The 249,205-nt window shown below is 41.6% G+C and overlaps 5 protein-coding genes and 2 long non-coding RNA genes across 12 annotated transcripts; 3 read left to right on the plus strand and 4 right to left on the minus strand.

Annotated features, from left to right (window-relative positions):
* Nucleotides 1-6,512: 6,512 nt before the first annotated feature.
* Nucleotides 6,513-15,476, plus strand: LOC121133108. The gene is made up of 4 exons (XR_005869839.1): nt 6,513-6,641; nt 7,625-7,766; nt 13,500-13,589; nt 15,251-15,476. It is a non-coding gene; the product is annotated as an uncharacterized LOC121133108 (long non-coding RNA).
* A 4,705-nt stretch (nt 15,477-20,181) lies between these two features.
* On the minus strand, nt 20,182-26,509 carry Mcidas (multiciliate differentiation and DNA synthesis associated cell cycle protein). 2 transcript variants are annotated; one of them, XM_005065530.3, is made up of 7 exons: nt 26,157-26,509; nt 25,966-26,062; nt 25,700-25,791; nt 23,403-23,485; nt 22,679-22,928; nt 21,041-21,151; nt 20,182-20,882 (listed from the first exon to the last, which is right to left on the minus strand). In XM_005065530.3, the coding sequence occupies exons 1-7, from the start codon at nt 26,271-26,273 to the stop codon at nt 20,463-20,465; spliced, it is 1,170 nt and encodes a 389-aa protein (XP_005065587.1). In that variant the 5' UTR covers nt 26,274-26,509; the 3' UTR covers nt 20,182-20,462. The 2 variants fall into 2 exon arrangements, with proteins under 2 accessions (XP_005065587.1, XP_040585009.1); XM_040729075.1 differs by having other exon boundaries at nt 22,679-22,905; nt 23,413-23,485; nt 26,157-26,506.
* A 2,236-nt stretch (nt 26,510-28,745) lies between these two features.
* Nucleotides 28,746-31,945, minus strand: Ccno (cyclin O). Its single transcript, XM_005065531.4, has 3 exons — nt 31,370-31,945; nt 30,645-30,830; nt 28,746-29,941 (listed from the first exon to the last, which is right to left on the minus strand). The coding sequence occupies exons 1-3, from the start codon at nt 31,754-31,756 to the stop codon at nt 29,456-29,458; spliced, it is 1,059 nt and encodes a 352-aa protein (XP_005065588.1). The 5' UTR covers nt 31,757-31,945; the 3' UTR covers nt 28,746-29,455.
* A 103-nt stretch (nt 31,946-32,048) lies between these two features.
* LOC110343787 lies at nt 32,049-42,432 on the plus strand. 3 transcript variants are annotated; one of them, XR_005869885.1, is made up of 4 exons: nt 32,049-32,166; nt 38,902-39,352; nt 40,024-40,901; nt 41,831-42,432. It is a non-coding gene; the product is annotated as an uncharacterized LOC110343787 (long non-coding RNA). The 3 variants fall into 3 exon arrangements; XR_005869884.1 differs by having other exon boundaries at nt 32,061-32,166; nt 39,204-39,352; XR_002386117.2 differs by lacking the exon at nt 32,049-32,166 and having other exon boundaries at nt 37,446-39,352.
* A 3,416-nt stretch (nt 42,433-45,848) lies between these two features.
* Dhx29 (DExH-box helicase 29) lies at nt 45,849-89,852 on the minus strand. Its single transcript, XM_005065532.4, has 27 exons — nt 89,541-89,852; nt 81,484-81,557; nt 80,165-80,278; nt 78,929-79,058; nt 78,330-78,475; nt 76,483-76,611; nt 75,046-75,172; nt 74,264-74,422; nt 71,872-72,037; nt 71,321-71,444; nt 69,081-69,695; nt 68,142-68,285; nt 62,997-63,173; nt 62,331-62,471; nt 60,688-60,832; nt 60,459-60,576; nt 59,328-59,412; nt 57,288-57,376; nt 56,042-56,170; nt 55,889-55,964; nt 54,859-55,083; nt 53,056-53,192; nt 52,427-52,520; nt 50,452-50,754; nt 49,823-49,954; nt 48,330-48,426; nt 45,849-46,139 (listed from the first exon to the last, which is right to left on the minus strand). Exons 1-27 carry the CDS (start codon nt 89,716-89,718, stop codon nt 46,087-46,089), a joined length of 4,107 nt encoding a protein of 1,368 aa, XP_005065589.1. The 5' UTR covers nt 89,719-89,852; the 3' UTR covers nt 45,849-46,086.
* A 90-nt stretch (nt 89,853-89,942) lies between these two features.
* Nucleotides 89,943-152,204, plus strand: Mtrex (Mtr4 exosome RNA helicase). The gene is made up of 27 exons (XM_005065533.4): nt 89,943-90,295; nt 94,878-95,015; nt 96,401-96,467; nt 100,416-100,478; nt 101,379-101,491; nt 105,441-105,615; nt 106,576-106,666; nt 108,844-108,968; nt 109,957-110,055; nt 110,847-110,949; nt 113,111-113,242; nt 114,763-114,842; nt 116,148-116,258; nt 117,768-117,869; nt 119,959-120,084; nt 121,814-121,964; nt 126,277-126,449; nt 126,959-127,027; nt 127,485-127,613; nt 130,490-130,600; nt 133,464-133,652; nt 135,272-135,435; nt 137,735-137,840; nt 139,650-139,706; nt 140,992-141,154; nt 149,904-150,008; nt 151,984-152,204. Exons 1-27 carry the CDS (start codon nt 90,165-90,167, stop codon nt 152,034-152,036), a joined length of 3,126 nt encoding a protein of 1,041 aa, XP_005065590.1. The 5' UTR covers nt 89,943-90,164; the 3' UTR covers nt 152,037-152,204.
* Plpp1 (phospholipid phosphatase 1) lies at nt 152,098-206,136 on the minus strand. 3 transcript variants are annotated; one of them, XM_005065535.4, is made up of 6 exons: nt 205,652-206,136; nt 180,937-181,091; nt 162,877-163,157; nt 159,670-159,727; nt 153,268-153,444; nt 152,098-152,539 (listed from the first exon to the last, which is right to left on the minus strand). In XM_005065535.4, exons 1-6 carry the CDS (start codon nt 205,707-205,709, stop codon nt 152,411-152,413), a joined length of 858 nt encoding a protein of 285 aa, XP_005065592.1. In that variant the 5' UTR covers nt 205,710-206,136; the 3' UTR covers nt 152,098-152,410. The 3 variants fall into 3 exon arrangements, with proteins under 3 accessions (XP_005065592.1, XP_005065593.1, XP_040584896.1); XM_005065536.4 differs by lacking the exon at nt 180,937-181,091 and adding an exon at nt 169,168-169,319 and having other exon boundaries at nt 205,652-206,135; XM_040728962.1 differs by lacking the exon at nt 205,652-206,136 and adding an exon at nt 204,961-205,084.
* Between the last annotated feature and the right edge of the window lie 43,069 nt (nt 206,137-249,205).

Raw genomic sequence — 249,205 nt, forward strand, 5'->3', positions numbered from 1 at the left:
GGGGGTGGGGTTGGATCCAGGAAGAGTCACCCGAGTGACTGGGTACGGCGGGGAAGGCTGGGTAGGCAGGGCTGAGGCATGGGAAAAAGGAAATCAAGTCCCCTCTGAGACCAGTGCTCCCCAGAATGGCATAGCTCAAAATGCTCAGCAACCACCAGCCGACTTTAAAATGTTAACTGCAAAGCTTGCTGCACAGACTATGCTCTGTAATGCGGCCGGCCACTCTGGTGTATAGCTTTTCCCCCCACCTGGGTGCTATTCGCCCACTGGTGTATTTTTCTGTCACCGCTTGATATCTAAGGACAGGACCTGTGGTTTACATTTTCTCCATTTATACCCCCAACTGAAGAGGACGGAGAATCGAGCTTACCTAGCCTCCTTTATCAGTAATTTTTCAGAGAGAGACAGAGAGAGAGAGAGAGGAGAGAGAGAGAGAGAGAGAGAGAGAGAGAGAGAGAGAGAGAGAGAGAGAGAGAGAGAGAGAGAGAGAGAGAGAGAGAGAGAGAGAATGTATATATGTATGTATGTATGTATGTATGTATGTATGTATGTATGTATGTGTATGCGCGCGCTAGAGGCCAGAGGTCAGTCCTTGGCATTTCTCAGAAACTGACCACCTTGCTTCAGGGCCCAGGGTCTCTTCGCTGAGACCTGGGGCTCTTGAGTGTTTACCCTGATTGGCCAGTGAGTGCTGGGATTAAAGGGCTTGGTTCCTGCTTTTTATGTTGATGCTGGAGGTGGGACCCACATCTTCAAGACTGCATGGCCAGCATTTTATCTCCCAAGCTCCCTGGTTTGTCTAGCTTGTAAAACAGGCCAGATCACTCCTACGACCATGTGTTTCTTTATATTTTTCTCTTTAAAATGGTTCATGTATAAAATACTACCCAGAGACTCCCCCATAGTTTCAAGGTGATGTGAGGCAAATATTAAACTGAGTACAATATTGTATTAATATAATAGACAAAATCAGGTTATGTGGCTGACCCCCCTCCCCCAAGAAATGCTGGCTCCACAATGCTCTAGGTTGAAAATCTATTTAACTCTAGTTAGGAAAGCAGAGGCATGCAGATCTCGAAGTTTGAGGGCAACCTAGCCTACATAGGAAGTTCCAGATTAGCTAGGCCTACATAGTAAGATCTTGTCCAACGTCAACAAATCCAGGGATCCAAGACACACACTTTCTGCTGTGTCACTGGGGAAAGGGAACCTGCAGACTGTTTCACAGTGTGTGTGTGTGTGTGTGTGTGTGTGTGTGTGTATAGACAAGTTTCTCTGTAGCTTTAGAGCCTGTCCTGGAACCCTGGAACTCTCTTTGTAGACCAGGCTGGCCTTGAACTCAAGAGTGCTGGGATTAAAGGTGTACACCACCACACCCTGGCTGAAGTAATATGTCTTCATAATGAGTTTGTGCAAAATTCACCATCCTTATATTCAGCACCAAAGTACAGAAGATGTGTAACACAGGGTAGGTAGCCAATGTGTATCCTATGAATGCATTTTAAACTTCCAGCCCAATTCTTTAAATAAAATATACTAAGTCAGAGGAATCCATCTGGCTGTGCTAGTACAATAATGATCATTGGTATGGTGGATGCTTCACCCAGCCCCTGACATCCATATACCCAAAGATCTGGAATGTTCTGGTGCAAGTTCCATCCCAAGCCCCCTCCCCTATCTCTCTCCAAATCCTGCTGCATCTCAGAAAGCCCACAAAATGATGACCTCTCCCCAGAGATGCTCAAGGTCACTCCCATAGGATATTTAAACTATCCCCCAGAAAATAGACACATGGTTTTCCAGTCTCTTTTTCCCATCCCCTGTGGTGGGGTGGGGCAGGGAGAATGGAAAGCCATATCTGAGCATTGTATCCATTAAATTTGGGCTTTTTCTAATTTGATTTGATTTGGTCTGATTTGGATTGCTGTGAGAGGCTTATGGGGTGCAGAAACTTTTCAGTGGTGTCACTGGGGAGCCCACATTTAAATATGTTCCAGATCTCCACTTACCAAGCAGTCTTCTGATTGGTGCAGTAAGCTACAGTCTAAGAAGATTTGCTAGGAAAAGTAAGGGACACCACTTTGGATAGTAGCACATCTCCAATTGTAAATGGGTTCTGGTTATTGTCAGTGCCCTTTAGCTACTATGAGTTGATAATGATTCTGAAGAAATAAAATGGAACCATGATGAAAAGAACAGGCCAAACACTCCTGCTCTGCCATTGATTTGCAGGTCTAGTTGCTCCTGCTCTGCCATTGATTTGCAGGTCTAGTTGACTTTGCAGGTCTAGTTGCTCCTGCTCTGCCATTGATTTGCAGGTCTAGTTGCTCCTGCTCTGCCATTGATTTGCAGGTCTAGTTGCTCCTGCTCTGCCTTTGATTTGCAGGTCTAGTTACTCCTCTCCCAAGTCCAGTTACTGATTAAGACTGAGCAGACAGAGTTAATGTGCTTTCTACTTCTGTTTGGTCACAGTCCAAAAATAGCCAAATGTTGTTGACAGCCCCCCCTCAAGAAAAGATGGCTCCACAATGCTAGATTGACTGATAACATGGTACGACATACCTAGGACATCACAATCAGTCACCTAACAGTGGTGAAAATGAAGCCCTCCCCCAAAAAGTAACCAAGAAACATGCAATAGTTTAAATACAAATTTCAGGTTCTGAGTTTTGATATTCCACTTGTAGCCTAATTAAATAGCCTAATGCTGCTTTCATGTATGCTAGCAGGAGACACAAGCCTCATGGGTCAGAGACAAAACAACATAAGCATCACGTGTCCATTAACTCACCTTGCCTCCTAAATCTCACAGGGACGAGACAGAGCAGGGGTCCCAAATAGATGATGCCTGCACCCACGGTGGATTGCACTAGAAGGGGGAGTGCTTAGCATGGAGGAACCACTGCTTTTACAGCAAACACAAGGGAAGTTGCTCTTTGTCCCAGGCTACTTCAGCCTTCAAGATGGCTTGCTGCAACTGAGCCTGACGATGCAAACCTGTAATTCAAGCACCTTGACCTCAGAGGCAAGAGGACTGTTGGTTCAAGGTCACCCTTAACTACAGCAGCAAATTCAAGGCCAGCCTGGACTACAGGAACTTCTGTTTGAAAGAAGAAAAGAAACCCAAAAGATGGCTTGTTGCAAGTCAATTCTAAGAAATAGCCCAGAAAATAGGTAGCTTTACCACCTCCATCCAGTAAGGTGTGTGGGAAAGGGAGAGAGCAGCTGTGAGTTCCAAAGGTCAGGGTGCTTCTGCAGTGTCCTGTGCTCTACACACAGGTTGCATTCCATCATTAAACACTAACATATGGTATATGGGTCAAAGAAGAATGCCAGGAGAATGCCTTACTAACTTTGCTAAACACTGCTTATTGTTTTAGACCCTGTTCCCCTAACTATACTAGGAAGCCTCAAGACACACAGAGAGCTGGGTACAGAGAACCTTGGGTGCAATGAGTTCCCTCTGTGGTTCTAAGACACAGTTTTCTTTATGATCCTGTCCTTTGGGCCCACCAATGCACAATTTAAGGGAGGAAATTTAACCCAGCATACCATGATATTGTCAGTCCCCTCTAGCAGAGGTTAAAACAATGTCTTTAGCTAATATCTAGGGACAACCTAGAAGTCTCATCTAAAAAAATAGTTTTGGCTATATCATGCCACCAACATATGTTAGAATTGTGAGTGTCGTCATGTGTTCTGTTTCAGTTTTCTGTTTGCTCTCAGATGCCTTGCTCATCACTTTCAGGTGCATCAAAGAGCAACCAGAAGCACCAGGTCAGAAACAGAATCTTTAGGTAGCCCTGGGTATATGCACTCACTTCTATAAACCCACTGTGTACAGACTATTGTGAGCAGTCAGCTTCCCACACTGTCCTAGACAGAGACGTGCCTTTCTCCATGTTGTGATTTCCTTCAAGTTGAAAAATGTATCCCTGTCTGATGTTCAACTTACATGGAACACATTTCAGAGATGATCACGTTTCATTCATTGTTTAACTGTTTCATTTCCGTTCCTGAGATAAAATGTCCTGACAAAAAGCAATTCAGAGGAAAAGGGGTCTGTTTTAGCTGTCTTCCCAGGGCAAACTAAGATAACCTCCAAGCAGACCAATCTGTTGTAAACCACCCCTCACAGAGATTCTCTCCCCAGGGGTCGACTACTAAAGTTAGTCATCACACTTAAAGCAATGATGGAATTTCTTCCCTTAACTGCCTACTTCGTCTCCACATATTATTGCATATTTGCTAAGTTACCATAGAGCACTTAGTCATCAGCAAAATTGGTAGCTTTAGTATCTCACTTCTGACTTGGTAGCTTGGTACCATATAGTGGAGTTCAGGACAGTTCCAACTTTTCCTGTTCCTGTCTGAGTTCAGGCCACTTCCCTCATCTCAAGGGGCCCAGCTGAGACTCTGAGACTGTGTGTCATGAGGGTGCATGGAAAGAGGGATAACTAAGGAGCCTGGTGTGAATCTCAAGGGCTGAAATACAAGTTGAATAACAACCTTCACATTGTCTGAGTTGCAAAAGAGGTTACCATTACTTCCTGAAATTTTAGTATTTTTAAATTTATTCCTCGCCTTCATATTTTTCAATCTTCTACAAATTTAATCTTTTAAGAAAGCATGCCAGGTGCCTGCCTTTAATCCCAATATTCTGGAGGCAGAGGAGGTAGATCTCCGAGTTCAAGGCCTGACTGGTACCCAAAGTGAGTTCCAGGACAGGCAGCACTACACAGGGAAATCCTGTCTCAAAAAACAAAACAGCAACAACCAAAAAAAAAGAAGGAAGGAAGGAGGGAGGGAGGGAGGGAGGCAGGGAGGAAGGAAGGAAGGAAAGAAGGGAGGGAGGGAGGCAGGAAGGAAGGAAGGCAGGAAGGAAGGAAGGAAGGAAGGAAGGAAAGAAGGAAGCCTGCAAAACTATTGAGAGTGCAATTGTAATGCATATGAACCGCAAGGATGACCAGAATGGCCTGATAACACTAAGAGTGCAATAGTGGCACCCATAGCTTAGGGGTAACCAACAGCTATCTAACTGGGGGTAAAGCCCACTCAACAGAAGGAAACTTACACTTGGTACTGGAAACCAGCTATCCTGGACTAGTGAGGTCATGGATGCTAGAGGAGAACCTACTGCCACCACTTTACTAAATCTGCATCCTAGGTATTTATTCTTATGTCCACACATGTATAGTTCACACACCTCAAAGAAACTTTTTGTTCTGCAATAGATGAAGATCATTATAGAAACCACAGCTAGAGCAGGGTGGTGGTGCACACCTTTAATCCCAGCACCCAGGAGGCAGAGACAGGCGGGTCTCTGTGAGTTCAAGGACAGCCTAATCTACAGAGTGAGTTGCAGAACAGCCTCCAAAGCTACAGAGAAACCCTGTCTCGAAAATACCGAGAGAGAGAGAGGGGGGGAGGGAGGGAGGGAGGGAGGGAGGGAGGGAGGGAGGGAGGGAGGGAGAGAGAGAGAAGAGAGGGAGGGAGGGAGGGAGGGAGGGAGGGAGGGGGAGGGAGGGAGGGAGAGAGAGAGAAGAGAGAGAGAGAGAGAGAGAGAGAGAGAGAGAGAGAGAGAGAGAGAGAGAGAGAGAGAGAGAGAGAGAGAGAGCCACAGTTAGTTAAAATACAGAGAACAGGTAGACATGGGGTAACCAGCTCCAAATGATAATACATCTACAACACAATTGCGCCTAAGGTCAGGAAACATTGCTGAAGAGGAGACAGAAAGATTCTAAGAGCCAGAGGAACAGGAAATATGTTGAGATTGTTTCTCCTAGAAAAGACAGAGAAGTTTCACCCATGATACCACAACAATGTGGCTGCCTGAACAAGAGCTGAACAAGGGCAACACCAATAGATCAACTAACGTAAGAGGGGGAAATCTCACAGGCCCAATCCCTAGACAAACTAACGTAAAAGTCTTCCTCAGGAATGAGCTTCCCCATTGTTTGTCCAAGTGGTGAGCCCCAGATCATATATACAAGTAATGCTAAACAGAATGAGTAGGTTGTGTTGCAGTATTTAAGCATTTATATTTGTAACAATAGCAAAAGAGCTCATAGTTTCAATAGGGAAACAAGCTAAGGATGCATGGAAGGGACTGAAGGAAGGGCGGAAAAGGGAAGATGGTGTGATTTTTAATTTTTAAAAATTAAGTAACTACACCAGACAGTGTGGCACAGGCATTTAATCCTAGCACTCAGGAGGCAGAGGCAGGCAGATCTCTGTGAGTTCCAGGCCAGCCTGTTCTACAGAGGCAGTTCCTGGATAGTTGAGCTGTTACACAGAGAAATCCTGAGAGAGATAGAGTGAGAGAGAGAGAGAGAGAGAGAGAGAGAGAGAGAGAGAGGGAGGGAGGGAGGGAGGGAGGGAGAGAGGGAAGGAGAGAGGGAGGGAGGGAGGAGGGAGGGAGAGAGATGAAATTAGTCAATGGCTAAAGTATTTATTACCATTATTTTTATTCAGTTGTATCTCTTATAATTATAATTACATATCCAGAAAACTGGCCTGGTGAGATCCTCAGTGGGGAAAAGCACTCGCCCATGCAAGACTGGTCACCAGAGTTTGACTCCCAGAACTCACAGTGGAAGGAAAGAACCAACTCCTGAAATTTCTCTTCTGACCCCCACGTGGTATGTTCAGCACTCACATATACATGCACATACAAATCATACACACACATCAAACACACTCACACACACTTCATAAAGGCATATAATACGTACTCACATATACACCATATACACACACATCATATACACACCATATATACATCATCCATATATACCATATATACATTATACATACATCATATACAACAAAATATTTTCTAAAGAGAACAAAGTTGACTTATAATACTCTATAATTTCTGGTGAAAAATATTTCACTTACATTTCTCTTATTAATGAAGTAGGTCATACTTGAGAAAACATTTCTCCTTGATTTTTGTTTTAAGTTCTATATCCCCTTATGTGGAAAATTAAGACATTTCTAAAGATTACAGCCTGATCTCCTTATCCTTTTAACATGAAATTTGATGGTTTGGAGACAAGAGAAAGTGTGAGGCACGTAAATATAATTTTAAACTTTATAGTAAGAAAATAGGTGAAAATAAACATGTATGTTCATCTTAATATATCATTCCTACATGTGATCAATAAAAAGTATGGAGATACTTCACAACTCTTTGTTTCAGGCCCTCAAATTCCTGTTCCCTCCATACCTGTCGCACATCTCAGATCATGTTATCTGCATGTGAAGTGGTCAGAGGCATCTCTAGAGGCCAGGGCACTACAGGACTATACAACCCCTTACAGTACTGGCTGCTCCTTCCCTTCTCCTCCCCTGGTTATTTAATCTAGTCCGTTCTGGTCCCTTGGATGTTCATCCTTGGGTTCAAACACTAAAAGAAATGTTCTGTTGTTGATGGGAAATGATAGAAAAGGTCCTTAAGGAATAAATAAACAGTGGAGTAAGACTGCCAAATTGCTTGGTGACAAAGAGATCCCATTACATCTGACTTTCTGAGTGTGGTGTTCTAAAACAAATTAGGGATTATATGCATTTCATTTATAATCAGATTTGTTTTTGCAATATCATTCTTTTAAAACTAAAGGCTAAGAGACTGATCTGCTGCAATGAACATAGCCAGGCTGAGACACAGCAGATGTTGTTATGGCAATGAACACAAATGCGGTCACACTCCACCTGCACTTCAGGTACTCAATCCAATGAGGATGCATTTGGAGTAAATCCAGGTGAGCACATCTCTTCCCTGAAGGCGGTGCTGTGAGCTCAGGAAGCAGTAGCTCCATTTAATAGCCTATACAGGATTTTGGGGCTCTTAACAGATTCTTAAAGTGCAATATATGCACATCTAAGGAACGCTGATGTTTTTTAATAAACTTTAGCTGCTTTTTTCCATTTTGATTCATTTCCTTTCCTTACAGAAACCAAACAATTTGTCTGTAATAACTACGTCCGTTGACTTCTTGTTGGTGATGTTGTGTTCTGGGGATCAAAGCCAAAGCCTCACACATGCTCAACACAGGTCCTACCACTGAACACCCCCAGCCCACCATTAACTCCTGAGGGAGAATTTTATCTAAATATCATTTTCCTTAAAGAATCTAAAATTTACAGGGCATGTGGATTTCTATGAGCTTGAGTTCAACCTGGTTTATAGAGTGAGTCCCAACACAGCCAGGGATACACCCAAAGAAACACTGTCTTGAAAAAAAAAAAACAAAAAATCTAAAATTTAATGTTTAATCAAATACTATTATCAGATACTGTATTAAGCACTTTGGTTTTGTTTTGAGATAGTTTCTCTGTGTATCTCTAGCTGTCCTGGAATTTACTCTGTAGACCAAACTGGCCTCCAACTCATCTGCCTCTGCCTCCTGAGTGCTGGTATTAAAGGTGTACATCACCACCTACTAAGGCTCTTAAGTAATTTATGGCATCAGACTAGAATCTGACCTTGTCTGCATCAGTGATAGAATATTTTTAAAGTGTGTGTGAAAGAGAGAGACAGTGAAAGAGAGAGACAGAGAGACAGAGAATCATGGCTCCAACTTATACGATTACTTGATTTTTCTAGAAAAATAAAAGTATAAACTTTCTTTTTAGGATAATATATAAGAAGATAAGCTTTTGGTTATTAGGGAGTTTAGAAAGACCCTTTATTTCTCTTGCCTGCTATAGGAATGAAGGGTAGCAGAGAAGGAGGGAGGAGGTAATAAAAGGAAATAGGAAAGGGAACTAGAAAAACATCTAACGAAGGTGTTTTTATTGCACCCTGCACTCAGACTGAGCTGAGTAAGGTGTAAGGAAACTGGGATGTTTTGTTATCATCTATGGAAAGATATGATTCAAGCAACCTAAATGTTTGCAATGATCTCACTGTACAAGAAGCTAAAATTATCCCAACTCACACAGTAATCCCAGCCCTTAGGACTCAGAGACAGGAGCATAGCAAGTTTGAGGCCAGCCAAGATACATAAAGAGTTTAAAGTCAGCCTAGATAACTTGAGAAATCCTGCCTCAAAAGGAGGGAAAATGGTTACACCATTGGAGAAGCCTAACTTTTACAGCAGATCTCAGTTTTAGACTATGTAATTTGAATACATGTATCCAGTGCACTAATAGATACTGGGGCTCTTAGCATCACCGTGAGATTTTTTTTTGCTAGGGCTAAGGACTGGACTGAGGGCTTGGAGTACTCACTATTCACAGGCTGCATTCTGAGTCCTAAAATGGAAGGGCTCTGGGGGTGTGAGGTGGCTGTGGGTGAAGGAATGCCATTGCTATTTCAGGTCAATTTTCTAAAGTGCAGAAGTTTCTAAATCATTAGAAATAGGGAGGTCTCAGCTTTTTGTAGATCCCAATACTGGGCTTAAAACTGTCAGTGGACCGTAGCAATGACAGTTCTATTGCATTCTTTATTAAAATAATAGTCACTGTGAGATTCTTAAAGCTTAATCTACACGGTAGTACTGAAAACTTGTCTCTCAGCTGCTCCACACGGTATCCGATCATCACTCTTAAAGGAAACACTGCCAATTTGACTGCCCCAGTAAGCACACATACCTGTGTAAACACAGAAGCCCTGGGTTAACATTTTCCATGCAAGTACAAGTTAGCAAGTGGGTTATAATTGCAACACAATCGTGTTTACTTTTCAGTAATATTATACACAAGGACCTGATTTACTAGAGGAGAACAGGGGAGGACAGCCCTTAAATTCCTCTTCATGGGAATAGGAAACAGTAGCACACTAGAGAAGTTTGCAGTTGCCCACCTGCCTGCTCCTTCAGAAGTTTATAAAAAGTGACCATAGACACCACCTCCTCTCTCTCTCCATTTGATGCCACACAGTCCAGTTTAAAACACACACACACACACCACCTATTGAAACAGGGGAAGCTACAGAGGAGACAGTGAAAATGACAAGAATGTCCTAGGCTGGGGAGCTAGCTCCATGGTAGAGCACTTGGCAAGGCCCTGGGATTGAGTCCCAGCTCGGGAAAAGGTCAATTTTCCTTTGGGAGCAATGAGACAAGGGAAGAGAAGGTTTAGGGTCACACCTCCAACACAAACTGTGAGAGTGACAGGTTAAGAGACAATGGCTGGGGGATATAAAGCCATTTTTAAGCTTTCCCTTCAAGTTAAATAATTTTCATTCCAATTTCTCAATTCTTTGTTTACTGTCCTCTTTTAAATCCACAGCTTTCAATATTTATCTTAGATTACATAACTCAAAATTGTATCACCATCCTAAAGGCACAAATGGCTGGATTTTCAAAGAAATGCCTTATTTTTACTTCCTAGCATTTTTCCTTTTTGAAAAAAAAATAGCTATAGAAAACAATGATTCATTAAAATTTGTTAAAATACTCTTCCACACTATATTGGTTAAGTAAGTTGTTCTAAGGCTGGGAAGATGGGTCATCAGGTAAAACATTTGTTGTACAAGCAGGACTGAGGTTTTGATCCCCAGAGCCCATAAATGCCAAGTAGACATGACAGTGACCTGTAATTCCAGCAGAGACAAGAGCCATGGAAGAAGCTGGCTAGCTATACTGTCTAGACTGTCCCCACCTTCTGGTAAGGTCTGGGTTCGGTAAGAGAAATAAGATGGACGAAAATCTAGGAAGACTTCCCAACACCAGCCTCAAGGCTCCACTACAGGCCCTCAGGTGTGTACACGTCTGTCTCACACATTCGAACACAATGTACACACTTTGTCCTTCTTACTCATACTATCAGGAATTTGGCTGGCTCTTTTTCTTTTTTAAAGATTTATTTATTTATCATGTATACAGTGTTCTGCCTGCATGCATGCCAGAAGAGGGCACCAGATCTCATTATGGATGGTTGTGAGCCACCATGTGGTTGCTGGGAATTGAACTCAGGACCTCTGGAAGAGCAGTCAGTGCTCTTAACCACTGAGCCATCTCTCCAGCCCCCTTGGCTGGTTCTTGATTACCAAAAACACCTTTGGTTTTTATGATTTTGCTTTTAACATGGTTAATGGCGGAGTTGTTTTCCTCCTACAATTCCCCTTTTAGTCTAAAAAGGATATTTAAACTTAAAACAACTAACTTGTGTCAATGAACAAAATGTATCAAACATCTATCCCATCTAAATCTAAATTTATCTGAAAGAAACACCCAAGTCTGAACATCTCTTTCCAATCCCAACTCTAAAATAATTGAAAACTAACACTAACAGGTGTAAAGTATCCTATAATATCAATAGTAGGGAGAGAGGGCGTGGAATTCTCAAAACTACTTCCTGCTGAGATGGGACAATGACAATCTCATGGAGACCTGTGAGAAGAAAAATGTTAGTGTAACAAAATCTTCAGTAGATCAGACAGCCTCTGTTTGGCAGGAGATGCTTGATTGAAGTTCCTGACTGGAGTTCTAGTGTTGATTCAAGCTCTCATCTGAAGCTCTGGCCAGATTGTAGAAGGTGTGCTGTTTCAGTTCCTTGGTCCGGAGTTGTGTCGAGTGATGTAGTTTCAAGCCAATATAGTGCTTGTCAGGTGGAGTCGATGATGTGGGGCAGTTCAGATGCATCCAGTCGAATCAAGTGGAATCAAGGAAGTGAATCCTCATTCTCTTTCTGAAGCAGTTGAAGATTGCTGTCAGGAAATCCCTTGTTCTCTGGAAAACTCAAACATTAATGTTAACAAAGAAATATTTTAACTTTTATATGTATGCATACTGGAAGAGGTGACAATAGGGAAGATGGTAAACATGAAGGAGATTAGACTTTTCAGAAAAAGAAATCCACAGATAGCAGTCCCTAATTTTATTTTCTTCTGTCTTATATCAATGGCTCTTTGATATAATTCAGAAATTCAGAATTTTATTTAAATAATATGCTTGAATTTAGAGTAGGAGAGTCAATCCAACTCCAAAGCCAGCTTCAGTTAAATGAATGGGGACTGAAGTATATGAAGAAACAAAGATAAAAGGGTACTATAAAAAACAATATACAGAGATTTAGACTTTGATACCACACAGTGAGTTATTGTTTGTTTGATGGTCCTCAGGGTAGCTATTCATTCTTCTTCAGAAATCTATATGTCCAGTATTCTTTGCTGAGTTTACCTGTGAAGACAAAAAACAAAACATTTTCTTTCCTTTTAGGAGGTCACTTTACCCATGGTAGAATATGATTTTGTAGATGAGCTGTTATCTTTCCTCCTCCTGAGATGTCTTCTGTTCTGATAGAATCTTAATTAATTTTGATGGAACCCAAAGCTTTTCTTCTCCTGTGGAAACAAAAGCATAACCCCTTCCCCAATGTAACACATATCCTGGTTTCCAGACTGAGGTCATAACATCCTTAAAATACACCGGTTGGTTCAGTTCAGAAGTCTTCTCTGTAGTCCAGTGTCTTTCTGCTGCAGTTTGTCCTTTTTCATCAGCATTAAGAAAATTCAATGTTAGTAAAGCATTATGTAACCTGTGTTCAGGGGTCTTTGTTCTCCCTGGCTGTTTATGAAGCATCTCTTTTAAGGTTTGGTTAGATCTTTCAATCACTGCTTGTCCTGTGGGATTGTAAGGTATACCAATTACATGCTTTATATTATAATATTTGAAGAATTGTTCCAATTTACTGGAGACATATGCTGGAGCATTGTCAGTTTTTATTGTTTTAGGTATACCCATAACAGCCATCACCTCTAAGAGTTGTGTAATAACAGAATCAGCTTTTTCAGAGCTGAGGGCAGTAGCCCATTGGAAGCCTGAGAACGTGTCTATGGTATGGTGTACATGATTCAAACTGCCAAATTCTGAGAAGTGAAATACATCCATTTGCAAAAGTTCATTTCTGTGAATACCTTTAGGATTACAACCTGCTGGTAATGGAGTTTGATTGTAGAATGAGCAACTGGGGCAATTTCTTACTATTTCTTTGGCTTGTTGCCAGGTGATAGAAAAATCCTTCTTTAAGCCTTTGCTGTTAACATGGTGTTTCTTATGAAATTCTGAAGCTTCCAACACATTACCTATTAATAAACGATCAATTTCATCATTGCCTTGTGCCAGAGGACCCAGCAAACCTGTATGGGATCTGATGTGTGTTATATATATAGGATGATTCCTGTTTCTGATGGTTTCTGTTATATATAATTTGACTATGTTAAAGTTAAGACCTTTCTTTTTGTTTAAACAGAAAAGAGATGTTGGGGAAGTCCTGTGTATATGTCAATAAAGCACTGTTGGCCAATAGGGAAGCAAGATAGGTGGGACTAGAAGTCCAGGAGGACTCTGGGTAGGAGAAACACAGGGAGTCAAGATGTAACCGCCATAGGGATAAGAAGCCCGGAAACTTCTCCAGTAAGAGAAATGCTTAGATTAACAATTAAGGGATAAATACTTAAGTCAGAGCTAGCCAGTAAGAAACAAGCAAGGCCAACAGCTTCATAATTAATATAGCGTCTTGTGTGTTATTTGGGGACTACAACGCAGCAGAGCCCAGGGGACTGCTGGTGACAAACCAAGCGCTGGCAAGGAAAAGTCTTCTCACAACATAGAAGCTGTCAAGATGTCTGTCACTAGGTGAGTGATTAAACTGTGGTTCATGGAGATAATGGAATTTTATCTAGCATTAAATTAAGCTATAGATCTATAAAAAGTCGTAAAAGAGACATAATTGTATATTACTAAATGAAAGAAACTAACTTCATGAGGCTATAATATGTTATTTCAATTTTATAAAATTATGGGATATGTATAACTATGAAGACAGTGAAAAACCAGAGATCACCTAAGATTAAAGAGAAGGAGCAATTAAGTGGCTACAAAGCTTGTTCAGGGCTCTGCAACCACTGTCGCTAATACTCTGCTGGCAGATGAGTATCAGAATTCATTTACCAAACCCATGCACGGTGCTGAGAGAGAACCCTGAAGGAAACTGCAAAGTTGGGATGATAACAATGATTTGTCAAGTGCAGCAAATGTGTCCCTCTGGTGGGGACACAGACAATGGAAGAGGCTGTGAATGCATGGCGTCAAGAGACACATGGAGCTGCTTTGTCTGTGACTTCCACTCAATGTTCCTGTGAATTCAAGATTACTATTAAAAACTACACACCTTTTGCTGGACGTAGTGGCACATGCCTTTAATCTCAGAACTTGTGGGGCTGAGGCAGGTGGGTCTCTGTGAGTTCAAGGTCTACAGAGTGAGTTCCAGGGCATCCAGAGCTAGGGCTGTTACACAGAGAAACCCTGTCCTGAGAAAGAAATTACCCACCTTTTAATCAATGAATCTCTCTCTCTCTCTCTCTCTCTCTCTCTCTCTCTCTCTCTCTCTCTCTCTCTCTGTCTGTCTGTCTCTCATTCACACACATGTGCACACCCTTTAAAAGCATGAAAAAGCGAATTTGCATTATGCTTCTGACTCTTAGAAATTCCCTTGTATTTAGGAGACCTTATACAGCACGGACTACTCTTGTGGTATGAACAAGAGCTACTATTGATTGCTCCCCAGGGCTTTCAGTTTATTGAGAAAAAACAATTATTTCAGCCAAGCACCAACACTTTGCCATTCAATCCCTAAAGCAGCTCCTACGTCTGGAGTAAGGCTGTATGTCAGCAAATGCATAGGGGAAAGGAGTAAGGCTGTATGTCAGCTAATTGCACAGGGGAAAGGAGAAAGGCTGTATGTCAGCTAATGCACAGGGGAAAGGAGTAAGGCTGTATGTCAGCTAATGCACAGGGGAAAGGAGTAAGGCTGTATGTCAGCTAATGCACAGGGGAAAGGAGTAAGGCTGTATGTCAGCTAATTGCCGGTGCCGGGTCCTACATCATTCCACACCCCACAAACCAACTGTGCACGTACATGGAAGGCTTCGCTTGCTCCTCTCGGGCACAGTAGTTGTTCTAAGCTTCAGGGCTCTGGTCACTGATGGCCACTACCTGGGACGTTCCACCGCAGTCCCCTTCCAAAATGACGCTCACCTCCAAAGTTCTATGCTACCAAGTTGTTGATCTTAGACTCATCAAAATGGCTACAAATCTCTCAGCCCCTCAGTCCTAAGTGTAGTTTTCTGATAAATAAATAAATGAAATAGAATTTCTGATTGACTTGACTTATATCAAGAATCTCTGGACCTGACAAGGTAACAATAATAGCACAAAAGACAAAAATATGCATTATCTCATAGAAAAAAAGCAGTTGACAAGAATCTAAAATATTTTCACCATACAAATATTTTTAGGTGTGATGAAAAAAGAAATAGAACTGAGCTTTTTCGCTGCCAGACGCCGATGAGGTCGCACGCATGAGACCTGTCCACAGCAGCCAACATGCCTCTTCCTTCCTTGCCGCCCTTGGGGGCAACTCCTCTCCTAGTGCCAAAGACATTAAGAAGATACTAGACCGGAGTACTACTCAGCAGAAAAAAAAAAACAATGGAATCTTGAAATTTGCAGGCAAATGGATGACACTAGAAGAAACTATCCTGAGTGAGGTAACCCAGTCACAAAAAGACAAACATGTTATGTACTCATTTATGGATTTTAGACATGGATCAAGGGAGTGCCAGCCTACAATCCCACAGCAGAGAGTCTGGGAAACAGGGAGAACCCTAAGAGAGATATGCAAGGTACCCCAGAGAAGGGGAATGGGACAGGATCTCCTAAGGGGATTGGAAGTATGGGGGAGGGGAGAGCTGGGAAGGAGAGAGGGGAAGAAGAGGAGGTGAGAGGAGGACATGGGGGAGCAGGAAGATTGAGTCTGGGGAAGAATAGAGGAGAGCAGCATGAGAGACACTACAATAGAGGGAGCCATTATAGGTTTGAGGAGAAATCTGGCACTAGAGAGATTTCCAGAGATCTACAAGGATGACACCGACTGGCAAACTAAGCAATAGTGGAGAGGCTACCTTAAATGCCCTTCCCCGATAATGAGATTGAGGACTATCTTATATGCCATCCTAGAGCCTTCATCCAGTGGCTGATGGAAGCAGAGGCAGACACCCACAGCTAAACACTGAACTGAACTCCTGGAACCCAGTTGCAGAGAGGGAGGACTGATGAGCAAAGGGGTCAAGACCTGGCTTGTGAAACCCACAGAAACAGCTGACCTGAACAAGGAGGAGATCTTGGACCCCAGACTGATGACTGAGAGAACAGCATGGGACTGATCCAGACCCCCTGAATGTGGGTATCAGTGAGGAGGCCTAGGCAATCTATGGGGCCTTGGGTAGTAGATCAGTATTCATCCCTGGCATACAAATGGACTTTGGAAGCCCATTCCACAATGAGGGATGCTCTCTCAGATTGTCTTTGGGGAGAAAATTATTCTAAAATTAGATGGTAAGGGTAATTTCAAAACTGTGAGTGTACTGAAAATAGCAAATTCTAAATAGGTGAAAGGTGTATGGTGTGAATTATGCCTCAATGGATCTGACAAAAGCAGTCACCGGTCTCTGTCTGCTGTTGGTGGGGACATAGATAGGGACAGGTGACTATGGTGGGGATGGCTGGAAGAGGACAGAGGAGAGAGCAACCCAGACCACACACCGATCCCTGTGCAACAAGTCTGCTCCAGAAAAGAGGGAACTTCTGTGAATTTGTAAAGCAACCCCAGAGGTGTTTTCAGGAGTAGGAACTTGTATTTTTTGAAGAAATAAAAGCACTACAAATCCTGAAGCCTGGAGAGTTAGGTGTTATTATAGTGCTCAAAGCTTTTCTTACCTTTCACAGAACTTGGTATTCATCTGTATTTACTTTCAACCATGGAATGTCCTAGAAATAATTGAAATGTCCACATCCTATAACTAAGGGCAGTTTCTAATTCCTCCTTAGCTGTTTGCATAAACCCTGAGCAAATCTATGGATTTCTTTTTGAAGTACACAAGTAATCACAATTAATTGTCAGATCTGATTCACCTAGTTTCTGATTAAGCAACTTGAAAGTAAATATTGGAAATTGCTGTTACCTACACAAGTGTGAACAGGTGTCTGTGTAAAGGATGGATAAACATCTTTTTAAGAATGATTGAGTCAGCTGGGCAGTGGTGGCACATGCCTTGAATCACAGCACTTGTGAGGCAGAGGCAGGCGGATCTCTACAGAGCTACACAGAGAAACCCTGTCTCGAAAAAAAAATAGTTACATCGCTCTGTAAGTACTTCCCTGACATACAAAAGGGTTTGACCTCCATCACTGTGAGGAAATGAAGCTAAGGTGATCTCATGTGACTCTTCAATGAAAACCCCCTTATGGATTCCCATTTCATTCCCGATGATACGGATGTCTTCACAACATCTAGAAAGGCCCTACTAACCCTCCGCTCAGTGCCTACCCCCAAGCTCACTCAGGCTTAGTCCCACTAGCATCCTTACTGCCCACCAAGCCAGGCAGCAGTCTGACCCCAGGATCTTCACATTTCCTTCTCCCTCTGCCTAAGCTACACTTCACCTACATGTCCGTAATGCTCATCCCAAGCTTCTTCTGTCTCTGTCCAAATTCTCTTGTTATGTTCTTTGGTAGATTCAGGGGAGCAGACCCCAAACCTCATGCACACCAGGCATGTTCTTTACCAACAGATCCATAACCTAAGCCCTCACATGTTACCTATTTGAGTGACCTTTTCTGACCAAACTACCTCATCTAAACTAGTACATTCCCCCCAAAAGTCACCATCTGCTATAAACTGAATATCTATGTCTCCCCTAAACTCCTCTGTTTAAGTGAGCCCTAGCTCCCAAAGTGATTGTATTTGGAGATTGAGGGTGGGGTAATTAGATTCCAAAGATGGCTATAGTTTGCAACACCAGTGATGGGGTTAGAACTCTTTAAGAAGAGACCTGAACTCTCTCCCAACCACAATGTTTTTCCAGCAATAGTGATAGGCAGACCAGGAAGAAGCTAAGGAGCTGCCACCTTGATCTCAGACTTCCAGGCGCCAAACTGACACATAAGCAGCTGCTGATGCTCCCGGCCTGTCTTGTATGCAGCCCAAGCTAGGACCCTCTCTTCACCCTTCTGTTTGCTCACAGCACTTAAATAAGTGTTTGCTGCTAGTTATCTCTTCCCAGAAAAAAAGTCTGTTCTTTGACTGTTTTCTTAGATCTGTGGAAAAGAGATTCCCATCCATTCTCAATAAATATGGTAGAGGGCAGAACCTAGTTTCTAGACTCTACTATGAACTAACACAGTTTGTCTTTTGGGCCGTTCATTCAAAAGAGAGTGTTTTCTCCTCAAGGATGAAGCATAGTTGGACTTGGTGAGTTTTACCGAAGAGGAAGAACGTGGCAAGTTAAGATGTGTGGGGAATGGGGGTAGACCTGAAAGGAGTTGGGGGAGGAATAAGGGTGAATATGATCAAATACATTGTGTGCATGTGTGAATTTCTAAAAATAATAACTATATTTAAAAGTAGTAGAAAACAGAGCTGCTGGTCACTAGCATGGTGATTAGAGAATCATAGGCAATGGCAGTATGATTATTTAAAATCTAGGCATAAGATGTAAATGAAACCTGCAAACGCATTGTGGTCACTGAAGGTAATTCAGCATGAGAATCAAATCATGACAGGTGTAAAAAGTTTTATTTATTTCATTTCGGCTTTGTTATTGTTTTGTTTTTATGATCCTATCTATGATAACTATATATGTGAGCCTATGGGGGATGGGAACAACCCACTTTTTCGGACCATTTGTTAGACAAAAATGAGGGAATATGGTCTATTTTATCAATTATTTTGTTTCTAAATGGCTATTTAAATACAGATAACAGACCAGACGACAAACTGGAGGAGCGGGTCTTGCCACCTTACCAACCCACCTGCCACCTGATATTCCCACTTGGATTGAAGAGCCAGCTATGCACTATGATGCAATGTGTCTGGAGGCTTGCCCAAGCTGAGCCCAGAGAGCAGGGGAGCCTCAGGGTGAGACTTGTGGAGGCTGAGACGAAGCACATGTGCCATTCATGTCATTTCAGAACAGAGTGGGAGAAGGGACTAGAGGACGGGAAGACTCAAAGCCAAGTTCACCAAACTTTGCTTAGAAGATCCAGCCACAACGCATAAAGCACAGTGAGCGGCCCAGTTTGTGTAGTGTAATCATCTGCTTAAAACAACAAGCCTTTCCGGCTGGAGAGATGGCTCAATGGTTAAAAGCACTGACTATTCTTCCAGAGGACCTGGGTTCAAATCCCAGCACCCACATGGCAGCTCATAACTGTCTGTAACATCAGTTCCAGGGCTTCTGATACCCTCTCACAGACATACATGCAGGCAAAACACAAATGAACACAAAAGAAAACATTATTAACATTTTTTTAAAAAGGCCTTTCTTCCCAAGTTTGGTTTCGCTGTGGTTGTTCTGTTTGTACTGATAAAGCTGAATGCATGGAGACATTGCCATTTAAATCTTATAAAAGAATTCTCTCTCTCTCTCTCTCTCTCTCTCTCTCTCTCTCTGTCTCTGTGTGTGTGTGTGTGTGTGTGTGTGTCTGTGTCTGTGTGTCTGTGTGTGTCCCCATGTCCGTTCTAGGAGTTGCAGGTGCCCACACAAGCCAGAAGAGGAAGTCAGATCCCCTGGGTCTGGAGCCGTCTAAATGAATGCTGGGAACTAACCTCCAGTCCTCTGCAAGAACAACCAGCACTCTTAACTGCTGTGACACACCTCACCAAATTGTGGGGAGTGGTTATTTAAACAAATGTGCTTGGCCTCTGTTCTGCATCAGCATTTACCTAATTGTGTAGCCTTGCCTGTTCTCTCTCTCTCTTTTTTTTTTCCAACTGAAATAAAATGTTTCAGTAGTGACACAGGTGCACTCCAAAGCCAGGGAAATTGAGTCAGATGTGTTGAAACACACATCTAGATACTGGGCTTCTGGACCTAGAATCTGTACGTGACTGGTGATTGGATGGTTCCAAGAAAGACCTTTTGGTGTGGGAGGGGGATCATTTCTTTGCAGTATTCTTCCTTCTTACAAATTTGCAGCATTCCATGACTTTAAAACACAGCTGAAATTAGCTAAGTGTGGTGGTGAGCACCTGTTATCCCAGCGCTCAGGGGGTGGGAGCAGAAGGGTTCAAAGCCATCAAAACAGCAAGTCTGAGGTCAGCCTGGGCTACGTGACACCTGTCTCAAACAAGTAAAAATCAAAGCACTAGAAAATAAATACCTTTAAGTTGGACTGTGATGTGTGTGTATTGTAGCACGTATGCATGCATATACACAATTTCACCGCGAAACGGTGAGGAACAGACAGTGCTTAGGGGCAGACCTTTTCAGTGCACGGGTATCACCGGTTCAGGAACATTTTTGTTCCTGAAAACTGGCTTCACAATGGCATTCACTTGCAGAGAATTCTCGAAACCAGCTGTGGGAAATAGTTCTACCTATTCCCACTGGCTTGCAGACGCTTCCATCTGGACACAGGGCAGTGTTTTAGGGGAAACCGCATCCCTGCTCAGCTGGGAACCCAGCGGAATTTGTAACCACCGGTGACTGTCCGAATGGTGAAGGCTTTGCCTTGGGGGAAGGCCAGAGTTCGGATGGTGCTGTGGCTGCGGATGGACGTGCTGAAGGAGCCACCCTCCTCCAGCTCACTGTGACTCAGGTTCACCGAGCTGGCGCTGCAGTCGGTGTGCAGGCCTCGGAAGGCACCATGCAGGTTTTTGCTGCCTGGCTCTCGTTGCAGCCGGGGCCGCTTGGGGTCGTGGTTCTGCAAGGCTTCATCGCAGCGCTGGGAGATGTCCCTGAGGATGGCATCCACTTCCGAGCAACCCTGACCTTCTTGCCCCGCAGTACAGAACAGCTCCTCCAGACTCCTTTTCGTCGTCGCCTTGATCTGGAAGGTCTCTGCTGGGGACTGCGTGATCATCAGTTTCTGTAAAAGATGAAGAGCCCTGGAGCCAGGAGGACTCGCCTGGAGCTGCGCAGGCAGAAAGCGCCCCGGGCGGGCACGCTACACAAGAGACACCCCGGGACCCCGACACAGGCGCACTGCTACAGTTCCGACTGTGTCCCGCGCGCATGTCCACTCACGTCCAGCACTGAGGCCAGGTGCCGAGTCCGGCTGGCGAGTTCTTTCAGCTGCACGTTCCTCTCCCTGAGCGAGGCGATCTCCTCCTGCTTCTGCGTCAGCGTCACGTGCAGCTGCAGTAGGACATCTAACATCAGAGAGAGGCCACGGTGCTAGGTCTACTCTTCAGGAATTAAACTCAGACCCCGACACATCATCAGGACCGGGGGCCCACGGGCCTTTGTTCGCCTGACAGTTGCCAGTTATTTGACTTAAAAAAGAAGAAGGAGAGCCGGGCGTTGATGGCGCACGCCTTTAATCCCAGCACTCGGGAGGCAGAGGCAGGCGGATTTCTGTGAGTTCGCGACCAGCCTGGACTACCAAGCGAGTTCCAGGACAGCCTCCAAAGCCACAGAGAAACCCTGTCTCGAAAAACCAAAAAAAAAAAAAAAAAAAAAAAAAAAGGAGGGGGAGGAGGAGGAAGAGGAGGAGGAGGAAGAAGAGAAAGTTGTAACGAACTGTATTTTAGTTAAAGTTTAGTGTGTTGCAGAGACAGCTGACTCGAACTAGTGGGAGCTCACAGACTATGGACTGGCAGCTGGGGGACCTGCATGAGACCCAACTAGGCCCTCTGAATGTGGGTGTCAGCTATGTGGCTTGGTCTTGGGGGCTGGAGGCTGGCAGTGGGACCAGGACCTATATCGGGTGGACGAACTGGCTTTTTGGAGCCCGTCCCTATGGTGGGAAACTTACTCAGACTTCATACAGGGAGGAGGGGCTTGGTCCTGCCTCAACTTGGTATTCCAGAATTTGTTGACCCCCCCAGGAACGACTTACCCTCTGTGAGGAGTGGGTAAGGGGTGGAAGGGGGTGGGGACGGGAGAAGAGGGGAGGGGGAACTGAGGTTGGTATGGAAAATGGAAAATAATTTTTTAAAGTAAAAATTTTTGATGTATTGTTGGGTAGTAACCAGGAGTACTGATTTGGACAATGGGCCCGTCTAGGTTTTCCTTCTGAAGTTCAATCACTCTATGTCTCTGATTATTTATCTATAAAATGGAGCTAGTGAGATTGTCTAGCGTCTGTGTTGTACTAAATGAGAGAAGAAAGTAAACTGATAGGCACAGAGTTGGGCGCATAGAAGACTTTCCATGAATATTGTTAGTACTATTACTAACCTGATGGGAATTCAGAGCAGTGGTGCACATCTGTAATCCCAGCACTAGGGGAAACCAAGGCAGGAGAGTCAGGCAAGACTGTGTGTGCATTCAAGAAAAGAAAGAGGTGGGAATGTAGCTCTGTTTTGGTGGAGTATTTATTCGTGAAGTCCTGGATTCGGTCCCTCATAATCCATAAACTGGAAATGGTGATCATGTCTGGAGGATCAGGAGTTCAAGGTCACCCTCTGCTATATAGGGAGTTAGAGGCCAGCCTGGGCTACAGGAGACCCTGACTCTAGAAGAAAAGGAAAACGGAAAGAAAGAGGAAGGAAGTCTGGTGGGGTGCGATCCTCTCAATTTACCCAGTTCAGAACCAGTTTGGGCCATTGGAACAATACCGACTGTCAGAACCACTGGACCCCCACAAGAACACCCCAACCTTTACAGCTGCCAACTTGTGCCCTGTCCCCACCCCAAGATTCCTACCACCTGAGTCCTCACTTGGTTATTCTCTATGAGAGCAGTCCCCAGTGCCCTCTGGTTCTGGTCGGCCACCTCCTTCCAGTACTGCTCCGTTGGTGGTGGCAGTGGTGGCAGGTCCGGAGCGCAGGGCAGGGTGGGCAGCAGTGGTGGAGATCCCAGGGCAGGTGGGCCCAGCGACGGGGAGAGGCAGGACCCAAAAGATGAAACATCCGAAACATCGCAAGGGGAAAAAGGAAAGTCACCGTCTGTCAGGGGAGGTGACATCAAAGGATGAATCTGGGAGAAAGCAAGAGCTGGGGTGGCTGCTCCAGGCTGTGCCCAACGAGCCACAGGGCAAAATGCCACCCAGACATTGGGTTTGTGTGAGCTTTTCTTTATAAGGCAAAGTGTACGATCCCTGGTCTTTCTCTCTGTTTTGTTCTTATGCTCCTGTTGAACTAATCTGAAAGAAATCAGGCAAACCTCCCGGGGCCTGGGAGCCATGCAGGGTTTTGTTTCTCTGTAGACCCCTGTCATTTAACTTCTGTCCCGCCATATCACAATGTGGGGACCTCATTCCCAGAACCCACACTGAGAAACCCGTAGCCTAAAGACTACACGACATAATTTTCCCATTGTAGGGAGAGAATATCCTCAATTAGGGAGAACTCAACCCCTTAAAGAGGGGTTGGCCAGCGACAGATTGTGACGAGCATATGACTTTGGTAGGTGACCTCCCTACTGTCATTTAACTGCAAGGAGTCTGTACTTGCCTGCAATGAGATCATCCACTGTGTCTCTGAAATTCTGCAGGTTGAAATCTTCTTCAGTTTGCAAGGAGGGGTTCTAGAACAAAGCAACAAGCAACGTGTGAGCCAGTCACCACTGCGTCTGGGCTTCGGAGAACAATTCTAGACAGACAGGTGTCCTTGAAGTTTCTAATGCTAGTCTGCATGCACTCTGATTCACAAGCAGAAAATTTAAGCTTTGTCTCCCCCCACAGAATGGTAGGTTTCCTTTGGGTTGGCAAGCATGAGCACTGCTCCTGCAAACCTCAAATACCAACAGGTGCAGCAGCCCACCCCCCCATTCCCCACCCCCAGCCCCCCATCCTCCCACCCCCACCCCCCACTGCCAGCTGGGATTTGGACAGCCCATCTGAGCTTTCTCACAGGTGGGTCGTCAGGCAGCCATGCTGACACCTGTTGATAGCCTTTGTACACCCATGGAACTACAATTCCAACTTAAACCGCCCCCACACCCTTACCTGTCTAAGAGCGGGGAGCTTGGCTTTAACAGCAGCACAGACACCAGGCCTCCAATAGGCTTAAAGTGCCAACCACTTCACCCATAAAGGAAAGGGAAGGGTGATGGTGTGGTCAACGAGGCCAGGGATACTATGGACAGGTATGTTTAAGGGGTTGTAGCAGCTATAGCCTCTATTGTGTGTGTGTGTTGTTTTTGTTGTTGTTGTTATTGTTGTTGGGTTTTTTTTTCAGTTTCTTTAAAAGTTGGAGTGGGCTTTTCACCTAAGGTGGGATACTCCTCCATGCTGCCTGACCAAGGTTTCCAGGTGTCTGGGAGAGAAGGAAATGTCAAAAGGGTGGAGGGTCCAGGCGTCTTCCCAGTCTCTTAAGGGATGGACATCATCTCAAGTCAAGGTTTCCTATCTATGTAATCTCTCAGTTACCCCTCCCACCACTATGCAAAGCAGCCGGGTCCACAGGTCACCTCTTCCTCTTCTTTTTGAGCGAGAATCCGGAAGAGGATGAACTGCCCAAGGCCTGTGTCGAGGCTGGCATGGCCATGCCTTCTCATTGCTCTTTCCTGCGGCTTCATTGTCCTTGGAGGTCAGTTAGAAAGGGCAAAGGAATCTCTAGGACCATAGTGTGAAGGGATACATCCCAGACACCCACCAGAAATATCTTCTGACTCCCCTACTGATTCTTACCTTTGTATTATTAATCACTCTGCTCTCCCTAAATCCCTTCTTTCCATAAATTTTGGGGAATCGAAACTTACCCTGACTCTAACCTTTTTTCGGACCCTATTTTCAAAGTAACAGATTCCCTCATGGAAAACAAAAGTGAACAGCTGACCTCAGCACCTGTTGGACATTGAAGGCTTTGGGTCAGGTGACAGGGCCCCAGCCTTGCCTCTCTTTATTGAACATCAGACCTAAAAAGAATTAGGCAGCCTCTGCAGGGAGTGGTCACTCCCTTAAGGTCACTCACTTGCCTTAAGATTCTGTTTCTCGGCACCATCCTGGTACCCTGAGCTCTTCCTAAGGTAAACGGCTGGCTCAGATATGCTGCTCAGCTACTTCTTCATAGCGGTCATGAATTTCCCGAGTTCTGTTCTGGGCCTGTTCCCATGGACCTCGTGGTCTCAGCCCCTGCTGTTAGGAGACCGGAAGTACTATTCTTCCCGTGTGTTTCACCTGGTTAAGACCACATGTCCTTCCGGGCACTTCATGTCCCCGGCCTCTGGGACCCCAGAGCTGAGAGGCTCCATTCTCTGGCTGGGTTGTGCTGACATGGCAAGAGGAAGAAACGGGATGAAGTCGGGAGAAGATTTAGAGTGGAAAGAGGGAATTCTCTCTTCCCCACGATGGCAAGGGTCTAGAATGTTGGGAGCCAGCTGCCAAATGTCCATCTCAGCAGACAGAATGTCTATTCTACCAGCTTGTTTATTGAGTCCTTTGTCCTTTTCCCCTGTGACTTCGACACTCCTTTAGTATCCACGAAATACAAATGGTCCCTGAGGGGCCGGAAGCGGGTGACAAACAATAGTTATTCTGTGAGCTTGTGTCCGCCAGTTCCGGGCTGCCTTGTTCAGTAGAATGACGAAAGGACCCTGAATAAGAGTTGGCCAAACCGGCTCTGAGCTTAATCACATACTAGGAAGGAGGAGAAAATTGGGACCTGGGGTGCTTGGTTTCCTGCAACATGCTGAATGTGCCTGTGCTCCCAGATTATCTTGAGACCTTGAGGAAATAAACCCACCACTTTTGCTGTTGGGTCTGTGAGAGGCCAAGATCCAAAGCTAGGGAAAGAGTACCTGCGAGGCGGGCGGATCACCACTAGGCGGCGCTTCAGAGCCAAGTAGCGAGGTGCAGTCTGCGAGGTCCTGCAGGTCTATGGTGGTGAGGGCTGCGCGGGGAGATCGGGAGACACGCACCCAGCGAACCCTAAGCTTCTCTGCCAGATCGCCGCCAGGGCCCTCTACCAGGACCTCGGAGCCCGGGGGGAGGGGGCTGCGGTCCGCGTGTGCCGCACCCACCCGGCATGGATAACTGGGGGTCGGGCAGCTGCCCCGGGGCTCACCTGGCAGCGCAGCGGGCTCGGAGTCAGGGGGATCCTCGTACACCGACACTGGGCTGTCGCCACCGCATCCCGAGAAGGGTTTCCACGGAGGAACGAACTAGCCGGGCACAGAAACGAGGAGCTCAGGTCAGCGTTCGGGACGCGGGGCTGGCAGACTCTGCCAGAGCCAGGACCGCGGAGAGCATCCCCACCTTCCTCTCCGGCTTCCCGGGCTTGCCGAGGGGCCGCCGCGACAGGTCCAGCATCCTGTTGGGACAGATGCTGTCGAAGGCCCGGCGTCCGGCTGCGCTGCCCTCGCACGCCTGCATCCTGGGATGGCGACCCACACCGGCGCTGCTGCACCTGTTGGTGCCTGGGATGGGCGACGGCGCGTGGAAGGAGCGGAGGGAGGGAGGGCCTCGGGGAGAAGGACAGCGCGGGAGGGGCGACTCGCGCCTGAGCGCCAGAGGTGGCGCCTTCAGCCCGGGACAATCTGCGCGCGGGCGGAGGCGTTAACCAACCTGGCAACCCGGCTTCCCTCGGGAGCTGCGAGCGAGCGAGCGCGGGGCCCGGCCCGCGAGCGCCCTTTGGCGCCGCGACATCCTGGCTGTGCCAGGCGAAGGTGGCAGGGAAGGGGAGTTGAGCGGAGGGAGGGCGGGCTCCACCGGTCCCTAGCCTTCCAATTTATGGACAGCAGAGTTGTGAAAGTTAACGATTCTTTGACTTTTCTTACCACCCCAGACACAAGGCACACAATAAATGTGGGGTGGCAGTCGCCAAAGACGAACTCAGAAAATTCCCCAGAAGGCTCTAGAGGGTCCTCAAATCTGAACAACAGTCGATTTGGGCGTATGGCTCTCATTTGGTCTCTCATTCTTGCTGCAGTCAAGAGCTTGGCTCTGACCTGGATCCTTGCAACTTCTCCAGGAATGCTGTCTACGCATATTTTTTAAGGATCAAGAAAAGTGACAATGCTGAGGCAGGGGGATTACCACGAGTTTGAGACTAGCTTGGGCTACATACTGGTCAATAGGCCAACCTGAGATAAAAGACTGCCCCAGAAAAAAGGCGGGGGTAGTGACATTTATTCCAGTTTCTGAAAAACCCTACTGTGGGTATTTGCAAATTCTCTAAAACCCTGGTGGTCTTAGCTGGCTATCCTAGCATTTGGCTGTCCTCTTTACAGCTGGCCTGCCCCTGAATCTGAGTCTTCTAGAAAGAGACATGTCTCAGAATGGGCATCTTTGGGTGAGGCGAACTTTTCCAGGACCACTCCCATCAGCTAAGTGTAAACAAGCATCAGGAATAGGAATTTACACACCTTCTACTGCTATTTGCACCCACTGGCTGGATTAAGTATCAAGATATTCCCAGCAGTGGTGGATAACAGTGAGTAAACTGTAAAGCATCTGCACTGACAGGGGCTGAGTGGGGAGTGGGCACGGGGAGGAAGCATTGGCTTGAGCGTGAAAATGTTCGAGAATGGGGATTGCAGACCAGATATGCCTTGAAGGAAAACAGATTCCCACCTCAGCAGGATTGGGAAGAGGAGTTGGTTTCATGTTGTGCCCAGTGGCTAGTGCTTAGGTAAATTAGGGTTTTTTTCTTCTTTTTTTCTAAAGCAACCTTTTCAACCAGCTTCCCATCACCTGTTCCTGGCTGTCCCCTAGTTCTGTAGAATTTAGGAGACAGCATGGAAATACCAGAGGGAACTGTTAGACACCATAGTGAAGCTAACAACCCCCAAAGTCACTGCTTTCCATGAGGGCCAGACCTCTAGGGTCTCCTTGTCACCTCAACTAAGGGCCCCAGATGCTTAGGAGTTAAACAGGTGACTGGGTCCTCACCCCCCCATCTTGCACCACCAAATGTCAGCTGTTCTGCTCCCTAGGAGAGCGCTCTAGCCAGTTGAGCCTGTCAACATATCCAGACAGGAGGGGCCCAGCTGCCAGAGGACCGTGGTGGAGGAACACAAAGGCTCTAAATTTTGGAGTTTGCATTTTATTCATCATGCATTAACTTACCCTAAATGCAGAGGCACAAACTGGGGTTTCTTACCCCAAACTTAAGTTTTCAATCATACAAAATTTTGAGAGAAAAGAAAAAACCCTACCTTTTTTTTTTTTTTTTTTTGCTTTCCTGAATAATTTCTCCCAGCACTGTGCAGACTACCACTATTGTTTCTTGGGTGCTCTGTGCTAGGGGTATGTGATCATTTCACACTGCAGTCCTAAGGATGGGTACACTTAACCCAGTTTTAGGGATGAGAAGTGAGCCTAAGGTCTCCTAGCAACTTGGCTCCACGGCTACTCATTTAATCACTCTTCTCCCCACCCCCACCACAGAAACAACCTCACTTAAGCTTAACCCCGAGGTTCACCGGAACATTCAAGTTGAAGGATTTGCTGCAGGTGGTGGAGCAGAGGGGCAGGGACTGCGGCTGACAATGGCAATGTGTCTGAAGAAATGTGACAACGACTGAGCCACGACAGCCCAGGAAGCTTCCCATTGCCCAACCGAGCCTCCCCTCTGTAAATCGAGTCCTGTAGCAAGTCCAGAAGCAAAGACAACAGTGCTGCCTTGCTGAGTCCAGGAGGACTAAACAGAGAATGAGCTACCTACCACAGGAAGAGGGCTTTAGAAGAGTTTCCAAACGCATAAACAGGAGAAGCTTAGCAATGTGACTCAGGACAAGACTCAAGGATCACATGCCTCTAAAATCCTGTGTCCCAATGTCTGGAAAGTGGGGCAAGACTGCTAATAGCATTGTTGAGTGAAATAAATGTTGAACATATACAGGATACGTTGCAAGTAGTCAATATATTCTTTATTACTATCACGCCATTGTTACCCTGGGCTCATACAGCAGTGTCAACTGAACCATGAATGTAACTGCAGGGCAAATGGCCCAGGTTGCAACAGCTGTAAGAGTATGCAAAAACTTTCCAGCATCTCTTGGGGTGCACCAGGGATTGTCTCTTGCTTTGTCCACTGCTAGTGTGCCTACACAGTCCCCAAAGCTTCCCAGATCAGTGAGTAGCAGGCACTGCCCATGTGCACAACACAGACTACAATGACTTCTAACTCGGTCTCATACTCCTTGAGCCACTGGCATGAGAAAGGGGGTTCAGCCTCCAGACTGGAGGGGGTTAAGATGCAGACAAGCAACCTTGGCTTGTCTGATTACTGGAACAGTGGCATATAAAATCTTGCTGGATTGTTTTCTCGGAGTTGCTAATTCCAGGGTAAAAACAAAATGTTGGGAGCCAAGGACAGACTCTGAAATCAACAACCCCTGCCCGACATCCCCTGAAGGACAGAGCAGACAACAGCAGCATCCTGACAAGCCAGGACTGTCACCTGCCCTTTGTGTACTGCAAAATAAATAGATTCCGTTATTGTGCACTATTTACAAGCAGGAGTCCTGAGCTTCTCTTTGGATTAATACTGCACACTCTCCTGAAGGCACAGAGCCAGGGTCAGGGAATAAAAGAAACTAAGGGTATGCTTTTTATTTCCAACTCTGGGGCAGGCTGCACTTCTCCCAGATCTGGGGAGGCAGCATGTGCGTCAGAGAGGAACTGTTGATGGACACGAGCAGCTGCAGCTTGCCCAGGCAGTCTTGCAATGCAGCCTCGGGGTGCTCTCCCAGGCGAAGGTCTAGCGAATGAGGGAGCTGCAGCATGCGGTCAGCCAGTGCCAGGCAGCAGATGGCCAGTAGGGAAGGTGTGTAGTTGGTGAAAGCGTAATCGGCCAGGCTCAGCTCCGCCACTCCCCGAGCCAGGGTTTGAGCTTCTAAGGCTCCAATGACCTCAGCCTGCCCGGCCTCCACTCGAGCGTGAGTAAAGTGCTCCAGGAAGAAGTTGATGGTGGGTGCGCCCAAACTGAAGTGCAGTTTGTGTAACACGATGCACTCTAGGTTGCACAGCTGCTGTCGGGAGAAAGCGCCACCGCACAGGGCCAGGAGCTGTTTCACTCGAGGCGGGTGCACCTCTACCTGCAACAGAGTGCACTCTGGTTCCGGTCTGGAGGTTTCGAGGGCCCCAAGTTCGCCCAGTCTTAAATCAGGGAGAAAACTGTGACTTGAACTATATATCCCTTCCAACCAGCCTCACACCTTCCCACGATTCCACCCTTAGACCACACAAGGCTGCTTTCGCTACTGCTTCTTTATCTAAAGCCCACCTTCAAGAAGAGAGAGAGAGAGAGAGAGAGAGAGAGAGAGAGAGAGAGAGAGAGAGAGAGAGAGTGTGTGTGTGTGTGTGTGTGTGTGCGCGCGCGCGCTAGAGAGTGTGTGTGAGAGAGAGGTGGGTTTTTTGCTTTTGTTTTTCGAGACAGGGTTTCTTTGTATATAGCCTTGGCTGCCCTGAACTAGCTCTGTATGTCAGGCTGGCCTTGAACTCAGATCCACCTGCCTCTGCTTCCCAAGTGCAGGGCTTAAAAAGGCATATGTACTGCCTGCAAAGCAAGTTTCCAAAGGACTTAGGAGTGCCACAAAGCTTTGGGTGGGAGGCTGGCTACAGCCTGTCTCTTTGAGATCTGAAAGCATCAGTGACTCTTGAGTAAAAATATACGAAGTTAAGGCTATGATGTAAAAAGACCTATGAGCATTTATCTAGATGAGCCCAGCCACCCAAGCCTGAACCATGCCCAACTGGAGGAAAGGTTGGCTCCAAACACACCCCACCCTACGCCTGTACCTGCTTGCAAGCGATGAGCAGACAGGTGACCCCGAGCAGCTGGAAGCAGTCTGCGGCTACCGGGGTGGTAAGGAGGAAGCGGTCCAGAGTGTTCACCGTCAGGCACAGGGACTCGAATGAGAGGCCGAACTGGCGGTGGACTGGTAAGAGCCAGCTGAGCAGTTTACAGCGAGATTCTGCTGTCACCTGCCGGGAGGGAGAGGGGAAGCGTGCTGCAGCGAGGAGCCAAGATAATCCAGGGAGCTTCCCAAGGGAGGTAGCGTGGGAAAGGCTAGATGCATTGAAAAACGGGAAACACATGGGAGTACGGGTCTGGCTGAGTCCAGGAGTCCCAGAACGCCTGGGCTCGCGCTAGGTACTGTACGAGGTACTGCATCAGGGGTGGGGGGAAAGGTCCATTTACAGATGTGCAAATAGATTTAGGAGTTCGGGCTCTAACCTAGAAACTGTCCGACTCCTCTGAACTCTAATAATTAACCTCTTCTACACCCCCCCCGCCCCCGAACTAACGTACAGGCTTCAGCTATCCACACCCCCACTTTTCTCCATCTAAAGAGTGAGGTCAGTGGCCCAATCCTCGAAGATCCCCTTTGCTCCTACTGATGGCAGAATAATGGGCTGCAAGGACTAGGGCGCTGCGACGGGCAGACAGCAGCAAAGGAGACAGTGAGCCTGCTAGAGGCAAAAGCGCGAAGGCCGGGGCCTGGCTCTGTCAACCGCCTCACTTGTGGCTGTCGCGCCAGCGACTCCCGCGGATGGAAAAGGCTCTCCTGCGCCTTGCGGAAATCGTAGCAGCTCTGGCCGTAGTCTCGGAAGGTCTGGAGATCTAGCGCGGTCAAGGGCGGAGCAGGACCGAGTAAAGAGCTGCAGTCCCGCGCCGCAGACGCCGCAGGGCTGTCCGCGCCATCCGAGCTAGAGCTGGGGGACTCGAAAAGGTCACAGACGCCGGAATCTCCCGGGAGCGAACACGAGTTCAGCGGCCGCAGCGGCTCCTTCCTCCGGAGGCGCGGGCGTCTGCTCTTCTTCACTGGGGCGCGGAGGTTCTGATGGCTGTCCCGCCCCCCGGCTCCCGCAGCGGGGCTGGCCGGGCTGGCAGGACAAGGGGTCACCATGATACAACCGGGTAGCCGCTCTGGCACCCACAACGCCCGGCTGCGGCGGGCCTTGAGCGTCGGCGCGAGGGATGCGGGTCGGGTCGGGTCGGGTCGGGTCCGGCTGCTAGCGCAGCTCTAAGTACCCGGCCTGAGCCTTCCCTCCACCACACCCCCCGCCTCTCACTGGCTGAGCCCTGAGCCGCCCCCGAGCCGCGCTTTCCTCGAGGCAGGGCCACTCCCCTCGCGTGCGAGCAACGCGTGGCCCCCGCGATGGCGCAGGGGGGAGGAGGCGTTGCAACTCGCGCCTCGCACCCGCCTTCAGCTGCGGGCTCCGCGCGCGTCTCACGTCACCCTGGCAACCGCAGCCCGGGTCCTGGCGCCAGCTGCGCGCGCTGAGTAGAAAAGCTTGAAGACCAAGGTCCACGCAGGTGAGCGGTGGGTCAGCTGAGCGATCCAGCTGCCCCCAGGAAAAGGGGAAAGGCTGCTCCTGGGGGGATAGGGAGGGGACAGGGCCGCTCCCTTGTCCTTGGTTAGATTGTCTGGCCTGGTGTGATCATCTTCTGTGTCGACCCTTGTCCAGGTGGGTCTGCATCTGCGCACCAGACCAAGCTCGGGCTAGATTCTGTCAGTACAAAGATCCATAAAAGGGCCGTGAACTCATTTGAGTCTATTTTAGTTCATTCCGCTAGTCTCGGGGAGCCGAGCTTTGACATATTACTCGCATCTGCTAAGTAGGTACGTGGGAGCCCGTCCAGCCAGCCAGGTATTTGTGATCCAACACCATAGAAAACTGCCTCAAACGATCGTCGCACAGCAAGTCCCTGTCCCTCTGGATACCCTGCTCTGCACTTTTCATCCCAAGCCAAATAAGCCAAGGCTGTAGCCGTTTAAGAACGTAATGTCACAGGTGGCATTTCTGTCGAATTTCTCACAGTGTGTTCTGCTTTAGGTCATTAGCTTCTAACTCTCGGCCTTTCCAAGCTGGACCTAGCGCCCTGGGGAGGGCAGAGAGGAAACAAAGGAATGCAGAGCTGGGGGTGGGGCGCACAGGCAGGAGAGAGAGAGAGAGACTGAGTCAGAAAGAATGTGACACCTTCTCCGGGCCCAGCTCGTTTACTCCAGTCCCGCGTCCTGACCCAGGCTGGAGTACTTCACTATCCCGAATCCTCGGGAGAGACGGTAACACTTTAGAAGGACTCCTAGGGCACAAAGGGCTTCAAACGAACTGACTTTGTAATCATTTCCAAATGCGAGACACCTACCTAGATAAGCTCAGCCAGAACTTCACAGACACACGCCAATGAACGTCCTCACTTATTCCAAAGACAGCTGAAAAGCTTTTGTAGTCTACATGCAATGCAAATTCTGCCCCTAGAAATCAGGCAGAGAAGGTGAGAGGAAAAGGCTGGATTTCAGATTCTCTATAATCCTGAAGGAGCTTTGGGTTCTCCCAATTTAAATCGCAGCACCTGTGATATGGGGGTTAGCTGAGAATCACCTGAGGGTTTTTCAACTTGCAAGTAATTGCCTGGCTTTCTGGCTCCTGTCAGGCTGTTGGTGGCTAACATAGGGAAACCAACTGAATCTACAGAAAGGGGGGGGTCACATATCAAACTTCTGCCAAGGAGAGTTTTCTGGGTGAGGGGGAAGGATCCAGGAACGCAGACTCTGCCTTCTGGTGCAGCTGGAAAGAGCATAAAGTAAACTGTAGGGACCAAATGTTCCTATTTAATGGTCATGTTCAGCAAGGCGTTACTTCTTGGTCTCTATTTCCTCGTCTGTAGAAGGATAATACTTGCCTCGAGGGTCAAGGAAAGTAAAAAGTCCTTCTGCAGTGTGGAACAGAAGGGACATTTGGAAGCTGATCCTGAGGAGTCAGGAACGTTGTTTCTTAGGATGGATGTAAATTGAAGCCTTATGGATCTGAATGTGGGTGTGAACCTCTGAAGCCCCGCCCCCTCCCCTCCCCTCCTCCCCCTGCTGAAAATGGTGTTTTCCTAGGGTTTTGCTTGTACTTAGAATGGATCTCAACTGATGTTGCCTGAGTTCCAGCCAGATGAATCTATTCAGTGTTTGTGCAATGCTTGCTGTGTTCAATGCTGTGTCTAACACAGGGATGCTGATTGGCACCTTATAGAGCTGATGTTCTGTTGGGATAAAGAGCCATTTGTCATATTATTGAATGTGATAAAGGTGGTAATAGAGGATTCACTGGTTTTAAAGCTGCTGGGAAGGGGTGGGGGGTGGGGGGAGAAACATGACCCAAGATATCCACTTAAATTCAAATGTCAGATAAATAACAAATGTGTTTTTCATAAGTATGTCCCAAATATTGTGTGAGTCATAATTATAAAAAATATTTGTCTGAAATTCAAATGTTACATGGAGCATTATACCATAACAACAGGCTATTCTTTATCTGACATTCAAATTGGTTGGGCCATCCCGACATTTGCAGGACTTACATGGGTGTCAAGCAGCTTCATAGCCGATCTTGCTTCCCAGCCTCACTGGGAAGGGTAACCCAACACTGATGGTTAAGCCAAGGTAGAGGAGGAAGGGGGACATAAGAAAAGAGGAAGATTTGGGCAAGAGTATTCTATGTAAAAAGGCTGTAGGAGGAGCTGGAAGCAGAGTTGGGGACATTTCCTACAGATGTGGGTAAGGGCCTGTCTAATGCAGAATGGCCATTGCAGAGAGAGGCGGTAAGAAGAAGCCAGGGAGCTTTATAGATAAAGCACTGTTATTCTCTGTGCATATTATACCTGTTCACTGTTTACAGCAACTCCACCAGATAGCTTCTACAGTTGGACCCATTTTTGGAGACGAGAAAACCGAGACATACAGAGGTAAAGACTGAGGTCTTAGGTTGTCAAATGTAGAAGTAAGGTTCAAGTTTAGCCTCAATTCTTGGTCCATGCTGTATTACTTCAATGTTACTTCAAGTTTGTCAAGTGCTTTGTGTCTACATTTAAGGACCTAGATGTTACCTGAAGCCACTGAAGAGGGGGGATGTCACCTGGTTAAGGGTTACCCTGAGGCTGTAGCTCAGTGGCACAGAACTTGCCTAGAATGTGTAATGCCTGGGGTTCACTCTCCAAAACCGAAAGACAAAATAAGGAGAGAAAGGGGCAAGTTAGCTATAATAGTTCATGGAAGAAATGATTTGTGGAGAATGAGGGTAGAGATAAGAGATTCCAACTATATTTAGGAAAGAGATTAAGGGGGTTCTAGTGTTAGAGGCTTGGAGGAATCGAGGAGGATTCTGAGTCTGCTAAGCACCCAGGCAAATGAGAAGGTGATGATTAAAACAATGACACCTCCAAGAGTCTGGGTAAGGTCAAAAAGAACGTTGCAAGTTTCCAGCCAGGTATTTTTTATTATTTTTATTTTATGTGCGTTGGTGTTTTGCTTGCATGTATGTCTGTGTGAGGGTGTCAGATCTTGGAGTTACAGACAGGTGTGAGCTGCCATGTAGGTGCTGGGAATTGAACCTGGGTCCTCTGGAAGAGCAGCCGGGCTCTCAACCACCAGTCAAGTCTTTTAGCTCAAACTCATACAGGATCCAAGTATTAAAGGACATGCTATTTCAGAAAAAAAGGAGAGAGAGAGAGAGAGAGAGAGAGAGAGAGAGAGAGAGAGAGAGAGAGAGAGAGAGAGAGAGAGAGAGAGAGAGAGAGAGTAGTGAGTACAAGTTTCAAGCAAAGATTTGGCTGAATTAACTGAATATAGACACAGAACATAGTTCCACTGTGCTTCACAGAATTTGACAGAAAAGAAGCCCCGAAGGGAGGTTTTCCGGTTTAGAGTACCACACCAGCCATGAAGAGTCTTTTCCCACAGGCAAGGGTTTGCTATTTATTGTAACTTTTGGTGCCAACAGAAACCTCACTTCCAACTGATTTAATGTGACTATAAGTACTCCATCTCACAGTCACTTCAAAACTGAGGGCTAGAGCTAGGTGCGGTGGCGCACACCTTTAATCCCAGCATACACTGAGTGTGATAACAGTGATACAGAGGCAGGTGGATCTCTGTGAGTTCAAAGCTGGCCTGGTCTACAGAGCAAGTTCCAGGACAGCCAGGACTGTTACACAGAGAAACCCTGTCTCAATCAAATCAAATTAAAACAAAACAAAACAAAAATGCTGAGCACTAGAACTTATTCTAGGATTTCCACCTGCGGCTTCCCGGAAAATGCCCCTTCTCCAGTGTTTGGGGTTCCTGGTGCTTCCTTCTGTGGACAGAGGAAAAAAGCAAAGACATCTCTCCATCATGGTGGCCAGCGCGAAAGCTTTGTCCCTTGTTCCACTCACTGAATGTAGCTTGTGCTTATTGCTAAAGTAATCTTTCCTTTACTGATTTGTCTGCTCACTCATCAGATATTTATCCGCTACAACTATCAGTCACCTTTTTTCTTTTCTAAAACTAAATCGTATTACATTAACTTGGCAGTGGTGCTCAAGTACCGTGGTGTGTGTTTGGTCGTCAGAGAACAACCTGAGGATTGCTTCTCTCCTTCTACCACGTGGGCCCTAAAGAGTGACTCAGATCACAGGCTGGGGCAAGGACTTTGCCCCCCAAGTCCTCTCATCGACCTATTTTCCTAAGTCCAAGGAATATATCATCAAATAAAATAGACTAACATTACTACTCTTCAAAGTTTTCATTTTGAGGGCTGGAGAGGTGGCTCAGCAGTTAAGAGCATTGGCTGTTCTTCCAGAGGTCCTTAGTTCAATTCCCGGCAACCACATGGATGAGATCCACCTTGAATGAGATCTGGTGCCCTCCGCTAGCATGCAGACAGAAGACTGTATACACAATAAATAAAATATTTTTTAAAAAGTTTTCATTTTGAGCCAGGTGGTGATGGCACACGCCTTTAATCCCAGGGAGGCAGAGGCAGGTGGATCTCTGTGAGTTCAAGGACAGCCTGGTCTACAAATGGAGTTCCAGGACAGGCAGAACTGTTACACAAAGAAACCCTGTCTCAGAAAATAAAAAAAAAAGTTTTCATTTTGGAGGATTAGACCAAATGATCAAATAATATTTAGGCATGTATTTAATGTTTTAGATGGTGAGATAAGCTAAGAAGAATCAATGAATGAGAAAGGAACAGCAGAGCATGTAGACTAGAGGAGTCCTTTAAGGTTTACTTATGTACACGAGCGCTTTCTGCATGCACTTTATGCCGGAAGAGGGCATCAGGCAGAAGAGGGCATCGGATCCCACTCGAGATGGCTGTGAGCCACCCTGTGGCTGCTGGGAATTGAAGAGCAGCCAGTACTTTTAACCACCGAGCCACCTGTCCAGCCTGAAGAGATGAGTCTTCAGTCGTCACAAAACCCACACTGGAGTACAGACCTCAAAGAGCTGGGGGATGGAGCATGCGTATGTCATGGGGAAAGAGCTTTCAGGTGGAGGCAGCCTGCTCAGAGGCCACGAGGCAGGAACCTGACTGGAGCAGAGCAACAGGTGGGGAAACGGGGGTGTTCTAACAAGAGTTTCTAGCAAGAGGCACCGGGGGTTTTAAATGAAAATTATCGTAATTAATTTTGTATGCTTTTTTTTTTCGAGACAGGGTTTCTCTGTGACTTTGGTGGCTGTCCTGGAACTAGCTCTTGTAGACCAGGCTGGTCTCGAACTCACAGAGATCCGCCTGCCTCTGACTCCCGAGAGCTGGGATTAAAGGCATGCGCCACCACCTCCCCGCAATTTTGTATGTTTTATAAATGTGATTTTGAGAAAATTTCTGAGACCAGCTGTTTTCTGGACCCTTCTCTTCATCACCAGCCAGGCTGCGCAATAGACGAACTTGCACCCCTCCATGAAGATAAATTTACCTGTCCATCACTGGCGCTCTCGGGAGTGGGATGACCATCTCTGAAGCAGTGGCTGCTTCATAGTCAAGGGCAGACTGTGACCAGCCTCCTCCAACTAGCTTCATGCTCCCTCTGGTCTCCATGCCATCTCTCCAGCCTGGCCCAATGCATCTTAATGGAGCTACATGAGAAATAAGTTTAATGATGTAAAATCTAATTAATCCCAGGCTTTTGTTGTTGTCGTCGTCGTTGTTTTGTTTTGTTTTTCAAGACAGGGCTTCTTGGTGTAGCCCTGACTGTCCTGGAACTCACTGTATAGACCAGGCTGACCTCAAACTCACAGAGATCCGACTGCCTCTGCCTCCATAGTATTTGGATTAAAGACATGTGCCCCCCACCACCACCGGGCAAACCCTGGCTTTCCTGGTGAAAGCTGCTTAGCCAGATTGGACCTGGTTGTTTGCATGTACAGTTTATAAAACATAAAGGGACAATTTTATTAATAGGAAAGTGCCAAATCTTTGGGGATTTTCCCCCCAGTTTGGAACTTCAGACTAAGACAAAATTCTACTTTCCTCTCAACAGAAGTTCAAGGATGGGGACTAAAACATTTATGTCGTTGGTTCTTTTTTTGACAAAGTCAGTGAGTTACCACCGACAGTAGACAACTTTGTCAGACCCTTAGAAAATCTTTACACTCTGTTTGATGTCACTGAAGATTACATTTACTTATGAATCTTTTCTTTTACCATCCTTAAGCTCTAAAATGGAGTGGTATTTAAAGTACTTGAAGTTAGACAAGTTTTCCTGGTATTTTGGCAAACAAAGGGCAGGGATTTTTTTTTTTTCAGGCCGTTTTTTAAATCAGACGTTTGACTTCTATGTCTCAATGTCCACCTGGGTAAAAGGCTATCTTTTTGTTACCACCTTCCTGGTTTCTTGCCAATCCCGTTCATGTGGGGTTCAGTGCACATGCTCAAGTGCACTGATTCCCTTCGTGCATAGAGGTGTTCTCTCTCCCACCCACCTGTCGGGCACAGGCAGTACCAAACAATGGCTCTAAGCTTTTGCTTCTCAGTTAAAGTGCTTGGGTTCAAAGCCCAGCTACATCCACCAGCTGTTACAGAGCCCCCTTGTTCCTCAGTTTCCTTAGCTGTTGAAAAGCAGGGTGTGGCGGCAGTGAGAGAAGCCCCTGAGACTATCATGAGGATTAAATCAGATGTCATCTGTTCACACAGTGGTTGACAGGATCTGGGCCTGCCACAGTTATCTGAGGGTCTAGCTAAGGTACAATGTCTATGTCTTTTTGCCACCAAGGAAAATACTTTTTTTTTTTTTCAGTTTGGGATGTGTGTGTTTTCATCTGGTACCTTCTTGTGATAGCTAATCTTGGTTGTCAACTTGACTACATCTGGAATGAAACAAAATCCAAACAGCTGAGCATGCCTGGGGGGACTTTCCTTGGTTGGACTATGTAAGGCGGCAGACCCACCCTAAGTCTGGTCCACATCTTCGGGTGGCAGCCCCCAAAAAAGGACAGAAGAAGGAATCTTTTGTATTTGCCTGCTTGTTCTCACTCTCACTGGCAAGTTCATCTGCCCTGTCCTAAGCCATTCCCACTGGCGTTTGACCTACTTCTTCAGATTCCATCACAGAAGCGCTCTAGGACTCTCCTGGAATCCCGGCACCAGACTGGATGGCCGAGGAATTCAGTCTTGTGAACCGAACAACCACCAGATCCTTGGCCTTTCCAGCAGGGACAGTCGTTGTTGGACTACTTGGAACACAGCCTGTAAGCCACTCTAATTAATCCCTTTATATATATATGTGTGTGTGCATATATATATTCTCTATCAGTTCTGTTCTTTTAGAGAACCCTGACTAATATAGAATGACATGAGTCTTTTGAAATATCAAAGCCTGCCCCCATATTTCTTGGATATATTTCCTCCAGGAACAAGGCCATACCTACCTTTGTGTCCCCAAACAGCCACTAATTGGGGACCAAGTATTCAAATGCCTGAGACTTTTGGGGGGCAACTCATTCAAACCAACACATTGTTCTTCAGAGGATCTGAGTTCAGTTCCCAGCACCCATGACTGACAGCTCACAACAACCTGTAAGTCAGGCTCCAGTGGAGGGAGCATCCTCTGAAGGACGCTACTCATGAATGTGCACACTTGAGTGTGCTCATGAGTGTGTACACACACACACACACACAAATGCATGCACACAAACACACAAACACACACATACAAATGCATAAGCGCACGCACACACAAGCACACACACCCTTTAAGACCTTCTGTAACAATGCTATCCTCTGAGAGAGGCTCTCTTGGCTCTTTAATTGCCTTTGAAAGTGACATCACTGAAAATCACCACACTGGGAATTTGGGAGGAGACAAATGCAAATTGCAGCAAATAAAGTGTGAGACTGACCTTGCTTCTTTGTCATTCAGGTTTTCGGCACTGCCTAGCCTTCCTGAAGCTCATGTAGAACGGTTTTACAAAGACAGGCAAGATACAAGGAGTCTGGCATTGGGGATGCCATGGGTTGGGCCGCAGTATTGATGGTCAGAAGCAGCAGCAGGTAAAGGTAACATCTGGGTAAGGACTTCTAGAGGGAGGTGACCAGGAGGACAACTACAGGAACAGTGTCAGAGAAATTGGGTGGTGCGAAGGTCCTGAGGCCGGAATAGGCTCAGGGAATGGAGGAGCAACAAAGAGAGGTCACTGTGCCTGGAGCAGGAATGAGAAGGGGAGTAACCGAGTGGCTAGACAGGCAGTGGAGTCAGGTCCCGTAGGACATCATCAGCCTTTGCTGTGGCCTTCCGCGCATTGGGTTGCACCTCGTTGCAGCCTTTACTCGTTACCTCCTTCCGGTGAGCACAGGTTCTTTTTAGGCTAAGAGAGCAAGGTGAGCTGGATTCAAAAGGTAACTTTCCACAGCTACTAAATGCAATGTGCAGGACTCAATGTGCCGGGGTCCACGATTCCAGTTCACCCTCTGCACCACCCTATACCTTAAATGCTGAGTGAGAGTCAAGTGAAAGCCCCGGCCACCCTTGAACCAACGCTGTGAGAGGACAGCCATGTGGGGGGACAGAGTCCCCGGGTGAAGAGCCCACAGAGCTCTTCTTGTGATCAACCTTGCGGGGCTGTGGTGTGAAGGCAAGCCGGACTCCCTAGCCCAGTGTGTTCTAAGAGGTGAAGACTAATCGAGACTCAGGAGTGATATGGAAGGAAACAAGGCTTCAAAGTCAGAGGAAGGATGACGCTATTTGGACAAGGATGGTCACAGTCTGCCCTTGACCCTGAGAGCGCCAGCGGTGGACAGGTAAGTTTACCTTTGCTGAGGGGTGCAAGTTTGTCTATTGGGCAGCCTGGCTGGTGATGAAGAGAAGGGTCCAGAAAACAGCTGGCCTAGGAAGCTAGGGTGGCAGTGTCTTTATTCTTGAGGCATGACTCACAGCCTGTTGGAGAGTACAGCTTCTTTGCACCTTTCACGGGAAGAAGCACGTCTAAGACAAAGTATTCAAGGACGCCTTTAACATTTCTGCGGCTAGGATGTGACTGGACCTTCCTGCAGAACAGGAGCCCATGGAGGGCGTTTCTCATTCAAACCACCACGCCCCACTTCGTGGTCATCAGGTTCATGACCGTATCACGATGCAAAATGCGTTTAGTCCGGCTTTAACAGTCCCCATAAATCTAACAATCTCAACATCATTCAAAAGTCCAGAATTGCCTGAGATTCAAGGCAATCTGTTAACTGTGACCACTCTAAATTCAAAAAGCAAATTACATACTTGCAACATCCAATGGCACAGAATATACATTCCCAGTCCAAACAGAAAAAACAGGGGAATAGTGAGGAAATATTGGATCAAAGAAAGACTGAAACCCAGCAGGGCAGCTACCAAACCGTGCAGCTCATGTCCAGTGTCTGGGACTTTTTCATGGGGCTTAGATGGCTCTGCCCTCCGGCTTTGCTGCCTGCCGTATGCAGCATTTTCTTGGGCTGGCTTTATGCTCTGTATGCAGCTTTCCATGGTCTCATGGCTCTGCACTCTCCAATATCTTGGGTTTTCCCTACTGCATCCCACACTTCATTTTCACAGCTTCATGTAATGGCTTCTCAAGGCCTTTTTGTCCTCTCAATGCTTCTGGTAATGCCCTCAGCACTACCATACCCTGTCTGGCTTTGGTGGCTTTCTGAAACTTCAGGGGAAGAAACCACCATCCCCTTGCGATTGTGTCTTTCAGGCTTCCAAAACCAGTACCCAGTGGAAGACCTCAGCAAGTTTACTGCCGACCTGAGATTGACCTCAACCCTTTGAGTCACATCTGCGACCACCCTTGTACATTGCTGTCTTCCTGAAGCAGAAAACTCTCCAGGCTGATAGTTGGGAGCTTAGCTAGGTGGGATATTGCCCTGAGGTGATCTTTCCTATTGTGTTAGTGAAGGGGGGGGGCTTCTCCTTAATATGCTAGTCCCTTAACAAGAACATCCTCTTTCAGTACTTGCATTAAGCTTCCTAGGGCTCTGTTTTCTCTAAATTGCACTTTTTAAAATTTCTTTCTGTCCCACTTGTTTTTCTTTGTAGACCTGCACAAGAGCTATTAGTAGCAACCATGCCGCAAATTAACTTCCCTAGAGTCTATGAGTTGGTTGTTAGTTGATTTCCAAATCTCTACAAATTTATCAAAAGTCATTGGAATTAAACACTTAAAATGAGTACTGTTGGGCCTAAGAAAGGCTTGGATGTGAGGCCCAGTCTAACCTCTTGAGCCTGGCTAGAGTTCAGCGACCTGTCTCTAACCTGTAACCTCCACGTGAGGGTGACTCAGCCAGATCTGATGCAAGATTGCCCCCTGCCTAGCTACCTGCCTGCTTGGTGGAATACTATTGGCCCTTAACTCCTCACATCACCTTACCCTATCCTAAGATTCCCATGCCCTACCTCAGTTCCTGCCTGTTGGAATAAATCGTGATCCTGCTTCGACAGACTCCCGACTCTGTGTGTGTTGTTTTTCTCCCCAGTAACTGATGGGGGGAGGGTCTGAGTTGTCGACACTCACCATCCCTCTCAGCCCCCAGGAAGAGGCCAGCTGGACCAGCCCTTCCCCCCCCCCACCTGCTGGAAGGACCCTGCAGAGTACATAAAAAAAACTTGCTTATTATTATGTATAGTGTTCTGCATGTATGTATGCCTGCAGGCAACAAGAGGGCACCTGATTTCATTACAGATGGTTGGGAGCCACCATGTGGTGGCTGGGAATTGAACTCAGGACCTTTGGAAGAGCAGGCAGAGCTCTTAACTACTGAGTCATCTCTCCAGCCCAAAATGAGCACATTTTTATGATTTATAAATTCTACCTCAATAAAACTGTTATAAAATTTCCTTCCATTAGGGGTGGTAGCTCATGCCTTTAATCCTAGCACTTGGCAGGCAGAGACACAGAGATGAAAAGATCTGAGTTTAGACCAGTCTGGTCTGCCTAGTGAACTCCTGGCCACCCAGGGCTACATAGTGAGACCCTGTTTCAAACCACTCTCCCCTCCCCACAAGCTTCCCCCAAACAATTTAGTCTTACATTAAGAGAAACAAAGAATTCATGGAATAAGTTGCTTTATTGTGTCCCACTTTAAAACTGACTATATTGGGTGTTTTGCTACACTATTATTATTGTAGCATGTGTGACTGTAAGCCTGTGAGAGCCAGTGTGCATGTGCAGGTCAGAGGTCATCTTTGTGGAGTCAGTTCTCCCCTGCTACCGCCCTGAGTTCTGGAGATTGAACTGGGGTTGTCAGGCTTGGTGGAAAAGCACCTTTACCCTCTCAGCTACTTTGCTGGGCCTGGTTTGTCTTTTGAAATGGGTCTTGCCAAGTTTCTGGAGATGTTTGATCCCTGGACCCACATGGTGGAAAGGAAGGGCTCTGATTTTCACAAGAACAGCATGGAGTGCATCCCTACCACACACAAGATAATTAAGTGTAAAAAAGAACAGCATGGAGTCCTACAACATTCTCACCTCAGTGGTTTCCACCCCCTTTGGTGACCACCTCCTTTCTACATATTTATCATCTGGAGTGAAGACTAATGTGACAACCCTATTTCAAATGTGAGACACTGCTCACTTATCAGAGAGATAATGACTACATTACTGAGATTTCATATTTGGAGCCATATTGCTGCCACTTATTATTAGTGTGTTCTCTGCTGAGTTTTGTTTCTGAGCTGCCTTTTTCTCATTTAAAATTGGAATCATCAACACCTACCTACTTCATAGGTTGTTGTGATATGCAAATGAATCCAGGTAAACATTTGGGGCACTGGCCAGCACATGCAAACTGAAGATCAACACTAGCTCTACATGGAGGACTAGGGTTCCTTTGCTTCCATGTGTCCAGAGTTGCCTAGTTCTTTATGCTTAGAGTTGGATTAGAGACTCTAAACCACAGTCACATTCGACTCTTTGCCCTACTGTCATTATACACCTATAAGGTTTCTAATTTAAGCTAAAAATAAATGAACTTGAAATTTATTAATTTGTTGTTGGGAAATGAGAAAAATCCCTCTAAATAATGAAAATAGCATTAAGTGAGAGCAAAACACCAAAACTGCCTCAAGGCTACCCGTTCACACATCAATGCACACTGCCATTTCGAGGATAACAGCTCACACTCTTGCCTCAAGACTACCGGCTCACATGTGTACACTCACAACATTCAGTGGCTTATTGAAGGAGAGAACCAAATTCCACAAGCTCTTTTGACCTCCATTACACTGTGGCAAGTGCATGTGCCCTGTCACCAACACACACATTTAAAACAAAAATATTCAAATGTGGGATGAGGAGAATGAGCAGAGTAGCCAGCTTAAGGGAGAGAGCAGGGTTAGTCATTCCAACCTACCCACCAGCACCACGTCCTCAAGTTTTCTGAACATTACTCAAGTTGGTGACATTTACAACCAGTGCTTGCCTAGTTTGCTATTTTGGGTATCAAGTGTTAAATGACTCCTGAAGTTTTCTTTTGTTGTCGTTGTCTTTCAAGACAGGGTCTCCCTGGCTGTTGTAGAACTCACTGTGTAGGCTGGCTTTGGAGCTCACAGAGGTCTGCAGGCCTCTGCCTCCTAAGTGTGCCTAGTCTGAAGTCTTCTTTTCCATGAAATTGAATAATTTGTTATGGAGATTACCTTCTTCTCAGGATATTCCCCTCCCTCCCTTTTTTGTCAACTTGACACAAAATAGAATTATCTGTGAAAAGGGATGTTTCTATAAGATTGGCCTATAGAGAAGCCTGTGGAGCATTTAATTAGTGATTAACGTGGAAGGGCAAAGCATGTTGTGGGTGATGCCATCCCTGGCCAGGTGCTCCTGGGTGCTATAAGACAGCAGGCTGAGTAAGCCATGAGGAGCAAGTCAGTAAAGAGCACCCTTCCATGGCTTCTGCCTTCAGATCCCTGCCCTGACTTCCCTCTGTGACTGTCCTGTGGAAGTGTAAGCCACAATACCGAGACACTAACCGTGACTCAACGATCCCACGTGGAGTTTTTTTTTTAAAGATTTATTTATTTATTTAACATATTCTGCCTGCATTTATGTCTGCAGGACAAAAGAGGGCACCAGGTCTCATTATAGATGGTTGTGAGCCACCATATGGTTGCTGGGAATTGAACTCAGGACCTTTGGAAGAGCAGTCAGTGCTCTTAACCTCTGAGCCATCTATCCAGCCCCCCATGTGGAGTTTTATTGGTGGTCGGGGAAGGAAAGGGGGGTGAGAGGTAACCAACCCGTGCAGAGCTGAGAGAGAGAGAGAGAGAGAGAGAGAGAGAGAGAGAGAGAGAGAGAGAGAGAGAGAGAGAGAGAGAGAGAGAGAGAGAGAGAGGGAGGGAGGGAGGGAGGGAGGGGGAAAGATGAGAGTAAGACGAGTAAAAGAAGAGTAAAAGAGAGCATAAGAGGGCAGGGGTCAGTCCTTTAAAGGGGTCCTTTGCACCTTCGTGGATCTCACAGAACTCTGGGCTGGCCAGAGTGCTGCCTGGTGCATCCTGCCAGGTAACAGGGCAGGCCAGAGTAATGCCTCAACCTTTCACACAAGTTGCTTTTGGTTATGGTGTTTTCTCATAGCAACAGAAGCCTTAACTAAGAAGTAGGACAAAACTAAATTTATTCTCCAAATGTCAAGGATAAAATGATTACACAGTGAATCAAAGCAGTTAAGCTTCAGGTAACAGACACTGGCGTTGGCCTTGTGACACAAAGATGCACAACACAAGAATGATACCAAAGAATTTATTGTAAATGCCATGGCAAATACACCAAGCCTCATCATCATTACAAAGGAACTAGAAAAGTTCATGTTGAAAGTATGTGCTTTTTCCCCCGCCATCTTCAGGCTAATGGCTAGTTCCAATATTTTAGGTAACAAAATATTTAATGGGATGGTTGATCCTCACATAATTTCAGGACTGTATCTTTATCTTAACTTTAAAAGCAGTTAACCATGGATTTCTGCATCAATTATTCTCTGTCTTTATCAATTCCGTAATGATTTGTAGAATCTTGTCATCTGAGGGAATAGAAAAATAAGTCAAAACACCTATGAAAAAAGGTAACACTGGCTAATTTTCTAATTACATGCACATGTGTAAACAAAAGGTGTACTTCATGACAAGACTTTCTTAAATTAGATCGTAAACCAACACCAGTAATGTATACTATGATACCAGAGATGTACAAAAAGTCCAATCTATTGTCCTACAAGGGTTATGTAAATGATATTAATTATTAAAGTTGTCTTTGCCTACTTCAAAAAGTTAACGTTTTGTAAAAAGAAGTTAATATTTGAGTACTTATAGGCAAAGGCCCAAAATAATGAGCTCTCTCTCTCTCTCTCCTCCCGCCCTGCTTCTTTCTTTCTTTCTTTCTTTTTTTTTTTTTTTGGTTTTTCGAGACAGGGTTTCTCTGTGGCTTTGGAGGCTGTCCTGAACTAGTTCTTGTAGACCAGGCTTGGTCTCAAACTCACAGAGATTTACCTGCCTCTGCCTCCCGAGTGCTGGGATTAAAGGCATGCACCACCACCGCCTGGCCTAAAGTTTTTCTTTTTGAGACAAGGCCTTGCTATGTTGTAGCCCGTACTGGGCTGGAACTCATGATCCCTCTGTGTCAACATCCCCAGTGCTGGGATTACAGATATATACCACTAAGCCCAACCTGTTATTTCTATAACCTATTAGGTCTTCAGAAATTCCTTCAAGAAACTCCTCATTTTTTCCCACTGAGCTGAAATACACTGAAGACTTCATTGATTCTCCCTGTTTTGCAGTGTAACAGGTTTTTAACCAACAGTCAAAGGTGGCAATGATTTTAATCTCTCCAGGCTTGGACCAAGGAAACACAAATCCTAAAAGGGAAGTGCTCCCAGAGAGGTGTCAATGGGGGAAGTGACAAGCTTATCTACTGACAGAGAGGTGACATTATTTGCTAAGGTGGGCGCATTAACAGCTCTGGATCTTGACTTCCTGTGAATCTCATAGCCACTGTCAGAAAGCTGTTGTTGTAGGGCTGCAAGACTGACATCCTATTTATAGTAAGTCCTATGGTTCCTGGTCAGAGTCTTAAGACTTTTGACCCGGGCTTCGGCCTGCTTCTCAGGTGCTCAGGGAATGGTATTAAAGAAAGAAAGGAGGAAGTAGAAGTGGGAGGGGGAAGAGGAGGCTCCTTGCTGTGAGTGGACAATGCTTACCCTAAAAGGAGAGTAGAGAGAACAAGAAAGCATGAGGGTAACTTCAGACACTTCTTCAAGAGTGTGAGTTGCTGTCACAGCATTTCTTCATAATGAAGCCACAAGGAAAAATCACTAATGTGTCACTCTCCTTCCCAACAAGCACCAAACACACAGATATTTCTTAACATTATTAAAGAAGAAAAGCCAAACGTCAGTGCTTATGATGCCATGCCCGGGGAAGACTAGAGCATGAACTAGAAATACAGTTCTCCAGCTCAACTCTAACCAAGAGAGGACCGCTGGCTTACGGAAACCACAGCTGTTAAATCAAAGCCTGAGGATTCCACCAACTAAATCCTAAATCTGGGACATCCTAGGGGTCCAGGGGTTTACTACAGTAATTAGTTGCATTTAAAAAGGCCAATGGTAGGGGAGGGGAAGTGTGGACAGAAAGAAAACACATCACAAGTCTCTGCAGAGAAGTGAGTATGCCTGGGGCAGGGCACTGAGCCTTGTATTAATTTTAGGGTTAGGAGGGCAGTGAGGTTTATCAAGTTAGGGAGCACTGTAGTACACCACCTACAAACCAAGTGTTTATTTCAGGCCTCTGTTAAAGGTTACTTACACCGACTCCTAACTGTGTACGTGTGAGAAAGGCATGGCAGGGATAGCAGTTATAAGCCAATAAGTAGCAAGATTTGTTTTTCTCTGTGAAATGGACAGTTTAGAAGTAAAGTTAGGAAGGCCAGGAGTAAAGATTTCAAGAGAATAAGCTGCCTGAGTTGAACAGAATTTAGCATAAGTAGATTTTATTAATAATTACATCAAAATTTGGCGTCAGTATGTTATACGGTGGGTATTCCAGTGTTAAATCACAATATCTAGAATTAATCTCAGATTTTTAAAAAGTTTCAAAACTACATTATGTATTTATTATCTATCACATGTCTAAACACAAATATATTATCTTCTAAATGTACATTATGTACAAATATATACCTTCTTTTACCTGTATCACAATAAAACACTTACTTTCAAGGGACATCTTTGGATTTTCAAGTTTTTTTCTTAAAACAGAATCAATGAGAACTCTTAGCTGCTTAAAAATAACAGCTATCTTTACTGGGGCCTGTTGAAAGACGTCACGTTTGACAAAGTTAATCAGGGGCATTGACATGTGTTTAAGTAAATCAATCTAAGCATATGTACCCTATAATTCAATCAACTCAGGACACCAGGATTTACCATAAAACACAATGGGGAAAGCATGCTCAAATTACCAAGCTACTCTGGGAGCTCAGCTGCACAGGCCTCTTGCTTGTCTAGAGTGTGGTAGCTCCTGGCATAATAAAGCAACTTATTCCACAAATTGTTTCTTTTTATGTAAGACTCAAAGACTAAAATGTTTGGGGGAAACTTTCTTTTTGGGGGATGGGGGAAGTAGAGAATAGTTTGAAACAGGGACTCACTATGTAGCCCTGGATGGCCAGGAGTTCACTATGTAGACCAGGCTGGTCTTGAACTCAGATCTTTCTGCCTCTGCCTCTCTGTCTCTTGAGTGCTGGGAAAAAAGGTGTGAGCTACCACACCTGCTGGGAGGAAACATTTATAACAGTTTTTTTAAAAAAGATTTATTTATTTATTTATTATGTATACAGTGTTCTGTCTGCATGTATGCCTGCTGGCCGAAGAAGGCACCAGACCTCATTACAGATAGTTGTAAGCCACCATGTGGTTGCTGGGAACTGAACTCAGGACCTTTGGAAGAGCAGTCCGTACTCTTAATCTCTGAGCCATCTCTCCATCCCCATTTATAACAGTTTTATTAAGGTATAATTTATAAATCATAAAATGTGCTTATCTTAAGTGCTTAATTTCAATGATTTTTGGTAAATTTGTAGAGTTTTTACCAGTATTACTATAACTAATTTTTAGAGCATCTCTACCACTCCAATTTCTGTGCATGAACCAATTCAGTCCTTTGGCTCTAGACACACAGCTATAATTAACAGGATGTGTGAGAGTTACTTTATACCTGACAATGTTGATGGGACTATAGAAGGAAAATAAATGCTTACCTCCACAAATAGGCATAGATTGGCTTACTTTATCCAGAGAAGAATTTTCCACATATTTAAAATTGTGAATCTGTTTGGTTTTTATATGGAAGGGCCAAAAAAATGTAGTGGAATAAGCCTGAGTTTGGGGAATGAACTAACAACCAACCCATGGACTCAAGGAAAGTTAATTTCCTTCTATACCTTTATTGTCTCAAAATGAAGCTATCTTTTGGGACAATTCATATAAAATTGGTGTCAATATACTTTGCATGAGGCAATTATAAGGATTATCAATAAATATGCTCAGAGCTAACAGATTTAAAACTATATATTTAAGATAAGATGGAGTTTTCTACTATAAGCCACAAGGAAAATATGCAAATTTCAATAAAATTTAAATCTAGGTCAATGATACTATAATTGGAATGTTTTTATGTACTCAGTAAAGTTATCTAGACAGAATACCTGAAAATAGATCCAGCCATCCACAGAGAGAAGCCGTTCTCGATGTTGGACTTCTATGTCGCCTCCAAAAAGCAAGACTGGAAAAGGGGTTATGAGGGTAGTTTCCCTCAGATAGACTCTGGCATACCTCACCTACAAAACAAAGGGGAACACTTCATAGTCTAAAGGTATAAGAATTCATCTAGCTATTTTTCATGTATGTATTTTCTTTACAAATTCAGTAGAAAAATTATGTACATTTACATAACCATATTCCTCTACCTGTCATCCTCCTATTTATAAAGGGAGCACACATCCTCTTTTCCTTTTTGAGAAAACCACTTTTACTAAAACACTCTGGGAACAGACAGATTATTAACCGATGTCCACTTGCTATAACTGTCTGTATTCCAAGAAGAAAGGGCGACAGCCAGGGGAGAAATCTTATTATCTTTCTCTTATTTGCTGAGAGAGAAATATCTTGGGTTATTTATTTATTTGGTTTGGTTTTTCTTGCTAACTGCATCTGGATTTCAAATGTGAACAAAATAATAGCTCTATTAGAGAAGAAAAACAAACCACTAGGACGTGGACTTGTGAGGATGCTCTAGAGCTTTCTTTACACAGGTATCTGAGAAGGAGGTGCTTACCTTCTCCTGGTACAAGAGCCACCCGTAAGTCTGTAAGTCTCGGTTTACTGAGGACGGGTGGACTTGGGCTCTGCCTTGGGCTGTCTCCACCATGCAAGCCAGCTTTTCTGTGACATCCACCGACTTCGTGTACATTATCTTCCCCACGCTGTCATACAGGCCAGCAGTCAGTACAGCTTTAAGAAGGGCAATATCTTGAAAAGAGAGTGTCTGTGAGGCTTTCTTTCCCTCCCAGCTGGGAGATGTTGTAGAAGATGAAAATCCTGCTGCCTTAACCAACTTCATTAGTTCCTGCTTCACATCCTAGATTTAATGTTAAAATAAGACATAATTATAATTGATTAAAGTAGGAAATTACCAAACAACTTTGAAATGTATAATACTGTTTCCTACAAAAACAGGATGCCAAAATAGCGTTTAGTTGACTACAGCCAAAAGCTTGAGTGAGGAGCAAAGACTCTGGGAGGTGAAGGGTTAGAAATTAGCTGGTCTTTGATGGGCTTTAATGTCATAAAATATAAGTCTCTGGGAGCAACATGGGTCTGACTATATTTTTACTTACACTGACTTAAATATACCCCTCCTTTAACAATTTATTTTGATTTGTTTTCAGTCAGTGGGGATAACACTAGGAAGAATTACAGGGGAATCCTGACAGGCACCTTCTTTACTTGTCTCTAGAAATTTCTTCCTAAAGAATTCAGACAAATGTTTACTGATGACAACTTTATCCCTTACTAAAACTGCAGCTTAAAATACTTTGCCCCTAGAAGTGCAAATCAGCAGAGAGAGAGGGTAAGGGCAGGGCTTTCCTAAGTGCAGGCTGCATTGCAGGAACCACAGGAGGCATTTACTCTGGGCTAGCCTTCAGGCTTGTCCTAGAGCTTAGTCTGCCTCCAGGGGAGGAAAGACAGCTGCCATAACCACAGAGCTGGAGAGATCCAATCCCTGGAGCTCAGGGTGGGAAGACAAGGCTGGGAGAAGGAAGGGTGTGGGAGGCCATTTGGAGGTTGGAGACATTTAAAAGGGGAAAAGAAGAAAGGAGTTAATTTGAAAAATGGCCACCTATCTGGGAAGTCCACATACTAAATCTCAGCCAGCTCAGAAGTGGTTACTTCCAGAGTTCAGGAATCCCTACAGAACAGTCTGATTTCTTAGGGAAAAACAAAACAAAACAAACAAAACAAAACAAACAAAACAAAACAAAAAAGCAAAAACCACAAATAGGAAAAAATGTTGATTATAGGTTAAGAGACTTAGGGGACATATCAACCAAATGTATGAGTAAATTTTATGTGGATGAGGATTGGAACTAGCTATGACAAAATCAGGAGATGACTAGGGGTATTTAAATGCTGCAATGTGTTTGTTTCAAAGGTGTGATGTAAAATAAAAAAATGAGTCCTATACTTTAGAGCTACATAATAATTTAGAATTTGTATTTACTTAAAAAAAAACAGTCTACAGGGCAGGCAGTAAAGTAAGGGGGATATAAATAAAACAATACTAACCACATGCTGCTAATTAATGGATGTAGGAGAAATGGGAGAAATGGAGCTGGAGCTCATGATAGTACTTCATTTACTTTTTTTTTTTCCAAGACAGGGTTTCTCTGTATTGTTTTGGAGGCTGTCCTGGAACTCACTTTGTAGACCACGCTGGCCTTGAACTCAAGAGAGATCCACCTGCCTCTGCCTCCCAAGTGCTGAGATTAAAGGTGTGAGTCACCACTGCCTGGCTTCATTTACTTTTTTATATTCTGAATTTTTCCATGATTAAGCAAGATAATAATTGAGTACCAGAGTTGGAAAGAATTGTAGATAATACACTTTGAGACATTAAAAAAAAAAAGACCGAAAAAACTAAAAAGTTAACTATTCCCAAGTTAGTGTTATTTCTAAGAAAGCATGCTGTCTCCTTATAAAAACTATTTCCTGAATACATTATGATTGCTAAGAGCAGTAGTAAGAATTACCTCTAGTGTCAACAGTGACGTTCTATTGAGAAAGTTTCTCTGGCAATACGTGATTTCAGAACGGTAGCCTCCTTCTTGCTTTGCTTTCTTCCACCTAGATAAATGTGTCAATAGATAAAGTCCACCACAACTCCTTCCAAGCTCTTTTTCAGGCTACAGTAAGGTTTAATAAAATTATGATCTGTTATGATCTTGTTTACTGTAGCAGCTACATTTATATGCAATTTTCAATTGCAGCAATTTAAGTATAACAGAAATTATTAAATTGACTCAAATTTGAGAAATACACATACACAAAAACAAAACCTATGTTGTTATTTTCTTCTTCTTCTTCTTTTTTTTTTTTTTTTGGTTTTTTGAGACAGGGTTTCTTTGGGTGTCCTGGAACTCAATCTGTCAATCTGTAAACTTAGAGATCTGCCTGCCTCAGCCTCCCGAGTGCACTACCACCTCTGGCAAAGAGTCTTGTTCTTAATTGAGTCTCCAATATAATTCTATCTTGACAGATTAAAACCACGAAGAACAAATTTAACTGTTGAAAGCATAGTTTTAACAACAAAGATACATTTTAAAAAGGTAGACCATCTCCAACCTCTGGCTTATTGACAGCGACCAGGTTATTTCTTTACCCTAGATACGCGGTGTAGATCGTGAGGTGGTCTGAATCGGCTACGGCCAAAGATGACTTGGCAAGGTCTGCTTCATCTTTCCGACCAATTGGTGTGATAAAAGGAGACTTCTCCGTCATAACTGCCGCTAGTGTTGCCTGCCCATAAATATAATTTATCACTAAAGAGGTCGTTAAAAAATAAATCATAAAACAGTCACAATCAAGTTATCCATTTCTTATTTTCAATGCACTTAACATTGCTAACTTAAAATTTCATAACTTTAGCTTAGTTCCTTTCATAGAAATCAGAAAACTGATTTCTTTATCTTTAGAACAACTTTGTGATTTAAGGAAGTACAGTACCAGAAGCAGAAGGAAGAACTGAAAATGTGTCCAAATGATCATAGTCTGCTATTTAGTTATAGGCAATCTCAAAACTATAGCTTGGTGCTTAGACTTCTAGACTGCCAGTTTTCTTTGGCTACAATGCTTTTTGTGGTTGAGGAGGGCCTTCAAATGCTGATTCTGTGGTACCTACATGTTAGATTTCTCAGCTGCCATAATGTGAGAAATAAATTATTCTTGGTTATAAATGAACCACCACTACCACCAAGTTTTTGGCTTGTGTTATGGCTCAGTGCTTACCTAATAAGCATGAGGCTCTGGGATCAATCCTCACATTATTTTTAAAAACATAAGAGGGGGAATATACAACCATCTACTTGTTGCAAGTTCTCAGACAAACTATAATAGCAAATGGTGCTTTTTGAATTTAGCAAGTTCTAGAAACCACCCCAACTCCCTCCCAAGAGCCCTCAGCTCCTGTTTTGTTATTACTGCAGCGGGGACTGAACCCACTGTGTCACGAATGCTTGGCAAGCTCTGTGTCTCTGAGCCACACCCCAGCCCCACATTCACTTCTCACACTAGAGAAAAAGAGGCAAGAGTAAGAAACCCCACTTTCTGTCTGGAATAGCCTTGATCTGTCACCACTTGATAAAGAAGACACTGCAAGACCACATGCCTAGAGAGTCAGATAGATGGACAGAGCTTATTTTGGAAGTAAATTGAGAAAACAAACTGTGAGAATTACTGGCTTAGGAAGAGAATTCAGATAAAGGAAGTTTTCCATTCTATTAAAGTCAATGGTGTCAACTGGCCTCAAACTCATAGAGATCTGCCTGCCTCTGCCTCCTGAGTGCTGGGATTAAAGACATGACCCACTAACACTAAGTATTTTTCTAAATGTAAGTATATGGAGAAATAGATTTTAAAGTTAAACAAAACAAATTACAAACAGTTAAATACATGTAAAAATTCTCATTAGATATTCAGGCACCTATGTTTTAATGATAGCATAACCATTGTGTTTTACTAAGAAATTAAAGTTTAAGGGGCTGGAGCGATGGCTCAGTGGTTAAGAGCACTGGCTGCTCTTCCAGAGGACCCTGTTCAATTACCAGCACCCACATGGCAGCTCACAACTATTTGTAACTACAGGAGATCCAACACCCTCGCACAGACAAAACTCCAATACACATAAAATAAAAATTAAATAAATTAAGAAAAAAAAAAGAAATTAAAGTTCAAGCCGGGCAGTGGTGGTCTAAACTTCAGCACTCAAGAGGCAGAGACAGGTGGATCTCTAAGTTTGAGGCCAGTCTGGTCTACAGAGTGAGTTCCAGGATAGCCAAGCTTACACAGAAAAACCTTGTCTTGAAAAACAAACAAAAAAGAAATTATCATTTAAGCTTGTTTCCAACCCTTAATGATTTCCCAACCAAATGGTGGTAAAGTGAAGTAATGGCAGTATTTTACTCACCACTGGGTCAAGACAGCCAAATATGGCTCCAAAAATGAGCATCTTGCCAATCTTGACGTTGACAGGCAAAGCAGCAAGGTGCTGGCCCAGTGGAGTCAGTTTGGGCTCATTCGGTTCACAGGCTCCAATTTTCCGGAGTAAGTTCATTGCATTGCTGATTACTTGAAGCTGAGGAGGATCTAAGGCTTTGGAGAGAAAGTCTTCAGGAGAGCCAAGATCACATTTCTGCAGCATGGAAGACATCAGAAGGAATCAGTACTACCAGGGGTACCACTGGAACCAAAGGCCAAATTCACCAAGACCTTGAGCAAAGGCGGTAAATGGTAAGGCCATCCTAGGAGGTGAGCGCCAGGGTGGAATCTTCTAGTTTATATAGTTTAGTTTTTTTCAGTACTGCTTTTTATTGTTCAAAATCTAAGAGCCAAGATAACTTTCAGTCTAGGAAGTCATTTGTAGCCTGATAATTTAGGTTAGGTGAATCTTTGTTTTGGGGAACTATCCTAGGCACAGCCAGATGTTCGGCAACATCTGTTGTTTCTCTACATACTACATACTAGCATTCAGGCCCTGCTCAGTTAGGATACTCAAAAATGCCTTGAGACAATGCCCTAAGTGCCCTGGCAGGCAATACTGCCCCAACAACACTGCTGCTCTACATTGTGAGACTGTTTGAATTACCTATACCTATAGCAGTAGTCTCAACCTTCCTAATGCTGTGACCCTTTAATACAGTTCCTCATATATATAATATATAAATTATATTCATTGCTACTTCATAACTGTAATTTTGCTACTATTATGAATCATAACATAAACATCTGTGTTTTGTGATGGTCTTAGGTGACCCCAGTGGGGGCATGACCCACAGGTTGAGAACAACTGCCATATAGACCACATCAAAATCAAAGCACAGTGCAGATATTAAGCACAGCATACAAGAAAATGTAAAGCAAATGCATGTTAAAAACATTTAATTTTCCCTAATAAAGAGTGAGGAACAAAAACCTCATGTGCGGTCCTTTGGGATTACCATAATGTGAAGACATAGTTCCTCCAGAGGCACACGCAAGATTTCAGGTACAGAATAGTCCAGAAAGCCTTCAAATCTGAGAAAAGGAATATATCATGAATAAGGCCACCCAGGACTGATATGCGTGCAGAGAATGGCCAGCGCTGTGCCTACCTTTCTCTCGTGTACAGCCGAAAACAGAAGCCGTCTCGGACCCGCCCAGCTCTCCCCTGTCGTTGCAGGGCGCTAGCTTTACTGACAAAGGTCTCCACCAAGGAACTCATCTGACTGCTTTCATGGTACCTAAGAACACGTTTGAGGAGACAGTACGTGGATAACTGAGTCAGCAAAACCAGAAAAAGTTGGAAACATCATTGAACTCATTGTGAACAAACATTTCTTTATTACAGGGCAGGGGCTTGACACGGGATCTCTCTGTGTAGCTCTCGCTGGCCTGTAAGCTCACTATGTAGACCAGGCTGGCCCTGAACTCAAAGAAATCCACCTGCCTCTTCCTCCAGAGAGGAGGTGCATACCACCATGTGTGGCTGACAAACATTTCTTAAGCCATATTTCCTGATTAAATATTTTAGCCAAGTGTTTATCCATACTGCCAAATGGAAACCTTTGCTACAAAAGAAAATGATTTGTATAACTCATCTTTCCTCATACTAATCTGACCAAGGGTCCTATTCATTTTAGTTAATACCTACTAATCATACAACACAGGTGGTGCAATGCCAACACCTTTAAAAGCACTGATCCCAAGATAATATTTCCTTCAAAGATACATGGTTTCTTTTAGAATTGATTTTCTATCACATTGCCATCTTTTTCAAATACTTCTGTGGTTTTCTGATATTGGGGACTGTATATAGACTACAATTGGCTAAGGTGGTCTTCACTGTTTATGTAGCACACACTAATGTATGCACTACTCAGTAATAGCATTTTGTGGAAGGTCAATTAAGGCATCTGTAATGTTCTGCTTGTGATATGCAGCATTTCCAATTGTGAAACTGTCGTCTTCTTCATTAGCAGACAAAGATCTGATGATTAGGAGGGCTGCTTGACTCAGACTTTTCAAAAGTCTATGCTTCTATCACAACCCCATAGATAATGCTGTGTTAAGCACTTTATTTGATAAGCAAAAAAAAAAAAAAAAACATATAAAAGTTTATGTTGTGAAATTCTGCCCAGATAGCACCATTAATGGAGGCATACTGGCGTTATTTTTGGTAAAAATCCAAGGCATGAAATTCAGAAATTTAGCATCTGATATTTAAAATTCACCTATACCAAGGCTTTCACTGTGGGCAGAATTATGACCATTAGGATCTTGATGCCCCTAACATGATTCTGTAATTTCCTCCAAAAAACTCAACATTAAAAACTTTCACTGTGAGAAAGTTAAACTTACTTATTTTCTTTTGTTCTTCCAGTATCAATGACAAACACGACATCAGGAATAGTGATTCCCGTCTCTGCAATATTTGTTGCTAAAACAATCTGCAAATAAACAAGAAGTTAAAGTACTTTGACAACTCATGCCACTGTAGCCTGACATTTTCTTTAGACAGAACTGATGACTTTTCAAAGGTGAATTTTAAGAGGGCAGTGGAGGGAGGGGCCAAAAGAAAGCCACTTTCAATTTTAGTCACAAATATTTAGACAGTTTTGTTCTGTAACTTCAATTTGCTATAGTTTCATCAGCTCATCTTAATGAGGTTAGATTAAAAAATGTGAAATTTCAATTTTAATTATTTATATGTATGTGTGTTTGTGCTTGAGTATGTTCACATTTCATAAGAGCCAGTGCCCGGGCAGGCCAACACTGTCCCCTCTGGAGCTGGAGTTCCAGGTTATGAGCCACCTGATGTGGCTTCTGGGAAGTGAAGCTGGGTCCTCTGCAACATCAGTATGTGCTCTTAACTGCTGACCCATGTGTCCAGCACATGGCACAGATGACTATTACTACAGAAACACCACTCCCCTAATTCTAGTCAGTCATCTTAAGTCTGACAGTAGACTGGCAGCGAGGTCAGAGAATTGAGACAGTTCAATTCAACCCTTCACAATCTATTGTTAGGAAAAGAACAATTACTGAGAAGAGTGGAGTGTTACCTCAGCTGTAAATAAGGAGGTCTAGCTTTAAAATTCTTAAGCAGTGACAATTGAACAGTACAACCTTGTGCACTTGTAAAGTTCTTGTTGAATCTTTGGAGGTAAAACCTGTAGGAAAGTCTAGATGAAGTCTAAGATGCACTGCTCTATTTTAACTGTGTTTTCCAGAACTGACAACTCCCAGATTAATGAGGTCTGTGGAAACTACTTGATTATTCTACTTTGGCAGTGTTAAGATTTTTTTTGTTAAGGCGAGCTCTTCAAACAAGATCTTTCTTACAGGCACGTAGACGTTAAAGATCAGAGCAGTCTCAGGGTCTCTGGAGTTCTCACAAGACAGTTAAAAAACTACCACATTAATTAAAAAGGAGAAGTTAAGCACTGGTCAGTTTCGGGACCAGGACCCAGGGCTTGTGCATTGGTTAGGCTTGTTCTGACAGATCTCTGCTTCCCAAACTGTCTCACAATGTAACTATGTTGTTTTTAATAATTTCTTCTGAGAGAAAATTCAAAACTGAGAAATTCTTTGTCAAGAATCTCTTCATTCAGAACTATGGCCAAAGGGCACCAATTAATTCCATAAACTAAGGTCTGAGGGCTACAATCATGAATTAAAAGCTAGGGCTGGGATATAGCTCAATGGTACACTTGCGTGGAATGAGCACCGTTCTGGATTCAATTGCTAGTATATTAGTGAATGGAATGAATGAATGAATAATTGAGGCTGAAGGAACCAACAGTCTAGAGAATAAGAATCCTCCCAGGACTTAAATAGCTGTTGACAGCCAATCTCCTTCATGATGCTCTCTTTCTTCCTTTTTTTTTTTTTTTTTTTTTTTTGAGACAAAGTCTCTCTACGTACTTCTGGCTGTCCTGGAACTCACTATGTAGACCAGGTTAACCTCAAACTCAGACATCCACCTGCCTCTGCCTTTGAGTGATGCGATTAAAGGCATGTGCCATCACACCTGGTTTATAATGCTTTCTTAGGAAAAAGTAGACTTTTTTCTTTTTAAAAAGTATCATACAAAAAAAGCAATATACATATCACATTTTCCAACTATGCTTTCCTCAAAAGTCTGTTTCTTATCAGCCCATAATGTAAGTACTCAAATGTCTGAATTTAAAAAGGTTTTAAAGATACTTCTTTTCTGTGTGTCTGTGTGCATAGGATGTGAGTAAAGATGCCAAAGACGGAACTGGAGCTACAGGCCATTATGAGCTGCCAGTGTGGTGCTCAGAGCCAAACTGTGCCCATAGCTCCTAACCACTGAGCCACTCACTAGTTCATTTCTGAAATAGTCTCAGACCATACATATTCACGTCCTGAATTTACCTTCCTGACTCCTGGGGGGGGAAGTCTGAACGCTGCTGCTTGATCTTGAGTTGAAAGAACAGAATGCAGAGCTATAACTTCATATCTGAAAGTTAAAATCATAGTTCTTAGCAAGAGTTTCTCTTTAGAAGACACTGCAAAGAATAATAAAATTTATTTGCATATAGAAAGCAACCTTCAATATTTTATTATGAAAAAATTTAAATAAACAGAATTTCACAGAACAGTATAATAAGACCCCACAATATACCTGCCAGAGGGAAAATTTAATATGAGCAAATAACAGGTTGAGCATCCCTCTTCAGAATTGCTGGGACCATTAAGTGTTCCAGATTCTGAATTTTGTTATTGTTTGATTAAGGATGAGTAAGTTTATATGTGAAACATGAGGCTTAAATGTCTTTTAAAGTTCTGATATTAATATGATAACCACAATAAGAGTAATAAACTATAAAAGAGCAAATAAATGGCTATTTAAGTAGATATGGTTGCTAAGTTGCAAAACTTTGGTGGCTTTTGGAAAACTCATTGGGTCAGGAGTTATTATCTATAATTAACCACAGGATTGTTGGCTCAGATTAAAATTTAAAAAAAAAATGCAGATACAGTACCTATAAATTTTTACTAGATAAAAATTAACAAACACAAAATCTCCATGAACAATTGTAGAGATTTAAAAAAAGAAAATGTGAGCTGGATGGTGGTGGTGCACACTTTTAATCCCAGCACTTGGGAGGCAGCAGCTAAGTGAACCTATAGAATACAAGGCCAGCCTAGTATTCAGAGTGAGTTCCAGGACAGCCAGCGCTACACAGTGAAACCCCATCTTGAAAAACAAAACAAAACAGGAAGTGTTTGGGTGTTTTATATGCTTGTATCTCTGGGCAAAATGTGTATGAAGTATCTCTGGAGGCCAGAAAAGGGTGCCAGTCCCTGGAAATGGAGCTACAGACAGTTGTGAGCTGCCAGGTGGGTCCTCTGGAAGAGTAGTCAGTGTTCTTAACCACTGAGCCATCTACCATGGACAATTTTAACTGAAGTTGAAAAGCCTAAAATTTCTGATCAAGAGTTTTAATGTATCAGATCTTCTGTTTTAAAATTACAAAGAATATAATGAAGATTTGTAGTTACCGCTCAGAATAAAATCTTCTGTCATTTGATAGGAGATCATACAACTGTTGAATATGAGCAAGGCCGGGTAAAAATATCAATGCTGCTCCTTCAATATTTCTGAATTGGGGACTTTTGTCTGAAATTTTAAAAAAGACAAAAAAAAATTCAAAATGAGACAGGAAACAGCATATAAATATTAATAAATGTAGCTGGTAGAAGTGTTTTATCAAAGCAAATAGAACAATACCTAAATATACAAGAAGTTCCAAAATCAGATCCAGGTTGATTTTATGAGGGTTCATGTAGAGAATAGCATGCTGAGTTCGGCTACTGTACTTTAGGTAAAATGGATTTAGCTCAGTACTTGCTCCAGTCTGAACTGGGATGTATTCCTAAAAGAAAACCCAACCAGAGAAAGCTGAAAAAAACAAAGTATGTATCTTTGGGCTGTAGACATAACTAAATGAGAGAGCATTTGCTTCTCCTGGGTTCAATTCCCACAACTGCAAACAAGCAATTCAAACCACAAAACCAAAACCAAACTCTATTTTATAGTAGAAACAAGGAAAAAGCGTGCTATCTTTAACCATGTAAATTAAATTCTTCTTTTTGTTGCCATAATTACTTTGTTAAAATATAGCAGGAGTTAATCAGTTAATTAATTATGTTTGAAATAGGTGTTTGCTATGCTGCCTGAGCTAGTCTGGGCTTAAGGGATGGATCCTCACAGCCCAGTATTCCAAGTAGTTGGGGCTGCAAGTCTGTATCACCATGCTCCACTTAGGAGTAGAAACTGAAGACAGTGTATTCAAATTTCATTCCTATAACTGAACAGCAAAAACCTATTTATCTTTCCATGCTCATATAGAAATAATTGTAGAAACCATACCACACCCGTACCTGCATTTTTCTGTGCAGTTAAAAAGTATCCAGGCCCAAAGACTCTGTAATGACTTTAATAAAGGTAGTTTACACCTTTTCATTCTCTCTACATTCTACCTTGGCTACCAAGTGCTCATTGTCTCATCTGAAATACCTTTCTAAGCCTTTCTTCAGTTTTTATTTTTATCTTTGGGGTTTTAGAGAAAGATCTTAGATTATGCTTTCTTGGCTTATGTGTTTAAACACAGACCAAGTTTGTATTTGCAATAGTTTGGGTTCATGCCCTCAATACAAATCAAGTAGCACAGATATAGTGGAGACTGGATCTGTTACGACTGCTGGAGTCATGGGACATCTACAATAATTCTGCAGTCACACAATTGCCTCTAACTCCCTAGCAAAAACTGTTTGCTTTGAACAACTTTGTTATAGATCTGATGTTGGCTCCTCTAAGACACAGGCTGCTAAGAAAACCAATAGCACAGATCTAGATTTAGGATAGCATCATCTCCAGAGTCACAGCAGAAAACTATCATAGAGACGTACTCCTCAGTAATGAATCGCTGCTATGAAGCTGTTCTGAATGTTGCTTCACACTTATGCAGTCCTTGATTCTACATATATCTAATGGCCCCAAATCGTATAAGAGACAGTTAAAGCATCACAGATTAAGGACTAAAGCCTGAAACAAGATTAAAGAGATAGCCTTTAAAATTCACTCATTCTCGGCAGGGCAGTGGTAGTGCATGCCTATAATCCCAGCAATCAGGAGGCAGAGGTAGGAGGATCTCTGGGAGTTCAAGGCCAGTCTGGTCTACAGAGTAAGTTCTAGGACAGCCAGAGCTGTTACACAGAGAAACCTTGGGGGTGGGGGTGGGGGGGAGGAGAAAAATCACTCATTCTCACAACTGTTACTCCAATTCACGGTGCTAACCACATGACTTTAAACTCACACAGCAGGTTGTACTCCAGAGAGTTACTACATCTTTCTGAGTATTTTCTTTTTACCTGATACTTCTTTATTCCCCCAGCTTTACTTGTAACATTAATGGTAATTTCTTCTTCCTCCTCCAGAAATTTCTGACAATATTCTGAGTCTTTCTCCAGTACAAAGCCCGTTTCTTCTATTATATCTTCAAGATGAAAAACCTGCAGATAAGGCATTTACAGATGTGAATTGGAAGTCACTTCAGCTAATGCTGTTAAAGAAAACACAGAGCCCTCGTCTTTCAAACGTCACTAAATTAACTCAGGATGTGAGGGAAATCTTTCTGTCAGAGTAACTGGGATTGAAGAACGTAACAGACACATGAGGTCTGCTGCTAAAGGCTCAAAGACACAAACTTTGGTTTTAAAAGAAAATAGTCAGATGAGGAGACAGACAACCCTAGACCCATGGGTGACTGAAAACAGCAAACTTATTGGCAGGTGCCACCTTCAATATAAACGTGACCTGATGTGGAAGTAAGCTTCAGTTCCTGCAGTCTGTCATCAGGACACTAGACCCTGCCTTCCCATCCTTCCCACCCTCAGGCAAGCACCAGCCCCCTGACTATCAAAGCCCTCCCCATTAGGGCCAGTGTTCTGGGAATTTGGTATGAATGGTTTCTGCTTACACACACACACACACACACACACACACACACACACACACACACACACACACACACTTACCTCAACAGGGTAACTTCTTCCTGAAATTCTGAGAATAGGACAGTGTGTGAAGTATGTGGAAAACTTGTCACTGTCCACAGTGGCGCTCATCAGAATCAAGTGTAGGTCAGAACGTTTCTGCAAAATTTCCTTCAGGATAACAAGCAGGAAATCTGACTGAACACTTCTTTCATGGACCTAATGGAAAGGCAACATGAAATCAATCGTATCTAGTGCCTGCAAATAAATAATCTGATGCTTGAATTTACTAAAAATTAATATCTGAATATAATGAGGACATGTGGGGTGATGAATTAAAACAATTTATTCTCTAAGACTGGAGTCAGTGGAGAGAAGAAGAGCCTCCTGCCCTTCGGACACACACTGTAGAGTACTCTAAGTTTACAAAGCACAGGTGAGGCTCCGTCACTCTGCTACAGGGCATAGATAATGTATCTGCCAGAATATAACAAGTACTTGCTACATGTATATCTGTGCTCTAACTTTCTGTACTCTTAAATATTTCTGTCGTAATTTTAACAGGTTGCAGAAGCTATAAAAACAAAGTACATTAAAATAATAAGTAATTTTCACAATCTGCTTGGAAGGCAGATGATAGTGCTTAAGCATTCATGCCTGGGGATCAATTCCTTGGGTTCATCTGTTGGCTTCACCACTTCAGTATGACTTTGAGAAAGTTACATAAACATCTCTGGGTCTACTTACTTATCCATAAAAAAATTAAAAATTTCATGGAGTTGTGTGACAACCAAATGAGACAATGGAAAGCCCACCCACAAAACAAAGACTTGTAAGTAGCAAACACCCTGCATTGTGGCATATGCTAAGAGATAAAAAGCAGTTAAGACAGAAGGTATTGTATACACTACAAGAGAACTTGTCAGTGATGCTGAAAACTGACAGATGAGCTTGAGTGCTAATACAGAAGGAAAAAACAGGATGGGGAAGGGAAGAAAAAGTAGTTAGGTGAAGGAACAGACCCATGCACCAAGTCACAATGGATGGGTAAAGCCCTGGTTCAATTCCTAGTACCCCACATAAACACACAAGGGAAGGAGAGATGACTCAGCGGTTACGAGTACTGGCTGCTCTTGCACTTGAGCACACACGTGACTCTAGTTCCAGGGGGATCTGATGCCCTCTTTTGGCCTCTGCAGGCAACAGGCATGTACATGGTATACAGACAAGTGTGCATCTAAAACATTCTCTCTCTCTCTCTCTCTCTCTCTCTCTCTCTCTCTCTCTCTCTCTCTCACACACACACACACACAAAATAAAAATTCAGAGAGACAAAAGGATTTGCAATATAGTTCAGGAACTAAAATACTGGACTTGGGTTCTGGGATGGGAAATACGCAGGAGACAAAGCTAGAGAGGTACCTAGTGATAGCCGTGTAAACCTTATAAAAGCACCATTAAGGAATCTCTGTCTGGTGATTACATCATCTTAAAGCAGAATTATGTTATCTAAGTATTATCTTAATTCAAACAACAAGAGACACAGGTACCTGGAGCTAGCTGTTCATGACGGCACACATCTTTACTATTGGACCTGGAAGCTGAGGCAGGAACACGGCGAGCTCAAGGCCAGCCTGTGTGGACTCTGCGTCACAGAAAACAAGCTACTCTGGACTCTGGCTACAGTGCAGAGAATAAAAGCAGGAAGTTTAATTCCTGAGATGCTGTTGTAGTTGTAAGAGATACTGGTGATCCTTACAGGGAGTAACACTGAATGGGGAGAAAAGTGAGTGAATCTGAAGACAGAACAGACATTAAAGCTGGGTGCTTTTACTTTGGTGGCTGACTTGTAGTAGGAGGGCTCCCTCACAGGTCAGAAGAGAAGAGTGGGACAAGCTATCAGGATCAGTAGGGAAGGACATCCTGAGATTTGGAAACACCAAAACCGAAGTTCCCAGGACTGAAAGCGTCTACAAAGTACTTGGAGATTTATGGCTGAAGGTCAGGAAAGAGATTCAGTGAACCACAGTGATTTGGAAAATTTCATCAGAAAAATGAAAATGAATTGCAACCAAGATTGTAAAAAAGATAACATACACTAGAGCTAATAAAAATGCATAGCATTAAGTACACCTCTTACTGGTGATCAGAAAATGGAGTTATGAGCACAGCCAGCAATGAGAGTTTCTTAGATGCCACACCAACTACAAACTCCAGCAAAACACACAATTCCTAATAACCCAGTCAGAAGAGGACTGGCCTAAAATCACAAACTGTCCCCAAATCTCTCCTATCCTTAAGTGCTGTTTAAGATTTATTTCTACTTTATGTGTATGAGGGTTTTGTCTGAATGTATGTGTGCACCAAATGTGGGCCTGGTGCTCGTAGAGGCCAGAAGAGGCTGCTAGATCCCTTGGAACAGGAGTTTCAGACGTGATGTGATCTGCCTTGCATGTGGGTACTAAGATCTGAACTTGGGTCCTTTGGAAGAACAGCAAGTGCTCTTAACCTCCGAGGCATCTCTCCAGTCCCAGAGTTTATTTTTATTAATATGTATGTGTTTGTGTTGGAGTATGTCCATGTGTGCACAGTTGATCCTCTGCAAGAGTAACAATAGCTCTTAACTGCTGAGTCACTGCTCCAGCCCCTCCCTCACTGGGATTCTTTTGCTGGGCTACTCTTTTATATCAAGAGGCTGATGTTGTCAAACTGAAGTTTGATTCAGTTAGTCATGGCCTTTGGGTAGTCAATATCACACATTCAAAGAATACAGCTTCTGCAAGTTGGTCTGTCTTTAAAGGAATTTTCTCCTAACTATTTAGTTCTCAGAAAACTTACTGTCAGATATAAATAAAAAGTTCTCATTGACAGATGAGAGTAGACTTTGGCTCATATTGACCCTTGATGGTACTTAGTTAGGTCTGGGCTTGCAAAGCAACAATTGTGACCTCTGTATTCTCTGGAAAACTGTATCCATATCCTCTTCTGCATCCTATGGATAACTCTTGCATGTCATGATCAATAGTCAACCCAGCCCCTTTCTTTCTTTCTTTTTTGGTTTTTCTGAGACAGGGTGTCTCTGTGGCTTTGGAGGCTGTCCTGGAACTAGCTCTGTAGGCCAGGCCAGCCTCGAACTCACAAAGATCCACCTGCCTCTGCCTCCCGAGTGCTGGGATTAAAGGTGTGTGCTACCAACCCCTGGTTCAACCCCTTTCTAACAGCTTATTAACCACAATGAAATCTCCCACCTACCTCACAAAGAAAAGAGGTCCTTCAAAGAAAAATTAATTCCCATCACATTAAAAATGTCTTTACATAAATTTTTCTAACAAAAAATGTTAAAAAAAGAAGAAATCCAAATCATATAGTGCTGTAAAGCCATTTAAAAGTCATGATTTTGTATATTAGTGATAGGAACGAGTCACAAACTAAACAGACACGTGGAGTACACACCCAGAAAAAAAGCATGAATGATGAAATTAGTTTTCTCCTGGATTGTGAGATCGTAATTTTCATTTTTCTTTCCCTCTCCCTCTCATCCTCCAATGCCCCCCACTGACTCCCTCCCCGCCCCACCTCCCATCCACTCTCCAGGGAGAGTGAGGCCTTCCTGGGGGATCATCAAAGTCTGTCACATCATTTAGGGCAGGGCCTAGGCCCTCCTCCGTGTGTCTAGGCTGGGAGAGTGTCCCTTTATGTGGAATGGGCCCCCAAAATTCATCGTGCACTAGGAATAAATACTGTTCCACCGCAAGAGACCCCATAGAATGCCCAGGCCTCGGTCCCTCGGAAGAGCTCCTGAACAAATTGGGAGGGGGTCCCACTCGGGGTAAGAGAAAGAGGAGGGGAGAAGAGGAGGGGGAGAACATGAAGGATCAGGAAGATTGAGTTGAGGGATGAATAGAGGAGAGCAAGAAAAGAGAAATCTGGCATTAGGGAAATGTCTAGAGATCTACAAGGATGACCCCAACTAAGAATCTAAGCAATAGTGGAGAGGCTACCTTAAATACCCTTCCCTTATGAGATTGATGACTACCTTAAAGTTTCATCTTTCTAATATTTCCTAACCCCAAAGGAGAATAACCTACAAAGTAATCTATATGTAGTCAACTAATTATGAATCAATGAATGAGCAAGTGTGGTGTCACATGCCTGTCACATCAGTGCTTGAGAGGATGAGATGGGAAGACTGATGAGAGGGGCAGCCTGGGCTACACAGCAAGACCCTGTCTCAAAAAAGCCAATGTATGACAAAACTGTTACTACTGCATTTTATTTTTTTAAAGATTTATTTATTTATTTATTACATATACACCAGATTGAATTGTAGATGGTTGTCAGCCACCATGTGGTTGCTGGGAATTGAACTCAAGACCTCTGGAAGAGCAGTCAGTGCTCTTAACCTCTGAGCCATCTCTCCAGCCCCACGACTGCATTTTAAATTTAGTAAATTAATAGACATAGATAAAAAAGATCAGACTTTTCTTTTTTTTTGCATGTTAAGATAGTCTCACACTGTTCCATGCTGGCTAGGAACTTGAGGCAATCTTAGCCAACCAAGTGCTGAGATATACAGGTGTCAGCTATCCTGCCTTGATAGAAACATTTAATACTTTCTAAAAGGAGAATTGCTATGTATCTCTTCTTGAAAAAAAAAACTAGCAAATTATTTACTTGAGTAGGTCAGTAGACAACCGAAATAGGTATAACGTAAAACATTGGGCATAATTGAAGAGTGCACTCAAATTTGATTTGAGAAGAATATTTAGAGAGAAAAAATGCACACTGATGATCTCTTGTCTTCTGGACCCTGAAGCACGTTGATGCGGTGGCTGAGCAGCAGTGCTCTGACAGAGAGGAAAGTGCCCGAGCGCCTGGGTCTGAGCCTCTCGCTAGACAACTGAACCTCCGTGTACCTCAGTCTTTTCAACTGTGAGGTAAAAATATAATGCTGGAGAGGTTAGATGATCATGTATCTGTGTCTGTGTGATCCTTTGAAGCATCAAGCACACAACAAATAGGATACAGCAAATCCATTAACACAAGACATTTGGTAGATGAAACTAAATCTTTAGAGAGATGGTGTCTGATACGTAAGCACAAAGAAAATGTCAGTTAGTGTCCCCAACATCTTTTTAATATAAACCTGTTTGGATTTATCTGGACCCAAGTATAAAAGCTACTCACCTCATCTACAATGACATGAGATACATCAGTCAGAAGACCATCTTCCTGAAGCTTCCTTAGCAAAACTCCTGTTGTACAATACAGCAGCCTGGTGGATTCGCTAGCTCGAGATTCCATCCGGATCTGATAGCCACACAGAGAGTTCTGCGGGGAGAACACAGAGTGGTCACAAGAGTCGACAAGAGAGCTGAACAAGCCGCAGAGTGCAGTGTGTGCTCATCTTCATGCAGCAGCTCAGGCAGATCCGCTTACACAACTTATTACCAAGAGTCTGTTTCTAGCCGGGCATGGTGGCTCACTCCTGGAGTCCTAGCACTCAGGGAGCTGAGGCAGGGTACCATTGTGAGTGGAAGGTCAGCCTGGGTTAAACATCAGTTCCAGGCTGGCTTGGGCAATAGTATCAAATCTTGCTACTCTAAGTGTAAGGCCAGCCTGGGCTATAATATAAAATCTTGCCTCAAAAAGCCAAGAAAATGTATTTGTAGTTCTCAATGGGATGAAGCTGTAAGGTTTGTCTTGATAATTTAAAACGTTACGTTCTATTTAGGGTGCAGGAGTGTAGGTTCATGCAAACTATGGTGCACGTGTGGAGATGGGAGGACTGGCGGTTCTCTCCTGCCATCCTGTGATCTGGACTGAACTCAGGTCAGCAGGCCTGGGCACAGCTGCCCTACCTTCTCAGCCATCTCTTCAGCCCCAGCATTTACTTCCTTTCTTTTTTGGAATAATCTAATAGTTTTATCTACCTTCCTTTCCTTTTCACTGAAAAGAATGAAACCACTCAGGGATACATCCCACAGAGATTTATGATGCACTGAGGTCAACTCTGAACTGTGCCTGTTCTTTGAATATGAAGTATGTGACATATCTGAACATTTGGTGGTCAGGTAGGAGTCAGATCACCACTCACAGAGGTGGGGAGGAGAGAACAAGCCTTACCCTTCCTCCAGGTCCGTTCTCACAGCCCAGCTCATCACACACCCTGGTGGCCAAACTCACGGCTGAGATTCTTCGGGGCTGGGTACAGACAATGTTACATTTCCTTGCTCCACACTCATTTAGAAGCAAATCTTCCAACAGGAAATGTGGGACCTGAGTGCTTTTGCCACTTCCTGTTTCACCTGCTACAACTACCACCCGGTGTCTTTTTAGAGTTTCCACAATTGAATCCCGATGTTTGAACACAGGCAGCTGCTGTCTTTCCTTCAGAAGTCTCTGGTACTTGGGTGTGCTCTGCAGCTTCCTGAAGAGGCTCCTAACAGGTTCCAGGTCGTCTGCATTTGTCGACTCCAAGGACAGTGCAGAAAGATCCTCATCAGAAACTAAGTTTTCCCAAGATTCCTCAGGGTCTTCAGAGCTCTCTTTTTTATGGTCAGAACGCTGTTCTTGTTGTTGCTGCTGCTGCTGCTGTTTCAACTTACTCAGAAGTTTGGCAATAAAAAGATCACGTGGTTTATTGGTTTCCATTTTATTTAATTCTTCCTTTTTCTTTTCTTCATCACTCCATTCCAGCCAAACATCGCGGTAAGTAGGAGGGAGTAACTGATGAACAGACTAAAAAGGAAAACAACAGCTGTTTTACTTTGCTGACTAAACTTAGGATAGTTGACTGTCTCTTAAAATCTAACTTTATCCTTACACTTTAAAGTCAGTAATCTAAGCCACACATCAACTCATAAATGATGCGTCACAGTTGTGTTTCTTGATTTGATGACTGTGTGTCTGTGTGGGAGTAAGATCTCTGCTTTCTGTCTATGCTGAGTGCCTGGAAAGGGCTGACTCTTAGAGCATGGTGAACCACAGAGTAACTGTTTATTACATATTCCTGCAGGGGTACTATATAATATGTAGGTGAACCACACAGCATTTTGGAACACAAAGCTTCCATGAGATCTGGCAGTAATTGAAAAAGATGACACCAAGTAGAATCTTCAGTTATTCTACTTCTCTGCTATCAGAGAACCTCCAATTATCTCTGTGACATCAACAGTCATTTTTTAAACCTTTATTTAAAACTTTTTTTCATTTATATACCAATCCCTGTTTCCCATCCCTCCTCTTCTTCTTCCCCCCAACTCAACCACCATCCACTCCTCAGAACGGGTAAGGTCTCCCTTGTGGATTCAACAAAGTATGGCATACCAATCAACAATCATTTTTATCAAGAATATACAGCTTATGATACTTTACTTTGCAAAATGCAAGAAATAAGATATTATAAACTTAGGCACAAGTTGGAAAAGAACAACTGTTTGGACTCCTGCTAATTTCCTATGATGGTTTGAATGAGAATAACCTCATAGGCTCAAGTTTGAATGTTTGGTCCACAGTTAGTGGAGATTATTTGGAAAGATTAGGAGATGTGGCCTTTCTGGAGAAAGCCTGTTACTGGGAGTGGACTTTGAGGTTTCAAAAGCTCATACCATGCCAAGTCTCTGTCTCTGTCTCTGCCTCTCTCTCTCTGCATGAAGATCAGGATGGAAAGCTCTCAGCTAAAGCTTCAATGCCACATCTTGCCATTATGATCATGGACTAACTCACTGAAGTAAGTGAGGCCCTAATCGAATGCTTTTTAAAAAAAAATGCATTTTATTTATTTATTTATTGTTTTTGAAACAGGGTTTCCCTGTGTAGCTTTGGAGGCTGTCCTGGAACTAGCTCTTGTAGACCAGGCTGGTCTTGAACTCAGAGATCTGTCTGCCTCTGCCTCCCAAGTGCTGGAATTAAAGGGGTGAACCATCACTGCCTGGAAAGAAACACTTTTTTTTTTTTTAAATGAAAAGGAAATGCTGGCACTCTAAATTTTGAAAAAAATTGAGTTTTATGGGACAATTTTATTATAGGACAGGTATCTCTAATCTCAAATACTTGGAACTATAAGCTTTGGTTTTTAGACTTAGGGATACTGGCACATACGCAATGGAGTAGACTTGGGCTAGACCTTGTCTAAACAGAAATTCTGTTTGTTTTATATATGCCTTCCACAGAGAGCCTGAAATTAATTTTATGCTATACCTGTAAAAATTTCATTAACAAAACAAAGTTTCTTGGCAGAGAGTTTTCTACTGTGGCATCATGTTTGTGCTGAAAAGGACTGTGGAGTTTTGAGTCAGGGATGCTCAGCTTGCATGGCCATCATTCCAGTGGTTTCTAAAGCATCAAGGCCTAAAGGGGCTCACCTGCCCTTTCACTAGACGGTAAAGGGCTAAAGTAGCTCCCAGATGCTGAGCTTGCATGCCATCCTCTGTTAAGATTGTAGGGCATACGACCAGAACATCATCTTCGGACTTGACAACCCTTACCCTAAAAAGAAGCATAAAAATAACAAAACCTTTAAAAAAATCCAATGAGGTCAGACCAAAAGGTCAGAAATTTATCAACATGGAACTTAAACTTATAACAATTATGTAAGTAACTGGATGGCACTGCATTAGATAATGACTTAAAAGCAATGTGAACTGGAAATGAGGAATTAAGAGTTTCTTAAATGCTTATTGGTTTGTGTTTTGTTTTTGAAATAAGATCTCACTTTATAGGTCAGACTAGATTGGAACTCACTCTGTAGCCCAGGCTGGCCTGGAACTCCTGCCTCAGCCTCCTAAGTGCTGGGATTACAAGCATGAACCACCACGCCTGAGATTTCTAAATGTTTACGTAACTTACAAGAAACAGAAAGACTTTCATGTCACATTTTTCTAAAAGTTCATTCAATTAAACCAGAAAAACATACCTACATTTCCAGTATCTACCTACTGGAACTTTCTCAAAGGAAGGATTTGGACTCTTGGGAAGATTCTTCCTGACCCAATCGATCAGAAACTGTTTGGGAGATTTTCCAGTCCAGCTTCGAGCAGTGTAGTCAAAATTTCTTACATCATGAGGTTCTTTCTTTTTACCTTAAATGGAAGGCAAAGACTTGTTCTTTAAAAATGGTAACAGCAATGTAAATTCTCTGTGGAGTGATCAACGTGCTGTCCCTGTCCCTGAAGACAACAGGTGAAGGAGGGACAGAGAAAAGTTGCTCTTCTCTTGGTGATGCAATCCTCTTCATGGACTGAACCACACACAGAACATCCCAAGTCTTTTGTTGTTGTTGTTGTTGTTGTTGTCGTCGGTTTTGAGGCAGGGTGTCACAAGGCCCTGGTAGACCCGAAACTTGTTTTGCAGCCAAGGATGATCTTGAACTTTGATCCTCCTTGTCTTCTTCCCAATCTGAGGTGTGTACCACACCTGGCTGACCTCAACGACCTCATTAGTGTTCATATTTAGTTAACGACAATATCTGGTAGTACACCCTCCATGTGTTACTGAAAAAATATGTCACATACCATTTCTCTACTTAACATGGCCATTGCCACCAGCACCACCTTCAGTGGCTTCCTGGTCCATCTCCAGTTCATCCCTGCCAATATACTGCATACTGTTCCTTGCTAGTGTGATTACACTGGCCCTTAGGTAATTCTTTAAATGTTCAAAGTATTCCTGGCCCTGGAGCTACCAGTCTTGGGGCTAGAAAACAGTTATGATTTCAAATTTCCAGGTATACTAGTCACACCTTAAGTGCTCAATATTCATGTTTTACTATTAACTATCATATCAAGGCCGGGCGGTGGTGGCGCACGTCTTTAATCCCAGCACTCCGGAGGCAGAGGCAGGCGGATCTCTGTGAGTTCAAGACCAGGCTGGACCAAAACAATACAGAGAAACCCTGTCTCGTAAAACCAAAACAACAACAACAACAAAAAACCCAAAAAAACAAAAAAAACCTACCACATCAAATAACACAAATATAGTACGCTCTATCACAGAATATCTGCCAACTAGTGACACTATAAACTCACTTTTACTTTAAGATTTTTTACTTAACTATCTCTCTTCTGTGAGGTTCTTTCCACTGACTTCTCACCAGGCTAACATCTGACTATCTGTCAGACTACCACATTATCTTCAGAGCTAATATTAGCAGCAAGGTGGCCCCCAGTTAAATCAGACCTCTCTGCTCTATTATTATTATTATTTTACTTTAAATTATGTCTCTGTGTGGGTATGTTCACATGAGTACAAATGCCCAGAAGAGGGTGTCAGATCCTGGAACTAGAGCTACAGGTCGTTTAAAGCCACTAAAAGTGGGTGCTGGGAACTCTCCAGCTCTGCAAGAGCAGCGTTATTCTTAAAAGCCTTTATTCTCTGAAAACACAAATCATGATTTAAAATACATTTACATTTAAATACAATTTGTCTGTGCTCACATTCCATGCTTAATTGCACAAATAACATTGGGTAATTTTTGTTCACATAACTCCTTTATTTGCACATTAATGATTCAATAAATATTACTGAACAAGTGAAAAAAATGTAAAAGTCTATCATTAAATACAGGAGTGATATGTAATAAAATCTGATGAATATGCAAAGAATATGACCTCTGTGCAGCAATACACAGAAATGCATGATCACTCACATCTCGGGGTCATGGAGGAGAACTTAGGGAGTCCAAGAAATAGTTTGTTTGATTTGTGCCTAGGTACTAGGAATTCACTCACAGTCAAGGAAACACAGCAGAAACTCAGGAGAGTGCTGCTTGCTGGATCACCTTCTGGTTCATGCTTAGCTAGATTTCTTACATAGACAAGGACCACCTGTCAGAGAATGGTGCCCCTCACAGTAAGCCAGGCCCTTCTACATCAGTTGTCAATGAAGATAACCCTCACAGACATGCCCAAAGACCAATCTGATGAAGGGAAGACTGCCTCTCCAGGCACTAGAGAGCTCACTCGCTATGGCTAAGGGCATATACTGCTCTTGCAGAGGACCTGAGTTTGGTCCCCAGCACCCATGTGGAGCAGCTCACAACTGCAGCTCTAGGGCACCCAACATCTTCTTTTGGCCTCTTGGCACTGGTGCACAAACCCACATACAAACACACACACATATGATTCCAGGCAGTGTCAAGTTGATAGTTAAAATCTAACTGTCAAGTCTGGAGGATGAACTGGAGAGAGGACTTAGCCAGTGTTTCTGCAATGATACAATGCTCAGCATGGCTTATCATGAAAGCATAATTTTACTGTTTTAGTAGAATGCCCAAATGCAAAGCAACAGTCATGCTCTACTAATTTTACCTTTCTCTTCTTCTGTGGTGGCTGCAGATTTTTCAAATAAATTCAAGTTTAAAGCACGTTCACCTTCTGTAGTTGGAGGAGGCTTTTTCCTTTCATTTTGTTGATGTGAAATCTTTATGGCTGGGTTGAATACTGGATGGTCTTCTAAAGTTTCCATTTCTACCAGGAAAAAAGTCTAGTTTTATATATTTGCTTTTAGTGTTTTATATTTTGCAAATATAGCTTTAAAATGTCATGCCTTCTTTTTCTTCTACTATCAGTTACTTAATTCCTACTTGGAATCTATTCTAGAAGCCAAGTGCAGTTTATTAAATTTCATAATGTACACTAAAAAGTATTAGTGAATGTAGTAGACTAAAAAATTTAATACCTTCACTAGAAAAAGTACACATAAGATCACATTTACATTTCTTTTTTAATGGAAATAGCATTTTATAACACACACGCACGCATGCATGCACGCACGCATGCAATTGCATTACCACACACATGAATATGAGACATATAAATAAAAAATAGTATTTGGTGGCCTGAAAATCACATGAAGTATATAGGTTACTGTCCACAATAAAGTCTGATTACAACACAGTCATTCATTTTTTAAACTGATGTGGCTCCTTTATGTTGTAATACTTGGAATGCTGTAACAGACTGTAAGGTCCACAAAATCAACAATATTTATCATTTGGCTTGTTATAGGAAAAGCTAACCAATTTTTAAACTATTAGCAAAGCACAGACACACAATTACATTTCTACAAGTAAAAATTTGGAAGTGTTTACCTCTTTGAAACTTTCTTATTTTCTCTTGAGCCTCTTTTTGACCTTGTTTGTTTTTTTCTAGTTTAAAGGCAGCTGCCTGTTCCTTCATGTCCAGAAGTTTGGCTGAAAGGTTCAAGTACCTTTGATTCTTTTCCAAGTAAAATGATGAAGAGAAAAAAAAAATCTAAGAACAGTTTATCTGTGACCACTATATTATGTCAGAACTTATGATTCTTAGATCTAGCAAATCACCTTCTAGAACCTCTCAGAGAGAAATAAGACAAATGTAAGAGACATAAACGGGTGGAGGAATACTCAGCAAACACAAGGCTATGACTCTGTAGCAAAAGTCACAGAGCAGAAAGTTCAACCCTAATGACCACCTCTTTCCCTGGGTTAATAAGTTCAACCCTAATGACCACCTCTTTCCCTGGGTTAATAAGTTCAACCCTAATGACCACCTCTTTCCCTGGGTTAATAAGTTCAACCCTAATGACCACCTCTTTCCCTGGGTTAATAAGTTCAACCCTAATGACCACCTCTTTCCCTGGGTTAATAAGCCACAGCAGATGAGAAGCACACTAGCACACGGAGGAGAAGAGGCACACGAGGGTGCTGTTGTGAAATATAATGGCTATATCCAGAGGAAAACACAGCTCACTAAACACAACTACAGATGGTTGGGCCATTCTGTGGTAGACACACCAAACTGGAGTCACAGAAGATCTAGCTACTGCCTCAAATCTACCCCATTCATACTATTTCTTCCCACTTCCTTTTTAAGACACTGATCCCACAATTCCTCTACTTATGTATCTGGCCATTTTTGTTTTTCTGTCACTAGCCTTTGGTAGTAGCACTGTAGGAGTGGGGCCTGTTGGACATTACATGAACACGAGCGTGCCTTAAAGGGATACTGAGACTCCAGTCTCTTTTGCTTCCTAAACAACATGAGGTGAATAGCTCTTCTACTGACACTGTCATCATGATATTACCTGCCTTACCACAGGCCCCAAAGCAATGCAGCCCAATGATCATGGATAGACTAAAGCCTCTGAAGCTGGCAGCCAAAACAAACATTTCTAAACACTTTAAATTGGCCCAAGTAACACATCAGCCTCACACTTTTATTTTTCTTTCCCAACTGCTGGCTTCCTCTATACAGGAATATGCTTTGCCTTTCTTCTACTACTCAAAGAATTTAACATACTATTTACACATAACAGCCACGTTAAAATATGTTAAGTTTACCTCTTTAAACATGGGAGAAACGTAATTAACACTTAGTAGTTACTATGTGCCAACATTTTACATGTATGTTACTCTATTTAGTTTTTACATCTCTGCTGAGAGTTATTTGTCCAATTCAAAGGTGAGAAAAACAAAGAGTAAATAAGGTTCAGCACTGTGCCTGGTAATGCCCAGGATGCTAGAGGCCTGACTCGGAGTTCCACTCACAGGGTCAAACTTCTCTTCGTCGTCTAAGTTTTTAGAGCTCTCACTCTTTTCCTCTTCATTTTGTTGTTCAGCGTATCTCAAAATCCACTCTTTCATGTTTACCTCCATAGCTTTTTCTTCCTTTTTTGGCTAAAAAGAGAAAACATATATTTGAAAGATTGAGTTAGAGAAAGATGCCAAAACTATTAAGCTTTACTTTTATAAGTTCTTCACACTACAAAAACAGCAGACATATAAAAATTGCAAGTCATGTTATTTAATCTATAGCAAAGGACAAGCAAACTAAACTTTTTTAAAGAAGTCAAAACTTACAAAGTATATGATTACTCACTTGCTCATAATCCCAGCACCAGGGAGGTTGAGGCAGGAGGACTGTGAGTTTTAGGTTAGCCTGGAATACACAGCCAGTTCCCACCAAATACTAAACAAATAAACTAGAAGAGCATGTTAGACTTTTTGTTTTATTTTGTTTACAGAATAAAAAGTTTTAAATAGCACCCTTGAAAACTGGTGTTGTTGCTGAAAACAGTGGTTTTACAAGGATAATGCCTCCCCAGATGTTTGATAATAAATAGAGTATTTAAGACAAATGCCCTAATGAACTATACCTCCTTTAGTACCTGAAGATTTTGGCATTCTTGGGGTTCTGGAGTCAATCCCTTTCAATGATCAAGGGCAATTTTACTTGGTCTTGAGCCAGATGACATGTAAGAAGTCCGACCCCTCTGTGACCACCACATGTGAGGAAACCCAAGACAACCATTGGAAGGACTAAGTAGAGAAAGGGGACACCTGGCTGGTCTCCAGTAGAAGCATTGGTCACATGAGTAAAGCAGCCATTTTGGATGTCCCAGCCACTCCTTCTAGGACAGAGGTATTTTCAGCTGACCCTGACCCAGACTACAGAAGCATGAAAAGTAAGAAACTTGATTTAAGCCACTACCTACTGGAAGTTTCTAACAACAAGAGGCAAGACAGACAGCCTGGAAACCTGTTTAGTTATTTTTGGTTTTTGGAGACAGGGTTTCTCTTTGTAGTCCTCGCTGTCTTGGAACTCACTCTGTAGACCAGGCTGGCCTTGAACTCACAGCGATTGTATGAACTCATGCTTTTTTTTTTCTTTTCTCTGTGGTGGCCCACATAGGCTCACATATTTGAATGCCTGGTCATTAGGAAGTTGTACTAGGCGGTGTAGACCTGATGGAGTAAGGTGTGCTTTGTTGAAAGAAGTGTGTCACTAGGGAAGAGGCTTTGAGGTTTCAGCTCAAGCCAGGCCCAGTGTCACTCTCTTCCTGCGGCCTACTGATTCAGATGTAGAATGCTCAGCTCCTTCTCCAGCACGGTGTCTGCCTGCATGCTGCCATGCTTCCCGCCATGACAATAATGAACTAAACCTCTGAACCTGAAAGCCAGCCCCATTAAATGTTTTCCTTTAGAAGACTTGGCATGGTCACAGTGTCTCTTCACAACAGAAACCCTAAGACACTTCCTCTTTGTTGAGACAGGGTCTCACTATGTAGCCAAGCTAGTCTTATTCTAGTGATCCTCTTGCCTCTGCCTTATAAATGACAGGGTTATAGGTGATGTGTCACCAACCCCCGTCTAAAGTTTGTTTTTTTTTAATAAAAAAGAACTCTTTAATGTGTATGTATGTGTGTACACTACATGTATGTCTGTGGATGCCAGAAGAGAAGGTCAGATTCTCTGGAGCTGGAGTTAGACGCAGCTTGAACTGCCTCATATGGTTGGTGGCTGGGAACCGAACTCAGGTCCTCTAAAATAGTGGCAAGTACTCTTAACCACTGAGTCACCTCTCCAACCGCCTAAATATTCAATTCTTACATTACCTTAGTCTTGGTGTCTTCCTCCTGCTTTCTGGTTTTCATTTGCAAAGGAGGTGAAAGAGTAGCCTGTATCTGTCGAGACTGGAATTTTGGCCTACTTTTAGGCTGTTGCTCTTCAAATTCTTGACTGAATCCTTCAGGAAGTGCATCTTAAAAAGAAAGGCATTGAGGATAAATAGGCATATTATATGCCAGACTCGAAAATGATTATGTATACACATAAACCCATCAAGATTTAGAACATCCAATCCCATTCTCCCCTCATCTCCTACGAGTCAGCCTAGGAGAAGTCAGGTTCCACATGCCAAGCTAGAAGTGTGTGCCCTTGTCAGACGACAGCCAACCTACTTCTAGCTGCTACTAATTTTACCTCACTAGTTAAGCTCTGAAATGTTCTTTAAAAAGATTTTAACCAACAACCTCATTTGTTGGTTTTGTAGCTGTATCTGTGCCTTAAGTCCTTACCAAAAGTTACAACCACAACCCTCTACCAAACCAAACCAAAAAAACAGAAACCCAAAACAAAGCAAAACACAAAAACCCTCAAACCAGAGACATAGCCTGTTTTAGAAAAGGAAATAATTAATGACAATACTGTTTACCATCTGAAAGATTTAAGCAGAGCCAATCCAAGGCAGAATGAAGGTCACCTCCATGCAACAGTGTATTGGTCATAGCATCTTCAATATCCTTAGTCTTAAAGGAAAATGCCTGTAAAGCCATGTATAAGTCCTACCAAAGAGAAATATAAGTTACATTTGCTAATTTGATCATAGTTTTTAATTCCTGATTTCATTTTCTCATTAACTATGTTTGTTTTTTTTTTTTTTGAGTTTTTCGAGACAGCCTTTCTCTGTGGCTCTGGTGGCTGTCCTGGAACTAGCTCTTGTAGATCAGGGTGGCCTCGAACTCATAGATCCACATGCCTCTACCTCCTGAGTGCTGGGATTAAAGGCGTGTGCCACCACTGCTTGAACATTTTCTTATTAATTTTAAGTAAAAAAAAATGGATACACTATAATTTAAGTACATATTTTCTGTATGTGAATACTTAGAATTTTCTTTAGTGTCTTTTTTTTTTTTTGGTTTTTACGAGACAGGGTCTCTCTGTGTTGTTTTTTCTTTAGTGCTTTAACAAACATCTCTCCTATGAAGTATTTAAATTTACATCTACAACATGATATTTAAAAAGTTGAGCAGAACTTGTTTCAAGCTTATTCTGATACTTACTAATCAATAACTTTAATGCTATAATCTGGCATCTTTCCAAGTCTTACGTCTTTCATTTGAAAAGACTGAACAGATTGTGGGATTATCATGTCAGAACATGTAAGCAAAATGCAGGGCAGCATGTAACATACAGGTACTCAATGATGTATCTTGGGAATGCAACTTACTGTGTATGTCACCATTTCAGTGTGTGCACTTGTATCAGAGACAATTCTCTCCCTGTGCTTGCAATTAGAAACCATCTACATGTGATCCCAATGGAAGTTTAAAAGATTCACTTTTCAATTTAGAGCTGTCTCTAAATTACCCCCAATAAATGCACAAGATCCTAGACTGAATGCCTATCTCTAGAAGGAGGAAAAAAATAGCCCCAGTAAGCCAGGTATTGCCAGTCTAGGGTACAGAGGGATCCTGCCTCAAACAAAAGAAAGCCGGGCAGTGGTGGCGCATGCCTTTAATCTCAACTCTCGGGAGGCAGAGACTGGTAGATCTCTTGTGAATTTTGAGGCCACCGTAGTCTACAGAACGAGCTCTAGGACAGCCAGTGCTACACACAGAAAAACAAATGAGAAGAAAAGAAAAGAAGTGGTGGTGATGGTGGTAAGTACCTGTAATTTTTTGGCAGAAAGTCTTCCAGAAATCACTCCCTTGTCATTATTTTGCTTTTTGTGCTCATTGATCACTCCAATAATTCTTTGCTCTAGTTTATTATTAATTACCACCTGTTGAAGTCAAGAACATTTACATTAATTAGAAACTAAACTATCAAAGTATTACAGGCAAATCACACAGTTTTCTTATATTCCTTCCAACCAGACACCAAATTTTAGCTAAAAGAAGATATAATAAATAGCTTTATTTTTGAGATTACCATGCATGCATTTGACCACAATCCTACAACGTGACTATATTCCAACTGGGATATGGAAGACAACATCACCTATGGCGAGGTGAAAAACACCTCTTATAAAGCCTTCCAGGTATATGTCTTAGGCCACTCAGGGGTAGCCAGGCAAAGTTCCCAAGCCCTGCCCCACTGAATTAGATTCCTCAGAGTCAGAATCTAGAAATTTACCTTTGCAAAGCAGCCCAAGCAAACAGCTTCCTCCGTGGACTGACAAGCACACTAAAACGGACACGCCAAGTTAAAGTAAAACTCACCTATCCAGTGTGATAGGTTATAAATTCTTTGGCTCCCAGTTTGTTTTCTGTTTTTGCTACTACTCATTTACCTTCTCTTGTTTAGCTATTTTAACTGGCAAAACACAAATGTTTTACCCACAAAAGATAGTTTCCCTTTGTAACTTAACTGTTATCTAGTGAACACAAAAACATCATCCAGAAATTTAGTGTAGTCTAGGAGAATTGAAAGCTGTAATCCAGCATGACAATGCTTTGAGACACATTAAATGTTAATATCACCACTTAGAAGTTGACTTGTAAATTATGAAGGACATCATGCAGGGCCAAAGAAAGCTTTTTCCAGACTTTCCTTCATTTCTCAGGATAGGAGAGAAATAATAGGATATTATTAACAGGATATTACTAATATAGTATAAATTAAATAAATATAAATAGGATGTTGTTAATATAAATTATAGGATATTTCTAATATAAATAACAGAATATTATTTATAAAAAATTTCAATATCCCAAATTTTCTGGTTATTTGAGGATGCAACTTTAAAAGAGATTTATTTATGTGTGTGCATGTGTGTGTGCCATGTACGTGTGGGTGTTTGCAGAGACCAGAACAAGGTGTTGGACCCGAGACTGGAGAGACAGGCAGTTGCAGCTGCTTAATGTAAGTGCTAGGAAATAAGCTGGGTCCTCTGCCAGAGCAGCAAGCACTCTTAACTGCTTAAACTCTCTGCGTCTTCTTTAAAGAGATTGCTTCCTGAAATGAAGCAAAACCTTGCTTACTCACTTTCAAAATAGATTTGTCCAGATTTGCAGAACCACCGGAATCATTTGCAGAATTGAAACTATAAATTTTTGGACCTGTATGTAATAGACAATAAATAGTCAGGGAATTTAATGATTAATATTCATTACACCACTTTCATTTGCCTCTAAAGGTTGCTAAATAGTAAACCTCTGATTTTTAGCTCTTTCCCCTCACTTTACCAAAAAACTCAAGCCCTCAAAAATTTCAAATCATTTTACTAATTTGCATTCTTTAAGGAGAACTAGTTTTTTTTCTAAAACTCAAATGTCTAATTATATACACCTGAGGTCAAATATTTTCATCTTCTCATTTCTTTTCTTGTTCTTTTCTTTCTGTTTTTTTCAAGACAGGGTTTCTCTGTAGCTTTGGAGGTTGTCCTGGAACTCACTCTGTAGACCAGGCTGACCTCAAACTCACAGACATCCACCTGTCTGTGCCTCCCGAGTGCTGGGATTAAGGCGTGCACCACCACTGCCCAGATCAGATGTTCTTATGCTTGACACCTAGCTGAGCCATCTTGGGGGTTTCTAGATGTTCAAATCTAATGAGAAAATACTCTTTCCTGAAAAAGGGATGCTGAGTGAGGAGCCATCTTTTTACCCTGGCCTCAAGTACTAGCTTCTAAGGGCTGTCACAAGTCACCACACTGGATGCCTACACACAGGGGAAATTTGTCCTTCCAGTTTCAAAGTCTGGGAGTCCAAAAACAAGGTTTGAGTTCCCTCTCAAGGATTATATATTTAAACTCTCAAGGATTATATATTTAAACTGAGAATTTCATACATGTATACAATGAAATATGATCACAATCACACCCCCATTTCCCACCTCCAACTCCCCCTGTAACACCCTAACATGCTACCCTCCAAACTTCACATTTTCTTGCTGCTTCCATAGCCCACTGTGGTGGTTTAAACGAGAAACGTCCCCCACAGGCTCATGTATTTGAATGCCTTTTCCCAGATGATGGTGCTGTTTCAGGAGGTTATGGAACCTTTGGGATAAGGACCCTTGCTGAAGGAAATATATAGCTGAGGGTGGACTTCGAGGTTGTAGTCTTACCCCCCTTCTTGTTCCTGCTCTTTGCTTCCCACGTGGCTGCAAATGTGAACAGCTTCTTGCTCCTACCTCCTGGCTCTCCTGCCTGCAGCCATGACTTCCACCATGATTTGTGTGCCTGGGAGAGCACACGCAGTATGCATGGGGAGGTGAGAAGTCAACTTGCAGGAGTTACTTCTCTCCTTGCACCACACGGGGCTGATGATCAAGCTCAGGTTTGGTGGCTAGTGCTTCACCAGCTGAGCCGTCCCGTTGGCCTCTTCTTAGGTTTTGAAAAGGTTTTCACTAAATGGTTCAGGCTAACATTTAACTCACTTTGTAATTCAGGGTAAGCCTCAGCCTTCGCCTCCTGAGCAGCAGGAATAACAGGACTCCACCAACAGTTAAAGACTTCTTTATTCTTAAAAATTATTGAGGATTCAAGTACATTTTTATTTACATGGATTATAACTATTGATTTAAGATTTATCATTATATAAATTAAAAAGTAAATTTTATTCATTAGTCATTAAAAATAAGGCTGTATGTTAACGTAAAAAAAACTTTAGCAAAATGAATTTTCCAAAACAAACAAAATACATTTTCTATGTTTTGAAAAGCTTTCTTTGTTCTTGGTGCTGTTTCTTGGACACACGTGGCTTACTTAACAAATCTCACACATGTGGAGTTTAACTCTGCTTGGGCTACAACAAACTAGCAAATTTTTCTGGATGGCTTACTCAAGGGAAATTTATTTCTCACAGTCTGGAGTTCAGCAACTGTAAGATCAAGGTGCCAGCTGGATAGGTTTTACTCTGTCGTCTCTTGTCCTGTTATGTAGGTGGCCATCACCTTGCTGTGTGTTCAAATGGTTCTTCCTGTGCTTACCTACAGAAAGACTGTGATCTCAGGAGGTCTTCTTAGGAAGACACTAATTCTGCTGACCAAATCCTACCCTTCAACATCATTGGCCCTAATCACTTCCTTGCTGCTTTCACTCAAATACAGCTGCCCTGGGGGCTAGAGTTTCAACATACACATTTTGGGAACACACCCATTGGCTTGTACCAGCTGGCTTGGCACTGAATCTGGTATTATAATATGTATCATTGGAAACTCTAGAAAACTCTACTGCCCTCCAAAGCTACAGAGAAACCCTGTCTCGAAAAACCAAAACCAAAAACAAACAAAAAAAAGAAAACTCTACTGCACAACTCATGGGAAAACAAAGCACAAACAGCACAAGTTTAGAAACTCTTGCAGCACCAGTTTTGACATCACAGCTGTCCCCAGAAGTGTCAGGACTTTCTTTGGACTCTGAGCACACTTCTGAGTGCCACTGCTTTATAGCAACAGCCCCTGAATATTACCAAGTATGGCCTTGACCTAAAAGAAATAAATAACCAAGCCAATACTGGGAAAAGAGTTGAGCTTTCCTCAGGGTTGAGATTGTAAATTCCTTTACAAATACTGTTGGTTTATTTGAATTTAGTAAATTGAACATATTGAAGCAAATTCCCATCTGTCTCCTCCAACCTTTCATCTAAAACTTTCACTTATCTTACTTCCTTGCTTTCAATGCAAACTTCCAGTATAAATAAGAAAAGAGCTGACTTCCTGGAAAACCATCAGGTGACTCAAAAAATCCTGCGGTGGCATTTACAGCAAGGAGACTGGGACCCTAGGCAAGTGTTTTCAGACTACAATATTCTAAGGAACTGAAGAAATGAGACCTTACCATAGAAATACTACCAATTCAACTAAGATCCTCTCATTTGCAAGTTCATCCCAATGAATATACAATTCCTGGCACGGTACAAGTACAATAATTAAAAACTCAAAGTTGTTTTTTATGATGCATTGTTATATCTACTAATGCATTACTAGTAAGGTGCTAAAAAGTCTTAGGTTCTCTTTTCCTCAATTTTCCTATGAATGCTTAGGAAAAAAAGTGAGCTTCAGGACAGCTAGGGCTACACAGGGAAACCCTGTCTCCAAAAAACAAAAAACAACAAAAAACTTCCTAAAACCAAGTATCTTATGCAAAAAAAATGTGTGGTGAGCTTCAGACAGCCTAAACACACACCATTCCCATCAAAGCATGATACACACAAAGCCAGTGGCTATAAATTTCAAAATTAATTACACACTACACTGTATTTAGAGGGAGTTTGTTTAAAGTTATTTGTACTGATAGGCAAGTATTCTTCTGCTTTAGAGTATAATTATTAAAATGTATATAGAGCATATGAAGTGACAAATGAAAAATATGTTAAGTGAAATGGTCCACAATAAGTCATTCAATTTCTAAGAACTTAAGATTATACTGTACTACAAATAGGAGAGAGCATAAAGTATAAATGTGTATTGAATTTTTCCTGTTTCAAGTGGCGTACTTCATTTTACATTTTGTTTTCCAAGGAACCACGGGATGTTTTTGCTACTATGAATATTTCCCAACATCCTAAATCTTTTATAATTGAGTAGCAGAAAATAAATTTATGATGATTTAGATACACATCATGAATAGCTGGTTGTATAAAACTGCTTAGTAAAAACTTAAAAAAACATTGTTTTCATTCCATGTGTGTGCCAGAGAGTCAGGAGGGAGAGGGAGGGAGGAAGGGAGGGAAGGAGAGAGAGAGAGTCAGAGAGAGAGAGAGAGTCAGAGAGAGAGAGAGAGAGAGAGGGAGGGAGGGAGGGAGGGAGGGAGGGAGGGAGGGAGAGAGAGAGAGAGGCCAATAGGGGTCAGAAGACAACTTCCAAGGGTCAGTTCTCTCTTTCTACCTCATGATACCAGCAATCAGACTCAGGGGACTCAGGCCACCAGGCCTTAAATCTGAGCCATCTTGCTCCCCAGCACCCCACCTCCCTGCTGTACTTTTCCCATTGATGATTTGTTCCTTTCCTCCTGTTTATTTTCAGAGTGTCAAGCTTCCAGATTCTTACATGTGTCTAATCCATCCTCCAGGAAGAAGTAAAGGAGAAAGTAGCTATGTAAACTTGCTAAATAGTAACTCTTTTTAAAAATTCCAAGTCAAGCTTGGCAGTGGTGGCACACACCTTTAATTAAACAGGCAGAGGCAGGAGGATCTGTATTTAAGATCATTTCGAGCTACACAGTAAGTTCAAGGAAACCCAGGGCTACACAGAGAAACCCTGTTTCAAAAACAAAAACAAGCCGGGAGTTGGTGGCGCACACCTTTAATCCCAGCGCTTGAGGCAGAGGCAGGCTGATATCTGTAAGTTTGAAGCCAGCCTGATCCACAGAGTGAGTGGGACAGGCTACAAAGCAATACAGAGAAACTCTGACTTGAAAAAAAACCAAAACCAAAAACCAAAAACACCCCCCCCAAACAAAAATTGTAAGTCAATAGTCACTGAATAAAGTTAATTAATTCCCATTCTTATGTCAAGTAAAATGCTAAATATTTATGACAGCTATTTTCCTTACCACTTATTTCAGATGGTAGAAGTTAACAGAAATCTAACTAGAAGAGGGTCAGTATGCAGCATCTCAAAGACAAAAGTATCACAAATTCCAAATGTATAACCAAAAGGTCGTGTAACAATGGACCACACAACATCATCAAAGTCAACTGATTAAAAAAGAAATAAACCTGAGTCATTTCCATACTGTCTAATACTTTCTTGGAGTCCATTCCTCTTATATCATGTTATCTTCATTTCCACAATGATGCTAATGCACCCTTATCGCTAAGACATTTGAGTTAGCTCTAACTTCCTTTTCATCAGCCAAAAGATTCAAAAGGGACTCTGGTGGTTTAAGACAAAGATCCAGTACCTATCCTCACTGGGCTCATATTCTAGAGGAGTAAAACAATAAGCAACTGATTACCAGAATCGGCTGTGAGCAGAAAGTGCAGAGTGCCAAGAGTGAAGAAAGACAATCTCAATTGCTAGGACCTATGAGAACATGTACTTTGGACCTGTCACCTAAAAACACAACAGTTAGTCTCCTCACTATTTAACACTACCACCAGCCCTCACTTCCCACTGAGTTTGGTCTAGCCCCTTCTCAGGTTCCTGTCTCATTGTAAATATTTTCTCTCCCATTCCTGCCACACATTCTTCCTAGACCTACCGCATTTGCTCCCACAGGGCTTTGAGCTTGTTTCCTCTGCCTTAATATGGTCTCCAGGAATCCTAACCGTTGTTTGCTTTATCTCAGCTTAAATGTTTTATGTGGTGAGTATTACTAGTCCAAACCAAAACAGAAGACTCATCCAATTTTTACCAAGTCACTATTTTCTGTTTTTTCATGAAACAGTCTGTTTAGTAAATTGTACAAATTTGGAAGTAACCCCCCTTTCAATTTATTGGTGTTAATAACTCCTCTGACAGTCTCCTTATCATTTATCTAAGGAAATTTTTTTAAATAACAAAAAGCATTGGACTAGATATTTTAGAACTGTTAACACATATCCATTATATACTATAATTTTGTAAGCTACATAAATGTATAATTCCTCATGTAAGGGAAGACTAAACTATCATAAATACTGATATAAACAGCCATGACACATGAACTGTAGAGGTCAGGAAGATTTTTTTTTAAAGAACTGATATCTGAAATGGGTGGTATAGGGTTTTAGTGGCTAGTTCTAAGGACAAATGAAAAGGAAAAAATTAGACATGATGAGGCCAAAAGTCAAGTTCTATTTGGAACCAAGAACATACCAGATTTACAACAGCTGAAATAAGATTAGCAAAGACACTAGACTTCTATGCTAGCTGAATGGTTTAATTTTAGTACAGTTAATAAGGATGCTATGGAAGAACACAGACATGATCAATCAACGTAGCATTTCTGAAAGATCAATCTGTTGTCATGTTGGACTAACTGGAGGAGAAAAGAGCAAAACTCCAGGGACCTATTAAGGGGCTCTGTTGGTACTCCATGTGAATACTTAAATGAGAATGTGTACAAAACATGGCAAGTCAAAGGTATGTTAAGATTACACAGGGCTTGGCTACAGAGTAAATGCAAACCAAGGAAAGCATCAAAAGTAACTTAAGGGGGCATCAAGATGGCCTAGATCATAAAGATGTTTGCTGCCAAGCCTGATGATCTGAGTTTGATCTCTGAATCAACTCTCACAAGTGGTCCTCTTACATGTACATGTGTGTGTGCACACATATACAAAATAAATAGATGTTAAAACTATTTTAAAGCTGGGAAATAGTGGCACACACCTTTAATCCCAGAACTTGGGAGGAAGAGGCAGGCGTATCTCTGTGAGTTAGAGGTCAGGTTCCAAATAGGAGCAAGTTCCAAAATAGGCTCCAAAACTATACAGAGAAACCCTGTCTTGAAAACACACACCATACACCACACACACACACACACACACACACACACACACACACACACACACACACACGAAAAACAGTGTAAGAAAATGCCAGTATAAGAGATGTCAATTGAGAAGTCATCTGCAGGACTGAAAGTCATTGAAACACAATGGCAAAGGCACAAGTGAGGGCAAAAGGAACTATGCTGTAAATAGGGCTGTAAAACAGAGCTACACTGCCAAGGACAGACACCTTGAGAAAGTTAACATTTTAGGACTGGAGGGAAAGGAAGATAAATCATGTTATAACGACTATCAGAAACTTGAAAGAATTCAGTGAGATGCCAGTAGACATAGGGAAAGAAAAAGACCTTGGTCTGCAGCTTGTGACTGCTACAGAATTCTCAGGGGGAAATGTGTCACACTTGAAACCACAAATCTAATAATAATTTGCAATTGCAAAGGACTAGGTCTAAGTGCAGTAGATGCTTATTTCTCCAGTCCCATCTTTCCCCCCCTTGTTCACAAAGCTTATTCTATGAATTCTTCAAGAGCTCCAAGCCTTTCTTTCTTTTCTTTTCTTTTTTTTTTTTTTTTTTTTTTTTTTTTTGGTTTTTCAAGGCAGGGTTTCTCTGTATTGTTTTGGATCCGCCTGCCTCTGCCTCCCAAGTGCTGGGATTAAAGGCGTGCGCCACCAACACCTGGCTCCAAGCCTTTCTTAACTCCAGATCTTTGGATTGTTAGTTATTTCTACTATGCTTTACAGAGTTAACTTCAGGACAGCCTCTAATTTCAGCAGGACTGTCCCTTTTTCATTATTCCTCATTGTAAAAGCAGGAACACACTGTTAAGCTTTCTTCCCGGGCTCCTCTTGGTGGGAGCTTAACTTAACAACTATGAAGCAACATGTCTGTTTGCATGATTAGTAAATTAGATTCCTAAGCTGCTCTAGAGGTGATTTTGCCAGTCTTATTATCACCAGTTTATATATCAGAATTTGTACATATATAAACACATATGCTTGCAAGTTTTTGTTGACTGAAACACAAAAAGAACTACACACAAACAGAATAAAACAGTACATAATTTTGATGTTTATGAAACTAACCGGAATAGTAGCAGGTAGGTACTAGTCACCTTCATGTTATCAAATCAATCTGCAGGGTAAGCAAAAATGCAAGTCTGCAGGAATTTTACAGTAAATTAATCCAGGGTTCAGTGTGTAAAGTGCTGTTATTCTTAGGAAATACTGACTTCTAGAATATACGAGAGTACTGCATAGATGCTGAGGAAGCCACGAATGAAGATCAGGCAGAAAGCAGCGTTGGCATCAGGAAAGGAGGACTTCACTGTGTACTACTTACTATACTCCGCATTAGCGGAGTAGCTGTCTTGACAGCTCAGGGTAGATTGCTACGGAACAACAGTAGATGCTATTATTTTGTTCTTAGAAGGGGAAAAAGAGTAAGTCAGAGAGACAACGCCAAGCTGTAACGGAGTAACTTTAGTAACTTTAATGGCCAAAGGCCCTTAGACCGATCTACAAGGCCACTCCACCGACAGCTAGCAAGCTCGTGTGTGAAGGGTAACTAGTTCGGATCTCATCAGCTCAGCTCTGACTGTTCTTTGCTGCACAAGGGGCAAGGACCGAGGGCAGAAGCCTGAGCACTGGACCAAGCGTACCTTGCTTGACTCGGGGCTCCCGGGCGCCGGCGGGTACGGCGGGCACCGGCCTGGCTACGGGCTTCTTGCTCTGCTCCCCAACAGCTCCCGCCTCGGCACTTCTGGCTCTGGAGGCAGACACCGTAGCCCGCACCGCCGCAGCTGCCGGCGCCTTGTGTTTCTTGTTTTTGCCGCCCATGTTTCAGCTGCAGGAGAGTGTTCTTCCAGCTCCAGATCCCGATCCCGGCTGCCACACAACAGAAGCTGGAGAGCTACTCACGTTAGCCGGCTCCCACGCCTCCACCCAGCCTCCTCCATCCGGGCTCCTCGGCTGGGGCTCCGGCTCAATTGGTCCGTTTCACCAGGCTCCGCCTCTTGGCTCCCGGGAACCCGCGGCATGTCTGGTGTTGCCAGCCACTGAACGCTGGGTTTTTAGTCGTCGAACTCCCCACCTCGCAGTGGTCGAAAGAAAAAAGAAGGGGCAAAACCCAGACTAAAAGGGGGAAAAGTCACGCCGGCCTAAAGAGTCGCTCATTCTTTTTTTGATGCCTACGGGCCACCGTAGATCCCCTATTTGGCGTCACTCCAGGTGAGATCGCGAGGCCTCCTGGGTAGGAGGGAGATTCGGTCTCCGAGCTCCGGAAGATGGCGGACGCCTTCGGGGACGAGCTTTTCAGCGTTTTCGAGGACGATTCGACCACAGCGGGAGCCAAGAAAGGCAAAGAAAAGGAGAAAGAGAAATGGAAGGGCCCGCCGGCCTCCACAGACAAGGCCGGGTAAGGAAGACTTGCAGGCTGGTTTTGCCTTTCCCGTTTCGGGTGCCTAGGGAGGAAGCCGCACGGAAGAGTGGGTGTTTGTCGAGTGGAGTCGGCGGGTGGAGGAGTTTGGGGGGAAAGGGAGAACACGTGGGTGGGGGTACGGACTCGGCGTCCGCGCGTGTCCGCAGGCAGCGTGAGCTCTGCCGCCGCCGCGCCTCCTCAGGCCATGCTTGCTGGCGGCAGCCGCGACTTCGCAGGCTGCGTTCAGGGTTCTTCTTCTACAACTTCTTCTGCTGCTGCTGCTGTTGTTGTTTGGGGGGCGTCACCAGCGCAGAACCTCTCACGCAGCCTTTAAAAAGTTGGGAACTAGTTGAGCCAAGGTTGAAACGTTTAGGAAAGGGCTTTTAAGCCGCGAAGGCAGATAGCTACAGGAGGAAGGGGTTTACTCTCCCCAAGTTGTAGGTTTAAGGGGAAAAAAAATCGGACTCAAGATCTCGCTATTGTAAGTTAGGCAGGCCTCGAACTCGCTGTTCTGTTAATTCGGTTTCCCTAGAGCTGGAATTGCTGGTGCGTCCCCACCGCACTCAGCCAAACCAGTTTTTATTTCTTTCTGCATCTCTTACCTGGCTGGACTCTAGATATTAAAAAAACAAATTCTCTTGGGGCGGAGGAGATGGCCAGTGGATAAGCGTTGCCTTCTGTGCGAGTTTGAGGACCTAATTTCGAGTCCTCAGGCCCCACATAAGAAATTGGGTATACATGTGTGAGAGCGCCTGTTAACCCAGCACTGCGGGGCACTCAGACCAGAGAACTGTTGGGGCTGCCAATCCAGCCTCAGCGTAATTTCAGTGAGAAGCCGTGTCTCAAGGGAATAACGTAGGATGCTGGAAGTCCTCTGGCCTCCGCGATGTGCCCAAGTGCAGGTACCACACAAATAGACAAAAAACTCTCCTCATTATCAAAGTTAGTTTCCGTTGTCAGCCGGAGGGATTGCCTTCCCCAGATTGACCTGCGGACAAGTCTTTGCAGCGTTTTCCTTATTGCTAATTTATGTGGTAGGGTCCATTATCTTCTCTGGGCAGGTGGGCCTGCGCAGTTTAAGGGAATTGAACAAGCCAATGAGCAGCTTTTCTCTGTGGTCTCTGCCTCCAAGTTCTTGCTTTGGCTTTCTTGGATGACAGATGGTAAACCCTTTCCAAGTTGGTTTTGGTCAGTGTTTTATTACAGCAACCAAAAATCGTACCGGGATGCAGCTGTTCATTTTTTACCTTGAAATACAGTTCATGAAGAAAAGGCAAGCTTAGTGCTTGGTTGTGTATCAGGTGTTGGGTTTTTTTGTTTGTTTTGCTTTTTCGAGACAGGGTTTCTCTGTGACTTTGGGAGGCTGTCCTGGAACTAGCTATTGTAGACTAGGCTGGTCTGGAACTCACAGAGATCTGCCTGCCTCTGCCTCCCGAGTGCTGGGATTAAAGGCGTGCGCCACCACCGCCCGGCTTGTTTTTGTATTTTAGAGACAAGGTTTCACTATGTAGCCATTATTGGTCTTGTAGACATGCCTATTGGAATTACAAGTGTGCATCACCGCACCGGGCTGCATCACCACACCTCCCTCCCCTCCCCTTTTTGTCCCTCTGTCCTTTCATTGGTTAATTGAAAAACTCTAAACCATCCTCACAATCAGAAAAACTATTTCTGCACCTCTACGACTTTCTTTGTAGTGCATTCTCATCTTAACAAGCCTTCTACCTGTGCAGCCTATTTTCCCCATTGCTGGACAGTTTACATCGTCCAGGATTTGCTTAAATCTAACATTTACATTTCATTTCAGCATTATATATATATAAAACCTAGCTTCACTCTGTGTATTTGCTGTTTGTTTCTGTAACATATATCAACACTTTTCTCTTTATTGCTGAGAATTGGGTTTTAGGGCATCTTTTTTGAGCCGTAGTACTTCCATCTTCACTGTAGGGGTGCTGGGATTACAGTTGCAAAACATCACAACTGATACAGGGATATCAAATTCATGTCTTCAGGCCTGTGTGTGGTGTTTTTATGGCTGAGCACTGTTTCCATTATCTTGCTCTTTGAACTTAACAGTCATTGAACCAGTGAGAGCACTTCAAGCTAATGCTAATAAATTTATTTTTATCCTTAAGATTTATTTATGTTATGTGTATGAATGTGTTACGTACATGCATGTATGTGTGTGCACATATGTGTACCTGTTGTATTCCCCAGAACTAGAGTTACCAATGACTGTAAGCCACCATGTTGGTGCTGGGGATCAAACCTGGTTCCTTCACAAGACCAGCAAGTGCTTTTAAGAGCCCAGCTATCTCTTCAGCCCCATCTTGTGAGTTTTTTAAGGAGACCTGATCAGGTTTTTGTCCCTTATATGCTTTCTAGTGTCAGGGTGTCTAGATTCACTGCCCTGGGGCTGGAATAAGCTGTTTCACTAAACAGTCTTTAGTTTTTTTGTAATGCGAATGTTATTTACTGCTGGTGTTGGTTCTGTCTGATTCCATTACTTTTAGATTTTTCAGTGTAAATTGTTTAGGGAAGCTTTCTTTAGAAAAATAACATTTATACACTTCTGATGTAATAAGGGATTTTAAACATCTTAAATATGAATGCTTTTTTTGCTCTAAATCCTTCATAATTACATTATAGTGTTTTTATTTTTGAGACAAGGTTTCTCTGTGTAACCCTGGCTGTCCTGGAACTTGCTCTGTAGACTAGTCCTCGAACCCACAGATATATACCTACTTCTGACTCCCTAGTGCACAAGCCACCACTACCTGGCTACATAATAGTATTACTTGACATGTGATAGTTTAAAACATAAGAGTAATGTTCTAGGGCTGGAGAGATGGCTTATAGGATAAGAGCACTGGCTGCTCTTCCAGAGGTTCTGAGTTCAAATCCCAGCAACCACATGGTGACTCACAACCATCTATAGTGAGATCTGGAGCCCTCTTCTGGTGTGCAACAGTACATACCTTTTCACTTTAATGGTTTTAAAACTTTCCTGCTTTTGTTTTTCCCCTTTCTCTTTTAATGATAGCTTTAACTAAATTCTTAATTTTTGTGGAGTGCAATTATCTTTTTACATTTTAGTAATTTTATATTATGTAGCTAGCAAAAGATAAATTTCTCATTTCATTTTATGGAAGCTATCTGTTCACCACTTTTTGTTTTGGTTTATGAGGCTCTCTCTTTAGCCCTGGCTGGCCTCAAACTCACTATGTTTACCAGGCAGGCCTGTGATCTGCCTGTGAGTACTGGAGCAGAGTCCTGCATGCAGCACAATGCCTTACTGGTTATTTAATTTTTAAAAACTTTTACGTGTATGGCTGTTTTATTTTCATGTCTGTGTGCTACATACTTGTGTGGTGCCCTTAGAAGCCAGAAGGTGGAATTGGATACCCTGGGACTCAAGCTACACAGAGTTGAGAGCTGCTGTGTGTGTGCTGGGAATTGAACTCAGGTCCTCTGGAAGACCTTTGTTGGGTCATGTCTCAGTAATTTCATTTATTTTTGACCTTGCAGCTAAATCTAAGATTTGCATGGGATATGGAATTGATTTTTGTGTTTGAGTAGAAATTAGATTGAATTCATTACAGATATTCAAGCTATGAAGCCTTAGCTAGTGCCACTTCGAATTCTTTTTGGTTGCCTCCTTTTTTGTGTGGTGGTTGTTTTGTTTTGTTTTTTCTTTTTTGCTTGTTTTTGTCTTTTATGAAACAGGATATCACTGTGCAGCCTTGGCTGCCCTTGAGTTTACATCCTGCTACCTTAGCCTCCTGAATTCTCTGATTTCTTCTGCATACTACCACACCTGGCTTCTTGTTAGTACTTTGACCTTCAAATCCAACCATACAGTTTTTTTCTTTCAAATAATATAATATTAGAGAAAGTGTGCAAGTTTGTTACAGTCTTCATGTTAACCTCTACCCTTTTAAGGAACAATGAACTTAATGAAATTTTTGTTACTGTGTTTTTTTTATGGGGATTTCAGTATTTTAAAGCAACCCTTCCAAGAAAATGTGAAATATATAAGGAGTATTATTCAGCTTTACTAAAGTTAGAGTATTCTCAGAGTTGGCCAGCTTTGATTTGTGAGGGTCATTTATTTAAATAATGACTTTGCTTTTGCTAAGTGTGTATAGTATATTAAATAATATGGGGTTGTTTTAAAATTAGAATTGATACTATGAAATTTATTCTAAGTCAGCAGTTCTCAACCTGTGGGTCGTAACACCTTTGGAAGCTGTGTATCAGATATCCTGCATATTAGATATTTACATTAAGAATCATGGCTTGGCGGTGGTGATGCACACCTTTAGTCCCAGCAGAGTGGGACTTGGGAGGCAGAGGCAGGTGGATCTTCCAACCTGCTCTGCAGAGTGAGTCCAGGACAACCAGGACTGATACACAGAGAAACTGTCTGGGGTGGGATTCATGACAGTACCAAAATGGCAACTATGGAGTAGTAATGAAATAATTTTATGGTTGGGGGTCACCACAACATGAGGGACTGTCTTAAAGCATGGAGGGCATTAGGTTGAGAACCACTCCTAAATTGTTTGTTTTTCAGGAAACGATTGGATGCCAAATTACAATCAGAATCAACCAGTGGTGGGAAAAACAAGAGAGATGTAGATGTTGAAGGCACAGATGAACCAATTTTTGGCAAGAAACCCAGGATAGAAGACTCTATTAATGACGACCTAAGGTAGTATTTCTTAAAGTTAGTAACTCTTGATTTGATAGAAGTATGACTTTTGTTGTTGTTTTGTTTTTGTTTGTTTTTTTCCTAATGGGGTCTCTTTGTATAGCTATGCTTGTCTTGGAACTCTACTCTGTAGACCAGGCTGGCTTTGAACTCATGGAGATCTCACTATCTCTGCCCTCTAAGCGCTGGGATTAAAGGTGTGCACCACTACTGCCCGCCTTAGATGCATGATATTTTTAAAATTTGTTATTTTATAATTTTATAAGCATGGAAACATATAACAACTATTTAAATATGGAGAAATAGAAGACATAAATGATTCCTATTTTGATATTTTTTTTTAGAATCCAATTTTAAGAAAGATCCTGGACTTTTTTTTTAAGAAGAGAGAAGATCTTTTCTTACAGATGTTTTGTGATTGGTAGAAAGTGATAATAGAGTAACACTGACCCAGGGGTAGGAATAAGTGTGTATGAACATTAAGAAAGTAGATTTTCATTGCTTCAAGTAGTACCATGACTTGATGGTCAAAACTACTTCTCTTGATGAGGGAGACCTCCGTGGATGCCTCTGACTAAAGATTTTCTGATATACTTCTCAAAATTTTAAAGCTGGAACTTTTACTCCTTCCTGGTAACAATATATTTGGTTGGCTTGGTTTTCACTGGATAATGCTGTTTACAGTTTTGTTTTTCCTTAGCCTGTTTAGGTTATTATAGCTATTAAATTCTCTGCTATGAATGGTGATAAAAGTGTCACTGAAACATTTGAGATGGTGCCATTTGCACTGCTGTAGAGTAGTGAGATAGGTTGCAAAATAATAGTGGCTGTATTCTTTAAGTCCTTGTTACCTGTTGCTGGAACTTTTGTGTTTTTGCCAGGAATCTATTTATTGTCTTAAAGTACATATCATAAATAAGTCCAGTGTAGAAATACATCTAGTTTAATTTATTTATAGTTTTGTCCTCTCAGAATTCAGAGAGCCTATATCAGCATAGTGTAGGATTTTGATGAGATTATCTATAAATTATAGCAACATCTAAATTGATTTATTTTTTACCTTCTGTTGTATAATGTTTTTTGAATCAGCTTTGTGTTTTGAGGTAGTGACAGTGCTTTGAAGACAGATTTTATCTAAAATAGTAGAGCTAAGCTGATATTTTTTTGAATGATTTATGTAGCAGTCTGTTATATATATAACAAAAGATGATCCTAGAATTTTTAATTTTCAGGTTATTTGATACATGACATCTCTGAATATAATAACTAAAATATTTTGGGTTTACAGTATTATAATTGGGCGGTGTTATTTTGTTTAACAGTGCAGATAGGAGGCTTATGATCTAATTATTGAAAATAATTCATGTCATTTTAATAACTTTAAGTTTGGCAGACCTGATGCCCAGAGTCAAGGTACAATCAGTTGAGACAGTTGAAGGTTGTACACATGAGGTAAGTACGACAAATGCTCCTTTTCTTTGTACTGCTTAATAGGGTGATCAGCAGGCTGTTCAGTGTTGAAGGCCTTGGAATCATGTTATTTCTGTGGGATTCATGTAATATGATGGAAGAGCTATAGCTCTGTGATGAAGCCTTGGGTCCACATGCTAGCTCCTAACTATAATCTTGGGCACATTTTCTAACCTCTTTGAGCACAGTTTAATTTGTAAATTTAGAACAGTGAGATTTGCTCCATAGGATAGCTGTAAAGATTATGTTATTTTAAAAAAATGGGGAAATTACCCAGCACAAAGCTAATGTTTAGGACATATTTATTCTCATACTCTTAAAGTTACCAGCTCTGTTTTTGCAGTTTACATGCTATTTCATGTCATGCTCAAGTGACTAATGAATTGTTATTAGATGGTGGTTACTGATGGCTTATAGTATCCATTGCAATGAAACTTTATATTAGGCAGGACTTGCAAGATAGTTCAGTGGATAAAAGAGCTTGCCATGCATACGAGGTGACCTGAGTTCAATCCCTGAACCCAGGGTGGAAGGAGAGCTGTCCACACTGTGCTGAGACACATGAGCCTTTCTGTAGCCATAAATAAAATATTAAAAATCCTTTAAAAACTCACAATAGGTTATTATTACTCTTAATTAAGTCTATTTAATGTGTGGAGAAAGTCCAGATTAATAAAAATGGCACTTGGTGTGGATTTAGAACCTTGCATATATACAAATTGTTTTTCTGCTGAAAGTCTCTTTTCTGGGAAATGCCCAATTAACCTCTTCCAGTACTTACTTTAGACCCTGTCCAATGCTGTGGTTTACAAAAAAACAAAGTCCCCAAACAGTTCAGGGCCCCCTGTGAAAAGGGCAGAAGCTCTTTCTGTGCTCCATGGTTAGCCTTGCTGCCCCACATCTACCCCGATTTTGTCACTTCTTCTCGTGTACCTGTGCTGTCTTCATGGAGGTGCTTGAGGGTGTCAGGTTGGAGTGTCCCGATTGTAGTCTCTACAGCCAGCCCACTTGTCCGGTCACATCCACTGAGAGGAAAAGCCTTATCTGTGCCGTGTAGACAGTGATTGATCTGACAGTGTTCTTGGTTGTATCTGACCTCATCGCAACAGAGCCTCTGTCAATTACATCTTTCTCGGTGTATCATGGAGCCTCCTTTTCTAGTTGACAATTCATGTTAGTGTATGAACACTGAGGATTAATTGCTTGTGTCTTTTTTAGACACTATGTCGCTTTTCTTTTAGTTGTACTTCTTCATTCAGTGCATGTTTTTAGTGCCAAATGAAACAGCCATGATCCCTTCTTAGTATTGCTATAGTATTCTGCTTGAATCTCTCTCAGATTTCCTAACCTTTCTTTGATGGTCTCTTTTGGGGGGGGTTTCTTTTTTGGTTTTTACGAGACAGGGTTTCTCTGTATTGTTTGGGAGGCTGTCGGTCCAGCCCGGCCTCGAACTCACAGAGATCCACCTGCCTCTACCTCCCGAGTGCTGGGATTAAAGGTGTGGGCCACCACCACCCAGCTTTTTTGATTTAATCTGTTAAAGTTATATGTCTTCTCTATTTCTCTGAAATTGCTCTGGCAAAAATCACCAGTGACCTAGCATTCATTTCTTGACATTCTTTACTGTCCTGCCTTTTTTTTGACTCCTTAATGTTTGTGGATTCTCTCTCTCTCTCTCTCTCATGTGTGTGTGTGTGTGTGTGTGTGTGTGCGCGCGTGCGTGCGTGCATGCGTGGGTGTGTTGTGTGTGTGATGCCCATTTGAATGCATGGAGAATGCTAGATGTCTTGTTCTATCTTATTTTCATGGTCTCTTACGGTACCTGATAGCTGTAAATGTGTAGGCTTATTTTAGGATTTTCTATTCCATTGGTTTACATGTCTCTCTGAACTTTTCCTTTTTTTTTTTTTTTTTTTTTTTTTTGTTGTTGCTTTTTGATACAGGGTTTCTATGTAGCCCTGGCTATCCCAAAATTGACTATGTAGACCAGGCTGGCCTCAAACTCACAGAGATCATCTACCTCTGCCTGAGTGCTGAGCTTAAAGACATGTGCTACCACATGATTCACTTTTTCTTTTTTATTCTATTTTCTTTTTTTGGTTTTTATGAGACAGGGTTTCTCTGTATTGTTTTGGAGGCTGTCAGTCCAGCCCAGCCTCGAACTCACAGAGATCCGCCTGCCTCTGCCTCTTGAGTGCTGGGATTAAAGGCATGCGCCACCACCACCCGGCTTCTATTTTCATTATTTAAAACACATTGTAAATTTAAATATATTTTGATCATATTCTTCTCCCCAGAGTCCTTCCAGATCCTCTTACCCTCCCTACCCACCCACCTTTTTCTTTCTCAAAAAACAAAAACCCAATACAACAACTTCCAGCCAAAAAGACAAAATAAATTACCACCCAAAAAGAACAAAACAAAACAAACATCAAACTGTAGCCTAATAAAAGCATCTAAGCCAGGCATGGTAGTGCTCCCCTTTGATCCCAGCACTCAGGCAGAGACAGGTGGACCTCTGAGTTCAAGGCAAGCCTGATATACAGAGTTAGTTCCAGGACAGCCAGGCCAACACAGAGAAACTGTCTTGAACCCCCCCCCCCCCCCAAAAAAAAAAGTGTCCAAAAAAACTGTGGAGTCCAGTATGTATTGGTCAACTACTGGACATATGCTGCTTCAGTCTCTGAGCTCACATGACCTTTGCTCATGCTGATGCAGAGGGCGTTGTTCTCCTGGATCCTCCATCCCCTCCAGCTCTTACACAATTTCTGCCTCCTCTTGTGCAGTGTTTCCTGAGCACTGAGGGAGGATTTGATGGATGCAGCCCATTCAGGACTGTGAGCTATAATGGCTAATTAATCACTTTCAGCACTTGTTTTAGACCCTGTCCAATGCTCTTGTCTTTACACACATGCACACACACAAAGAATCCAGAGCAGTAGTTCTCAATCTTCCTAATTCAACAACCCTTTAATACAGTTCTTCATGTTGTGGTGACCCTCAACTATAAAATTATTTCAGTTGCTACTTCATAACTGTAATTTTACTACTATTATGAATTATAAATATAAATATCTGTGTTTTCTAATGGTCTTAAGAGATCCCTGTGAAAGGGTGGTTCATCCCCCAAAGGGATCTCAAATCACAGCTAGGTAATTGTTCCTGAAACTAATTACATTACCTTGATTATAGTGACTTTACTTATTGTTCTTAATATTGCTAAGGCTTTTTAACTTCTTTTAATTTTTTTTTGGGGGGTGTTTTTCAGGGTTTCTCTGTATTGTTTTGGAGGCTGTCTGGAACTCGCTCTGTAGACCAGGCTGGCCTCGAACTCACAGAGATCCGCATGCCTCTGCCTTCTGAGTGCTGGGATTACAGGTGTGCGCCACCAATGCCCGGCTTCCATTTAATTTTTATTGAAATTTTATCTTCAGAAATTGAAGTTTTGCCTGATTTCTGTGTGTTCCTTACAGTGACTTGGTGGATTATTTATATGCCAAGAGCTTAGATTCTTCCATATGAATTGTGGTACTAATACTTATATTTGGGATTCTGGAAATGGGGAATATTGTTTTAGTTCATATACTTTTATTTCATTGATGATCTCCCATTTTGTATATTTTACTGTTTTTTGTTTTTTGAGCACTTATTAATATTTGTTCATTAGGTATGTGAAACATAACCATAGCCATGATATGTTGTAGATCATCTTACATAATAAAGTTTTTTTAGGGAACTAATGGTGCATGTTTTTTATTGCATTGCCATTAGACCAGTGCTAATAGAGGGTTTTTTTGAATGTTGTAACTAACTTTCCTCCTTGTTATTGTAGTCAATATTTGTTGATCATATTTATACTCTAAACCATTAGTTTTGGAGTCTTGAATTTTAATGGTCATTTCTTGTTTTCTTCTTAAACTTTGATATCAGGTTGCTCTTCCTGCAGATGAGGAATATATACCACTTAAACCTCGAGTTGGAAAGGCAGCAAAGGTCTGTACTATACTATTTGGGAAGTTTTGTGAGATCTTAAAAAAGAAAAGGTTTCAAATAAGATTTTTAAATTTACTCATGTGTGTGCCTTGAAGAAACCTACAAAATATAGTGATTACTGAATACAGAGCCATGCTAGAAACCAGGCATCATGGGATGAGGTTTTAAAAACATTTAAAGAGTACTTATCACCCTTCTTAAAGAATCTTAACAAATTTGTCGCCCCTTCTGTAGAAAAAATTGCATGTGAATAAGTTTTGCTGATAGTTTAAAGTCCTGTTTGTTTTGTTATGGTGTGTCTTCTTGTTGTCCAAAAGGAACTCAGATTCCTGATCTTTCTGCTGTAGCCTCCCCTCTGTTGGGATTACATGTGTACATTTCTCACTTCAAACTGTTCTTGTTAGGTTTTTAAAAAGCCTTTAAAGATTAAAGTAATAGGACTAATCTTTTCAAAGAACTTTCTCTAAAACAGAAAGTATGGAGAAACAAGCATGAACTCACTAAGTGTAAGCCTTTGCTGAGTACTTTTGGGATCTCACGTTTTGGAACCTCAGAATTTTCGTCTAGGAAGTTATGCATGCATCTATTTTATGGGATTATGAAGATTGATTTATAATATATGCAAAGTTGTTGCACAGTACCACAAAACATAGTGATTATTGTGTTACTAATTTCAGTGTAAATACAAATAAAATACAGTATGAAAGATAAACAGCAGAATCAAGGCTTGTGTTGGCTGGTAAAACTGTTTTTTAGTCTTTCTTTTCACTGCTGAGTGGTAGTTTAATCATAAAGGAATCTTAGGATGCTTTGGAAAGACTGGGTTTTTGTTTTGTTTTGTTCTTTAAGTGTGCTTTAGATAGCTTAGCATTCTCATATGTCGTCAATTTGCTTTTATAGGAATACCCATTCATTCTTGATGCTTTCCAAAGAGAAGCCATTCAGTGTGTCGATAATAATCAGTCTGTGTTAGTATCTGCTCACACATCAGCGGGAAAAACTGTGTGTGCTGAGTAAGTAACTTTTTTTCAAATGAAATAGTCAAATTGCTTAGTTATTTTAGTTATTGAAAGTTTCTGTCTGTATTCTGCAAATAAGGATGGTTTTGCTTGTTAGGTAACTGTTAGTTTCTTTTTCTTTCCTTCATTAAAATATTGATTTTTAGTACAGTTTTTTAATTGATGTAATCAAGAGCCATTCTTCCTTTGTTCGCATTATTTGGGAACTGTTTTGGTTTTTTGTCATTAATCATGATGTTACTTGTGGGTTTTCCATAGATATCTTTTTATCAAGCATGACTCCTGTTCCTACTTCACAGTTAGTCTCTTTCTCATTCTCTGTGTATATACCAATTGTTCATGATATATAATTGTGTTATATTGTTGGGCTGATAAATTAAAATTTTTTTAGAAACTTCACACCTTCATTCTGAGGGGCATTGTTTTTTTAATAATGTCTTTTTGGTTTTGTATTAGGCTGATGTTTGATTTTTCTTTTCCTTAATCCAGCTGGGGCTAATACTGTGTTAATCAGACAAAATCCAGCTTTTGGTCTCATTGGTTTTTCTTTGTTCTGTTTCCATTTTGGTGGTTTTTACTTACTTTGTTCTCCTAGTTTCTTAAGGAAGATGAAGTAGCTGTTTTGAGACTTTCCTTTTCCTAACAGGCATTTAAAGTTTATGTAGTTCCACAGACTTACTTTTACTATTAGTGAAATGTTTTGCTGTTTAATATAAAAAGAAAAAGGTATTTACTGATACTGGTTCAGGTTTTTCTACCGATGCCATTTCTTTCTGCGTGAAGAAATTCTTAAAGTATTTATTCCAGTACAAATCGTCTGATAAGAAACTGCTTTAACGTTGTAGAAAATATTGCTTGTTCATTTTTGAAAACATTTCCCCTCAGTGTTAAATTTTGATTTTTTTCAAGACTTCTTTTTGATTTGCAAAATTTTTGATAACTAATTTCTCTCATCCTTTTTCTTCTGGATGTAATGTATTGCTTCCCTTTGAGTGCTTTGTTGGTTTTAAGCAGTTTATTTTCATTTACATGTACATTTGTGTATCTCTGCATATATGTATGCTGTGTTTGTGTGTGTGTGTGTGTGTGTGTGTGTGTGTGTGTGTGTGTGTGTGTGTTTGCGCGTGCGGTGCACCAGAAGAAGGTGTCGGATCCTTTGGAACTGGAGTTAGAGATGGTTGTAAATCAGCTCTGGAAGCCTAACAGTTTCTTTATGCTATACTTTGTTTTCATAATCTCCCATGCTTTGCATTCCTTGATGGGTTTGTTTACAACTATTCCATTTTCTGACTGAGGGTTCTGGTACTTAACTATACCATCTAAAGGTGTCAGCTCATGCTCTGTGTGTTCTTTTAAATTTTGAGTATCATTTCTAATGTCTTCAAATTTACTGCACTTTTGTTTTCTGGATTGTTGAATTTGCCATTAATTTTATTTAATGAATGTTTTATCTTCAATATTGTAGTTATTTTTGGCATTTTTGCTCTAAGTTCAATTTATTTTTTTGGTGCTGGTCATAATCCCAGATTCAGACATTATTAGCTATTAAAGGGTTTGTTTTATGTCTTTGTTGTAAATGTAGTTCTTAGATTATAAAAAGCAGGAGTCAGATATAGAGGGAAATGCTGAGAGTTAAGAGAGGAGCAAGCCACAGCACACATTACCTCACCTCCTAAGTGTCTCAGCAGAGAAGAGAGCAATTTCCTGTTTCTCCTTGCTTATGTCCTGTTTCTGCCCAGCTGCGTCACTTCCTGTCTGTTTGTACAGACCTCTATACCTCCATGGTTAGCTAGTGGCAGGCTCCATCCTCTGACCCCCAGACAGTCTTTATTTGTGCAAGAAAGATAACACCACACTTTGTCATTTTGAAATTTCCATTAAGTCCTAAAGCTTGTTCCATAGAGTATTTGTTTCTTTTTTTTCTTTTTCTAGGGTTTGGTTGAGTTTTTTTTATTTTTTATTTTTGTTATTGTTTTTGTTTCCTTTTTGAGATAGCTTCTCTGTGTGGCCCTGGCTGAAACTTGCTCTGTAGATCAGGCTGGCCTTGAACTCATTTATCCACCTCCCTCTGCCTCCTGAGCACCAGGATTAAAGGCATGTGCCTCCACTCCTGGCTATTTCTTCTACTTTTATTTTCTATTTATTTTATGTTTTGCCTGTGCTCATGAAAGTTGAAAGAGGGCATCTTATCCCCTGAAAAGTGGGCTTAAAAATACAGGTGGGTTGTGAGCCACCATGTAGGTCCTGAGAGATGAACCCTGGTTCTCTATAAGAGCAACCACTGCTCCTAACCACTGAGCTACCTCTTCAGCCTGTTTTGTTGTTTTTCTGGTTTTTAATTTGTAGAATTTTTGTTTCCAGTATTCTGGAACCAAATCCAGGACTTTGTGTGTGCTAGGCAAATGCTCTACTCTGGAGCTACGTCTCTCAGTCTGTATGGTTTTCATTTGCTTATGTTGTTAATAGTTCACATTTCCCTGTGGAGAATGCCTGTTTGTGGAATTATTGTCCTATTTCTTCATTCTAAGATCATAGTTCCCTGTGTTTTGAGGGACATCATTCTAAAGTTGCTGTTTCTGTAACCGATTTCAAGCTGCTTTTCTGACAAACTCAACCTTTGGACCCAATCATTCAATTCCTTATGCCTACTTTTCCCTCAGTACAGACCATACTTTTCTGTTTCCTATTCCTTGTTGCTGTTAAGTCGGGATTTTAGGTAATACAACATCTCTATATTTACTTTTCCATATTTATCTTTCACCGTTAATTCTGTGATCATGTTTCAACCATCCGTTTTTTTTTTCTTTCTTTCTTTGGTTTTTCGAGACCAGGTTTCTCTATAGATTTGGAGACTGTCCTGAAACTCTTTTTGAAGACCAGGCTGGCCTCGAACTCACCAAGATTCACCTGCCTCTGTCTCGTGAGTGCTGGGATTAAAGGCATGCGCCACCACTGTCCTGCTTTGAACAATTCTTAATTTCATAAAATTTCTCTTTTATAATTTAGAGGATGACTGGTATGATAAGCATACTTTGTGTAGGAACTATATATATATATATATATATCTTTAAAAAGCCTCTGCCTCAATGTTTTCTCTTAAATCTTAATTTCATGATCTGTAGTTAAATACTAAACTGTGTATTAAAAGCAAACAGTACCATTGTATTGAATTCCATTAATATCTAGGAAAGAACTTTTTGATAAACAGAACCTATGATAAGGAAGGAAATGATTTGTTAAATATTACATGAAGAAAAAGAGCATATATGGATTAACTCATGAAACTGTAGAAGAAAAATTCATCCATTTCTATAATTTTTTTAAAATTGAGCTATTCTTTTTTTTTAAAGATTTATTTATTAGTATACAGTGTTCTGTCTGCATGCCACACACCAGAAGAGGGCACCAGATCTCACTATAGAAGGTTGTGAACCACCATGTGGTTGCTGGGAATTGAACTCAGGTCCTCTGGAAAAGCAGGCAGTGTTTTTAACCTCTGAGCCATCTCTGCAGCCCCAATTTTCTTATTATATGTAGTCTGTGATGGACTTTTGGATGCCTATCAGTAGAACCAAAGCCTTTTCTAGCAAGAAATAGGGTATCCACTGACAAACAATTGCTTTAACTCCAAGTGACTGGAGTTAAAAAGTCCTTGCTCATGCCGGGCGTTGGTGGCGCACACCTTTAATCCCAGCACTTGGGAGGCAGTGGCAGGCGGATTTCTGTGAGTTCGAGACTAGCCTGGTCTATAAGAGCGAGGTCCAGGACAGCCTCCAAAGCCATAGAGAAACCCTGTCTCAAAACACCAAAAAAAAAAGTCCTTGCTCATTTAGACTACTTTATTTCAGATGAGTCATGATTATAGTGTAATGGTTTATTTATAGTAAATAGATTATGAATGAATGCTTTCCAAACTTGACATTTATTGTTTTTATATTTTTAGGTATGCTATTGCATTGGCCTTAAGGGAAAAGCAGCGTGTAATATTTACCAGCCCAATTAAGGCTCTCAGTAACCAGAAATACCGTGAAATGTATGAAGAGTTTCAAGATGTTGGTCTGATGACTGGAGATGTTACTATTAATCCTACAGCATCTTGTCTTGTTATGACTACAGAGGTGATTTATCTTGTGCCTCATCTAACTTTCCTTATGTAGTTTAGTCAGTGTATCTATCCAGCACAACACTGAATGGTTTATAGCTTGCTTTTTCAGATAAAAATGTAATAATTATGTGTAAATAGAATTGTTTGAAAAGAGCATAATTATTGCAAAGTGCCATAAGCAGTATTGAATATATCTCTAAATTAATATTTATTACTTCTGATAAAACATAGATACCTTCAAAAGTATTTTTAATAGTTTGCTATTACTACGACTTGAAAATATTGTTGATTTATATATATATATATATATATATATATATATATATATATATAGGTTCAAGGATTTGAATACGTTGTTTTGTACCATGTATCATTTTGTTTCGTTTTGCTTTTTTTACTTTTGTGCCTAGGCATTTATTACAATAAGTAGATAAACAATCAACTTTAAAAATGTATACTCACTGTTAAACTTAGCTTTTTCTAATCACTGTTAAATTTTGCATATAAGATGATTTAGATATGATTATTTCTACTATAGTTGGTATTTCAACTATATGTATGTGTATGTGTTTCTGTGTATGGTATGTAGGGGGACACATGTGCCGCAGTGCAAGTGTCAACGTGAGGAGACCATTGTGGAGCCAGTTCCTCCCTTCATCTCTTTATGTTGATTTTCGGGGGTGAACTTAGTTCCCCCTGAGTCATCTCACCAGCTCCTTTTTAGCACTTTTATACATGCTTTCATGTTATATAGAGGGCGCTGGCTTCTTATTCCAAGTAAACAAGAGTACATATGAGAATAGTATCTTTGTGGGTATCCAGTTATATGTATTGAGAAGTCAAAGATAAATAGCTTTATAATTAATATATCCATATAACAAAGGGATCAAAAATACCTTGGTGGAAAAAACAGTATTTGTCTAATTATCAGATGTCACATTAAAGTCCTGCTAAATCTGTTTTCCCCTTTTAGATTTTGAGAAGTATGCTGTATAGAGGGTCTGAAGTTATGCGAGAAGTTGCTTGGGTCATATTTGATGAAATTCATTACATGAGAGATTCAGGTATCTTTTGGATTTATTTTCAGTTTTCTTTTTTCTTTCTTTCTTTTTTTTTTTTTTGGTTTTTCGAGGCAGGGTTTCTCTGTATTGTTTTGGAGCCTGTCCTGGAACTCTGGAACTCGCTCAGTAGACCAGGCTGGCCTCGAACTCACAGAGATCCGCCTGCCTCTGCCTCCAGAGTGCTGGGATTAAAGGCATGTGCCACCATCTCACCAGCCTATTTTCAGTTTTCTTATGTCTGTAATTCTAGTATACTATTATATATTCAAATTGTGGACAACATGATAAAATATTCCCAGTAGGACTTAATTAAAGTTTAGTTCCTTAAATAGTAATGTTGGATAAAATTATATACATTCAAATAAAGCAAATGGAGTCAAAAGTAGCTTGCCTTTATATAGAACTCAGTAAGCCAGACATGATGCATTATTCTAATTCCAGACAGGAAGATGGGGAAGGCCGAGGTAGGAAGGAATAGGTCGATGGGAGTCTAGGCTATATACCTTGCTCTCCTCCTCCACGTAAGAAGCTCAGTAACTATTCATTTATTTATTGTATCATTTGTCTATTTGTTTATTTTGGTTTCTGAGAAGGTTTCTTTTTGTAATCCTGGCTGTCCTGGAACTAGCTCTGTTAGATTAGGCTGGCCTTGAACTCATCTAGATCCACCTGCCTCTGCCTCCCAAGTGCTGGGATTAAAGGCATGCACCGCCACCACTCAGTTCTCAGTAATTATTTAATTTCAGAGCTTCTGGTTTACTAAGGTAACAATACTTTTTAAGTTAATTTATTTATAAACCTATGAATGCATGTAGGTGTGAAATAAACAAGTAAAACAAAACTGTTATAAATATATTTTTCCTCAGGCTGTTACCCTACTGTAATTAAAAAATAAATGTAGTTGTGTAGTTGCAATCTGGGGTATACCAGGAAACTTGACACTAATGTTTAATATGTATACATTTAAAGTAAGACTGAGTTTTATTTAAAGAATAAGGTTGTATCCCTTTAATACAGTTCCTCATGTTGTAGTGACCCACCAACCATAAAATTATTTCATTGCTACTTCATAACTGTAATTTTGCTACTGTAGGAGTTGAAATGTAAATATCTGATATGTATCCCCCACAGGTTGAGAACTGCTGATCCATGTATTCATGATGTAAGAAAACATCAAACTTAACATTTTTTTTTTTTTTTTTTTTTTTTTTTGGTTTTTCAATTGTACCCTTGGCTGTCCTGGAACTTGCTTTGTAGACCAGGCAGACCTCAAACTCACAGAAATCCACCTGCCTTTGCTTCCTGAGTGTTGGGATATTAAAGGCGTGCACCACCATGCCCAGCTGAGACACCTGACTCTTCTAACACCTAAACAAATGCCATAGCACGTGCATGCTTATGCACACACAACACAAATAAAGCAGAGTACTACATAGAGTCTTACCCAAATCGTGATAAGCAAATGTAACTGATTAAAAGAAAAATATAATACTGCATAAGTTCTAAAAAAGTTGATTATTTATTAAAATCAATATTCAGATGCAAGCAGGAAAACAAATTACATGGAACAAAGAGCCATTACTTTTTTAAAACTACATATTCAAAACTTTGAAACTGTAATAAAAGCTCAACGAAGTATTTTCAAGTCACTTTAAAAAGTATTTTAATACTTTTATCTATTATAAAACAAGTAATGAATATTATTAATTTAGAGATAGATTTAATGTTATTAGGGCATTTTAACAGAGCTCTACCCATTTCAGATCTACTATTCATCAGATCCATCTTTTATTTCCAGGAGGTCATGAGGGTAGTTTAGGTAACATGCCATATGGAATAGGGATAGCATATCTTTCAAGTGTTGCTGCAGTGTCCTGAGCCTCATTAACCTTTGCTTCTCTGAAGTGGAATACTATTAGTTGCCTTGGTACTGGGGCTCTTGTTTGTTATTGGAAGCATACAGTCTGGATCTTTTCAGAGTCCATTCTACTTGCAGTGGCTTCCTGTTTTATCAGCTCTGTAGATGCTAGAACTGAGATAGGTTTCAGTAAGGATCTGTGGCCAAAAATAATGCTTTTTAAAAGTGGTTTGCATGTCCAATTAGTAAGCCTAAGAGAAAACAATTTTAGATACTATCACTTAGCTAACACTGAATTCCAAACTACATTTGTGTTTCTCAGAGCGTGGTGTAGTATGGGAAGAAACTATTATTTTGCTGCCAGATAATGTCCATTATGTCTTTCTTTCGGCTACTATTCCAAATGCTCGACAGTTTGCTGAGTGGATTTGCCACCTACATAAACAGGTACTTTCATATATTTTTCATGTCTTCATTATTTAAAAACATTGCCAATTGGGCTTGTCATATTCTTATAAAGTTTTTCTGTTGCTCTTAAGGATAAAGAAGATAGTATGATGTGAATCTACTTGTTAAGTCAAGCAGCTTATCAAAATGAGTGGACTAATTAGAAATTTCTGAGTTCCATCTCCAATCTAGTATAGCTAAGCCTCTAAGAGTTGGGATTTGGAATCTAATTTTCCAAAATTTGCCAAGTTAATCCTAATGATCTGCCAAGATTGGAAATAATGTAGTACATTTACTTTGACAGTGACACAGTATTAGAGTTGCTTCTAAGGTCTTTGAACAGAAAAACATACTCATCTCTTGAATATTTGATTTGGTAGTTCTTATTAAATATGTTCACACTTGGTATTCACTGTTTCTACTTTGAATTGCTAGTATAGCTATAATGTCTATGTAAGATTTTGCATCAACTACTTGTTTATGAGTGTCAAGCAGAAGGTTGGCTTTATTTTTCTGCACTTGTTTTACACTGTTACCCTCACAAGCTTTTATGTATAAACTTTCCAGTTACATTCCCTTTCTCTGTTTCTTCTGTGAAATGGAAACCCAGTGAATCTCCTGATAGAGTTAGATCAATCTGCTGTTTTAAAAAGCCTCTGTGCTACAAGAGTTTTGTTTTGTTTTTGTGTATCATGGATGCCTTCTATCATCATATTAGGCCTCCATAGCAAGAGGCATTGTTGCCTGCAATTACAGTACTCTAGGATGAGCTAATGGATGATGGAAGTTCAGATTATGCTTGTCTTGATTAGAAAAGTGATATATTATGAAGGTGGTAGTAGGAATACATCTGCCTGTCTGTCCCCTCCCCTTTTTTCACTTGCCTGGCTTTTAAATTTTTTGAAAGTGTTAAATTTTTGTTGAGTGGATCAAATATACATTTTTGCCTTGAAGAAATAAAATTCTCTGTAATTCTTTCTTTTTGTAGCCCTGTCATGTAATTTATACTGATTATCGACCTACTCCATTGCAACATTACATATTTCCAGCAGGGGGAGATGGCCTTCACCTTGTGGTCGACGAAAATGTAAGGGAATAAGTCTTTTATATGTTGCTTTCCCTCAGTTTTGAGCTGAAGAAAAATATTAACTGTTCTTGCCCCACGGACACACTTTTTATAATCTTAAATGCTCCACTCTTCAAAAGTATTTTTATTTTAGATACTGTATTTGATGAAGTTGTGGTGGTACTCAGCCGCAGGCTTTGGGAAGCTCAGATAGGAAGGTTACTTGTTCCCAGGACTTTGGAGTCAAATTAGTGAGATGGTGGTTTAAAAACAATTTGTGTTTGATACTTTCTTCTAATGCATGCATTTACTTTGTTTCATTCTCAGTATTTGAAATGCCTGGAGAATCAGGGGCTCTAGAAATGCCAGATATTTTATGTCTTGCTTCCCAGTTGCAGTTCTCCTTTATCACATGTTGTTATTACAGGTCACTTACTTTAAGTGACCTTTGTTATAATTATTGTTGCATTAAGGTTTTTTTCTTTGGCTGGGCAGTGGTGGCACACGCCTTTAATCCCAGCACTTGGGAGGCAGAGGCAGGTGGATCTCTGTGAGTTTGAGGCCAGCCTGGTCTACAAAGCTACACAGAGAAACCCTGACTCGAAAAATCAAAAAAAAAAAGTTTTTTCTTTGGAGAAACTTTGTGTTTAAGAAATGTTTGAATTATGGTTAAATATTTGTGAGCCACCATGTTGGTTCTAGAAACCAAACCTAGGCCCTCTGCAAGAACACTGATACTTTTAACCCCTGGATCATCTCTCCAGCTCTGATTATATATTTGTAAAGTTACATGAAAGAAAATATGATTCTAGGGTGACTTCAGAGAAGATAATTTTAACACTGCAATGCAAGTGCTTCGGGATGCAGGTGATTTGGCCAAAGGTGACCAGAAGGGTCGGAAAGGAGGAACAAAAGGTAATTTGGAACTTAAGTTTTTAGACAGGAATTGTACATGTATATTGAATAGCTAAATTACTCTATTTTGTCTTGTAGTTGATGTTTTTTCAGGAAGCTATGCAAAGATGATAAAATTGGATGAATAAAGGGCGATCTGTTTTTCTTACGTGGCATTAATTTAAATGTAATATGTATAGTGTACAGTTTACCTGAATAAAGTAATTAGTGGCTTTGGGTATATTCACATGGTAACACCATTGCCAGAGTCACCTTTAAATTTTTATTTAAAGATTTATTTATTACATATACAGTGTTCCACCAGAAGAGGGCACCAGATTGACTTGTAGGTGGTTGTGAGCCACCATGTGGTTGCTGGGAATTGAACTCAGGACCTCTGGATGAGCAGTCAGTGCTCTTAACCTCTGAGCCACTTCTCCAGCCCCACCTTTAAACTTTAATGTAATTTACATAACTTGGATTTCACTATTTTAAAATGCACATATTGTTAATTTTTAGTATATTCATAAAACTGTACAACTGTCTTGCGTGTGTAATTCTAAAGCATTTTCATTAACTCCTCTCTCAATGGTATACATTAGCAATCATTCTTCATGCTTTTTCTCCTTATATCACAGACTTAGGTCATCACTAGTCTTTTTTCTGTCTCTGTGGATTTGCCTTTTCTGAATGTTTCATAAAAATAGAATTCTATGGTCTTTTGTAGCTGACTCCTTTGAGTGAAGTAAGATTCATAATTATGTGTCTATGTGACCAAATAATCTGTTATGAGAATATACATTATTTGAGTGGATATGGAGTTGCTTCTATTTTTTTGTTGACTATGAATAATGCTTTAAGCATTTGGTCTGTGCTACAAGTTTTTGTGGGGATATGTGTTTTGTTTTTCTGTGTAGGTATCTAGGAGACGTGATGAATCATATGGCAGGTTTAACCTTTTGATTATTGCCAAATTATTTCCCAAAGTAGCTATACCATTTGGCATTCTTCATGCTACTCCTCTGAGGAGTTTATCTGAGTATCATTTTCTTGAACATCTACGCTGATATTTAGTATGCATCTATTTGATGAGATCCATACATTATGCTGCTCATAACCTTTCTAATGAAAGTGAAGTGGTCTTTCAGTGTGCTCTTCATCTGTCTCCTAAGGTCACTGATGTTGAACTTCTTACTGTGTTCTTTTGGCATCACACATTATGGGATAAATACCTGTTATAAAATTCTTTTCTATTTAAAAGTTTTTGTTTGGTTGGTTTTTGGTTTTTCAAGACAGGGTTTCTTTGTGTAACAGTCTTGGCTGTCCTGGAACTTGCTCTGTAGACCAAGCTAGCCTCAAACCCAGAGACCTGCCTGCTTCTGCCTCCTAAGTGGTGGAATTAAAGGCATACACCACCATGCCCATAAAAATTTTTTCTTTTTAAATTTATCTTTTGTGCATGTGCATCTATGTGTATTTGTGCCTTTGGAGGCTAGAAAAGGGCGTTGGGTCTTTTGGAACGAGAGTTATAGATGTTTGTGAGCCATTTGTCATAAGTGCTGGAATCCCAACTCTGGTCCTCATAATTGAGAAATGGCTGCTAAGCCATTTCTTCAACATTTCCATTGTCTGACTTTGAATTAGATTGTCTTTGTTGAATTATAAAAGTGCTTATAGAAATATATAGTTCTGGATAGACCTGTATCAAATAGATAACTTGAGGTTTTTTTTCCCCCATGTCATGGCAGACTGGGGTTGGTTTTTCACATGCTGCTCTTACCTGTTAAAAAACAGAGTTTTTCATGTTGGCAAAATCTAGTTTCACCTTTCCTTTTTGTCATGATTGCTTCTACTCTTAATGTCAGAGCCAAGAATGCTCTGTCTAATTGAGATTGTGAAGACCCTTTCTTTTTTGGTTATTCAAGTCAAGGTTTCTCAGTGTAGTGCTGGCTGTCCTGGAACTCACCATGTAGACCAGGCTGGCTTTGAACTCAGAGATTCACCTGCCTCTGCCTCCTGAATACTAGGATTAAAGGTTTGCCACCATGCTTGACTGATCGTGAAGATATTTCTTATTTTTTATTATAGGATTTATTTTTACTCTTATTTTTATTTTATAGTTATATTTAAGTCTGTTGTCCATTTTGAGTTAATTTGGGTGTGGTTTATTTACCCTTTGCAGGTCCATCAAATGTGTTCAAAATTGTGAAGATGATTATGGAAAGGAATTTTCAACCTGTGATTATCTTCAGTTTTAGTAAGAAAGATTGTGAAGCATATGCTCTTCAAATGACTAAGTTAGATTTCAACACAGGTACTCCATAACTTCTACATGGTTTTAAATGTTGTGTTGGTCATACATCTGTATAATACTAGTATATGTAGTTTGCTTATAATCATAATAAATAGTATCTACTCAGCACTTCTGTAAAACTTTATAAGGTTCTGTTACTTTCTCCCCCCTCCATCTCATTTTAGCCTAGTGTAGGCTAGGCAAGCACTGTACCACTACAGCTAAATCCTTGGCCTTTCCTAGTTTAATGGAAGATATAACTACGTAGCTCTATATTATAGCCAGAGAACATTACTGAGAACCATTACACTCATATCTTCTTGTACTTTATTATTTTAAACTCAGTTATTTTACATCTGTCTCTGATTCATTAAAGGTAGGTCTCTTGGTTAATAATTTGTTGAAAGTATCATCCTTCATTCTTATAGCAATCTAAACCTGCTCTTTGCCTTAAATATGCTGAATTTCTCAAAAACATTTAGCAAATGGATAGTCACTGTAAATGTACCTCACTTAAAGTTATACTGCTGGATAAATAGCATACCCTAGCCAAGACTGCCAGTCCAGGGGTTATTCAGTTCTGCCTATTGTGTATGTAACCTAAATAATAAGTATAATAAGAAATCTTGAGTAACCCAAAATTAATTTTAGTTGAATTCAGGTGTGGAGATGCGATGCATGTTTGTAGTCTCAGCACTTGGAAAGCTGAGGCAGGGGGACTGAATGGGCAGCATAGTAGACATTGCCTCACAACAAAAAACAAAAACTTAGTTGTTGTACTTTCTTTATGAACTTTAAAATCTTTTCCTTGGGTAAAAATGAGATGGCAGGTAAATTGCTTTGCTTATAATTTGCAGCATTATACTCACCGTTGTGAGTATGCTTAAGTACTCAGGGTTATATAGTGATTAATTTAACAAATATCTTTTGAGACTGCTACTTGATTGACACAGTAAGAAAGAAATGTAGTCACTAACAATATCGGCTTTGGGATTGCTTCTTTACAGTTAAGTGCCTCTGTTACCTCAGAGTGGTAACAGGTGGGTAAGAACTTGCAGATATTAGAATTTAATGTTGCCTCTATGTTACCTTGGTATAGTTATTGTTACTAAAGCCCTATGTTGCCTGGAAATTTCATGAGAACACTCTTGCTTTAGCCTCTTGAAATTGTTACTATTTTTATTAACTTTTCCTTTAAGACTGCTGAGTGTATTTCAATGACAGTAAATTTTATTACATGGTGGGTTGCTTTAAAAAGTACTGATTCTTTAGTTTTATATCCTCTTACTCTTTTTAATGAGTGACATTTACTATCACTGGCTTTTTTTTTTTCTTTTTCTTTTTCTGGTTTTTTGATACAGTGTTGGTCTTAAATAGCCCTGGCTATCCTGGAACTCATGTTGTAGACCAGGCTGGCTTTGAACTTACAGAGAACCGCCTGCCTCTACCTCCTGAGTACTGGGATTAAAGGCGTGCGTCACCACTGCCTGGCATCACTGACTCATTTTAGTATTTATATGCTCTTTAATTTTTTCTCATAGATGAAGAAAAGAAGATGGTTGAAGAAGTATTCAATAATGCAATTGACTGCTTGTCTGATGAAGATAAAAAGCTCCCTCAGGTGAGTTAGTATCAATAAGTGTGGATTTCAACACATAGTGGGTATTAACTTATAGCTACTCATTGTATTGAACTGTAGCATATGTTGGCCTATGCTCTCAAAGACCTTTATATATGTTTCAAGCTGCTAAAAGGGTGCCAAGCAAGATTTGCTGCCTGAAGGAATTTTAAGAGAGTACATAACACAGTCTAGAAATTACTTCTTATATTCCTGTATAACAAAAATTTTATTCTTGATATTTAAGTAATTTCTCAGTTTATAAAAATACTGAAACAAGAGAGTGTACCTAATGAAAATTATGTATTCTTAAAGAAATAAAGATCACCTGTGTGGAGGTGGTATATGCTTTTAATCCCAGTACTTGGGAGACAGAGGCAGGCAGATCTATGAGTTCCAGCCTGGTCTACAGAGTGAGTTCCAGGACAGCTAGGACTATTACACAGAGAAACTGTCTGAGAGAGAGAGCGGGGGGGGGGGGGGGGAGGAATAGAAATGAACATCTACTTTGCATTAATCTACTTTATACTTTCACTGTTAGAATTGGCAGATAAAATATGCTGACATTTAGGAGCCACTCCCAGGGATTTTGACTTTTATTGGTCTACTTTGAATCCCATTTGCCAGCTAGGATCTTTTAAAGACTCCCCATATGATTTTACTGTTCATCCAGAATACAACACTACTACTTTTGACTATGGTAGTCCATGAAAGTTAGATTGAGGCAAAAGGAAAATTTTGAAGGTTATAATGTGTTCTACAAATGAATGTTTTGGTTTGTAGAGGATTTAGGTTACCTTACAATTATTGGGGCATGTTTCTTGGAATCTAAAATGGTGTTTTAACTTAGAAAATTTTAAAATACTTTTCCTTCCTTGAATGACTGCTCCATGATTTGATGCATTTTATCCTAATACAGTTATAATGTGGGTTTGACAGCATTAATGAGGATGCACCCTTCAGTTAATCTTTTTATTTTAAAGGAAATACATTTTATAGTTTAATTTTCCATGGTTAGAATTTGAACTGCCAAGATCTTTTGAGTTTATTAATGTATAAGGGTTTAAAGTTTACAACTTTGAGGAGCAAAATACTTGTATGTATTTAAACATGGTTATCATGTTAGAGCTAGACCACAGTTATATTCTAGTTAGTATGTGGTCATATGGGTTTGGTTTTACTTTTGTTCTGGGAAAGTTTATTAAAGGTTTCTTTAAATATAACTTTTCTTCTTTAGTTACTCATTTTTAAAAATTTATTTTAAATTCTTTTTTTCCTTGTAACATAAACATTATCCCAAAATTACAGGTTGAACACGTGCTTCCTCTTTTAAAACGGGGGATTGGTATTCACCATGGTGGTTTACTTCCTATTTTGAAGGAAACTATAGAAATTCTCTTTTCTGAAGGATTGATAAAGGTATTGTTTTGTTTTTTAATTTTTTATGCCTCGAAGTTCTGTTGTATGATCAATGTAAGTTCTGGTGACCATTGTTATAGGCAGGTCTGTTGTTGTTTGGTTTTACAGTGCTGGAGGCTAAATTTTCTGCTTTGTCTTTTTAATGCTGGCATTATGGGTGTGAACCATCATGTCTTGGTAGCTTTGTGTCTTATTTGCTGCTTTCTACAAAATTAGTTTGTATAGAACACCTAAGGATAGTATATTACTTTAGGTGATGAACTTAACTTTTACACATAATGTCCTTTCACTGTTATAAACTTGGGAGAGTACATAGAAAAAGTTGTTTCATTTCTTATGTAAGTGATACCACCTGGCTGTAGTACAGTTTTGCAGAATGTGGTATTAGACTTGAGTTGACTCTTTCATTGATTAACGGGTTAGTTTAGATATGAGTTGTTTGTTTTAGGATGTTCATTTGAACTCAGTGGGAATCTAGTTTGCTCTTATAAGAAAAAAAAAATCTGACTGATGCCTATACTCAGAAGTGGGATATTAGAAATGGGAAACAACTTTAGAGCATAAGCACTGCTGTGTGTTTTATCCTGAGAGCACAGCCTTATGAAGAACATTGAAAATAGATAACTTTACTATTTTAAAGAAGTGCTAATATTTGCACCCAGATCCTAGTAAGTCCATGTTGATGCTCTTCTATAGATCGTAAATTTTGCTAAGCTTAACCATTAGTGGATCATTTTTCAAGAGTATGAGAGATAATTACAGGTTGTTGAATTCAAGTAAAATAGTTGTAAATAAAAGGAGAAAGTTCATCTTGCCCCTTCTTTCCCAGAAATGTTCACTAGCATGCATTCAAATATTATATGACTTTTTTTGCATTGTAATTTTCGTTGTCGTTTTGACATATGTATGGCTCATTTTTTTAATGACTAGTATTCTTTTGAGTTGATTAGTATTACCTTTCTTCTTGATGAATATTTAATACTTTATTGACTTATAACCAACTGTTTTTGTTGGTAAAGGCTTAGAATTCAGTAGTCATGAGTCTACTGCCCTAGAAACCTAACAAACTAGTTCATTATCAGTGGAAAGACCAGGAAAAGTGACTGTGCTTAGAAAGATACTCTCTACTACCTCATCTTTGTCCATTAGTTCAGAGGTGTTCTTCCCTTTTGTTTTCACTGGGATGTAAGAAAGACTAATTTCCCTGAACTAATGATTTGACAAGTTTAAAGGAAATTAAATATTATTTAATAGTTATGTCTTATGCAATGTGATATTATGTAAAATTATAACATCTACGATTCAATCATGTGTCTCTTAATATTGTGTAATGTATGTTAAGTGATATCTATTATCTAATAGATCTAGAATTCATCTTGTCACTTATGTGTATAAGGCATCATTAAAGAACTAAGTTTAAAAATTAATGCTAGCTTTATTTACAATTTAAATATGACAGTTTTTACCTTAAAATCCGGTAACTAATTATATAATTGCTTGTTTATTTAGGCCTTATTTGCCACAGAGACTTTTGCTATGGGAATTAATATGCCAGCTAGAACTGTTTTATTTACAAATGCTCGTAAATTTGATGGGAAGGATTTTAGATGGGTAAGTAATTAATTATATTTGGATATAATAACTAATTTTCATTTTATCTCACATTAGTTTGGATCATATCATTGAGGTTTTTAGTTCCAAATGTTTAAGTGCTTCAGATGTAAGTGGAGTTTGCCTAATCTGAAAATACAAACTACTTCAAAGTCTAAAACTTGAGCATTAATATAATGTATCCCAAAAGTATTGGAATTTGAGACAGATTTTAGATTTCCCAATAAGTGATGCTCAATAGGGCATGTGCAAATATCTGAAGTACTTCTGTTCCCAAGCTTGTTAAGAAACAAGTTCTGTCAATATTGAACCTCAGATCCTTTTACTTTGTCCCTAGCCCCTTAGTCAGCTTTACTTTACATGGCAGGCTTTACAGGTAAGGTGCCAATGACTTACGAAGTTATTTAAAGCACTCGCACTGCAATGGCTGTAGCTACACCACTAATTACCCCTTCACATTTTAGACTAGAGAACCACAACAGTTTACATATGTCTCCTTCCCAAGAAGGAAGGAAAGTTGAGAGTGTGGCTGAAACAGAATTGGACTAAAGTATAAATCTAATCTCAAGGCAAATATCCCATTTAGCAGTGGTTACCAAGCTTAAGATAGGGAAGTAGAGTGCTAATAGATACTGGGGCCCTAAAGTAAAAACAAGCTGGAGCTGTGCATGGTGGCTCACACCTGTAGGCTCAGCACTTGGAATGTACGAGCAGCTTTGAGACTATCCTAATCTATTCTAGTGAGTTATAGGCCATACAGGGCCAATAGGGAGACCCTTTCTCAAACAAAAAATAATAATTTTAACTTGATGTCTAAGAAATATGTGTAGGAAAGGTACAGCATACGAACAGAAGACAGTCTAGCTGGAGAGATGGTTCAGCAGTTAAGAGCAGTGCCTGTTCTAGAGGACCCAGGTTCAATTCTCATCACTCACATGGTGGCTAACATCTGTCTATGACTCCAGTTCCAGATATTCTTTTGACTTCTGTGGGCACTGTATTATTTACACATGGTGCACAGACAAACATGTAGGTAAAATGCCTATACTAGTAAATAAAAACGTAAATTAATTTTTTTCATTAAAAATACAGAAGTCAGTGGATGTTTTAAAAGAGAAAATAGTCCTTAAAATAAGCAACGGTGGTGAAGTAGTATTTGTCAGTCAGGCAATGAAGTGGTGTTGGGTGTGATATACTGCTCAGATTTTACTGGACTGTCTTTTGAGACATTTGATCTTACCAGTAGTCTTTTTCTTTTTTTCTGATATACACCATGTTCCTGGGCAGTCAGTATGCCTTCCTAAATTAATGGTTCTTAATTCTTCTTTACTCATAAGTTTAGGAAAAGCCAGCCTAGATTTGGACGTTCTCTATAGGAGTACAGTAGTACACAGGCACATGCAGAAATCACACATAGGAGGAGTAGAGTACACAGCCATGTGCAGAAATCACAGCTGGTTGTTCAGGTGGATCTGAGCTGTCATATTTAGGAGGCTTCTCTACCTGCCTGTGTTGGACAGACAGGGTACCAGTATTTTTTGTTGTCAGTTTCTTTACCGTTGTAATGCCAAAAAGCCTGATCTTCCCAGCTAGATTGGTCTTCCTGGCAAATGAACCTACCAGCCCCCAGGGAAACCTGCTGAGAATTGTACCCCCTTGGCAAATTTTGTATTAATTTAATTTTTGAAGATTATGAAGTTACTATAATCAAGTAAGAAGTTATAGTTGTTGAGTTTACTTTGTAATTAATGTTCTTAAGTTTGGTTGGTTTGGGTTTTGTTTTTTTTCATAATATCTAGCTGAAGCTATTTTTTATGTCAGTGTATTATATTAGCCAATATTTCCTAGTAGCTGACTTTCAGAAATTGGCAGCTGGTTTAGTGCATAGTTAAGTCATTTTACAACTAAAATTTAAGTTTCATGAAATTCTCACGTTTTTCATTGTTTTATCTTAATTTTTCCAAAAGTTCATTTTTAAATGGTTTCATGAAATGTGCAGATTGTTTGTGAATTTGATAATAAGAGAAAATATCAGGATATATTTTTAAACCAGATTTTCTCCTAAACGTGAAAATGTTATCATATTCAGATTTCCTCTGGTGAGTACATCCAGATGTCTGGCCGTGCTGGAAGGAGGGGAATGGATGACAGAGGAATTGTAATTCTTATGGTAGATGAAAAGATGAGCCCAACAATTGGAAAACAACTACTTAAGGTAAAAATCTGTTCTTTTCTAAGGATTCTAGAAATATACTTTAGAGATTACTTTAAATGCCTGCAGGAGTCAATTTCTTTTTCTTTTTCTTTTTTTTACGAGACAGGGTTTCTCTGTATTGTTTTGGAGGCTGTTGGTCCATCCTGGCCTCAATCTGACAGAGATCCACCTGCCTCTGCCTCCCGGGTGCTGGAATTAAAGGCATGCACCACCACCACCCAGCAGGAGTCAATTTCTTATACTAAGTGCATTCTGGAGGTTGAAATTAGGTCTTCAAGTTTATAGCAAACACGGTTCCCTTCTGAGCCATCTAGCTGGCATTCATTGTGAGTTTTGGATAGTCTGGAATTTTTGTTTTGTTTTAGGCAAGGTCTGATGAAGTCTAGTTCACCCTCAGACTTATTGTCTTACGCTGACTTCAAACTCAATCCTGATTCTCTTCTCTGTCTCTTAAGTGCTAGATTACAGGCAGGATCAATTTGTAGAATTTCAAAGTAGCTGAAGTTGTCTTTTCCATGAATCTAGGTTTCCTGTTAATGTTACATGTTTCAGGCCTTCTTTTTAAAGAAAATAGATAAAATCAGAGTTTCAGAAACATCATAACTGGTACCCTAGTACAGCCAGCTTGTGTCTTTTTGTTTGTTCGAATTTAGGAACACTACATTCAAAACATGAGTAAAACTATTACTCTTTAAAAATTTGTTTCCATACATTGCTGAAGTCCCAATTAGTTGGCCCCTAAGTATTCTAACAGCATTTATTCAGTTTATTATACCACCTTAGAGCAATGTGGCATAATTAGTAACACTTGTGTTTCATTGTGCATTTTCTAAGGAATTAATCTTTTTAAAAACTTGTAACTATTTTATGAGAGTTTAAAAGAAAAAATGCTTACTCTTCGTGTTATGAAAACCCTGAAAAGGTCATGCCTTAAAGCTAGGTGTGGAATAGAAATAGAGACCACATACTAAGAAAGGAAAAGGCATTCCCAAGAATGGAAGTAGGTTAAAGAGTTGAGGAAAGAATCCAAAAAAATTTAATGATTCTTCTGTATGTCTATACATCTGCCTTCACACTTGGAAAGTATTTTATAGAGAAAAAATATTTGTCAAGAGCCACTGCTACAAATATAAGCTTAGATGTTGAGGTCAATTTTGGGTAAAAACTTTGGTGCAAGCTAACAGTTTTCTATAGTAAAAAATCTACAACAAAATAGTGTCTAGTTGTTAACCTGTCTCTTCTTTGGAGGTGAAAGGGGCTTCCCAACATATAGAGAAAGATCTATAATGTGGGAAATATGTTAACAGCTTTATGCCACAAATTTCCAATGTATTGTTTTTTTATCTAGATACCACTTTGAAATATTAGTATATTTTGTCACTTCAGGCTTTTCCTACCAGCAGTTAAACACATGATCAGAAAGTGACATGTCATTTTCTGCCACATTTATTGATCCTACCCACTGCGAGACCAAAAATGCAATCCTGCTTTGTGCTTGGAAGGAGAGAGAGCTAAGCATATTTTGCATACAGTCTCTGAACCACTATATCCCTACTGATTTTATTCACCCTTTTTAAAGAGATTAACCATGTTATCACTTTGCTTCAGTGCACAAAAAAGTTTGTATATTCCTGTATTTGTTAGTATAGGGATAAATTATTAATCATATTAAAGGTCTTGTGCAAATTTATTTCCGAAATGTGCAAAATTGTCATGCTTTTACTTTAAGGGCTCAGCTGATCCCCTGAATAGTGCTTTCCATCTGACCTATAACATGGTTTTGAACTTACTACGAGTAGAAGAAATTAATCCCGAGTACATGCTGGAAAAATCCTTCTACCAGTTTCAGCATTATAGAGCAATTCCAGGAGTAGTAGAGAGTAAGTGTAAAATTTCCTTCGTTTACCTGCACGTGACTGCCTTACTGATTGTTTTGATCACCTGTTTTTTGGGTTTTGGTTTTTATTTTTTGTTATTTTTTTTAATAAAGCAAGTCTTGGCCATTAAGATAAAGAATGTAGAACTGTAATTCTGTGTTTATAGACTGAAACATTCAGAATAAATGTAGTCAGTTCTAACAAGATGCTTTTTTCTAGTTGGATCAAACACAGTGTAATTTATGATTTTAATATACATTTCATTCAAAATTCATATCCTTGAATAATCATGTAACAACAAGCTCAGTGTAAATTGTATATATAAGATGAATATATTGGTCTTGATGTCTCACATGAAGAATGCTGTAGCAGACTGGGGAGATGGATCAGTCAAAGTGCCCTCTCTTGTTTACTGCTTTATTTTGACAGGTTACTCTTTACACTTAGTATTTTACAGTTCCATTGAAAATGGTGCAGGTACTATAGAAGATAAAGGGAAAATGAGAACCCTGTAATGGCATCTAACTGCGTTCAGATGTTCATTAATTTAAAAAATAACATGCATTTAAGTCTGTGTGGTGTATGAGTGTGCAGCTGCATGCTCACCCTATATGTCATGTAGAGGCAGGGGCTGACATGAGGATTCTCTTACCATTCTTTACTTTGTCTTTTGAGACAGTGTCTTATTGAACCTGTAGCTCACAGACTCTAAAGGAAGCATTTGAATACAAACTAAGGCTTTCTATCTGTGTTTTCCATGCTATTTTCCTAAATACTCGGGCTCTTTGTGATGGTGCCCATGATGATAGTGGCACCAGCTTCCTAGGCCATGTGATGGGTGTAAGATTCAATAGCCTCCCCACTCCATCTACATTTTACTTTCCTTAGTTGCATTTATCCACTCTTAACTTTGATAAAAATAGCAAGTGAAATAGTCCAGAAAGAAACAGTTCATGTGCTAGCTACACACTGGTTTGAGCAACATAATGACAAGCAATGTGTACATGCTCGTCACTTGGTTGTTTAGTTGTCACAGTGTTTGTAGTCAGTGAACCCCATTTTACTAATAGTGACTCCAAAGTAGAGCAGTAGTCATGCTGGATATTTGGGATATGCCAAAAAAGAATTCTATAAAGTCCTTCCTTTTAAGGATCACGTTACAGTATCAGGGAAAGAAGTGTGAAACCATGTGGTTTTACGGGCAGGCCTGTAATTACCAACACACTGGACGAACTATGAGTAGGACCATTTGCAAGCTTGAAATCCATTTGGGCAACTTTCAGAGAAGCAGTAAAAAAATTCATTCCTAATTATTTTTTGAAGTCTGGGTTTGGGGAGATGGAATCTGAGTTCAGATCCTGAGCACCCACGTTAAAAAGCTAAGCATGTTGAAGTGTGCCAGTAATCCTTGTGCTACAAGGTGATGACTGGGAGATACAAAAGATGGTGGAGTGAGAGAGAAAGACATTCCTCTGGCCTCCACATATACCCTCATGGGCAAGCTTACCTATTCACCCACATGCACATGTATCTATAACACACATGCTCGTGTGCGCGCGCGCGCGCGCACACACACACACACACAAAGGCCACAGTTAAAGCTTAGTGGCAAGTACACTGCCTTGTGTACCACAGGAAATGTAAATAAGTATAGTATAAAATATTGAGAGATGAAGACCATATTCATGTAAGTCAAGGGATTTTGTGCTATTTGTGATTTCAAGCATGTTCTGTGGGTCTTGGAACTTGTTACCTACTGAATTAAAGAGGAGCTGCTGTACTGTCCTTACACTGATTTGTTTCAGTGGGGGCCACATGAAATTTGCTTTAGTAGTTTTTATTTTTCCTTACTATTATGTTATCACCTCCGCCCCTTGTTTTGATTTTAATACAGGGTCTTACTATGTAGTTCAAGCTTTACTCAAACTCAGCAAACCTATCTCCATCTCCCATGAATATTGAGGTTATTGTAGACATGTACCAATGTGCCTGGCTACATCATCACTTTTGAAAGATACAAAGGTCATGGTGTTTAATTTTTGAGAAAATTGAAAGGACTAATTTTCTTTTTCCTTTTTCTTTTACTTTTTTTTTTTTTTTTGAGACAAAGTCTCAGGTGGCATTATAGGCTGGACTGGAACAGCCTAGACTGTTTTCAAGTTCATGACAGTGGTCGACTTTGGTTTTCCAACCACTTTGCCTGAGCCACCACACCTAACTCAAAATGATTGACATTTTGGAGTTGTGTTAGCTGCTACAAGAGTGCTGTTTATAGAATTAATGTGACTGCTTGAAAGTACTCTAATTTCTCATTCAGTTAGTTCCGTGACTTGAGGAGGAGCGTTAGAGATAGAAGGACACATCCAGACAGAAGTTACAACTTTTGTCCACTGATCCCTACGTGTTACTTTGGAACTTTAGGTGTGACAGAGGGATTATCATTTCACTGTTGAGTTTTTATTTTCAGTTTTATACTTATTCAGCCTAGGGCCTTGTGTATGCTAGACAAGATATCACTGAACTATAAGCTCTGCTCTGTGGATTTATTTAATTTGTAGGTGTGAGGTAATGTGTGGGTGCATCTATGTGGAAGGGTGCACTTGCCTATATATATTTGGAGGTCAGAAGTTAGCAATGAGTGTGTCTCTATTCTATACATTTTTGTTTTTTGGTGTGTGTATGTATTTGTACATACGTGGAGGCCAGAGGTGGGCATCGGGTGTCCTCCTCTTAGCGTTCTTATCCTTGTCCCCTGAGAGGGGTTCTTTCATTGAACCTGGAACACTGCTTTTTGCTGTGCCGGTGGCCATCATGCCTGAGTGATCTTTCTGTTTCTCTCCCTTTGTATCACTGGTTGCAGGCCTGAGTGGCCATGCTAGATCTAAACTTGGGTCATCATACATGTGGAAAAAACCGTCTTGCTCATTGAACTGTCTCCTTAGCCCTCTACATTTTTTTTCTTCTCTTTCCCCATTACTCTTTTAGTTTGGGGAGTGGAGTACACGTGTCCTGGCATACACAAGGAGGTCAGAGGACAACTTGCAGAAGTCAGTTCTCACCCCACCATGTGCATCCACCACGCAGGAAGTTCAAGTTGGGTGCATCAGAATTAGTGGCATATACCTTTATCTGCTGGACCATCTTTCTGGCTCTACCTTATTTTTCAGACAAGATTTGTCATTTTCAGCTAGTCTGTCTCACCAGCAAACCCCCAGGATCCATCTGTCTCTACCCTGTAACACTGGGGTTACCAAAGTGCCTGCCAGGGATTTTTGTTTTTTTTATTTCAAGACAGGGCTTCTCTGTGTAACTTTGGAGCCTGTCCTGGAACTCAAGCAGCATAGATAGTGTAACCACAAGTCTCTTCAGATTTGAATTTGACAATGATTTCTTAGATATGCTACCGAAAGTGTGAACAGATACATGCATGAATAAATTGGATTTCAAAAAATAAAAACTTGTTCTTGAAACTATGGAGAAGTTAGAAATGTGATAAATATTTACAAACCCTCTATCTAATAAAAAAAATCTAGATCCAGAATGTATATTAGACTCTCAAGGACCTACGACCCAACAAAAGAGAATTCAGTTTAAAAATGGACAAATGGGCTAGGGATGTGACTTCGCTAGCATGTGAAAGGCCCTGGGTTTATTCCCCAGTTCTTTAAAACGTGAATAAATAAAGTAATCACAAACCATAAAGAAATGGTAAAAAGTACATAGTAGGATGCTGAGCATCATGGCTGAGAAATACTGTTCAAAACCACTTCACACACTCACTGGGATCTGCACGCTTTTAAAAAGGCAAACAAAATGGTATGTTACTGTAGAAGATTGTTAAAAAGTTCCTTGGGTTTAGTGGAGAATTGCAACAGCAACTTCACTCATGGTTGAGTGGAAAACACGTCCAAACAAAGGTCCGTGAATATTTATAATAGCACCTTGGACAATAGCTGAAGAATAAAAGAGGGGCACACATCCATTGACAGTAATTGTTTAAGTGAGTGGGTGTATGTTTTTACAAAGTTCTGGAACTATATATAATGTGACAAATTCTCTGTGATGTGTATTTTACCATAGCAGAAATAAGTTAACACTGGGATGAAAATGTAATGGGGTGCTTTAGGGAGGGAGCTTACCACTAGAAAGGCAGAGTAGGGAGCAGAATCATAAGCAGTGGGTTAGCCCAGAGGCTAATGGCTATAGGAGACCTAGACTCTCAGTGACTAGCTATGTTCTGTAGAATAATAGTCTTTTTGTCATTTATGTGAGCTATGTAGTATTTCTCATAGCCTTATCTGTGCTCTATTTACAGAGGTCAAGAACTCTGAAGAACAGTATAATAAGATAGTGATCCCCAATGAAGAAAATGTAGTCATCTATTACAAGATTAGACAGCAACTTGCCAAGCTGGGAAAAGAGATTGAGGAATATATTCATAAACCAAAATACTGCTTACCATTTCTACAGCCAGGTCGCCTGGTAAAGGTATGCCATAGTCTGTATAAAATTTTTGTATATTGCAATGTCTTAAGATGTTTTGATTGAAGTCTGTTGTTTATATTGGTAAAATGTTTCCTGCTATAGCATGTGATCAGGATCCATTATTTCACCTGTTTCACATTGTCCCAATTTAGGTGTTTACATGAAGGCTTTTGGTTTCCAGGCTAATTATGACATGCTATCTAAACCTGAGCCAGTTTTAAGTCTCAAATGATTAGGTATAAAATACTTAATATTCTCAGAACAGTGTTCTGTTTAACACTTGTTTTCCAGTTGAGAGATTGTTATTATGGCAGTTCTGAGAGCTGATGAAATCTAGTGTTGGGTGTTTTTGTTTTACTATAGAGTTAATACCTTGTGATCTTTTAAAAGCATTAGGAAAAAATAAAAATCTTGCTAGCCTATAATGTAGCTAGATTTGGAAGGTTACAATTGTGTATTCGATATAAACATTATCTGTCTATTTATTTAGTTTTTGCTTGTTTTATTTTCAGGTGAAAAATGAAGGAGATGATTTTGGCTGGGGAGTAGTAGTCAATTTCTCAAAAAAGTCAAATGTTAAGGTAAATTGTTGCCTCTATAGAGATACGGGGATTTTCTAATAAGTGATTCTAATTTCATGAGTTTACATTTGTCCTCTTTGAGTCCATCACATTGTTGCCTACTACAGCTAAATAATAAAAGAAATAATTGACACGTGGCACATGGCTGACTCAATTTCAAGACTAGCCACTCTTCTGACAAATTAACAGGATCATATTTTATAAAGATAAATTTATGATACTACAGATTTTGTTGCTTTTCTAATTTTTTACACACTACTCATGAATTTGCAAGTGATATTTGATGTCATAGGTGGTCATGGTCATAATAGTACGTTAGAATTGATACGCACCCGAGTACTCCTGTGCGTTGCCATCACAGCCTTGTAAAGTAAATGTTAACTGAGCTGCATGTGCAAATAATGCGAAAATGTTTGCACACAGTCAACATGTTTGCCTTTGAACTCTGCTGTTCTAGCCTAATTCTGGCGAGCTGGATCCTTTGTATGTGGTGGAAGTACTCCTGCGCTGTAGCAAAGAAAGCCTGAAAAATTCCGCTACTGAGGCAGCAAAGCCTGCAAAACCTGATGAGAAAGGAGAGATGCAGGTTTGTGAGCTTTTCATCTTCAGGTTTATTGTATCAGCTTTCTTAGAGTTATTTAATTTAGATGAGCTTTCAGTTAAATGTGAGACATTTGAAAAAATAGTAAGAGAAGGAGACAGAAGAAAAATTAATGTAAGGACACTTACCATATGAAGTAGTCACTTGCTTGTGTGTGGTCCGTTGTTTTTCTCCCAGTACTGGGTCTTGCTCTCCAGGTCTTGGGCATGGTACTTGCTAGGCAAGTGTTCTACCCTGAAATACATACATCCCTTGTACATCCTCTATTTTTATATTGGTATAAGTAAAATGATTACTAGTAAAACCTTGTTATAGAGATTCCAAGTGTCTGAAGTTTAACATCATGCTAGAATTTTCTTGTTTGTAAGTAATATGCTGTATTGATTAGGTTTTTAGAGAATATTTGTTATAATGAACTTGGTTTCTACAAAGTAAAATCTGCCACTGTTTCTTTGGATCAGTAAGTCATTATAGGCTGTGGAATTGGCAGTGTTCAATTTAATATTGAACTTTTTTTTTTTAATTTAAATTAGAAACAAGGTTGCTTCACAAGTCAGTTCCAGGTCCCTCTCTGTTTCCCTCCCTTCCTCCCATGCTCTCCCCTCAACCCTCCCCCATATCCCCTCATTTCCCCAGGGAGGGTGAGGCCCTCCATGGAGGTGTCCATAGTCTGTCATTTTATCCAGGGCAGGGCCTAGACCCTCCCCCAAGAGTCCAGGGTGAGAGTGCATCTCACATTGTTGGATAGGAGCCCAAAGTCCATGTGTATACTTGGGATGAATACTGATCTACTGCCCAAGGCTCAATAGGGCTGGAGAGATGGCTCAGCCGTTAAAGGCTAGGCTCACAACCAAAAATATAATATTGAACTTTTTAATGATTTAGGAGTCTATAATTCTGAATACTGCCTACCTTTTCATCTCTGTTCTTCAGTGTTCTAGTTTGTTCTCCAGAATTCTTCCATCAAAAGATATCTTTACATTTTCCCAGCATTACTGCACCTATTGACTGCTTACCTGTAAACAAGGCTAGAAGTCCTCCTTTGGTGCATGTTCACTGCACCTGAAAAAGGACCTTAGAAGCTACTGCAATTGGAAATAGCACACGTGTGGCCCTCATCTCAAGACTGCGATTCTCATGGAGGATGTTGCTAGATCACAACTATACTTATTACTAAAATTGGAGCTTATATCCAAGACAGTACCATGTAGCCATCCTTCATTTATGAAGGTTAAGAAGCTGTTGCTGTCTTTCATTGTTTATAGGCCCTAGTTTTATTAATCCTACCTCAGAAGACTTGTGGACCTTAGGCTTAATTCAGTAAAAAGCCTCTTTAGGGAAGAAGCCTTTACTAAACTTTGTGAAAACTGACGGTCTTTCCTCTACTTCTAATGGTGCTTTTAAAATTTCATTTATTTAGTTTATACTTGACTGAATAGAAAGATGCTGAAGTGAATGGGAGTATCAGGGTGGGGACAAGATGGCTGTGAGCACGGTGAAAGCTGAATTAAGTTATCTTCCCTAGGAGAAAGGGCTTCTTTTGCTGACAAATTAAGGTGCTCTTTGTCATAGAATCTATCCAATGTAAGTTACATAATCAAGACACCGGCCTGTGTAGTTCTGGGTCACTTACTCTTACAGTCTGTTCCCCAGAACAGAGGCAGTTTAAAGTGTGTAGGTGAGCATAGGGTAGACACCTCAATCACTGCACCATATTCTTTGAGACCATCTCTCACTGGCCCAGAAATGCCAGCCATTCTTCTACCTCTGCCTCTCCATTAGTTTTACAGGCGCCTGCCTCTGCCAGTTTTTACATGGGTGTTGGGAATGGAACGTGTATGTGTGTGCGTGTACCCATTGAGTTGCCTGTTGAGGATAGAAAAGGGTATTATTGCATTTCCTTTAGGTTGTGCAGAAGCAGTCCATACTGAATCAACTGTATATTGAGCCATTTCTCTGGCTTCAGATTTTCATAGTTCTAATTGGGGAATTTTTAGGAGTCCCTTTTCCTAAACTCAAGGGTAGGTACCTGTTAAACTTTTTATACATAAAGATTTAATAAGAAAGACATTATTTTATTCACATTTTTAGGATGAGGAAATTGAAATGTAGGAAAAGTTAGGTAGCTTCTTCAGGGTCCTGCAGCTAGCTGAAGGCTGACTTCAAACGTAGGTGATCCTAGGCAGGGGCCTTACTCACACCTTTTTACCTGTGCACGTGTTTGTTGTTGTGAAGACAGTCTGGGGGGGGGCATAAGTATAAACGTGGCTGTGGAAGAGTGAATGCTGACAGATATGAGTGTAGGCAATGGTTGGCCTCATTGCAAGTGGATTTAGGCCTTCCAGATGATAACAGAAGCAGAATGGCATATTTGATGGCGACGGAACGCATACTTAACTGGAGAAAGCTTGGAAGAAAGTTTTTGGATGTGTGTTCTGGAAGATGATATCTAAGGGAATTTGTTACCTTTACCTTCTCTTTTTTTAAAAACTCCTCCTGCCCTCCTCCTTCAACTCATTCCAGTCCATATGGATCTCGCATGCCCTTTCTTGGACTTTCCAACCCTCTTACACAGGGGTACTGCTCTATAGAGCCAGAGTGTCTTTATATGTTTAAAAAGCGGCAAGTAGTGAGAATACAAACATGAATAAGTTGGACTCTGCAGAGAGGGTCTTCATTTAATGTACCATTTGTTAAGATTTGCAGTAGTTTTTACATATTAGTCTCTACTAAGGTTTAGACTTTGGTGGTAAGCATGGTCTGTAACATACTATAAATACTGCTTCCTTTGACGGATACAGTTTTAGGAAATGGCTGGAAATGTGGGATTTATTGTAGTCTTACATACGCTTTGTTTGTAGGTCGTTCCAGTTTTGGTGCATCTCTTATCTGCCATCAGCACTGTTAGGCTTTACATCCCAAAAGACCTTCGGCCTGTGGACAACAGACAGAGTGTTTTAAAATCCATACAGGTATGTGTTTTAGTTTAGAACTTAAATATAAATCTTACATAAATAGGGTTTACCTAGAAATGACTGAAATGCTTTTATATATATTTCAGAGAAACCGTAAACATAATAATGAGTTTTCTTCATAAAATGAGTCATTGTAAATCTGAGTACAACATCAATGTATATTACCAAAGGAAGATTCATAAATTGTATCACTAATCTTCACTGTGCTATAATAAATAGGATTTTTTTATTCACTAAGAATTTATTTTTGAATGGGTGGTGGTGTCACAAACCAAAATTAATTAATTAATTTTAAAGTGCTTATTTTCAGTGGAACAAATATAACTTTCAAAATTTTTAATTTTTTGCTGGAAATAAAGTTGGCTAAAAGCAGTTGATCTTATAGAATTTGAGAAAACAGTGGTAAATGAATTGCTTTAATTTTAGATTGGGAATCTTATAAAAGATTTATTTAATCTATCTGAGTATTTTGCATGCATGTGTGCAAATATGCCTGGTGCTTATGAAGGTCAGAGGAAGGGTTTGGGTCCCCTGGAACTAGAGCATGGTTAGTTGTGAGCAAGTTGGTGGTGACTGCTAGGAATTGAACCTGAGTCCACAGCAACAAATACTCTGATCTACAAATCTTTAAGTTGTGGTCCATAGGCTTCTAAAAATGAATGCTACTCTGGATAATTTAAAAATAAATTAATGGGGTTGTATTGCTCTATAAGAATACTCTTAAAGAAAAAAAAAACACCAATGAACCAGTCTGTTAACAAATAGATAAATCTTGGAAGAAAAATGAAATATAGTATTCCAATGAGTTTTTTTTCCTAATAATTATACTTGACCATTTTTCAGTTAGCAAAAATAGTGCTGTTGTCTGGAGGGTGGGAAAAGTTCACCTTGTTCTTCAGAAATAAGTCAGCTTGTATTTTTCTGTTTAAATTAGAATGATTTTTTTTTTAATTGAGGTCAATTGCCAGCTCCCAGGCTTGTCTTACTTGCTGAAAAACCCTGGTGTAGGCTAGTAGGAACCTCACTTAGTCTCAGGTTTGCTTATATACGTTGGGTAGACTGGTTCCCTTGTTCTTCTCAGTCTCCTCTTCTAGAGGTAGGAAGAGCTGTAGCTGAGTGTCCTGAGAGTCCTCTTTGCCTTACTGTACATTTTAGCCGGGTGTGGTAGTGCACAGCTGTATTCCCAGCACTTGGGAGGCAGAGGTAGGCCAGTGTGGTCTACAGAGAAAATTCCAGGACAGCCAGGGCTGCGTGGAGCAACCCTGCCTTGAAAAAAAAATTGTGTTTCTCTATCTTCATACTTCAACCTATAACTCAATTTCTTAATATATATAAGGATAAGGCAAGGTCATGAATAAAATTACCTGTCTGATAGCACAAAGCTGCCAGTTTCTTAAAATAACTTGCATTACAAGTTTATTTCTTATAGGAATATGCATGTCTCTGAACCCTTTGCATTTTTGGTTTTTATTCTCTCTCTTCCTCTTCCCCTCCCTCTCTCCTTCCCTCCCTCCCTCTTTCCTTCCCTCCCTGTCCTTCTTCCTCCCCTTCCCCTCTCCCTCTCCCTCTGTGTGTGTTTGTGTGTGTGTGTGTGTGTGTGTGTGTGTGTGTGTGTGTGTGTGTGTGTTGAGCTGTGGTGAACTTTATTGATGATGTTCAAGAGAGTAGGGCTTCCCTAAGCCCCTCCTCTTGTTCTGGGGCCTTGGGATAGAAACTAAGGAGAGATGATAAATTGGGGCCTAGATAGGGGCAGAGACTCATCAGAAGCCAAGGGCCTCTCTTCCTCTTGGACAGGGATTCCTCAGCAGTGAAGGGGCTCTTTCTTCTCTTTTTGATGGGGTGTGTGATCCAGGGTTTCTTTTCCTTCCTTCCTTCCTTCCTTCCTTCCTTCCTTCCTTCCTTCCTTCCTTCCTTCCTTCCTTCCTTCCTTCCTCCTTTCCTTCCTTCCTTCCTTTTTTTCTTTCAGTTTTTCACATCATTCATTCTAGTCTGTACTCTGTATACCATGCTTAAAGTGGAACCCAGGGCCCAGTACATGTAGGATAGGTACTGATTATTCAAATTAAAGTCACCAACACTGGATTCTCCTAGTGGGTAGAATAACCAGCCCATAGTGAGCTATGCCTTTACTGAACTCATGATCTTATCATGTAATCAAGTAACAGGGATGTCAGTGAAAGGAGTCTTTTTAAAAGTTTGATTTCTAGCTCAATAGTGCCCTGACTAGAAGTAACCCATACCTCTGAATCATGTAAAAATTGAATTTTCCACATAAATGATATGGAATAGTTACATAAGATGCCAAGATTTTGCAGCAACCTAAATATGCAATAGTGGTTTTACCAAGTAAGTCATGTTACTCCCAGAACTAATGGATTACAATATATGTGTGTGTGTGTGTGTATGTATATGTATGTATATATATGTATATATGTATATACATATATACATAGAGAAAGAGAAAGAGTATATATATTATATGTATAAGTACTACATATATTATGGGATTGTGTATGTATATTTATATATCATATATATATGAGTACTACATATATTATGGGATTATACTATATGTTATTTGTAGCATAGCAATTGAAAAGGAAATTTCAAGCTGTCGTAGAATGTGTCTCAAAAATCTGAAGCAGGACGATGGTGAGTTTGAACCTAACCTATGCAGTAAACTAAGACCCTGTTGTATCCTGCCCCACTTCCCCTAAAAATGGAATTTTCAAAATCAGATGCCTTGGGAAATTGCTCTCTGGCTTAAGTGGGGAAATTCTTTCTATGGCCATAGAAAAAACAAAAATGTAAATAGTGGTTTAGTCTAATGTTACTAATGGGTTTTATGTATTTATTTTAGGAAGTTCAGAAGCGTTTTCCTGATGGCGTTCCTTTGTTAGATCCTATTGATGATATGGGCATTCAGGATCAAGGACTGAAAAAAGTCATTCAGAAAGTAGAGGCTTTTGAGCATCGCATGTACTCACACCCACTTCACAATGATCCAAATTTGGAAACCGTGTATACACTTTGTGAGAAAAAAGCACAGGTATGGGGGGCAGAAGTCATGTTTTTTAGGTTATTTATTTTTACCTCATGTGTATAAGTTTTACCTGGATATATGTGTTCCACATGCATGGCTGGTGTTGGAGCAGGCCAGAGGAGAGTGTTGGATCCCTGGTGTGGTCATGGTTAGTTGTGAGCTGCCATGTGGCTTTGAGGAACCAAACATGGTTCTTCTGCAGGAGCAACAAGTCTTTATCACCAAGTCAACTTCTCCAGCTCCCAGCACCCATTTTTATAGTAGAATTCTGTGTATTTCATTAAATACGTTATTTTCTTGTCCTGTTTTTATCTTCTGACATGGAAATGTCCAACTATCTTTAAGTGAACAATGAGCACGGGAGTCTATCAGCCATTGCCAGCAAGTCAGGAATGGCAGAGGCCTAGGGCAGCAGAGTACAGTAGAGTTTCAGGTAGTTCACATGTATAACACTGTTATTGGCCACATGAAGGAAAACAATGGAATTAGTTATAGTTTTGTTTCACTTAGTGTACCTACGGTGTCCTTTCATCATTATGCTCAAGATATAAATGGTCTTACTATAAAATAGTCTTACATGCTGGGCTCTTTCTGACTTAAGTTTTATTACGCTTGTAGTTCTTACCACAGTGTTTGATTCTGCTCTTATAGGCATCTCAGTCTAAGAAATTCTAAAACATTTCTTGTTTTCTGAGAGGCCTGATTGACAGTCATGCTAGTTCATATATGCAGTGGTCTAGCATAGAAATTACTGCTTCCTGTAATGCAACATTTCATCAATTCATAGCAGTGGATGTTTATTAATTGCTGAATTAAGCCCAGGATTACTCAGAAGCTCTGTGACATCAGCATCTTTTAAAATTAGTAATCTCATTTTGTCAGTAGTAAAATGCAGATTTGATATTGTTACCTTTTGGAATTGCTTCAGGATTTGTTGTTAAATTCCTGTCTTATGCTGGGGAAAGAATCAAGACCTGGCTTATGCTCACTAAGTGGGTGCTCTGCTGCTGAGCTCTACCTCCACCCGCAATGAAAAGTGCAGTGACTGATGGAACTCACTGAATCCAAGCACACCAGTAGCCTGAGTAGACATGATTGCTCATCACCTTAGCATTTCTCCCTCATTGAACCTTAATATTTAACAGTGTACAGAGCTTTAAGAGGTTCAAATTCCATCTTTTTAATCCCTAAACTTTTCTGAATTTAAATTCTCCTTTTCAGAATATAATTGTTTTCTTACTCTTGTAGAACAATCTCTTGCCATCGTTAGAAAATATGTATTATTTACTCATTATCTGATTTAAAAATTCATTCACTTAAACCTAAAAGTACACTTTATTTTAGGTATTCATTTCTGTGTATTAAATAATACCTGAGTTTTTACATGGGTATTTTGTGTTTTCCACCTGTTTAACATTTTAGCTAGTCTTTAAAAACTTTTCAGATCCATCCTTCCTCTCCTGAAATTGAATCTAAGCCCCCTATAGCACGAACAATCTCAACTGTCGTGAATTTTTAGTGAAGAAGGGTATGGATCAGGGTATAAATTACTTTTTGGTGTTTGGTTTTTCTACCTTACACTATAAAGTTTATTATTAAACTACCTTTACTTTTATATGCCTTAGATTGCAATAGATATTAAATCTGCAAAGCGAGAACTGAAGAAAGCAAGGACTGTCCTACAAATGGATGAACTCAAGTGTCGCAAGCGTGTTTTAAGAAGGTTGGGCTTTGCTACATCTTCTGATGTCATAGAGATGAAAGGACGTGTGGCTTGTGAGATAAGCAGGTAAATGTTCTGCAGAGACTTCTAAGTGCTATTCTGTATCTCACATGGACAATACTCATTAGGAAACAGCTGTCTTAAATACAAAAGTTTTACCATGCTTTCCATTTTGAATACAGTTTGGAGCAAGGGGTTCAAATTAGAAAAATCTCATGGATCTCAGTAATTAATGTAGGCCTTTTGCTATGTTTTCTATGAACACTTTGTGTGTGTTGAGATTCTTTCTATATAATTTATGTTTATAAATTTACAAATTATATCTTAGTTTATCTATCAACTTGTATGTTATTTTCCAAAAATTTTTCACCTTGACACTAACTCTAATTCTTACACATAAGGAGGGAACACGAGAGTGAGCGGTTTTATTCAGGTTTGGGGATAAGCATAAGATACACAATGACATATTATAGGCTGCAAGTTAAATTTGGAAATACAGTGTCAGCTCTGTTTTGTATTCATAGATTTAGCTACTTGTAGATAGAAAATTATGTTAAAAGAAAAGAAAATGCATGTGTGTAGTCCTTTTACCTGGTCCCTATCCCCTGCCAGAACAGTGCAATTGTTCAGCTAACATTTTATATTGTCTTAGATGCTGTAAGTAATACATAGATGGCTTTAAAGTGTGCGTGAAGATTTACTTAAGTTATAAGGGTCTTGAGCATTCTCAGGTGTTGGCATCTTTTGGGGGTCGTATCCCATGATTTAAACTTCACAGATACTAAAGAACAGGTGTATTATTCCTAGCATGGGTAATCTTTTACCATATTGCTATAATTTCAAACAGTAGTTCTTTTTTTTTCCCTATCTTATTGCAATTCTTAGAGGCAAGTGTGTTAGTCAGTGCCATGCTGACCTTTGCCTTTTACATGGTAAAAGTTCTTCAGTGATTCCCTGTTTGTTTCGAGTAAATCCCAGAATTTCATGTGTTCTTGTGCTTCTCTTTGTGTTGCCACATCCCACAGATGCCGTGTTCTCTTTCAGTATGACCATCGCCCACTGCGATTCTGTTTCATATACAGCCATCTATCTAAACCTCCTTTAGAGCAATTTCCACACATCACTGACAGGTGGTTTTTGGCTACCTGCCCTTCTGCCCCACTCACTGAAATCCATACTACTATTTTTATAGTCTGTCTTCTAGCTTCATTTGGACAGATAGATTTGAAAAATTTTCATTTTCTACCTACTATAACAAAGAGAAAAATTGCTAAGAAAATTATTCTGTAGTTACACAATTCAGAACACAACACAAAGAGCATCCTACTCAGGGATAATGGTAAAATTGTCATATAAATATCATCTCAAACAGGCTGAGCATAGTAGCTTGTGCCTATTATTCCAGCACTTGGGAAGCTGAAGCAGGAGGATTACTATGAATGAGAGATTAGCCTGGGCCAGTGAGTTTGAGACCCTGCCTCATAAAAGAAAGCAGTAATTATATAGTGTATTTCTAGGACATAGAAGAATTGTGGTGATGGGTAGGGAAGAGAGGTAAAGTAGCATTGGTGTTCTCCAAAAACCAACTTAAAACAAACACTTTAAAGGAACAAAAAGAACTTATGTACTGTTTTGTGGTAAGATCCCGAAGCATCGTATTTTCTGATAAAAAGTATTTGTAACGTGGATTTTCGTGTTTTATGATTTGTATACTGAATTTTCCTTAGTACTTTATATGTAGTCAAATGTCAAAAAGAAGAGAAAAAAAACGTGAAAAACATCGCTGAGTAATCTAATCGTAGCAAATGTCTTATCTTTTAATTTAAATCCAGATATTAAGAAGTTCTGTAGTTGCAGAGCAATGGCCTAATTAAAATAGTGTGTACTGATGATGCAAAAGATGAGCCTGAAATAATGAGGTAGCGCTAATGAAATCCAGATGACATATGCCCGGGATGAGCAGTATTTGCTGTGTCCAGGCTCTTATGTGTCTTGGCTACACTCACTTGCAGCATGAAAGCCAAGCACAGCCAAAGTACAGATTGGGGTTTTTATCATTTCTAATGAAATTTTGTTGTTTTGTTTTTTCCACATTACTTGTAAGTGACTAGAAGTTAAAAGTTCTTTGGACCAAAAAAATAAGAGTCAGGAGATGGTTGGGTGAACATGTGCACTTGGGTATTTGGGCTCTCTATAAAGTGTGTTTGACAGCTGCTACTCATATATTGACAAACAGGTCTACCATTTCCCTTAAAAATTTTGGTTATACTTCATAATTTTTCTTCATGATTAAATAATATATTTTATTATAAAATATGAAGGCATGTCTTTATCTTCTGAATTGTGAACTTTCTTCTCTCTTTAGTGCTGATGAGCTCCTTCTAACAGAGATGATGTTTAATGGGCTTTTCAATGACCTTTCTGCAGAACAGGCGACTGCACTATTAAGTTGTTTTGTGTTTCAAGAGAATGTGAGTTAATTTATTATTATGATGTGCTTTATTTATTCACACCATATAGTTGTGATTAAGTAGTATAATGGATATTTGTTAATAATAAGACTTATCTCGTGTTTATATGTCATACGTTGTTATCAAGCCAAAAAGAATAACTATAATAAAATACTTTGGCATGTTAATGAAATGTACTTAACATACTAACTTCTATTTTAAAATGTTTCTAAAGCTGTGCTTATTTTTTCTGTAGCGTTAATAGTATTTTGAGTATTACTTGAATCTTCCAAACATGAAGATCAAGTATCCACAAAAATTGGTTAAGCACCCAGTATTTACAGTGTATAGATATAGACACTGGAGATGCAGCAGAAATGTTTGCTTTCCTGGCTTATATGTGGTTGAATGAAGAAGTAGACTAGCTGGGTAAAAATACCTGCTGCTTCAGGTTCTCATTTTAGTGTGTAGGAATAGAAAAGGCTTCCCCAGTATGAAACTTGACTTGACACTAAATGAAAGTGAAGGAGCAAATGTAAACATTCAGAGAACACCCCTTACCCTGCTCAGATCGGGACCAGTGTCTTCCACCTGTGATGGCCAGAATGGATGAATTGCTCGTGAATGATGCTCCATCCATGACAGTTAGCATTTTTGTATTCCTTACCATTCATTCTATATAGTTGTCACTGTTTACCAGTCGCATTGATAAGCTTTTGTTTTCACAGCAATAATATAGAACCTGATTGATGATTTCTTACGAAATGTATTTACACACACACCAAATCAAAATTAAGTCTGGTATACTGTGTACATGATATTGCAACTACTCTTAAGTTGCCTTTTAAAATGTTAACCTATTAGCTAGACCCAGTAGTGTGCAGGTGCCTGAATTCCTAGCGCTTGTAGGAAATGGGAGATCTTCAGGAAACTTGCAAGACAACTAGCCTAGCTAACACATTGACAAAGACCCTGTTGCTAACAAGGCGGGACAGCTGGCACCTACATGACACTTGAAGGACATCCTCTAGCCTCTGTACCTGTGCCCACTGTGCGTGCATCCACGCATACTGGCATACTGCTTTAAGTCCTGTGAAGTGTGATTTTTTTTTTTAAATCCTAACATATACTTCCTCTGTTCAGAGAGCTTAAGTAGCTTGTCTAATTTTATTTAGCTGGTTATAATAATAGACTTAAATTCTATTATCTAAATTAGAAATTAACAAATTTTACTGTTGAGAAAAGTAATATTAAAAAGTATTGAAAGTTAGCTGGGCATGGTGGCATATGCCTTTAATCCCAGCACTAAAGATCTCTGAGTTTAAGGCCAGCCTGATCTATAGAGCAAAAATAAGAAAATGTATAAATCTTAAACCTTGAACTATCATATATTTGATCAAACAACTAGAAATACCTGTATAAAAATAGAGTTAGGGACAGTGTTTTAAATGCCCACCCTACATTTTCACTTTCTACAAACCTTCCTGTAAGCTAAACTGTTTCATATTTAAGCTGTGATTAAACTAGTGGTAACTACACGACTACAGTTAACAGTGTTTGCTTTGTTCCGTGGTTCCATTGATAGTCACAGAAACTGCCTGGCTAGCCCACTTTGCAAAGTGAGCAGTGCAGTGTTTTCAGAAATCTGATAACTGATGATAAGGAGAGTACTGATTGTGTGTGTGAAAACTAAAAGCTGGTTAGACAAATTAAATGCTAACAATTTAAGCCTTAGAATTTGGTGTGAAAGAATATAAAAAGCTTTGCTTCATTTCATCAAGCAAGTAGTACTTTGAATTTTCATATTCTCTTTTCTTGTCTTTATCACAGTCTAGTGAGATGCCCAAATTAACAGAACAGTTAGCTGGACCACTTCGACAAATGCAGGTAAGCTATTGATTATAAAAGACTAGCAGCAGGGCTGGAGAGATGACTCAGAGGTTAAGAGCACTGGCTGCTCTTTCAGAGGTCCTGAGTTCAATTCCCAACAACCACATGGTGGCTCACAACCATCTATAATTCAATCTGGTGCCCTCTTCTGGCATGTAGGCAGAACACTGTCTATGTAATAAATAAATCTTTTAAAAAATATATTAGCAGGTTAAGCCGGGCAGTGGTAATGCATGACTTTAATCCCAGCACTTAGGAGACAGAGATAATCGGCTAGCCTGGTTTACAGAGTGATTTCCAGGATAGTCACGGCTACACAGTGAGACCCTGTCTCAAAAAACCAAGAAAAAAAAAAATTACACCTTAATCATGGCACTGTATTACTCCACAGATTGAATACTAAGTACCTGTCTTCATTATTGTAACGAATTGTATGGAGTTTGTAAGTGCAGATTTAAAACTAAGTAATGTGAGTAAGTATACTGACTGACGTCTTTTACTTATTTTTCTTCCTCAGTATTACCCATGATAATGGGTTTTTTTGATTTTATTAATTTTTATTTTATGTGTACAGGTGTTTTGCCTGTGTATATGTCTGTACACCACGTATTCAGTGCACTCGCAAGCCACTAAAGGGTGTCATTCGGTTTCCTGAACCTGGAACTGCAGGTGGTTTTTAGTACTGTACTTGTAGTTGTCGGACCTCTGAGTCGTCTCTCCGGTCACCTTCTTCCTTGGTATTAAAAATAACATTTAATTCTAGTATTAGCTTTTTTTGATTTTTTTAAAAAAGTAATTTAGAATGTTTGGTTTTTATTATTTTTTTAATTATAAGTATGTGTGTGGGGGGTGCGGATATCCACAGAGGCCAGAAGAGAGCATTGGATTCCCTGTGCAGCTGGAGTTAAAGGTTCTGGGAACTCAACTCCGATTCTCTGGAAGAGCAGCAAACCCTCTCAACTGCTGTATCATCTTTAGCCCTTTGTTGCTTTTTAAGACAGTAGAGATTAATTAGCAGCTGCTGTTGGGTAAGTAGCGAGTTGTAGGATGTGTAGCAAATGTATAGTTGGCACAGAGGTTATGTCCCCTGGGTGTGTCCCAGCACTGTGACTGACCCAGTAGAAAGACCTGGCTGTGTCCCACACAGAGGCAGTGCTGAAAATCTGAACTCTGCTAAAATAGGAACGCGAGTGTGAAGAACCCAGACTTCAGAAACCTAAAGGAAAAAAGTGATATGGGAGATATTCAGTAAAGAGTTTTAACTCTGTCCTTTATTTAAAAGGAATGTGCTAAGAGGATTGCAAAAGTTTCAGCAGAAGCAAAACTAGAGATTGACGAGGAAACTTACCTAAGCTCATTCAAACCTCACCTGATGGACGTGGTGTATACCTGGGCCACTGGAGCCACCTTTGCCCACATCTGCAAAATGACAGATGTCTTTGAAGGTATGGTATTATCATCGCAGTTTTGTACAAGGATAATGATGTTACCAATGAAGTACGACAGCAGTGTGACTTAAAGCCTCATCTCTCTCTTTAAAATGATTTCATGACTATGATTTTTACATCCGACTCCAGTTTCTCCTCCTCGCCTCTGCCAACCCCCATCCACTCCTTTTATATTCAGAAAAGGACAGGCCTCCCGTGGATATCAACCAAACATGGCCTATCAGGTTGAAGCTTCATCTCTTAAACCCTACTGTGCTATATATCATATCTACGCACAGGAAAGAAACTTGTGTGCAAAGAATGACGGGGTCTTTCATAGCTCATAGGTAGTAACATTGAGTCTGCGAGAAGAAGGAAGCCTCCCCTTTACACACAGGAATCTAGGTCAGTGAACAACAGAATTTGTGTTTCAGAAGTAGTACCACTTCTTTATTCTTAACTTTTGCAAGATGAGGATGAGATTATGCTCATTTGCTACATAGTAACAGCGGGAATTACTAACATAAGCCTTTCTGTGTGTGCAACCACCTCTGCTTCTCCTGCAAGCCACGGTGGCATGCAACAATAGTGGCGCACAGCAAAGATAAATTTAGTTTATATTAAAGGAGCAATTAAGAAGCAGACAATAGCCAGGAGTGGTGGTGCACACCTTTCCCAGCACTCAGGAGGCAGAGGCAGGCGGATCGCAGTGAGTTCAAGGCCAGCCAGAACTACATGGTAAGACTGTCATGAGAGTGGAGGGGGCACAAGATAGCACTTAGTTCAGTTGTTTTGTGGGGTTTTTTGTTACTGTTGTTTTTTGGTTTTGGTTTTTTTTTGGTTGTTTCTTTCTTCGTTTTGAATCCAGGGGCTTGGAAAAGTGGTTTCAGGAGTGGTGGTGCTTGCTGCATAAGCACAAAGGCCTGAGTTCAGCTCCCCAGCACCCATGAATAAAGCCAGGCACAGCAGCACGACCCTGTAATCCCAGCAGTGGGGAAGGGCAAAGAGAAGGCCCCTGATGCTCCAGGGTCAGTAGAAGACCCTGCCTCAAAAGTAAGGTGGAGAATGATTGAGGAAGACACTAGACATCAGTGTCGCTAGTATCACAAGCAAAACCTTAGTGTGCTGTGTCCCAACAGTGCCTCTTCCTACAGAGCCTCAATGTTGTTCTGATACAAAAATTGCCAGGGCTTCTAATACTGAAGTAGAGTTCTTCAATCATTAACTTGGCCATTAACACTGTAATGATCATAGCCCAGTGTTATGGGATGCCCTGTGCAAGAAAAGGTTTGAGATCTATTTGAGGAACTTAAAAACATAAATTATTTTCTTTGTTGCCTTGAAAAATGGATAGGATGTTTACTTTATCAAACTAAATTTGAATGACTGTATGAGCTAATGCTTAGTTTTGATGTACCCATCCAGATAGATCTGTTAGGACTTAAACCCTGGCTGTTCTCACTGCCTGAAAAGCGTTTAGCATTGGGAAATCCTTATGAATTACCTGTTGAACCTATTTCCTTCTACCCATTGTAGGATTTTAAAGCCAATGCTGTGTGTAGTATGTGTTCTCCCGGCAGTGTCTGTAGGCAGTTTTACCCTTTCCTAGGACAGGGTACTCAGTGTTAGAAAGAACTTTTGCTGATGATAGTAGGAAAATATCTTTCTTATGTGCATTTTTGTGTTTAAACGTGGTGAAAATTTAGTGCTAGATAACTTAGTAATCAGTGTTTGGTACTTAGTTGGTGACTAATTCTTCGACTCTAGTAGGGATCAAGTATAATACGGTCAGTGTCTCTGCCTTCAAGAGTTGGCATAAGCTGGGACTGGTGAGTAAGGACGTATGTGGGATCCTGACCGAGCACCAAACTAGATAGCAGCAATTAGGCAGGATGTGAACCTCAGTGATACAGAAAGCTGTAGTTTAGACAGAGACACTCTCTGAGGAAACTGCTCTCTGTCCTTATGAGAATGGTTTTGTTTTGTTCCTTCCTCCAGGTAAGTCTGTATATACAAAAATGCTCTTATATAAAAGCATGTAGTTCCATGTATTCATAATAGGCAAATCAGTTGTGCCAACTAGTATCTTCAAAGTTTTTATTTTTCATCTTTTTGTATTTAACTTTTTACACATGTCACTCTCAGTTCCCTCTCCCTCCCCTCCTCCCCCACCCCCCAATCTTCCCTACCCCTCACCCCAACTCCATCCCCCCTCCACTCCCCAGGGAGTGCAAGGACTTCCCATGAGGGGTTTTCAGAGTCTGTCACATCATCCCGGGAAGGGCCCAGGTTCTTCCCCATGTGTCCAGGCTGAGAGAGCATCCCTCCCCGTGGTATGGGTGCCCAGAGTCCCTCTGTGTGCCAGGAATAAATACTGCTCAAAGTTTTTATTATAGAAAGAAATGCTGATTCATGTTACAGTAGAGATGAGTCTTAAACATGTGTTAGAAGAGACAGATGATTTTATCCATGAAAAATGCTACAATAGGCAGGTCTGTAGAGACAGACAGAGTGCTAATGAATGGCCGCCATAGGTTGTGGGTCAGAATTGGCTGTGATGACTTAATAGAACAGGATTTTTGAGAAGGTGATTAAAATGTTCAAAATTAGATAGTGTGATAGTTACATAGCCACTAATAGACTAACACTTCTGACTTACATGGTGTTCAAGAGTAAACACATCAGTTCTCACCTAGCATAGGCTCTTCAGAGCATTGACGTGACAGTGCTTGCAAATTGCATAGGAGAAGATGCTTAAAATAGTGACTTAGCTAGTATATTTACACTTACTTGAAAAAGAAAAAGTAATGATTACCAAAAATTTAACTTCCGGGAGAACCAGAAGAAAAGATACCAACACTAGTTAATACCAACTTGAGACTATGCGAATGAGGTCCCCTTTGAGGCTTTGTCTTACACTTTGTCAAGCTGGTTCTAATGCTGGGAGTGAGGCAAGTCTTGAACTGCATAGAACTGCAGTAGGTTGGAAAGATGGTAGATAATTCACTGTCCAACAGTAGTCTCCACTAACCCCATGGGAGCAGCCTCTCTGCTGTTGGAGCTGTGGACAGTCAACGTTTGTGGGTGTACACAGTGATCTGTTCCAGACAGTCTGGACAAGAACCAGAGCCATTGGATATGCAGCCCGTGCCCAGTCCCGTTCTCCTCAATGTTCTCTTGTTACCTGAAGCTGAGGCAACAAACAGTGTGTGAGCACCCTGACCTGGTTGTGTTTTCTTGCTTTAGTTTTTATGTTGTCTGAATTGACTTGCAATGCTGTGGCTCCTGGAAACTTTGGCAGATTCTAGTTAAAATTCATTACCTATATTTGTAGAGATCGTGAAACAACATTAGATTTTGTTTCTTGGTGCACATTTGAAGTGAGGTGCTAGAGGACCGAGCGATTCTCCATTACCTGAGAACCAATCTGTTCTTTTCAAAATGCTATGCATTTCCACTTAACGTTCTTGAATCGTTTGCATACACATTTGATGTCATGGTTGTGTGCTTACTTATCACCCTCTGTCCCGCTTCCTTCTTTTCTCTAGAAGCTTCTCTAAGCGCAGGCTCCTTTACTTAGGAGATGGCAGTGGAGCCTGCATCCTAACCCTGACAACAGGAGAGCTGGTGTGTATCGGCTCGTGCTGTGCTGTGCTGGTTGGTTTACAGTTTGCAGTAACCCATCAGGTGGGGCCTCTTACATCTCTCTATACCAGGCAGCTGAGGATTCTGAAGGTTAATGGAGGAGCTTTGGAAGGAAAGGTAGAGAGAGAAACTTCCCTGGATGGAGAGTGTGTAGAAGCCAGAGCCCTGCACATTCTCAGAAGATACTGCCACCGAGTTACATTTCTAGTGCCTTTATTTAATTATTTATTTATTTATTATTTATAATTTTAGGGCGGGGCCTTGCCCTCCCTCCGTCAGCTGGGATAGCAGACGTAGCATTATGCTCTGAACTACTGAGCTGAGGCCCCTGTAGCACCTGCACTGTACTTCAGTGATCATCTCCCTATTGACAGTAGCATCTGGCCAGAATGGCATTGTTTGTCTATTAGTTTTGTAGCTGTGACATAATTTTAAAAATTGAGAATACCTTTCTTGTATTTGAGTGAAGGTGTTAACTGTCTCTTCAAGCGGAGCTTACCTAATATGCTAGCACTTAGGGCTGAGGTAGAACTGTGGTTTAGTTTTACATGTGCTGGCTTGGTGTGACTTAGTCTCTTCATGTTGAACATTTTTAGCCTCCTTGTCTCACCACAGGCAACTGTTCTTCAGGTACCATTGAGACTTGCTTTAGTTTTCTCCTTCGTTGATCTCATGGGATCCTTGTCTGTTCATTTTATTGCTTCCTCTTCCTAGTTCAGGATGAGGGCAACAGTGATAATACCAACCTTTATAAGTCTTCTTGCTTATAAAGTTCTAAGATTCTTCCATGACTGAGCCCCAAGATTGAAATGGATCCCACTACTGTAAAGGGAAGCCAGTAGACATTCCTCCCTTTCAGACTTGGGGAGGGCTGAGCAGAACCACCCCCATACACATACCTTTTGGGGGCAGGGTATTACCATGTAACTCTGGCTGACTTATAACTCACTCTATAGACCAGGCTGACCTCAGACTCACAGAGACCCATCTGCCTCTGACTCCTGAGTCCTGGGATTAAAGGTGACACTTGATACCTGATCCTGTTGGTATTAGCCTGAACATGAAAAGGCACTAAAATGGCCTACTTGGGAAGGTCTTCTGTGACTATGTTCTGTTACACATTCTACTAATAGAAACAGCAAACCTGGGTGTTTTTCAAATTTTCCCAAGTCTTGAAATAGTCTATTAGAGTCATAGGAGTCGCCTCACTAACAGGAAGTGAAGTGTAGGTGGACATGGCATAGCCACATCCTCATTCTCTGGAGGTGTTGTAGAGTGGATGTGATGTAGAGAAAGAAGACTTCCATCCGGGTCTTCAGGTGGTTCCCCTTTCTAGCCTCAGAGACAGATCAGGAAGCAACAGAGATTCCTCTTCTCTCTACCTTATTAGACATGTCACCTGGGTCAGTGTGCTAAAGAAAACTTCATTTTTCTATTATTTTAAATATGTGCATATTGCTGGGGGGTGTTATATGCACACATGGGTGCCCAGGGAATTCAGAAGAGTGTGTTAGAGCCCCTGGGACTGGAGTTACAGGTGGTTTGTGGGTGCTGGGGATCAAACTTAGGTCAGGGTGTATTATTAACCACTGAGCCATCTCTCCAGCCCAAGAGCTATGTTCTGTCTTCTGAGAATGATGTCAGACCTTCCTAGGAACAGCAGTAAACGGCCAGTCCTTCGCTTAGGCTTCCTTTGGTTGACTGCTGTTCTCGGGTTTTAGGCAGCAGGACTGGACTGTGCTCCACATCTGTCTACCTCAGGAACTCTGACTGCTGAGTAGAAAGTCTCTCTGGGCTTCCTTTAAAATCCCCTTAAGAGACAATTCCTAATGTCCATTCTTCTCCTTGTGTATCTGTCTTAACTCCAGCTAGCCACAGCCAAGTTTTCTGCCAGTTCTTTCAGAGGGAAAGCTGAAAGCCAGCAGGCATCTGCCTGACCAGAAACTCACCTGCCTCTTCAGTGCACCTTCTCTGTTGTCTGACTCCAAGATCATCTTTAATTCTTTGTCATCCTCCTAAATCCTATCCTTTCTACTGCTGTTCTAACATATAGATCTGCTTACGCTTTGTTTTTCCTTTTATGTGTGTACGGGCACCCTGCGTTAGCAGTTCCTGAGCAAGCCAGAAGAGGGCACCAGACCCTCCCAAAAATGAGAGGTACAGAGGGCTGTGAGCTACCATGTAGGGGCTGGGAATTGAACCTGAGTCCTCTGGAAGAACAGCCATTGCTCTTAACTCCTAAGCCATCTCCCCAGGCTTACTGCTTATATTTCTTGCTTATACCTTTCTATTACCAATGTAACTGGCTAAAAACATACTGCTGAGCATATTACCTGCCATTCTGGGCTAATGACCCTGGGTTGTACGTTTTCTTGAGGGGGGGTAGGTTCGCTTTGAGACCTGCATTAATGCATCTCTCACAACTTAGGGCATTTAATGAGGGTAAAGTCCCATGCTTTCTTAGTATTTATAGTGTTGTCTTTACTCTCAGGGTTATCGCAGGGAAAGGATAGCTTTCCTCTGCCAGTGTCTGTCATAGTTGTAGAATTCTGGTGCTGCTGTTTCAGTGAAGTTACTGTTGCTATTGACTATGAAGCATGCAGAATGAAGAAACTGAGTTTTTTTTCTAACTGCTCCTTAAAATACACTAATGTAATGTTTTGTGTTATCAGCATTGACTATTTCTAGGAAAAGTTTTTAAGTGTATAACTGAATTAGTTATAATTTAGGACTTACAAATGTGTTAATAGTTATTTTAGGAATCCCAGATAAATAATTGGAGTGAATTATTTTTTTCTCCCAAATACTTTATATGTGCTATGGCATGCATGTAGAGGTCAAAGGAAATTTTTCAGTACTTAATGTTTTTATTCCACTGTGGCTTCCATGGATCAAATTTGGATCTCCAAGCTTGGGTGGCAGGCATGAGTGCTTTTTCCCCAGTGAGCCAAGCCTGAATTATGTCTCTGACCTTGGTCAGTTTGTATATACGAGTTCTGAACTTTCTTCTTTACCTCATGCAGACTAAGAGGAACAATAGCACTTGCTTCATGAAATTGTGAAGCCCTAATGAACACTTCACAAAACACAGAACCCAGGCCTGCATAACATAAGTGCCCAGACAGTGTTGGGCGGCACCAGCCCCCCTCAAACACACACAGCCTGATTTCATGCTGTCTTCTAAGCAGTGCTTACTCCACCACTGTAAGGGAGCTTCTGGGAGTATTGGAAGATGTGCACTCATGTGGGACTCAAGTTACCACTCTGATCTAGTATCAGTGTCTGTGTTTATGGAATTTGCCTATTCTGGCATTTTTATGGACTGAATGTGAAATATACTGCATAGGTTTATGTATTTGGCCCCCAGATGCTGTCACTTTTTATGACGTAGGTCTTGTGTGAGCAGAGGGTATTGAGATTCATTCTGGCCCTTCCTGCCCTCTCTTCTGCTACCCAGACCCATACAGATGGGAACATGCTTGTGGGAAGTGGAGGGAGCCCTGAGTGAATCTGTATTGCTGATATGCATGGCATAGCCATGCCAAGGATCCCAGTGCCTCAGATTCATGGAAATGGCAAAGCCTTCTTCCCCAGGGAACTCAGAGGAATGGCAAAGCCTTCCTCTGGTTCAGGTACATGTTTTTACAGATGTTTAGGCAATGTGTATTATGAGGAGATGACGACTAAAAAAAAAAAAAAAACTAGCACACCATTTCCTCCTCCCAGATGACTGCAACCTGATACTGCTCCCCTAGACTGCCAGCTTCCATGTACTGTACATAATAAATACACCCAGTTTCCTGACTACATAGTGGTGTTCTCCATCGGAGCACAGCCCACCCAACCCCAGCTACTCTATGTGTTTCTTCAGTTTGCCTTCTTCATTCCCACGATGCCTTAGTCATGTTCCCAGGACCAAAGCCATGGCACGGCACATGCTCTCTCTACCACACCCGGTGTGACTTCTCCATTATGGACTGCTAAGCCATAAACCAAAATAAGTCTTTCCTCCCTTACTTAACCGAACCTTGTATCACAGCGTGAGTAGTCCATTGAATTGACTATTGGCTTTTGACTCATTTAGTGAGTTTTTTCACTAGGAGCCAAGTAACTTCACAAAAACTATGTATGTCTTGTAGTTGTCTTCTTTCAAGTGAGACAAATCACATTGGGACTTAGGGATACGGCTCAGTAGTAGAGCTCTCATGGAGACAGGGTCTCATGTAGCCTTGCATGGCACTTGTTATGTAGACTAGGCTGCCCTCATAGAGCTCCTTGAGTTGTGCACTGCCACACCTAGCTTACCTGTTTTTAGTCTGCTTTGGGTCGTGTCTCAGTTGTTATCCCACAGGGACACACTGGAACGTAATGTGGAGGGTGTGAGCAGTAAGAAGATCCTTATTGCTGAGCATGACTCCCATTTGTCACTTTCATAATAGTGAACTGTTTGGTGTTACAAGGAGTCAGAGTGTGGCCGGCCACCAGCTTGCACTCAAGATGGATGGTGCTTCTAGTGTAGTCCGGACATTACAGTGAAGTTCCCAGATCTCATTGTAATGTCTGGTCAGTTGGAGAAAGGTCAGGTCTCTCCCCTAAACAAGTCTAACAAGTAGCACTGTCTACAGCTTCAGCTTTGATAGATACTTGTCCTGAACTTGTAATCCATAGGGAAAGGCTTGTTTCCTCTCTACTCCTTTAAGAACACACTGTAAAGAAAGCATTGAGGAAGCATGCCAACCCTGTTGTCTCCACAGGTAGTGCATGTGGTAGATATCCAGAATCCTAAGTAGGGTTCACCCAGGGTCCTGGGAAGTGTTTTTTGTTAGGCTTTTGTGCACTGTCTCCATAGACTTGCTTCCTGACAGAGACTTCCTGATTATGCTTGCCAACCTTCCTCAATTGTTCCTCTTTACAACCAGGGCACTTGGTTTACCCACCTCTAAAAAAATGCCAGTGCATCCTTAGATTGCTTTTTACTACCATTAATCAAAGGTGATGATTAATTAAACCTTTTCTGCAGCACACAGCCAGTCATGTTCTGCTTTGCATCCTGACAAGTGTATTATTACTATTCCTGGTTGTATTCACAAGTAAGTAACGCGGTGATTCCTTTCCTGTCCAGGCAGCATAATTCGTTGTATGAGGCGCCTGGAAGAACTACTTCGACAGATGTGTCAAGCAGCAAAAGCCATCGGAAACACAGAGCTGGAGAACAAGTTTGCTGAAGGTCAGTATCTAGTTTATAAACCTTTTCTGACAATTCAAGCAAGACTGTCATGGAGGATCACATAATACTTTATACATAAAATTGAAAAAAAAATTTTTAAATGGGACATTTTGGCAATTTTGTTTTATACACAGATTCCCATTTACACATGTTTCTTAAATACTATGTGTCCAGCATTGTTTTAAAAACTATAAGAGTGAACATGAAAGTGTGATTAATAGATCTTATCTTGTAATTTGAGGAAGTAAGTCAGTGGTCATTAAGTCTGCAAGAATAGAGAAAAAGACAGTAGCCTAAAGACCTCCACAGAGTTGACATTTAAAGCCTTTTATGTATGTTCAGAATATTTGAGCAAGAGCAGGAGGCTAGTGTGCTTGGAGCAGAGTGAGTACTGCGGACAAGTAGAGAATGGCAGGAAATGAAATGGCCAAGTCTGCAGAGTAGCAAGGAGGATACAGGTAGACCAGGTAGGGAAGGGTGGCTAGACTGTCAGCTGGGGGATGGAAAATTGGGAAGCATGCTACTCATGCTTTGTCGTCTCCACCTTTATCTTGGCCAAGGCATGACAGGCTATGAAGTCAGTCCATGCTAGTGATTTCTAACTGTACATATATATTGTACCACCTTACATTCCACACTGAGTAACTAGACTGTTTGATAGAGGCAGCTGGTATAGAGAGTTTAAAAATACGTGTACTTGTCCTGTTTTATTATGGAAGTTACCAGGCCTTCTGATAGAAAGATAACTGCTTGATCTGGATCATCTACTTCTGACGTCTTTAGTCTTTTTCTAGAATCATTTTTAATAGCCTTAGTTATTCACACACACCATGCTCAGTATAGTTGCCAATCAAGAGCAAGAACTGTCTGTCTGTCCCTGAGGGTTTTCAGGTGGCTCTGAAGTCTTTTTTTTTTTTTTTCCTCTCTCTTTTTTTTAATGTTATATACCAACCCCAATCCCCCCTCCCTCCCATTCTGCCTCCCCTTCTCACCCCCTAACTACTCCTTAGAGGGGGTAAGGCCTTCTTTGGGGGAGTCAACAAAGTCTGGCATACCAAGTTGAGACAGGACCAAGCCCCTCCCCAGTGTATCAAGGTTGAGCAAGGTATCCCACCTACCACAGTGAATGGGCTCCAAAAAGCCAGTTCATGCACCTGGGATGGGTCCTGGTCCCACTGCCAGTTCCCCTCCCCCAACAGATCAAGCCACATAACTATCACCCACGTTCAGAGCTTCTAGCTTGGTCTTGATCAGGTTCCCCCATCTGTCAGTCAGTATGTGAGCTCCCATAGTCAGCTGTCTGGTTTTCTCCATCATGCTCTTAACCCCCCCTTGTTCATATAATCCCTCCTCCCTCTCTTCAGCTGAACTCCAGGAGCTCAGCCCAGTGCTTGGCTGTGGATCTCAGCATCTGTTTCCATCCGTTACTGGATATAGGTTCTATGATGGCAGTTAGGGTCGTCACTAATCTGATATAAGGGGAAGGGCCAGTTCAGGTACTCTCTCCACTACTGATAAGAGTCTTAGCTGGGGTCATCCTTGTAGATCCCTGATTATTGTTCTAGTACCAGGTTTTCCCCTAACCCCATAATGGCTCCTTCTATCAAGATATTTCTTTCATTGGTCTCCCCCTCTGTCTCTCCTCCAACTTGTTGGTCTTGATCCCTCTTGTTCCTGTCCCCATACTCCTAACCCTTTATCCCTCCCATTTATCCAGGAGATCTTAACTATTTTACCTTCCTGGGGCCCTCCATGCATATCCCTCTTAGGGTCTTCCTTTTTACCTAGCTTCTCTGGGGTTGTGGACTGTGGCCTTGTTCTTTTGCTTGACTCTGAAGTCTTTAAGCTCACAGCTTCTTATATTTCAGGTTGTATTCTTACCCGTTTAGTCAGGACTGAGCTGTAAAACCCTAGTACAAGGAAGGTAATGCTTTATGGTCTTGAAAGTTTAAGCATTATTTTTCTTTTCCTTTAGGAATCACCAAAATCAAGAGGGATATTGTATTTGCTGCCAGCCTCTACTTATAAAGTTCAACAGTTGACTACAAATGCTTACAAGTGTTCAAGTGGTTCTCCCATCTCAAGAAAGTTGTTTCAAGCATTTTATTATATTTAAATGAGATATCATTCTAAGGCATGTAACATACACATTTGTACATAGCATCTTTCAATTAAAAATGTACAGGTGGGGCAGTGTTTTTAGTGGAAGGCTTGAATTTTTTTTAATCGAACTATTAGGTACTCATTGTGTTAATGTAACTATATACACAGGTAAAGTGGGTGTATCCAAGAGGTATAGCAGCAGTCCTGTAATGGCCTGTACACCGGAAAGTAATATGCATCCTCCTGCTTTCTGCTTCCCATGGTTTCCTTTAGAAAGCTGGCCAGTTCCCTCATACCCTTCAAGGCTGGTGGTTGCTTGAGTATATGTGTGCCGTGGCGGTGGTTTCATGTAGAGTGGTGTGAGAGTCGTCCTCTTTTCTTTCTTTGTAAGAAAGTCCGTTCTTGAAGAAATCTGATACATACACAACCTATATAGACAGGACAGAATATCTAATGGTGTAATTTACATAAGCTTAAAAATCATATACAACATTTCAGGAAGCAATTAGAAACATAAAATAATTGGCTGCAATGGTGGTAGTGGTGTATGCCTTTAATCCCAGCACTAGAGAAGCATGTGTACCTCTGGAGTTTTCAGGGCTACACAGTGAGCTACTGTCTCTTTTGAAGAAAATTCTTCCAAATGCAGTTGCTTTTTAGTATGCCTTTAGTAAATAGCTTCATTCAACCAACACTTTAAAAAAACCTCATTAAGTGAATTAGTTTTCAATTCATGCAAAAAAGAAACTTGTTTACTATAACCATAGGCTTTAACAATAGAAACACTAAGGATTTTACAACATTTACAAAGAAGAAACCTAATTTTTACCTGTCTGACCTATCCTGCAAAAGGTTTTATTAACACTGGGATTCTTACCAGATGTGTTAGTGTACACCTTTAATCCCAGCACTCAGGAGGCAGAGGCAGGTGAATCTCTGTGAGTTCAAGATCAGCCAGGACTACATAGTGAGTTCCAGGACAGCCAGGGTTGTTTAGAGAAACCCTGTCTCAAAAAACCAAAATAGTGAAACAAAAAAATGTCATGTCTTACTTGGAATTATTGAGCCACATTTTCTACCTTGTCAGGTTTCTCACTGGGGATTTTTCAAAATGTTTAGCAGTGTCAGTATGCAGGCTGCTGTTCTGTATACTTACAACTAATATTGCAACCACAGCTCCTTGAATGAATCCAACCGTCACGTCACTCCAGTGATGTTTGTAATCAGAAACTCGAGAAAGGCCCACATATATGGATAAAGCAACAAGACCAAATTGCAGTGTGGGGCGTAAGAGTCTTGCCCAGTTTCCTTTCATCCTGGCTTGAAGATAAAGCTAACAGAAAAGAGGGAACAGTTCGTTTAACAAGACAGCTGAAAACTTGAGTATCACCACACCTCTAAAGTGTTGGCATGTAGATTATCCAAATATTTTTACATATGAGATAGAATCTTAGGCAAACATTGTCTTAAGTTACTACTTTAAAACATGTACGCATGTGTGCGCACACTGCCACAACCATTGCCCCAGAACTTGTATTTAGGATTTATCACCAACTTAGATATCCCTGGTCCTTCAAAGTGTTGAAGCAGGGCTTCACTGTTTGTGATCTGAGAAAGGATTTCAAGATAGTTCTTGCTCCCTTTGTAGTTTGAGATAAAATACTGGTAGTGTAGAGTGTTGTCATTTGTTCCTACTCAGGATAAAATTAGAATTCAGGCAAGAATTTGCCCTTTCTCTAGGCCAAACTGCTCTGTTTCCTGCTCAGCATATCTAAGGGCTGTTTGCATAGCTCACCAGTTTACCCAAGAGTTCTGCTGTCCTCAAACTACAGCAAATAAGACCAAAAAATGACCTACAGAAGAAAATATAACTTGCCCAAATAAGTAGTGTGGGTTATAATGTAGTCAGATGAGCAAAGACTAGCCTGTTACCCTTTTCTATACTTGAGGACATTTCCCATGTTTCTGGCACATAAACCTGAAATTTTTGATGTAGAAGGAAATTTTCAGTGAATCTGTTATTGTTTTAAAAACTATGGTTTTTAGTCAGTTAGTTATAGGTGGTAATAGTGCACCCTTGTAATCCTTGCACCCAGGAGGATGGAAAGTTCTAGGCCATCTGGGATGTAAGACCTTGTGTGCCACCATCACCCCTACACACATGCCTAAAAATAAAGGTAATTTTTGAATATTAAAAAAATCTGAAAGCGTTGGGCTGTGGTTGTTCATGCCTTTAATCCCAGGACTGGGAAGCAGAAACAGGCATATCTCTGTGAGTTTGAGACCTACTTGGTACACAGAGTTCCAGGAGAGCCAAGGCTACACAGAGGCTAAGGGGGGATAGCTCAGTAAGTTTACATCAACTTAACACAAGCTAGAGTCAGTTATTACAGAGGAAGAACCTCAACTGAGCCAATACCTCCATAAGATCAGGCTGTAGGCTAGCCTATAGGGCATTCTCTTAGTTACTGATTGATGAGGGATGGCCCAAAACACCAGACCCTGTCTCTCTGCCATCCCTATTCTCACAAGAACATTCTAGATGGATTTCCAGGAGATGATTCAAAATGAAGGCCAAAAACAAACACTTCACCACACTGGACATTCCTCCCTCCCTGAATTTTCATCTATATGCAAACCACAGAAGGCTATGATAATGGATGCCACTCAAGCTGTAAGTTTCACAAGGAAACTGCTGTGAGACTTCTCTTTCTTTCCCCATCACTGGTTCAGTGGTTCTCAACCTTCCTAATGCTGCAATCCTTTAATACAGTTCCTCATGTTGTGCTGATCCCCAACCATAAGATTTTTGTTGCTACTTCATAAATGTAGTTTTGCTACATTTTCTGATAGTCTTAGGTGGCCCCTGAGAAAGGGTCATTCGACACCCCACGCCCCAAAGGGGTTGTGACCCACAGGTTGAGAACTACTACTCTTGTAAGCAAAACCACCTCTTTGGTGACTTAAAGCAAGATTCTAGCAAGCCAAGTAGTAAAACCAGTAAGTAAACCCAGCCAAATTTTAAAAACTTGGCGGAAAATAATTGGACATAATAATCAACCAGAATCCTCTAGAAATGCTGCAGGACCAATAGCCCTATGAAAATGTTCCAGTTGTGGGTTTGTGTCCGAGAAGGTAGTTCTGTGCCATGAAGCCACTCAAGAAAATCCTGGTGAACCTTACTGTTCACTGCAGGGCTAAGTGTCCCTCAAGTTGGGGGAAAGGAGGGAGACAAGCTCTCTGCAGGCATTTTAAGAAATAGAGGCTTCTTATCTGTGACATCACAGATTCTTTTATACAGGTGACTTCTTATCAAACAGTTGTTATGCCTAGAGAAGATGGTGGGAGAAGCTGGCCAATCCACCCACAGGCAAAAGTGCAGAGGCCTTCGGGACCCATGCGAACAGTACAACACTGGGGCTTCGGGTTGTTTAAACATTGAAGGCAATTTGGGTATTTCCCCATGCCTGTATTACCAAGGAATGTGCCCTCAGATCCTAAGAGGTAATAAGCAGCCAGGCAGTGGTGGTGGTGCATGCCTTTAATTCCAGCACTCAGGAGGCAGAGGCAGGCGGATCCTCTTGTGAGTTCGAGGCCAGGCTGGACCAACAGCTTCCAAAACAATACAGAGAAACTCTGTCTCGTAAAAAACAACAACAAAAAAAGAGGTATAAGCCTTTGGCAGGCTGATGAGGTCATGGAGGCAGTGCTCTTGGATGGGACCCAAAAGCTCCAGTACCCTTGCATTGTGTAAGGCTACAGCAGAAGTTAGTAGTGGGCAGCCAGGAAGAGGGTCCTCACCAGAACCTGACCATGCTGCTCCTGCTTTCAGACAACTGTGAAGAATGCACTGCTGCTCCTGAACTCTGATTTGTGGTAATAGATTACCACACTCCAACCACCTATCTTAAGCTAGGGTATAGCCAGTCTGAGGTACAAGCTCTAAAATTATATTTAGTTTCCACAAAATAATAATCTTACCTGGAAATAGACTGTTAAGCAAAAAACACATTTACAGCTCGTTTATTTCTATTTTGCCCAAAGCCTGACCTTGTTAACAGTGTTACTGTCTCACAGGTTCCCCTACTTCTCATTGTAAACTGGAGTCTAGGGGTCAGTTATTTGGGGGCTAAGGATGTATATATAGTTTGACTAATGTGTGTATGCAGCGAGGGCTGGATTTGACTCCTAAACCATAAAAGGGGGGAGCTATTTTTAGAATGGAAAAATAAAAATTTTTAAAGTCTTAATATTTGTTTGACCTTTTACCAAGACATCCCCAAGCCCTGAACAACACAGCATACTCAACACAAATTAGTGTCCAGCAAGCTGTATTGATTGTTGCACCTACATTTGAAAATGAGTCTGCCCAAGAGAAAAGTGTGAACAGGGTCAGGGTTAGGCTTCTCTGGGCATCTCCATTCCTGGAGATTCTAATTCACATCTGCCTTTGAGCTATGAGTCCATCCCCTGCTCAGTGCTCCTCCACAGTGTAAAAACAGCTTCAAATAAAGCTTAGTACAGGGTCAGTGCTCAGTGACGACAAATTTCAAGGAAGGAGTGATGTGAAGGAATAAAGGTTTAAATAGGCAGTGTCTACACCTGAGGGGTGAGGCTGGAGGAAAGAGGGTTTGTGACAGATCTTGTTACGGGCCATCATGTAAATAAACCTTAGTAGGACGGATCCATGGAAAACCTGATACGTTTCTCACTGTCCTCTTCCATGGCTACTCTGACAGTCACACAAATTTGTCATTTTTGGCAGCCAACCAGATTCAAGGGGAGTCACGGCACGTGCAACGCAGGCCTGCTCGGTGCCCCTCCAGCTCTGGCACTGCTGCCGCCTCCTTGGCACTGAGCTCAGGTCCGGGCTGCCTGCCAGGGCACAACAATAGTCAAAGGATGAGCTTTAGGAGAAATTTTTAACTACAAGTTAATTTGTAAGTGTCAAGACTCTACAGACTTTAAATGACTATCTCCACTCAGACCTGGGACTGACCTATAATGCCAAGATGCCCAGAGAAACGAGATGAGTCACCACCTCAGGAATGTGGGAGAGGGGAGGTTGTGTTGTATATAAATAGGAAAGCCAGGAGACACTGTTTGTTCAGGGCTGAAGTCAAAGCTAAGCCTACACGGCAATCAAGCAAATGTTTCTACTGTGTCAAGTCAGTGAACCAGCATGCGATTGCTTTTCTCCAGAAATGCCTTTGTTTATAACACACCTATCTAGACTTCTGTGTATGATTAGAGGTCAAGTGCACATATGTGAGTTTAAGAATTTGGGTACATGTATGTACATGCCATATTGAAGCTAGCTATAGTGGGTGTTTTCCTCTGATACTTTCCACTTGCCTGTTTTGTGTATGTGTGTTTTGCCTGCATGTATATCTGCATGCCTGGGGCCCATGGAGCCCCAAATGGAACTAGAGTTACAGTTTGGAGCCACCACAGGTACTGGGAATTAAAACCTGGTCTTCTGGAAGAACACTCAGTAACAACTGAGCCATCTTTCTAAGCCATTTTGAGTCAGGGGTCTTACTGAACCTGGAGCTCACCAGTTCAGCTAGATGGCTAACCAGAGGTCTCCAGAGACCGTCCTGTCTGCCTCCCAGCACTGCCATTACAGGCACGTGCCACCACACCCATGCCTAGCCTTTTACCTGGGCGCTGGGATTGGAACTAAGGAAGTCATCCTGGCAGGCAGGCAGGCACTTCACTGAGCCAGCCACCTTCCCCAGGCTCCTGTCTCCTTACATCTAACCGGCTCACACTGACCGAGTTAGCACCTTACGGCTGTGAACAGATCAAGTTGCCTCTCAAGGCCTCCACATACCCACAGGACAAGCTGAGCCTCCCTCCACTGAGGCCCTCTCCAGAATAACCCCACCTGTGACCTCCAAGGTTTCAGGTAATTAAAAAAAACAAGTGGCCTCTATTGTCAAGAGACTGCAAAGCTCACAGGCCAGAGCCCCTCTCGAGTAACAGTCACTCCACAGTTTTTCTGCATGGAAATTATTAGAAATAGTTGGGGGGGGGTTAAGTGTAAAACGGAAATCATTGATAGCAACAAAAACAGAATCCTAGATCCCTTTCAAGGACAAAGACACTAACACTCAGGTAGTGAAAACAAATCGCACACCCAAGTAGATCTGACTGAACACTTGGAAAGCCATCAGTATAGCCCACAGCCTTGTGTTTTGGATAAAGTCCCCCAAGTGGGTATACCTGACTGACCAGCCCAGCTTTCCTCAGTATCCTAGTCAGAAAACAAAACATGTTTGGTTCCTTTGAAACAAGGGCTCACTTTTCCTATTAAGATAAACAGAATGATGGAGGGCTGTGTGCTGTTCACTACCCTGGAATGCGCCACCCCTCCATGGCATAGCTACAGAAAGATTGGAGTGTGTGTCTGAAAAGGAAGCTCTGACTCTGCTGAGTTGGTAGAGGAAAGCCTTGTGATTTTCAGAATGTTGAATCCAAAAGTCACCTACTAATGGCTTGAAGTTGTGGACTTGAATGTTTTGTAATATCTGCAATTTTTTATAGTTTTTCAAATAAAAATTTAAAGTTGGTTGTAAACTCTGATACCAAATTAACTTTTATAAGTCCGCTCAATGTTTACTTCAGAGATTGCCTTCCATAGCTAATGCTGGCCCAGAAGTCATATTCCTCCCATGTGCTAGATTATAGTAGACCTATGCATCTGTGCCCAGCAATATGATGGATTTTTTTATCTAACCTTTAAATACCCATGTTATATTTAACATATGGTCATATTAGGGGAGAAGCAGGAATCTGCAAATTTCATGCATTACAACTATATGAAAATTTACTTACAAAGAAAATTAGCATAGGACCATTAAGATAGCTCAGCAGGTGAAGGCGCTTGGTTGGCACCAGCCTGCTGACCTAAGCTCAATCCCAAGGACACACATGGAGCAAAAGAACATGTAACAAGCTGGCCTCTGGTCTCCACAGTGTGCTTGTGTGCATGCGTGCGTATATGCGCGCACACACACACACACACCTTAAAAAAAAGACACAAAAATTCTAGCTGATCTGTGGGGGAGTTTTCCTTCCAAATACTAGAAACACCATAAGTGACATAAGTAATTATGTAAGTACAGAAATATTGTTATAAAATATAAAAACTGAGTTCAAGGACAGCCTGATTTACAGAGCTAGTTCTAGGAGAGCCAAGACTACACAAAGAAACCATGTCTCAAAAATATATAAATATATATGTGCACATAAGCATATGTGTGTATATATACATACATATAGATATAGATATACACACGTACGTATATACATACATACTGACCTTTTAGAGATTTCTAGAATGTGTACTAACTCCCTGTCTTTCGTACTCATCTCTGGTTTAAAGCCACGAAGCTGTAGGGTCTCCAGCCCAGTGCCCTGCCCAAAGAGTACAGAAGCTTGCACCCCAAAAGTGTTGGCACACTTTCTGCTGGTTTACTTTTGCTACATGGCACATGGGAAGACACCTGTGTGCAGTAGCTGCCCCTGCCACCTGCAGACCTGAGGTACTTACTGCTGTAAACAGCACGCAGTACATTGAAAACGAAGAGTGGCCGGAGTAGAAGGACAACCTAGGAGAGAAGAAGAGATGCGTCACTGTATTTCCTACAAGCTGAGGCCTTCCCCTCCCTTGTCCTCTTTTTCTCTTTGGTGCTTGTGATCAAACCGGGCCTGTGCATGCTTGGCTAGAGTTTGACCCTTGAGCCATACCACAGTCCTAGACTGTTCTTGACTGGGACATCTCCTTGGCTCCACATATCGCAAGTGATAAGATATGGAAAAGGAAATAATCACTGGTAACTAAAGAAAACCTCAGTAAACAGAGCGACACCATTGTGAGTTAGGAGACCTCGTGTTAAAGATTAAAAAGCTGTGGGGGCTCAGAGGTTAAGAGCACTTGCTGCTCTTTCAGTTGACCCAAGTTCAAGTCCCAGCACCCACATGAAAGTTCACGACTGTAACTCCAGTTCCAAGTGATCTGACACCCTCCTCCAGCCTCTGTAGACACAGCCACGAGCTTGGTGCACATACATAGATGTAGGCAAAACAATCATAGTCAGAAAATTAAAATAAGTTAAACAATATTTTTAAAAAGAATCCAAGCCACCAAAAATGTGAAGATCTGAAGCAATCCCAACCTACAAAAGGCAAGGAAAGCTTTAAGATGAAGAACAAAGTGACCTCATTACTCTAAGGCTGCTGTGTAACACTGACAGTAAAGGGACACAGATCTGAAACAGACTGAGCACCCAGCAGCAGACCACACTTACAGAGTTCCTTTATTTTCAACAAAAGTGCTAATAAAATTTAAAATTAAAAAAAGAAGGATTTGGCCAGACAGTGATGGCACACACCTTTAATCCCAGCACATGGGAGGCAGAGGCAGGTGGATCTCTGAGTTTAAGGCCAGCATGGTCTTCATATCCATCCAAGGACAGCCAGAGCTACACAGAGAAACCCTGTCTTGACCCCCGCCCCCAAGATGGATTTGTCAATAATTCTGGAAACTGCATAGTCTACGGGGAAAATGAATATTCTTTCCTTACATTGTATACAAAAATGAATTCAAATGCTGGCCCTACTGTAAGAGCTATAGGTTTATAAAGCACAGGAGGGATAGATTCATTAGAATCCCCAAACCACAAACTATGAAAGCAAATGATCCATGAGATTTCAGGGGAACTTAAAGGACGTGGCTCAGATGGAACAGTGCTTGCCACTCGAGCATGAGGACTTGAGTCCTACAATCTGGAGGATCACTGGGACTCACTGCAAGCCAGGCTGGTGGGATCTGCTTAGCACACTCCAGAGACACTGGCTCAAAAGATAAGGTGGGGCATAATTGAAAGCACACAATGCTGACCTCTGGGTGCCACATGCAACCACACAAACACACAAATGAGTTCTTAAAAGTCTATGTTTCTATAATTCAAAGAGTATCAGTAAACAGAAGAAAGAAACCAAGCAACAGATTTGGAGAAAATATATCAAAACATGTCTCCAATAAGGCATTTATTAGAATAATAATAACTCACAATGCAGAACAAGGAACTCATTTTTTTTTTTTTAAGAATAAGAGCTGAGCAGAGATTTCCCAGATGACAGGACAGAAAGGACAAAAGCCACATGAAAATACCCAGCAACACTACTTAGGAACAAAATACAAATGAAAACCACTGAATACAGAAAAGCTGCAGGATGACCAAAACAAGAAAGACCAATGACAAATAACAACAAGGACTCAAAGTAACCAGACTCTAACACATTCCTGGGAAGGATGCAAAATGCCACAACCAGTGTGACACTTGGTGGCCTCCTGGAACTGTGACAGCATGCATGCTGTATGCTGCATGCCCTGCATTTCTACTCCTAGGTATTTATCCAAGTAAAATAAAAGGTATATTACATGCACACAAATGTTTAGAGCAGTTTTTATCTTATTTCCTTATTTTTTATTTTGGTTTTTTGAGACAGTTTCTCTGTATAACTTTGGAGCCTGTCTTGGAACTCACTCTGTAGACCAGGCTGGCCTCGAACTCACAGAGATCCACCTGCCCCTGCCTCTGCCTCTGAGTGCTGGGATTAAAGGCTGCGCCCTCACCACCTGGCTTATTTGACTTCATTGTTTGAGACAGGGTCTCACTGTGTAGTCCTCCCTGGCCCGGACCTCAATATGTATGCCAGGCTGGTCTCAACTCACAGAGATCTACCCGCTTCTACCTCCCAAGAGCCGGTTTATTTTTCATAACCCCAAATTAGAAACAACCTAAATGTCAATCAACTTTCAAATGCCTGAATCAGCAATCTGTAATAATCTCTCAGAACAACATGGATGAACAGTGAAACCAACATGTTAGAAAGTGAAGGCAGATATCATGGAGTCCTCACTGAATGATCTCACATACAACTTTCCAGTAAATATGAAACTCTAAGGACAGAAAGTTGACACCAGGGCTGCCACAGGCTCAGACGAAAACCTAATGCAATGGAAATATTTAAAACCTTGATTTAGGGTAGACAGAATAATGTATACAAACTATATACTGGTAAAGCTACTTTAAAGGTAGTTCAGCTAGCGAATACCGACTGTTAACCTACAACTTCGTTTCACTTCACTACAGTCTGAAAGTAGAAACTGTACTTTAAATCTTTCCAATATTAATGCAGAGTACACAACTCTGTGATTCTGGGCACTGGTAGTGAGCCACAGCTACCAGTCAGCCACATGACCAACAAGGAAAGCCAACGCTGAGTCTAACGTGCTGTCATACAGTGATGTTTTAGGCTGCGTAGGTATAATGAATACACTTTTTACTTTCGACATTTTCAGCTTACAGTGACTCTGTCAACACATAACCCTACTGTAAGTGAAGAAATGTTTGGCCACTGATCCACCTCTCCAGCCTTTGAACCAGCATCTTAAGAAAAAGTTTACTGATCATGAAGTAAGTGATCCAGGTTCATTTTACATCCTCATACATCATAATAAAAAGTTTCAGTAAATGAAGGAAAAACCACCATAGCCTAAACAGTAAATAAGGATTGGGGTTAAGGGTGGTTCAGGATTCCACTTACTCCTTTGTGGTTCACGATTTCACTCACTCCCCGCTCGCCCTAGCTTCTCTTACAAAGTGGCAGTCAGTTCCTCTGTCAGTCATCAAAACCTTGTAGCCAATGGACAATACTCAAAGTAACACAAGTGTTAGAGGCCCACACTCACCTGCCTTCCCTGACCTTTTCTGCATTCCCTCGACATATGTAGTTCTCAATATAGCCATCACTGCAGTTGACTTTTGACCAATCCAGGTCACAAACAGCCAAGAAGTGAGGACGAAGTCTGCCTACAGAGTACTTGGCAATGTCAGTCAGGGACTGGCTAGCTGCGGCTCCAAACAAGAAGGCTCCAATGGCTTTGTAAATACTGGCTATATAGTGATTGCCGACAAAGGAATTTGACTGCAAGGTATTAAAGCGAACAGACAGACTCTCTCCAACAATCATCTGAAAAAGAGAAAAACAGGATGATCAAACACTAAGCAGGCAACTTAAACAAACAAAAAGAAAAGCAAGTGCTAAGTTGCAAATGATCTTTGTTCTAATTCCCTCTTTAAAACAGTCAATTTAGGACATTTGATTCTAAATCACCAAAAGCACCAGGTTGACTGTAGACACTGCAGACACAGCTGAGCCAGAGCAGTGGGCAGTCTGTATGAAGTAACAGAGCAGTGGGCAGTCTGTATGAAGTAACAGAGCAGTGGGCAGTCTGTATGAAGTAACAGAGCAGTGGGCAGTCTGTATGAAGTAACAGAGCAGTGGGCAGTCTGTATGAAGTAACAGAGCAGTGGGCAGTCTGTATGAAGTAACAGAGCAGTGGGCAGTCTGTATGAAGTAACAGAGCAGTGGGCAGTCTGTATGAAGTAACAGAGCAGTGGGCAGTCTGAATGAAGTAACAGAGCAGTGGGCAGTCTGTATGAAGTAACAGAGCAGTGGGCAGTCTGTATGAAGTAACAGAGCAGTGGGCAGTCTGTATGAAGTAACAGAGCAGTGGGCAGTCTGTATGAAGTAACAGAGCAGTGGGCAGTCTGTATGAAGTAACAGAGCAGTGGGCAGTCTGTATGAAGTAACAGAGCAGTGGGCAGTCTGTATGAAGTAACAGAGCAGTGGGCAGTCTGTATGAAGTAACAGAGCAGTGGGCAGTCTGTATGAAGTAACAGAGCAGTGGGCAGTCTGTATGAAGTAACAGCCCTGGCTCTTTTCTCGTATTCACAGAGACTGAGCTCCGCAGCTGCAGTGACAGATCCCCAAAGATAGTTGAGGCTCACTCAAACGAAAATCCTCCTCATATAACCATGTTTAAAATCTACCAGTCTTGGGCTGGGGAGATGACTTGGCCGTTGAAGGCTAGGCTCACAACCAAAATCTACCAGTCTCCATTTTTCTCTGCATCCCTTTGAGTCAAAGACATCCATCTTACTAAAAAGAGTACTTTAGCCCCACAGTCTCCAAGGTCTACCAAGGCTCAAAGAAAACAGACTTCTTCAAAGAGCCCTACTAAGAGACCAAACAAATACGTGGGACTCCTCCTTCCCCAGGATGATTTCAGGTGATTCCCTCCCTTACTTTTCACCACTTTACAAAATGGAGTTAAGTCTTCCCACCAGCACGCCGTGGACTGCTGCATGGTCAGTGTGTGTGGCGAGCACACGGTGTAATGCGCTTAGGGCGGAACAACTTCCCAGTTCCCCACCGCACCCAGAGCCCAGATACAGAATGTACCACTAGCATTTGCTGCTCCAGGGAGACGGGAGGATGCATTCTCTGGGCCTGCAATCTACACAGACACTTAGGGGGGAACAGCAAGCTTGCTAACTTGTGGGTGGGAGGGAGGTGGAGGGCTTGGTAACCAGGTTCCCCCTGAGACTCCCACTTGCCTTCTCTACCTCACCTTCAACTTACATAAGCAGTTTTAGAAAGCAGTCAAACACGTCCAATCAGGGAAGGGTTGTATGCAGAGTCAGCCTTGCAGAAATAAAAAATGGCTGCCTCTTAGGGAGTAGAATCTCAAGACTCCGTGGCTAGCATTCTTTCATCTGGCTCAACAGCTCCTAGAATCCCCTAGTCAGAGTTTTGCCAATTAGACTATGAACTCTGTAAAGCTGGGGTGGTTTCCTAACTTTTCTGTAGAAAGCTAAATTTGACACAGGAGCCTAAAACAGGAGGGGTCAATAAACTTTAACCAAAGGTACGGGCCGGGGTAAAAGTCAAAACATACCTTACAAAAAAAATAGTCTAGCTGTTAATGAATTCATAAAACCCTCTTTCTGAGACTGGGTCATAGGAGAAGAAAACGACTTCTGGGGTCATCGCACCTGACCTTTGTGCTAAGGGTTACGCTTACCAATGTCCAGTGGCCTTGCTTTAAGGAACACGTTACCTCTTGGGGTCATTAAGGGGATTTTAGTCATTCCCAATGGGCTGCTAGTGAGAAAAGATTTCTCTAGCACATTATGGAGTTGATCTTTTTATTGTGGGAAACACACCAAGTGTACTAATCACCACAGGTTAGCAGTGGGGCCCTCCACGCCTCAGCTGTTGCAGAACTGTGTTCCAGAATCAGGTGCACAGCTCCCTAGTCACACTCAGCAGCAGCTGCAGGCACTCAAATCCCGCTCCTGCCGCTGATGGCAGGAAAGGAGCTCTCTGGTGTGCAGAGCATGGGGCAGAGGACCAGCTGACCTATACAAGTAACATAATCTAACACTTGTCCTGGGGTGGGGGGAGCCTCTAACGCTGACAAGTGCTTTGTTAGTGGACATCAGTTTTTAAAGTTAAATGCTCTCCTCTTTGACAGAAACAGCCAAAAGAAATTCTAAATCAAGTTTTCTCTATTTGATCTGCTTACGACAGCCATTCTTCAACTCATTTTGATACGTTGTCCTGACCTTCGATCCATTATATCTTGTTCTTAATCTTTGGTCAGGTCTATACCTAAGTCATCTGTGGCCTAATTAATCCTACAGCTCAAAGTACTCATCGTGTTTCATTTACTTAAGACAGTAGGATACGATAAATTATTAATACACTGAAGACAGTGTTGCAGGGAGTGAAGCAGGGTCCTTACAAAGGTAAACATTTTCCAAGTCGCTGGTTCCTCCCTTTGAGCCTATGCTCACAGCACTCTCTGATCAGCTCCTTTATGTCCATCTACACAGCATCCTTACAGTGTTCTTTCTTTCATTCAGGGCCTGCTAGCCCAAAAGAAGTTTGAAATTGCTGACACACTCCACATCTTCGGCCCTCCCAGGCACCTCTCCTTGCTTCTATTCCTTTAGGAATTATTGAGCTGAAGAGCTGTTTATCAACCCCATCTACTGTAACTTCTCACTGACTGTTTCCTCTGTACTGAAACCCTCCCTTGGCTCTCTCCGACTCACCACCTGGTGCAAAGTCTGAATCAATGGCTTTAAAAATGATTTACCCGCCCCTCCCCGTACACACAATTCACCTTCTAGCAAATAAAAGTCAATCTATACAACTCTGATTTAAGGAGTGCCTGAAAAATAAACTGAAAATTATTAAGTAAATCAGAATTATTTTAAATTAATACATGAAGCTGCTGCCCTAAGCAGAGTGTTACTGCTGATACTAATTTGAAAATAGGAACTGGTAGTACTTTTGCTTTACATGTATTTATTTGTGGAAAGAATGCACTCTGTGGGGTCTGTGTGTGTGTGTGTGTGTGTGTGTGTGTGTGTGTGTGTGTTTACAGACATGCAAGCAGAGGTCAAAGAACAAGTGCAGGAGTCAGTTTTCTCTTTTTGCCATGTCGATCCCACGGATTGAACTCGGGTCCTCTTTGGCAGCAAGCACCTCTACTTGCTGAGCCATCTTGCCTGTCCATTAAACAGTACTTTATAGCACCTTTAAAAAAGTAATGTGGCCAGGCGGTGGTGGTGCACACCTTTAATCCCAGCACGCGGGAGGCAGAGGCAGGTGGATCTCTGTGAGTTCTAGGCCAGCCTGGTCTACAGAGCTACACAGAGAAACTCTGTTTTGAACAAAAAAAAAAGTAATGTGAACTTCGAGGATTTGATTCACATTAATCCCCTTGTCATTTTACTAAATGTAAAGATAACATCTGGAAGACTGTGCTGAATGTGGTTAAATTTTTACTTATGTGTATATGTGCCTCTGTGTGTATGCCACACATGTGCAGATGCCCACACAGCCCAGAAGAGGGTGTCAGGTTCTCTGGGCTGAAGTTACAGGTGGTTGTAGGCCACTCAACATGGATGCTGGGAACTGAACTTGGATACTCGGGAAGAGCACCAACAATTGAGCCATCTCTTCAGCCCAAACACTTTGTTTTACAGCTCCAAGCTAATAAAGCGTTAATAAAGTGTAACCCCCTTTTGGACTGTTGTGTTGGGTCTGGAGGCACACCCTCACCGCACGGACAGGCATCTGCTCTGCCACTCATCTCTACTTAGCAGGTCCTACACAGTCACCGTGGCCTTTAAACTGACAGAGCACGACTAGCACTTTAGTACTTTAAATGTGAATACATGAATCTTGTCTGACATCAGCTGCTATTTGCAGCTGTAAGACCTTTTACAGTTTAAACTCAAAATGTCTATTGTTTGTTTTGAAAGGCCTATTTTTGTTTTACTGTTTGGTTTGGCTTGGGTGTATTTTTAATGTACTTTTATTAAGTGACTATGTTAGGATAAATGGCTAACTGAAGGACCTATTTGACACATCCAAGTGGACACTGTCCACTAGCCTCAGCATCGCCAGCACCTGCCACAGAGACTCAAGTCTGACATCTGCCCCATACTCTAAACTCTGCCAGTCTCTTGGCTTCCTGGTCTCCTGGCTCACTCCTGGTTTCTTAGCTCCAGGTTCATCTCTTCCTCTCTCTCTTTCCCAATCACTCTTTCCCCTCTCATGGTCTGGTTCCATCACTACCATCCCAGACGCCTGCCTGCTCTCTCCCTTATATTTATAATAAAAACCTCAACCCTTTAGAAGCAATCATATTCTCCTTCTATTTCATTCTTTTCATTCAAATACAATATATTTTGATCATTTCAACCCCTAACCCAGGAATCACCCGCCCTCCCCTTTATATGTACATGTTTGTTTTATGAGATTCAATTTCATTAAGTAGTCTAAGTTGGTCTTGAACTTATAATCCTCCTGTATCAGCTTCCTGAGTGCTGAGAGTATAGGCATGCACCATCATGCTCAGAGAAGACTCTTGGTTTTTTTTGAGACTAAGACAGAAGGAGAGCCTGAGCACATGAGTTGGTTCCCATGCTGGGAAACACAGTGAGACCCTGTCTCTAAAGAGATACAAACCATCACAGCCTTGTTCCCCTTTACTAGGAAAAAATCGGTGTAGAGATCTGGCCAAACTACACAGAGAAACTCTGTTTTGAAAAAAAAAAAGTAATGATTTCTTCAACCTTTGCCATGTTGTAGGACAATCATGTGGGTTACAGTACAATCCCTCCAACCAGATCCTAACGCGTGCAAGAGTCTAGGAAATGCCAGGCTCCAGGGCAGTCACTGAAAATGCTCGGACTGACAAAACAGCATCCTTCCTTCTGACATCTCAGTTTTACAAAATAAACATTCATACAGTACAAGGTTTGTTTTCATTAGTTGTCTACCACAAAGTATGAATTAATTAATTTTCATCACTAATCAGATACTGTGATGATTTTATGGTATTTCCAAATTAATTAAATGATAATTTAACATTAACTTCAAAAGTTGTCAAGCTACATGCTGTTGCCTTGTTTTTTCTCTTGGGATCACACTTTCTTCCTTTAAATGTTTACATAAATATTGTTAGCACAGAAATGTTTACTTAATACAATTTCTGTATGTAAAGGCCATAGAAATAGCCCACCACTGAACTCTATCTAGAACCACACTCCTAAGCATCCCACCGAGACACTGGACAATAAAAGCTACCACGGGGCTCCACTGTCAGTGTTGCCTTTGGAATTAGTAAAACTCCTTCCATGCTCACTGCTAATCATAGAACTGAAACTTTTACTCACTGTGTATGGCAGAATTTAAAATTCTTCTAAAAAAAGAGATGAGTTGAATGAAGTTTTAACATCAGCAATTTTTTTGTGTAGAACTCAGTACTAAAGAACAAGATATTCAGTTATGACATCCAATGCATTAACTATGTGAGAAACACACTGCTGTAACGTTCAACAATTAGTCACATAACTACTGAAACAGTAGCAAACCAGAACTATAATAACTACAGTGACATAAAAAATTAGCACAAAATCTACATATACCAAGTTAGGATCCAATTACATATTTTTCACTCTTTTGACCTCATTTAAAAAAATAGCTCCATAAAATAAGCCTTCCACTAAAGTTTAAAAAATCCTGAGGGGAATATACATGTAAACATTAACAAACCATCACAAGAGTAAGCCACGTGCTCAAAAGTTATAAACTTGGAAAAGCAGGTTTAACTTACAACGATAATACTGAATGGAATGATTATTCCACCTAATAACGCATAAGGAATGGTGTCTTCTCTGTAAGGGTACTTGATGGACTCATCATTACAGAACACTCCTCGTTGGAAGGGGGTATGCCTTGAAGTAAGAATTGCAAAAGGCAATCCAGCTAGCAAAAGGGAATAAATAGAAAATCATTAAAAATTATCAAAACTGATCAATGGCAACAACCATCCCAGAGACTTTAAAAATGCATTTGCTATGAAAGTAAGTAAGAGCACATGTAAAAAGGAAATGCAGAATGCATGCAGCAGAAGTTAGAAGACTTGCGATGAGGGTAAGTGTGTTTTTCTACAGGAAACAAAGCTTTAAAGTTCTGCCAGCCACTTTAACAAAGGGCATCTTCCAACTTTTGTTTCTGCCCAAATACAATAAATGCTGGGGAAATCTCTTCTTGCGTTCTTGTCTTTAATCAACCAAGTTTCCAGAACTTTCTCAACCTATCTGTCATAGATGTTGTTTGTAAAAGGAAAACATTTTAACATTCCCCATTTTGTCCTTTTTCACTACAACATTTAAACAGGTCAAGGTCACAGCTAGATTAGGACAGTGTCTAAATTAACTATTCATTCATTTCCTTGTTATACAAAGAGCATTTAGGGCTGCTTTAGAATGAACCCTGAAGTAGAAGCAACTTTCTTAAGACAGACAATGGTGTCAACCATAAAACCATCTAACACACACCTGCTTTACCGTTAATGTTTTCTGTAAAGATTATGCCTCACACTCACCTCTTAAAATAAATTTGTTTTGCCTAAATATAAATTTCAATAATTCAGTTCTTCATGTCATTAAATATGGCCTATTTATTAGTAACAGCTTACTGTTTTGTAAAGAGATACGTAGTTCTACAGAAACCCTCAACAAGTCTACTTCAAGACTGATCCCTGAAGGAAGGCTCCCCCTTAGGTGTCCCATTCTGCATACAATGTTTTGCCCACTAAGCTAGCCTGTCCAAAGAAAGTTCAAATGCTCCCTCTCCACAGGGCACCAAGTCCTGATAGTCATCTGAAGTCCTCTTTTGTTCTACAGTCCTAAGACTAAATGACAACCAAGCATCTGCTGCTCTGTGTATCATAGTATCAACTCTGTCCAACCTATGAGGGTCAAAGGGAACAGATATTGTCTGTTTCTTTTATTGCTAGCTCCTCTACTATCTTCCCATTTTCATTTATACACTGAATAGCCAAAGTACATTACTTTGCATGAACCAGTTTGCCATTGATAGATGCCAACTCTTTAAAACCCCTTCAAATTCGACAAGATTCCCACAGCCTTGCTTCGGATAAATGCTATTCCTAAAAAAAGTTACACTAGAGCTGACTTTCTTACCTTCCCTCTCACTCCATGCCTCTCACTGAATCCAAGCTCTCCCAATTCACAACATGCTTACAATCAGGGTAATAAGGTGAAATGCCCAGCTTTCAACACACATGCTATGGTTGTTGCACAACTTCATGAGATTTACACAAACTTTTCACAGTTATCAACACAGGGCTGAGCTTCCACTACTACTTATCCTACGCAGCAACTGGACACTTAGCCTTCAACAGACATTCACTTCACATTTACGAAGAATTACTACTATGGTTTCTTTTACATGTAAGAACTTTGCACACGATACTGGAAACTCTTACTGTCTACATAGCACTTTTTTGTTGTTGTTGTTGTTTTCTTTCTTTCTTTCTTTCTTTTCTTTCTTTTTTTTCTTTTTAGTTTTTCCAGACAGGGTTTCTCTGTGGCTTTGGAGGCTGTCCTGGAACTAGCTCTTGTAGACCAGGCTGGTCTCGAACTCACAGAGATACCCCTGCCTCTGCCTCTGCCTCCCAAGTGCTGGGGTTAAAGGCGTGCACCACCACCACCTGGCTGCTACCCAGCACATTTTTGAATTGGTTGGATTTTTTTCAATCAGGGATGCTTCTTTCTGTAAGATACTTAGTACAGAAATTAAATGTAGATCATTAGTATCCAAAACTCTTAAGTTTTTAAGTGTTTTTAGTCTAAGGAAACATTCATATTAATAGCCTCAAATATACTGAAAAAGATTAATATGCATACCCATTAATACTAAGTTTTTTCTCATTTGGTCACAAAAATCAAGTTAAATTACTCCTAAATTTACAGGAGGAAAAAAAGTTTATGTTTCTTAAGATGGAAGAAAAAAATTTACATATGAGTATGATAAGTATCCACTTTAAAATGCAGGAATGTGTAATTGGGTTAATATTAAATATACTGTATAAGGAATTGTCAGTGCTGCCAGGTGTGGTGGCCCATGCCCTTAATCTCAGCACTCGGGAGGCAGAGGCAGAGGCAGGCTGATCTCTGTGAGTTTCAGGACAGCCAGGCTGTTATACAGAGAAATCCTGTCTTGACCCACCCCTGTAAAAAAAAAAAAAAGAATCCTCAGTGCTATCAGGGTTACAAAGCTGAGTAAAGCACAGTACATAATCACCCCAGAGAAGAACAGAGAAAAGAGCTAGTGCATCATTCTACAGGCCTGGTCAGTAAGTGTGGGTGTTTGGAATGTGAGCCCCAGTAGGAAGGGGTATAGAAGAAAAAGCAGAATGGATGATGTAAAGGATTCCCATAACTACAAAGGAGAAAGATCATGTACAGGATGGATGTGGCATGAAAAACAATCACCCACTGAGAGAGTGGGTGAGCAGGTGGCAGATCAGGACGGAGGAGCTTCAAGTATGGGTCAGAAGAAAGGAAGTGTCAGGAGATGGAGAAGGTTTCCACTGCCAATCTTCATTAAAGAGCTTTCATGAGGAAGAAAGAGTATGAGAGAGGTTCTGTGTGTAAAGCATGAATCCACCACGGATGCACTTTATCCCGAATTGGAGTTCAGAAGACAACAGAAAAACTTCTAAGTTGGTAATAACCACTCCTTGTGACCAGCAAAGAAACTTGTGAAATATATAATAACCTGATGCAGGTTCATTTCCACCAACTAAACTCAGTACAGGACAACCACATGTGTCCATGACCCACTTAAGACTCAAAAGGATGCTTCTAGAACCTCTCAGAAATACAAGACTGGCTCCATGTGAGCTGGCACACAGCACTGGCCCACACACAAAAAGGCCGAGGACAAAGCACATTTACCGAGAGAAAGAAGTCACTAGCCTGACCCTCCCCGGTGCAGAATGGAAAAGGTAGCTTTGGCTTCCCAGTGCCAGAAGGCCTCAATGCTCTCACTCTCTCAGGCTGCAAAGTACCTTCTATCTGTTTCAACAACAAGTTTTACTTAGGCTAATGAGAAGCACTTTCTACTCCTTGCCACACCCTAATCTCCTTCCAACAGGGACAGCACAAAGGTTGCTTTTAGTTTTTTGGGTAGTCTACACAGTATAGGGAATACTTCCAATTCAAATCCTTATTTGTATTCCTAATTATTTCCCTAGAATATGTTTATGTAAAATTAAAAACTATAAACTAACATTTTTGACAAATTCTTTTCCCCCAAATGTAACTGTACAGTACCAATTTACCAGCCACAGTATACACAGTGTGGAAAAATTGAATATTTACGTAGACAGTTGATGCTATCTTTGACATGTATGACACCCAAGGCAAGAATGAAAGGATTGTTTATGTTGTCAGTTCAAATCAAACATTTACTTTTACCAGGAAGATTGCACCTCTTAAATCTCTTTTTATAATTTGTCAAATGACTATATCTACCAATGTTTTTCTTAATACTTTAGCTGGGAAATTAATTTTAACTTCTCTCCTTCTATTATTAAAGATGTGTGTCTGTGTGTCTGTGTGTCTCTGTGTGTGTGTCTCTGTGTGTATGTGTCTGTGTGTACACCTTGTTCATGTATATGCCCACGAAGGCCAGAAGAGAGCAGCAGCTGCCCCTAGACTTGGAAATCCAGGCAGTTGTGAGCCACCAATGTGGGTGCTGAGAACCCTGCTCTACGCATGAACAGCAAGTACTCTCAGCCACAGTCATCTCCCCAGATTCCCTGCCCTGTAAAGTAGAACATGTACCATAAAATCCATCTATTCTAAATTCACCACTACAACAATCACTACCATCTGGTCTTAGAACATTCACCAGTCTGTGTGCATTCAGTCCATCCTCCTACCACCGACCTAGAGCAATCACTGACCTGCTTCTGGGAATTTCACACAAATGGAATCATACAGCAGGTGATATTGCCTATGTAACTCATATTACTTACTATTGTGTCCTTGAGGTGAATTCATGTATGTGATTTTTTTATTGATATACTATTCTACTGTACATACAGAGCACATTTGGTCTATCCATTTACCAGTTAACGGATATCTCAGCTGTGTCCAATTTGGGGATATTATGACTAAATACTACTTTGAACGTTCATGTTCACAGACAAGACTTCGGATGTATTTTCATTTCTAACAAGCAGATACCTAGGATTACTGTGTCATGTGTTAAGTTTATCTTTAACTTTTTAAGAAACTGCCAAATTATTTTCCAAAGAGGCCATAACCCTTTACATTCCCACATTCTGATTTTTAATATGTCCAGTGGCCAGTCACAATGAACCCATTTAAAACTCAAGTTCTCTGAATAGTAAACTTTTTTCCATTTTTTTATTTAAATTAGAAACAAGCTTGTTTTACATGTTAATCCCAGCTCCCTCTTTCTCCCCTCCTCCCCTGCCCTCACTAACCTCCTAATCCCATCCCCTTTCTGCTCCCCAGGGAGGGTGAGGCCTTCCATAGGGGATCTTCAAAGTCTGTCATATCATTTGGAACAGTGTCTAGACCCTCCCCTATGTGTCTAGGCTGAGAGAGTATCCCTCTATGTGAAGTGGGCTCCCAAAATCCATTCGTGCACTAGGGATAAATACTGATCCACTACCAGAGGCCTTGGGTGTCATACATGTCAAAGATAGCATCAACTGTCTACTTTAATATTCAATTTTTCCACACTTTGTATACTGTGGCTGGTAAATTGGTGCTATACAGTTACATTTGGGGAAAAAGAATTTGACATCCTCGTTCTGGGGTTCTGGAATAGTCCTATGCTGGTTTCCCAGCTTTCAGTATAGGTAGTAAACCTATATTCATTCTAGAAATAGCAGAGGTTTCTGCGTCTAATAAAGAAAATCTTCAACAGTTCAAAAGGATATATAACTCATTATCTTCCACAAACTGTATACCACAAAAATGTTTCTCCATCCTCCACCTGAGATAATAAAAGACAGCCAAAAATACCAGTTTCTTGGAACCATAAGAGAAATATTTAGAAACTGTTTTAATTAGAAAAATTCAGAAAAACTGAGAAACTGGTTATCTCTTATTAAAAAAAAAAAACTCAGGCCAGCCTGGTCTACCTATTGAGTCCCAGGACAGTCAGAGCTACACAGAAACCCTTTCTTTAAAAAACCAAACAAACAAACAAACCTATTCTAATATTAGAAAATGCAAATACTTCCAACAAGTTACTGTTTCTCTGTGTAGCCTTGGTTGTTCTGGGTAGTCTTTGTAGTCCAAGTGGGCCTCCTGCAGAGATCCCCTCCTGCCTCTGCCTCCCAAGTGCTGGAATTAAACCACTACTACCTAACTTCAATGCACTTATTTTTCAGACATTAACAGTAATATACACTTTATGTAAAACTTATACAGAAAGACAAAAAAATTAGAACCGAGAGACAATTTGGAAAAAGAATGAAATTGGAGGAATCACTCTGAATTTTGCAAACCAAACCAAACAAACAAAACCACCTCGGTGGTATAATTTTTCTTTTAATCACTCAATTTTAAGCTACAGTATAAACTGGTGGCACTGGTGTAAGACAAGACATAGTTATTCATAAAGTAGAAAGAGTCTAGAAATAGACCCACATTAATATAGCCAACCATTTTTACACAGGTTAAAAAATTTTTTTTAAATGGGGGAGAGTCAAAGGTATTCAAACAATAAAGAATCTATAGATCAAAAAACAGAAATAAGAAAAAATGTATCCAGACTACAGAAATCTCTCTCCAAAGCCTACAATAAAAACTTAGAGTTCCTGGATGTCTGTTACAGCCCATACACTGGAGGTAGTTACCACTCTCATATAGAGCTCAGCACACCTCCTGTTGATGTCTGGAATACAGGCACCATACCTGCAGAATTGGTAGCCATAAAGGACTTTTCTTTTTTTGTTTTGTTTTGGTTTTGGTTTTTTGTTTTTGTTTTTCAAGGCAGGGTTTCTCTGTATTGTTTTGGAGGCTGTCCTAGAACTCACTCTGTAGAGCCACCATGCTGGCTTCGAACTCATAGAGATTCACCTGCCTCTGCCTCCCAAGTGCTGGAATTAAAGGTGTGGCTACCAATGCCCAGCCATAAAGGACTTTTCTATGGAGATTTGGAAACTGGTCAACTCTTAAGGATTTTTAGAGTTTTAAGGATTCCTGGTATGTATGTATGTATGTTATGTATGTATGGTCAGAAGCAGGGCCTTTACAGGATCATAGAACATGCCCAAACCCCCAAAATGACATCCCGCCAGGCATGATAGCACATGACTAACGTCAGCATCGGAAGGTGAGGCAGGCAGCAGGATTGCTAAATCAATGGGAGCTTGGGTATATAATGAGCTCCTGGACTACCTGAGTTACAAGGTGAGACACTGTCTCAGTAACAAAAGACAAAATCATTACTGCAAGAGGTAATGATCACCAAGTCTACAGTTTCAGACCAAAAAGGTGGATGAAAATGGTTGGAATTCATCCTCGCAAATGCTAGTCTGTGCCTACCCAACCCCTGAGGATATGGTTGATATAATCACTGTCCACTGGAAGAAAACAGATTTTCCCTCTCCCAGCATCTATCAATTGTGAACAGCTCAATGGCTAGAGGTGGGGCTTCATGTCCTCCGCCATCCTCCATGTGGGGATTTTGTTTGGCTTGATCTTGTGAAGATCTTGTATGTGCTGTAAGGCCATAGTGTGCATCGCTCCTGTTATATCTGGAAAACACTTCCCTTGAAATCATCTCCTACCACCTTTGTCACCTCTTCCACACAGATCCCTGAACCTGACTCTTCTCTTAAATTCTGTGGTGGTTTGAAAGAAATTGCCCCTGTGGTGGTTTGAAGAAAATGACCCCCAAAAGGAGTGGCACTATTAGGAGTTGTGGCCTTGTTGCAGGAAGTATGTCACTGTGGGGAAGAGTTTTGAAGTCTCTTTTGCTCAAGCTTCCTTCGGTGTGACTGTTAGTCAACTTCCTGTTGCAGGAGGTAGCACTCTCAACTCCAGCACCACGTTTGCCAACATGCAGCCATGCTCACCGCCATTACGATAATGGACTGAACCTCTGAAACTTTAATGTTTTATTTTTATTTTTTTTAATTTAAGTTAAAAACAAGCTTGTTTCACATGTCAATTAATGTTTTCTTTACAAGAGTTGCCATGGTCATGGTGTCTCTTCACAGCAATAAAACTCTAATTAAGACAAATTCTTCTGGGGACATTCTATTTACACCCACGGATATTCAAAAGCACCTCACTCCACATATTTACTTCTTGGTACTTACAACAACCTGCACTCTAGTCATGAGTAATTTCATTTAAGTGGTTCTACGACTAACTTTTAGTCACAGGCTTTCTCAACAACAACAACAACAAAAAAGGATTTGGAGATTTTTAAATAGTTAAAGAAATAACAAATTATGCTAAGGAAGATCATCAGGTTGCAGCCAAGAGCCTTCAACTGCCGAGCCTTGTCACCAGCCTCCCACAGTTCTTTCAAAACAGCTGACACCCAAACTCACCCTCAAATAGTTATGTCAAAGCTAACTTGAACAGGTGATAGGACTACCACAAACTTTACCCTATTTGCTGTAACTAGTCATGTTTCACTGGGTAAATATTGCTGTTTCTGATTATGAGGTACTGACGTAGACCCTGATGAGGGATGTTGCTTAAGGCATGTGAATTATATAATATTGAATAAGTTTATAAAATTTTGGTTCCTAGAGCTTTAGGTTTAGACTGTGGGTCTGTATTTGGAGAAAACTTTCACTACAGATGCTTCCAAATTCAACCTCTTGCCTTACTTATCAGATAGCCAAAAAGGTTTTTTAATGTAGTAGAGGCCTTTTGTATAACATGTAAATAGTAAGGGCTTCTTATATCAAATGCGCTAAATACCCACACATTTTTATCCTCATTGAAACAGGCTGTCCTTGAACTCACGTTTGTGGTAGTCCCATTTTAAGCTTTAAAAACAACAGCATATGCAGTTATTAAGCTGTTAATCAATCCTCTTTCATAGAAACTATCAGGTCCAGTAGCTTTAGTTTAGAAGTAGAATGCTTGTCCAAGAAGCATTAGCCTCTAGTATAGGTAGGCCAGGGGAATAAAAGAACCAATAGCCCGCAGTTGAAATAAATACTATGTTAAATAGAGTCAGCTAGATGGCTAAGTGGGCAAAGGTACATGCTGCCAAGTCTAAAGGCTTCAATTCAGTCCCTGACCCCACAGGTGGAAGGAGAGACCCTGATCTCTACATGTGCGCCAAACACATGCACACTAAATGAATGTAATTTTACTTAGTTATTTATTTGGGTTTTTTTTTTTTGAAACAAGGTTTCTCTGTGAAGCCTTGGCTTTCCTGGAACTCACTCTGTAGGCCAGGCTGCCCTCCAACTCACAGAGATCCTCCTGCCTCTGCCTCCCAAGTGTCTGGATTAAATGTGTGTGCCATCACTGCCAGGCAACTTTAATTTTTAATTAGTTAACAAATTGTACAAAACTCTAAAACATATATTTGTTATCTTATCAGGTAATCTTACTCCTAGAAATTAATAATATTGAGGACAATATTTTGTAAAAATCATTACAAATACCACAAATTCAGCCAATTTCCTAGGACCTAAATTTAAAAAAAACAAAAAGGTAAAGTTTGTAGCTTCCTCAGCTAGTTTTCAAAATAACATTATAAAAAGAAAACAAGTTAATGGTTATTAATGCATATGCCTTCATTTCACTTTTTTCTAAAGTAAAATAATAAAGACTAGAATCTCCTGTTGACTTAAATAGCTTTAACTGTCAACTGTTACAGCCAGGAGACACCTGAGGAGGGAGTCTCAGCTGAGGGACTGCCCAGATCAGCTGGGCCTGTGAACATATCTGAAGTGGACTGGTGAAGGAGGGCCTAGCACTCTGTAGGCAACAACATTCCCTGCAGGTGTTCCTGCACTGTATAAGAAAGCTAGCTAAGCATGAGTCTATGAGTGAGACGGCAAATAGTGTTTCTCCATGGTCTCTGTGTTCAATTCTTGCTTGAGTTCTGCCTAATCTCTGTCAATAATAGATTGTGTCCTACAAACAAAGGAGCTTTTCGGTCAGAGTATTTTATCACAGCACAGAATGGAAACTAGAACACATAGAAGCTGGTATCCAAATAGCACACTGTTCACCACACTTGGGTTTCTTTTTAAAAATTCAAAAGAAAAAAATAAGTCATTTTTAAAATGCAAATTTCTTACCATCTAAAATCTTATTACCCATCAAATTATACAAGATGTGTATGTATATAGATGTAGCTAGGTCAAACATGAATAATCCATATAAATGAAAAACAAAATATCTTCTATATGAAATACTACACATAATTAAAACAAATCTATCCTAGAAATTGTAAAGAAGTATTTTTCCATTAGTTCATAAGAAACTAGCTAAACATTGCTTCTTTTAGTTCCTTAAGTTTGTATTAACATGTTTTTCCAAGTGAGTTCCAACAACAAACTCACAAAAATTCATACCAAGCTAGGCGGTGGTGGTGTACGCCTTTAATCTCACACTCGGGAGGCAGAGGCAGGCGGATCTCTGTGAGTTCAAGGCCAGCTTGGTCTACAGAGCGAGTTCCAAGACAGCCTCCAAAACAATACAGAGAAACCCTGTCTCAAAAAAAAAATCATACCAAGAATTCAAAGGTTCACAACAAGTTTTTCTCACTACTTTAAAGAAAATTACATACCTTGGTATTATTGGTCTTCATTTCAACTGCTTAGTATTTGGGTATTTATTGTGATCACTTATTTCAAACATATTTGTTAAATAAAAAGGGAACAGAGCTGAATTTACAGTATTCTCATAATGAAATAAAAATTGCCACACTAAATAGCACTGAAATGTTACTAGTTTTCATCAGCTTGTAGAATAAAAGTTACTGTTTTTTTATTGATCTACTTTATAAATTTTGTTCATAAATTATTATATTTCTGTAATTGAGAAAAAGATAAAATATACCAAACCCTGCAATTGAAAGTTAACTTCCTGAGCCTCAAGCAATACTAAAAAGGTTTGTAAAAACTTGATCTGGCAACAATTGCTTAAAACAATAGCTACAACAAACACCTTGTGCTCCGTAAGTACAGTGGCACTGTTCACTGGCACTTAAGTGACAGTTCTGCAAGCTTTCCTCCACACAGGTCACAATCCTAGTGCCTCAACTAGATAATGCTAGTTGTGGTGTTACTGCTCCTTAGGGAAAATTATCTCCTAAAACTAAAGTCTTAATCCCAATTTTTCACCCCTTCTATTTTAAAGTTGTTAACTCATATTTGAATTTTAAGTATAAAGAAGTATATATCTTGAAACAGAATAAAATTCATGGTTGTTTAGCCACTGGTCTACTATTCTGAAGACTATTCAGGGAAGAAGAAAACTTACAATGAAAAATACAAACTTGCCAGGCAGGGGTGGTTCCCGCTGTTAATCCCAGAACTCAGGAAGCAGAGGCAGGTTGATCTCTGTGAGTTCAAGGCCAGCCTGGTCTACAGAACCAGTGCTAGGACTGTTACATGGAGAAACCCTGTCTCAAAAACAAACAAACAAAAAAAAACAAAAAACAAACAAACAAAAAACCAGCCAGTCCTGAGCTGACTGGGACTCTAAAAGTTTAGACACACCTAAGGAGCTGAGCTGACAAGACCCAGGAGGACACTGGGGAAATACACAGTGGGCCTGCTGCACTCTAAGACATACAAGAGGGTAAATCTTTGCTCTGTTCCTTTCCTTCTATTTCCAAGTCACATAAAAATATATGTGCCTGACATCCCAGGACTTAGTAAATAGAAGCAGGAGGCCTAGAAGTCTCAGACCAGCATGGACTACATGAGACCTATTTCACACAAAGACAGGCAACAAGGCTTAGGAATCCAAACCAAGTAAATAGCAAATAAGCACAACACTCCAAGTGACAGTCTTAATTCAGTTTGTGAATGCTAACATTGGATGGAAGTTTCTAGTGCCCCAAAACAGTAAAACCCACTACTACAAGTTGGTGACCTCAAATATCATAACTTTAAAATAGGGATAGCCTTAGGGTATTTAGACTTTACTTACAATCTGTGTCTTTTCAAATTTAGAAAGTAACATATTTTTGTGATCTCAATTCTCAGCCAACAGTGTGATGATAAAGCAAAATCTTGGTTTAAGCTCAGCCATGAACATGCTTCCTGGAGCTGAGCAGTAGCAGAGCTATACCTCTTCATTTGTATCCTGAGAAGAGTTGATGCAATGACTTCAAGTTGTTTTAAGTAGCATACATCTTTGACTAGAAAATCACCATTCTCCAGGAATAAACAGTGGAACTCTTCCCTTCAGTAACCATTTTCCATAGTAGCACTAGTAAAGATAGGACTTGAATTTACCCCCACCCCAATGCCATCACTTCATCCAACCTCCAGCACAACAAGCCACCACTACCTGCTCAGTAATTTACTTACAGAGGAAATGGGTAAGGCAAGCCCCACTATGATGAGCAAAATGGATCTGACGGTACTGTCATGGTATGGATACTTGATGCTGTTGTCAGTACAGAAAAAGCCTCTCTGAAATGGATATATGTGGCCCAAATTTAGAACAGCCATAGGCAGGGAAGCTGTTGGGGAAGGGAAAAAAAAACATGTAATTACATTCAATTCACTTCTTTAGGGAGGAGAGGGTATGGGATGTAAATCTTAACTAAACTCTGTCCTCTCTGGAGGAAGATTGATATTCTCTGATATCAGTGGAAGGGTTAATGGGACTACACAGCAACTGCCCACTCAAAACGGATCCTCTTGTTTACATTGGCCTCTCATCTCAGGTACAATCAGAAAAGAAGCCATAATGGAAAATATCAAAATCGGTCCATAGAAAAATAAAACTGGGAATGCAGGCAAGTTTTCTATTTTACATTCTATAATTAATTCTATTCAATTTAATAGCTTAATATCCTAAATACATTTAAGAAAAAAGACTAACATATATGAATTTAATAATAGCATAATATTTGAAGGATAAAGAAGTAAAAATCTGTTTCACATTACAATAAAGTTAAAAAAAAACCTTTTAAGTATATTTGATAATAAAACTAAAAGGAGCAAGCCCTTGCTCCCCAAGACAAACAAAAAGTGGCTTTATTGGTCTTGGCAGTGCTCCAAAACTACTGTAACATGGCCCAGCATTAAACTTTAATATGCCTCAGCCTCCCAAGTAGCTAGGTCTACAGGCACACACCATGCTACCTGGCTGGCACTTTCTAAACAGGTTCTAATTTACACTGATTCAGGTTTTGCTTTATACAATTCAAACAACACTGAAGTATCTGTTCCCTCATTATATACACAACACTAGGCTAGGCCAGGAACGGAAAACTAATTTGTGCAAAACAGGTTCAAGATATAGGCTGTATGTCTAAAAACAAGAATGTACATTTGAGAGCTTGTTTAAAAAGAAATACCAAATAGACTTTTTTCAAGGGAGAGTAACAAAACTGTCCCATATCTTGACTGTGACAGTAATTCTAGTAACTATCATTACTGTATACACATCCAAAAAGAAATAAAAAGCAGAAATATACCACACAAACAGTAATATGGTTATTAAAATGGTATAAAAGGGTCAACAGAAATTCAGAGCCTGACATAAACTGAGATAATCAGAAAGGAGCATTAAAGAAGAGGTGACAAACAGTGAGGCGCAGGCAGCAGGAGGCACAGGAGGGAGCAAGGGCAGCCCCAGAGCTGCAGCAAGAGCAGAGGAACGAGCAGGGGCCGTCCCACCAAGACAGCGTCTCCACCCTGCATGCTCACACATGCCAAGCACCGGGCTACACAGATGGACTCAGTCCTTATCCCAACTCTGTGAAGTACCTATCATTGGAGGCCACTGCTCACTACAGTTACTTATTGATGTTTAAGGAAGTGAAAGATGGTGCTGAAATTGGGGACAGCCAGGATTCCAACACCGGCTACTCCTCCAGCCGGTGTGCATGTGTTCTCTGTGGATACAAGTGATTCGGCTGCAGTAAAAAGTTAGAACTGTGTCAGAAGACAGACTGGAGGCAGTGGGTCTGTCTGTCCTTCAAACACAAAATGCTTGTTCAGTAAAATACATCTGTTCATGATGACACCGCACAGTTAGAACATCTGTGATGCTAATTATCTCTGATCCTGAAAGCTTGAGGTTTTAATGACAGCATGACGGCTCCAGGTTGTGTTTATTAAATGTTTTGAGTTTAAAACTCTGGTCTAAGAAAGAATTTATCTCGTAGGAAATAAAAACCAGTTTTCTTTTGGTCCAAGTCAGTAACATAGCAAAATAAGTATTTTAGAAATTAACAACTGAAACAGTGAGAAAGGAAGTATTTAACACATCTTTGAAATGATTCAGAAATTGAGTGATAGTGTCAACTATCAAAACAGAAAGGACTAGTGTTCTGAATATAGGAATGTCACAAGCAGAAGGCTGCTCACAACTGCTGAGAGTCTGGGGAAGAGAGACTGGTCACCCTATGACAGAAACATGAATGAAGTTGTAAGGAAGAGTTCCTTCACAGTGAACCTGTGTTAGTTCAGCATTTACAGTATTGCCTTTGGGTTCACTCTCACTTCCGTACAGCAGCTGTCAATCTTGTCTTCCACTCCTCTCGTAGCCTTAAGCCTCCAATCACACTGAACTACTGTGCTTTTAAAACCCTGGGTGTCTTCACATATTCTCAATCTTCTATTGGTTGAGAGCAGCCCGTTCCCTTCCCTCTTGAGATAAGTTATGCAGTCCCTTACCTGTCCCATGGCACTGTGAACAATTACCCTGCTTTCTTACACATATTCCAGCAACTCTAGAAGCAGATACTATTTTTATTACTGTTGTGTCTTTGAATCAGGTACAACATAGAGTGCAATAAAATTTTTATTAAAGAGCTAAACAAAATTCAGGATAGAGATGTATAAGCATTTGAAATAAAGAGGATAAAACAGTTCTCAGAGAGAGCACAAAGTCAAGAATAACTAATGGTCTTCATAAAAACATGAAGAGAGACTATAAAAAGGAGGAAGAGTGGCTGACTATACACTCCAGAGGACAGGGAACGTGTCTCTCTTGTGTAGCATTACTAACCATTCTCTGAAAACATGAATGAACACGAGAAAAGGACAGTGTTATACTACAAAAGTCAAAGCTTGAAGTGCCTCATAGCTAGCAATCCAGGTAAATTCAGAATGTCAAATGCCCAAATTAAGGAGAATGAGAACTCAGTAAAGACAATGAGGTCTGAGGGGAAGGTCATTAACCCAACAATGTTCCTGTTTGAAAGTGGCTTTCTATTGACAGTTTTATACCTGTATATAATGGGTTTAGTCATTTCCACCTCTCATTATCCACTCAGCACCTTCCTCCCACTGAAACCCTTCTTTGAACATGTCTCTCTCCTCCTTTCATGTCTGTTGTGTGAGTTGTCATTATAAGAACATCCTTTTCTTCAAGTTACAATACAATGATTTTCTCTACTGTTCATAAATGTTACATGTTACAGGGAGACAGAGAGAAGGGGAAAGAACAGAGATTCATCCCTGATTTGTACATGGTGGCATATGTCTACAATTCCCAGAATTTACGGAGGCAGAAGAATTATAAATTCAAGGCAAACCTGGGTTACACCATAAGACACTATCTCAAAAATATATATTCTTGCTGGGTGTGGTAGAGCACACCTTTAATGCCAGCACACTGGAGGTAGAGTAGGAGGGTCTCTGAAAATTTAAGGCTAGCCTGGTCTATGTAGTGAGTTCCAGGTCGGCCAAGATGATAGAATAAGACGTTGTTTCAAAATATAAGCTTTTTAAAAGATCCTTTATTTGCTATAGATTATTTGTAATGGCTATATATATATATACATATACATATATATATGTTTTACGAGACAGGGTTTCTCTGTATTGTTTTGGAGGCTGTCGGTCCAGCCCGGCCTCGAACTCACAGAGATCTGCCTGCCTCTGCCTCCCGATGTAATGGTAATATTTTAAGAGAGAGATGGAGAGTTGCACATTCAAATCAATGTTACAGAAGCATCTTCTCTAAACAAACTTTCAGGAAGCAAGCACATTCGTTCTTTAATATCTAAAAGATATAGATATTCTTAAGCTTTGAAAAATTATTTATTTTAAGCTGGGCAGTGGTGGCACATGCCTTTAATCCCAGCACTTGGAAGGCAGAGGCAAGTGGATCTCTGTGAGTTCGAGACCAGCCTGGTCTACAGAGCGAGTTTCAGGACAGTCTCCAAAGCCACAGAGAAACCCTGTCTCAAAACAATTATTTGTTTTATGTGTATGAGTATTTTGCCTGCATGTACATATGTACACCACATGTGTGCCTGGCACCTAAGAGGGTGATGGATCCCCTAAAATTGAATTATAGATGGTTGTGTGCTAACATGGGGGTGATGAGAATAAAATCTGGGTCCCCTCCAAGAACAGCAAGTGCTCTTAGTCACTGAATCATCTCTCTAGTCCCCACAGACATTATGATTGACACTAATAATAATTCTAGATACTTTCCTCCTCATTAAAAGTTCCATAAGAGAACTCATTTAAGAATTTTGTGATGCTCATACATGTGCTATTATTTGTTAAAGTATAGATTTGTATAGCTCATGTGTACATTACTATCACAGTCTGCAGGTGTATTTCCAGTGCACATTCTCCCTTCTTCACTCAGCAGAGGAGGCTGCACAGACAATCCACAACTCTCTCCCCTCTGCCTTCAGTTAGGTTTAGTCAACAGGGATGGAGACGCTGCCACTAGCAAGATCTGGAGGACAGGAGCACAGAGATAGGCAGGCATCTCTCTGGTTCCCTCTAGTAGGCTCTCTATGCATTTTAACCTCTAATCTGGGCCCACAGTTGCTATCCAGTCACCCCCTATGCTCAGCTCCTTCTAGGAAGCTTCTAACTCAACCACTCTTTCTCTTCGAAACTTTGGTTTAAAAAAACTTCTGAAGCCCATGATAACCTGGTGAAACAACAAGTGTATATCCTAAAAATGTTTACATAATTTTCCTTTCTTAAAAGGTGCAAGTTCAAACTAGGCATGGTAGCACATGCCTTTAATCCCAGAGGATTAATCCCAGAGGCAGAGGCAGGCAGATCTGTGTGAATTTGAGGCCAGCCTGATCTACAGAATGAGTTCCAGGACAGCCAGGGCTATAGAGAAACCCTGTCTCAAAAAAAAAAAAAAGCAAGTTCAAACAAATCAAAAAACAAAATAATGCAGCAAGGAATCTGAAATTCAAGAACAGACTAGAGGTGTGGCTCAGTGTCAGAGTACTTGCTGAACATACATGAAATCCTGATTTAATTTCCAGCAATACTACATGTGCTCTCTCTCTCTCTCACACACACACACACTCACACACACACACACACACACACACACACACACACTGGAGGGGGGGAGGTTGTGCAAGGGGAACACTTTCAATTCTACACACTACTCTTTCTCAAGCTTATTTTCCACTCAGAACAAACAGCTAACAAAGATGACTGAACAGAGCCATGTTAATTACTAACGCAAACTTATAATTTACAAATTCCCAGAATCCTGAAGTCAATTTCTGTAGAGTCTAGCATAGCCTCTGAACAAAGCTTCAGTTGTGACTACTGTAGAAGTGCTTCTCGAAGCAGGGGACCTCACTTTTCTCTCTGTGAAGAACTGAAGTCAGGGACTCAACTGCACCTTCTTCTTCTTTTTTTTTTTTTTTTTTGGTTTTTCAAGACAGGGTTTCTCTGTGTAGTTTTGGAGGCTGTCCTGGAACTCACTCTGTAGACCAGGCTGGCCTCGAACTCACAGAGATCTGCCTGCCTCTGCCTCCCGAGTGCTGGGATTAAAGGCATGCGCCACCAACGCCCGGCCATATAATCAACTTTTAAGTTAGTATCTTCACAATGAGGTAGAAGTTATTTCCTACTATATATACCTTCAAATTTAACTATTTTCTAACAAAAGATTAAGATCACTACTACATCTGAATTTTCTAAATGTTTGGTCACAATACTTTAGTGATATTCCCCAAAATTATGCTAATAATGTACCTAAAATTATACTACTAGTTTCCTGGATGTCCCTTTCCTGTAATTATACATATAACTCCCGTGGAAAAGCCAGACCTGTAGTAAGAAATTGTTTAAAACCAACCTGACGTCTTATTCTGTTTAAAACGAAGCACAATGCAGTAAATAGTAATGACTGGCTGTTAGGCTTGCATGATGCCTCAGAGATAGACACTGAAATCAGTACCTTTTAGGGCAGTGGTTCTTAACCTCCCTAATGCCGTGATCCTTTAATATAGTTGCTCATGTTGTGTTTATTATTTTTGTTGCTGCTTCATAACTTTTTGCTACTGTTATGAACTTAATGTACACATCTGATATACAGGATATCTTCTATGTGACACCCAAGGGTTTCATGACCCATGGGTTGAAAACCACTGTTCTAGGGGTTTTCTCACACAACTTTTGAGATCTACTGCATAATTATAACCATAATAACCTTACAACCTAAAAATAATAAGTCAAAACTGAAAATCTAACTTACACAGACATGCTTATACAAAAGTAGAAATAATCTTGAGGCTCAGCAGGTTGGTAGAATGGGTGACTTAAGTCACTACTTCCTGCATGATCTTATACTGATGTTCATGAGGGAAGGCAATTACAAAGGGAGGCACTATCTTTATAGTTACAGGAAGAACACAGGGATGCTACTCTAGTGAGTCAGAGTCAGCTACAGGCATATGCTAAGGAAAGAAGATCAAGGCCAGCCTGGGCTGTACAGCAAAACCCTATCTTAAAACAAGCACAAAGTCGGGTTGGAGAGATGATTCAGCCACTAAAGGCTAGGCTCACAACCAAAACAAGCACAAAGTCTCAAAGTTACTGACTACTAATAAAGTATATTAATATAAGTCATCTCTAGTTTAATGGGAAACAGAGGAAAGAAAATAGAGCAATATTAGCCAACTGAATTCATGATAGAACAAATGTCCAATATAGTAGCCCATGACTACATGAGTATAGTGAGCACTTTATATGTGGCTAGTGTGACTTAAGTATTGACTTTTAATTATAATACATTTAATTTCAATAATTATAATTAAAACTATTCCTTTTTTCAAATATGAGGAACATAGCAATTAAGGATATATTCATATAGTATCTGTCATCTCATGCCACATTACTACAAATATGTAAAAGAATAGTTTGAGCCATGGATATTGGTTCATGCCTATAATCTGACACTTATGAAGATGAGGAAGAGGAATGCCAGGCCAGCCTAGGTTACAAGACCCTGTTTCAAAGCAAACAAATCTCAGAATCAAAAGCTGAAAGAAAAAGAAATTAATTAAATAACTATCAATCCAGTAGCTTATTTTAAGAGCCCAGAAAACTAAAAGGAATATAAAACAGAAACTAAATAGAAAACAAACAAAAAAGGAAGATTGAAAATGAGGTGTGTAGCATGTGTTGGTGAGTGGTGCATTTATAGATTTATGAAATAGTTGGTTATAATTTAGCTTTAAAAATGGGGAAAGGGAACAAAGCTTAAGCAAAGTATTTAAAAATTATTATTGGGGCTGGAGATATGGCTCAGGCAGCTCACAACTGTCTGTAAATCCAGTTCCAGAGAATCCAACACCTTTACATATATGTGCAGGCAAAACATCAAGACACATTAAATAAAAAAATAAATAATTTTTAAAAAAATTCTAAGAATTATTATCACTAATAGGATCTCTAAGCTAAACAATATCAGACACTCATAGACACTACCTCTCCAGAGTGGATAGTAGGGAGGTAGCAGGGAGGACAAGATCCTAACACAATGTGTCTCTTCATACTCTTCCTCACACCAGCTGTACTCTAGGAATGGAGCCTGACTACCAGGGAATGGGTTTCCTGGGAAAAGGAGAGACCCACCGTCAGTCTATTACCTGATGAACCTAAGCACTCTGCACGCACTCATAAACCTAACTTTCTTCTGTTGACTAGTCTGTATCCGGAGGTGGTGATGCTCTATGTGACCCTGGGACAGCTTACTACCACACTCAGGCCATCTTGAGGACTTAGTACTCTACTGCAAACAATGGAAGGGAACAGTAAAACCTAAGCAAAATCTACAATATTAGATTTTCACCAAAAAGGAAATAAAACACATTCCATTGGTGGTAAATCAGCATATGTAAATTTGACCATGTGGGCACATTTTTGCATTTTTTTCTAGGAAGTCCACAGATTGTGAAGCATGCATTAGCACACCCTTTAATTTTCTCCTTTTAGCTGTTTAGGTCAGAGGTCAATTTTTTGGCTCTTTACTACTTTATGTTATCTGAGTTGCTCTTAGAAAGTTCTATTCAATCCCACCTTAAGGAATGTTCTTTTGTGTTCAATTCCATTTTGACAAAATAAAATTTCTTACTTTCTTTCCAAGCGGGTTACAAATTCTTTCCAGAACCATGTGAAACATCCTCCTACTGAGCATGCGTGGAGATCAAAGGACAACTTTCAGGAGCTGCTGCTCTCCTACTACATGGGTCTGGGGCTCAAATTCAAGTCCTCAGACTTGACAGCAAACACCTTTTATCCACTGAGCCATCTTGATGGCCCTAAACACCCATGCATTCTTGACCAAAGGTGAATTGGTGACAGCTGTGCTTCAGCACCAAGAGTTATGAAGGTAGAGGTGAAAAGGGCAGGGGGAGGGGTCAGAGTTACAGAGCATGGGTTCAGAACTGAGAGTGAGCAGGAGCAAGGGGCGAAGAACAAGGCAGCCTCAGCTTTCAGACACACCTGCACGCTGGCCACTGACTTGCAGCCCCGCCTCTCTACGGTCAGCTGTTTGATTCTACTATAAAAGGGACTCTCCCCCTTACTCCCCCATTGAAGTCACATACATCTGCCTACAGAGTGTTGGGTGGGGCTATAAGGGTGCACCACCAGGCCCAGCTCAAAATAAACCTTTTTTTAAAGAACAAAGTTAAAACCTTTTTTTAATTGGAGGATTCGGCATGTTGGTAGGTATATGCTTGTAACCCGTCACTTCTGGCAGAAGCAAGAGGATTGCTACAACTTGGGGATCTGCTTAGAATACATAGCAAAATTCCATGAACCAATGAAGTCTTCTTTACCAGCAGAAAGAAAGAAATCAGTTCCTCCCATCAACAGAAAGAACTATATTCCTATAATAGCAAATGTTCACTACTACACCAATTCTTTCATAAAGCTGTTAAAATTCAAAAGCTCACAAAAATTCTAGAGCTGTCATCTACAAGATCTAATTATTTAAATGTCTCAGAAGTTGTATAGGGTATCAGAGAGAGCAAATTTTAAAATCTTTAAGGAGACTGTTTCAGTCATCAAACTTACAGAAATCAGACTAACTTGATTCATTATCTAGACACAAAATTAGTTACCTTGGTGCTTAAAATATGTAGAGAAAATTTTCAAGAACTCTTCAAATAAGGTAGGTAGCTCAGTAAAATTTGCCTAGTATGCTAGAAGTCAAGGATAATATAAACAATCAAATGTGATCCAGACTTGAGACTTTACACCCTGAGACTCAATATAGTTACACACCACCAAATTTTAAAAAATGCCTTATTTCATGGGATGGGTTTAGTCGGAAATTATGCCAAGTGGCAAACATCCAGAAACTAAAATAACATTTACTAACTTTAGTGTCTCAGAAATATAAAAACCTGTCACTTTGGCAAGAAGTCACCAAATTGGCATATCTAAATTAGTATACTGTTTACAGCACACAAACGCACACTTTTTTAATGCACACAAATTCTCTCTCATTCTCTCTCTGTCTCTCTGTCTCTCTCTGTCTCTGTCTCTCTCTCTGTCTGTCTCTCTCTCTCTTCTCTCTCTTTCTCTGAGACAGGGTTTCTCTGTATAGCTTTGGAGCCTGTCCTGGAATTACTCTGTAGACCAAGCTAGCCTCTACCTCTCAGAGATCCGCCTGCCTCTGCCTCCTGATTAATCCCAGCACTGGAGGCAGGCGGATCTCTGTGAGTTCGAGGCCGGGCTGGACCGACAACCTCCAAAACAATACAGAGAAACCCTGTCTCGTAAAAACCAAAAAAAAAAAAAAAAAAAAAAAAGGTGTGCACCACCACAGGGTTAAATGTTCTCTTTTTTCATAGTTACGGTTTTTTTTTTTTTTTTTGGTTTTACGAGACAGGGTTTCTCTGTATTGTTTTGGAGGCTGTCGGTCCAGCCCGACCTCAAACTCACAGAGATCCGCCTGCCTCTGCCTCCTGAGTGCTGGGATTAAAGGCGTGCGCCACCACCGCCCGGCTCATAGTTATGGTTTTTATGGAAACTGAAAATCATGTATCCATTTTTCAAAAACTGTTTATTTGACCCACTCAAGTTGTTGCATGTAGAAGATAAGTTGAAGAAGGAAGGACTCCGATGAATTACTTCTGATGGGGAATATTCTTCTGTGTATAGGTTTGTCTTACTGATTGATGAATAAAACAGTGATTGGCCAGGCAGGATGACAGGTATGACAAGGAGACAAGGAAGATTCTGGGAAGTAACTTAGCTGAGCAGAAACTGCTACTAGCTAACCATAGAGGTCAGGAGTTCTGTACAGACAGGCAAGAAGTGACGTAGCTGGGCAGAATCAGAATATAAGCAGAGACACACAGGAAATCGATCTCTTCTCTTCCCTGCAGAGATGCTGAGCCAGCCATCATCATGTAGCAGGCAAAGGAGTTGCAGGTCTGGTAAGCCAAGACCTCATGGAAAATACATGGATTAGTAGTTATGGGTTAATAATTAAGTCAGAGCTAGCCAATAAGAAATTATAGCCAATAGCTTTATAATTAACATAAGAATTTGTGTGTTTATTTGGGGGCTCCAAGGGCAGCGGCGAAACCTGCTGGGCCAGAAAAACCTCACATTACATATTTCTTTAAGGTTAAGAATAAGCATTCAATATTGCAACTATATAGTAAATACCTATAGCCATAAGAAACAAGAAAAAGAACTCACATTGGAATAGAGGAAGCCTAAGGAACGGATTATTTATTTACAGACATTCTTGTTAAACCCAACAAATCTGAAACAGACAGTACTCTCTTCATTACAACCAACCAACAGCGTGGCCTGGTGAAAGAAGGCTGCACAGCACAACTGTGAACATTTGAATATGGAGCTCCAAATCTCAATGCCTTCCATCATGTCTCACTGTGTAAACTAGCCTGGCCTCAAACTGGAAATCCTCCTGCCTCTGACTCCTAAATACTGGGATTTCAGGAATGCACCACTAAGTTGTCCAGTTCCAAATAAGTTATTTCTCAGTAAGCTTCAAGTAAGTTATTTCTAAGTAAGGGCCAACTATTTCTTTACCATTTATCCTTTATTTCTACTGCACATTGTATTCCATAACAAGGACATGGTAGCAAACTATGACAACTTATTACCTGCAACTATCAGTGTTTCTACTGGTTTTCCTCCCATTCTCCTCAAAAAGAAATGATGCTGTCAAGCCTGACCTGGAGACACACACCTGTAATCTCTGAATTTGGGCAGACATGGGCTAATAAGACACTTGGACAGTTAAAGGTACATGCTATGTAAGTCTGGTGACTTGAATCTGACCCCCAGGACCCACAAATGTGGGAGGGGAGAACTGACTCCTCAGTGTTGTTCTCCAACCTCCACACGCATGCTATGGCATGTGTCATGTGTATACATATTCATATACCCAAAATAAGAGGGAGGGAAGAAGGGAGGTTATGCAAGCTGAGGCAGAAGGATTGAGAGTTCCAGGCCAGCCTAACCACACAGTGAAACTGTCTCAAATGGGGTTGGAGGCTGATCTCTCAGCACGAGCTTGAAAGTGTCCATGCTGGACATCTTCTTCACCTTCCACACCTGCCCCTCTCATCACAACCATATTCTCTTAATGCATAGGTGCGCATGGGTGCACCACTGTGTGGAGGCCAGACAGAAATCTTAGGAGTTCCTTGGGAGGCATCATCCACCTTGTTTTTGAAACAAACAAGGTCTCTCATTGGCCTGATGCTTACCAGAGCAGACAAGGTTGGCTGGCCATCAAAACCCAGGGAGTGGCCTATTTCTGTCCCCTGGAACTGCAAACATACATCACCAGTTCCAGCTTTTTCATTTTATTATTATTGTGTGTGTACGCTGTGGGAGGGCAGAGGTCAGAAGACAACTTTCAGCAGGTGGTTCTCGTCTTCCACTGTGGGTTCTGAGGATTCAACTCAGGTTGAGTCAGGCTTGAGTGGCAAGTGCTTTTTTACCTGCTGAGCTATCTATCCTGCAGGCCTCTGACTGGTTCATTATGTGGGGCTGGGGAATCAAATGGAGGGCCTGGTGTGCACAGCAAGTATCTTAAAGACTGAGCTATCTCCTCAGCCTATCATTACAACGTTTTAAGAGATTAGCCCATACCCCGAAATTGCCCTTCACCAATTACTACAACCATGTGGTCTCAATGTATTCCAACCAACCTGGGGTATCAATCAGTGTTTCTCTCTTCATTTTATAATGTCTTCCTGGAATCTCACCAGTTCTCATGAGTTCAGTTACTACAAATAATGCCCAAGAGTCCTAAAAGTAAGACTTTCCTCTGAGTTCTACACCTTGGCATCTCTCCTTAAACATTTCAAAGGTGTCTAAAGTTTAATAAGCCTAAAACAAAACTCACATCTCTTCTCCATCACCTTCTTTTGACATCTGGCTCTCCCTAGTGCCCTTTATTTAAGAACTATTTTTAATATAGCTATCTCTTATATAGGACTCAAGCCTGTTAAAGAGTTTCTTGTACTTTGGACCAAGATATTATAGTATTTTAATTCCGGTTGGTGTTGGGTCTCTGCAGCTGTAGGGTTAGTATGTGAAATTCTCTAGGAGTTTATGGATCTATATCACAACACTATAGACACATATGGTGATAATCATGTTAGGTGCAGCCTAACTGTAGCATTCAAGCCTAAGAGCCAAACCTCACCATCCTAATCATGAATCAGCTATTATATTTATTCTGTTCAATGGGCACCTGTTTTATTTATTATCCTGCCGGTCACAGGCAGACTATAGTTTTTTAAAAAGTCCCCTAAACGTTGTATCTTTGCCTCTAAATTGTGACAGTTATGCTGCATGAGAAGACAAACTGGTTTTGAAACAGATGGCAGTCCCCTGATATTCAGGCTACATTGGACCATGGTTCCTTTGTCCCAAGCTCACTGATATGAACTACTGCAATACAATCTGTAGCATATCTCTGACTCCTCTGAAACATGCCTCATTTACCACTAGGACCCCGAGACAGGCATCATCTGCATTATGATTAACATATGACTGAATGAAGTAGCCATGTGATTTTAGTCATGAAGATCACAGACAGTAGTAAAGGCAAGACCAGAATCAGACTTCTAAGTCAGTGGCTGTTTCTATTAAATCACAATTTTAACTCTTCAAATAAAGTTATACAAATACACAGCCATTCACTAAAAAGAACGACCCACAATGTTTGTTTAATCTTGAGCAAGGGAAAATCCATGCAAGAACTTATTTTCATAAAAGGGAACTATACACATTTGTTTCTGGATTTCATTAATAGACTACATTCAATGTCAGCACTTAGAATTTCATAGTTTTAATGGCAGCCACCAATAACCTTAAAATCACCATTAGCCATAACTAGACTAACAAATTCTGATAATATCAAAGAAATCTTTTCTAACTGGGCTTTTGGGTCAGGTGTAGACAATATTTGAAAAACAGCATACTTAATATTTATATCTTATCTATCTATCCCCTGTGGAGAAAAAAACTTACAACAAATATCTCTTGCCTCTGTGGCCCTAGATAATTAAACCAAATTGGGACATCATTTGTAAATGTCTTTTAATAACTTAATGAATATTTATGAATTTTAATTACATATTGTAACACAAAAAATAAAAACCCAGAGATAGATACTGAGGTTCAAGCTAATGGTTAGATAAGCAAAGCAGCCAACCACTAGCTCTTACCTCTACCCAGGCTGAAGCAATCCTGCCCTCAACATGGCCTATCTTATATACCTCAAGTGCTGGGAGTAAAGGCGTGTGATCCCAAGTTTTGAGATCACCTTCGTGTGAGTTGTTTCTCTCTTAAACTGGATCAATTTCATGTAGCTCAGTGTGGCCTTGAACTATCCGAGATCCATCTGCCTGTCCTCTGAGTCCTGGGATCAAAGGTGTATGCCACCACTGCCTGACCTCTATGCTTGTGGCTAGCTTTGCATTTTGAACCCTCAGTCAAGTTTTATTAAATCATAAATAATATATCACCTTAACATATAGTCATATGTTTAATGAAATGCCCTTTCTGTGTTGTAATTATCCCAGAACACTAGTGGTGAGCATGACTGTGTGTGCAAACTTGCCCTAAGCTAATCCTGACCATGAAGTTATACAGACAGCAAGCAGCTTAGCTGAGTCAACCTAAAATCTCAGTTAGTTCTTGACAAGCTTACTCAAGAAGCCAAATGTTCATGTTCTGGGAGTCAAGCACTAATGTAAGCTCTAACTACCCAAACCATTCTGACCTCACAACACAAACACCTTGTTTATTCCTGATTCTAGTTTGCTGTTGTCTCTCAAGCCATGCACATTCATTAGTTACCTTGCCTGTGAGAATACTCTCACCTAGAAATATAAACAGATGTAAAATGAGGATCTGATTCCAGGAAGAAACAGGTTAGAAATAATTCAAACAAGCCTGATGTGATAGCTCCCACCTGCAGGAAGATCAGGTAGTCACAGGCCATTTTCAGCTACCTACTGAGTTTGAAAACAATCTGGAATACAAGTATCCTGTTTAAGAAAAAACAAAAAAACAAATGGGACAGAGGAGGCAGGGAGGGAGGAAAGGGAAAAGAAAAGAAAGAAAAGGAGAAATTTCCTATAGCAATCTGGGGATCAGGAACAGAAATACATCCAGTAAATGAAAAGCATTTTTTTGTTGTTGTTGTCATTGTTTTGGTTTTCAAGACAGGGCTTCCCTGTGTAGCTCTGGCTGTCCTGGAACTCACTCTATAGACCAGGCTGGCCTCAAACTCAGAGATCTTCCTGCCTCTGCTTCCCTAGTGCTGGACTAAAGGTGTGTGCCACCAAATGTGGCTCTGAAGAGCATCTTCAATACAGCTGAAATTGTAGTCAGGGCTGTAGTTTAGTGGTACAGTAATAGCTTGACATGCATGAGACCCTGAGTTTGATTCTTAACACACACACACACACACACACACACGGGGTAGGGGGGATATGAATAAGAATAAATTGTAATTAGAACTACATTCAACAATATTTCAAAAGAAAACTTACTAGCAAAGGAAATCATATTTAAATACCATGTGTCAGTGATACAAAATTGGTTGATTAGCTTAATAATAATAATGATTAAAATTACAGCACTGAGTGCCAACTATAGGCCAAGACTAAACATGTCACAAACATTGTCTCACACATTATCTCATCTTATTTCACAGCACTATGAGGGACACTAGTAGCATCATCCTTTTCCTCATTAGATGAGGAAATTCCAAAGGAGCTAGGATGACCTGCCCAGTATCACAGTAACAGATGGAGCTAGAATTTTGTAAGTGGCTGGCTGACTCAAGCATATTCTCAAGTCTTAGAAGATTAGCTGACTCATCCATTCATTCATATAACAAACATATGAATGCCTATCCATGTACCACATACCTTCTAAGTATCCACAATAATGTAATGTTTATGGATTGGTTTCCTGAATTTTCTATAGGATCAATAACTCAGAACCACCCAAAAGTAATATTCATATTGCCTCTGCCATGAAGGAGAGCAACAGTCTAGTGAAAATTGTCTCTAAACACAGTCAGATTTTTGAATGAAGCCTATTTCCTCTTACAAGGCTATGTGTACCTCTTAAGGATGGAGACCCTGTTTTTCATTCACTCTCAGCAATCTCAGTGTAAGGACTAGTGACTTATCACAAACTAACATCATAAGTTTTCATAAGTCTGTGTTCTATAATAAGCAAGAACTCATTAGGACCCATAGTTTTATTATTCCAATCATTTTTTACATTCCCGTTGGTAGGGCATAAAATAAAATCAATACTATACACTTCACAGTTGTGTCATGGTACGTGAGTTTATGTAAAACATTTACCAAAAACGAATCACAGACCACCAACAAATAATGGTTCTCTCTTCATTTACCCTTCTAGCCCTATAGCAGCCAACCCATCTCTCCTACTATGGATGTACATGAACTCAAACAACAAAGCTGCCAACTAGCTAAAAAGGTTTTCCACTACCCATTTCCTATATGTCATTTTCCTAGACACCTCATCCAGAAAAAAACTCAAGCAATGTTTCCATGAACTGACAGCATAGGACTAAACCACGAGGTTCTAACTATGCTAGAATGCCTTACTTTAAACACTACCCATGATTCACTTGAAATACAGGAAGGGCAACAGTTCTTCCCTTCCTGTGAGAACTGAGGAGGAATGCCTACAACAATAACATCATTTGGAGAAAAAGACTACAGGCATGCCACTGAACCAGGCAAATTAGCTGCATCCCTCAATTACATCCCAACAAGTTACCTCACTGCTAACTCGTCACGGTTCTTACAAGTTTGAATGGTAAAACTTAGAGTGCCTGTTGTAGACAGTAGACTTCATGCTCAAAAAATGGTAAGCAGACAGTGACTCTGAAACCACACAATCAAACAGGACAAAGATAATCATAAAATATTTGGGCCACCTAGAGTAATCATCATTTTTACTTAGCCAAATAATCCCCCCCATTTCTTTTACCCACTCATTAGAACTTATCCCAAATCTGAACCAATTAATCACTATTCAAAAATTACAATCCTCCAAAGTACACTTCCAATTTCTGATCCATACCATTTACAGCTGCTTTGGGTAAGTTTCTCAACTACCCTGGGGCTAACTAAGTTCCATCACTTACAGAAAGGAGATGGCCAAGCAAATCACCTTGAGCAAGACTATACAGGCCCAGAAAGCACTAACTCAGTGTTATGAGAATTGTGGGGAGGGGCTCAGTGTTGGAGCACTTTCCTGGGGTACAGAAGCCTTAAAGGTTGAGGGATATTTCCCTACTCATGATGAGCTCCAGAATGCCAGAGCAATGCCAAAATTAGCCAGAGGCCTCTTTTCTATTTTAAAATGTCCTTTCCTCCTTGGGCCTCACCACCTGCTCTTCCCTATGCTTATTATCAGCCCCAGCTCCTCCATGAGCAACTCATTTTCATCTCCCTGTAGCTATCTCTCATCGCAAATACTCCTGCCTTAGCGAAGCCATCCCTAAAGCCTCCCTGATGTGTTCTTCTTTTAATTCCTCCACAACCTACAAAATTCTGTCACATCTGAGCACAGAGAACCTGCCATCCCCACACTGGCGCATTCAACCCCTACCACTGTATTAAGCACTTAACATGTACTTAGTGAATTTGATGAGAAGTGACACAGACTCAAGTACTTTTCAAAACACAATGCTAGATTTATAAACATAAATCTAATTAACACATATCAAAATAAATATCTGTAAAACATAGGTAAGCCCTGTGTTGTGGCACAAACCTTAGTTCCCAACACTTAAGAGGCAGAAGCAAAATGATCAGGAATAAAGGCCAGCTTAAGCTACAAGGCCTCTTTGAGGCCAGCCTGGCCTATATGACACTGAAAGAAAAGGTGGGGGTCAAATAAAAAAGAGAAAAAGAAAGATCCAAATGAGAGAAAAAGGAAGGACTGGAAGGACAGCTCAAATGGTTAGGTGCTTGACATGCAAGATGAGGACCTGCGTTCAATCGCCAGCACCAGGTGTAATGGTACAAGCTTATAACCCAGCACTGGGGAGGCAAAGACAGGAAGTTCCCTGGGGCTATTAGACCTGGGTCCGCATGAGAGAACCTGTCTCCTAACTTCTGAGGAGCAACACTGAGGCTGACCTTTGGCCCCCACATGTGCATGCATACATGCTCACAGCGACACTGCATCTGCACACAAACACACTGCAAACACAGCACGCAGCTCATGGAAAAAGAAAGAAAGAAGTCGGGAAAGGGAGAGAGGCTACTGCACCACTGTTTCTTTGCTGCCTGATTACAGAGAGAAATTCAAATTACCGAATGCATATAAATGAGGCGGGCAAGTCTCAAGCTCTTGTGCTTGAGAAGCAGAAGGCTCAAGAGGTCAAGGTCATTCTTGGTTACGCAAGCAGTTCAAGGCCAACCTGGACTACAAGAAATCCTGCCTCAAAAAATGAAGGAGACTTTATATACAAATGAGAATGTACAATTACTGCTATTCAAAAAAATCTTAGGAATCTTAGCTCAGTTTGTTTTTAAACAAACACATAAACCATTCCTAAGATTTAAAGCAATATAAATAGTAAGGATATAACTAATTCCCTTTTTCTTAAATAGGTGAAAATTAGGACTTATCACTGTACATAGGAACAGGTTTTCCATTTACTCAATTGCATCCTGTCAAAACTAAAATGATCAATTTCCACCTTGCCTGGAATTACTATTCATACATGTGGGTTTTTATACTTAACTGATAAAACACTAGATCTCAAAAGCATTCCATGAGCTCTCATGGGAAACACTTTAAAGTCTGTAGTCCTATCCCTAATACAAAACTAGGTTATGTCACTTATACTAATTATTGTGTAATGGGTACTAGAATTACAGGGAATTATTTTACTCAATATATATATAGTAAGTGCAAGGCACTTCTCTAATTTATATAATGACATTTAAATTTCACAAAAGAGATGTAAATAGGTTCTTACATATTATACAGCTGAGGAAACATGGATACTCAGAGAGACCGTTCCCAAGATCATATACCTAATAAACTAAAGAAAAAGAAATTGAATGAAGAACATTTTTAAAAGGAAGAAAAAGTCTGAAAGCTTCTTGCAACCACCATGCATAACCTCTGGAAGGTAAATGCTGTTTTGAAAAGAAAATAAAGACAAAAATGGCACCTATATGATCAATCCCTGATTAGCTTACTGTGCAGACTAAATGCTGGTGAGATGGTTCAGCCAGTATAAGTGATTGCATGCAAATCTGACAACCTGAGTTCATTCCCAGACCCTACTCAGAAGTGGAAGGAGAAAACAGACTACTCAAAGTTGTTCTCTGAACACCACGCACACGCAAAAGTAATTCTAAAAAAAAAATCCCAATTCCTTTCCACAAAAGTCCACCTGAATCTGTGTTTGCTCACCTGTGTTGCCAGCATCTTCCTCTCTCAGCAAATATTAAGAACCCCATATTCAAATAGCAAAGCCTCAGTGTTTTTTAGAATCAGAGTAATTCCTCAAACATCTCATACTTTAGTAAGTTCAGCCAAAAATGACTAAATGAGAATGGGATTAATATGATTCATAACATGTCTCTGAGTTTCCAAAGGGACATAATTCAAAGAGAATATGAAGGAAGAATTCACAGTTCATAAAACGTACATGGGCAAAGTTCTCTAAACATTTCCATATTCAAGTACAAGCAGGGCACATTTAAGGTAAAAGTCAACTCAATTTCATGAAACCAAGTAAGCATCAAAGAGTAGCAAGCAGTCCTCTCCAGCCTCTGCTTTTGTTCCAAACTGCCTATCCAACTCAAGAAAAAGCTTTGTAACAAAATCTTAATCTGACGTAAGAATATGCAGTTTGGCGGACTTCTGTTCACTTTCTGAGATTCCTTCTCTCCTTCTGTTATTATAAACAGTGAGAAAAGTTAAAGAAACAAACCCAGCAAACTTTCATCAGAAGCAAAAGAAAAGTTCTTAATTGATAGTACCTATTCAGCTGTTAGCAAATGTCTGAAATAAGTGAATGAACCAATCAGTTTTAGGAGAAAAGGTAAGGTACAAAAATGCTGGAGACAGCCGGGCGGTGGTGGTGCACGCCTTTAATCCCAGCACTCGGGAGGCAGAGGCAGACGGATCTCTGTGAGTTCGAGGCCAGCTTGGTCTACAGAGCGAGTTCCAAGACAGCCTCCAAAATACAGAGAAGCCCTGTCTCGTAAAAACCAAAAAAAAAAAAGCTAGAGACTATGAAGCCAAACTATTCCCATGTATCTTTCTTGCTCAAAAAGCAACTCATCCTGGGGATCAGCAAAGGGATCAATCCTTAGAGAATGTGTTAAAAAGGGGTAAAAGGATGTCAGCATTGTGGTAATGACATGAGACATCATCATTTGGGTAACAAGCAACAGGAATTTCATAAGTGCTTACTGTTTGCAGACAATGTTTTTGCCATCAAATTCTACACCTACTGACAGTGATTTGGCACAATGATGCTTTATTTGGAGCATGGTAAGGAGACAGAACTGACCTGGGGTAGAGAGATGCCTCAGAGGTTAAAAACATTTGTTCTTTTGGAACACCCAGGCTTGGGTCTTAGCACCCACAGTGGCTCACAACCATCTGTTCCAGAGAATATGACACCATCTTACTCTACATGCATTGCACAAACATTGCACATAAACTGAAACAGTCTCTCTAGTGCTCTCTAGTGCTCTCTTTTATTCTCTCTCTCTCTCTCTCTCTCTCTCTCTCTCTCTCTCTCTCTCAAATACACACACACACACACACACACACCCCACAAATAAAAATAATTAAAGCTTAAAAAAAGCCAGCAAGAACCCAAAGGCAGGTCCTGTTGCATCTGCTATCAAACTGTAATTGGTGCAAAAAGGAAAATTTTCTCAGTTCTGGTTTGGACACAGATGGGTACTGTCGGATCCTGGTCAAAACAACAAGAGCAAAACAGAAAAACAAAAAGCCTGGCACACTCAAATGATACAGTCAAGAGGAAAAACTAAGGGAGCCAATTTGAAAGCATAGGAAGGATGTGTAGAGAGCAGTTAGGAACGGTGGCATATCCTCAGGTAACAACATCAGGAAGCCATTTCTAAGTCTAAGGTCTGTGTAACACAGAAAGGAATTATAACATGATCATTAAATGGAAAAATACAAACATGCAAAGGGCAACTTTGCTAGTTCAACCTCAATCTTCTATCGACCACAGGTCTGCCTACAGATAAATCACTAGAACAAATACTTGAAATCCCCCCTCTCCTAGATCAAGTTGAAAAATTGGTAGAAAAAAATTCTAAGAGTAATGCTAGGCAACTTCTGGCATTTCCTTATCTCTGAGTAAACAGATAAGCCATTTCTCTATAATGGATAGATCTAAGACATGTCCCATCTCTGTGATCAAAGGGCATCACCATACTGGCATTAGCACACTTAACATGATGTAACATCTTGTTTATTTCTCCTTCATTAGACTCTGCACTCCTTTAGGGAAGGAACTGTCCTATTTACCTTTATATCCATAGCACCCTAACAAGGTACAAATGTCATCCCACAGTATGCACTGAATCAATTAATGGACTCTGTGTTTACTAACTGGTTAAATACAGAATGATCCTTAGTAATTAAACAGTAAGCTATATTCGGGACACAGTGTAACACATTGTGTTAAAATAGCTACTTTTAGACCAACTCTATTGTTCTCTATAGAGTAGCTTTTCTTATGTGTTCAGGTGATTATAGATGGACTTACCAACAGTTCTAGAAGCACTGACCAAAAGATTGGAAGTAAGACCAAGTGTGGTGGCACATGTCTTTAATCCCAGCACTTAGGAGTGAGAGGCAGGTGGGTCTCTGTGTGAATGGGTCAGCCTGGTCCACATAGTGGGTTCCAGACCAGCCAAAACTATACAGTGAGATCATATCTATAAATAAAGAAGCAATCAAGCGAATTCAAACGGAGATCAATGGTAGGCTTGCTAAATCAGAGACTCAAAAGAACCAGAAGATGACAAGATTCCATTTCAGAGGAATCAATATATATTCTCTCTCAAATTTCTCTTTTTTCAAGAGTTTACCAAATCCACTGAGGGAGCTAATAATTTAGGAGAATTAATGGAGATTATTTACAAACAAACACATGCATAAACACACATACACATAATGTTTAATGATCACTTCAAAAGACATCACCCTGGGTAAAAATTATAAAGTATTTGTGTAACAAAATCTTGTATCATCATCATATTAAAATGGGTATACAGAGTGACGTTGAGTAGTCATTAACAGAATGTGGAACATATTCACATTATAATTATGAATCACTTTCACATAACTTATACTTATGAAGTGTTTAATCATCTTTCTGCCAGTGTAATCAATTCTTACCTGTAGATGCTCCACAGAAAAGGGGAAAAAAGAAAAAGTTCAAGCCACGCTGAAAGCTTTCTTAAAGACAATCTTAGGCTGCCAATCTCTGGCTATCAGTAGGGTGAATAAATGCCAAATTTAGTACAATCCTTAGGCTCATCTAGAAAGGGTAAGTTTACTATTAAACCTATTTTCCAAAAGTCAGTTTTAAAAGATTCTGTATTGCTGTTCTCCCTTAGTGCTATTTGTGAAAATTGATGTTGTTAAATCTAACAACATTTTGTACACAGCTAATTAAAATAAGTAGGTTATTTTCTACTTAGAAAAAGGGAAATCTGGGCTATCTTGACAATACACTGAACTACTTTAAAAGAAACTGCTGCAGCAGCACAAGGGAAAAAAAAAAGATAAGATTTAAACAGATGAAAATCTTTTTAAAAAAGCAAACTTAATATGGAATCCCCCAAAAAAGCTTTTTTCAAAATTACTAAAGATACTGTTGCTGGGTATGGTGGCTCATGTCTATAGCCCTGGCACTTCAGAGACTGACACAAGAGGACCAGCAGAAGTTCAAGTGAAGCCTGGGCTACATAGTGAGTTCTAGGTCTGCCTCGGCTGCAGGTGTCATATTTCAAAAAAAAAAATCCCACAGGTATGGGCAAGACACTGTAAATACTGTCAATGCCACCAGGCAGTGATGGCTCATACCTCTAATCCCAGCACTCCAAAGGGAAGCAGAGGCAAGTGGATATTTGTGAGTTCGAGGCCAGCCTGGTGTAACAGCAAGTTCCAAGACAGCCAGGGCTACACAGAGAAACCCTGTCTTGAAAAAACAAAAACTATGTATGTATGTATATACCTTAAGGACATCATATTACTGAAACTGTGGATCAACTGGGGCTGTCAGATTATTCCAATTTAACAGAATGTATCATGCTGAAAACATAGGCCATCCAAAAACATAACATAAAGTGTCACTGCACACATGTTTTCCCAGAAAACATATCATAAAATGTCACTGCACACATGCTTTCCCAGAAAAAATAACATAAAATGTCACTGCACACATGTTTTCCCACTATACATGATCTGTGTCAGTTCATTTGTTCAGTATAGGGATTCACTTTGCAGCCTAGGCTGACCTGAACTCAGACTAGCCTCTAACTCATAACAGTCTTCCTATCTTAATCTTCCGAGTGATGGGATTACAAGCATGAGATAGAACACCAGGCTCACACATGAATTTTTTAAAAGTATAGATCTACCATGTGGCTTCCTATTAATGACATTAGCTGTGGCTACCTATGGGGAGTATGCAGCCCTCCTAATCCGGGTTTGGTCCATAGGAAAATGACATCATAATTCAGCCAGGCACATATTCCCAACACCCTGGAGGGTTGAGGAAGAAAAGGCACAAGTTCCAAACCAGGCTGCACAGCAAGACCCTGTCCAGAAAGAAGAAAGAAAGAGGAGGGAAAAGAAAGGAAAGAAGGAAGAAAAGAGAAAGTATTTCATAAGCTAATAAGTTTAAAATAATATGACCTAACATCTGAAAAGATGTTTCCACAAAGACTGTTTTTGTTTAGTGACCCAAGCGTTCCCTAGGTAGCCTAGGCTGGACTTGAACTAAATATGTTCCTGCCTCCACCTTACAGGTGCCTGGGTTACAGGCTATGACATCTTCCTAAAGGTTGTCCTAAGATGAATCCCCTCTTTTAAACCGTACAATTCACTGTGAAACTATGGGGCGAGGGTGTCCTGGTAAATAAAGAAGCTGCACGGATTCTTTTAAGAACTCTAAGAAAATGCACTTTTTTTAAAAGTACAAAAATGTTCACAATTTGACATAATCGGTCAGGTTGGAAGCAGGAAAGAGGAATAGTCAAAAGCCTAGGGAAATTTTCCCGTCTCTGAGAAGTCATGCAGATTTGTATCTAGCATGCAAAAGCCACTAGTCACCTTGAGAACTTGCCAGAACTATATCAATTACTTAAACCAGAGTCCCACCACCCAAACCTCCAACGGTTTACAACTGACATATAGAAAAACAGGTGAAAGCCACCCCTCCCAATGCCTATCTCTTGCCCAGATGATTCCAGCTCCCCACCCCACCCCTACCCCCGAAAAGAAATAGGCACCTGGCGACCAGAGACCCCAAAACTGAATTCTTCCGATCAGGAAAACAACGCCCACCTTTTCTGTAGCTAAAGAAGTGTCTAGAACCCCTTGCTGGGCTGTCACAGGAGACAGAAAGGTATATCACGGCAAGGGCTGAGCAAGAAGGAAACAGCAGGACTCCTGCGAGGAGGGGGTGGGGGGGGAGCTAGCTTCTTCAGACCTCGCCAGGCAGAAACCTGGCATCCTCACCCCCTCTTGCAACCTGACAATTTACAACCTGGCAACGCCTTCTAATTAGGAACGTCCTAAGCCTTTTATAGACGAAAACTTGAAAGTGCTTCTCACAAGTTATGATAAACCGGGCACTTGGAGCCTGCTCCTGAGAAGCCGGGCTGCATCAAACCTCCAGCCTCGCGGCAGAACCTGACGAGCCAGTGACTAGGGTTCTCTGCCCCGTGGAGAGGGAGGAGCCCACCGGGTCTGGTAGAGTGGGCCGGGAAGCAGGGTAACAGCACAGGCGAGAAGAGCGGCCAAGCAGAGCTAGCCTCAGCGCACCGGCAGGCAGGCAGAGGGAGCCCACGCAGGAGCCAGAGTGCAGGGTGCAGAAGCGAGGGGTCCCCCAGCTGCGCAAGCGGCTCCCCACCATTCTCTCCGCAGCAGCGGCGCGCGCGCCCGCGCGCCGGGCACACCCACCCCACACCAGAGCGCGGCTCCGCGGCAGTCCCCGCCCGGAAGACCCCCGGGCCGCGGCGCGGCGCCTACGTACCCAGCAACACGCACAGCACATCGAGGGCCACGTACGGCAGCCGCGTCTTGTCGAACATGGTCTCCGGCAGGGCGGCTACCCGGGGCGGGCGGCGGTTAGTACCGACCTCGGTGGGTCCAGATACCCAATTCCCAGGAGCCTTGGCCCGCGAGGTGGCGGCGGCTCCAAGCGACTGTGTCTCGGACAGCAGCGTCCCCGACAGGATGGACCAGGGTAAGCTGCGGCAGCGCGGGGCTGCGACCGGGACCTGGAGCCTCCTTTCACCGTCCCCCCTCACGGGGACTCGGGGCCAGCTGCCGCCGCTCTGTCGCCTCCAGCGCCTGCTCCGTCAGCGCTGGCTCGCCGCGGCCGCACGCTCTCCGCTGCCCGCTGCCCTCTCCAACAGGCGGGGCGAGCGGACTCGAGCTTTAAGGGATGAGGACCCGCGGTGGGGGGGTGTGGGACGGAGTCGGGGAGGAACGCGGGCTCCGGCTCCTCCCGCCCGGCGGCGCGCCTCGAGCCAGTGCGCGGCCTCGCGGGCTGAAGGAGCGCGCGGAGGCCACAGTGGGCGGAGTCGGGGAAACCCCAAGCCCGCGCGGACAGCCAATCAGCGTCTCCAGCTCGCGTCCGCCAGCTTGCGGAGCCCGCCCCGAATCTGGGAGCCGGCTGACGGGGCGGGGCGAGTTGCAGGGATTGGGAGCCCTCTCTTTTTCCATTCAGCCCTTGGAGCTAGGCGATGCTTCCTTTAAAGGAGAGCTGAGCCCTGGTACACCATGCCACAGCTCCTGCGTCCTGCCGACCCCCTTCTCCCGTGGAATGAGACCGTGACGGGCTCTCCCTCACCAATTTTTTTTTCTTAGTTACCTCGAAACCTCCTCCTGCTTCTGTGAGAGGCCTGCACCTTAGCCTTCCTGTTGGTTCTAGCTGAGCTTAACTTGAGCAAGAATCATTGCTGTCTGGTCATTCTTGATACTTAACTGTCTGAACAGATTTGCCCTCCCGTTTTTGATGAATATAAATCCGCGGTCTGCCCTTAGCAAGAATGCCCCTGCCGTTGTTGTCCTGTTAGTAATTTTCTGCTCACTGACTCATTCACTCCCTTTGTTCCTCAGCTACAAAGCTCCAGCTCAGTTTCCCCTTTGGCAGGCAAGTCGTGACTCCTACTACAATAGAGTTCACAGGGACTTCGTTTGGGAGGAGTTTGGAGCTGTGTCCCGTGGTAAAGATCTGACTTCGCGTGGAGGGGCCTTAGGTTTGATCCGTAGCATAGCAGCAACGGTGCTCACATACACAGTAGAGAGTTAATTACATCTTAATAATTATCAATAGTTTTTCAATAGTGGCAATGCCCCTGCTCATTCCCAGGAGATCTTTAGAACACATTTAATAGTAATCTCAGTTTCCTGATTTGTAAAAAGAGGATGTTGACGATCCCTGCTGTCTGTTCTAATCAAGAGGAAGTGGTGAGGCTAATAGGAGGTAACGTGAAAATTGCTTTATAATGAGTTAAACCACCACTACCGATATTAACAATAGATGATTTCCTCCTTATACTTAGCTTTTTTCTCCTTTTCTTGAGATAGTCTCATATAACCCAGGACGACCTCACGTTAAGAATGGCCTTAAACTCCACTTCCCAAGGCGCTACAGGTCTGAGCCACCACGCCAAGGTCTTCATAGCTTACCTTCTTACATGAAGATGTATAATAGAAATCACAAAGCCTTCTGCTTCTAAGGTTATTTCCTACCCCAAAAGACAAGTGGAAGGACGTTGACCCTGAGGAATCAGATGTATATTTCCAAGTGCAACTATAAAACCGCAAACAAAATATGTATTTGAAAACAAAGTACATTCTTCTTTCAAGGAGATTAGATTTTTTATTTCAGCTTATTTGAATAGTTTCTAAAAAGCTTTCATCAATTTATACCCTAAAAAGGTGTGCCATTTTTTGATTCTGTTGTTTCCCTTACCACCAGAGTTATGAGTCCCAGATGGCAAGGTAATAATAAATTTAAAATACTTGTGATGTAAGCGGGGCGTGGTGGCGCACGCCTTTAATCCCAGCACTCGGGAGGCAGAGGCAGGCGGATCTCTGTGAGTTCGAGGCCAGGCTGGACCGACAGCCTCCACAACAGAGAAACCCTGTCTCGTAAAACCAAAAATAAATAAATAAATAAAATACTTGTGATGTGACTATTCATTTTTTGACTTTTATCAAGCACATATCGTGTGTCAGGTATAGTCTAGACTTGAAGTTTTATCTAAGCAGCTCTGAGATAAACATGCTGGACAAGATGGTACCCATCTGTATTTCCAGCACTTGAGAGTTGGAAGCAAGAGAATCCAGAGTTCCAGGGAAGACCTAGACTACATATCGAGTTTATAGTTCTATTGATGGGAAGTCTCCTTTCAGATGAATTCCTAACTTGGTTTCTGTTGCTGTGATAAGACTATGAACAAAAGCAACTTGGGGAGAAAGGGGGTTATTTCCGCTTACAGTGTAGTTCTTCATTAAAGAAGTCGTGGCAGGAGCTCAAGGCAGGAGGTAGGAACTAAGATGAGGCCTTAGATTAACACTGTTCACTGGCTTGCCCCTCCACGGCTTGCTCTGCTTTCTTACACACCCAGGTCTACCAACTTATGGGTAGCACCACCCGCGGTGATTTGGAGCCTCCCACATCAGCCATTAATCAGGAAAATGTCCCATAGACCCACAGGCCAGTCTGATGGAGGCAGTTCCTCAACTAAGATTCCCTCTCCCCAGACTGCTAGAGCATGTGTCAAGTTAACAACAACAAAAAAATCTAACCATGACAAGAGCCAACGTATATGAATGAACAGATGTTAAAACCATTAGGCAACTGGGTTATGGGAATTTGGAGGTCCACATCCTGTCACCTGCCTGTAGATCATTTATAATTGACAAAAAAAGGGGGGATTACCTTTATGGAAGAGATCAGGCTGATGACTCAAACTTAGCTTTACTGAGTTTAAGACAAGACATTGGCTATGTTTTTTTTTCTTTTGGTTTTATGAGACAGGGTTTCTCTGTATTGTTTTGGAGGCTGTGGGACCAGCCCGGCCTTGAACTCACAGAGATCCGCCTGTCTCTGCCTCCCAAGTGCTGGGATTAAAGGCGTGTGCCACTACCACCCAGCTTTTTTCTTTTTTTTTTAATTTAAGTTAGAAACAAGTTTGTTTCACATGTCAGTCCCAGCTCCCTCGCCCTCCCCTCCTCCCCAGACATTGGCTATGTTTTGGTGATATGAAACATGAAATACAGAACATCACCTATAAAGAAATAGAACCAAAAGCCTTTCATACAAGATTAACTGTCTGTGATCCAGAAGATATGTTGGATAGAGGAATAAGTCAGCTGAAACCATGACATAACAACCATACAGATTTAGAATAAATATCTGCTTCTAAAATGTTTCATTCAAATGTAAAATTTCAAGAGCTAGGAAAATGGTTAGACTGGCAAAGTGCTTGTCATGTAAGGATGAGGACCTGAGTTTGGATTCCCAGCATGTGTGTAAAAATCAGGGCATAGCAGTGTGCACCTGTAATCCCATAACTGGGGTAGTGGGGACAGGCAGGCTCCTGGAGCTTCCTGGACAGTCAGTCTAGTCTATCCGTGAGCTGCATGAGACCATGTCCAGAAGAAATAACCTGGAGAGTGACTGAAGAAGACACCTAAGGTTGGGATTATCTGGCCTCCACAAGCACAAACATGTTTGACTCCAACTCAAAAGAAAAGAAGAAGGGGAGGAGGAGGACTAGGAGGAAGAAGAGGAGGAGGAAGAAAAAGCTGCAGTAGTGTTGGTTCATGCCTGTACTCCCAGCACTGGGAAAGCAGAAGCGGAAGGATCCTGAATTCAAAGCCAGTTTAGGCTACATAATAAATCCCAGGCTAGTCTGGGTCACAGAGTAAGAGAAACCCAATCCTCTAATCTCCCTACTCCAAAAGAAAGTAAACACACATTCTTATTAATGTTTTATTCATCATTTATTCATCCATTTTAAACTTATTTTTAAAAGCAGTTCTATTAAGAGATAATTGGTGCCAGCAAGATAGCTCAGTAGGTAAGAGCTCTTGCCAGACAAGCATTAACAGCTTGAGTTTGAGCCCCAGAACCAAACATGAAAGGAGAAAACTGACTCCTCAAGTTGTTTCTGACTTCACCACATGCACCATGGTGTGAGCAAACCCTCCCCATGTACACATCATATTTACACACAATAGCAATAAACGCATTAAGTGACTTAAACTCATCTGTCCTACAGTTTACCTGTTGAAAGGATACAATGCTGCAATTTTGAGGATGTTCTGAGTTGAATGACCACAATCAGTTTTAAAACATTTATATCAGTCAAGAAAGAAACTTTAGAGCTATTGATAAGTAGCCATTTCCAATGGTGATTACTTACCTACTTTTTGTCTCTATGTAATTGCCTATTCTGGTCTTCCTACACCATTTGCCTCTAATTGTTTAACCTCTGATCAGTATCTCCCCTTCTCTTATCCCCAATCACCCATGCCTCTAGTAACCACCATCCTCGTCAGTCTTCCTCCGACATCATCTTTCGATTCCATGCATGGGTGAGACCATATAGTATTTTTCTTTCTGCGCATGACTTACTTGATGAGTGTTCTCCAAGTTCATCCATGTGTCACAAATTACAGGCTTTCATTCTTTTTATGACTGGACTTTCTCTCTCTCTAAATATATATACTGGAGATAGTTGGATATATAGTCTTAGCCAATATTGATGGTGCTACCATAAACATGGACATGAAGGTGTTCCTTTTCAGTAGGCAAGTTTCAAAGTTTCATCTCCTTTGGGTATACACCAGTTGTGGGATTGCTGGATTATGTTCTAGCTTTATTTCTAACATTCTAGAGAAATTCCATGACGATTGTGCTAATTTATACCCCATAGACAGTATATAGGAATTCTTGTATCACCATATCCTTACTGGCATGAATCTTTCTATACTAGCTATTCCAATAGGTGTGAGGTAATTTGTCTTCCTCAATGATTAGGTGATTCATGCAACATTTATTGATTTAACAATATATACCAGTCTTAGGACACATTGTAGAAGGGCTAAAGTGAGCAGGAGAGGACCTTTTCCTCAAGTAGCTTGCCACCCACTTAGAAATTCAGGCACAGAGCTAAATGAATGCAGCATTGTGCCCAAGGGAGCTGGTGTACAGCAGACTCGCGGACCAGAGTGGGAGCCCTGGAAAGATGCCATAGGGAGGAGACTCTGTATTGTTCTTTCCTAGCCCTCTGCCACACCGAAAGAGTGTTCTTGGGTGAGACGGAAGTGCACAGTTGAGATGTTAGCAGGCCCTCCCCAACTCAGGAGTCCTAAAGGATAGCTTTAAACAGTAGGTTAATGGCCAGGCATGTTGGCACACACCTTTAGTTCCTGCACTAGAGAGGCAGAGAAGCAGAGGGAGCTGTGTGAATTCAAGGCCAGCCTGGTCTACACATAGTGAGTTCCAGTACAGTCAGAGCTACATAGTGAGATTCTGTCTCAAAAAAAGTTAATAAATTATATTCCATTAAAATATCTTAGCCCCTTACCTGTTATTTAAAATGAAACCTGTGCTGTATATATTCTGAATTGGGAAAAGAATGATCGTGTATCACTTTGTTCTGGAGTAGGGTTCACCCCCACCTTGGGGAGTTGTAGGGTGACTAGCTTCTGGAGCAACACTGAGACAAAATATATCAACTTTGAAATGTCAGTGACAACTAAAAAAAGAAAATTAAAGTCGTGACAGCACTAATACCCTTTGAGGGACAAGATGAACCCATGCCTAGACTACACCTGAATCTCAGAGCACCCCTTGATGCTTAACAAAATTTGTCCTTGTCCTACAGTTTTTCTCCCTGCAACTCAGACGTCAAACAAAAGCTAAGTATCATGGGCTTGGAAAGAATATTCCTCCAAAAGAAACTAATTTCCTCTCTTCTGTTATTCCTGAACTTCAAAAAAGAGCCTGCATTAGATACCATAGTCAATGATGTGACGGAACACCTGGCAAAGAGGTGTCTTTTTTTTTTGTTTGTTTTTGTTTTTGTTTTAGGAGACAGGGTTTCTCTTTTTTGGAGGCTGTCGGTCCAGCCCGGCCTCGAACTCACAGAGATCCGCCTGCCTCTGCCTCCCGAGTGCTGGGATTAAAGGCAAGCGCCACCAACACCTGGCTACAAAGAGGTGTCTTAAAGGAAGAAAAGCCTGTTCAGGCTCACAATTTACTGCATGGCCCATCATGGCGGGGGAGGCATGGTGGTGAGAGTGGCCTTTGGGAATGGCAGCAGGAACGTAAGATAGCTGGGCATGTGGTACCCATATGATGAAGCAGAAATCAATGAATGCTGATACTCCATCTGCTTTCTGCTTTCTTCTGTCTAGGTCCCCAGTCCATGGAATGCTGCCACTCATGTTTGGGATGTGTCTTTCCTTCTCAGTTACAAGCCCAGAAGGGGATCTCCCAAGTTGATCTAACACAGCCACGTTGAGAGTGAAGATTAGCTATCCATCACAGAGTCTACAGCCTATGTCCTGCACTTCCTCTCCCTTTTAATACCCTTGATCTGTTCTGTCCCATTCCTTTATTAAGAATGCTCTGGTATATTATTGGTGAGTCTTTCTCCATTGCAACAGAGCTCCCATGTCTGCAGGACAATAACCAGGATAATTGTAATAACCTTGTATACTTGTGCTCCCGTGTGCTTATGTCCTTTTTCCCTAAGTAGACTGAAGCAAATAGAGTTTTCACTATATTCAAACAGCATTGTAAAACTAGATGAGTTAATATAAATGACTGTTTCCACATGCCATGTACCCCTAAATGAAAACCACACAACAGTGTAGATTTTTTATACTCATTGTCAAAGCTGTTTGTCTCTGATTAAAGTTTTTATCATATAATATCTTATATCAATTTGATGAAGGATAATAAAGTGAACCATCATGTAATCATGAATCTACTACTCAACAAAACAACTGAATCATTTGAATGTGTATGGTAGGGTCTCACTGAATAACCAAACTGGCTTCAAGTTTCTGCCTCAGTCCTGCATGCCACCTTGCCCAGCTAAGACATAAATCTTAACGACATCACAGAATTCATCCAGATAGTCTGTTTCTTGTTCCCTGGCTCAGAAGCTCTTACTTCTTAGTACTCTGAACTTTGTTCTTATCTTTTCCTTGGTTTACTTTTCTGTGTGTGTGTGTGTGTGTGTGTGTGTGTATGCTGTGGAGCTGGAGCAATGATCCAGAAGGACCCAGACTTAATTCCCAGCACCCTCATGGTTACTCACAACTACCTGTAACTCCAGGTCCAGGAGATCCAACACCCTCCTCTGACTTTTGCAGACACCAGGCATGCATATGGTACATGATAGCAAAACATTCGTAGACATAAAATAAATAGGGACTGGGGAGATGGCTCAATGGTTAAGAGAACAGACTGCTCTCCCAGAGGACCCAGGTTCAATTCTCAGTTCCTGCATGGCAACTTACAACTGTCTGAAATTCTTGTTCCAGGGGATCCAACACCCTCATAACAGACATATATGCAGACAAAACACCAATACACATAAAATAAATTACAAAAATTAATCTGAAAAGCTAAAAAATACTTCATCTATTGGATAGACAGATCATAGGCCCTAGAGGAGAATCTACTACTGTCATGCTTCTAAGCGAACATAATTTTAAACTTGTAGCTCAATGCGTCTCTCATGCCTCGTTGAAAAGCTTCTGTTTGTGGTAGATGGTGATTAACATAGTGACCCACAACTGGCCAAGAGACTGGCAAATGTTCAGCCCTAAAGGGAACATATATACTTGACCCTCCTCCCAAGATCCAGAGATCGATTCAGGAGAGGGGCCAGAAAGAGTATAAGAACCTAAGGCAAGGGATGCCTGCCAGGAAAAGCTGTCCTCTGGACACAGCAGAGGTGCTGCATGGATGAGCTCACAACAACATGTACCAAAATCTGTACAAAACCCAAGCTAAACCAAATCCCAGTATGGATTATGAAAATGGGAGTTGCACACATAACCCCACTCCAAGCTGGGGGACTATTGGCAATTATTAGCCTCTGGGAAAAGGAGAAACAGTTTCCTTTAAGAGTATAACCCTTGAGCCAGGCATTGGTGGCACACACCTCTAATCCCAGCACTCGGGAGGCAGAGGCAGGCAAATCTCTGTGAGTTCGAGGCCAGCCTGGTCCACAGAGTGAGTTCCAGGACAGCCTCTGAAACAATACAGGGAAGCCTGTCTTGAAAAAAAAAGAGTGTAACCCTTGGAAAGTTGCCCACTCTCCAGTGAAAACCACATACCCAGAAATACTGAGCAGCACAAATTGGTCTTGAAGGAAAAAAAAAAAAAAAAGACACAAAGTGGGTAGGGTGTGAAATGGGGAAGAATTGGGGAAGGGGAGGAGTGGGTATGACCAAAATCCATTGTATGAAGCTCTCAAAGAATCCATAAAAATCTAAAAATTAAAATCTTAAAAATAAAAACAAAAAATACAAACAAACAAACTATAGCCTGTCTTTGAGAACTCTCTGGGTTCAATGAAAGGCTGACAACACACACACACACACCATGTGTAGTTTTTTGCCCTCATCCCCCCCCCCACTCAATTACAGTAGTTTTATTGTTTTGTTTTGTTTTTCTAGACAGGGTCTCATTATATAGTGCATATGGTTCTCACACTAACTATATGGTGTAAGCAAACTGGCCTGAGACTCACGATCTTCCGGCATTGCTGGGGTTATGGGCATGCTTCACCATGCCTGGCTTCAACTGTGGTTCCCGTGTTCACTCCTGTCGCTGCAGCTGTGGGCCTGCCATAGGGTATACATGAATATACACCACTATTGTTCTGACTTGGTCACCCAGGTAATTTCTTTTTCCTTCTTTCCTTCCTTCCTTTTTTTTTAAATTAAGTGATGTTTCTGCAAACTTCCACAGTCTTCTGTTTGGAATTTCTAGCTATGGATCTGCTGGGCTATGGCTATACCCTTCTTCAGCTTCACAAAATAGCCCAGAGAGCATCCCTAACAGTTTCTCCTTTCACCCTGGCCCCATGAGTGCTAGAAGAGAGCCTGAATTCTCAGCACAACAGTTTGTGATTGTCTTTAGGTGATTAAATGATCATGATGTACATTCCAATGTAAACTTGGTTTGCATTTTGTTATCATTAATATGGTTATTCACCAAAATTGTTCCTTTTCCATTGTTCTCTTTTACCATTTTCTATTTGGCTGTTTAATCTTATCCTTATAAATTAGAGAATATATACATATAAATATATATTCTCAATAATCATCCTTCATGTTATTCATTTTTCCTCTTAAAATATAGCTCATTATTTAAACTAACGAATACAGTTCTCATAAATGTAACATAAGCAGAAGTCCACAGGCAGGTTTCCTTAAGGGTTTTTACTTTCCCAACTTCCACCCATCTCTTCCTACATTCTTTGACAATGTCTAGAGTTACAGTATGCCTGTGTGATCCTCAGGAAAAGACCAAGGGACTTGTGATATCACCAAAACAACCAGCCATAGACGACCTCTACACTCCTTATGTGAGGGGGAAAAGTCACTTTTAAACCTGAAGGCTTCGCAATAGATATAGGGCCTGGAGTATTAATTATTCACAGCACATTACCAGCTCCATTCTGTTTCCGAGAAACTGCATGTAGCATTATTCTAAACAAAACCCCTTGTTTGCTCTGAGTTGGATTCTGTTCCCTGAAACCTGGGAGTGGGGAATTACAAGTTCTACAGAGAACAGTGCAGTAACCCTTATCTCAAAATTAGATTACATCCTGTCTTCTCTGGGTTCACTCTTCTTTTCTCGTTTGTTTGTTTGTTTATTTTTTGCCAGGGAATCAAGCTGGGACCTCATGATTGGGGGGGGGGAGAGAGTAGACAAGAGCTCTACCTAGCTACTTCCTCAGCCCTGATCTTACAGCTTCTGCTGTCTTCATGGCTTCCAGACCCTTCTCGTATGGATTTCCTATACGAGAACAAAAGGTCTTTTGTTCATGCTTAAACCTGTCCGTCAATGCGAAGAACTGAACTTAGATGCCACCCCAGGGGTGGGGGAGACATACCAAAGAAGTGGACGCTGAGGATCAGGTTTGGAGCCCTGTGGATGAGCAACCTGGTTGCTGGAAGATATTCCACCTTAGGCTCGGGCCTGAAGAGCCTGCATTTCTTAGTGTTTTTAAGAAGACAGAATTTTCTTTTTTATTTTATTTTATTTTATTTTGGTGCTAGATATCGAACCCAGGGCTTCCCACAGACAATGTTCTTCTCAGGTTTCTTATGAGACGTGATTACATACCTAGCAGGTGTCTGATATGTACAGCTACTCAGTACATATTTCAAACAAAACAAAAAAGCCAAAGACTTCTTACCCATTACATCTGCTTCCCTAACACCCACTCAACCCAGTACCCACCATGGTTCCCTAATCTGCCATAGAATGGGGTTACTTTGACATGACTTGTCCCACGTAAATCCACACCTGGTCCTGGTGAGCACCACTTCCTTCCTCTACACTGCTCACCAATTGTTTAACAATCATTTGAAAAAATATATGACCAGAGATATGTAAGTTAATTACCTGTAAAACATCTATACTTTTAAAGCCATCACATGTGTAGCTCAATGGTAGAGTAAGCATATATTTAGCATCCTTGAGGATTCAGTCCTGTCAGCACGAGGTCAGGGGAGAAAAGAAACAAACTTAGCATTAATCTCAGCTCTACCTCACAATCTACCCTTGGCACCTACTTCAGAGATGAAGGCAAAATTTGTTCCCCTCTCATTTTCTGATTCCTTTTTTTTTCTTTTACTCTCAACTCTGGTGCGTGTGATTCTCCTGTTGTGTGGGTCCCTTTCTTGGTGTCCAAGTTTTATTGGAAAGATGACTCATCTGTCAAGAGAGCAGGCAGCCCTTTCTCAGCTCCCAGAGATGTAGGTGAACAGTGAAGAGACATGCAATCTTTTAGCTGAATGAATGAGAAAAGAAAAGGGAAACAGGAGTTTATGTGAAAGTCAAGCGGTGTCCCTACCCTTCTTGTTAGGACTCCAGTTCATCCCATATACAAACATATATACACATACCTACACACACACATACATGCATATACAGACATACACATATATACACACAGACACACATACATACATACATACATACATACATATGTACATATCTTAAACTTGTCTGGAGGTGGAGGTGAGAAAATAGGTTAATCCTACCACTATCTGTACATTTTTTAAATGTACAACATTTTTTTGTCTTTGATGGTAGGGATTGGTTTTAAAATGGCTCTGCCTGCTTGGTAAATAAACTATGGAAGAACGGTAATTGGACAAGGCCCTCTGACCCCTGAATGGCCTTGTCAAGTCCCCTTTCTGGTTTTCATACAGATGCAGATCTGGAAGCTTCCTAGCCCCCAGAGCCACCTCCCCTCAAAGCTTTTGGAAAACTGAATTTCATTTGACTTTGCTTTGGACTTTTAAACCCTCTTGTTAGAAGGTCTCCTACAGGAATATTTAAACTTTGTGTATCAAAATCAATGAGACCATTTGTTAATCCCAGAAACAATGACCCAGAAGGTATAGGAAGAAACCCAAGTGATATGTTGTCATTAGGTTCAGCAGGTCCCCCCCCATGCCCATCCCCACCCCTGACCCTGAGATTCTGTTCTTCTCAGAATCTGAGAGCCTCAGGTTGAGCCAGCCCTCATTTTTCTCATCTTACTTTTAATAAAATAGGACCACTTCCTTCAAAGTAATTGCCACACATATAACTGAAGTGCAAAGTTATAATTAAGCAGCGGGGCTTAGGAGGCAGACTCCTGAGTACTTCTCCCCAAATACCCAGGGGGTCATCACTTAAAACTGTGTGCCAGTGTCTTCATCTTGTCAAATGGGTGATGGCAATTCCCTTCTCATGGGTTTGTTGTATTAAAATGAGTTATTACGCCTCTAACCATTAATGTAGTGTCAAACCCCACACTAGGTGCTCAGCAGATGTTGGATTAGTCCAAGATTCTTCAGCTCCTCATCAGAACCAGGTTGATGGCATACTCAGTCATCTTGGGACCTAAGGATAATCAATGCTCAGGACCTTCGCAATTGCACGCTTAAGTACAGATTTATACATTTTACTGCAAAGTGGCTCCGTAGCCCTCACCGGCTTCTCAAAAGCATCTCTGACACTGTGTTGAGATCTAGAGGCTTGCTTGTCAAAATGTATCCTGGACTAGCAATGTCAGAATTGGTGGAGGCTGCTTAGAAATTCAGGCTGTCAGTTAGGTGGTGGTGGAACACAATTTTTATCCCTGCACTCAGGAGGCAGTGACAGGCGGATCTCTGTGAGTTTGAGGTCAACCTGGTCTACAGAGAAAGTTCCAGGACAGTCAAGACTGTACACGGATTAACTCTGTGTCAAAAATAAACAAACAAATAAAAAATGAAATTCAGGCTCTCAGAACCTGGCCTAGTCCTTAGAATCAAACCTTCATCTTCCACAGGATACCAGGTGATTCTCTGCACACTGACCCTGAAGATGGCGGCATCCAGAAATCCCCCAAATTTCCATCATGGAGAGCATCAACCAGGAAATGTTATTAAGGAAAAATCCTAAGCAAATTCCAACTTATCTTTGATAAGTTTACAAAACTTATTGAGCAATAGTAACAATAAAGATGCTTGCCACAGGCAGCCCTGAAAACCGGGAAATCTTCAAGAATTCCTGCCAGTTGCACAATCATGTAGCGTTCGTTTATGGGCTGAAAACCGAAGCGGGGCAAAAAGAACAGCTTAATTGTTCTCAAAGGCCCTCTCTCTGTGTTCATCATTCTGTCTTCCTTGAATGGGCTGACTGTCCGTGACTGATGGAGACCCAGCTGCTGGGACTGGCCCCGACTGAGATTCTTCTATTCATGCTGTCAAATCTATCCATCTCATGAAGCATGAATGACTCAGTACCGGTTTGGTTTGTTGAACTCACTGCAGCTGGCTCAAAGCAATGCTTATGTTAACAGGCGTTTAAGAGTGCACATCAGGACCTTGTGGTGGTGGTTCATGTCTTTACTTCCAAAACTTGGGAGGCAGAGGCAGGCAGATCTCTGTGGGTTCAAGGCCAGTCTGCTCTTCAAAGCTACACAGAGAAACCCTGTCTCAAAAAACAAACAACAACAACAAAAATGAGTGCACAACATCTGACTTATTTCTTGGCAATTTTAATTCATTGAATCTGGTCGTTTTAAAAATCAAGTTGGAATTATTCTGATATCTAGGGGGGAAACACTGCCCCCCAAAGATAATCCACCTTGTAAGGACTGAATGAGAGGGTGTGGGAGGATGTGGGGAACAAGAACTCTCATATACTTCTGGTGGAGATGTAAGTCTAACCCATAGGGAAATCAGTATGAAGTTTCCTCAAAAACGTTAAAATAGAAGCCCCATGTGACCCGGATGTACCATTCCTGGGTATGTACAATGAGTCAAAGTCCACATAGCGCAGACCTACATCATGTTTACTGGTCTGTTCACAACAAACAAGTTTGGAATCAGCCTGGGCACAGGGAAGGTGTGGCATATATACACAATCAAGTTTTATTCAGTCATAAAGACTGAAATTTCGGCACTTGCAGGAAAATGAGTGGAACCCAATGTTGATCATTGTGTTCGGGAAGATAATAAACCAGGCTTAGGGCGGAACTCAGTAGCAGAGTACTTGCCTAGCATACAACCAGCAGGTTCCAAGTGCTGAGACTATAGATGTAAGCCACCATGCTCAGCCCAGAATCGGTATTTAAAGAAAGATATGAGGCACTTAGTATTATTGTTACTGCCAAGACGGGAGGGGTGGTGCAGAAGAGGAACTATTTGGGAAGATGGGACCATCGCATGCATGTATGGAAATGCCACAATGAAACCCATAAGAATTAACTATGTTTTGTCTATTATTTTTTAATTAATTCATTTGGGTTTTTGAGACAGGGTTTCTCTGTGTGGCCTTGGTTGTCCTGGAACCATACTGGGCTGGAACTCACGAGATCCACCTGCCTCCAAAGTGCTGGAATTAAACACTTGCACCACCCACTGACCGGTTTGACTACGTTTTAAAAAGAAGACGATTGCTTATGGGCTATCAGGCAATTCCTGACAATGCTAACCAGCTGACCTTGATCTGGGTGTTCTAGCCCAGTTCAGCGAGAAGCCTCTCCTGAAGACTTTTTGCTGCAGCAGCCCAGGCAGCACCAAGTGCTGAGGACCTTCCTAGAAGAGGCGCCTTTCCCACTCACATAGAAAACTTTCCCAGGCTTCAAGACTCAGTTGGCCTTGAAGTCTTAGTGCCCGAGCTGAGGTCTTTTACCACCTGGAAGCTTTTGTTGCATCAAAACCTCAAATTGCTTCAGGCCATTTAGAGCCCTTTCAGCCATCAAAGTAACACACGTAGAGTGGGTCACCCAGAGTCACATGGCCAAGAGCACACACAGTAGGTCTGTAGAAAGGAAATCACTGATACCAGGGATGTCTATTGCAGAAATAAGGACAGCTGTGCCTACCTGAACCTAGCTTCCCTTATTGATGTATAGATGTGCTTCTCGTCCACCCTGACTCATACTGAATATGTTATAGGGTGTGTTAAGGGCTTTAAACTTTCCTGTGAGTCTGTTGGTAGCAGAGTAGTGAGAAATAACAGCAGCCCACGTAGAAGAGTGAAGTTTCTCTGTGTGTGGTGCTATGGATAGAACCTGAGACCCGTGCTTGTTAGGCAAACATTACCCCAGAGCTTCATCCCTAGCCGGAGCTGCTGGTAGGAGCCTCTTCACAATGCCTTTGGATGCCACAGTGGGACTTGTTTTTGTTTGTGACCCTGTTGGGGAAAGCCAAAATATGTTTATTATAAGTGTAACAACTGGATTATCTTAAATGGGGATGGAAAATCCTCTGCCTTGCAGAAGAATAGAATCTTCCCCCATGACTCCAGTGCTTTCACAGGGCATGCTAGTCTCACAGTCTTCTGCTGCCCTGTAGAAAACACTGAAGGGGAACAGAGTTTGGCAACCACAGATGATTAGGCCACTTTACCGGTGACTCTCCGTAGCAGATGAGATGATCCTCCCTACTCAGGGAATTTGAAGGTTAAAGAAAGAGAAAGAGGAGCAGGATATGGTGGCGCACACCTTTAATCCCAGCTCTTAGGAGGCAGAGGCAGGTGGATCTCTGTGAGTTCAAGGCCAGCCTGGTCCACAAAGCAAGTTCTGAGACAGCCAGAGGAGCTACACAGAGAAACCCTGTCTTGAATAACCAAACACACACACAAACACACACACACACACACACACACACACACAGGGGGGGGGGCAAAGAGTGAGTATTGGTACTCGGGTATCAGGTCCTAGTACTTCTCGAGTCCTCAGCCTGTGCACCTTTGCAACAGAGCCCTTTGTACAGGTGTGCTAGCTTGGAAGCCTGGGTGTGTGTGTTAGCCAGCCTGGGTGTGTCTATGCTCGGTGAAAGTCTAACATGAGGCCTCCAAATGCCTACTTAAAAATGTTTTATTATGTGTATTTCTTGGGGGGGCAATACACAAGTGCACACACATGCATGCATCACAGCACATGCGTGGAGATCAGAGGACGACTTTCAGGAGTCAGTTTTCTCCTTCTGCTACGTGGTCTGTCAGGCTTACACATGCTTTACCCACTGAACTATCTTGCAGGTCCCCAACACCTACTTTAAAGATACATGGCAACATTTGATACCTATGAAGGCATGTTTGCCACATGTAAATTATAAATCGTAACAAACGTTGAAGGACTCAGCACACAACTTAAAATCTAAAACATCTCCAGCACTGCCGAAGTTACTGGGACCTCCTGGTCCATCTGGGAGGGGATTGATATTCTGAATTTTGTCTACATCGTCTTCCACTTAAAAGAGAAAACATTGTGCTTTCACCACATATTTATCCCTAGCTGATATTTTAAATGATTTATTTATTTAGTTTTGGTTTTTCGAGACAGGGTCTCTCTGTAGCTTTTGGAGCCTGTTCTAGAACTCGCTCGTTCTAGAACTCAGAGATCCTTTGCCTCCCGATTGCTATGACCAAAGGTGTGTGCAACCACCACCTGGCATAGATTTACTGGTTTTTTTAAAATTATTTTTCATTACATGTAGATGTGTGTGGATATGTGCATGTCAGGACCGGTGCCTTCAGAGACCAGAAGAAAGTGTCAGATTCCTGTGATTTGCCTCATGTGGTTGCTGGGAATTGAACCCATGTCCTCTGGAAGAGCAGCCAGTGTTCTTAACTGCTGAGCCATGTCTGCAGCCCTTATTTGATTTAATCCTTATTTAAAAAACAGTATCATAGTGCTAAGGAGATAGCTTAGTGGGTCCAGTGCCTACTGCACAAGTGTGAGGACTTGTGTTCAAATCTCAAGAACCCACAAGAAGCTGAATGTAATGATCCTCGTCTATAATAACAATGCCCTTATGGTATGCTATGGTATGTATGGTATACACAATAGTAAGAATTTACATCTTCATCATTCTGTTGAAAGTATGTTTTGTTCCGTTGCTTGCTGCAGCAGGTCAGCCATTTTGACTGATGGATGAATTTCTGTTTGTGAAGATATTGCCTAGAGTTAATCATTCACCTGTCGGTATAAATCTAGGTGGCTTCCTGGTTTGTTTCACAGTTTGGAAAATGTGAGTATGTACGTTACTGTTTATGCATTAGATAAGAGTGTTTCTAGAGCAACTGGGGGGAGTGGATTTTGAGCCAGCTGTGTCAGACCCATAAGGAACTCCATCCAGAAAAGTCTGCATTCTAATCCTCCAGGCCTGTGTGACTGCTACTTTACACAGAAAGTCCTTGAAGGTGTAATTGGGTAATGGATCTTGAGAGGGGAGATTGGCTTGAATCATCCGGATGGTGCTTAATTGCAGCTGTAAGTGTGCTTAATCAGTGGGAGGCCAAGGGAGCGTGACTCTGCGCTGACGAAAAGAAAACAAGATCTCCTGTGGCGGCGGTTCTCAACCTTCCTGATGCTGCGACCCTGTAATACAGCTCCTCGTGTTGTGCTGATGCCCAACCATAAGAATATTTTATTGTTACTTCATAACTAACTGCAAGTTTGCTACTGTTATGAATCATAATGTGAATATCTGATGTGCAGACTATCGGATATGTGAGCCCAGAAGGGGTCACACCCCGAGGTTGAGAACCGCTGCCCTGTCGCATGGCCAGGGAAGCTGGTTTAAGTTCAAGTCTCCAGAATGATGCTGGAATATATCTCTGTTATGTCAGCGAGGCTGGGGCTGGAGAGGAAGGAAGTGTATGCTCTTACGTGGTTCCCAGCATCCCTGCTGGGTGGTTCTCCTGTAACTCCAGCTGACGGGGACCCAAAATCTTCCTCTGGCTTCTGGAGGCAGCTTCTCTCATGTGCACATACCCAAACACACACATAATTAAAAACATACCCAAACACACACACACAATTAAAAACATATCTTTTTAAAAAGCCATTGAGATTGTGTCAAGTCCCTACATCAGTCCTGGGAAGCCGATACACACACTCAGATGTCCAGCTTTATAGGGCAATTCCAAACTATTTCAGTGGAGACTGGCAAGCATGAAATTAAGCGCGTCAGTGCGGCACATTAAGTCCTTAGCCCCGGTGATGGTTCCAGAGTCTTGCATAGCATGGTGGTGGGTAGGCTGGGAAACTTGTTTTGAAGCCATGTTTACATGGCACTATGAAAACAGCTGAGGGATATATTAAAGATCCTTACCAAAGAATGTGGATGGAGAGGGCAGGTCCCCCATGACTGGTACTCTCCTGGCACTGCCTGGCAGTCTTGCAGATGACAGCTCAGTCTCTGCCTGGGTTTGTTGTTCTATTGTTGTGGAGCCTTTTTAAAATTTTAATATAATTGCATGCTTTTCACCTCCCCCTTTCTCCCTTCAAACCCTGCCATATACTCCCCCCCTCTCAAATTCATGGATCCTTTTTTTGCTAATTGTTGTGATGTAATATATAAATGTGTGCATGTATGTATATGTTTCTGTGTGTGTGTTATGCATGATTGCATGTATGTATTTCTAAATACCTAACACAACCTGCTCACAGTCTGTATAGTGTTACTCGTGTGTGTTTTCAGGGCTCGACTTTTGGCGTTGCATAGCCAGCTGGGGCACCCTTCCCGGGGAGGACCATTTCTCAGCTCTCAACATTCCCCAGTTGCTTATAGCTCTTCATGTGGGGCTGAGGCCTCATGAACCTTTCCCATCCACATTAGCAGGTCTCCACTTGCGCTTGTTCAGCTCTTGGTTAGGCAGTCATGTTGGTGAGACTTTATGGGTGTAGCTCCTGACGTTCCCAGGAGACACAATCTCACAGCAAACTCCCTGTTCCTCAGGCTCTCACAATCATCCCACTCCTCCCTCTTCTGCAATGTTCCCTGCATTTTGATTGGCTGTGGCTTTCTGTAATGGGGCTTTGGAAGAGATCATTAGGCCCCAAGATTCCAGCTCAGGGTGGTCTAACCGGTCCTCAACTGTATGGACAGGTTCTTAGGCCCCTTGACAAGCTATGTGCTTGCCCACAGGATTTCTCTACAGGTGAAGGTGTTTTTGTAGTAATCTCAGGCAGGTTTTCATAACAGTGACTGGTCCTTCACTTAGCTGAGTCAGCATTTATCTCTGAGGCAGAGCCTTTAAGGGCAATGAAGAGTTTGACCTGCAGATAAGCCCCGTGTGCCCTTTACCCCTGGCATATCTGCTGTGCTGTGGTACACTTCATGACTCTCCCCTTGCCAGACGTCCAATAGCCTAAGATTGTTGCTGATGTCACTGATAGTGGCAACCATAAGGAATGGCACTGAGGAAAAGTTGTATTTCTTATATTGTTGGTTGCGAGCCTAGCCTTTAACGGCTGAGCTATCCCTCCAGCCCGAAAAGTTGTGTTTCTAACATAAGATCAGAACAAAGATGTTCTCATCTTCTGTTGCTGCTACATTAGCGTCTAAACACAGCATGGATGTATTATCTTACAGCCGTGTAGGTCAGAAGTACATCATGTATCTGAACACGTGGCACCACTAAAATCAAGGTGTTGGCAGGACCATGTCCCTTTCTAGATGATACCAGGGGTTGGAGAAAACCAGTTTCTTTGCCTGTTCCAACTTGTAAAGGTGGCTTACATTCCTTGGCCCATGGCCACATCCTGTATCTTGAAAGACAGCAACTGGCATCTCCGTAGGTCTTCCATGCCACCTGTCCCTCTCTCTGACCTTTAAAGACTTGTGATTTGTAACTTGGGCTCTGTCAGATAGTCTAGAATCATCTCCCTTTCTCGTGGTTTTAATTTAATCACAAATGCAAAGTCCCTTTTATAGTATCAATCAATATGAGAAGGGTATAGATATCTGGGCAGTGTTTTTTCCTGACTTTGTCAAGGAAGATGCGTATGAAGAGGGAAACAGTGACACAAATTTTGTGCTCATATAGCTGCAAGCACCAGAGACAGGCTGTATGCCAGGCAGCTTTCAGCCACAGTGAGTATATGCCCACGACGGACAGTTGGGGAGGAGAAAAGGGTTGTTTAGGTTTCTGACCATGGCTGGTTTGCACCATTGGCTTTGGTCCTATGGTGAGGCAGGGTGAGGCGTAATCAAGCAAAACTGCTTACCTTGTGCCAGCCAGGAAGCAGCGGGGAAGAAGGGGGAGGGTCCCAGAGTCTCAACATCTCTCCAGTGCTGTGCTACCTCTTCCTTCCCCAACCTTACTCCCCCAACATCCTCCCCCTCTCCCTCCTCCTCCTCCTCTTCTTATTTTCAAGACAGGGTTTCTCTGGAGCTTATCCTGGAACTCACTCCGTAGACCAGGCTGGCCTTGAGATCCACCTGCCTCTGCTTCCCAAGTGTTGGGATTAAAGGCGTGCGCCATCACCACTGGGCTCAGACCCCTTGTTCTGAGACAGTGTCTCACTGTGTAACTCTGACTGGCCTGGTGACATGGGAATGTTGGAGTGTCTTCATAACGGTGGAATCTTAATCTGGGAGCTAGGATCCTGAAAACCAAAGCTGCCCAGAGTCTTCCAGGTTCCTCGCTCTTAAACTGGAAGAATGAAACTCACCAACCAGAGATGCTGAGTTCTAGAGAAACGTTTATTGTAGATTCATGGGTGAGAGCTTGAGAAGGAGACCCAGAAGGGACCTCAGAGACAGGGTACCGTGGGGCTGGTACCTTGGAACCTTTTTAAAGGGCTTACAACAGAAAATGCCTGACATCCGGGGCAGGGATGAGTTGCTGTAGGACCAGGGGCAGTAAGGGCCAGTTCATGTTTAAAAAGCGTGGCACTGACGTGGACATCCAGCACAAGCATAGGTAGGAAATGCTAGACATCTGGGGGCTATGAGTCAGAACAAAATGGCAGATGGCTGGGAAAAAGAAAATAAAGTGTGATGTAACTGTTACATAACTTCCTGTCAGAGCTCCACTTTCGTGTGGATTTGATATAAAATTGGCCTTGAGGTCAGAGACGTGAGCCCTAGTTGGAGCCTTTGCCTGCCTGCCTGCCCGTGTGTCTGTCTGTGCTGGCTTGGGCATGGTTGCCTCTCAGTCTGTGTGGCGGCCTTTGGCGGGAGTGAATAAAGCTTGTCTTATCTCCCTGAGGCTCCCTGCATCCTTTTCAACCTCCTGGACTCTCACCACCCTGCTCCTTTCCTGGAACAGAAGCTTGGCCCTCATATCTGGTCCGTCCAGCCGGCTCACTGTCCTCCAGGTGACCAGGTGTCTGGGTGTCCAGGTGCCTCCTCTTACTTTGGTCACGTAATGGAAAATAGCCCTTAGGCAAAGGTGCTCAGTTAGGAGATAAGGAGGAAGGAGACCCAGGGCTCTGTTCTGGCGTCCCTGGCTTCCAGCAAGGAGATTCTCAGAACTACTGCTTTGGGGCCCCTTCCCTAGCTGACCAGCCTCTATCTTCTCTTCTCATCGCTGAAGCTCGCTCTGTAGGCCAAGCTGTTCCTCTGCTTCCTGAGTACTGGGGTTAAAGGTTGATCCATCAAGCATGCCGGCCTTGATCTGATGTCTTCCTACCAGATCTCACTGTACAATGGTTCCATCTTCCAAATACCACTGCCTAAGTCTTCCAAACAAGACATTAGGGCACATTTAAGATCTAGACCATAATGCTGGGTAAGCAAATCTCTGTTCTTCCGAAGGTCCACAGCTATTAAAACATATCAAATTAATTTTTGTCAGTTTGAGACAGGGACTTTCTATGTAGCCTAGGCTAGCCTAGAACTCTCAACCTTCCTGTCCTAGTCTCTGAATACATGAATGTGCCACCATAGTCAACTACAAACAAATTAGTTTTCACGTATTTGAAATGAAAATCAATGGGACTATGTAGTAGGGTTCAGTGTCAACAGGATATCTTCATATTAATGCAGTTGGATAGTAGTTTCCTTCACCCAAACTTGCTTTTCAGATGCAGCCATTTGCTGCACAGGGTTTTGGAATCATTCATTCTCATTTTTGTAAAGTTTTCCTCTCCAGGGATATATTATAATGTATTTATATTATCTAGTTTATGGGAACCACAGTAGTTTCCTGGTTTAGGGCTACTATGATCTGGTGTGGACATGGTATATACATCTTTTGGTGACCACAAGAACACATTCTGTGTTCAGAATAAGAATATGGCTTATTCTTGGATGTATATCTCAACATCATGAGGAGTGGTCATGTTCGGTTTCCTTGGATACTACCCCACTATATTCCAATGCACTTAGACTATGCTATACCTACAAGCAACATATGAATACTCTATCCCAATATGTTTCCTCTGTTGCCTACCTTTTCCACTGCAGAATTCTGATACCTGACCTATTTCACTGTGGATCTGGTTTGCATTTCCCTTACTGCGAGGCACAGGCTGCCATTGAACCATGCTTGTCTTACTTCAACCTCCTGTAAGCTGTTCCACATCTGGCTTCAACCTTTATCCCATAGGCCTGGCTTTCTAGTTTAAAAAATCTGACTTAATTGCAAGAAGGTATTATTCAGTTCAAATTGCAGAGGGTGGTGCCTGGGGTTGTAACTTAGTGGGTACCGAGTTTGCTTAGTATGTTTGAGGTCCTGAGTTTATTCCTAACTTTAAAAACCGTGTGCCAAACAATACAGTTACATAGCTTTAGGGTGGAAAACCACTTTCATTTCCTTTTCATAACAGAAATATTCATCGATAGGGTAGAAAATTCTTTCTCTTAAATCTAATCAAATGGTTTTCCTGGTAAACTATGTACATTTAATTGGTAGATGTTTATTAATAAGTTACTATATGCTATTCATTACTGATACAGCTTCCAGAAAGTATCATACCTCTGTGATCTTTTGTCCTATGAGATAGTAACAAGCTTCTATACACATTTGGAAATCTCTCCCTCTCTCTCTTTGCTTCTCCATCTCTCTTTCTTTCCAAGGTCCCACACTATAGCTCAGACTGGCCTAGAACTCACGATGTAGTCCAGGATGGACTCAGGCTCATTGACCTTTTGTGACAGCCTCTCTAGTGTTGCAATTACAAATATGAGCCACAAAGCCTGGATTGCATATGATGGGTCCTAAGACACAAGCCAGTGGCTCTACTCATGTCTTCAGTCCTGCCTTCCCTGTACTTGCCAGACCCTCCTGCCCCAAGACAGACTACCCCTGACTGTGATCCTTACCTAGACCTGTAGCTCAGGTCGCGCATCTAACAAGGAAAAGAAGTATTAGAAAAGAGGGAATTTTTAGTGAAGGGAATTGGTGACCCCGGGGGTTGGGGCGGTTGAGATATGGTAGGCAGTGTTACAACACCACAAACAGAAGGGGCAGCGGGCAGGCATTTCCACCTTAGGATGCAGGGACAGAGGGAATAAGGCCAAAGCCAGAGGCCACTGGGATCAAGAACCATCATGGGCTTGTCAAGGAAGCAGAGACCTCAGTGAAGACACTGAGACAGCCAAGAATCTGGCCATGGCAGAGAAGAGGGAGGAACGTCCCACCTTCTCCCTCCACCTTCCAGACACACGAGGGTGCCTCACCTTGGCCAGATCTCCTGGGAGAGAGAGAGAGAGGAAGAGGCCTGCAGGGGTCCGCATCCCTGCTGCGGAGCAGGGAAAGAACAGAGACACACCTGAACACACCCAGACGGCCTCAGGCCTGTTGCCACACTTCCTGGTGCTACATGCTGCCCCGCTCTTCAGCTCATGGTGCTGAACTCCTCACAGTGGCCGGCAGAATACCCTGTCCCCTGCAGCTCCTTCAACTTTCTTTGGAAAAGGATTCTACATTTTCATTTTTGATAACCACAGACTTTAAACCGTTAATCTCTTACATAAAGCAAATGATTAAAAAAAAAAAACCGCTTGGAGGGTTTCAGAGTCCAATGTGACTGTTCTTTCTTGAAAACAAGTTTTTAATCCAGGGGTAGTCTATGTCCTTGACAGAAGCGTGAGCTAATGCACCTTTAGACGCACATGTAAATGCCCATGTTAACTAAAGATTATTTGGTATTTGATATATGACGATATGACAGCTGTAATTTGTCCTGGACCATTATATATTTAAATAAGAAGATGAGAAAGCAGGTCCCCAAACACTGTGATCAGAAAATGCTTCATTATCTGCTTTTAAAATTCATCTATTTTACTTATGTATTTTTTGTAACAGTGAGGATTGAATATATACTAGGCAAGCACTCTACCATTGAGAAATACTCAGTCTTTAAAATTGTTTTTAAATTTATTTTGATATGGGATCTCATTAAGTTGTCCAGGCTGATTCACTCTTCAAACCAGGCAGGTCTTGAACTGGTAATCGTCTTGCCTATATTAGGATCATAGGCCAGGGCTACCAGACTGTGAACCAATAAAATGGCTTATCTACAAGCATTCGCTTGCCTTGGGTGACATATTCCCCCTCCTCCTTACTGTCATTAATGATTGGTTGATTGTGATGTTGAGGGTCAAACCCAAGGCCTGATATATACTTGACTGTCATTTATCACTGAGATACATCTAAGACCTGTGATGTGACAATATGACACAATTAAATGTGATGTCAACATGCTTATGTGAAAATATGCATGCTCAAATCTTAGATCTAGTAGCTAGCTCTGTTTCTCAAATAGGCATACACAAGGATACATCATTTATAAAAGCAAAAACTAAAAATAATAAGTCTTTACTTCCAGTAGGGTTTGCATTTTCAAAGGTGCAGTGTCTTCCTCACTGAAGTGCTGTTTGGTCATTTTGAAAGCAGAGTCATTGTACATAGCTGGACTTGAAAAGATGTCTAGTTATGTTGTCATATTATGAATAAAAGAAATTATAAGCCCAGAGGTGGTAGCGCATGCCTTTAATCCCAGCACTCAGGACGCAGAGGTAGGTGAATCTTTGTGAGTTCAAAGCCAGCCTGGTCTACAGAGCTAGTTCCAGGACAGCCAGAGCTGTATAGAAAGGCCCTATTAAAAAAAAAAAAGAAAAAGAAAGAAAAGAAATTATAGCCTAGAGTATATAATAATACACAGTATTTGGTAGAAAATCAAATAAGTATATCTAATATGTAATAGATATAGAACTGACACATAGATAATACTATGTATCAAGATAATGTACATAATTGGGGCAGGGATAAAAAAGATAATGTATATAATTGATTAACTTATATCAAGCTGTCTCAACAATTAACTCTAGGATTCAGATTCTAGGAAATGTTTATCCTTTATTCATTTCTTTTTTAATTATTTATTTTATGTGCACTGGTGTTTTGCCATGGCTGTTGGGTCCCCTGGAACTGAAATTATAGATAATTGTGAGCTGTCATGTGGGTGCTGGGAATTGAACCCTGGTCCTCTGGAAGAGCAGGCAGCACTCTTAACCACTGAGCCATCTCTACAGTCCCCTTTATTCATTTCCATATGTGAATTGCTTAGAGTGAACATGCTGGCTTAACTCATTATAATACAACATAATTCATAATAAATATAATTACAGCATACTAAGATTTCAGCACAGAAAAACAACTAGAAAGAAACACACTAACATGATTCCACCTATTGTTTCTTGCTGATGAAACTGTGAAAGATTCTGTTTCAAATGATTTCTGCTCCAACAACTGTGTGGATATAATACTTTGTAGCCAAAAAAAGAAGACAAAGAATGTAGAGTCAGAGTTGTTTATAGGGATGAATTAGGTAACTTAAATACCTAAACATTAGCCTGGCGGTGGTGGCGCACGCCTTTAATCCCAGCACTCGGGAGGCAGAGGCAGGCAGATCTCTGTGAGTTTGAGGCAGGGCTGCACCAACAGCCTCCAAAACAATACAGAGAAACCCTGTCTCGTAAAAACCAAAAAAGAAAAAAAGAAAGAAATACCTAAACATTTTCTAGTTGCGTCTCAGCTCACCTTTGGATTTTCTTTTGAGAGTGGGGTTCTAGACTCACCCTTTCTAGTCACTAATAAATAAGGCATTCCAGAATGCCTGAAGTGCAGTGGGATGGATCAGGCTGCTAAAAAGGTCAAATGAAATGGCTGGGGGAAAAGGCTTCGAGGCTTCAAGGGTAAGTACATAAAATGCTTTCGCTGGGGATTTCCACTGGATGTGTTGTCACTGCTGTGTTAATCATACACACCACTGACACTTCAAATTCTCTTTAGGGACGCTTACTTCTAAGGGCACAGTTTCCCCTTTGGTTTGTAAGAAGTGTCCGTGCCTGGGACTGACTCCAGAGCCCATCGGAAGCACCGGAGTCTCAGGGTAGTGTGTCCTCACCCCTGTGGTATCGGCTCACTTCTCAGAAGCACTCACAACTCAGTTTTTCTCAGAACTGCTGACCATCCCATGCAAAAAATGTGGACATTGGTTCCCCACCTCAGGGATTCCTTTCCTGATAAACTGCCTTGTGGGCAGACTTTAATATGTTCGGGAAATATTTGTGGTAGATTTCTGATGCCCTATGACTTGAACGCCACAGATCGCAATCAACAAAAAGCAGCGTTTCTCAACCTTCCTAATGCTGCGACGCTTTAATACAGGTCCTCATGTTGTGGTGACCACAACCATAAGATTATTTCATTGCTACTTGGTAAGTGTAATTTTGCTACTGTTGTGAATAGTAATGTAAATATCTGATATGCAACACTGTGAAGGGGCCATGACCCACAGGTTGAGAACCGCTGAATTAAACTGCTTCTGCCTGAGCCTCTGTTTTCTCGGGTCCTACAACCCTCTTGGATCTCCCCTTCTAACGAAGGAAGGGTGCCACGGAAACTACCAAGAGCTGCTGTGTTAACAATCCACACAGCTTTCCCTTGCAAAACCAGAAAAACAATTAGATTTCTAATGGCATTTGAGTCACCAAGTAGCCATATCACTGCCCATGGCATTTTGCTGGTGGAAACCATTTTATTGATGGAAAATCACTGAATTGCTTTAGCTCCTTGCTGTTGTGTTTTTAATTAGGATGCCTCCAGGCTTTGTGGCAAGGGTTGCAGCTGGTATAAATAATGTTACTTCGTGACCTCGAACCTTTCCAAGGGCCAACGGTAGGAAAAGAAAGAGTTGGTTCAAATACCATAAAGACAAAAAATTATGTTTTTCTGTGACAAATGAAAATGGATTATTTAAGTCTGTGACGATCTTTAGTCTCATCTGTGTGTGTACAAAATAATCCTCTTTTAAAATCCTATTCAGCACTTGGGTACAAAGTACATGTTGTACCCAGGAAGTTCAAATGTCCATTATCATTATTAATATCCTTGGTTTCCTCGCTTAGTCATTGCCAAATAAAACAACCCATTAAGTACAAGCTGATGCAGGAAAAAAGGGCCAGGAGCAAAAGTGTCCTGGACAGAAACGGGCGGCTCAGCTTTTCCAGTTTCCCTAGAGAGGCCTCTGCAGGGCAAAGGTGGAACGGATGCAGAAGGCTTCCATGGTGTGTCGTGCTGACCACTGTCCCGTTTCATAGTCAGAAGGACACTGCAGATGTTCTTGAATGTAACTGAGAAACAGAGGACCTGAGGGGGAAAATGAAAGAGCTCCCCAGGGTGCTGCCAACACAGAAGCCCATCATGTTTTGGCTTCGGAAAGGCAGCCTCCACGTGGGGTCAGGTGTGGTTTCCGTGCTGTTTTCTCTGGGGGAAGGGGGGTTGCACAGAGTCCTCCTCTCTTTGTAGACAGTTCTCAGTCAGTTCTGAGACAGGAGACTAGAGTAGGGATGCTTCAGTCTCCTAGGTATGCTGTTTTCAGCTAAAGTGGCCAAAGGAATGTTCCAACCAGGCATTTCCACCAATGAGGCAAGCTGAGGGGTCTTTGTTAGCTTTTGGCTTTGGAACTTCACAGAGCTGTGGAAGGAAGAAATGAGTATGCATTCTCTCTCTCTCTCTCTCTCTCTCTCTCTCTCTCTCTCTCTCTCTCCTTCCCTCCACTCTCCACCCCATGCCAGGGACCCAACTTTACCCAATTTTAAGCCTTGTACATGTTAGGTAAGCACTGTACCTCTGAGCTACATCCCCTAAACCCTTCTTTTCCTTTTAAACATGAAACAGGAGCAAGACCGAGGCTGACACAACCTGACTCCCACCCCAACCCCAAAAGGTTTTAGCACCAAAGCACCTTTAAAACTCCTTGGAATGGTTTTGAGAAGCAGTGTTTGTGTTGGGACCTGTACATTAGTCAACTCTGTGTGTGTGTGTGTGTGTGTGTGTGTGTGTGTGTGTGTGTGTGTGTGTGTGTGTGTGTTTGCTACATACACACAGTGCCAGCCATCTGTCCTGGCTCCACCTCTAAGGAGGTGGGAAGAATTCTATCCGTTGTGGTCTGGGATAATTTAGGACTCCAAAGAAACAGGCTTTAGTTCAACAACCGAAGAAAATGCAAGACCTGGCAGGAGGTTTACAGTGAGTCCAGGAATGCCCTTGACATTCAAACCACGAGCTGCGTCCTACCAGACGGTAATTCTGCTCCCGGCCCATGCAAGTTCTGGGCAGCGTCAGAATTCAGACTGTGGGCCTCAAAACCAGGGAGTCTCTTATTTCTTGGAGATAAGCCAAAGACTCAGGGTTGATTTCAGTCTTCTCCTGTAAGGTAGCCACTACATTTATTTAACTATATAACAAAAGAAGGTGTGGCTTCAAGTTTTACTTTTATTGGATCCATGCCAGTGTGATTTAGCATTTATCCAGTGATTGACTTCCATGTTGAAATGTTTTCTAAATGAGTCTGCTGGTCACTTCACTGGAATGTTCCCTGGATTCTTTTGCAGTTGTAAAACATTAGCATTTAAAAGGGATGTTGAGCCAGTATATGTGTAGTTGACTTTTAGGAAATCTCAGGGTCACTGTGAAGGCATTGCTGGGATTACAGAGATGACAAAGGGTTTTCTCTTTGTGGTGGACCAGTCAGATCATCTTTCACATGGTAAAAATAGTGGACTTAGCCAGGCGGTGGTGGCGCATGCTTTTGATCCCAGCACTCAGGAGGCAGAGGCCGGCGGATCTCTGTAAGTTTGAGAACAGCCTGGTCTACACAAGCTAGTTCCAGGACAGCCTCCAAAGCCACAGAAAAACCCTGTCTTGAACCCCCCCCCCCAAAATGGTGGACTTGATTCATTCAAGAATTATATACATGTGTATATATACTTGAGACAAAGTCTCTCTTATGTAGCTCTGGCTGTCCTACAACTGGAACTAAATATTCAAATATTTGAACCTATGGGGCCCATTCTCATTCAAACTGCCACACCCTTCAAAGCTAAATATACTCCTACCGCACAATCTGGCTCTTAGGTGAACGCTTAAGGGCGATCCCAAGTGCTGCCAGGGTTCAAACCCTGGGCCTTATACAGTCTTACATTGAGCTATATCCCAGCCCTGTTTATCTAAGTGAGATGAAAATATATATCCACAGAAAACCCTGCGCATAAAAGTTGATGGTACCTTTAAGAGAGGCAAAACCTGCATGTAATCAACACATCTTTTGATAGTTAAAGGGCTAAACTGAGGTATGTCCAAACCGTAAAATGAAATTCAACTTGGAAAAGAAAGGAGCGACAAAGGCATATGCAGAAGATGGATGTATTCGTTTTTTGCAGGGCTGAGACTCAAACCCAGACCTCAAACACACTAGGCAAGCGCATCTCCGGTTCACCACATGCCCAGACCTTTCTTTTTTATGCAGTCTCCTCTCCCTCCTTTCCTTCCATTGCCTCTCCCCACCTCCAGTCCACCCCCTCCCCATCCACTCCTCCATTCAGAAAGGGGCAGGCCTCCTCCCCATGGGGGTCAACAAAGAGTGGCACATCGAGTTGAGGCAGGACCAAGCTCCTCCCCCTTGCATCAAGGCTGGGAAAGACATCCCAGCAGGGGAATAGGTTCCCAAAGCCAGCTCATGCATCATGGACAGGTCCTGATTCCACTGCTAGGGGCTGCACAAACAGACCAAGCGACACAACTGTCACACACATTTAGAGGGCCTAGGTCGGTCCCATATAGGATCCCTAGCTGTTGGTCCAGAGTCCGTGAGCTCCCACTAGCTCAGGTCAGCTGAGACAGGAGATCCTTAAGTGCGTATTTCCAGGTGAAAGAAGCCCATTTATAAAGACTACCTACTTCTATTTAAACTATATGACATCATAGGATGGGCAGAACTATAATGACAATAAAAAGATGAGCGGATGCCAGGAGTTCAGGGTGGAGACCGTAGGAGTTCATGAATCACAGAGATTCTTCAGGGCAGTGGAACCATTCTATACAATGCTTATGTGTGTACGTTAACATCATAAAACTCTACAATAAAAAGAATGGACTTGGGCTGGAGAAAGGGCTTAGCAAGCAGGTAAATGCCCTTGCCACCAAGCCTAATGACCTAAATTCTATCTCAGAACCACATGAGGGAAGGAGAAAAACAATTCCTGAGAATTGTACTCTGATCTCCATACGTCTGCAGTGACACACATGCTCCTATACACGCATATAGCATGTGACACACATACAGAGTCAATAAATACTCCATCCTAAACTGTGGGCATTAGTTGATAAAAATGTATCAGTATTGGTTCATCAATTATAAGAAATATGCCAGACTAAGACAGGGAATAAAGAGAAGAGAAGGTATACAGGAGCTACCAGTACTGTATTCAATCTATTAGTGAACTCAAAAAATTTTAAGAACTGAATAGTTTTAATTTAATTAAAAACTTTTGGTTAATGTCCTATGGAGTAATAGCAATCTTTGGAATTTCCTTTTCTATCCAGCAGAAATTACTTATAATTACGCTAAGAAGTAATTTACATAGTAACCCACACATATGTCTAATTTCACAGAGTGAGAGCCTGAGGTATTAAGTGGTAAGGTAAAGGTTCCTTTCACTGGGGAGTCACAGCTATGGGTGGGCATCACAGACAATGCCAGTAAGACTGAAGCATCAGATATACAATCATCTTGTCTTTACAGCAATTTCTCCCCTTTCCACTTAATAATAGCACAGGTTCAATTTGTAGAGGAAAACATTGGATACACTATAGGTAAGTCGTTCAAAAAAATTTCAGTATTATAAGCTTACAACTCATATCATCTAGGATCTAGTCAAGAGACAGGAACTATAGCAATAATGTAAAGAATGATTTGCCTAGTACCAGAGAGCTGGATAAACAAAAGACCATTAAGTTGTCATAGAACTTATGACTTCAGGAGGTGATGATCACCTTTAGGTCTGGAGTAATAAAGGGAGTGGCTGATTCTTTAAAACAGGGACCTGTAGGAAGAAGCCTGTATGCCGCCATTAACCATGTGACTTACTAGAGACGCATACAGATGAGGTAATAAAAGAGCGGTTTACCACACCGCTAACCACACCCACTTTAGGCATGACTAAAGACGTATACGGACGGACGTAAAGATGTATACGTACGTAGATGGTGAACTACGTCACTAGCCAGGCCCACTTTTGGGCATGGCTAGGGAGCGTTACGGGGAAGGTATAAAAGACCGAAGAACGGAAGTCTTGGTCTCTTTTTCCATCTTTCAGCTTCCAGTTCGGCATTGAAAAACTATTGGGCTCATCTGGGTTACTTGTTTGGTATCTTGTGAGTAATTTCTACAATAAATACTTAGTTTTACTTTCAGTAAGTGTGCCGTTTATCGTTACAGCGTCATTTAGAACATCAGGAACCCTTAGGTGTAGGGCAGGAAAACATAAGAGGCTATTTGCCTCTCGGGGCTCAGAAGGGAGGCAGATCTCAGAGGAGGGGATAGGCCCAGATGGTACCTGTCTCAGGCAGAGGTGCAGTTAGGTTGGTTTGGAGTGATGGACAGCATGCAAACTAGAATAACTGATACTAAGGATCTGCCACTATCAGGACATTCGCTGTTTCCAGTGACTGGAAAAGAGCAAGTGCTTGCTCAGCAGCGCCCCCATTGGCAGGCACAACCAGGGAGCAAAGCAACAAAGAAGAATTATGCTTGAGTAGGAAGCTGTAGAAGAGGGAGAAAAACATACTGACTATAACATCCAGCACATTGCTGTCACTGGATACTTTAATGGACATGTCTGTTGTGGAAAACATATGCCTGGGGTAAGACAGACCTGGTCTCACTGCTATACCCTTGGCTAAGATCAAGTACCGACAGAGCAGGCTTTGCACCTTAGTTTGAACATCTATTAGCATGCAACTTTGGCAAAAATGTACTGTATTTTATTTCCCCAAAGCTCAGTTGCCTCATATGAAAAGTGGAGCAATAACGGCAATTTCACGAGGATTTTGTAGCATCGTAACAAATCATGGATGTGTATAGTGCCATGTGCTTCTATAGTCCCTGGAATTCCAGAGGCTGAGGCAGAAGGATCACTTGGACCCAGGAGTTAGGGACCAGCTGGGCAATGCACATCCTATCTCCAAAACACCAGTAGGTAAATTAATTAATTAATGTAGCTTGGTGGAAGAGCTAGAATTCAAATGTAGATAACGGTGCTTCAAAATCTATTTTACTGACTAAACCTGTCTTTCATTTACACACACAATAAGCAAATAAATAATTTAAAAAATGTAATAAAGTTTAAAAAGTACACTGTACACATTTATGGAATTCTTGAAGAAGACATGAAAAATACTATATTAAATTTTCTTGTTTATTTGTGTGGTGTTTGTTTTTGAGACAGGATCTTGCTATGTAGTCCAGGCTGGCCAAGGCTGGTTCTGTAGAAGTGATCCTCCTGCTGCAGCCTTCCAAATGCTGGGATTGCACATGCCTGGCTAACTCAATAAAAATTTCCTTTAAAGAAATAACAACACAGTTTATCATTGTTACTTCTATGATGCACTTACTGTTAGCTGTGAGACGAAGAAACACCCAATAGGAACAGAGTCACATCTGCCTGACATTTCTAAAGATGCAGAAATGAATAGTTGGTTTGATGGCAATAGATCTAACTTCAAGAATATAGGGGCTGGAATGATGGCTCAGAGGTTAAGAGCACTGACTGCTCTTCCAGAGGTCCTGAGTTCAATTCCCAGCAACTATATTGTGGGGACCACAGACCCTGGCGGGAAACCCACTCCTCCATCAGCCTGGGAGCAGGCAGCTGGGAGACAATGTTTAGGGAAAACATGTTTACTGAAAACAATCCATTGCCATAAGCTCCTGATAAGGACTGGCTCACTGAAGCACCCTGACTTTGATCTTCCCGATGGCTAGCCACTTCCTGCTCCCTCTGTTCCCGATTCTGGTGTCAGAGATTTAACCACCAGCCAGGAGGAAAAAGAGAGGTGTGGGAGATTTGTGCGTGTATGTATGGCAGACGTTTTTCTGAAGGGAAGCGTTTTCTTGGGAAGTTCTCCTAAGCCGATTTGGGGAGCATAAAGTTTTCTTAATGCAACCGACCAGTCTCTGTGTCATCAATCCCGACCCCCCTCGCCACATTCTCGGATACAGACTGCGCAGGAGGCGCGGCACCACATGGTGGCTCACAATCATCTATGGTGGGAGTTGATACCCTCTTCTGGCATAAAGATATACAAGAAGATAGAGCACTCATACATAAATAAATAAAACCTTAAAAAAAAGAATATGTATAAAATCTGTATCACTTCCATTTTAACCACATAAAACCTTGCCTCACAAGGTTTAAGGACTGAGTGTGATTCTCCAGAATCCATGCAAAGCCAGACACAGTAGTATGTATCATTAACCCCAGTGTTCCAAAGGGAATATGGGAGGCAGAAAAATCCCTGAAGTCCATGAGCCTGGCTTATGAAGTGGTTGGATAACAAGTGACACTACCTCAAACAAGGTGTCTTTCACTGAGGACTGACAGGCAAGTCAGGGCACGCATGTGATTGCACTCACACACAAGAACAAGGACACTCCACACAAAGGTATGTCAATCAACATCTAGTGAACCCAACATTTTGTAAGACTTAGGACAGTGTCCAAAACTATAAGTGCAAAGCTTGAAGCAACGTGAACTGTTTAGTCTCTGTCCATTTTATTCCATTTACTGAAAGGAAACATATCTCTAAATTACTGAAAGAGGTCTTTTGGGGCCAAGCCCACCAGTGTCTTTCCTAGATTCTCCACTTCAGCTTGTGTTTGGACACAGTCAGTAAACTAGGCTTTAGTCCTCCTTGGGGATGCCAAAAGGAAGTGACATTTCAAAGAACTCAGCTGGTCCCACAGATAAGAGACTTTAAAAAATAAAAGCCTATGCCAAAAAGATCTTGCCAAAAAGCCCCAGGCAATTAGAACCCATCTGGTTTCCCCTTGAGCCCCATCCACCTTTTGTGGGTCTCCTATTCCTTTGGTTTGGGGTCTCTTCCTGATATGGGCTGTGGTTGAAATAATCAGTAGTTTTGAAGCAGTTACCTACCTTTTAGAGACAAGTCTGTGACTGAAGAGGCCTCTTAGATAATTCATTCTTAACCCCCTTCCCCCCGCTCCTGTATCAGGGTTCCCAGTTGATACAGAAGTGATTGAGATGGGTAACAGAAAATAAAGGTTAGGTTTTTATAGCTAAATAGAAACGGAGCTATCCTGAGAATTCATCTCTCAATAACCTGTGCCAGAGGAGAACACTACATAACCTTTCGCAGAAGCCAGAAAAGTAGGGATCACAGAAAGCCGTTTCTTCGTGGCTGTGTGTCACAGACCCACTTCATCTGGTAGTCAACTGCAAATTTGTGATAAATCATGCCATCGAATACTACATAACCATATAATTAACGCAGAGCCGATCTATATTAACAGATGGCTGTTAGCAAATGGGATACCTCACATTTTTATTGGCCTGATGGGATTGGCAGCTTGTTTTGAACCCTAATGGATGGCAGTCCTATATTGTGCCCTGAATAGAGTAGGTGTTCCCAAATTCTTACTTCATTATCTATCTAGGATCAGAAATTAGAAGAGAGAAAAAACTTCATATGCAGCTCTGCCGGTTGGAATTTGATGAAGATACTTGGCTTAATACACACACACACACACACACACACACACACACACACACACACACCCTTTCCAAAATACTTTTCCATTGTTGCTTTTGTTTTAATTAAAGTATCTATCTATATTCATCCTGCAAGAGCTATGAATACAACTCCAAACTTTCCAAAACACCTTACAATTGTGGCCTGAGGTCGCAGCACTCAAAGAGACAATGGGTCAGATGGATGCGTGGAGGGAACGTCACAGGCGTGTCTGGGCTTCTTCCTCTCAGGTTCCCACGAACTCTCCCTAGAAGACCATGCCAAGGGTGTTCAAAGGTCTGCCCTTGGCTACAAATAACTGTGCTATTCTAAGGATGCCTTGGCCTCTACAAGGCAATGGAGCCTTGTAAGAGGATTTGTAAGTAAAATTTAAGAGTCCAGCAAAGAATCTTCCAGAGGAGCATAGTGGATCTGAAGAAAATCAGAAATAGTTGCTGGCCTCTAGAAAGAAAGTTGCTGGCAGAAAGCAGAAAGCCAGAATTCATGGTACCACCCTCAGGATCAGAGCCTCCCAGAGCGCACACTCAGCTCTGATCCTGTGTATCAGTTTCCCTCCCTGCTCCTCCTGTGCTGTGTTCTCAATGACAGTGGCAGTGGTGAATAGAAGTCTGTGCATCTCCTTGCTAGGAAGCCAGTTGTCAGTCCAGGAGCCATCCTTACAGATAGTAGACAGAATTTTAATTAATGATCAGGAAACTAGAGCAACATGACCTCAAGGAATCCTTCTTCTGTCATTGTGATGATAGAACTCTGGGCCATGCCGGAATATAAAGCTGGTTGGGCAGTTGTGGTTGTTTATCTGGGGCAAATGGTATCAAGGCACCAGGTCTCCAAATGTGCCTCTATTTTGCTCATGGTACAATCATTTTTGCCATCGTGGACTTTAAACCTCCCACCACCTCCCGTTTGGACGTAGCCAGTGTAGTCAACCTGTTACTTTCCCCTTCACATGACCTCTGGCACCTGTACCTGTTAGCTTTTCATCGTACCGGCTTTCTCTCATCCTCGGCGTGTCCTTGGCCTTTTGAACACTTTGATTGTTCCCCTCTGACGCCATTCCGCCACACCTCTCCTCGGCTCAGAAGCGTCAATGGCACATGCCTGAGCACTGGCAGATAATGGTCTAAATTAACCTGGCTTCTGCAGGCTGTGAAAATCTGGCCCAGAGTTGCATTTCTTATCTCTCACATAAATTGTACATTCTTCCCAAGTGAATCTATTCAGTAGCCTGAAGACATTTGACTCATTCCTGTTTCCTTCAACCCCCACCCTCCAGGTTGTGACCTCTGCCTGGAATGCCCTTCCTTCATTAATTTTCCTAGGTGCAGTCCCTGCCTCCCCAGCTAAATATACTCAGGATAAAGCTAGGCCTGAAATAGGCACTCCTACTTTGGAGGACTTCTTCCATAGATGTGTGTCTGGTTTTATATTTTAGCATCATTATTTGAAATTGTGCCAAAGGATTATGGAACCATCAGTGGTCAGCCATTAGTCTTTATCCACTGATGTACATACGCTAGAATCTAGTGTGTTCTGTAGATAAACGACATATATTATAATTTGGACTTATGTGGAAATACTGATTTATGCAATACTGTTATTTGAAAAGAATGTAAGCGACTCATGTCTTGTTCTTCAGACTGGCAGCTGTGGGCACTGGGGAGCTGTCAGTGACAGCGTTGTCCCTACTTTCTCCTCCTGATTAGGACCTGTGTAGGAACCAGACTCCCAGATGATACAAGTGCACAGTAAAGTCTGAGAGGTACTAGCTCGCCTTGAGACCATGCCTGCAAGGGGGACAGAGGCAGCTCAAGCTAGTGAAGAACATTCTGGAACATGAAGCAGAAGATGTGCATTTCGTGCTGTTTCCCTGATGGAGATCCTTGGGAGGAAAAATCGCTTAATCATTCGGAGCTTTGCTTTCATGGAGTGGTTGGGAGATTCAAAACAAGCAAATAAACATGCAAAAGTGATGTTTTTAATTATGTGAGGCTTACACATATGGTTAAGTCATTATTATTGCTATTTTCTGAATCATGCTTTCCTTACGGTGTCACAGCTGGTTGTGGCAGAGCAGGAACCATGACACAGCCTCTTGCCTTCTAGTCCAGTCCACAGTGAGTGGGGTTCCATCACCATGGGCTCGGCCTTTGGCACTGCCAGAAAGGCTGGAAGTGTCTCTGGAGAAAGGAACTTGATCTGTCTCAAGAGTTCTCAAATATGCCCATACCCTGTGACCCAGTGCATTCGCTGCTGGGAATCTGTCTTGAGGAAATAAACAAGAATGCAGTTGAGGCCTTTTAAGCAATCACATCCATTGCAGATCCCCTTATATTAGGTTAAAAATACCCGTAAACGACCTGCGCATCTATCAACTGGGACAGTTTAAGGAGATTATAAGGATTCATAAGCTAAGCGCATTAAGCATCTATCAAGATTTTTCCTTAAAAAGGGTTTGTAAGGACATGCAAAAAAATGTTCGGTGTGATATTTAGCCAAAGGAAAAAAGAGATGATCATAAATTATATATAAAGTATGATCTCAACCCTGTTTTAAACAGTGTGTGGAGAAACTCTACAGGGAGACTTAGGAAAATGTGAGTAGTGCAGGGTCTCTGGATGGCAGCGTCTTTTGTGTTGCCATCCCTGTTTTAAGATGCTACTTGTTTGACCTTGTGCCATGCTCAGAGGAGTGCCTTAGCTGAGCTAAAAATGTGGTGGATACCCTCTAGTCCGTACTAAGGAACTGCTGGCCGTACATGGCTACTCTCCTTCTTTCTAGATACTTAAAGCAAGACCTGGGAGGGGTGAGCTTGGTTCGTTAGGTCCCTGGCCCTGTGGGGAGCAGGGCATCCCTGTCTCCTGCCTCCTGAGTTTATCACAGCATGTACTGTTGAACTCCTGCTGACCTTCCTTTTTCTATCCTCTTGAACACAATTTTGACAAGTTGCTGAGTGCCCCTGACAACAAGCTCCTATAAAGATTTTATTGTCAAGTTAACATACCAAGACACATAAAGTTACACGGTAGTTTATCTGTACTTTTGTGCAAACCCAAAACAAACCGACAGTACATATGCTTCAAGTCCAGTACAGTAGAACACATCTGTAATCCTAGCGTTTTGAGGCTGAAACAGGAGAGTTCTGAGTTTGGGGCTAGATGAGAGATCGTGTCTAAGGGAACAAACAAACAAAAAAGCAAAACACACACACACATACACACACACACACACACACACATACACACACACACATACAGACACTCATATTTTTTTCCATGTTTTTTTTTTAACCAGACAGGGTTTCTCTGTATTGTTTTGGAGGCTGTCGGTCCAGCCCAGCCTCGAACTCACAGAGATCTGCCTGCCTCTGCCTCCCGAGTGCTGGGATTAAAGGCGTGCACCACCACTGCCCAGCCCATACTGGTATCTTAAATATTGATCTACACGCAGATTGTCTTTTAGAAAAATCATCCTGGCTATCTTTCCATAGCACACGAGCATTGAGTGGTAATGAGCTTTTCCTAGACATTGCCAATCTGATAGGCAGGGTGTGACCTGTAATCTTGCTCTTGTAAACTGACAACTCCTAACTTTTGCCCTAGGTGTCCCTTTTCTCGCTGATTTGTGTAGGAAAAGTGAGACACATTTTACAAGTATTTTCCAGCTTCTAAGAAATTTGCCTTTGGACACGGTTAGCCACATTTTTATTTTCTCTAGTATTTTGTGTTTTGAGACAGGATCTCCTGTACCCCAGACCTGCCTTGAACTTACCATGTTGATAAAGATGAGGCCAGCCTGTACAAACCAATGAGTTCAAAACTAGCCATGACTACACTGCAAGACTGGATCTCAGAAATCAATAGTGAAGTCACATTGTTGTTTAGTTAGTTTGTTTGTTTTAGATAAAACAACTTCTGAGTGACGTATCCATGGAGGCTGATGATGGTTGATAGTTAATAAACTTACAGAGCCCAAAGAGTTTGAAATAATCAGAAGATAAAGGTTATGTCAGTAGAAATGTTGATGCCAGATTGGAGAGCTGTTGGATTTCTGGTGTAGGGAAGGAGGGGAGGGAGGGGTGGCTGAAATTCTGATCTTTGTGTGGTGGCAAGTTGGGTAATTTTGAGGAGAGAGTCATGGGAGAAGCAAAGGCCAGTCTGACTGCACACGGGGGGGGGGGGGGTGCGGAGAGGATCATGGCATGGGGAGGAGATGCGGTAGCTGGGGTAAGTTATGGAAATCTGAGGACGGAAAGTTGCTTTAAGATCATATTTAGGAAGTTGGTTTGTATGATAGCCAGTTGTTGGAAAAGCTGCAGTGGAAGCCACATTTGTAACCTGTACTTTGAAGCTGGACTCCGACCTATTTTTAGATGCCCAGGCAGGAGACAAACATCAAAGCAGGTGCTGGTCCGTGCAGCCCACGGCAGTCACTCTGGTTAGGACCCACTGTGTGGTTGCTCCATGGGTGACTCCCCAACATAGAAGCCCCCACACTGGGCCACTTGCTCTCTCCCAGCAGGGTCAGCCGGGGAATTAGTGTCAGAGAGGTAGCAGAGGAGGATGTTGGAAACATCCAGAAACTGGGAATAGGATTCTTATTTGCTCATAAGGGACAAGGAAGCAGCTTGTCCCAGGTCATGTGACCTCAAGGGTAACTTGCCTCAGAGAGAAGGGTGAAGAGAGAGCCCTAAGAGACAGCATCCACTAACTCCCCAGTTCACCCCATCACTAATCTTTCTATCTCAAAAACCCAAGGGCCCTTTTTTTTCTGCTCGTGGGAGTTAGCTTCTGTTAGCTGTATGTGAAAATAGCCTGACATGAAGTAAAGCGAGAATTCCAGTAAAAGGGGCTGAGTTCTTAGATGCTGCAGTCTGGACTCTGCTCCTGCCAAGCTGATCGGGGCTTCTCTCAAGAGCCATCCCATACTATTTTGGTTCCTAGAGCACCCTGAATCCTCTCACTGCCTAAGCCTGCACTCTGGGTTTCCTCTTCCTGGAAGAGGCCTCCCTCTGGTCTGGCTCAACTTCAGGGCTCTGTCCGGAGCCAACAGCTTTAGACAGATTTCCAGAGCACTGGTGTTAGAGTTGGGGGTTTTCACTTCAGAGCCTGTATCTTTCCTAAACAGAGCCCTTTAGAACTGTTCCCAGTGCCTGACTGCTCTTTGGGTCACCATTATCTATGTAGTGCTGAGGTAACCATGAACATACAATCCTCTTGTTTCCTCCACCTCAGGATTGAGCCTACAGGCGAGTTCTGACTACAACATGCAGTTTTTGTGGTGCTAAGGACAAAACTCAGGGCTTTGTCCATTCTGGGCAAATACTCTAATAGCTGAGCCAAATCCCTAAAATACTTTTGTTAGTGTATATCGATTATACATAATAACAGGTTTCATTATGACATCATCACACGTATCTATAGTGGATTTTGATCCTATTCAGCCCTATTAATCTCTCTTCTCTCCTCCGTTGTCCCATGTCCCCCCTAGTCCCCCTTCAACCTTCTTGTCTTTCATGTGTGTGACCAATGCATCTCAGTGGAGTCGCTTACAGGAAGATGGGCATCTTACCAGTGAGTCACATGTAATCCAGGCTGTCTCGAACTCACTGACGAGTCAAGGATGACCTTGAGCTCTTGACCTTCCCGTGACCCCTTCCTAAATGCCAGCAAGATAGGAGCATGCCACAAGGCCTGGCCCATTGCCCTTGTCTATTCGTTCTTTTTTTCCTTTTAGTGTACATTCACCACTGGTACAGAATACGGTCTTTTTTTTTTTTTAATGACACCATTCATCCCTTTAAAATGTACATTCCAGAGCTGGGGATGTAGCTCGGTGCAGATCGCTTGATGCTGGTACAAGGTTCTGGGTTTGATTCCAGAAAAAGAAGTGTGTAGACTGGAGTGTTTTTGTTTGTTTGTCTTAGTATCTTATAAGGTGGCACAATCATTGGCACCGCCTCTCACACAACAAATTTGTGTTGTCCCAAAAGGAACTCTCTCTGTTAGCAGTCCTTCCCCATTCTCCTCTCCTCCCAGACTCTGGCAGTCTGTTTTCTGTCTCTCTAAACTTGCCTATTCTGAACATTTTCAAATAAATGAAGTTTTACAGCCTGTGGCTTGGTGTGTCTGGCTTCTTTCACTTGGGCTGTTTCTCAAGGGTCGGCCAGCTGTAGCATGCACCGATTAGTTCATTCTTTTAAATGGTTCAATAGTATTCTGCCACGTGGCTGTTTCCTATTTTGTTTGTCCAAGTTGAGGGGCATTTGACTTGCTTCCACGTTGGGACTATGATGTTCAAGGATGCTGCTATGAGGATTTGTGTACCAGGTCTTGTGCAAATGTACATTTTCAATGCTCTTGTTATACCTAGGAGTGGAAATTCTGGGCTGCATTGTACCTCTCTTTAAGTTTTCGAGAAACTGTCAAAATGATTGCCAAAGCAACAGCAGCATTTTCCATTCTTGCCTACAATGGGTGAGCAGTCTGGTGTCTCCACAACTCAGTATAAAAGTTAATGTGAGGAAAGTTATTTTAGGTGAACAGAATGCTGATCAGGGATAAGCTCACCAGTCTGTCAATCATTTGATAACCGAAGGCTCATAAAGATGGACAGAAGAAAATGACCAACTTCCGATTGAATAACTCATGTCACCAAAGTTAGCTGTATTTTTAGAAAGGATAAAGGAACTGCAGTAACTTTGAAACTGAAAGTCATACAGCAGTGGCTTTTGCTTAAGCCCAAGTCATCCCCTACTGGGGCTCAGACATGTCTAGGCCTGCTCGGGGCACTAGGTTACCAGAAACTATTTTTAAGAGAGACCAATGAGTTTGGGAGAGTCCCAATTCCTTTAGTGGAAGAGAGGTGGAAACACACTTAAGGCTTCTGACAGACACAGGTTACAGAGTTGCATCACCTCAAAATATGGGTGTCATGGCTTCCAGAAGAGCCTCTTCCACTTGACAGTGCCATATCAGGGTGGTGGTGATGGCGATGGCCTCTAGGGGGTGGTGACTGGGGACAGATACTGGGCATGACTTTGAAACATCTCCACCCATGTGCGGTAAAGGGCTGGGCAGCTGACATCACTGAAGACGGGGGTATCCACGCAGTCCTGAGCTTGTCAGTAATCGAGGTGAGATTCTCCCTGGGGCCTCCCAGATGACACAGTGCTGGGGACCACAGTTCCTTATGAGGGGAAAGGACCTGGGGACACACAAATCATGACTATTTGGGAATTAACACTGTGCAGCATTGTGGCTGGGAAATATAGTCTGTTAATGAAACAGAATGAAAAACAAGCAGCTGAGGGATAAGCCAAACGAATTTGAACCGAATGCCTAAAAACACATTGTTCCTTTTGAGATGAATAGTGGGCCTATAAAATCAAATCTTCTTTCCATTTTCTCAACATTTGTCATTGTTGTAGCTGATGCAACGAGGCCGTCTCACAGCCTTTCCCACCATGGGTGCTGGGTTGGTCTCATAGTCAGGAAATTTCCATTGCTTTAGAGACTGATTTTCCCACAGTTTCCACCCTGTAAAGCTTGGGGTTCTAGATGAAAACAACTAACCGTCAATGGCAGGAAGGGCGAGCAGCTGGGACATGGTGCCATAACCTCAAAATGATGAAAGTGCAACTGGAAGCAAGACTGGATGAAGGCAAACCCACGGGGAGGTCAGCCACGCCCCGGGGTCCTCACACCTCAGACGGCTGAGAGGGAGGGCTCCATGAATCCCGCCGTTTAGCACCAAGAAAATGAGACCACACCTTTGTTCCTCTAAGATGATGGGATGTAATGCGTTCAGGTCAACACTCCTCTTTGAGAATTTAATGAGTTAGATATTTCTCATCAAGGTCTTTTCAGACCTTTAAAGAAGGAATAATGAATCTCACTTGATAAATTCTTAGAGCACAGTGAAGCGTTGGAAACAGTTTGGTTTTGGTGGGTGGCCTTGTAGGCGTACATGTAACCCAAAAGTAAATCTTATTTTTTCTAGGGGAGGGGAGACTGAGGCAGAATTTTCATAATCATGGCTTTTGTTGTTGTTGTTGCTGTAACAAAATACCTGAGGCTGCATGCTTTATAAAGATAAGAAATTCTGGTGCCGACATGAGAGCCTGTGGGGGATGGCATAAAAACATCTGGGCTGTGGGCAGGGTGAAACATCACAGGGCCAAACACACTCTTTGTATAACAATTCTGTCTTTTGGGGACTAACCCCACTTCAGTTAGATAAAAGCTGAGGATAGAGCCCTGTGCCCCTTGATCTTCCTGTAGGTCTAACCTCTTAAAGGCTCCATTACTTCAGCATGACCGCAATGGGAGCCAGACTTTCAATAGATGAGCTTTTGGGAAATAAACCTTCACCTAGATTCTGTTAAGGACTCAAAAATACTTTAAAAATGCTCTGGACTGGGGTTCTAGGAGGACACCCAGGATTGTGGTTCGTCCCAAAAAATCAAAAGAAAGATCTAAGTTTTGTTTTTGTTGTTGTTGTTTTTCGAGACAGGGTTTCTCTGTATTGTTTTGGAGGCTATCCTGGAACTAATTCTGTAGACCAGGCTGGCCTCGAACACACAGAGATCTGCCTGCCTCTGCCTCCCAAGTGCTGGGATTAAAGGCGTGTGCCTCCAACACCCGGCAGATCTAAATTTTTAATGTGTGTGTGTGTGTGTGTGTGTGTGTGTGTGTGTGTGTGTGGTGTTGGTGTGCAGGTGCATGTACACATGTGTGGGGGGTGTGGAGGCCAGAGATCAATATTGTGTGTCTTCTTAAATGCCTCTCTATTTATCAGATGGGATCACCAATTATGCAGCAAAGGATGACCTGATCCCTCTTGTCTCCACCTCCCAAGTACTGGGATTATAGTACCAGCAGGCCTGACTTCCTCCGTTTAAATAGAAAAGGACTGAAGACTAAAGAGATCAAGGAAGTAGGGAGGTGGTTCAGTTGGCAAAGT

This window comes from Mesocricetus auratus, unplaced genomic scaffold, assembly GCF_017639785.1.
Source record: "Mesocricetus auratus isolate SY011 unplaced genomic scaffold, BCM_Maur_2.0 Super-Scaffold_100020, whole genome shotgun sequence".
In the NCBI taxonomy this organism is placed as follows: Eukaryota; Metazoa; Chordata; class Mammalia; order Rodentia; family Cricetidae; genus Mesocricetus; species Mesocricetus auratus.

Coding starts and splice junctions, on each gene's coding strand:
- Mcidas (XM_005065530.3), bottom strand. CDS start 26,273: ATGCAGGCGTGCGAGGGCAGCGCAGCCGGACGCCGGGCCTTCGACAGC. Junction 21,152..22,678: donor CTCTCATAGAGAATAACCAA/GTGAGGACTCAG, acceptor GTCCTACTGCAG/CTGCACGTGACGCTGACGCA. Junction 20,883..21,040: donor ACCTGGCCTCAGTGCTGGAC/GTGAGTGGACAT, acceptor CATCTTTTACAG/AAACTGATGATCACGCAGTC.
- Ccno (XM_005065531.4), bottom strand. CDS start 31,756: ATGGTGACCCCTTGTCCTGCCAGCCCGGCCAGCCCCGCTGCGGGAGCC. Junction 30,831..31,369: donor CGCTGGCGCGACAGCCACAA/GTGAGGCGGTTG, acceptor CCCTCCCGGCAG/GTGACAGCAGAATCTCGCTG. Junction 29,942..30,644: donor TGCTCATCGCTTGCAAGCAG/GTACAGGCGTAG, acceptor ACTCTGTTGCAG/GTAGAGGTGCACCCGCCTCG.
- Dhx29 (XM_005065532.4), bottom strand. CDS start 89,718: ATGGGCGGCAAAAACAAGAAACACAAGGCGCCGGCAGCTGCGGCGGTG. Junction 72,038..74,263: donor CACCACAGAAGAAGAGAAAG/GTAAAATTAGTA, acceptor CTTCCATTTAAG/GTAAAAAGAAAGAACCTCAT. Junction 68,286..69,080: donor AGAACGGACCTGGAGGAAGG/GTAAGGCTTGTT, acceptor TTCTCCCCGCAG/AACTCTCTGTGTGGCTATCA.
- Mtrex (XM_005065533.4), top strand. CDS start 90,165: ATGGCGGACGCCTTCGGGGACGAGCTTTTCAGCGTTTTCGAGGACGAT. Junction 105,616..106,575: donor GTCTTGTTATGACTACAGAG/GTGATTTATCTT, acceptor TTCCCCTTTTAG/ATTTTGAGAAGTATGCTGTA. Junction 120,085..121,813: donor TTGGAAAACAACTACTTAAG/GTAAAAATCTGT, acceptor TTTTACTTTAAG/GGCTCAGCTGATCCCCTGAA.
- Plpp1 (XM_005065535.4), bottom strand. CDS start 205,709: ATGTTCGACAAGACGCGGCTGCCGTACGTGGCCCTCGATGTGCTGTGC. Junction 181,092..205,651: donor TGTGCTGTGCGTGTTGCTGG/GTACGTAGGCGC, acceptor CTTCCCCAACAG/CTTCCCTGCCTATGGCTGTT. Junction 163,158..180,936: donor TTGCCTTACCCATTTCCTCT/GTAAGTAAATTA, acceptor TCTCTTTTTCAG/ATGATTGTTGGAGAGAGTCT.